The following is a 231,411-nucleotide window of genomic DNA, read 5'->3' as shown; positions in this document are numbered from 1 at the left end:
TGTGAAGAGCTGGCAGTCCAGCAACCCTTGGTGCCTTGCTCTTTTGATTTGGCATGTCTGTTCTTGCTAGTCGTACCTTGAGCCTACTTTCTGCTGTTCCTGCTCGCTCTGCTCACCCACCGCTTCAGGATCTTTCATCTGTCTTCTCATATGCCTTTTGCAGAGGGGCTTTAACTCAACACAGCAAAACAATTCAGACTTCAATCTTGCGCCACACCAGTCTGCCTGAACTGGAGCCATTTTTTGAAGAAGTCAGTGTCCTGAGCCTGGTGAAAAATCACCAGTTACCTTTTCAAGGTTTGGCTTCAGTCAATTGAGACACAAGCTCTTAGCTGTTCTGCTGAGCCCTTTGGCCCCCCCGGACCCAAGGCCCTCTCTTCTACAAACAAAGGTTCACTGCTGCTATGACAAAGGAGAGTGCTTCCAAACCCAGTTCACGCTTTCTAATGGGTCAACACAACAAGCTAATCAGAGGAAAAAAAACCCAAAACAAAAGGAAAAACAACTTGCAGCAAGTGTTTTGCCCTAAATGTGAATATAAGGACAAGCTACAGAAGCCACTGCTAGCCTGAAATCAGTGCAAAACTTGCAGTAATTTATGTTACTTACTCCAGGAGTAGAAATCCATTCTTTCTCACCAGTATGTTTTGAAATAACTGTAATTCAGCAGCCACAGACAAATTAGTAAGGGAGGTGTTCTACGCCCCATTTGTGACTTAGCCCTGTCCATAGCTTCTCTGGATGGAAGGTTTCTAAATCTGCAGTAGGTAAGCAAGGCAAATTTGGGAACTCCTGTCCTACTTTTTTCTCTGGTATAGTCAAAGAACGTAATACATGGATGTTTGTGAATCCAGACACCAGAACCTGCTCAGCTGCCACACACATCAGCTGCAGAGGTCAGCAAGCTCTCTAGCCTGAAGCAACCGAAGAATCACCTCACAGAAAACTTGAAGGAGTCCACTTCACTCTGACTTTGCCTCCTGTCTCCAGCTGTCAATGCTGCTTCAGATGTTGCATACCTTTAAAGGCAGATCATGCATTTTTCATTGTAAATCCAGCTCAGACTGAAGTCTGTTATGAGCTGGATTCCTTTTTCCTTACGAGTAGTCAGAAAAGTGAGTAAAACTCAGTTTTGCATGATTAAAAAAAAAATTGTGTTTGTTCTCTTTAGTCTGCTTTTGTCTAGAAAAGTTGTCCTGTGTCCTTACAAAACCCTTGCTTTTTATTTGTATATTCGCAAATATTCTCTCTCTGCAGCACTAAGATTTGAGATGTGGCTCGATACAACCACGTGTAATTACTGCTGGAATGGTACTAGCTTGATTTATTTTTATTTTTTTCCTTCTTCTAAAATCTCAGTAGGAATTGCTACATCACGGTTTTCATCAGCAAAACGCTTGCACTACTACCGCTCCCCTTCTGCTGGTCTGCCACCACGCGGCAGTGCTGCAAAGCAGACATGGACAGCCAGGAAGAAATTCCAGTCAGTCTCAGGTTTACAGAAAACATTGCAGAAAACCTTCCTCCTCTCCTGAACTAAAGATTTAAGAAAGCTGACTCGAGATACTCTGACCCAGGTCCTGTGCTTAGTTACTAAAACAAAATATGCCTGAAAGGCCAAAAAAAGAAAGAGGCCTATGCAATCAAAAATGAACCTCAGTAAAGAGCATGAGCTACTCTAAGAAAAACGCATAAACAGTGCTTACCCTTTTGTTCTGAGCTTTTCTCTGTGTCACAGGGTGATGGTTTTAGAAACTAAGTATTTAACATACTTAGGTTCTCATACTTTGTAAAAGTAGTTTGGAGACATTTGTGCTGGCATGGTTTTATCTTTGTATTTTTACTTTGTATTTCCTTCTTTTATGGCAAATAAAGGACCTTTGAATTTAAAAAGTAAAACCCGTCTTGTCGTGCTGGGGTAATGTGTTTCTTCATCTCCAGCTGCTGTCCCAAAATTGCTGCCGCTGCTCAGCTCACACCACCCAGTTACCTGTCAGCAAGCCTGCCAAAGCCAAAATTCCAGGCTTTCTTCTCAAAAATACTGGGGCAAACAAGCAATCTGACCACTTACCTTCCTCACATCTTCATCCTCAACACAGAGTGCTATCCCTGTGCTGACTTACGAAAATGCCAAGCTCCCTCATTTCAACCTGTCCTGAAAAAAAAGGCATCTCCTGGATCTTCTGCAAGGGGAATGGAAAAAAAAAAAATTAATGCCTTTTCTAATTTAATTACATGCAAATGCTCAAGCAGAATCACTGTATTATTGTATTACTTCACCTGCGAGACTGATGGGTCGGCATTCCCCTGCATGCCTAAACCTGTGTATAGCACAGTCAGTTTTTGGTGGAGACCTCTGGGTTTCTTTAAAATACTAGAGACATGTCAATTAAATAGTTAAGACCAGACAAAGACGATGTGCTTGTGATGTTGTCAGTACTGCTTTAAATAGCATTGTGTACCTTTCAGAGTGGATTTCATCAGCTGTGCCACATACCTGGAATGATTCTAACAGACAAAGCTGCTCTTTTGTATCATTTCACTTCTTGGAAAGTTAATTAACAATCAAAAGGGTTTTTTTGTAAATATAACTTGTATAAAAATTAAACACATAAAATGTCTGGGGTGTGTGCAGAACCTGTATTGCATACGGTAAAAGACATTTTTATTCTGGATCACACCAGAATCTTTGCACGATTCATGTGCTGCAGCTGTATAATATTTTTTGTGAAAGTCTGTCAGAGTTTCATTGAACAGGCAGCTCCTTGCTGCACCAGCAGTACCCGCCTTGGAAAGCGGGCTTTTCAGGTTTGATTTCAGACTGCTGCTGCATTGTAACTCTGCAGGCTTTTTTCTGACAATACATGTCATGGTCCTTGCAGGGCAGCAGCCTCCAAGATGTAATGATGACACAAACAGAAGCAGCTGCCTCCTGGGTTTGTGATGTTTTAAGGCTCGAGTGCCCCTACAAGAACACCTGCAGGGAGTTTGACAGAAGCAGAAGAGTCTGTTGTGACCCTGTTGCTGGCAGGCACTGTACCGCAGCGCTGGACAAGCCCAAGAGCCAGAGCACCACCTGCACAAGTGAACTGCTAGAGGAGCAGTGACCAAGTGTTCGTTTCCAGTTTTGTTTCCCTGTCCCTCCTCCCTCCAGGATTTAATCCCAACCAGTGATTTCACGGATATAGGATTTGTGGAAGGACCTTTTCCACTCAAAATGGAAGTTTAGACATCTTCTCTTTCTTGAAAGAGCATCTTCCACATGTTCAGATCTAGATGGTCAAAAGCACTAGGCTAATTTTGTACCACTACATGTGATCATAAGTCCACCCCTTCCACATGGAGCTCTTTTTTCCATCTTTGCAACACGTTTTCAGAGAGGAGGACTCCCACAGGAAAACATTTGGTGAACTGCTGCTTTTTCTTTCTGATGCAGCTCTAAAAACCACAGGATTTTAATAAGGCTTGGGAGTTAATCGTCTTCAAGAGGCCTGGGAAGAAAGCTGAAATGTCACGCACTCCTATATGAAAAGAAATCCCCAAGCAGCTTCCCCTACACTAACGCTGAGAACAGCCCAAATCCATAGCACCGCAGGAGGGAGGCCTGGTCCCAGCAGCCAGGGCAGTCCCGCCCAGGCTGAGCTGGAACTAAAATGATCCTTGTGACGGCGGTGGGTCAGCGGTTCCCCAGTGCTTCCCCGCGCACAGCCAGCAGGGAGCAAAGCCTTGCCGTGGGCTGCACTGGACTGGGTTTTCCCTCAACTCTGACCACAGCCAGCGCTGGAAGGCCCCAGGACAGTACACTGCTTGTATTGCTATCAAATGGAAACTAACACTTCTCAAACTAGAACCACTGCAATTATTTTCAGCAACATTACAATCCTTTCCATCGCTCAGCTCATTCAAGAACAACTAGCCAGGAGGTTAAGGAAATCAAACCAATCCAACCCTAATTTAAGCAATTACAGAATTAGTCATCAACGGACTAAGTAGTATTTAGACAGTAAGTTCAACATATGCCACACTGATGCCCTTAGCAGTTGCAAAATAGAATTAGAAAACTAACATTTATTAAATCAATTTGAATTTTAATACACATTTCAAGAACGTGGCAGCATAAAAGGAAATGTTTTTAGAAACAACCTGAATCTACCATTTGCAATTTTACATGAATAATCAGGGCTCTCCTGTCAGCGGTTCCAACACACACTTGACCTAAATTCTCCAACTTTTGGTACCATCTTTAATGCAGCAGTGAGATAGCAAAGATTCCAAGTACTCCCACATTTCTGGAGCAAAGGTACTATGTATTTAATTTAATGAAAGTCCTAATAAATGTACCATCAACAATCTCAGCAAAACTTAACAGCTCTGCAAAAGCATTCAGAAACAACCCATGCTGTAAAGTTTACTCCCCTTAAATCAGACTGGTTTGGCTACTTCTCTTACACGCAGTGGACTAATAAACAGATTTACATTAGTAGGTCACGACCAAACCACCAAATTAGAAAATGGTAGGATCCTTTTGGGTCAACACAAAAATCACATACAAGTTTAACTAAATACATTTTAATAGGACATCGTTAAATCTCATGAGGGCTAAAAAACACAGATCTTAGGTACTTGGGTTGGCAAATAAAGACAAGAATACTAAGAAGCATTTTCCACCATTTACTCATTATCAAAAATATTTTTCAACTCTTCTTGCAAAACAAAAACAAAAAGTACAGACTGGACACATACATCACATTTTTCTTCCTATGGCTTTAACCCCCCACCCTACCCACCCCACAAAAAAGACGGGGGGAGAAACAAACCAAAACCAACAAAAAGATCTGACCACATTCACAGAAAATGACACCATGGTACACTACAAAACAAAAGGAGGTGTCATTTGTGTCCAAAGGTTTTTGCTTATTTCTTAGGTGAGGAACCATCATTGTACATGCTTTGTGCCAAATCAAAATACACCCGACATTAGGTCAGAAAGCGCTGCAGGGTTCACTGGGTGAATAAAAGGAAAGATGGAAGCAGTAAAGTAACTCAAAAAATTCACATACTATTTAACATGCTGTTGAAACAGGAACTGCCTGTTAATGAGAAGGTAATGGTGTGTGTTCTAGTCAGCCCATGTTTAATTTGTGCTCTATCATTCAAGGAGGAGAAATGGCTGCTTTCATAAAGCAGCCTAAGGCTGCCAGTGAAGCCCTAAATGCAAGACTAAATTCTTCCACTTGTACTCTTAATTTAGGGATTACACCGAAATAAACCATTTTTGCATAAAGCTGAATTCCTACAAAGGCGCTTGCATTTCAACACTTTCTGAGCTAAGCTCTTGGACAACTTTGTGTTGTTTTTCCATTTTGGGGCCTTTCAGCCCAGGTTGAAAGCACTGACCTTTGAAAGCTACTTTCAACAGATTAGCAAAAACCAAGATAGATTCTGGGTGGAGCGAGTTATATAGCTTATTCTAACAAACACTGAAATATTTGACCTTAGATAGCAAGAGATCCTCGGCCCCAGCTGAAAGATGCCTGTCAGTGAAGAACTATCCTCAAGGGGATGGGTCCCAGGTCTACTGTGCTACAAACTGAATCAAACACACACACACCCCCCCCCAGCGGTGATAACTGCTGCAGAAGTCTCTCTGTATCCCAGGCACCGATCGGCTGTGGTGGGGCAGGGGTGGGGGGGAAATCAGCCAAGGAGTATCTCTAACCCACAAACTCCCTCTCTTTTTCTAGAAGCAACAGCAGTAAAATCAGCAGAAACTCAAAAAAAAAAAAAAAGGGGGGGGGGGGGGGGGGATGGGGAGGAAGGAGAGAATGGTGCTAATAACAGTTGAGCCTTCTTCGTGTACAAGTAATTTTCTCCCCCCAGCCAAAATAGTCAGTAACGCGTCAAACAGACAGAGTTGGCACAGGGGGCAAAACAGATCAGGAGCAGGACCTGCGCAACTGTCAAGAAACAACATTGTGCGGTTTTTTTTATTTAACAGGGACAGTGTATCCCAGGGTCAGCAACCAACTGATCTTCCTGACCCTTGTCTGGAGACTGAGCTGCTTTTTGGCCTGTTAGCTTTCTCAACACATTCACTCATCTTTTTTTAAACTGTTCCATACAGCAGATAGCCAATTCTCATGGTCAGACATTATCTACCCTTTTCAGACTGTATTCTCCAGCTCAACACTGCATCTCCTGCAGGAATATTATGTTATTTTCTAGTATTGGTGACTGTAACCAATTGATAACTACTTTTCTACACCATAAACTAGCACAGTTTAGATGGACGAACTAGATACCATGTTTCTACGTTTAAGCAGAAGCTTTGACTGAGCACAAAGCATGACCAAGTACAATGAGGTTAATGTATTCCTTGCCAAAGATCTTGTGATAAAATCATTTACATCAGCAATTGATCTCAAACTATGAGGTGCTGTAAGAACTAAAAACAGTTTTAGGGTAACTCCTCCATCATCTGCAACTATTTCCCAGACACTAATACACATAACATAGCAATGAAAAACACTTGATACAAGTGATCTAAACGCAGGAGCTCCAGCAAGTTAAACAGAACCATAGCTGCCTTAAAACTGTAGCAGTTCCCCTCCTGAAGGCAGGGAAAAGAAAGAAAGATTCAACAGTCGTATCTCATGTCTATAGCTTCATCCAAACTCTTATCATCGTGTGTACTGGCAGCTAAAAACGTAGTTACTGGTGACCCTGTCACATTGATTACACTGGTGCTTGTGCTGGCATTGCGCACCGCAATGCTTGTCACATTAATGCCCAAAGTAAGCCTAGTCTGCTCCAAGGCCTTTTCTGGCACTGCAAATGCCTCCAGCTTCTTCTCTCCGTTAGCCATGTATGAGTTTTGGCAGCCACGGCATATGCAGTCAAGGCAGGCTTTGCGGTTAGAATAGCAAGGGCAGCGTTGGCCACGGCATGTAAGAACACTTGGATTTTGGGTGGCACGACCACATTTACACCCTTTCTTTTCTTGTGGCTTTTTATACACAGTTTTTGTTGGGCTTCCCGGCATAATGTTACTGCTAGGAACTTTCTCCTTTGCTTTGTCTTTTGTTTTCAGCACCCCTGGTTTGGCTTTTGGATGAGATTTCTTAGGGGCATGTTCTAAATTCTTTTTCATGCTTTTGTTAGACAGGAGCACAGTTTTACTTATTTTGGGAGTAGTGCCTCCATTAGGTACGGTTGCAATGGGCTGCAAAGACATTTTATTTTCCTGTTTCACTGTTACAGGAGCTGATGCTCCCAATGTTGGGCCACAGATGATGCTGGAAATGGGTAGAGGTTGAACCTTTTCACTGTCGCTTTCCGATCGAGATCGCTTTCTGTTTAACTTAACTACCTTAGGTGTCGCCGCTGTACAGGAGATGCCGTGAGGAGAAGCATCTGTGGACATGAAAATGTTATGGCTAAGAGGTGGGGGAGAAAGCTGCAGGAAAGGGCCGTTAGTCATGTTTGCTTCCAAGCCAGGCTGCAAATTAGAATCACAGACTTCAGTATTTGAAACGGTCTCTAAGCTCCGGAGAACCTCCTCAACGCTAAGGAGAAGTGAGCCACCTGGCTTTATGTCTTCACTGAAGCTGCAGATGTCAATGCCTGTCGTACACAAGTCACCAGTAGAAACTGTATCACACACAGGCTGCAGGCTGCTAGAGAGATCTTCAGTTTTTATATATTCTCCAGTACTGCAGACATCAATTGTGTTCGCATGTTCAGGAGAAGGAATATTCACTCCGAGTTTATCTACCGAAAGCCCATTACAATTGGGCAACCCGTTGATAACAGAACCTCTGATATCAATGTTGTGTGTGCTTTCAGGTATTGATGTAAAACTAGCTGGAGGATCTGTTGCGAGTTCTGAGGTTGAAGGTACTGGGGAATGTGTCAGACACAAAGCCAAGGCTGTATCGGAAGGTTTTTCGGTCTCTTCATGGAGTGGTGATCCATCTTTGAGCAATGCCAAAAGATCTGCAGAGCAATCAACTGCTTGGATAATATCTCGTGCCAGCGGAGTTTGCGTTATGTATTCACACAGTTTCTTATAGCAGTTCACCAAGATGCTTAACTGCTTATTCTCCTCAAACTGTTCATAGTCCTTGCACCAGCTACATGACGGTTTCATCATCATCTTCTTGCCTTTACAAGTTTTGCAGACATAATGCTGACATGTGGAGTTGGTAGGAGCAATAGGGTCTTGTAGCAAATTTCCTATGGAAAAAGGAAAGAGAAAGATTACAATGGACTCAAGGCAGGTTTCCAGGGTAGTATGGGATGAATTTTTTGTGCTATCAAAAAAATTGCCTGAAAAAGTTCAGTAAGTCACAAGAAAATGTAGCAACTAAACAACAGCCTGTAAAAGCTTTCACAGCTGCCATGTCTCGTTTAAAAGAACAACAACCACCACCCAAGAAGAAAACCATCACACCAGAATTTGTTGTGCTGCTGCAGCCTTTAGAAACACCCTCAACCAAAACACTACTGATCCCCTTGTCCCCTCCTGCAGTTTCTTCCATTGAAACTTACAAAACCCACAAGATTTCTATGAATTTTCCACAAGTGCAACAACAAACTCCCATGAAGAGCTACTGCAGAGATTTTCATGAAATCAGTGAAAACAAATGGCAGTGGAACAGAGGAGAAACTCTAAAAGGAATATAAAAATGATCAAACACCAACTCCAAAGGAAAGAAGATCCAGCGGACTTTGTGTTACTTTTCATTTACCTGGGGCTAAAAATAGAGCCTAGCTTTGTGACAGCCAATGCCATGAATAAAGCACAAAGTTTTTAAACTTTGCAAGAAACAAAACCCGTTAAATGGATCCCATGAATTCTTATAAACACTTAATAAAACACCTAGTAATATATTTGAATAAAAATGTAATAATAAAACCAACCCTATATTGCTCTCTAATAGATTACTCTTGTGCCAAACCCGAAGGTGCAACAAGGCGACTATTAAGATATCCCAGGGAGCGGTGGCTCCTGGCTTTCCAACTCACAGACAGGCGAAATAATACTTCAAGTAGTGGTACTGTCACAGCCATGAGGCTTAAATACTTTAAAGTGTCAGCAACAGCTCACATCCTGGGCAGGAGTGAAGTAGTCAGAAGAAAGGATTTTCTCTGAAATCTTATTGTTAGGAATAAAAAACTAATAAAAATCAGTTGCTAAAGGAATCCACACACCTGACAGCACAGCAAGTTTCAGACACCCAGTACTGACAATCTGGAAGGTTACACCTCCAGATCTCTTAAACTGTAAAAACCTGGAAGAATGTTTTAGTTTTTACTTGAGAACAAGCCAAAAACACACATATGGATAAAATATGAAAGAACAGAGGTAACTAAAATTCTGCATAGAAACAATCCCAGTAGTAACTAGATGCAGAAAAGGATACTATTGCTTTGCTATTTCTAGCCAGCTCTAGGCCAGAAAGATACTCTAGCACCTAAATTACATTTCAGAGAATCTACAGTCATCTACAGGAACAGGTTCCCCTTCCCTCCTAAGCAGATTTTCAGCTCTGATCAGGCCTTTCTCCCCATAAGGAGCCTTTGTTGGATGAGTTACAACCAGCAGTGAATTCTCACCCAGATTTTCCAAAGTGAAAACATATTGTTGTGAACAAATGAATAAAATAAAAGGATTTGGGAGGAGAAAGCAAAGTGCATGTATTAAAACAGACTGAGATAAAAAAAAAAAAAAATCATATCAAATACAAAGATACTTTCTCTCATCACTCTCCAAGGAAATTGTAATCACACAGACCTGCCGTAACAGATTCTCATGATAGCAGTTTGAAGGGATGTAATTAACGACCTAGTCAAGCGGACTGAGTTATCAGCTGAGGACTAAAACCCACCCTTTCTACCTTGTATTACTGTAGCCAGGAATACAAGCCCTCAGGTAGAAGCAGAGGACATACTACGCTAACCCTGGGCTGCAGCAGCACTTTAAGTACGATACTTGCCCCTCAATCCACACCTTTTGTTGAAATGTTCCCTCCCACTCTCTAACCTGACCCTCCGTACTTTTCCCTATTCAAACCACTTCTGAAAATTCAACGTTTTGTGTGTGTTTAAATAGGAAATCTGCATCAGCACAGTATTTCTGCCACACTAATTCCATGAGCGAGCACACTATCCCCTTTTCCCTTTGAAACCTGAATTCCCTGACACCGCTTTGGGAAAGTGCTGCTCCAGCCCTCCACCTGAACTGTCTTTCAGTCTAAGTGGCTTGATGTAAACTGGTTTTTGAGCAACTAACAACAAGAGCGAGTGCCAAAGTCATCATTACATAGTATTTTTTTAATAAATTGGTAGAAAATATAATTGTTTAGAAAGTTGGCAGGTGGCATACATCTACACAACATCAAATAATGAGAACTGTCGCTACAGCGTGACTGGAACGTGGCAGTGAGGAAACACACAGTATTGAACACAGCTAATTGAAGCGATGCAGGAATGGGAAAAGCTGTAGAACAGAGAAAGGTTCAAAGCACAATTACAGCAATACTTGACAGGAAATGCACTTCACAACCAAAGAGCAGGTATTTATCTTTTCTTCGCTGATCTAATGAGGAATAGCTGACGGAAGCTGACTCCACAAGTCCCCACTGTGAGAACACAACAGCAAAACACTCTTCAAGTTAAGCGGTGAAGATTTAAAGCCAACAGAAGGAACGTGAACCTGCAGTAGAATTCTTTTTTTTAAAGTTCCCTTTAAATGACACTATATAACAGCAATGCAGGCAGAAATGTCTGTCATAGTCCTAAGACTGGATTTGATTTTGTGAGAAGAGCCCCTAACTCCCATGGGGAAAAACAAAAACAAGCTTTAAATCACATCGGCTAGCCTCACAAGTCGTGTCCTTAAGAATGAAGAGTTCCCAAACAATTGTCCGTCCCTTCTGGATCTTGAGTCTTTCCGACAGGGCAGGCAGAAAGCCATGCTGGGCGCCGGGACCAAGGCAGGGGGCAAACACACCTAACGCTTGTTCATTTAATGCTTTGAGACTTCAGAAGCCATTGTAAAATGACGTGCATCCACAGCGCCTCCAGGACCAAAAGCCCACCAGCATTAACACCCAATGAAACAAAGCAGTTGGGTGTGCTCCTTGGTCCATCTTTAGCCTCTTTTTGCTACTTATGGTGATTGAGTTATGATGATCCATGCTTTACAGACTATGAAGCACTAAAATACTTCAGAGATGGAACCAAATAAACAATATACCAATTTAACTTTTAATTAGATTTAAAAAAAAAAAAAAAAAAAGTCATCACCAACTGTGCATTTTATTTCTCCCAAAATAAATTTCGCTGAAACTGTTAAATGAGTATGAATGCTAAAAGAAGACACTGAAAAAATTTAAATTTCCAGAAGCTTTGAGGAAAAAAACAGACAGACAGACAAGACAAAACACTTTACATGCTCCCACTGAAGGAAAGAACAGAGCAAGTTCTACTCTCAGTAAATGCCAGGCAGGAGAGACATTAGGAATGCCTGAGCTGTAGGAATATTTTCAGTTTGAGCTCATATCTCATTGAATATTCACTCTTCAGTCAAAGTTTCTCTCCCGTATGGATTCTGTGGCACGTATCACTCTTCAGCTTTAGTATCATTAAGCTAAAAACAAGAGTAAACCATGAGATGCAAATTCACAGAAAATTAAGTTTCATTACTTTTAATACTCAGGGAATGGTATTAAGTCGGCAACACTGTCCCAGAAAAACAACACCTGAGCTGCTACCCAGAATCTGGAGGTACTAAGCTCTGGAACATTCCAAACTGCTGGATTGTACAGCCTCCCAAGGCATAACAATCATTTGATGCTGCAAATTACTAGATCCTCCCAGGGGAAGATTATGAACACCACAAAAATAAAGCCAGGAAGGATTCCAAGATGTTACCTAGCCCATCCTCAGACTCCTAAGAATAACCATATCAAGTTAGACCAAAGATCCATCTAGCCCAGTCGGCCATCTCACTAGTGGCCAAAGACAGATGCTTACAGCATAAAGCAAGAACAAGGCAAGTAAACTCTTAGTGCTTGCCCAGCTTTTAACCATTAGCTGAGATACTTCTCATGGGAGATGGTGTTTCCATGTACTCAATAACCCTCAGATTCTCTCCTAAGGCTTGCCTCATCTCCTCTTCAACTATTTCAAATGTAATCAGTCAGAACAGGCTTTGACAAGAAGTTCCCTGGTCAGCTATCCATTGTGCTGAGAATGACCTTTGTGTTTTGAACGTGACTGACTAGTTTCACTTGACAATCTCTGGTTCTTGTGTTGGATGGGGCAACAGTCAGTCCCTACCCTCTCCTCCATACCACTCATGGTTTTATAGACATCTACCATGTAACCCTACAAGTTGTCTCTTTTCCAGACTGTACAGAAGTTCTTCCTTACATTGGATCACCCTTTCCCTAACTCTTCCACAGTTCTATTTTGAGACAGGGGGACCACAACTGCAACGACACAAGATACGGGTGAACCACAGCTTTATACAGTGCCACAATAAAGTTACCCACCTTACTCTCTGTGCCGGTCCTGATTTTTGCTTTGCTTTTTGACTGATACTCAGTACCAAGCTGATATTCCCATGGAGTTTTCTATTGCAAGCCCAAGATCTCCCTTTTGGCTGATGGCCATCAGTGCTACCCCTTTCTATAACTTTACAAATTTATATAGATCTGCAAGATATAAAAATGGTGGGCTCTGAAAAGTTAGTATTTTTTCCATGTTTATCATTTAATATTTATCTAAGTTAAATTTAATTTGTCTTTTTATTGCACATTCATCCACATAAGAACCTTCCAGGATTACTCAATGCAGGCCCTCACTGTTACTACCCTAAATAGCTTGGTATTACTAAACTTTGCCTCATCTTTTCCCACCCTCTTTTCAAAGGGGTGTATTAATACACCAAAAGCAAAATCACATTCCTACAAAGCCTCCAGTAAGAGGCATTCCCTAAACAACATCAGTTCTTAACTATGCTACTTTCAGAAAGGTTTACTAAACATCTACATTACTATGAGCACTTACAATTAATAAGCAGCATATACATAGGAAATACTTTTAATATATTATTTACTAAATATCACAGCTGTCCTGGAAAGGCTGCAACCAGGAGGGAGGTCATTTAAACCACAAGGAATACTTCCTATTGTGTTCCTTAATGAGCATTACTTCACAGCTGCAGGAAGGGGGGAAGCATCTGCAAATTGTATCTCAAGAGACCGAAGGAAGGAGAAGAACTGGGAATCAAAGCAATTGTTAGGTGTACATATCCAGCAAACACACTCCAAATGGATGAAATTCACTGAGAAGACAGGCTTGAATTGGAACAGGTCACCTCCTTCCATTCTCATCCATCCTCAGCAAAGGCAGAAATATAATGCCGTAGGAAAGGGGCTAAACACAAGTACCTAATTTAGTGCCCTTGGAAAAGCCTACTGAAACATAATATATTGTCTTTTTTAACCACTCAAAGTCTTAAGAATGATGTAACTATTAAATCTTAATTTGATGAAGTAAACTAGAAAAAATTATTATGTCAAATTTTGTTACAAGTAGAAATAAATATATCACTGGGGTTAACATTTGTCTGCCAAAATAGTCTTTAGTCCTCAGTTGCATTTGTATCACCAGAAATCGCCCTCATTTTATAATGCACAGCAAGTGGAGAGCTCAACAGCCCAGCCCTCTACTCCTTTCACTCCCTGCCTGACTGACACAGCCTATCTGCTCCACAATGACAGAGGAGGACTGGCGTCCTCCAAGAAGGGGAGAACCCAGTAAAAATCAAAGTGAGAAGGAAGCTCACCTGCACCAGTTAACCTCTAACCATCAAACATTACGACCATGATTTCAAACTGAGATTACAAAAAGCTTCAGTGAACTTTGGATTAGTCAGATAGAAAATCTACAGCACTCTGAGTCTAGCAAGTTTTAAAAAACAGGCAGCGATAATCAAGCGCACATATACTTCTGCGTGACACTTAAAATTAATATATGGCAAGCACCTCAAATACTAACCAGAAGCTAGAGATGTAACAGTTGGACTGCTACACTTCCAGCATTTTCATTTCTGGTTTAAACATGATCTGATTGTTTCTACTAAAATAATTAGCAACAGGCAAGCTCTAACAAATTGCTACATTCAAGCTTCAGTTAACCACCTCCTGAAGGATGGGAGCTAGTTCTCACCACTGGCAATACCACTTGATAGGTTTTTTGAAGTTCAGCTATCCACCGACCTGCAGCTCAAGCACTTTGGCTGAGGCAGCCTCTGAAAGGAAAAGGCTGCTCCCCCCACCACCTTCCCTGCACTCCTCCCTTCTTCAACCCCACGCAGCATCTCTTCATTTAAGAGCTTATCAGCTAGATCCAGCTGAAGAATAAGTAGCTCAATGAGGTTTCAAAGCAAAACATGCAGAAGAAAAATACGATCGTAAAAGCAGTAGCATTTTCAGAGTTTGGTAAGAAAAACGAAAAGCACTATTTGCAAAACTATTTGACCATAAACAGGCAGGCATATGATAAAATAGTGAAAAGCTCTGTTAACGATCTGCAGGGAAAAAACACCCAAGTGTGTAAGATCTGTTTCGTATGTGTGAAAGGTCTCGATAATTACTAGAAAAGAAGATAACTAAATACACTCAAACCCAGCGAAACTTCAAGAGAGCCTAGTGCAAGGGACAACTGCTGACGACAAGACAACAGTGAAAGGTCTCCTTTCTTGGGTCTCAAGCCCTAACATAAACCCCTCCCAAACCATACACGCAAGATAGTGGGCCTGAACCATGGTCTGGCGGATCTGTTTCACAAATACGGCACTGAAGCCAAGAGGCAGATTCACCAGACAGAGGTTTGCTCTACCCCTGCCCTGACAAACTGTCCCAGTTAGAAAAATGTTTGGCAGCTTTCCTCATCATACAGAAACCTACAACATCACCTGGCAGAGGTGCCATCCATCACCCAGGTGTCCTACACCCACTTTCCAGCATTCAGGAAACAAATCAGCACTTGTAGCAACCACGCGGATGCAAGACACATTTGCAGTATTTCCAGCACAAAACTTTGAACCTACATCTACAAGACTTAGATTGTCAGTTAAGAGGCGCTCACAATGACTACATTAGAAATATTATCCATTAACACTGTTTGTGAGGCAAGGTTTTGTAGACAGAAATAGTCTTACTCAGCCAAGAACTACAAATAGAAAAAAAAATTGCCCAAGACTTTCAGCACACAGCCCTTTTCCCGATTCGAAACAGGAAGAGTCTACCTGTGAACTAAATGTCAGTATTTCTTCCTGAAAATACCACCTTGTCCTTACATAACCACAACTACAACAACAGTGCCACCAGAATTTGTCTAAAGACATTCACAAGCATTGACAGATTCCCCATCAGGGGAAATGGAAACATGGGGAGGGGGACACGGACGGACATACGGACGACAAAAAGGCATAAACAAACAAACAAACAAAACCAACCAACCAACCAAATCGCAACCTACTTAAAAATTTTATCAGAGAAAACATTTTGCTGCTGCTGAGCATCCTGCATCAACAAACAACTATGAAAAATTAGCTACAGAAATTATTACCCTCAAATACGGACGGTCATGACTAAAGATTTAATCACTCTGTAACTCTTTGGAAAAATAAAAACTGCACTATTTTTGTTTGAACACCATGAGAACCCAAATCAACCGTAAGAATATAATTAGACTGTTTTTTCTGTATATTTTGAGAAATACAGTCAACTTCTTTACCTAAAGTTCAAGGAAAAACCCACAGAAATATGACAACAAATTGCATTTTAACTGCAGAAGGGACTGCTTTGTTCTCTGACACACCACCCCCAGCCCCCGCATAATAAACAACAGAACCTATTTTACCAAGTCCTATGTCAAAGTTATATTTCTGTTTGAAAGTCTTTGTGTTTACAAAATCACTGACTGGAAAAATTCTAAATGTGTTTTTAACAAACTAGGTGGCAAGGCTCAAACTTTGTAATGAAGAGGCTTTAAAGACAGATAAATTCATCTTTTCCACCATCCAATGTAAAATTTTCATGTAATTATGTTTTCCAAAAGTCAAAGTTGTTGTATTTTAAGAGGCTGGAAATGGCAAAGTTAACATTTCTCCTATGGGTATAAAATTAATTTAACATGTTTCTATGCAGCATAAACACTTGTAAGAGCTAAAACTTTGAAAGTTGTAGATCAAGTTGATCACAGTCTCTAAGCAAACAAAAAAAGTAATGAAAACTGTTTTTTCCCACCAAACAAAAGTGCTCACACCATCAACATTAACTGCGCAATCTTAAAGTGCACTATGCTCTTCAAGGCCCCTGGAGAAGGAGCAAGTCCTGTGCTTTGACTGCAGGGCTCAGGAGCCAGAGAATAACAAATGACATCACTGAAGGACTTCAAAATTAATTCCTCCATAAGAGCAGGGAAATCTTTACTATCTGGAAAGCACAGAGCTTAAGAAAGGATGCGCTGTGCATTATGTCTCAAGTCATATACTAGAGGCAAAGAATCTTTTCTGGCCCCACACAGAATTCCAACATAATATTCAGCAACTGCTTACTCCGTATTTAGTCAACCTATTCTGTAAATCATAACATAGTAAGAAAACAAAACCAAAGAAATCTGTGTTTGAACGCACTATGTCCATAGACCCGGACAACTAAGTTGTCCCAATAAAGATGCCTCTTGGCAACACATTAACTTTTCTTCAAACACTCTGAAATGCAATCAGTTTAATCAATATCCTCAGGCAACCATCAAAGCCTGTCCATCAACTCCCATCGCCTCAATGAGACACACTCTCATCCCAAATCACATCAGAAGACAATATTGCAACCTTCACTTTGCAACCTTCTTTTGAAGCCCGCTATCAGCCAGCTGTTATGGTGGAAACCAGAGTTACTTCTCTTACTACTCCTCAATTTTGTTCTAAGATAGAGGAGTATTTTTAGTTTAGAAACCCATTTAAATTCAACTGGTGGAACTTTAGGTTATCAAAGCGTAGTCAGTGCAATGCAGACTACCTTGAAAAAGCAGTTCTCCCAGGAGCTGCACACAGGATTTAAAAACAGGAAAGGGAAACGGTGAATTTAAGTAAGAAGATTTTAAGAAAAAGAGAAATCATCCAACATGTTCTTGGCTAAAAACTGGTGTACTCAGAGATGTGCGTGTGGACACGTTCTAGATAACTGCTCCCATTGGTTAACTCCAAAATAAGAAGAAAAATAGTACCTGCAGCAGAAGGTATTTAATAGGTACTTGGTCCCATAGTCCATGTTCCCCAATGGTTGTTTCAGAGATCCTGGTTATTTTGTACACTCTTCAGAAATTCAGAAGTATTTTGGCAACCATTTGTGTATTTTTTAAGGGGAAAATAACATACTTCTAAAAATTACCAATATGTGAAAAAGAAGGAAAGAAAATGTCAATGAAAAAATACCTTAAAAAGAGGCACCAATCCAGATTTTTCAAACATAAAAGGCAACTCTGATCTGGCAGCATTGATCAGGAATCAGCCTTCATTCTCCTTAATCCAGGCAGAACGGACAAGGAACAAGAGTTGTAGACTAAACTTTTCCACCACAAAACTTAAATATATTTTCTCACCAAAAAATTCTGATAGCCAGGCTTAACTCACTTAGCCATGGCTCACATCCCACACAGAAAATCCAGTATCATGCATATAATTAAGTTTTATTAGTAGTGGGAATTTGTTTCTTCTGCCTTCTTCCATCTCTGTGACTGGAAATCGAATTTTCTAGAAAGCTGCCATCTATTTACGTGTCTTCTCTGAAGGACATCACATAGCTGCTGCATGCCTCAGACTGTCTCAATACCATCACCGAAAAAAAGACTGCTTACTCTAGAGGCACCATTCACTTGCATTCCACTTGCTTCTGGTGCTTCTTCCCTCAGGGACTTGTAGAAATTTTCACGTGAAGGTTAAACAAAACCATACAGGTCTAATTCATAATTTCCCAATGACAAAGTATAGCCTGAAGTAATGTGCTCCACTTGGGATCCACAACGACCCCACCAAGAGCTACAGCCAAGGGGTCCCATGGAGGTCACACTATGAGCTAGCACAAGGGGGAAGCAGTCAGAACTGCAGAAGCAATGGAGAATTAGCTCAGGGAGGGCAAGGAAGAAGAGGAGGCACCTTCACAGATCCAACAACATGGACAAGATGGCACAAAGATGGAAAATTTTAGGCAACTCAATAGACCACCACCTATGAAGAAATCTCAACCCTAGCTAGCAGAATGGGTTCCCCAAGACAACTTAGAACAGGGAGGCTAATACTTTCACTCAAGAGCAGGACAGAAATATAACATCCCTACACTAATCTTTATACAGGAAAACAAGAAGTCAACAATTTTTATTTTTTTGGTAATCCATGCCATTCCCCATGCTTGGGAGATGCTTCCACAGTGCTGCTTTACCCTTTGGCCTTCAGCCCTCTACCTAAAATTACCAAGAGCTATCTCAAAGCACTTGATGGGAGCTGTACGAGGTACCAGTCAGTACTGTCATGTTGTTCCTTTGTTCCTTTCCACCCCTTAATCTCCCTTGAGCCACATGTTGTCTCACAACCCTTTACTTAGATTACAGGATGTTTAAGGCAAGAACTATATTCTTATCCTGTATTTCCACAGCACAAGCTACAGCTAGGTTCCTGTCCAAACGTAAAGCATTGTCCTAAAGCCACACAACCTTCCAAACACTTTCACATTCTGAATCGGCAATTCCAATCTTTCACACGCCTTTTAAATACCTTTCTGAGGTTCCAGGACAAAGTTTTCCATCGATAAAAAGCTAAACTAATGTGACTGGCAATCTACCTCTTACAAGCGTTTTAACTGAATTTCAAAAAAAACTGTTAATGCTGAAAAGCCAACTGAACATTTGAATGACCTGCAGTAACCCACATGGTGTTTAAAACAGAGAAAGGCATTTTTGAGAAGATTTTTGTCCCAACAGGCAGTACTTTTAAAACATAGAAGTTTGTTGCATGAATTCTACTAAACTATTTTTAAATTAGATGTGGTATTAACATGCAATTTAAAAATAATCACTTTAGTCCAGAGACTGAAATTCAGATTTCACATCCTCAAAACACGTAAGGCACACACCTTCTGTCTCATGCACGCTGGGGGTAGTTATTTTTAACTTTTAAAAGCTCTAGGAAATACCGTCTCATACATCCCTGTAAAAGGATGATGCATTACCTACAACACCATCTAGGAAACTATCAGATGATCACGCTTAAATCCTAGAAACAGACACCGCCGTACCATCAACATAAGTTAACCCTTATAACCCACTAGGTATGACAGAGACCTCAAATCCACACAGAACAAATTTAGTTGACTTACAATGGCATACGGTACTTACATTATGGCTTTCTACTGATGGAACTTCATGTGTGCCAATTTAAATCTAAAATCAGAGCTTTAATTAGAATTTCATAATTATGTGGGTCCAAAACTTCTGTCACGCCTGCTATGTGAGCTGGTTTAAAAGACTATCAGATTAAAAGAAAATGAGTTGGCTTACGTCTAGTGCATTGAGAAAACAGTGAAAGCACAACAATGTCAGTTGATTCGTATAGCTGTCACTAATTTCTTCTAAAAGCAATTCTCTAAAAGGGACAATCTTGACTGCGGAATTAATACCTGCAGCGTAACAAAGCATTACAGAATGCATTCAGAGAAATTAAATACTGAGTAAAGGCTGATGACATGAGGAGCAATAATTTGGGGAGTAATTTCCCAAGGGAAGACCCAGAAGTCCAACACTTGAGACTTTAAGCAAGTGTAGAGGGTTTATGCGTTACAGATAATTCACGGGGCATTTCTCCAACAAACCAGGAACTTTAAACTTTTACAGTCAAGACCATATCCTACCAAGACCTGTGCAAGAAAGGCACCAGACACTCAAAGTTCCACGTACATGAACCCATACCCAGATATTTGGAGCTCATCATCTAAACAGAAAAATAGGGTAGAAAAAAGTGAGCATGTGAAAAGCTTTTCAATATTTAAAAAAAACCCACACCGTAAAGTTTTGGGTGGTCATAGCACTCTTGTGATCATGATACCTCACAAAGTAATCTTTACTTCTGTACTTAAACCCTACCTTTTAAAACACTAAAGTTAAGAAGGTTTTGACAGTTGCATAGGCTTTAAACGACCTTAAATATCCAGAAGGTATAACAGCTCTTAGCACTAACGTGTACAGGAGAAAAAAGTATTTTCAAAATATCACAGCAAGGTCAGAGGGCCAAAGCAAGGAAGTGACACCAACATTCACCCGTGCCAGAAGGGGAAGAAAAGGGACACAAAAAGCAACCAAGAAGATCGATTTGCCTTTATCAGTCTGAGAAGATCTATACTGCTGGTCCACATTAGAGTGTATGGTATTGTACCGGGCAGGACCACTCTCCCATGACTAACTGCCTGCAGGTTCAAGAAAGATGCTTTACCACATCTGCAGGACAGAAACTGTATTTTACTGTATGGCTTCACAAAGAACCTGGTATTTACTGAGGCCTCTATATGCGACCATGCCACAAACAGAAGCCCAAGGCACAGAGAGATAATACTGGGAATCACTCGTAGACAAAATATTTGAAACAAACAGCAGCTACAGTTATCTGAAAGCTAGCCACAGTGGAAAAATATAGAAGCCAAAGCAATAACCTTAAAATTCAAATAAAATAAGGAATGAAGAGAGAAAGTGGAACCATCAAGAAGTAGTCTGTAAGGAGGAATACCCATGGAGGCACAAGTCAACAGAAGAAAACAAACTACAAAGCATTGTTTCCTCTACCAAACTGAGAGTGACCAAAAAGCCCAGCAAGAAAAGCTGAAGAGGGGGAAAACAGCTCAGGAATTTGGGCAGGGACAAATTAAAGATAGACAATTTCAATAGCGCAGAGTGTAAAAATAAGGTTGCAGAAGGCCAAGAAGGGAAGAAGTCAAGGCAAGAACAAAGAACACATTTCAGAAGACCAATCTTAAAGCGGAAAGGCCAGACAGCACAGTAGTTAGAAACACATAGTCCCCATGTAAATATCTTATTAAAATATTAGAAAAATATTTTTAGGCACAAGCAGTCTGGTGATCGACGAAAAGCAGGAAGGATTTATGGGAAAAAAGCAGTTAGGGATTGGATTTAACGGGACCTAAGGTAACAAGCAAGAGATAAAGAGCAGAGTTGCATCAATATTGACGTGAGGGTTACGTGAGAAAAAAAAAAAATTAGACAAATTATTTCAGGAAATGACGACGCAACGAACCTGGGAACAGGCTCCCTCTTTCCCAGTACATACAGATCTCTATTTTCTAAGACTTTAAGTGGGAGGAGCCAATAGCTACAGGACAGGAGGCATCCAACACTAGTTTAGCAGCCTCAACAGCTGAAATCCTGATCCTGTAAATAAATACAATATTTAACTTTATAAACCCCAGTAATTCAATTAAATCTTAGTGTGACCACACACATTTAGCTTTACCAAAGCTAAACACATGCAAACACAGCAGACATAAGTCCACTCTGTTAGGAAAATACAAACACACGCAGGGCCAAGACTTAAAACTACTAGAGGGAAAAAAGGAGAATTAATAACATGAATCAGCTGAGAGAGACGTCTAACAGTCCAGACTCCCTCTCCCAACACTGACCAAGGCTTCGAAGGAAAGTTCAAGAAAAGCTGACAGCTTATTCCAGTGCTTCCTACTAGGAATGGACACGTGCCCCCACTTCATAAACACAATTTTTTTCCCAACGGTGCCCAGGCTGTAAGAGTGAAATTCCGGCCCTGCCTTTGCCCACAAAATGCAGAATGCTCTTTTCTGGGGGCAGGGAGCAGGGAAATCCTAGCAGACTTTTATCCTATTTGCTTTTTATGGTAATTACTGTTATAGGACAATTATCTGCTATGCACAAAAAAAAAAATCCAGACATTGTTTCTGGTGCTTAAAATTCCTGGCTTTCAATCTGAATTACTTTTTTGTTCTTTACATTTCAAGGGGAGGGGGAGGGGGGAGTAAAAAGTTCTTATTGCCGTGCCTCTGTATATTGTTTGGAGTATCTTTTACCACACTTTCTCTTAGTCATCACATTTTTAAAGCCATTAACTCCACTATACCAGGATATTCCAATAACCACTAACAAGTACCATACCCTTTACGAAATAAAAGTGACCATAACAAAGTCTTGCATTTTGGATAAAAAGACGCTCTTTCAACAAAACCAAGACATTATTTTCTTTGCAGCTTGCCAGGCTGTTGAAAACGCAGACCCCTAACACGCCCCCCTACCTTCTAGACCAACACTGCCTGCAGTCTTCCCCCCGCTTCGGGCTGTTTTCTGCAGGGCGGGTCTAAGCCGAAGACTATTTTCACTCTACCTTTCCCGACTTGCAAAACCACCCCGCGCCCCCCCGCCGCCCCCCGCGGGGGAAGCGCGGCCCGCCCACGTGGGCTCCACCGCCCGCCCCCCCGGCGGCGGGAGGCTCCGCGGGAGCGGGGGCTCCGGCTGCGAAAAGTTTCCCGGGGCGCCTCCCGTGCGTGAGCCCGGCTCTCCGGGCGGGCAGAGCCCTGCCGCGGCGTCTCCTCCGACGGCTGTGCCGGGGCGAGGCCGAAGCGCCGGGGCAGCGCCGAGGCCGGGGCTCCGCGGGCAGCGCGGCCCAGGGCCGCCCCGCAGCGCCGTGCGGGGAGCCCGGGGGGGAGGCTCATTGTACAGGGAACAAAAGAAAGATCCTCACCGCAAACGCAGCAGGAGAGGGACTGCCTGAAGTAGGGCAGGAGCTTGTTAATCTCTGTAAAGGACTGGGGATCCCCAGGGTCGTAGTTGAGCACCAGCCGGCTCGCTGAAACGTAGAGAGCAGTGGCATTCACCGGGTTCATCGCAGCCGCTCGCACGCCGCCGGCTCCGGGGTGAGAAGAAAGCGCGGCGCCGAGTCCGTGCCGGCCGAGGGGGCAGGTGGCCCCGGGGCGGGGGCAGGCCGGGTGTCACCTTGGTCCGGGGCCACCTGGAGCCGCGCGGCGGCGGCAGCGCGGAGGCCGCGGCGGCCCGGCGGCCCTGTCAGAGGGGCCGCGCTGGCTCCTCCTCCGCCTCCAGCGGGGCCTCGCTCCCGAGCAGCGGCCTCGGCCCGCCCGCAGCCACACAGCGCAGGGAGGCGGCGGCACTACTCCAAGCTGCGGGCCATGCCGGGCCGCCCTCCCCCGGGCCCTGCTCCTCTCCGAGCGGACGCTTCCTCGGCCGCTGCGGGCCGCGCCTCAGCGGCGGCCCGGCATGGCGGCGGCCGCAGGGAGAAACCGCGAAGCCAGCTCAGGGCGGCGGCGGGCCGGGCCGCGCTGCCCGATCCGGCGGCGGGGGAGGGAGGCGGATGCACCTGGGCCTCAGCGCGGCCGCATCACCGCGGCGCCGCCGCCGCGGCCTCCTCCGCGGGGCCGGTGGCTCCTGGCTGCGCGGCCGCGGGGCGGGCGCCGCTCGCGGGGCAGGATCCGCCGCCCGATTCGCGCCGCAATGTCAGTAGCAACCGTTAGATCCAACCGTCACTGCGGAGCCATCGCCACTGCCGTCTAGCGCCCGGCACTGCGCATGCGCGGCCGGGCCGCTTCCCTCCCCGCAGCGGGGGCCTATCCCGCGGCGGAGGGGAGTGCAGCGCCCTCTAGCGGGGGCCGGGGCGCGCCGCCCCGGGAGCGAGGCTGCCCTGCCGCCCTCCGCCTGGGCGCGGCGCCGGCCTGAGGGAGGACGAGGGCGCGCGCCGCGGCGGACGCCTCAGTGGTGGCCGCCGCTACGGTCGCCTCGCCTCAGCGCAGCCGCCACGCCGGCAGCGCCGCTCCCGCTCCGCGGAGGGCGGGCTACCGCCGCCGCTCCCTCGCTAGGCGGGCGGGGCCGGCTGCCCCGTGCCTGGGGCGTTTAGGCTTTCCCCTCGCTTGGGGTCTGCACTTTGACGGGCAGCCGTGCTTCTTGGAGCGGCCGGTCACGTGAGGACGCTGCTTCGCGCTCCTGTCATGGCGAGCGCCGCGACTCCCCTCTCAGGCTGAGGAATCGGACCCCGCCTCTGCCTGAAGCCCTCCTTGGAACCTGCAGCCAGGCCTGGCAAGTACTTCAGGCTTGAGACTCCGCGGCACCAGCTGGCCTCCTTCCGGAGTGGGGCAAGTCCAGCGTGCCTGCCTTCAAAGTGGGAGAGCTGCAGGGCCTGCGAGGGTCTTCGAAGATCTGGCACGGGAGCTGCAGAGCAGACCCTTTTCAGATGCGGTTTGAGTGCCCCAGTGGATGCCACCAGCTACCCATGCACGGCTGCGTGGATGGAAGTTTGTCAGAAGCGTTCTTGCTGCCCATCCACAGCAGTCTGGAGACTCCCAACATGTAACACAGCAGTGGGTCTGTGGATCCGCTTGGGCTTGGGGCAGGTATGACCAAGACATGGGCACCAGAGGAATTTTTTATCTTTGCCAGGTTTTAAGATCACTTGGGACATATGGAGGGAACTTTTGATATTTCCCCTGTAAGCACTACCGAGGCTGTTCTGCACACTTCCAGATCCTGTGTCGCAGCACTGCCAGTGCTATCAGGGCAGCCCTCTGCCTGCTTCTCTGTTTGGCCTTTTGGGGAACTGTTTGGTAGAATCTATCCTTTTTCCCACTTGCCCCTCTCTGCGTTCACCTAGAGTTGGCCATGTTAAAGTAATGAAGGAGTTCCACCTGTATCTTCTGTTCCTTGTTCTCTTCCTGAATCCCCCCAGCTTTCCAGCCCAACTCAAAATGAGCGTGCATACAAAATACAGGAATTTGGGTCTTAACTCCAACCACACGTTTAGCACTCCTGGTCCTCACCAAGCTGTGCAGCTTGTTCCCCACCTGAAACTGTTTTCACACACCCCACATACAGCCCCCATGTGCCGACTCGGTGCATCTCCCACATTAACGTGCATACCTACAACACCCCCACCTCCCCTTTGACCTCCCAGCAAACACTCAATATGCCAACTCTGGACCATAACTCCTCACCACATGTTCAATCCCTAACCTGACTTCATTTCATGGCAAGCATCTTCATTCTCACTCCCAGCCTATATGTATATTGCCTGTAAAATGCCCAATTCCTTCTTCAGCTTACTGCCAGAAACACCTTATGTGCTGAACCAAGTCAACAAACTGAAATAAAACATTCAGGCAATTTCCTACCGAGTACACGTTCTCATATACACCTCCCTGTATCACATCCTCTGCCAGACTCCAAACACAGCGTCCTGAACGCTCTCAGCTCAACCCCTCCCTACTGCATCTCACACTGCTCTGGCTGTTATGCAAGGAAGTTAAATTTGACACCCAACATCCAAAAAGTTTTACCAGTCTCGTCTAATTTCTGAGATACACTCCTTTGGGGTATGGTACCTGAGCTGGATTCAGCAGTTGCCATCACTAGTGTTCCAGGACCAGACCTCAGTATCCCCATCCACAGCATTAACCTGCGCTGTTCTTACATTCCCTGATAGTGCTAAATAAGTAGGTTTAGATTCCATCTAAGAACAGCTGCAATCCTAGCACACCAGATACTATAAATTCTGTAGAACTGCAAGTAAATCTTACTCTTGAAAATTGTGGTAATAATTGAATAATCAAATATGAAATTGCAACAGTAGCAAGACTGACTAGGTCATACCCTTTTGACCAGAGGAAGCCCATAGTGGGTTTTTTTCCACTATTGCTGGCTGATCTGCTGAATTTGACTTTTCTTCTAGTCAGACCCTTTGAGCTGAGGGTCCACATTTCTCATAGAGCAGCCCAAGAAGCAGATGCAACTTTTCCTACATCTGTTGATTGTTTCTTCTAATCTGTCAGCATCACTGCTCTGGACAATGAGTTCTGCTATCCAAACAGATTGGGGGGTTAGGTCCTCAGCTGTTTGTAATCACTAGGACAAATAAAATGGTAAGACTAAATGTTAGGGTCTTGAGTGCACCGATAGACTGTGCAACCTCTTCTTCCTCCCCACCCCCCTGGCCAGGGCTTTGGCCGCCTGCCTGTGTGTCAGGCTAGTTCCGATGTGATGCAGCTGTGTGACCTTGGATCAGGCTCCTGAGAAATAGACAAGCTGTGAAAAGTTTCATCTGGGTCCTCTCTGCTTTGCTGTAGGAGCTGTCTTTAAGAAGGAGACCTTGCCCTTTCCTGAACTATACTGTGTCTGGCCTGCTAACTCTCTGCTTTGACCTTGGACCTGCCTTGTTGCTGTGGACATCCAGCAATCGCTGGGCTCAGCCTTGTTAGTGCTGCTGGACCTACTTTGCTCTTCTTGTTCAGGTACTGTGGGACTGTGTTTCTTGTCAGTGATAATAATGCCCCTGCCTGCCTTGCTGTCACCTTCCTGGCTCACCCTTGTCTCTGCAGTAGCTGCTTTTGCTGCTCCCTGATACAAAAAGCCTTGTGGCACGAATATTCTTGCTGCCCATCTACCCCTCCAGCTAGTGGTATGTGCTTAATACTGAACAAGCCCTGAAACACTCAATAAACTATTTCATGTGCCAGTGGATGTAACCTTCAGTAGCCATGTGCAATTCCTCTCACGTGACCAACTGCTGCGGTTTTATTTCTACTTCCACACCATGTCTTTCCCCTCCCTGAATCCGTCTGCATTGTGAGACCATTTTAAGAGACCTGTGTAGGAAGCAAAGAATCTGCTTCAAATTGGTGAAGAACAGCTAGTATTATCAGAGATCTAGAAGGGTGTGGGGAGAGCACAAAAGAGGACAGATGGGATGTTTATTTTGAAAACTTAATGCAAATAGTACCTAAAAAAAAAAAAAAAAGGGGGGGGGAAGTTTTTTATGTGTTTTCCTTATGCCTGAAAATCAGTTCAACACTTTAAACCTGGTGCTGTTTCAACATACCAAATTCCTTGGTGTTGGAAGGCAAACAAGTTCCTTCTCTTCACTCTGGAGGTTACAGACTACTCATAAGTTAACTCTGCAATCACAGACCTATTCCTGCCCTTCAGTAGAGTTGTCTGTCTTACTGACTGACCCGCAGATGATTGTGGTCATGGATCAATTCAGTCACTTACAGCCTGAGCTTACGTGCTTATCTTTTGATTTATGTCTCTCTATCTTTTCAGTGGAAAATGACTCTGAATAAGGGCAGAATAGGGATGCTATTTCACTTCCCAGTTCCTATCAACTTTCTGCCCATAGCTGCATTTGGGAAGAATTTAGATTAGGTTAGAATACAGCCTATGAACTCTGCCAAACACAGACATCTACACAAATACCCTAAGTCCCTGGGTGATAGTTTTAAGTTTTTGATTCTTTACTACAGCACTTGAACAGAATAATCATTTAGATCTCAATGGATGGTTCTTTGTAAGTGTATTATGTAGCACATGAGGTGATGAAGGTGCTCCCTGGGTCAAGAAATCCTTCTGTTGTGGAAGTGGTGCATCCTAAAGTGTGTAATTCTTACAGTGCTGTGTCTTTAAGGGAAAGTTATCAGCCGAGGGGAAAAAAAAAAAAACGATCACCACATGCACTGCCTCTGAAAGCTTGGACATGAAGAAACGGGTGTTATTTTGTTATGGGCTTGCTTTGGGTTTTTTCCTCAGACAAACAGAAGACAAGTGGCAATGGCAAATTTGCTTCTCATTGCTTGCTTGTTTGGCTTGACCTGTGTTTCCTTCTGTGTCATGTTTTGCATGTCCTGAAAAGAGGCAGGATAAGGCTGGAGAGATTGTAATAGTTCTAACATAGTTGGAGATGCTTGTGTTTTCTGGGCTGATTTGTTAACGAATTGACAAAACAAACCAAACACTAGTAAATATGAAATCACAGTAACTACAGAAGAAGGGAACAACAAACATCCCCACAGCTTCTAAGAAAGATAAAAGCTGAATTTTGCCAGAAAGCAATCAGAAGGAACTAAAGATCGTTAGCAGTACTCTGCAAAACCTGTGGGCTCTTTTGGTAAGTGATCATGGCTACCTGCTCACTCTTGTCACCATCCCAGTGAGACACAGCTGCGGACCTCTCCTGCAATACAAGCCCCCTCATTTAGCTTGTCCCTGCCTTTTTTAATTCTCCCTGCATTTTGTCTCACAGGATTGTCCTTTTAGGTTTGTAACCCCACAAATGTCCAAGACGGGTCCAAACATGACATGGCTTCAGAATCTTGATCAAACAGCACACTGGCACCCCCCAGTCCATTGGTTTTGCCTCATTTTATATTAATGAATGAACTGTAGACTTTTCCAATGTAACAGTTTTTTCCCCTCTGTGTTCAGAAGTATTCTTGTATGTTATTCCAGAGTGGCCATGCTTTCTAAAAGACATTCCAGTTGCTTACTAATCTCATATCAGGATCTCTCTCTGAGAATTGTTATCTTAGTAGCTGCGATGGTCCTTTCATTCAAGTACGCATTCACGTATGAAGATGCCAATTCCTGCTTTTTCATTTGGGTCCGTTTTTGCAAGTACCTTTTTTGGGGGGGGAGAAAGGCATCAACATTATCAAGTCTGAGACCTGGAGTAGTGCCATACAATTTGTATCTTTACTGGTGCAGAGGGATTCCCTGTTCTAAGCCAGAGAGTTTCTTACACTGTTGCTGAACATCGAAACACACAATGCCGTACAAACAGTTTTTTAACAATGCTTGTTAGGTCTGCCAGTTCTTTGCAACTGTGTGGGGGTCTTTTTAGTTGGTTGGTTGTTTTGGTTTGCGTTGTTGGTGTTAGGTTTTGGTTTTTTTTTCAACTCTCTGCTCTTTTTCAGAAACACTGTCTTGGTTTGAAAGACAGGTGTCTGCTGAGGAAGGCAGGAGCCTCCCTTGAAATGGAAAATGCAACCCCCTTCCCTCCAAATTATTATAATTTTGAAATTAATGGGCCTTCAGGCAAAGATATGGGGAATAGGAATAACAGTTCTTTACATATACACACACACATATATATATATATATAAAAACACAAGGCAGAAAAAAAAACCCACTGGTTTACACTGACAGAGTCAGAAATACAACCTGACACCCTGTTAGGGTGGCAGTAGCAGTCTGATAAGATGGTGGCTGCAGTCCTCCTGAAGTGATGGATGTAGTTCTGATGAAGCAGAGATCTTGTAAAAGGGTCTGGTCTTCCTCCGAAGGTCCAGTGGTAGGTAGGTAGCTCTTGTCCTCTGGAACTCCAGTGGGGGGAAAAAGCTCCTCTGGGAATCCAGTGGAAGAAGGCTGCTAGGGTGTTCAAGATCTCAGTTTTTATTTAGCATGGACTGCTTGGCTCCTTCCCCCTGGGTGGAGCATCTCACAATGGGATGGTGAGTCATGAGGCAATTCCTTGATGGGCCATTAACAGGGGGTAGCCCAGGAGCAAGTTATCTATGGGTCAGTTGATAAGGCATTGTTGTGCCCATTAACAGAAGATAGTCCAGAGGGGGGAGGCAGGGAGCACCGCCCCACCTGGTCTCCACAGCTCCTGAAGATGGTAATAGAATACTTTTTGGGCACATCTTACACTGTAACCTAGGACATAATCCACCCCTTATTCTATTACCATCTACACCATACCCAACTCAACGCCCCCTTACAGATACATATATACACAATGAAACCTTACACACAGTTCTCACTTAAAATTAGGTCTCCTTGTGGTACACAACGCGTTTCCCCATTTTTCTGCATTACCCACCAAATGTAACCAGGTCCTTGAGCAAAAACAACCCCACGGAGGTGTGTGCCTTTGCCTGACGTGGGATTAATCCAAACAGTCTTTCCTAACATACCTTTCATGTGTACCACAGGGACGTTATCTCCGTCCACTGTGTGCAAAGGTCCAGACTGGGTGGGACCAGCTTGATTGATGGACCCTCGGGTATTGACCATCCAGGTGGCCTTTGCTAAGTTCAGTTCCCAATTTTTGAAAGTCCCTCCTCCAAGTGCTTTTAGGGTCATCTTAAGTAGTCTGTTGCACCATTCAGCTTTCCCGGTGGCTGGTGCATTATAAGGGATATGATATATCCGTTCGATTCCATGTTCTCTGGCCCAAGTGCTTATGAGGCTGTTCTTGAAATGTGTCCCGTTGTCTGACTCTCTCAGGGGTGCCATGTCTCCAAAGAACTTGCTTTTCCAGGCCCAAGATGGTGTTCCAGGCAGCAGCATGAGGTACAGGGTAGGTCTCCAGCCATCCAGTGGTTGCTTCCACCATGGTCAGCACACAGTAAGGTAGCGCTTGCCTTGGCAGGTTTGGGGAAGAGTGATGTAGTCAATTTGCCAGGCTTCCCCATACCTGTACTTTGACCATTGTCCACCATACCACAGAGGCTTCACCCGCTTGGCCTGCTTGATCGCAGCGCAGGTCTCGCAGTCATGGATAACCTGGGAAATACTGTTCATGGTTAGATCCACCCCTCGGTCCCGTGCCCATTTATAAGTGGCCTCTCTGCCTTGATGGCCTGAGGCATTATGGGCCCCTCGAGCTAAGAACAACTCTCCTTTATGTTGCCAATCCAAGTCTATCTGGGACACCTCTATTTTCGCAGCCTGATCTACCTGTTCATTGTTACAATGTTCTTCATTAGCCCGACTCCTGAAGACATGAGCATCTACATGACGGACCCTCACAGGTAGCTTCTTTACCCAAGTGGCAATATCTTTCCACTCATCAGCAGCCCAGATTGGTTTTCCCCTACGCTGCCAGTTGGCCTTTTTCCACCTTTCCAGCCAGCCCCACAGAGCATTGGCTACCACCCACGAATCAGTATAAAGGTAGAGCTTTGGCCACTTCTTTCTTTCAGCAATGTCCAGGGCCAGTTGAACGACTTTGAGTTCAGCAAGTTGACTTGATCCACCTTCTCCTTCAGTAGCTTGTGCGACCTGTCGTGTGGGGCTCCATACGGCTGCTTTCCACTTCCGGTTCATCCCTACGATGCGACAGGAACCATCAGTGAAAAGAGCATATCATGTTTCCTCTGCTGGTAGTTGGTTGTACGGTGGAGCTTCTTCAGCCCGTGTCACTTGTTCCTGCTCCTCTTCGTCAGTGAGGCCAAAGTCTTCACCTTCTGGCCAGTTCGTAATTATCTCCAAAATCCCAGGGCGATTTGGGTTTCCAATACGGGCGCGCTGTGTGATGAGGGCAATCCATTTGCTCCATATGGCGTCGGTGGCGTGGTGGGTAGAGGGAACCTTTCCTTTAAACATCCACTCCAGCACTAGTAGTCGGGGTGCCAGAAGGAGTTGTGCTTCGGTGCCAATCACTTCCGAGGCAGCTTGGACTCCTTCATAGGCTGCTAGGATTTCCTTCTCTGTGGGAGTGTAGTTGGCCTCAGAGCCTCTATAACTTCAACTCCAGAATCCCAGTGGTCGGCCGTGAGTCTCCCCAGGCACCTTCTGCCAAAGGCTCCAGGACAAACCATTGTTCCCGGCTGCAGAGTAGAGCACATTCCTCACCTCTGGTCCCGTCCTGACTGGGCCAAGGGCTAGCGCGTGAGTGATCTCCTGCTTGATTTGGGCAAAGGCTTGTTGCTGTTCAGGGCCCCAGTGGAAATCGTTCTTCTTGCGGGTAACCAGGTACAGAGGGCTCACAATCTGGCTGTACTCAAGAATGTGCATTCTCCAAAAACCTATGGCGCCTAGGAAAGCCTGTGTTTCCTTCTTGCTGGTTGGTGGAGACATCACGATGATCTTATTGATGACCTCGGTGGGGATCTGACACCGTCCATCTTGCCACTTTACCCCCAGGAACTGGATCTCTCGGGCAGGTCCCTTGACTTTGCTCTTCTTGATGGCAAAACCAGCTTCCAGGAGAATCTGGATGATCTTCTCTCCTTTCCCAAATACTTCCATTGCTGTGTTCCCCCACACAATGATGTCATCGATGTACTGCAGATGTTCCGGAGGTTCACCCTTTTCCAGTGCAGCCTGGATCAGTCCATGGCAGATGGTGGGACTGTGCTTCCACCCCTGGGGCAGTCGGTTCCAGGTGTACTGTATAACCCTCCAGGTGAAGGCAAACTGAGGCCTGGATTCTGCTGCCAGAGGAATGGAGAAAAAAAGCATTGGCAATGTCAATAGTGGCATACCACTTTGCTGCCTTGGGCTCCAGCTCATACTGGAGTTCTAGCATGTCTGGCACGGCAGCGCTGTCCTAGGTTACAGTGTAAAATGTGCCAAAAGAGGAAAAAAAAAAAAGTATTCTATTACCATCTTCAGGAGCTGTTGAGACCAGGTGGGGCGGTGCTCCCTGCCTCCCCCCTCTGGACTATCTTCTGTTAATGGGCACAACAATGCCTTATCAACTGACCCATAGATAACTCGCTCCTGGGCTATCTGCTGTTAATGGCCCAGCAAGGAACTGCCTCATGACTCACCATCCCATTGTGAGATGCTCCACCCAGGGGGAAGGAGCCAAGCAGTCCATGCCAAATAAAGACTGAGATCTTGAACACCCTAGCAGCCTTCTTCCACTGGATTCCCAGAGGAGTTTTCCCCCCCACTGGAGTTCCAGAGGACAAGAGCTACCCACCTACCACTGGACCTTCGGAGGAAGACCAGACCCTTTTACAAGATCACTGCTTCAACAGAACTACATCCATCGCTTCAGGAGGACTGCAGCCACCATCTTATCGGACTGCTACTGCCACCCTAACAGGGTGGCAGGTTGTATTTCTGACTCTGTCAGTGTAAACCAGTGGGTCGTTTTTTTTTTCCCCTGCCTTGTGTTATATATATATATATATATATATATATGTGTGTGTATATGTAAAGAACTGTTATTCCTATTCCCCATATCTTTGCCTGAAGGCCCATTAATTTCAAAATTATAATAATTTGGAGGGAAGGGGGTTGCATTTTCCATTTCAAGGGAGGCTCCTGCCTTCCTCAGCAGACACCTGTCTTTCAAACCAAGACAAGCGCTCAACAGTGGAGTCACTTCATTCAAGCCACAATAGTCCACAGTCAATTTCCATTCTCTGTCAGACTTGTGCACAGGCCAAATGGGGCTGTTCAAGGGTGAGTGGGTCTTGCTGACCACCCTTTGACTCTCCAGCTCGCGGATCATCTTGTGGATGGGGATCACAGCCTCTTGATTCATCCGATACTGCCGGCGGTGCACTGTTGAGGTGGCAATTGGCACTTGTTGCTCTACCACCTTCAGGAGTCCTACTGCAGATGGGTTTTCTGATAGTCCAGGGAAGGTGTTCAATTGCCTAATGCCCTCTGCCTCCACAGCAGCTATCCCAAATGCCCACCTGAGACCTTTTGGGTCCTTGTAATAGCCATTCCGGAGGACGTGTATGCCCAGAATACACGGGGCCTCTGGGCCAGTCACAATCGGATGTTTCTGCCACTCCTTCCCAGTAAGGCTCACCTCGGCTTCCAACAGAGTCAATTGCTGCGATCCCCCCATTACCCCAGCAATGGAAACAGGTTCTGCCCCCACATGTCCCGATGGCATTAGGGTACACTGCGCACTAGTATCAACTAACGCTTTGTATTTTTGTGGCTCTGATGTGCCAGGCCATCGGATCCACACCGTCCAAAATATCCGGTTTTCCCGTGCCTCTCCCTGGCTAGAGGCAGGGCCCCTCTAGCACTGGTTATCATTTCCTTCCTGGACATACATACTAGAAGTTCCTTCAAGGGGATCTGTCGGATCATCCTCCCTTCTGTAATATCTGGCAGCTTGGTCCTGGGAGGTTGAGGCTACCTTCACTTTAGTGTTACTCCCCTGGTTAGTGTTTCCCTCCTTGAGTTGACGCACCCGTGCTGCCAGGACAGAAGTGGGGTTCCCATCCCACCTTCTCATGTCTTCCCCATGGTCGCGCAGAAAGTACCATCGCTCAGCTCGTGGGGTGTACCCTCTCCCTCTAGCTGGGGGATGTTGGGCTCTGACTTTGGGGCCTATGACTTGATCTGGTGCCAAATGGGAACTGCTCCTCCTCACCTCCTCCATTATTTCCCTCATCTCCTCTTGTAGGCCCTTAATCACAGCAGAGACAGCCTGCATTGGGCCATTGATCATGCTTTCAAAATTTCTAAGCTTGTTGGTGACAGAACCCACTGTCTCTCGGTCATTATCAGCATTAATCATTGTAATGAAGGTGGTGTATTGAGATGGCCCTAGAGCTGCCAGATTGCACAACATCTGCCCTGTGCACCTGACTTTGTCAGGGTCATTACCATGCTGTCCATCCCTCCCAAAGAGCACCTCTAATACTGCCACTTCTCTCAGCTGTTGGATCCCTTCCTCAAGGGTCTTCCAGCACATTCTGTGGTGGTGCTCCTGCATTCTATCTGTGGACAAACCTCTCTCTCACACTCATTAAAAACCGCTCCCAGAGGGAAAGGGTCCCTGGCTCCCTTACAAATACCTGATTGACACCTGAGTCCTGAGTCAAGGGTCCCAAATTCCTTGCCTCACTGCCATCCAGTTGCACACCTGTACCCATAAGGTCCCAGACCTGAAGTAACCAGGTTGTAGAAGCCTCACGCCCTCGCCGTACGATGTCTTTGTGCAGATTACGGAGACTGTCGTACGTCAGGGACTCTGTGATTATCTCAACCACTGGCTCACCTGCAGGTTGTGAGGGCCCTCCTTTCTTATCTGGGTGCTCTGATTTCATCTTAGACTTCCTCATTTCCACAGGGGCGACTGCTGCTGGCTGTGACTGCCCTTGCGGTTCAGCTGGAACCTGGACAGTTGTAACGTCTGTGGGTTCTACTGCTGCACCATTAGACTCTCCCTCTTCGAGGCAGGAGGAGGGTTTCCCAGCAGCTGAGAAAATGCACTCCTTCAGCATCTGGCCCATCTCACTTATCTCCTTCACCCAATCCGGGTGGTTCATTTCTGATGTGAGCTGTGAGGCAGGGTCAGGTTCTGGAGCAGCATTCCTAGTCAGGGTGGTTATCCAAGTCAATCTCTCCTTATCTCTGAATACTGAATAAAATAGGACTATCAGCAACACCAGCCACCGTATGATATCATTAGCATTTAGGGAAGATTTGAATCCTTTGAAAACTGGTGCAGTAGACCCAAAGAGCTGGGTTAAGGGTTAGGAGAAAGTTTCTCCCAGTGTCATTTCCTCACAGTAGGTACCATTATTAAAGTAATCCCAAAAACATACAGTTAGTGTGTGATAGCTCTGAATCCATGTGCCTGCCTTCCAGAGGAAGTTAATAAGCCATGAATTCCTCACCTTATTAATCCATAAAACAAACTGGATAATAGTCACAGTAACCTTAGTTATAGGACCCATGTTTAGATAAGGGCCTGCAAATGGGAGAAATATAGCCACGACCACATGCCACACGAACCAGGATAAGCTAGCCCACATGATGCCACCTAACGAGGAATCTATATTCAACGCACAAGAACTGGTATTCCTTTTTCTCTCGATGCCCTTGAGCCCCACGTTGGGCGCCAAAATCTGTCTTGATTTGAAAGACAGGTGTCTGCTGAGGAAGGCAGGAGCCTCCCTTGAAATGGAAAATGCAACCCCCTTCCCTCCAAATTATTATAGTTTTGAAATTAAGGGGCCTTCAGGCAGAGATACGGGGAATAGGAATAACAGTTCTTTACTTATATATATATAAATAAAAATAACACAAGGCAGAAAAAATACCCCCACTGGTTTACACTGACAGTCAGAAATACAACCTGACACCCCGTTAGGGTGGCAGTAGCAGTCCGATAAGATGGTGGCTGCAGTCCTCCTGAAGTGATGGATGTAGTTCTGTTGAAACAGCGATCTTGTAAAAGGGTCTGGTCTTCCTCCGAAGGTCCAGTGGTAGGTAGGTAGCTCTTGTCCTCTGGAACTCCAGTGGGGGGAAAAAGCTCCTCTGGGAATCCAGTGGAAGAAGGCTGCTAGGGTGTTCAAGATCTCAGTTTTTATTTAGCATGGACTGCTTGGCTCCTTCCCCCTGGGTGGAGCATCTCACAATGGGATGGTGAGTCATGAGGCAGTTCCTTGATGGGCCATTAACAGGAGATAGTCCAGGAGCCAGTTATCTATGGGTCAGGCAATAAGGCATTGTTGTGCCCATCAACAGAAGGTAGTCCAGAGGGAGGGGGCAGGGAGCACCGCCCCACCTGGTCTCCACAGCTCCTGAAGATGGTAATAGAATATTTTTTGGGCACATTTTACACTGTAACCTAGGACAAACACCCAGCAAATAAACAAGAATCTATTTCTGGTTTTGGATTCGCAAGAACTTAAGAATAAAATTGTTGGGGAATAATCAAAGTCCCTGGGATCTCAGTACAAAAACCACCCACTAAGTCACTATTGTGATGGGTTTTCTTATTGTTCTCTACAAGCCCATCACCCACAATTCACTTACTCCATTTGGGTGATATGTTTAAAGGGAACTTTCACAGGCTGAATCTGTAGGCCATGTTCCCGAGCAATTATTATTCATCACAGCTTTATCCTTTAGTTCTCCCAGCACCTCAACAATTTGAGACAGGCTAGTGGGTGTAGCTGCAACAGCTTTTCTATAGCTGTGCAAGCATGCCTAGCCTAATAATTGTTCTGTTTGAATCAGCATCAAGTCATGCATTTTGCATATCATATTAGATATCTGGTAATAAGGTTCCTCCTGTTGTTACTAAATTGCGTAGGTATAAGCAGAAGTCATAGGGTACCTCTTTGCAACTCTTAAGTTCTGTCAGATGAGATCAATTCCTCCTTTTTTCTAGAACTGGACCTGAGAGCTTTTACCAGATGCTAGACGTGTTCTATGTTGATCTACTTCATATTTACAAAAGTACCCTTTTCAGTTATGGTTAAGTTGTAGTAGTATTTACCTGAACTGTGTAAGTAGACTGTATTTTGTGGCTATTGTAAAACATCTGTTTACCTTGCCTTTCAGAAGTGCCACAAAACAGATTCCCAACAGGCATACTAGAAGCAGGAGGGTATTGATAGAACTGACAGCAGTCCATCTCCTCACTGAAGCTGCTTCTTTTTTTCTTGTGTTGCCAAACAAAGAAATTAAAGTTCTTTCAGGCCTTTTTTTTTTCCTCCTCCCTGGATATAGTACTGTAAATCCAAAATCAACTGTTGCTTGTTTAGGCTGGGGGGTCTTGTTCTTTTCTGTGCATGCTGGGAAAAGTCTCAGGCACTCCATCAATTCAGATGAAGTATGGCTTTACTCCTGTTCTTGCTCTTACATGCGCTAGCCAGCTCAGGATGATGACTCTTTCCAAATCGCATAGCTCAAAATTAATTTGGACAGCTTATTAGATTGTAATGGTTTGGGGGTGCTGGTGGTGATGTGTGAGCAAATTCTGCATTTCCACAGGAGCTGGCCCTTGAATTTTGCTTCCAGGAGCATTGTGCCCTTCCTCTTTGGTCACCTTCCCAACTGCCCACTGAGCTGTGAGGTTGAGAAGTACTACAGAAGCTCATGCAGGGAGTCCCTCTTTCAAGAAATAGATTTGTTTTAGCTTGATGGTTTGTTTTATTATCATTTAAGCAGGGATATTCTGACCTGTCTCCTTTGGGTCTTAGTTGTAACTGGGATAGAAATACTACGGGAAAACACTGGCCTGCCTTTTTTCCTTGACCACCTCGTTCCGCATCCAAGCAAGTAAGTGTTACTGTGACTTCCCAAAGGTGACTTCTTAGATCCATACGTCCTCTGTGCAGATTTTCTTCGACCGAAGCATTTCCGGCGTTCTGTAATGAAAAATATTCTGCCCAATGACAGACAGATTGTTAATCCCCTTGCTGCTTTTTCTTATTTTGAAGCTGGAAGAGTACAACTGCCTTTTTCAATAGAGATGTTGTAGTTACTCCCCAGACAAACACTTTTATCTTCACTCAGAGGTCTTATGACAGGCTTTTTTGAGAAACCACTACAGACTGATTATTTCATTGTATCAGACAAAGAATATAAAGTTCTATTTTTTCTTTCTTTTTTTAAACAACATAATACCAGTATTTGATAGCTGATTAAAATACGTAATTCAGATAATATCTTACAGAGACAATCTTGTGTTGCCCAGCATGTCTGACATGATCACAGCAGTCACTTCTGACTTTAGCATCTATGTATCCAGTTTTGGCTTTGTATCTTGTCTGAGGTCTGCTTATTTTTGTGAGTCCCCCGCTCATCTCTGATATGAGCTGTGAGTCAGTTCAGCACCTGGGCTTACAGGAGGGCAGGATTTTTGTCAGAACAGGACTCTCACTTCAGTTCAGTTTGGAACAGCACAAAGCAAGTAGAGTTGATGTGGGATTAGCACTAAATATTCAAGCTGATTGTGAGCCAAACTACTAATGTAGAAATACTGGTTCAGCTCTGCACATATTCCAGTTTAATTTGGGTTTAGTGAAAATGCTACTGTACATACTTTTCTGGGAACAAGGATCTACTTCTTATACACCTGAGTTACCCCTCTGACATAACAAATCAACCAACATTGATGACCTTGGGCTGTTTCTTATAGGAATACAAATTGATGATGGAACTGGGTTTCACTGACTACTTCTGTTTACCAAAAATGTACACAAATTACTGTTCAGCTGAACATGGAAAAATCAAATAGCAGCAGACTGTTTTCTCATGGTTTAAAGTCCTCTTGTAACTGTATTTGGCCCCAAAACATTTTCTCCTCTTTTATTGAATTGCATTATAGGGGCTTCCTGAGAAACTGCCTGGAGAATTTTTGTTTTCTGTTGCATCTGAAACAATCTCTAACTTGACAATTCTGACAATATAGGACTGTAAGAATGACTGTGTCAGAACTAAGTCCAGTATCCTGCTTCCAAAAGCAGGTGATGACAAATATGTAGGGAACACTAATAATATTGTCAGCATAAAGTGTTATTTTCCTAACATGATCTCCCAGCTTCCAAACACCTGGAACCAGCTTGCAGAGAACCTCCAAAGACAGCAGCTACGCCTTTGCATTTTATAGTCTTAGAGTTCTCCTCCATCGATTTGTCTAGGTGCTTTCCAAACCCTTTTGGTACACAGGGTACCTGCGATAAGTAGTTCCTTAGTTCGGCTGTGTGCTATGGAGAAGTACTTCTTTGTTTGGAACACATCACCCATCTGCCTGTTCCAGCTGAAGCCTGTAATGTTTGTGTTGGAGTAGCTGGTGAACGATCAATCCCTAGCCACCCCTTTCATGCCACTCCTGATTTTGCAGGTGTCCATCTTTCTACCTCAGCTGTCCCTTTTCCAGGCTAAGGACTAGTCATTCGCTGCTTTTTTATAGAAGTCACTTCATATGCTCAATTAGCTCTGGGGTGTGTGTGTACACATAAGAATATATAAAATCATGTATGTGTATCTCGTTTTCAAGAGGGGGGAACAAAGTGTGATGAAAGACCAGGAGACCAGAGCTGCACACAGTATTAGAGATGCAGATTTACCGCAGAGGTATTCCGTGGCATAATGTGTTCTCTGTTTTATTCTCTTTTGTAATAATTATTAATACTTGGTTTGCTTTTTGACTGCTGTTGAAAATTGAGCTGATGTTTTTGTAGAGTTATTAAGAACTTGTTCTTTTTGTCAACAGGCAGTTCAAGGGTCCAACATGTATGTATTCTCAGGACTGGTTTTCCCCAGTGCACCACTTGACATTTACTTGAATTGCATCTCTACCTGAGCTCTGTGAGGTCCTTTGGTGATTCTTCAGTCAAGCATTGTAACTGTTGTTAAGCAAATCACTTGGTCTTGCAGGAAATTACACCTTACTAAGTTCCTTTTCCAGGTCTTTCACAGTTGTGATGAACAGAATATGTCCCAGCTCAAGAGTCCTGTGGGACTTGCTGGTACAATTGTTTCACTGTGAAAATTTACTTTTCACTCTTTATTTCCTGAACAACTGTTCATTCATGACAGGACTTTTTAATCTAATGACAACTTAGTTTCAAGAGCTTCTAAAAAGGGACATTCTCAGAGGCCTCTGGAAATCCTAGTAATTATATGAACTGAATCTCCCTTGTGTATGTTTGACTTGATTAAATAAAGCCACTAGATCTGCATGGCATGAATTTCTGTGTAAAACCTGCACCAACTCCTCCCCAGTACGTCCTCTTTATTTACGTGCTCGCTAATACTGGTTTTTGGTTGGGTGTGGGTTTTATGGGTTGGGTTTTTTCCATTTTGCTTCATAATTCATATTGGATTTACAGGTTTATAGTTTTCTTAAACCCCTTAATGCCTGCCTTAAAAATTTGCATTGCAATAGCCACCTGCCATGTGATTTTTTTCAGCAAGTGACTTGATGTTTAAGCTAGTTCATTCTTGAATTATAATACTAAGGTGAAAACAGTTTTGTCCTGAAGCCTTGTTAGTATTAGTGTTAATGATTTGTTCTATAACTTAATCTGCTCTTCAAGGTGAAACAGAACCTCCAATGTATTCCTTCATCAAATAAAAAGCAGGGTTTTTTTGCGCAGAAATCTTCTCAAGTTCCTTTGTACTAGGAAAGAAAATGTAAAGCAAAACAATAATATTTTTCTGCAATGGTTGTATAGCCTCTGAGTAATCCCTTTAATCTTGATTTGTCTCACTGCCAGATTCTCTGGCATGCTTCCCTTTCCTCATGTATTTGAAATACAATTTACTAGTTTTCATGCTTCTAGCAAGTTGTTCCTAGAAGTGTTTTTCATCCACTTCACCCTGTGTTTTACATGTAACCTGCAACAGTTTACAATTCTGTTTTCCCCTATACACCTCTGCTGGGCAGAACTACAACTATCTGGAGAATGCCTTTTGCTTCTCGTAACTCCCATTGCCATGCTGTCAAGGCATGCCAGCTTTCTCTTCCAGGACAGGGTCTTTTTGAAACCTCTCTGTTACCAGAATTCAGGTTTCTAACCTTTTTTTTGCACAGGACCCATGTTCTGAATAGCAGTAACTTTAATTTCTAAAGTTGCAGAATTGCTCTTCATATTTATTTTTAATGAAGGAGCTATCCTAGCCAGCCTGAATGATACTTAACCAACCTGCAGCATACAAGTATTTCCACCTGAGGGACAGTGGAGGCTTTTGCTTCAAACATCTCCTGTTGTCTGTTTCCTGCTCGGGCTATTTTGTGATTAGGGAGAACCTATGCTGGTTTTTAACTGAGCCTGACTGGGGAGTGTCAAGTGCCTGTTCAGCTGCTGCAGAGGAGCAGCTGTCTCACAGATAGGCAGGAATGCAGCTCTAATCTTGCAGTTACTCTGGCTGGGGGCTGAAACAGTCTTATGCTAGATAGGATGTGGGCTGATGTACTCTGTGCCTTCCTTGTCTCAATCTTCACTGACAAGGTCTCCCTAGGCCTTTGTGCCTACAGGCAGGGTTCAAGGAGAGGGGCCACCAGTGGTGGAGGCTGATGGAGTCAGCAGTTACTGAGAGTGTTTGACACACACTATCTGGGGGACCAGGCAGGGTGACCCAAGTGTGCTGTGAGTGCTGGCAGGTAACACAGTGAGTCTACTATCATCTTTGAAAGGTCATGGAGATCAGGGGAGATCCCTGATGACTGGGGGAAGGCTGGAGTTACACCCATCTGCAAAAAGAGTGGGGAGGATGACCTGGGGACTGTAAGGCAGTCAACCTCAATTTGGTCTCTGAGGAAAACTGTGGAGCAAGTCTTGGGTGCCTTTTTTGGGCACATGAAGGAGAAGGTGATTTGGAACACCAGTGTAGATTAACCGAGGGTAAATCATGTGTGACCAACCTCTACCTTCCAGTGATGAGACAACTAGTTCTGTGGATGAGGGAAGAGCCAGGGATGTCACCTACCTTGACTTGGGCAAGGTTTTTGACAGGATCTCTTACCGTACAGTTGTATCCAGGTTGGGACATCATGGTGAGGAGGGATAGCATGATGGTGAGTGGTTGGAGCACTTGCCCCAAGGGGAGAGGCCGAGGGACTGGCCTTTATCTTTGTTAGCCTGGAGAAGCGCAGACTTTGGGGACACACCTAATAGCTGCTTTCTGGTACTGAAGAGCCTGTCTGTCACCTCACTAACCTCTCCTTATTGAAGTGTATAGTCTGAGGACAAGAGGCAGTTGTCCTAAACTGAAATAGGGCAGACTGCTACTTAATAGAAGGGGTGGGAGGGGAATTAGTTTCCCCATGATGCCAGTCAAGCACTGAAACAGGGACTGGGAAAGGTGTGCCAGTGTCTGTCCCTGCAGGCTTTTAAGATCCAACTGACAAAGCCCTGAGAAAACTGGTATGAATTCAGTGTTGACTCTATTCTGGGTGGGAGGTTGGACTGCAGCCTGAGAGCCCTTCCAAAATGAATTATTATACGACAGCTTGTATATGCTATGTAATCCAAGAATTTCCATTCTTGGATATTCTACCCCTGTGATATCTACAGGGCCATGCTTGTGTCCTCCTTTGTGCTTAGCATATGGACACGTACGACAACATTCACTTATTGCTATTTCAGCTCTTTTCAACTGACTGGTTATTTCCTGGTGGTCAGCCTCTGAGGTGGGCTACAGGGGTAACAATTAAATTATCTGGTGTACACATGGCTGTATTTACAAACCAGAGAACTGCAAGGGAACTGGTGACATCAGACCTCTGGATTGCAGATACACTGCAGCTAGGTCACTTGGTCTGTGCAACGTGTATTCCCCAAACACTCTAATCTGCTCCCTTTTCATGGGGTCTGTGTTTTCTTCATCCTTATGAAAGCGTGCTGAGACAAGAGCTAGACTGCTTGTTAACACGGGGCGGCAGAGAATCGGTGCATGTATGTCACAAGGAGCGTTTTCATAACACTTCCTAGCACTCAGAAGAAAGAGAGGGCAGCTAATCTTGAGAGTTAAACGCTTTTGCTCGAGTCTCTGCTTCCGAAACGCAGGTTTTCCGAGGTCCCCGTAGCTTTTCCAAAGCCAAAACAGTATCTCCAGGAAATGGAGACGGGGAAGAGCCGATGCATTTTCCCGCTGGTCTGTCAGAGAGCTCCCTGAGCGCAGATAAAAGCGATTAACGGTGCGGCCGAGGAAATCCCCGGCTACCTGGCCGGCAGCTGCCCGTCCGTGCGCAGGGCTCGAGAGCGGCGGCGCCCAGCCAGCCGCTCCCGCTTCTTGGGCCCCCCGGCCCGGAAGGCAGCGTCTTTACAGGGGCCCCGAGCCCGCGGGGTGGCTGGGCCGCCCCCGAGGCCCGCCACCCGTGCGAGCCCGGCGGCAGCGGGCCCGGGACTCAGCGCCGCCTCGCTCCGGGACCGGGGCCACGGCCGCGCGCAGGCGCCGCCGCTGTCGACTGGCTCCCGACTAGCTGCCGACATGGCGGCGCTGCGCGTGCTGCGGCGGGCGGCGGGGGCGCCGCTGTCGCTGGGCCGGGCCGCCTCGGGGCGCCGCCCGTCCTCCGTGCCCGAGCGCATCGAGGAGAAGCGCCGCGCTGCCCTGCTCGGCGGCGGCCAGGCCCGCATCGACGCTCAGCACAAGCGGGTGAGCCGCGGGCGGCGGGAAAAAGAGCCCATTCCCCGCTGCCCTCACGGCGGGGAGGGCACCGGCCCGGCCGGCTCGCCGCCGCAGGGCTCCGTAACGGGACGCTTCCGCTTGGCGACAGGCAGGGCCGGGAGGGGAGGGGTAGCCACGGCGGCCCCCAGGCTGCGGCCCGGTCCCCGCCGTCCCGGGGTAGGGCGTGAGCGGTGCTGCACCGCAGGCGGTGCTGTGACGGCCTCCCGCGGTCAGAGGGGGAAATGGCGGGAGCGCTGCCTGTGATTGCAGAGGCCCTTGGTGGGGAGCTGTGCTGAAGCGGCTTTAAAGGCTGCGTTACTTGCTAGTGCAGGCAGGAGAAAGAATAGTTCATACACCTCAGCTTTGTGATCAAGGCTGGCTGTAACGCCGGTGTATGAGGGGTAACACGGACAAGAGTTGCAACTGCTGCCTGTCGTGTGACGGTAAGTTCTAGGTGCCTTAATGCTTTTTTGGGCTTGAAGGTGTACCATCATCTTTTACAGCACTGTTGCAAATCTAAGCTGATCTTCTGAGAGGTGAGAGCAAAGAGCTAGAAGAGTGGAAATACGGCAGAGGAAAAGACAGATGGGAAGGATGGCAACAGCTGGATTTTTAGTATCTTGCCTCTATTGTTCAGAACTTAGGTAGTGCTGAGAGGGGTGGCAACATAGTTTTCCAGTTTCTTTTTTATTGTTTCTTGCTGGGATGTCTTTTCTGTTTAGAGCAAGGAACTAGTGGTACCACAGTGGCTTGTAGGCATTGAGGAGATAGTAATAGCCATCCGTGTGAAGACTACATGAATGATCAATTTGTCCATCAGCAGTTTCCCTCCTGCAATCACACAACATCTAAAAAGAGTTGCAGGCTCACTAGGTTGCATTTAGGACATTGACACACCAATAGGCAAGCATTTCTGCATGTCTAGGGGCCTCAACCATATCATGGTTTATATAAATTAAATCTGTGGCTGACATTAGTGTTTCCTGCATTTGTTGATCTTCATGAACATTTTGACTGGAAATTTTGTAGAGAAGCCGAGCTGTGTTTCAATGTCATGTTGAGGTAGGGTGACACCATCCCCTAAAGAAGACAACCCAGATGCCCTGACCTTTGTAGACAGATGCTTACCTGGGTTAGGAATAACAAATTTGTTTGGAAAGTTAAGATAAAAAGAACTTTGCAGTCCTTTATTACTGCATGGCATCATTAGTGCTAAGCAAGGGATACGCATATCTGGTCAATTAATTCTGGTTTTAGCCCTTACTCTGCTTTTGCCTATGCCAGTGTCCAACAGAAAAAAGAATATAAAAGGGGTTTGTCAGAAAATCTCTGCAGGCTGTTGTATTTCCTTTTTCCTCTTGTTTGCTGCAGTCAGATATCAAGCGTGGTGAATTGAGCCTTGAACTGTTGGTAAGGACTGGTTTAGCTGTGGAAGGCTTCCATGTTTAAGAATAGAACAAAGGCCTTAATAGTGGAATTTAAATGTGTTGGCAAAAATAGCTGTGATGCTGCTGTATCTTGTCGAAAAGACTCTGAGATCATTTCCTTTATCTTGTGGTAGTGCTGCTCCAATAGTCAGCCTTCTTCTCAAAGTCTGGTTTGCATTAGCTTTGGTTTTAAGTAGGATAATCAGTATATAGGCCGTTTCCAGCTTTGGGGGCATACCATTGCTTAATGGGCCAAAGGTAGCCGATCACGTGAGGATGTCTTTGATTAAACTCCATCCGCTGGTGGTCAGTAACCACAGCCAGACCCACCTGATGGCTGTATTGATTTATTAATTGTTGCTTGCTCCATTTCAGGGAAAGCTGACAGCAAGGGAACGAATTCTTCTGCTGTTGGACCCTGACAGTTTTGATGAATATGACATGTTTGTGGAACACAGATGTTCTGACTTTGGGATGGACTCTAGTAAGAATAAGGTAGTTTTATTTTATATAACTCTTGTTTCTTTGTCCTCTGCTGTTTAGCCAGCCAGCTGGTTGAAAATAGGCTCTTCTCTTCACATGTACTTTGTTTTGTTTTGCAAATTTCCTTTTATTACGCTCGGTTTCCATTTAACAGCTTATATGGTTTAGTTTTCCATTGTCTAAACTCGATACCTTTTTTTTACAAGGTCACCTGTTTGGTTCAAATACGTCCCTGGATAGTCTCTTAGATTTGTATTTTAAAAAACAGAGGAGACTGCAGAGCTTTGTAGTTGCAACTTTGTCAATAAAGTCAATATTGAAGAACAAATATTGATGGATACTTCTGCCATCCTGTGGGTACCATTATAGTTATAGGATGAATAATCCTATAACTCAGATCCATATTTATTCCTGCCAAGCTATAGAGTCATAAAATCCTTGAGGGCCTTGAAATCTGATATGTTGGGAAATTCAAGCATTTGTACTGGTTAGCAAGTTGCAATCTGCTTGCTTAGGCGGTTTTTGGATGTACGGCTGTGTATCCTAAACCAGCATGGAACAGAAGGTTCATCACATACAGGGAAAATCTATGGCTCCCCAGAGTCTCTCACCGTAACATTGATGCCTGATAATTTACTACACGGGAAGAGTGTTTTGTTGTAATTTAGTGCAGAAAGAACAAACAAACACGCTGGGATGTGTAGGTGGCCAGTGCAGATGTGCCTGTTTGGTGTGAATCTTCTGTAGCAAGAGGCCCTGTTAGCTGTGGAGTATTCTGCTTTGTGTGAGAAGCTGCTCTGTACCTGCCACTGCTCTGTGCTGCATACAATGACTGCAGCTGCCGTTTATGCGGTTATTAAACCAGTTCATCAGTTTTCAGTCCTTCAAGTTGCGGGGCTGCATCCTATGGATGAGGGAGATCAGCAGGCTTCCACCATGAGCAGCCCGGGGCATTGGGAACCGGCAAAAGGCAAGGATTTGTTCTCATTGTAGTAGCCAGGGAACTGGTGGGACTTGGTGCTGGGAAGGATGTCCTGCTAGACTTTCTCCCCTCTCAGTGAGTGTGAGAGCCAACATCTTTTCTTTAAGTAACTTTTTATTCTGTTCCCTAGCAAACTGAAATAACTGCTGTGTTGTCTCTCATCCTACTTCTTGATGCTGCATCCCACAGTGTTGATAACAAATTGCTGTTTCTGAAGACAGGGGGAGCAGCAAAGTCCTAAGAGTGACTAGAGGATTAACTTTTTTCCTTGTCCTTCAGAATTCACCTTTCCGTGAGCTGCAGATTCTGTTTACAGAGCACCGTTTTGCAACAGATGACCTGACTGTGGCCAGTGAGCTGGGATATTAGTTTAGCATGAATTTCTCAGAGTTCCTGGAATTTTCGGAACGTAGGGTAAGGCTTGTACTCATAGTCAGGCCATCCTGACTTGGTTGCTTGGGCTTTTAGGAGTCATCTGCATGAGACAGTGGCTGGAACGGCAGGTGTGGTTCCTGCTATTCCGTGTGCCAAGAACCATGAGTTGGTAGCAGTGCTGTTTGTGCAGCCTGAAAAGAGTCCCCAGACCAGTATGACCTTACTGAGAACGTATCACCTTGAGCGTAAATGGCCTTTAGAGTGGGCCCTGCATGATACACTTTTTTTTTTTTTTTTCCTTCTCATAATACCAGTCAGCAAAAAGCATTTAAATGCCTGGAATTCCTTTATGACAGCCCAGTAAAGTTCCTTTTCTACTGTTGCCTTGAAAGACTTCTGTATATTAACTTTACTAAAAGGTGAGACAGCATAGATAAGCAGATTTTAAGATTCACAGACTCCATTTCCTCTTCCAGTTCTTTCTTCTTCCCTTATTTACAGGGTGAAAAATGAGACAGGTCAAGTTGAAGTATTTGAGGTGACTGTAATTATATTTTTTTGACCTTTCTAGGGTTGTTTTTTTTCTCTGTTATCAACACCTCAGGAAAGGTTGTGTGCTATGTCCATTCTTTCAAAACCATCAGGTGGTCCTAATAAAAGTTATGTCCTGTCTGTAAGGACATGATTTGCCTTAACTCCAGATATGCTGAAATTTGAAGGGAAACTGCAAAATTCATGAATCTTTACACTAATATACAACTAATATATGATATTCCCTCTAGTTTTCTTTTCCAGGGCTGGGGGAAACCCCCTCTGCAAACGTGGAAGACCAGTCCTCTCGGAGAATCAGTCTTTGCTTTAACTTAGTACTCAGTATAAGTTTGTGGGTTTTTTAGTGGGCATCATTGCAGCTTTGATTTTTTTCAATTATTTTTCTTAAATAATTTATTTGTTTTTTTAATGCAGTATCCTGGAGACAGTGTGGTGACTGGCCGTGGACGGATTAATGGGAGGCTGGCTTATGTTTTCAGTCAGGTATGGTTTTGCTTGTTTTTTAAATGGCATGAACTTATCCTTTGAAATAAACTCACAATAGCTCAGTGTGACCATGAGGTAACGTACCTGTTTACCTTCTACCAATAAGCATGAGATAGGCATAACATCCTGTGGGAGGAGGCAAGGCACCTTCAGACAAGAAGCAAAAAATGATTTGTGCAAACTTTGTTGGGTGATGGATGCAGTTGTTGCAAGGGTGAGATGAAAGGAATGAAGAATGTGGAGCCAGTGGAAATGTTTTGAAAAAACAAACTTGTTACTTCCGTGTAGTATCATTGGATATTGATATGCTGAGAGACTGGAGGAGTCCCCCCCGAACACGTTTTTGATAACCAAGAAGCGAATTAATGGAGAAGTCAGAGAGCACTATGTGCTTAAAGCAATTGCAAGCCTTGACTCTGTCCCTGCGGTTGGATGTGTGCAGATGAACTCCTGCAGGCATGTGGAGACCCACACGTGTCCATGGAGGGCTTTGCAAATTCTGGAAACCATCTTCGGGGTTTCAGGCTGCAGAGTGGGGCTGTTGGCTGGAGATGTCAGCTGGAATTGCAGTGAGTGGAACTCATGACAGAGGGCACTTGAGCCAGCCTGGAATTGTTTCTTGTGTTCAAACTCTCTGATTAGTTGAAGGGATTGTAATAGATAGCATATAAATAGATAGATAAAATACACTTTTTATGTTAAAATACTCTTTTTATATCAAAATAGAAATACTCTAAAGGAAACACCGTAGGTAGAGACTTATCTTGAGTCTTAACACTGTGAAAGTATCATATCATTCGTAACTGCTTCTCTGTTTTGGGGCACAACAGAGCTTTTGTTCGATTTGCTGTCATGGCCAAAATGATTGTTGCTGTGTGACCTTGGAGCAAGTCATACACCCTGCCTTTTGACTGGGATATGTAGTTCTTCTTATGTGGGCAGGAATGTAAGATAGGAGCCGAACACAGACCTTAATTTTAGAAGAACACAAGTAGAGGGCAATTTTTTATATTAAAAGAATTTAAATGTGCCACTTCATGATACACTTCTCTCATTTATTTATTTATTTATTTATTTATGTTAAAAAACCTTTTCCCCCTCCAAATCGAGCTGCTACCTGAGATGTGTCCTCCTTTTTGGTTCAACTGCTAGTCATAGTCCTGCTGTTTTCTGTCTGTGCCATTGTTAGGGCTTCTTTGAGAGTAAGACTCGGTGCGAATGCATCAGAGAAACTCACCAGAAGTTGGCTCTGCGTTGACTCTGTTGGTGCCTGTACGTGGTCAATATTCCCTTTTTCTTCTGGATCAGTCCCAGGGCCTTGTGTTGCTTGTTAAAGTTCTAACTGCTCAGGCCTGGGGGTAGCACCAATAGTATATTTTGGCTGACACCTGTAAAAGAATAATCAACTCTTGGAGCATAACTCAGGAATATAGAACGATGGCATATTTTCAGGTTTTTATTTCAGCCCGTTTGCAGGCATGTCTGGCTGCTGCCCCTTGCAGTGGGATCTTCTTCATAGGTGAAATTTCTCCGGACCACTGCAGTATCGATGATGTCGATGAAAGAGGAACACACATTTGTAGAAAGGGCGAATGTTTCTGTGAAGGAAAAAAAAAAAAAAGGCAAATGTAGTAAGTTTGTGATTTTAACATGGAATCCACTGGCAAATGCGCATAAAAGATCTCTTCCCCTTGTAAAGGAGGCTTGGATTGAACGGGGTTGATCTGCAGGCTGCACTGAGGGAGTCAGGCTGTTTTGGAACAGCATACCAAACGCAGAGCATCATAGGATTATACTGTTTACTTGCAACATTTTACAACATGTTACTAAAATGATTCTTTCCCTAATCTGAAGATTTGTTTTCCCTCCAGGATTTTACTGTATTTGGAGGTAGCTTATCTGGAGCTCATGCCCAGAAGATCTGCAAGGTAATATTTTACAGAAGAAAATAAACCCCCAAAATTGCCAGCACCCTTTTTTCAATCTGTTATGTTGATGACTTTGGAGAAAATGATTTGTGGCTGACTTTAGTGGACTCTGGTGTATGTCATGGCAACCTGAAAATGCCTGCCTCCTCATATCAGTTATGATGTGAAAGCACAGGTGAGCAGAGACTTAAGCTTTGGAAACTTTTCAAGTATAAGAGAGCTTTTCCAAGTAATACACACTTTGTTTAAATTAAGTTGCCTTTGTACTGTTCTGTAAAAGACAAGAGAGACTTAAAAAGTACAAGTATAAATTAACTAGCCGTTCTCTGCTGGAGAAACACGAAATGACTCGGGAGAAACTTTTTCCTATAAACAGTGCTATGTGGAAGTGTGTAATATTTATAAAAAGCAAATGTAGCAAGTAAAGAATCTCAGGATAAACAGTTTTACAATTTGGAGGTCACCTTGATACTCAAGAGCTTCTGTTATCAGGCACTTCTGGCTGTTTATTCTCATTTGTCTGCTTGTCTGGCTGGAAAGCTGGTGTTTGAATCTCGGGGGTGGGGAGGAGAAGAACTTTTTCATGTGTGAGTGTTCAGTGGTGTGGGCTGGTGAAAACTTCCTGAATTTTCTTGGAATCAGAAACAAGGTTTTTGGTGTGGAAGGCCTTTTCTCCTGATGGAAATAACTACTTTTTGGTATATGCTCCTCAGCAGTGAGGAGGTATAAAACTAGAAAACGCAAAGACTTTGGGCTGGATAATAACTACTTGGCTGTATCAAGTCTCGATATTGGGAAAGACTTGATATTATCCTTTCACATTGGAGCTTTGCAGTGTCTCTTTGTGTTGGTGAGGGATGTAGTGGTGCTGGAATATTGGGATGCTTTCTACTGGGTTTTTTTTTTTTGATCTCTTATTTCTAAAGAACCAGGAAGAGTGCTGGTAGCAGAACTAGAAAAAAAACGTGAGTCCTTCCTAGTTGGTACTGTTCTTAGGTGGATCGGTGTCAGTGGTAGGCTCCAAAGTTTGAAGGCTCTGGATGTATCAATTGCTTTGGGGCTTGGAGTCTTTGAGGCTGCAGCCTGGGCAGTGGAAAGCCCAGACTGGCTGGGTAGTCTGGTATCTGTCTTGCTTCTCTTAGTTCTTGGGCTGAATTCTGGGAAGCAGAAATCTGTTCTGAGAGAGACAGTCTTGGTTCCTGCAAACCTTATCAGTGGCTTAAGGGGTGCCAAGTGTTATGGAACATGGAAGTGAAGTTGCTCTGTCTTAGCTGGACTTCCTGGAGATCTGCCCCTTTGGTGGTAATCGTTTGCCATTTGGGATTTTTTCCTGGAGTTACAGGCAGCAATATTGGGCGTCTTGCAGCAAAGCTCCGAGCTGGGTAGGCCTGGGCTACGGATTGCCTCTTACTTTTATACTTTTGCAGAAGAGCCTTGTGGTCTTTCAGACGACATTAAATGTCTGTAATGCTTTCCCTGAAGCAGCAGAGATTCAGCGTGGCTCTCTTGAGAATAATACATGCCCAGTTGTGGTGGGGAACACTTCAAAGCCTATGTGTGCATCTTTGATGCCAAGTTTCAAGACAATTGTTAAGTCCAGGAGATGAAGAAAAGTGTTTTTGAGAATGAATCCTGCAGTGTTACCTACAATTACTGGTATGGCAAAAGAATGTCTGTTCTCAATTATGCGAACACATTTTCAGTAAACTGAATATGCATATCGGTGTGTGTTTTAGGAAGAACTTTAATGTCTGGAAAAGCCTTGAAACAAATACTTATTCCATCTGTAAGGCCCTGGAAAATAGCAACATGTGTCGGTGAAATCGTTTCAATAACCTGTCCTGATAGGATGACAGGCTTTCTAGGAGGAAGCAGTAAATGTCAACTCATTTTTGATAAGGCATTTGGTGTAATGCCTTGTGCAGCAGTCATGTAAGCAAACGAGACCACTCGTGGCTCACAGAGCTGCTGTTTGCAGTCCACACAGATGCTTTTTAAATGTGGGATTGTATTTAAATTATAAAGTCGTTCTGTGCGTCTGCCATGGCCATAGTTTAACTTCCAAATGGACGTCCAGGCACAAGGCGTGAAGAACCCCTGTTTCACACTGAATGACTGCAAGTAGGAACAAAGCCACTTCAGAGCTCTACAGAGCGAGTTATTGCTGATTTGTATTCAGGCTGGCATTTTGGTACTGCTGGGATACTGTTGATTTGAGTGGCACTGAGTATGCTTACTGTGTTTCTAGGCAATGTGAAATTCATGGTTGATGCTGCAAGCACTCTGAAAGACAGGACTGCAGTTCTGAAAATCTTAATAAGTTACAGATTGTTTGAAATAAGATTTAATTCTCTAACAATGACTGAAAAGGCTAAGAGCAGGCAGGGAGAAGTAACTTTGAAATTCAAAATAGGGATTGACTGACAATGTGTAGTTTTACAGAAGATTATTTAGGAGCTAAAGCAGATCTTAATGTAATATGCCAGTGCTGTAGTGTTATGAAAATGGCAAATATTTTACTGGGATCTATTAAGTAGGAATATTTTATGTAAGGAATCTTAAGGAATTCAGTCCTCCCACTTAAGCCTCTGCTTGTTGTGTATGATCTTGAGGCAAGTAACCAAAATGATCAGAGGGCTAGAAAATAGGGTGTAGAAAGACTGAATTCATGGTGCTTGGTCTAGAAATGTGAAGGGAAATACAAAGACTGAAGGGAGATTTGAGGTACTTGAATGTTTATGAAGGCAGAGGCAAAGAAATAGTTAATTGCTCTCCCTGTCTACTGTATATCAAGAAAGAAGTAACGTTTTTAAATTTCCAGGGGAAAGATTTAGTTTAGGCTTCTCAAAGAACTTCTAAGAAGGATAATCAAGCATTAGAATATACTGCTTAGGAAGATTACACAGTCGCCACCGCAATAAACTTTTAAGATCAGATTAGACATACGTGAGGGAGTGTTTAAGGTGCAATGGAGACCTCTTACGAACAGAGAGATTGGACCTCTCTGGTCCAAACTCCTGTGGTTGTGTCACTTAGTGCAGGGTTTGGATAATGCAGTGTGATTACAGAGATGCATGGCAAGTAAGGCAGATAAAGGTCGTTAGAAGGATTAAATGTGTGTCTTTTAGCCTCCAGTCTAAATGAGTCAAAACATGACACCCCAGTAACCAGTTAGTGACTGTAATAGTTCATACAAATAAAGGAGAAGCTGACCAGTGTGTGGGCAGTTCAAATTCTGGCACGTGTGGATTTTTTTCATCAGGGTTTGTGCCTTTTGGGGTTGGTTGCTGTGGGGTTTTAGATAAGCTAGCTCAATAATGAGGAGTTTGTGTTCATCACCAGGTCATGGATCAAGCTGCCATGGTTGGAGCACCTGTGATTGGGCTGAATGACTCTGGAGGAGCCCGTATCCAGGAGGGGGTGGAGTCCTTGGCGGGCTATGCAGATATATTTTTGGTAAGTAGGCTGCTGGATGATGAGGAAGCTTGGCATCCACAGAGCTGGAGAGAGTCTTCCTTTACTTAAGTCAGTTTTTGTAAGTAAACTTCTAGGTTATCATCATCCTATTTCAGCCAGTGTTACCTGGTGGATAAAGCAGCATATATGAGGGCTTGTGAGACCTGGACTGTTGTCTTTGTTCTCTTCTTGGCTTTGGGCAAATTACTGAACTGCTTGGTTCCATTTGCTCATGTGTTAAACAAGGGTAATGCTGCGCTCTCTGAAACACTGTGAACCAATGAAAAGCTTCACTGTATAGTGGGCTTTGTCCTGAGAAGGAAAGAATAGGCAATTTGTTCAATTGGAAGAAAACACCAAACAACTAACTAACTTTCTGGTTTACACTAAAGTGAAGATTGCCTGTGTTGGGATGTAATTTCTCTCGAGTGTGTTATCCGTTTGAGACAGGTGGGCATGCTGTAGTTCAGAGAGTGTTTTGTTAGGTGCCTGGTGGTTGTGATCCACCACCAGCTGTCCCCATGTCTCCTCTGAAATACATGTTAAGAAGTTTCACACAGCAGATTTGTTTTCAATAGGGCTGATAAAAGGTGAAAGATTTCTACTGCGGAAAGAGAGCCTTAAAGTAAATCAAACATTAGGCACTTGAGGAAGACTTCAGAAACTTGGATCAGAAGCACCAAGTGTCTGTTGTGTCAAGATGGTAGGTCAGTGGCGGGGGGAAAGCAAGTCAGAGGTTTCTGTTCAAAGAGCAGCATGCAGTACTGCGTTAACTTACCACTTGGGGATGTCCAGTACGGATTGGACTGGTGAAAGTTTTATGTTTCTACAGTGGTTATTTGTGGCTAATGCAAAAATTTTTCTTCTAGACACACTACTGATTGTTTTTTCACTGAAATGACATTATTTTGTATGCCTACCAAACCACATTGCTTTAAAGTAAGTGCCCAGAACGTGAACATGATTGTGCTTTCAGCAGGAGTGCGAGCAGGTGGGGTGACAAATTAGTCAGATGCTGACAGTCTTTTGGATTAGCACAGGCTGGGATGATGCAGTTGAACAGTTACAGGAGTCAGTTGTAATCCAGTTGAGCAATGAGCAATGTCAACATTTTTTGGAGAACATGCCATCCGTGTTGGTGGACAGCAGTGGTCCACCGTTGTGTAAAACTTAGGAGTCTGATTTTAACAGAATCTCTGCCACGGTTATTAAATCTTACTTCTACCTCGGAGCAATAGCGTACCTATCTGCTCAAATTTCAGGTACGTACACTTCTCCCCACTACAGGCTCCATGAAGTTTTTGCCCCTGCAGCATCTGAAGTCATATTTTCCATCTTCCTTTGCAGTCATGGTGTGGTAATGAAACCAAATGTGTGGCAACAGAGAGAAGCAAAACAGAAGCAACAAAATTATATTGGTTCTATTTGCACCAAGACATTCTCTCCAGATACTTGTCTCCCAGTAAATAAAGCAAGCTGTCCTTTCCTGGTTGTGATTGTGAATTCTTTCAGAATCAGTGCACAGACCTAAAGGTGCACTTTTTTGGGTAAAACTAGATGTCGTTTTTTGTTTTTTGTTTTTTGTTTTTTTTCCCCTTTTTCTGTTGCAGAGAAATGTCCTGTGTTCTGGCATAGTTCCACAGATCTCCCTCATTATGGGTCCTTGTGCTGGTGGGGCTGTGTATTCGCCTGCTTTGACTGATTTCACATTTATGGTGAAGGTAAGGGTGGAGCATGCTGACCTGACCTACTGCTGCTAACGTTGGTCAGACACAACTGACCCCACAGGAAGGATTTTTTTGAGATGGTCTCCTGCTTTTGGATTAAGTGTATTTTTTCATGAGAAGACAAGAAAAACTTTCCCGGGTAACTTGTGGATAGTTGCATTTCCTGTGGATTTTTAATATAATGCATTAAGGATTTTTAAGAAATCTGTCCCTATGTTCTACTATTTTCTTACCTTGGGGAAAGTCTCTGGAGACTGTGGCTTTCCCTTGGGTGCTTTTGCAGCTTGGGTCTAGCATTTACTGTGTGGTTTTGCTTTTTTCCCTCCCCCAGGATACATCCTACCTATTCATCACTGGTCCAGATGTAGTTAAGTCTGTCACCAATGAAGATGTCACCCAAGAGCAGCTTGGGGGTGCGAAGACACACACTGCTGTATCCGGTGAGAGCTGGGTCGTTTACTTAATGAACTAATCATTCTTCAGAGTAAATGATACAGTTGTTGTGGCTAAATAGCTGATTGTCTAATGCAGGTTTTCGTACTTGTGGGTGTCTCTTGAGTCTAAGTGATAAAACTCTACTTAAGCATAGTATCTTTCTCTGTATAGGGCTCTCTTGCCAGTCCCATTTAGTAATGGAAAACAAAAAAGGAGAAGTAGGAGTGTGGGAGAGTCCTGGGATTTGGAAGAGGAAGTGGCAAATCCACAAAAGATTCTAGAAGGGGGAAGGTTGTTGGAGGGCAGGGCTTAGCAAGGCAGGCTTGGGGTCGTGTGGGTTTCTCTGTTTGTTGTCTGGAAATTTGCATGGGTTGATTCTTGACAATCCCTTATTTGCTTACTAACACAATTGGTTGAACTTCTTGACTACAAACCAGGGGGCAATGTGAGATGGCTCATGAATCTTCTTGAGGCTCAAAGTGATGTGGGATCTCAAATTCTATGTGAACCGAACTGATGATGAACCAAAACCATGCACACAGACACTGCTCAGATCCAGCCTTTATAAAAGAACTTGTAGTCCAAAGCTCGAGTGCAGCACAGTAACCTGGATTGCATTGCAGAAGGCCGTGATACAGCTAGGTTTGTGGCAGCTGATAAACCAGTTTACATTATTTTAGATGAGAGATCAACAATCCAGACCTATTAAGGAGGAAGTCTGATACAGCCACGTATTTTCTGGATATTTTTAAGCTGGTCAGATCTGGTGGCTTGAAACTCTTGATTGTTAATAGCTCAGGTTTAAAAATTCTTGCTCTTACTTCTTTGTACCTTTATTGGTAAATACTTGAAAATGAAACCTTGCAAAATAATTTTGGTAAGTGCTTAACTGTTTCTTTCCAGGAGTCGCGCACAGAGCCTTTGAGAACGATATAGACGCTTTACTTAATCTCCGAGAGTTCTTTAATTATTTACCTCTTAGCAACCGTGATCCTGCACCAGTCTGTGAATGTCATGATCCCAGGTAAGAGGAGACTGGCTGAGATCTGGGGTCTCTGACCACCAAATTTCGTGGCTTCTCTGGCTCAAGGAGTGTAGGGAGATGAGTGCTTTGTGCCTGGGATCTTGGCTGATGATTCTGCATTGTGGTGTGAGAATGTATACATGCATGTTGAAACACATGCTTACTGCTAGGTTTAATTTTTTTATTTTCTGAAAGCAATGTTATGCGGGCTGTGTACTGAGGATGGGGTAAAGTAGTCTCTGTACAGGCAGGCTGTCACAGTCCCTCAAAACAAGCAAGCGAGGCAGAAGATAGCGCAGCGAACAGAAGTGGGGAGAACTTGCTCTGCTTTGTTGGCTACATGTGTGTTGGGTAAGTGCTGGTCATTTAGGTTAGAGGTGGGGAAGCAACAAGGAGGCAAAGGAGGCAGAAGATTTTATGTACTAGGTACTTCTGTCAGGGTCCTTGTGTGGTTGGCAACATAACAAAGGAATGACTTCAGTCATTTCAAGAGAGGAAAAACAGCTACCGTCTGGACTTTTACCAGAGAGTATTTCCAAGAGCCAGGGACTGCCTGGGTAGACAGCCTTGCTAGTGGTGTTAAAGACAGAGAACGTCCATGGAGTACGCATTTTGACCTGAGATCTGGTTGCACCCCCAGTCCAGCCCTTTCTGGAGTTAACCCATAGAGGTTGTCACCCTCTCCTGCATGGGAGCTGTGCCTCAATTTGTTCTTTTCAGTTCTACAGACGTGTGTGATCTATGTCTTGTTCTTTCACGCATGAAGATTTTTAACGTGCAAGTTGGAAGGTTGTCTTCTCTTCGTGACTCGCGGTTCTTTATCATGTCTTTGAAGCAGTTTGGTTGGGGAGTTTTCTCTCACTGCTCTGGATCCTGAAATACATTGTTCACTGTTAGAGAATTAACTTTGCCCATTGCTTTCAGAGAACGGCCAGACAAGTCAATTAGTTACTGGTCCCAAACTTTTTCTAAGATGTTGATCTTTAGGAGTTAATGGGACTGGAAGACTGTTTTGGTTTGATAGTGACAAACCAAAGCAAATCTATTATTTGGTAAATTTGGGGGATTATCTCTGAGGTTACCATGTTCTTGCTAAGCATTCCACAAATTGTACTGGGATTATTACCCTCTGTAGACTTGAATGTGGTATTTTAATTTCATTATAGGACCAACAGCCCATGTTTTTAATCAATGTATCTTAGAAGAAGCAGTTTATTTTCTTGTGAGAAGCTGTCAGTTACATTGCAGCTACTAATGTATTATGAGAGAATAACTTTATTTTCTTAGGGAGACAATCTTTTATGTGGCACCAGATACATTACTAGGGGGTCACAGAATCATAAATGCCATTTGTACTAAGAACTTCAATTTAGTGGCCTTTGCACGTGTGAAGCCAGATCTGTTTGTTAAATTTGCCTGTTGTTATAGCAGCGTCTCCATTTGTGGTCTTAATGCTTACATTGGTAATGCTTCATCTGGCCATGCTGACATCTTAATAGACTCCTTTTGCTTTGAATTGATGTGTTCGACCCTTACAGGTGCTCCAATCAAAGGCCTTTCCTCTTATCTTATTGCATCATTTTCACACTGCAGAAAATTGTCACAAATAATGCAAATTAAATGTAACATACTTTTGTCTTCATTAAGTCCAGAAGCTGGTGGGTTTTTCTGTTGGTTTGGGTTTTTTTGGGTTGGTTGGTTTGTTTGTTTTTCTCTAAGTGGGTAGGTTCTTTGTGGTGTTGAAAAATGTCATTCTTGGTTGCTAAAACTTGTGTGCGTTGGAGCTTTTGATGTCCATGGCTTGGGTTCTAAGGCGTTAGAAGGTTCCTTATAGTACCGAGTTGACTAACGGTGAATACGTCCCCTACCTTTGAAGGGTGTCTAGTTCGTTGCATTTGTTATATTGTGTGATGGGATTTTTTTTTTTTTACCTTCCTGTGTCTCTGACTATAAACAAGTTTTGTTTCCTCTAAAGCCTGAAGTATGCATGCAGATTTCTGGAGGAGATTATTATCAATTCTTGGTAACAGAGTACAGTTTCACTCTTGTATTGAATGAAAACCAGTATTGATGTGGGTGACAGTATCTGAAGCTGTTGCAGGCTTCAGGTGGCCGCTTAGATGACGAGCAGTGGTTCCTTCTTGCTGAGTGGGGTCTGCAGGAAACACAGTTCCCAGCCTCTTAAGTCCAGTGACTCTACTCGCGAGCTCCAGATGTCCTTTACCTCTGGTGATTTAGTGGTGGGCTCGGCAGTGCTGGGGTAACGGTTGGACTTGATGATCTTAAAGGTCTTTTCCAGCCTAAATGATTCTGTGATTCTGTGATTTGAGGGAGATTTTGAAACTTGTGGTACGTCTTCATTTTGATGGCAGTTATTCATTCTAATGTCATTATAACTTCCCTCAGTACTCTACAGCGCTGTGAATTTATCAGAGCAATAATTGCGCTTTTCCACTTTCCTTTTCCTTTGGGGTATCACAGGTAATGGACAAACTTAGAGCACGTTCATACCCACTTTATGGGCAAGAAAGCGTTTTAGAGTCTCTTGTATTTTGGGGTTTATGTTAAAATTGATTGCTTTCATCAGATTAAGGTTTTATTGTATCATTTTATGGAAGGATTTGATTGCAGTACTCTTAATCATGTGGAAAACATACTTGAAGCCTTGCTGTCAGTTTTATTCTATGAATAGATGTATCTCTTACCCTCTCAGCAAGGAGTTGTGCCTCTCTAGTCCTGTGTCTGTGAGGGAGCACAGAGACAGCCCTGGGGCCTGCATTATTAGTCTCTGCCTGATTTTGACAAACTGCAGATCACTTTGGTTCTGAATGGGGTGTCTAGAGCCTTGTGTTAAATACACTAAATCACGGCATTGTTAAAATGGTAATTCAATAAGAACTCCACAGAAGCACCATTTACAACAAATACAGACCAGTATTTTTATGGAATAGCACAAATGAAATACTCCCTAAAGCCTTCTCGGTGGCAACTCATAAAAATTGACACCCCACCATTGGGACTGGGAATGACCCCAAAGACCCAGTGAACACTAACACTTTGCAGGCCCTCAGTGAAGGCTGTGTGATCAAAGATGGAGGTTACTGACATGTCAGCTGCCAGCAGGGAGGCAGTGTTTCTGTTAAATGTAAAGCTGCACATGAAGCGCATCCCCGTTAAGAGAGTTACAGTGAGGATTGTTCAAGCACAGCCATTAAGCTGAAGAAGCTGAGAGCAGGCGTTTTCCCTGCCCATGAACCTCCGCTTGTTTGGTGACATGGGAAGTAAGGACAGAAAGGTTTGCTGTGTTCAACATGAACGAGTTGTGTTCAAAATGATGAGCGCAAAGCGTGGGCAGGGAAAGGATCAGCTTGTAAATGTGCTATAGATTGTGAGAGGGTAGGATGTGAGAGGAAACCTCACTCTGTCATTGGAGAAGCTGTTTTGCCTGTCCAGCGGTAAGGTCTGGAGCTGCTGGCTAAGCAGGCTCTTTGCTCCTGCCCCTTCTGCCCCTTGACACTCGTTCTACCAAATCTTCTCCCCGCCGCCGAATTGTGCCCCTGCGCAGTGCCCCGCATGCCTCCAGTGCCCCTGCAGGCTGCCGTTTGCAGCGGGTGCCTGCCTCTCCAGCTCCCTGCTGATATTTGAGTTTGATGGCAGGTGCCTCTAGTTGAAGAGGAGAAGGAGTATTTCCAGGAGATGGTTTCATGACCAGAGGTGCCTGTAGAAGAGATGTCTCTTTCGGGAAGAGATTGGTCAGGCTTTTGTCCTCCTGGTGCATGAGGGCTGTGGCCTGAGGTGCGACTGGCTGAGATGAAGAGACCTGTTCCTTTTCCCTGTATTTGAGGAGCAGTTTCCATGAAGTCTCTGAGAGCTGGAATTGTTTGCCTGAGTATTTGGTCTTGGTGTTCTTCTGATCTGTAAATACTGTTGCTCACATTTCTTTTCTGCAGTGACCGCTTGGTTCCTGAGCTGGACACAGTTGTCCCAGTTGAATCTACTAAAGCCTACGATATGCTGGACATCATACGCTCCGTAAGTCTGCTAGTGTGAGCATTGTTGAGATTAGTCGTGATATATTATATTCTGTGGGTAAATAACTGAAAGAAACCAAGAGAATGGTGCTGAAGATACTTTTTTTTAAAATTTTTTTTTTTTAGTTGTCACAAGTTACTATTTTTACCTGTGTAGTAGCCATGAAAGAAGGGACAACAAAAACGGCAGAAAAAAAGATTTTAGCAGATGAAAGGAATCGTAAGATTTGTTTTCAGGATGCATCTTATTACGCTGCATGCTAACTGTACGGATGAAAGCTGCTGTAATTCCTTTTTCTCTCAGGGGTCAAAATCCCCTCCCCCCCTTGTCTTGAGTTCTCTCACTTGCCCCCCTCCCTGCACCTTGTTATTGCTGTCCTGAGTTCTGTCACCCTTCTATACAAGGTAATAAACTACATAGAGTGCATTTAAAGATTAACCCTTCACTGTTTAGGCTAAGAGACAGTTATGTACATGGACAGCACAAGAATTTGTTTTTCTAATTACAAGTCAAGCACTCAGAAGCTTGCAAACTCCAGTGTTAAAGTCTCATTAAGTGAGGCAGATCTCCTGGGAGGGTGGCAGGGAAGAAAACATATTTTTTAAAAAAACTGGAAGCCAGCATTGCTGTATGTAAATCATGGAGGTGTTATTAAAGCAGCACAGGCAATGCTGGTAATTCCCTTGCCTAACTTTGAGGACTTCACTTTTCCAGTTTTAACAACTTAATACATTATAAATGCCTGGGCAGAGAACATGGTTGTAAAAGAATTTTTATCACATGGAACGTGTTACAGCCCCCTGTAGAGCGCCCCGAGAGTCTGACTTTTGAATATGAAAATTTCCAGCTGCTGCTTCTACCAGTGGTGGTGAATGGCAGCTGGCCCAGGGTTCTGAGATGGGTGATGGAACTCAGAGAAACTCTGTTTCACAGGCAGCACATGCAGGTGGGGAGAGGGAGCTCAGCTGCGTTTTGCGACCTTTCCATATGTCTCCCTTTTGCTATTCTATTTGACTGCCCCTCCCCAGACGCTCATTGAGCCAACATTTTTCAGTTTGCAGCTGGCTGCGTTTAGACTCATTTTAGTGGAGAAAGCAAGCTCCAGAGGATTTTAATCTCTGGATTCTTCCATGTTGAATTTCAGTACTACCTGTTCCAAGTTTAATGGTGGCATTTAAAAAAAAATTCTGAAGTGAATTAGGAAAAATCCCCAAACCCTCCCATAGACTGAGAAGTATCAAGGAAAGAAATAAAACTACTTTAACAATACTTATATTTTTCATTTGCCTCAGTCTCAGAAATGATTGGCAATCTGTATTGGCAAAGCAGTTGTGAACAGTTGAAAACAAGGAATCCTAGTGGAAAACACCAGGCAGCCATGTATAGGTGTCGCTATAGCTCCATGTATAATTATGATCTCCTTTGAATACGTAATTTGGATACTGCTGTATACACCAGCGGATATCACTTTGCAGAGCACACACTGGCTCTTCAGCCCCAGAGACGGGCAGCTGCCAAGACTTCTGGTAAACCATGTGTGATACAGTGCGTGCATTCCTCTCCTGCAGAGAATAGTGTTCCTCGGTGCTCTGCGACGTGTGCTGCCAGGGCCTTCGGGGAGACAGACGCAGCAGAGTGCGCTGGGTTGGCCTCTTCAGAAAGTGCTCTGAACTTGCAAAGAAATAGTGTGTGTTGAGTGTGCCATGGAGAGTTGCTGAGCTCCACAAAGTACTATTTGCTTTTTATCCGTGGAAATCGTTCTTTAAAAGTGTAGTTGGCCAATAACAAAGTTGCAACAAAGAAGTTCCTAACACCTAGATTTGAAGCTTTAATTTGTTTTAAGCTAAGAAACGAGGGTCACTGCAGAGAAGTGTCATAAAGGTGTTCTCTGATGGCTTGCCTATGTGGCAGTTTTGATAAGTGCAGCACTAGTCACTTCCTGGGATGAAGGCTGCAAAGAATGAAAGGTTTCTTTCATCTCCTTTTTTTTTTTTTTTTTTTTTTTTTAAATTCTGCAAATTCTGAGATGTTTTGAAAGTTCCCATACTAACATGACTGATGTTGTGTTTGCCTGTGTGTGTAAATACATGTACGTGTGTCTGTCCTCATGAGGTCTCTGCCTCTTGCCCTTGCAGATTGCTGATGAAAGGGAATTCTTCGAGATCATGCCTTCCTATGCCAGAAATATTGTTGTTGGCTTTGCCAGGATGAACGGACGAACTGTTGGGATAGTGGGCAACCAGCCCAAAGTTGCCTCAGGTTAGAGTTGGCCATACGAATCCAGTGCAAAACATTTTCAGTGTTTGTGCCTCCTCCCCGTTTTGTCCTTTTTGCATGCTTTGCCAGGCTGCCAGGCTGGGATGAACTGGTCACGGTTTGTGTGGCCCTCCACTCATCCTCACTGTGTTTTTCTACTACTTTCTTTGTCTTGAGGCTCATTGCAGTGCAGCTGTGACACTGTAAAACTAACTGAAAACCAGTTAATTTCTTTAGTGGATCAACAAGGTGATGTCACTCCCAGGTAATTGAGGAGCACAGCAGCAGGGCAGGTAGAAGACCACCCCCCACTGCTTGCTTGGCAGCAGTCTGCCATTAACTAGATTAAGCATAATACAGGAACCACGTTTTCACTCCCACAGCACTACGGTGCCTAAAACTCTTCCGGAGGGTGAGGGAACATTTTCTTTTAGTCAGCTTGCTATAGCGAGACCAATGCAAAGTACCAGTGTGGGACTCTTGATCTCAAATAATTTTGATAGGGAGGTACAATGTGTAGCTGTAGCAAAGGTCACCCTTTTCAGCTGTTGAGGGATTTCGCTTTCCTTACCTATGTAAGTTCTGTCAGCAGTCAGAGCTGTCATTTTTGTTCCTTGTTTGTAATTTGTGTACCTTTTTGCTTGGGAAAATCAGATGACCCAGTATGATGTTTTATTCTTTTGTAATCTTTACAAGGTATGACTATCAAAACACTAGAGAGCCAGATGGTGGTTTTAATATTACTTCAGTCTTCATTTGATATTCTCAGTTTTAACAAAGATTTTTAATGTTTCACATAGATGCTTTTATACAAAATGTGTTTTGGTTTAATACAACAGCACATATCATTCTAAATGGCACTGAAACACAACAGAAATACTTTGCAGCATGTTTACCAAAAATGCTAATGTTTCTCAAAAGCGGGCCATTTAATGTGTTTGGTTTGGTTTGCTTTTTAATGGAGACACCTGTAGCCTTTCAATATGACTGATCTGAAAAATGTCAATAAAGAGAAAAGTATAGAAAAATATTTTACATTACAAAAATAGAATTAATTTGAACTGCTGCTTTTGGGGATGGAAAATCTCTATGTCCAGTGGTCAGAAAAATGAAATGCGTGCCTGCTGAATGTAGCTTGTACTCTAATCTTAGTCCTAATCCAGCAAAACTTCATGGCAGATGATCTCCGCGTTATCTGCAGCTAAGCTGTTCTGTTTTGTTTCCAGAAGACAATACAGCTAAAACAGGGTGTGATTTTGACTTTGCCTTGAATTGCTGCCATTGGTCACTGGAGTTGTGAACACCTTACTCTGTTTTCTGAACTTCAGGGTGCTTAGACATAAACTCTTCTGTGAAAGGAGCCCGCTTTGTGCGTTTCTGCGATGCTTTCAACATACCACTGATTACCTTTGTGGATGTTCCCGGATTTTTGCCAGGTATGCCTTGCCATTCTAGTTCGGCTTCTTGTGGGGTGGCATTGGTGTTAAAACTCCATTTCGCAAACTCTGTGAGAAGACCTTTACTGTAGTAGCCTTAAATAAGTCAGGTTTTACAATCCTCTATTGTGGGACAGAACTCTGTATTCTAAGTACAGTAATCATCACAAAAGGCTATTGAAATATGCAAGAAATTGCAGGAAGATGGAAGTGCATGCCTAACTGTGCCTCTAATACTGCTGTCGGTGTGTGCTGAGAGCCCAAAGCCTTGCTGGACTGCCCTGAGGGCGGGGGCCTGTTTACACAGTAAGGTGACGCTGACATGTTGAGCAGTCTGACAGACATGGGGATGAGCACTTTGCCAGGGCTGAGCGTGGGTACGTTGTGGTCTGGAAAGCTACTTCCAACTGGCTGGAACCCCAGCACCATTGCAAAGCTGTGACTGGGGCCTGTCCAAGGCAAAAACCCGCATTCCCTGGAGATGTTGCCCTTGTCACAAATGGTACGGACTTTATGCTGTTTCTTTGTGTCATAATGAGGCTCCACATCCTTTGAGTGCTCAGCTGTTCTACTTCTGTGCCTGTATGCTGGATAGTGTGGTACCAGGCAGCCTCACACAGCCTGTGACTTCCTGAGGGGCAGCAGGAGGCAGTCCCCCACGCTGTCCATGAGCCCTCCGGACAGGACGGCAGTGCTGCACTGCTGGTTCTGCTGTGGGCAGGGAGGCCGCTGGTCAAAGCAGTGCTAGGAGGGGTGGTGGAGGGCACTGGGGAGATGCGTTCCAACCAAATCTGCTCAGCGCTGGAGCTATTGAACTAACGTTGAAGCCCATGTTGCTATCCAGGCTTTGCTGCAGCAGAGAAACTGCCTCATCTGCCAGCTTCCTCTGCTGTACTTAATGCTCAAATGTGTAAAAGGATGAAGCTGTAGGGGGGGAAAAGTATGTCCTTGGTTGCCATTGTTCAGTTACACACAGCCCCCTACCTGTATCTTCAAAAGCCTAAGTTCTCCGTGCTCCATGGCATTTTTCCAGGTAAAAATGCCCATGATTTAGGAGCTTTGGGTAGAACATTAAGGAGAGGTCTGAGATTGGACAGAGGAGGCTGTATGAGCAGTTAATGTTAAAATGACCTATTACAAAACCGGTTGTGAGAGGAATATAAATGTTACAACCACGCTAAGTCTGTCATACAATTGAATATAAGGTTAAAGCTGTTGTATAAACCAAGGCTTACCTCAGGGTCCCTACAGCTACAAAGCATCCAACGCCACTAGTCAACATCTTGTTCTTATTTTAATACAACGTATTTGGTGTGTTTTAACAATGAGGCAATACAGAAGGAGTTATCAGACCCTTCCTCTTCCCTTGTGCCCTCTCCTGCTGCAGACATGCCCTCCTCATCTGAGGAGGGCCAGGCAGCAGCTTAGTTCACTTCTGGGGACACTGCAGGAATCTAGATTTGGACAGTTGCTCAGAATCCAAGAACACTACTACTTCATATATCTATTTAAAATAGTAGTTTAATATCACATAATAGAATGTTGGTTTGAAAGCAGATACATGGAAGATAAGCAGAAGTAGATAAAGAGAGGCAATCTGAAGCTTGATAGTGATCCTAAACTGTTGTAATTTAAGCAGTCTGGCAAGATTAGTGCACTAGCATTAGAAATTTCAGGTTAAGTAATGAATTCTGAGGGGGGCAGTCACCTCATTTCCCTGTTCAGTACAGAAGAAAAAAGCATGGGTTGCACAGGCTCACAGAGGTGTACAAAGCATCTCGCAGGGTTAGCAACCCAAGCTAGTTGTTATAGTTTAATAGTCCCCACTGGAACAGGTGTGCACAGAATGAGGTTTAAGGCATTCATAACCTGTAGCTGGATAAAACTACGTATTTAGAACCAGTTTGGGACTGGTTCTATGGCCAGAAAAAGAGTTCCTGTTAATTGGCTGTGGATGATGGTGCAAATAGTTCAGATAACAAAGGAATGAGCTTACACTTGGAGCATTTGAAGTAACTGGCCACTCTGTTCCAAGTGCAAGTTAGAAGCTAAGGCTGTGACCAGACTGCAGGGTCTGTGAGTGCTCCCCAGGCTTCTGGGCCTGGGGTGAGCATCCCAGCTGTGCTCAGACTGCTTCTTGGGCTGTGTAATTGTGGTGAAGGGCCAAGGGGTGGATTGTGTGTGAATTGCCCACCTTTGTTTGGTGATGTGATGAAGTTAATTTAATTTTGGTGTGGGGGATTTTTTCTTGTGTTGATGTTGAGTGAAGTTTGTAGATTTTAATGGTAATTCTTGAATACGTGATTCACAGAGGCAAGGGGTGGAATGTAATGGGTCTGCCTGGCAAGGTTTTGGTAGCGGGGGGGGCGGTTACAGGGGTGGTTTCTGTATGAAGTTGCTAGAAGTTTCCCCTATGTCAGATGCAGCCAATGCCAGCCGGCTTTAAGACGGACCCGCCGCTGGCCAAGGCCGAGCCAATCAGCGACAGCGTTTTTCGCCTCTGTGATAACGTATTTAAGACAGTGAAAAAGTTGTTGCGCAGCAGTAATTGCTGCGAGTGAGAGGAGTGAGAATATGTGAGAGAAACATCCTGCAGACACCAAGGTCAGCGCAGAAGGAGGGGGAGGAGATGCTCCAGGCGCCGGAGCAGCAATTCCCCTGCGGCCTGTGGTGAAGCCCATGGTGAGGCAGGCTGTCCCCCTGCAGCCCATGGGCGGTGGAGCAGATGACTGCCTACACCCCGTGGAGGGCCCCCACGCCGGAGTAGGTGGATACCTGAAGGAAGCTGTGATCCCGTGGGAAGCCTGCACCGGAGCAGGCTCCTGGCAGGACCTGTGGCCCGTGGAGAGAGAGAAGCCCACGCTGGAGCAGGTTTGCTGCCAGAGACCCCATGAGGGGGGCTCACGCTGGAGCAGTCGGTTCCTGAAGGACTGCACACCATGGAGGAGACCCACGCTGGAGCAGTTCATGAACGACTGAACCCGTGGGAAGACTCACGCTGGAGAAGTCATGGAGGACTTTCTCCCATGAGGGGGACCCCACATTGGAGCAGGGGAAACTCTGTGAGGAATCCTCCCCCTGAGGAGGAAGAAGCAGCAGAAAACAACAGTGTGATGAACTGACCCCAACCCCCATTCCCTGTTTTCCCTCCTGTGCTGCTGGGGGGGAGGAGGGAGGAAAATCAGGACCAAAGTTACGCCCGGGAAAGGAGGGAGGGGTGGGGGGGAAGGTGTTTTAAGATTTGGGTTTGTTTCTCATTACTCCTCTCTCAGTTAATTGGTAATAAATTACATTTCCCTTCAGTTGAGTCTGTTTTGCCCATGACGGTAAATGCTGAGTGATCTCCCTGTCCTTATCTCAACCCCACAAGCCTGTTGTTATTTTTTTTTTTTCCTCTCCTGTCCAGTTAAGGAGGGGGAGTGATAGAGTGGCTTTGGTGGGCACCTGGCATTTTGGCCAGGGTCAACCCACCACAGGCTGAGACGATGTGGCTGCTCTGAACCTGCTGCTGCTGCAAAGGTGCTGCAGGCTTGACAAGTCCTGCTGGCTGGAGGGGAATACAAGTACCAAAAGTGAAACTGCAGTTGAGAAACAGTCATTTGTAAGTGTAGGCATAAATTACTAGAGATTCAGATTACACTTGAGAGGAAGCATTAAAGCCAAGCCACCAACCAGACTACCAAATTATTTAAAAAACCCCCAAAAAACCTCACAAAAGAATTTTTACTTAAAATCTTACTTTAAAAAAAAAAATCCATTAAAAAGATCACAAACTACTCTAAGAGGTTATCTCAGGTGCTGAAACCAAAAGCCAGTAGGTGGATAAACTGCTAGAAGGTAATTGTAGCGTTGTATCCAATGGTCTGAAATGCAGAAATTCTAGAAATACAGCATGTGGGACTGCTGTTTCCAAGTCAGGGCAGCTAGGCTGTGTTTGGGGCAGAACTGTGCGGAACATCCTGGAACATGGAAGACACATGTTTCTGTCTGCTTTGTATGACCATGCACCGGAAGCACCTGCTGTGAGAATCCTTACAAAGGAATTCAGGCTCTGTTTTTTAAGGTCCCTCATCTTGGGCTTGCTTGAAGGAAGACTAGGATAGGTCTTTGGTACAGCAGCCAAGCTGCCTTTCAGTATGATCTAGAAAAAAGGGGGTTTGGAAGAGTGGGTGCCTGGGGAAGTGAATCCAGGTTGTGTTTTTCACTGCTAGTCACATTTGGAGTCTTGAAAATGATGTAACTGTTTTGTTCCTAGGAAGATACCATCTGGTGAGTGTTCTGGTTCTGTAACCTTAGATACAAATATATGTTGAATATACGTTGCTTTTTGGTGAGAGATTTTTTTTTTTTGTAAAATTGCTCAGCAGCTTATGGAGAACATTGCCTGGATTACAGAATCAGGGGTTGGAAAGGACCTCTGGAGTCCAACCCCCCTGCTAAAGCAGGTTCACCTACAGCAGGTTACGCAGGACTGCATCTGGGTGGGTTTTGAATATCTCCAGAGTAGGAGACTCCACAACCTCCCTGGGCAGCCTGTTCCAGTGCTCTGTCACCCTTAATGTAAAGAAGCTTTTCCTCATGTTCAGGCAGAACTTCCTGTGCTCCGGTTTGTGCCCGTTGCCCCTTGTCCTGTTGCTGGTCACCACTGAGAAGAGCCTGGCCCCATCCTCTTGACACCCACCCTTTAGATATTTATAAGCATTGATAAGGACCCCTCTCAGTCTTCTCTTCTCCAGGCTAAAGAGCCCCAGGTCTCTCAGCCTTTCCTCATAGGAGAGATGCTCCAGTCCCCTCATCATCTTCATAGCCCTCCACTGGTCTCTCTCCAGTAATTCCTTGTCTCTCTTGAACTGGGGGGCCCAGAACTGGACACAGCACTCCAGATGCAGCCTCACCAGGGCAGAGTAGAGGGGAAGGAGAACCCCCCTCGACCTGCTGGCCACACTCTTCTTCATGCACCCCAGGATGCCATTGGCCGCCTTGGCCACGAGGGCACATGGCTGGCTCATGGTTAACTTGCTGTCCACCAGGACTCCCAGGTCCTTCTCCACAGAGCTGCTCTCCAGCAGGTCGACCCCCAGGATCTGCTGGTGCATGGGGTTATTCCTCCCCAAGTGCAGGACCCTACACTTGCCCTTATTGAACCTCATCAGGTTCCTTTCTGCCCAGCTCTCCAGCCTGTCCAGGTCTTGCTGAATGGCAGCACAGCCCTCTGGTGTGTCAGCGACTCCTCCCTTCATCATTATCTATTCTCCTGTGTATTAACGTGGCTCTTGTTTTTAGGTTTGCTGCTGGCAGTGGATGATGACGGGTCCCATATTGGGTTTTTGTTAACTCCCTGGAGAGAGAAAATCTTGTTTGTCATTTGTAGGTACGGCTCAGGAGTATGGTGGAATCATACGTCATGGTGCAAAACTACTGTTTGCCTTTGCAGAAGCAACTGTGCCTAAAATTACTGTCATCACCAGAAAGGTAAGCTGGCACAATTCCATGGTGTTCTTTTAGAGTTCCTGTTTTCACTGGTAGCGATTTTAGTTAGGCGAAGCTTCGTCCATCTGTCCCACTTGTGCTTTCTGTTGTCACATCTCTGTCCCATCTGGTAACACCTCTTTATGTCAGGTTACAAGAGGCCCTTTCTTCTATTCTCAGACCATTACCTCTGTTCCTTTTGTCACCGCATCCCTCTGAAATGGCATGTTTCTGCTCTTGGCTTTCTCCCTGGACTGCCTTCAGTTGAGTATTTGTCCTCTGTCACACAGTGTGTCTCACTGGGGACGTGCCACCTGTTTGCACACAGCAAATCCTTGCCATCTTCCCTCTCTGTTCTCCTTTTCCAAAACCAGTGGTGATTGTACCTTTCTTTTGCTGTGTCTGCAGACTTAAAGCCCGCATGGTCTCTCTTCTTCCATATACTTTTGCTATAGTTTACTTCATTTTATTTTTCTCTCCCTTTCCATAAGGTACCTGACACCATGCTGCTGTAAGCTCCAGGGACCTTCTGCGTCCTAAAAGGCTTTAGCTTTTTCCTTGCTGCTCTGCCCCCCCCCCGCTTGTTTTTCTGATAGGCTCAAAACATTTCACAGCATAAAGAAAAAAGAACTTTGCCTCTTTCTGTCTCTTTGCCTTCTCCGATTCTTCTGTTACTATCCTTCCCTTCCTGAACTTGCAGCCTTGCTGTAGCCTCGACATGGGCTGTACTGCAGTGTGCTCTGTGGTTCTGCAGTATCTGTGGTTCGCCACTGCTGTCTGGACCACTTCCAGTGCCAGAGTAGAGCATGGCAGGCTGCGAGTGCTGCATTCCCTGGTCAGGAGATTCTGGGAGCATGGGCAGAGTGTGGGTTTGAGGGCTGGTGTTCCAGGTATGGGCCGAGCCCTCTCTGCCTGCCATCAGGAACGGTCTTAGATACCAGCAGCCCCCTTCCTTGTTCTTGTGTGGGTCTAGCTGAAGAGATGTCTAGTCCTAGGAGATTGTTGTAGCAAAACGGAAACGCTCATGCTCTCTTCAGGTAAAATTTAGCCCCACTTGTCTTTGGAATAGTAACAGCCGCAAGAGGAACGTAGGCTATTGTGCTGCAATGTCACTCCACCCTAATTAATCCCTTGGGTTTTGTTCCAGGCATACGGGGGTGCCTATGACGTGATGAGCTCCAAGCATTTAAGAGGAGATGCAAATTATGCCTGGCCTACTGCAGAGGTGGCAGTGATGGGTGCAAAGGTAAATCCAGGCTGACTCCTGCACTGGTGTGTGGCAGCTGTTGGTGCCTTTGCAGCAGCACAGAGGTGACCTAGCAAGATGGAGACAGTGGTCTTTCTCCGAAGCAGCTCACCTGGATGCACAGCTGCGGGCTGTGGTGGGGGAGGGCCTGTAAAGCAGCCAGCCTTTCTCTGTGGGGGCTGGGTTACTGTCACTGACCTGCAGGCTTTACCTTTCTAGGGTGCTGTCCAGATCATTTTCAGAGGAAAGGAGGCAGATGCAGAGGCAGAATACATCAATAAGTTTGCAAACCCCTTTCCTGCAGCCATGAGAGGTACGGTTATCTCACGCGTGTCCCGTTTGTGTTTGCCACTGCACATACGTAAATTTGTAGCTATTAATCTCTTTGCTAAGGCATGAGTTATTTAGGCAAGACATTTGTATTGAGTCAGAGAGGTGATGCTTAACCAGAGCTTGTGCACGTTAAGGACACAGCTACACACCAAACACTTCCTCAGATGGAAAGGGACGGGTGAGGTGTGGGGACTGCACTGACAAGTGTATTTTCAGCTTCGTAGATACCAGAAAACATATCAAAACTCAGACTTCTCCTTAGAAGTACAGGTGCTTTGACAATCTGTTTGACAGTCCGAGATGCAGAACAGTGGCCTTAGGAAAGGGTCAGACTCTAGTTCCATTCAGTAATGTTCCCCAGGACTCTCTCGAGTAAATTTTTCTACTGTTTTTACTTCTGAATTTTACTTCTAGCTTTGAAGCATTGACTGTGCTCTAGAAGGCAGCTCTGTAGACCCTGGGGTCAGCTCCCTCTATTTGCTGTTATGCCGACTTACTCTGATCGGTTTTGTACCTCATTTGAACCCCATTAATAGTGCCACAGAGCCGGGAAGCCTTAGCCAAGCTGCTTTCCACCACAACCAGTACATTCAGTATTGTTCCCTCTGGTTTTGCAGTAGACATTCTGTTACTGCTTTTTGAGCCAGGAAAAACTAGACTCCTGCACATACCAAGTCAAGGGATGTCTCTTCTAAGCCACGCTTCTGAACCTTTAAATCAGACTAATGGTAGTAGGTGGAAGGAGATGGTGTGTCTGAAACTTTGCAGTAACTGGTGCAGTATTCCATGAGTAAAGTCCCCTCCTTCACAGTTTCTGCCTTGCTAACTTTTGCAAAATCTAACAAAGTCAGTGTTTCTAATTTAAAAACTCTTGACACAGGAATATGTCCTGTTCAGGCTATTTTAAATGACTTTCTTAAGTTAATTTGTAACTTGTGAACTGTGTATTCCAAATATTCTTTTGATTTTGCTAATTTGCATGACAATCTAGATACAGAAGGCTGAGGCAAACACTTCATGATTGGTCAGGGTTGGTGTGGGGTTTTTTGTGTGTTGTTTGTTTTTTATTTTTTTTTTTTTACAGGGTTTGTTGATGATATCATCCAACCTTCAATGACCCGCATGCGCATCTGCCATGACCTAGATGCGCTGGCTAGTAAAACACAGTCCACTCCCTGGAAGAAACATGCTAATATCCCACTGTGAGTGTGTGGAGGGGCTTGGCCATGCTGGAAGACGTGGCAGTATTCCGAACACAAATACTCTCTGTTTAAGTGAAGGCCTACTTTGCAATGAAAATACTTTTCATTTTGATTTTGCTAACAACCATCAATAAATCATAGTACATGTCTCATTTAATTTGGGAGTCTTACCAGTTCATCTGTATAAACCCTTTTTGGTGGGTTAATAATCCACACAACCTGCAATGCTTGCTGCAGGTGAGCTGTTCCTGATGGCTCATGGTCAAATGCTCCCTTGGCTGCTTCAGTCTGTAGGCCCTGGAGGTGGCTCAGACAGGCAGAGCTGCAGTGACCTCTCACTGCTGAGAAGTCAGACCCCTCTGGAGTTTCAGGTCTAGCCCTGCATGTGCCTTTGGACTCTGACTCTGCTTCCTGCACCACCAACCTGCAGAGAGAAAAATCCTGAGCTTGGCTTCCAGTGCACTGGAATCCAGTCTTTGCTGATCTCAGACTAACCTGCTGTGTTCCTGTGCTAGACTGTCCCAAGTTGCAGCTTTTACATGCTGGCTGCAGCAACGCTAGGTCTCAGGTTGGTACCAGTGGCCTCCAGGCTGTGGGTACAGGTGGGACAGAAAAGATGGAGCCACTTCCTCAAGATGGACAAGTGCCCAAATTGGAAAAAGGGCAATTCTGGTGGGACATATTCTTCTCCCTGAGTGGGGGGGGCTTTTCTCCCTCAGCAGAGGATTGAAATAGAGGCCCCTTCCAGCCTAATATTTTCTATGATTATTTGCCAGACTTGCAAGGAACTGCTGCAGTAGATGTTTTACTGCTCAGCCCTGGGCCTTACGCTCACTCTGCTCATTAGAAGCTGCATTTTAACTGCAGCCCCAGAAGGCAGTGAGGAACAGCTGCTGTTGTGCTTAGCACTACTGCAAACAGCTGCCAGGCGTGCAAAGTCCTGTACTGACTGGGCTGTTGTAACCTCTGTAATGCACGGCCCTGTATTACAAGGCAGAACTACCCTACCTGCACGCTGCAGCTGCTCCTGTTCGCTCCCCGAGCACATGCCTGGAGTGGAGGAAAGGCAAGATGGCAACTTTCCAGGTAGCATCTCTTCCCAGGTAGGTGCAGCTGGTGCCCTAGTGAGCACAGCCTGGGGCACTGGGGCCTGTATGCGGGGGGGGGGGGGGGGGGGGGAAGGCAATAACAAAAAATTGTCTGAAAACAGAGTGCGAAAGGAGCATTTTGAGTCCCAGCTCCACAGGTTTTGTAACAGCTAGAGGCAAGGCGTTCGGGTTACTCTGGCTGCAAACGCACTTAAGCTAGTTGCGGGAACGTGCCGTGCTGGAGCTCGGCAGCAAGAGCAGGTGCCAGTACTGCCCTGGGGAAGAGCTGGCTGCAACAACAAGGGCCAGTAAACTGAAATGTTACTATGCTGGGGGTGTTGCCATGAAGTGAGTTAATGTGAGAAAAGGTGTAGTCAAGAGTTTGTAAGGATCAAGAGGACTCTTCAAGGTCATTAGTAGCTGACAGGGTGGCCGGTGGCTGTCCCAGCTTTAGAGGGAAAAGTTGGGTTACGTGAAGCAAGGTGCACGAGTTTCTTCAGCCTGCCCAGGGCCAGGAGAAGACACTAAATGAGAAACCAAATCACCACTGTCACAAAGAAGAGAGTACAACCTTTCTTAATTGTTTCCTAACCTCAGTAGTTCTGCAGACTTCATCCTCTCTTCTGTCCCTTGTCAGCATGAGAACGTGGCTTCTATCCTCTTCACTTCCAAGTAGTCAGCTGCTGAACCAGCACAGCACTTTGGAAACACACTGGAATGTTGCTCTGGCCCCACTAGTCAAGATTCTCTTGAATTCCAATCACCTGCAGAAACAACAGATGATAGAAAATAAAATCCTTTCAGCAGAGAGCAGCCTTTGAACTTAGAAGCGTGACAAGTTACTTACTGTGTTCCACAGTGCATCAGGAGTTGAGCATAACTTAAAAGCAGTTGGAGATGTGGTATTCGGTCTGTGTCTCAGAGTAGTCTCAGAGTGCAGTTCAGAACTTGTATCCTAGCCCTGTTCCTCACCTGCTGCATCTTGTTACTTTTTCTGGCTCAGATGTTTTTTTCCTTAGGAAGTGGGCCAGATGATAAATAAGTCAGTTGTTTTCTTTAATGCCACAGAGATGCAATCATTTGTGGGTTGGACAGAAATAGCACCTTTCTGAGACGTGGGAATAACAAGAAGACATTTTGTTTCAGTAACTGGTAGAGCCTCATTTAGCCCAGCTTGTTGGTCAGACCTTCCAAGCCTTCACCACTTCCATTTCTTCCCCTGTGGTCTGGTTCACTTCAGACGTACAGGGCAGGAGAGTGATGTTTTTCTCAAAATTTGTGACAGTTCAAACAATTACAAGTTTTAACAATGCAAGTCTCCCAACTTGTGTAATGACTTACCAGACTTACAGCAACCTCACAATAAAACCCCCCGGATCAACCAAAACCACACCACAATGGAGGGGAGAGGGGAAAAAAAGCGCCTAGACAGGGTTTTCCTTTGCTGTGGGGCTGAAGGGGCAGGGCAGCTGTATGGAACCTGGTTGTGAAGCCTGGACTTGAGCGTTTCCTTTGGCTACTAATAAATGGGATGACAAGATGTAATGGTCCAAACAAGCATTTAAAAGAAAGTTATAGCGAAGAGGGTGCTCATCATACTCATGATTTTGAATAGTTTATTAAATGAAAGGTGAAGCATCAGTTTTAAATTGTACAAAAGGAAAAAAAAAACCTCATATTGTAAATGTACAATTTACAGAATTACTAGCAAAACCAATCAAGGAGACACTCATAATACAAAAACCTATTGACTGCAAACTGAACTGGAAACCCATTGCAGGTACCGTGATAATAAGTGTTTGTTATACAGTATTCTACAATGTTAAATTAGGAATCAGTTTTCCACACAGAGGACTGAGAAGCACAAGGTTCATCTGAGACTATGAGTCAAACCAGGCAGCATTTATCAATGCTACTATGCTCACAGAATTACTGTGATGACAATTTAATGCAGCCATTCCTGCCCACCCCTACAGACGAGCAAGGGAGGTAACGTTACTTTACAAAGGTCCAGCTACTTCTCAGCTTTTATACATTACCCAACCGACATCTAAGGAATGGCTGCATTACCTTGTCATACATTTTTGGCAACTGTGTCTGAGAACTGCACGTGTTCTAAGAAACAAACCTCAGCTGAGTGAAATGCTGGTTTGCTTTTAAAATTAGATTCTTTTCCCTCCCAGCAACTAAGCACTGGGCATTAATGTTGTGTTGGTTTTCAATATGCTTGTAACAGAAAAAAGCTCCATAATTATTTTGCAGTTGCTAAAAAAAGCACCTCTAAAACTGCTGTGCTCCAAGTGGGTCAGTCTGCTTTGTATCTTGGATGCTAACAGTAGAATGCAGAAAGGAAGATTAACATTTTGGGGCTGATTCATAGAGATCCTAGAGTCAGTGCAAGTTGTGGATGGCCAGCACCTCTGATGCCAGGCCAGTTAACTTAAGTAGCAGCTACTAAGCAGAGTCATAAAATTGAAGCATAATGAAATTCCAGATTATTGAAGACATTGAAAAATCTCTTATTACAATGAATTAGCTGAGAATGTTTTGGTTTTTTGGTTGATTTTTTTTGATGTTTTAAACTTTTTTGAAAAATCATATTTTTTTCCCAAAGAATTACTCTTAATATGCACAGTTAACACTGAAAATGTAGCTGTATTCCATTGTAAGCTTAAGAACTTCACCATCTAAGCACAAATTTCTATGCAGCACATACAGTACTTCTAACTGGCAAAATTAATTTACAAAAATAGCGCAAAAGGGTATTTACGGCATGGAAAGTAGACTTTTTTTTTATGGTACAGTTAAAATTGCTTTTAGTATGCTAAAGTGATTCCTTTCCCCCACCCTTGAATTTTTTTTTTTTTAAATAGGAAAGTTGCTGTTTATGTACCTTGGGCTGGCAGGGCTTGAAGTAGGTAGTAAAAACAGCAAAGTGATTACTTGAGAACCGTTTGTGTGTTTTACTGAGAATACTTTATTTGCTGGTATAAGTTGCTAAAAATGCACAGAGCAAGTACCAATAGAAAATTTACTGTTTTTTGTGTCCCCATGTGCTATATAAAATGAATGTTACACAGCATCTGTTGGAAAAGTGGCTTCATGGACATCTCTTACTTTATGTCCCATTATAAATAAAAATAAATCTTCTCAAGAGTATAAAATCTGGGTTTATCATATCAGAATCTGAAATTTTTTGGCAGAGATGCACATCATTAGAATTCTAACCTCTTCTATCAGAGTGTTCTTCTCAATGCCTAGAGAGGATATAAGCGTACCATAATGTTAATCAAATCCAGTGTGTTCAAAAACACTTTTCTGTAGCCAGAACGACCTGCTTATAGCATCATTGCTAGTCAATGGCTGATAGGCATAGGTTTAATAAAAATGGCTAGCTTTTAAAACATAAAAAGGCAAATGTTAAAACTGTTTTAAATTGTACAGCAGAAAAATAAAGTTAAAAAGTTCTGTTTTCAATCAATGTTGTTTTCAGAAAACATATGTAGAACAGTGTTTATTTCGACAGCTGTCTCAACAATTTAAAACTTCCTCCTCATCCAGAAAAAAAAACACAACTGTATTAGGACAGTCAAGAACAGGGATACAAATGATTTTTTAGGTCAGCCCTTCTGCGGTGACTGGATTGGCCAACATTCCTTTGTGTCATTAAGAAGTTCCTCTTCTTTCTGTCACTACAAAAAGGCATTGACCTCAATCATTTGGTTAAAAATCAAACCGTATCACATCAAAAATGTGGTTTTCATACAAGCTATCACAGTATATAGGCCTCTAGCTCTAAACAATAGAGTTCCAAATTTGTAAAATGTCTTCACCAGACTTCAGAACATAGGCATTCCAAATCCCTAGAAAAATGATTTAGAAGACAATGATTAATTAAGTGTAATGATAATCAAAATAACCTCACACAAACAGCACACAGGACTAGGAAAGCCTTACTGAATCATCCTCGATGATAGCTGCAGAGTCAAAGAAGTCTGGCCTCAGTTCAGCCCGTTCTCGACGGTTTCTTGATGGTGGCTAAAAAGAGGAGTCAGCCATTTTAGAACTTCACATCTGTTACCCGGGTGCAAAGGATTCATGTGGCTCCACAGCCAAGGGGGACTGATGGGGTTACCAGCTCCTTCAGAGAGCAGCTTTGCATGGATTTCCACAGAAGCTCCGATACAAATGTAGGCCCTGACTAGGAGAGCATTTCTTTGGACTGAGGTAAAAGCTGATGGATTCTAAAGTCATTTTAAGTCTGTGCTTATGGCTAAGGACTTGCTTAAGACTCTTGCTGGCTGAATGATGTTCTTGCATTAGGACTGCAGGCCGGACTGCATAAAAACTGTCTTTATGCTTTTAACTTTATGGTGAAACTTCAGCTCTGATATGGTCAAAAAATGGACTTAGGAAAAAAAGGTACTTAAGATTTCATAATATTTCTGAGGAAAACCCCTTTATGTTGTCCTGCCCTAGGAACAGAAGAGGAAATGTGACCCTCACTGGCTTGACCAATTACTTCATTTCCTTGCCTTGGATTACCAGTAAAGATTTTACTTGATATAATCATTTGACTGCATTCAGCAGCAGCAACTGAGTTACTGCCTAAATTTTCTTTCCAAGACATTATAGCCCAGTCCTAAAGTAACCTACACCTTATTGTTTGGATAGGAAGGGAGAAACAGGAAAGCATTAAGATGGTGAAGTGTGTAATGCAAACTGATCCTTCTTCCCATTTTACAAGGGAAGTATTTGTTCCGAACAGAGAGGCTAGTGAGGTTACAACCTCTGCAAAGGAAATCCTGCCTGTAGTCAGAGCATTACTGTGACAGGACCCGAGGCTGCCATCTGATGACAGGACATGTTTGGGAGCAATTCCAGTGTAAGGTATTGCTCACTGCAGCCTGCTCTCCCTTCTGCTGTGCCAGCACAATGCTGTATGGCTGTAAACTAAGCAGGCGCTGATGAAGGATCCCCTAGCCACCCCCCTCCCGGGAGGCAAACCAACCAGGAAATGGCAAAAGAGAAACGACTCGGCTGTGTCAGTTTGACCACAGTGTGGCTGCGTGAAGAGCTGTGTCAGCACATGAGTTAGCGGTGGCTGTGACAATGGCACAGGGAAGGCAACACCACCTACAACACCTTTAGATGATGCTGTTGCCAAACTCTTCATAATGTCAACTGACAACCAGAACCAAACATTGTACTCCACGAGGCTGAGCAGGCAGCTTTGTGATACTCGGTCAGATGGGGTGAGCTGGTGTCACCTCTGTCCCCCACCTGCCCTCAGCTGACAGTGTGGCAAGTCAGGTCAGCCCATTCTCAGGCGCTCACTAAGAGGCTGCACTGATACACTACAAATCATAACCTGATTCCCACAGGTTGACAAGTCCTGGGCACGTGCTGGCGCATCAGACACTTGCTACTGCCCAAGTCCAGAGCATTAGAGAGGAAGAGTGCTAAGCAATCTCCTTGTGTTTCTGTGGAAAAAAAAAATCAACTCGGCTCAAATCTGCAGCTGCAGGTACTAGGGAGTATTCAGATAATTTCTGCTCTTTAATGTTCATACAACAGGAACTCGGGCTCAAAATTTTGGAAATTTTTGTTTGTGCTTCTAAAATTCCTTTTAAATTATTTTTCATCCATTTTAAACTTGCTATCAATAACATTTACTGACCAGATCAATGACCATTGTGTCCTCAAATTCTTCATTCATATCCTCTAGCTGACCTCTTGAGGACATCATTACATCTTCAAAGATGGGCTCAGCATCATCTTCCATTAGACCTCGTCTGATTAAATAAAGAGAAAGAAAATGAAAAAGTCATTTCCAGGCATTTAAACTTCCCATCCATGATCTTTGTAATTAAAAAGAATGCACGAATCCTATCCCTTAATGCCTTCATATAAAACCTTATGCTGACAATATAGCCAGCATGCTTTCTGTAACATTAATTGGAAGAACATCTTACGTAAAAACAAACCTAGCACTTGCAGAGGCTAAAGCAGGAAGTCCTGTGTAGTATCATTATAAAGAGCAGCTAAATTTGTCCCTAACAAGAAAAGGGCAATAACCTCAGTCTGTTTGCTTGCCCTTTTCGAAAAAGGAGTTACACTGTTTGTCAGGATCCCTGGTAAATCCCTGGGAATCCAGCAGTGAATCCAAGGCCAGATTCTTAACAGCAAGGACTTGATCTCGCTGGAGACTGGCCCCCATCCTGAAAGACATGCTGGAAGGCTTGGCTGGATCGGCACCAGAGCATGTAGCACCTCGCACAACAGAACGCTTCAGCGTTCACCCACGTGTGTTCCTTCAATTAGTTGCCCAGTGGGACACCTTGGCAAAAGATCACGTGGATGAAAGAAGCGTAAACAAGTTCACGGGAAGACAACAACTTGGGAGAGTTCATGGGGAATTAGTTAGCAGACAAATCACGGAGCCCCCCTGAAATGGAAATGGCTGATGGCTGAGAAAGAATAACGGGGACTTGTGCCATATCTGTCTGCCCTGTTCACTGGCACTTGCTTATGGCCATGGCTAGGAGCAGAACGCTGGGCTAGAGGGCTGCACAGCCCGGTGTCCACTTCGACATCACAAGGCTGTAGCTCTGCCTCCATTAACAGGAGTTAAAATGTCACAGAGATTGCTGGCAACAACCCAGAAATGGTAACATAAAATGCGACATTGTCATCTAAAATGGTTCTGATCTGGAGATGAGGATGCTCTGAACACTTACACTGCATGCCTTACACCAGTTCTCCCTTTCATGTAGTTCATTCCTGTCCTGTCCTTTCGATTTAAATCTTCTAGCTTCTGTTGGCCCAACCAAGATATCTGCATCTGGGGACTAACAAACATAAAGCAGCATTATGACTGAGAACACTAACAGTTTTGAGTTGGCTATTTTTAGACAACATCTATCTCTTCAGGTTTTGTGTCTGGCCATGCTTCAGATTAAGATATTTAAATCACATCCATCATTGCCCACGTCTTCTGGACTCCCTTCCACAACTTGTCTCCTCTCACTGTATGTGCACAAAAAAAAAATCCGTTAATTACTGTAATAAAAGCAACTACAGAAAATGCTAACATTACCCACTCATTACTGTGACATGCACCTGAAGTGGGAGCCCTTCAAAACTTCATTTTATTAAATCCTGCTTCACTGTCTCAGATCAGGCAAAATACAAGCAAGAATAGATCCACATTAATAACTGACACACATTTTTAAACAAAACATGAAAAACTAATTGCTTTTAAATATATACCCTGATCAACTCAGCAGTAACTTATCCACACGTACTTAAAGGCTGTACTTTTCATACCACCTCAATCCAGTAGTAGACACAATGCATTTGATATGATTTGTGTATTGCAGCACAAGGAAATAGCAGTAAACTCCGTGCAGCTCCAGAGCAACACCTGTTTTTATTTTATTATGCAGTCTTGTACCCTAACAAGACTGACATCATGAACCGGGAAAAGCCATGTGAAAACAACCTAGAACAAAATACTCTCCTGACGTGATTAACCCCGTTAGTTTGGCGACTGTCTGCTCTGTATTTATTTCACGTTTTAGCTCTCCTAAGCTGACCTGTATGATGTGTGTGGCAGCTGACGCCAGGCTGAAAAAAGGATTCTCCACTGCCAGTTCACACTGTGAACTTCTGTGTGGAATCCAAGTGAGAGAGGGGAGAGCGATGCTGTCTGCCTCTGCCCAACAGTTCTCTGCTCACAGCATTCATCGAAACAAGGGTTCAAGCCCAGGATGAAGAGCCTGGTTCAACTTCCCCCTCCCCCTGAAAAGGGGCAGGTTCTCCCACAGCTTTAGGCAGCGCCTCCTCACCAGGCTCAGGAGTAAGACACAGTGACTGGAAGCTGTCCCACTTCCATAACTAATTAAATGTTCACAGAGAGAGATTTAGCTTAGTGATAGGTGAGATCAGAAAGGGCCAGAAAGAAAGTTCTGCTTCAGCAATTTTCTTTGTTTTTACTGCAGAGCAGAAAAATTTGAAGGACAGATCGAGATCTACAACATCTTCCTTACAATCTGGAAGTTGTGGCAACACCTGGGGAGGCAGGGGATTGGGAGGCAAATCCTTGACTGCAGAAAGGCAAGTCAGAGACATGAACCAGAGCTCACGTGCCGTGGGATTCCCATGAAGAGATGCTCTGGGACTGACGGGCACCGGGGCTCCTCCTTGGCTGCGCTTTCTTTGTGGCCAGCTGGGACTACCTGCCTGAACCGCCTAGGCCTGCCTTGCACCCACACGCCAGCCCTCCTTCCTTCCAGCCAGCACCACTGGGAACTCCCGAGCCCAGGACCACACGCAGCCCTGCCCTGGCCAGCCTAGCTCGTGCCGTCTGATGGCGATGTTACGTGGTTAAGGCGAGGAAGGACAGTTGGCTCAACTCGTTTATGTACACGCCAAATATTGTGTGCTCCAAAAATTAACAGGTACTTGTAGCCAGCTGAGCTGCAAGTATCTCCTGCGGTGGGCAAACATTAATAGCCTGTATGGTGGCATGCATACACCCTTGTCATTTGAGACTGGAGAAGGTTTTACCTTCTCAGGCAAAATGACCATTATTAAAATTATTTCTATTTAGAAAATACTATGATTAAAGAATGAAGGATGAAGCAGTAAAGTTTAGGATCGAGCAGGGTGAGCTCATGTTTAGGAAGAACTGGGAAGCTGGGGAATGTGTATCAAGAAAAAAACCCAATGGACAAAAGCTGGAGGAAAACCAAGAGGATAATCTGCGTATTTTACACTATACTACATTGGTAGAAGCCTGATTCATCTGGCCAGCATACTACAGCTTTTTTTATACAGATGAATCAGATCAGCACATTTTGCTATAAAAGTTACAAAAATAGTCTCCAAAACAGATACTGTTATTCTGGATCTTCATATCAATAGAAACAGCACATAATAGCATTCTCTGAAGACTTCTCCATTCTTAAATAAACTACGGACAGATAGTAACCAACAATTTTTTTTTTTCCCTCTAAATGGAGGAGATACAAAGGAGTTGAGTGATAAAAAGTGTATATAATTTAGGGCAAAATAAAATTGCCTGCAGGCAATTGCCCCAGAAACAGGAATCGCTAGCTCAGCAGCTAGAATTGGATTGAAGGGTTAATTTACAGGAAATCAGTTAGGATGTCTGGAGAACCTGAACTGTACGATGACACAGGGCAGAGGGAAAGAAAAGAGAACATCTAACAGGTCTTTTAGCGAAATGGTTCAATTCAACCTGGGGCATAAACACTAGGGAGATCTAACCATAATCGCATAGTTATACTATGAGATAATTTTAAACATAAGGAACTTCTGCCATGATTTCATCACAACGTATTTTTCCTGGGAACTGAAAGTAATCAAAGTATTGCTGAGCTATAGCCAAGACATTTCCAGTTGTTTTTGCAAATAAACACTGCAGATATGGAGCCACAGACTAAGACTGTCTGCATAAACAACAGCCAACTCCCTTCCCTGGCTCACTGTATTTGATACTGGAATTCCAACACTTACTTGTGTAAAAAATCTTGTTCAGATCCCTGCTCCGACTCGTGCTCCTGGATCTGCTCTCCCATTTGTCTAGTGTTCTCTCTCAAGACAGTTGAGGTGAGCTGTGGTGCTTGCAGTGTCCCTGGGGTATGTATGTTTTCATTCCTGTTCAGCCATGAGCCTTCTAGACTCTCATCTAGAAAAAGAACATTTAAAATTAACGGCACAGTTCTGACAATCACAGTGCAGTGGGACTGCCTTCAGGATTCCTTCAGCCAACACACTGACCGAGCACCCCACATTAGCAATGGAAGCCTTCCATCTGCTGACTCACTTCCATATAGTTGCAGCACCTTCTCCAAATTTGATTTTCAACAGTTTAGTGTCTTTTAAAACAACTGTGCCTTTAAGAGATCAACTGGATAAATAACACCATTTTCAGCCTGATTGTATTTTGTGTTCTTTTAAGGAAGGATTACTGCCAGCTATTCCCAGCAGTAACAAGAATTTAAAGTAAAAATATTTAACAGACAAACAAAAAACCCCGACATTGCAAACAAATACTGTATTGCAGCAGCGTCTACATTGTCGTGCATCTGGCACAGACATAACAAAGATAATCCCGATTACCCAGTTTACAACCTAAATATAAAACTGTTAATCTCAAATGCATACAGCAAACAAGGTACAGGTAAACACTAAGATGAGGGTGGAGGATAAAACACCAAATCTGGTCAGCACAGACCTTCAGAAACTTCAGGAAGAACCGTTTCAGTGGAGCAGAGAGGGGGCATTTTAAATAAGAGGAGTGGTCTGGCTCATGTGAGCTTTCAGTCGTGCTTCTGGACAGCACGTTTAGAGGGGAAGAGGTCCTCGGCTGGGCGGACTGGAGATGGGAAGGTGAGGGACGGTCTAGGTGGGATGCTCTGCTCCTGTGGCGAAGGGAGCAAAGCAGAGAGGAAGGAAGAGGGGGGGCTTGAGGAGAATGGGATAGAGCAGACAACTGCGTAGGCAAGAGGCACGCAGAAAAAAAACGTAAATTGCTGGAGTGAGTGAAACACAGGGGAGATGACGAGAGAGGAGAAGACCAGATCACAGATTTACTAACAGGAAGAAATGTGTGATGAGAAAGCAGATGGGCATTTCAACTTTTTTTTTTTTTCATTTTTCCTATGCCTTTTACTATCCTTTAGGCATAAATGCTGTTTAAAAAGTTGCCTATTTATCCTTGAATTTACCTTTCAACCTTTTTTATGTTAGGAATTTTTTTTTTTTAAATCCTATTTATGTTTGATTTCCTTAAGGCATGGTGAAGAAATGTCACAGAGCAGAATTACTTTCAGTAGCAACATGGAATGTTCTCCAAAACAGTCTGCTAAACCCAATATATGCTGGATTTAGGTGAGAAAGGAACCACAGGGGACTAGGTATGGTTCTTTGATGCTAGGATGGTTTCTGCAGCAATCTTGCCCTTGTTTTAGTTCCTTTAGAGTGGAAATTAAAGAAAACATCTTAGCAGTATTTAAAGGGAAGTCCAAATTTGTAATTGTACTGCCAGATTAAGATTAAAGCTAGGACTTTTGGAAGAGTTAAAAAAGTATGTAAAGATAAAAACCCAACAAAGATGTGTGTACATACTATGTATAGACCATGAATTAATTTGTTCATAAGACTGGTTCTTCATAACTCAAGTTACACAGATGAGTGAACAATAAGTACTTATTTCTGAGGATCAAATCTCTGATTATTTCATGAGCTCATCATTGGTATATACAAAATAAGACCTTGCTTGTGCAGAAATCTGTGTCTTCCTGTGAAAAATACAGCCAACCTGGCCCCACTTTTCTTGGCTTTCCTTTCACCAGGATTCAAAAGGAAGTGTACTTCAGGCACAACACATGCAGTAATGCGTACTGCACATCAAGAAGCATCCAAAAATGGAGCACGTGGTGTCCTTTGAACTGCTTATATTACTGTAAGGGTTTTTTTGACATACGGTATCAAATGTGGTTTATTGGTATGTATCTAAACCGAGACTTTCGGTGCTTGCATTGCAGATCCTTCGAGGTAAGAAAAGGCCACAGAGCCCGTGTTCCTGCTGTCATTAGAGAGCACTTGCTGGTAACTTTCCAGCTCTATCATCTACCTGGCTGTAAAACTCTACAATGGAGACCTCTATCAAGGAAAAGACCATTACGCTGTTAGAGGCTAAACTACCCTTCCTGGACCTATATACTGCAGCTGTACAGCAAGGCTCTCATGAGTAATGAAGGTCTGCATAGTGACCTAGGAATTTAAGGAAGAAAGGAGAAGGGAATCACTTCCTAAATGGTGTTCTTCAAAACATCCTTGAATGTTTACTGTGACCCAGAGCTGTGTTTGTAGCACTCAAAGGACACGCCCATACCCCGCCCAGCAGAGCACCTGTGAGAGGCAGCGTTCCCCAGCCTTTTTCTGGCCACAGATTACTAACGGGACAATTTGGGGTTACAGCAGTGAACAGTGACATTAGACCACTCTGCCTACAGTAAGACAAATCCTGGGTGTCTTCTGATGTTGGTGGAACATAAACAGACCCTCGTACCCTCTGCAGATGTCAGAATCCTGTCAGACCCACAGTGGGCCTTGGCACAGTCTTTATTGCAGCTAGATGATCTCCTGGTGGAAACTGCTGCACAGTCAGAGCTTTCAGGAACTGAACAACCATGGATTTGGCCTCTATCATTTTAAGTGAGTTACGTTTGTGGAAAATTCAGGACCACAGCTGTTGCAGAGAAAGGGGATATGCAAATTGAAAGTGTTGCAAATCAATTCTCCCTTCTATTGATCACTGGAAGAGGAGGACACAAAAGAGCGTGAGGCAAACCATGCCTAAAAACCACGTCTAAGACTTGCCTTACAGGGAAGCAAAGACGTTACTACACTTCCCAGGTGAAAAAAAAGGATATTGGTAGAATACAAATAGGATGAAAATATTTACAAGAGAAATAGTAACAAGAGGAAAGAAGAAAACCCCTCAGCAGTTGAATTCTGTGAAAATCATGGCATCCTGAAGGAAGCAAAACAGCATCTGAAGAAAGGAAGCAGTATTTTATCTGCCTAAGCTCTAGGCTGGCTGTAAGAAACTGAAGGACGGTGCATGCACTGCTCAACATAAGCTGTAGTGGAGAATGGGTCTGACTGTAGAAGGACATATGGACAAACTGCTGAAGAGTATTTTGGGAAATTGCTGTATATTCAGGCAAACTGGCATTAAGTTCTTCATTGAGGAGTTACTGCCGTAGATACTGACCTTGGAAAAATCCCTGAAGCTTAAAGATCCCACTTACACCTACTCAGTAATGAAACAGTAAATTTATATTCACAGAAGTACACACTACATCATACAGATTAACTAGGAACAGATGCAATCTTGTAAGAAATTTGCTATCATAGCCAAATTCCTCATAAACGTGCCTGTAGTCATAGGAAGAGTAAATACAGACACTGGATATCAATACCATTTTAAACAAAAAAAAGGTGTCATTTTAGTGTTCTCCAGTGGTCCTGCAAAAATACAGACCTGTATCAGAATTTCTGCCCTGGGTTTGCTCTAACATCGTTAATGAACAGACTGAAGTCATGCTCCAGACTGAAGCACAGGCAGAAAACCAGAAGTCCACCACTGAGAAAGATGTAGAGCAGCTAACTCCACAAAAACCTCCTGTTTCCAACTTCAATAACAGCTTTTAATAGTTCTGAATGTGCAAATCTCAGTGAAGGCAAACAAGAACAGGGACTCATGAGGGTATTTCTCACAAACACATGTTCAAGGTTGACATGAATTTGCAGAACAGATGTCTTGGTTTTACTACATCATATATTTCAGCATTAATTGATAAAACATAAGGGCTCCTAAGAAGGAAAGCTGTAATATATGTACAAAATGAGAAATACCTCCACCAATCTAAAACCATACAAACCTTCAACTCTCTTTTTGTGCAGTGGTGGTCGTCCTTTCTTATTCCTCACTGAAGAGGCTTTGCTGCTGCTGCTTCCACTGTTAACGGACATTCTGTCGTCTTCGCCCCCCGTAACTAGTGAGTTTCTATAGGAAATGAGTGGAAGCCATACATCTTCTCTTCTTTCCATCATCTGTTCTGTCAGAAACTTCTCTAAGTAGGAGTGACTGAAAAGACAAGACAGTGAGTAGAGGCGCAACACATTGTTTCCTCTAATTAACCTGCAATTCCTCTTCCTATTGTTGAGAGCTTAACACAAATCCCACATGGTGTTCCCTTGTTTCAATTGAGTAATGTCTGCTGATAGGGCATCATGTCTCTGTCTGAGTAAGAATACATGTCATTCCCTCAAAACAAAGTAACATGGTTAATCATACACAGGTTACTCACAGATAAGCAGTACAAAACGTTCTCTCCCCAGCATCTTCCCCCCACATCTGTCTGTGGTCATTCACAGCACACTCTCCTTGAACTCCTCGTCTATGTTGCATAGCGAGGAAGCTCCCTCTACACACTGCTACTGTCAACAGACAGACTGAATTAGAACCACTGTTGTGAGGATGTAGGATATCCTTTTGGATCCTGGAACAAGAAAAATGGTTCCTTCCAATGCAAGCAGTTATTTTTCAATAAAAAATCCAAAGATCTGTTCCACTGCCATGAAGAAGTCCAATGCACACTTGTCAACTTCAGGGAGGAACCAACCTCCTGTACATCGTCTGGACGGCATTTGAGAGGTTTTCTTTTTCCATTGATTATTTAATGATGGTATTAGAAGTAGTCCTTAAAATGACTATGCGAATCCACACAAAAGTGATTCTAATGAGTTTCAGGCTGCAGAACCCAGCATTCAGAAGTCAAGTAAGAGAACTCATGACACTTCAGCATTACTTCCTGCCCCCTTTGATCATGATTTCCTTTAGTACCATATTGCCAGGTTGTCATCACTGGCAGTCAAACCCACGGATTCTGCATGGAAATGCAGAATTTTCTTGTCAGCTCATGGCACGCTCAAACTTGTACACAGTCCAGCTTTCAGAACAGGCCAAGGAGCCACACTGTATATGCTTGGGCAGCAATCATACCCAGTTTTTAATGGGATTTTTGTTTTGATTCAGTGAATGGGATGACTTTGCTCCAGAAACATCAGGTTTATTGTTTTATTGAACATTGTGAATGCTTCTTCCTTCCCTTTTCATGTGTATACCGAGCGAGCAACACCAAACCTTGCACTGAATGAGAAATTCTTGGTTTCTTCTCTCTCTCTTTTACAGTACCACTGTAAAGCACTTGAGTGCTTCATGGCTTTAGAGAATATATCTGCAGAACAGTCTTGGAAAGTAAGAAGTTTTCCTGCATCCAGTTTATATTTACGGAACAGGAGTGCACAGGTGATGCCCAAACTGTGAAGAACGAAAAATGACATCACCTGGGGGTTCTTTACTGATGAGATGCCAAACTTGAGACAACTTTTGCTGAGCATTTTTGAGAGATTCAACAAGGATGGAAACTTGGAATTTCTAGAGGTAAGAACACCATGCTTAGGCTCCGCCTCATCTGACTTCAGACACCCAACAGTCAGTTGTCTAGTCTAAGCTAACAGTCTCTATCTGAGAGAAATAAATGGAAATAAATGCCTCCACAGGGCAATTCACCTCTATATGGTCTTAGATTAATTCCTTGGGATTTCCCTGCCTGCATCTGCCTTGTGTGTTTGTAATTGCATTAGTATAAATCTTTTTTTGCTAAGTGCAAGAGCCTGGCACCTTAAATATACAGTTTTATATTAAATCCACAGATTTGAATATATCCATAAATGGCTATCACTAATTCTGGAGGTTACTCATAAAACAAGAAGACGAATAAATAAATAGAATAGGAAAACTAAATTCAACCAATGTTGCTGTTCCATTCCCAAACTGGAAACATCTCCCTTTTTTCTCCCAGATAAAAAAGCCAGCAGTAAATCACAAAGGAAGCAGGAGCCCTGCAAAAGAGCAGTGTTTGCTCAACTGTGACGGGAGTGGTACTTTGTACCAAGGGCAGATGGCCTATGTAGACATACTGGGTAGAAAATTCATTTTTTTGAGGTAGGAAAGCCAAGCTGGAGGACTTCAGGAAGACAGGCATCTCTATGCTCATGAGACCTTCCGGGTTATTCTAGAGCACTTTTGCCTCCAGACTAACAGCCCATTACTGAGTTTAGGAACAGCCACTTGGGCAGGAGGAGATCAAGCCAGAGAGGAAGGGAAATGATCCTGTACACAGGAGCTCTCCACCAGATGGTGGTCACGTACCTTCCTGTTCATCGGCAGCCCCTTTGGAGGGAGGGGGAGAGGTCCCTGTGGATTGGAGGAGCCATGCTACAGAGAAGGGCAAATCAACTCTCCAGAGCACAGCAGAGCAGAGTATGTAATGTCAGTGAAGCAATATGGGCAATGCAGCCACTGCCTGATGGGTGCAAACACCACAGATCTCCCAAGGGAAGGAATGCAGGTATCTCCAACAGAAATCTTCACATAGAAGCAAGTTATCTTGACTTTTTAGTCACCACAGCCAATGGAATCTAGGGCACGTCTGAACTCATCTTAAAGCAGTAATTTAGCACAGATCAGATAAATCATGCCCTATAGAACCTATTTCTTTTCGCTGATCTTCAAATCCAGCTCAAGCAAATAGCTCAAATACAGATGACTACAACAAAGACAGGTAAGATCAGGAGAAATGGATTCCACCACAGCAATCTTTACAGTCCTGCGAAAGAAGCCAGCGGTTGTGTGGCACCAATGAGTGGGAGAACCCATTTAAAAAAATTTTAAATGGCAACATAGAAGGCAAAGGAACAAGATCTCCTGAAGTACTGAATTTCATGCAAAGGATCAGGTCAAATTAAGCTGTCATGTAAACTGTAGAGAATGATGTAACTTTAAATTTTAGACCCTGGAGAAACTTGTGGAAGGGATGATGACTGTACAGGAAGGATAAGCTTCATTAAATTCAACAGAGGAATCAGGCTAACAGCACTTAAAACTAGCAGATGCAGGAGAATCTACAGTTCAGCCAGGAAGATAGTAATAAAATCCTATTATCCTTAGTCCTATCCTAAAGAATAGGACAGAGGTTGACAAGATTCAAGGATTTAACAATGAAGAGCTGTTTAAAAAATGGAGTGCCAAGCTAGCCCAACAGGATCATCCAGTTCTCAAGCTCCGTTAACTATTTCTTCTACTGTGTTTGCCGAATTGACAAATCATATATACAATAAAAAAAAATTAAATTTGTTCAAGCATGTATACGTTAAAAATTATACGAAGTTAACCAAGATGCATTTCTTGTAACACAGATAAAGCTAAAATAGTCACAATCGTTAACCCTAATAAAAAAGTCCTTTAAAACAAATGTCTCCACAGAAAAACTACAGAAAAGTCTGACAGGAAGTGTCAGTTGAGGTAGTTACAGTATATATATATGACTTACACTCACTGTGGTCAGAAAATTGACTGGAAAGATATCTATAACCATAAACCAGAAGATCTGGCAACTGCATTTTTTTAAATGGTCATAAAGTTAGTCAGGTAACTCAGTTCCACACTGGGCACGTTAGTGTTTGGCTGTTTTTTGACTGGAGTCCTCTTCCTTTCTCCCTTACTACTTCTGCGCTGTGGCCAAATCCTGGGTATTTGCCACACAACGTATCAGAAATGTAGAGCGTTATCTCCGCGGTGACACTGACAACATGTCTTTACTATGGACTGGCCCTTAATAAAGCGGTTTTCTCTTTGTCAGTGCTGTTGATATCTGCAGCCCCTCTTCACAGTCTCTTCCAGTGTTGCTCATAAAACAGTGGTTTTTGTTCTTTATTCCGATCTTATCAATAACACCTCTGATTTATCTCATTTCCAGTATTTCATGCACAGTAATTACACACCACAACAAATCCAGGCTGCTTGTTTTAGCCTGCCAGGTCTCTACCACCCTGCTCTGTCCTAACTGACAACAGCATCCTCTCTCAGCCTCTATCTTATTGTGACAGTAACAGAAGCCTTGACAAACCTTTATTTCCCAGTTTAACTCAATATATTAAAATAAACAACAAATATATGTTTACATTTTATGATGTTACTGCAGTGTTTACAGGCCTGTAAGTTTCCTGCACTGCTTTTTTTCTTTTCAGTGCCCCACAATAAATTTTAAGGAATGTTGGTTTTGTGAGGTCTCAAACTCACCTCATCAGTGAATCTGATTCTCCTTTTCTCATTTATTTTTATTACTTTAAAATATAAAACAATGGATAACTATGTATGTGAAATTCACTGTCTCACTGGGACTTCCTATAGCCCCTGTTATTGTGAAAACCTCAAAGCAGAGCGCCTAAACACACACACACTACAGTGATGAACAGAGCCCAGCAAAACCTCCAGAAGAAAACGGAGCATTACTTACACAGTCTTTTTATCCTGTCGCAAGAGTTTAGAAGAAAATTCACTAAGCACTTCAAGGAAAGCAAGGTTAGGAGGTGGATAGTCTTGTCCTTTTTGATTTTGATATTTGAAGGCGAACTCTATGCCATCTCTACAGTAAAGAAATATTAAAATTTTAAGACATTTGTAACAAAATTAAAATAAAAGTTGCCTAAAATCTGAACTGTGATGAAATTATTTATATCCTTATAACCCATCATAACTCTTTTTTTCATTACTAGCAAACAGCTGCTTTTGGACAAAGAGGAATCAAATGTTCACTCTCGATTTGGGAGGATTCAGTCTCAAAGACAACATATTGCCAGTGACGAAGGAACTTACCACAATCTAAGACACTTGGCAGGTGCTGAAAGCCATTGCCTTAGCAGGAAGAGCCAAATGGCTCTTTCTTGTTTCTGCATGAAGCAGAACCTTGCAATGAGTAATATGTAAGATATAACAAGACGTAACTGCATCAGGAGTCAGAGAAGAGACTTTACTTACCAGAATATTGAAACATGCATCTCTGCCTTATCTTTGCTTTATCATTTGAGACTAAAGAAAACAATTTACTTTCACGTTATCCAGTAAGGGCGCATGCATGTAGGCATTTTGATCATGCTTTGCTAATCTTAGTCTTAATGAGTGAAACAGCAAACTTTAATATTTTAACCTTTTTATGGCATGAGAAAGAATAATTTCAATTTAGTGGCACCTTTCTACACTTCCCTATGCAGCAGTTACATAAAAAGCTTCAATCCACTTTATTAAAAAAAAAAAAAAAATTTCCAAAATATTTTTGGAATATCTTGTTATAAAAGCTCTTGGTGCCTACAGAATCCACAGTGGTGTGGCACAAAGAACTATCTACAGTTGTTAGACACAATCCATACAAATATGTACAATACCAGTGGCTTTACCCGAGACAGATAAACATGGCCACTCCAATAAACTCCAACAAACTAGGTAGCAGCTAGTTTTAATTCCTTTCTTACAAACATACATGTACACCTCCCAACTGTTTTTCTGCATGATCTAGAAAAAAATGTATCATTATTCCAGGACCTGTAAAGACTATGTACCTTTAGAAAAGGTATGCTGAGCAAAAGTTTTAACCCAAAGTAATATAAAAATCTAGTTTATTTACCACCACTCACTTGTGTAGTGTGGCCACAGCCTCTCTTGTCTTGATCTGATCCAAGCCAAAAGTGAGGGCAAATCGACGGGCCAGTTCCTTGATTCCACTAACATGGGCAGATGTCCTGTCCAAATTGGGACCTTGCTCCTGAACAAGCTCATTAAACAGCTAGAGAAAGAATTCAGTTGTTAAAATCCATCAGCTAGAAAACATTTTTCTTGAGAAAGGCTTTGGTCTTTACCTGTTACAGCTAAGAGTGGACATTACAATGACTTTTTTCACAGAGATGTAACAGAGTTCTCTTATATTCAGTGTCTAATCCACTTCAGTTCCCAGACTTTATTCTGTGTAACTGCTGTTTGCCAATTGTCTCCCATCTTGTACTTTTGCAGATGATAACTCTTTAAACAGAATTTTCCATGTACCTTCACTGAATTGCATCTATTATTCTCCCAACTCATCAAGATGGTTCTGCATTCTTATGCAGCTTTCTAATATTCCTACATCAACCATCAGATCAGAACATTCTTTGAATTTAGGAAGCAAAATTGCTGTTCCATCATTCAAGACTTAATGACTCTCCGAACAGCATTACTGACTGGGTAAATGCCTTCAAAGCTTGCTCGATAATGCCCTTTCAGTACAATAACGAACTACTCGGTAGTCTTCCAGTCAGTTCTGCGTCTTGGTCTGGTATTGCCATTTAGACCACATTTTCTAACTTGCTAACAGGAATATCAAGGGAGGCTGTGTCAGTAACAATATTAAATGAAGTTGCATTAAATCTACTGTTTCTCCGATATCCGCAAGTTCTGTTACCATATAATTACTGAAAGCAGCTTAATTTGACATTATTTCTCCTTGACAATTTCATACTGGCTGTTACCTATCACTTAGGCACTTGCAAATAGTTTGTCTAAACGTTTTTTTTTCATGAAATGATACTAGGCTGACTGATCTATGGCACCTGGCTCCTCCTTCCTCTCTTGGACTTTTAAAGACAGGAACTACTTTGACACTCGCTGATTCTTCTGGAAGTACATCTGTTTTTCTCAAGTCTTCACAGATATCTCTCAGCTTCCAAATTCCTACAGGAAATCCCTTAGTACTCTAGAATGAATTTTGGGACACCCAGCTGATTTGAAAATATCTAATTTATAGAAGCAATTTCTCTATGTAATGGATATAGCTGGTACTTCAAGGGCCTAAATGGTATTTAGTGAAGAACACACTTCGTGCTGTTGGCAGAACAAGGATGGATTTCATCATCAAGCCAATAATTTATGGTTGATGCCAAGCAAATTTTTCAGGAAAAAACCCCATGTTTAACAATATTGGAAGACTTAAACTAATTAGCTTTAAGTCTGAAAAATCAATCAGTATTGGGACAAAATGTAAAGATGATGCATTACTTCCAGCTAATTATACAAAGAAAAAGTCAATTCTTCTTGTCCAGTAGGTACCAGTAAACAACTGCTATGAATCAGCTTGGTCCAAATTGCCTTCAAGGCTCTTCTCTCCCTTTCTTCCATTTTAATCTGACCAAAACTTTGCCAGTGTGGGCTTAAGGAGACAAGAGATTACTGAGACAAATGAACAGTGACAGCCTGAAATAAGGAGCAGATAATCTCTTAACAGAAGCATAGTATTTTTGCTTCATTGTAAAGGGCACTAGAGAAAATTCTGTCCAGTATTTTTTGTAGTGAGGCATTTCTAACAAAAATCAATATTCTTACCTGTTGCAAACTGAGAATCAGTGTCTTTGCACACTGGATTTTATCAATTTGCCTTGTTTTGCTCAGGGTTTCCTTAATGATATCTCCATAGTCATTGTAGTACTAGGAAAAAACATGGAAAAAACCCTCTTAAAATCTTTAAATGGAACCTCTTATACAATTTCTTACCGTCTTCCTGATAGAAAGATTGCTTGTAATTCTTGTTTTGAAAAGGCAGCAGTTGCCAAAAAACCTAGTCTTGAATCCAGATTTTTTGTGTGAGCGGGAGGCAATGTTCCAGTATCAAAACTTAAACTGATTAGTAGCCTGCACCCAGGGATGAGGTAAGGAACTTCTGTATTTGTTACTACCTTTTGTAACAAATACATTGAAAAATAAACTAAAGAGCATTTCCTACCCCAAACTAAATGTTTGATGAAAGTGACCCATGGCTGCAAATTCTAAGAAACAACATTACATTGAACCTGCAACAAGTAGGTGTGAACAGACACTAAGCACACAGGTGTGAAGCTCCGTGTACAATGCAAGGTGAGTTAGATGGCCAAGAAAGGAATTCACTGCAGCCAGAAAGCTGAGTAAGGAATTAGTCAGCATGAAGTGCTGATGTTCTTTATGTTAGAAGAATGGATGCTGAAAACCACAGCCTATGGTACTGACCATTTGGGCAGAGAAGCCTATATAATCATTAAAACTTCCAGGCTGAGAATATAAAATTTTTTTCCAAACAGTATTCTTTCAGCCTCATTAATATTTCTGCATTTGCAACCATTTAGTTTAATTTCCCCTAAAATATTGCTCCTGCCTTCTTTGGTACAGAGATCCTTCTAGTTTGCATTCTAACTTAAATTCAATTTCTCTCACTCTATCCCAGTTTCGGAGGAGTGGCATAGGGAGAGGAGAAGATCAGCGTAGAGCAGCAGATAGGAAACTAACTTGGACTGTGACAGCTTCAGTTTGAAACTCCTGCTCTGGAAAAAAATCCCTAAGCAAGAGTAAGCCTGAGCAGTGACCTGGCTGATGGCTAGAGCGTGCACCAGTGATTTCATTGCACTGCGTGCTCCCAATAAACAGGAGAAGGAGGATTTAAAGTTAAATCCTTTATATTTCACATCAAGATCTTAAACGCTGTCTAGGGTAAAGGACCTGGTCCGCACTCTATATTCCAGTTTTTCCTCCTTGATTGTCATCTTTGTGATGACTAATCCCTCACAGAGACAGCTGAGTTCTACCCAGCAATTTGCTACCACCTGAGGGGGCTCTGTGTTGCTCGGCAGTGTCAGGATTGCTAATATGCCTGCTTTCTGGCAGGTAAACTCACAAGTACGGGTGCAGTGGTAGCTGAGCCGCAAGTCTTTCTGAATTTCACTGGGCCTAAATACTGTACAGAAGCAGCATAAGTTGGTGAGACATTCAGTTAATGCATATCCACTTATAGCAGTACTATATAGAGCTTTTTTTCTACTGCTATCCTGTTTAAAACAATCTTTTCTCACAAAAAAACCTGCTTCCTTATAGCAAGCGCCAAGACTGGGAGACTCCCAGTGAAATATGACATTGATCAGATGACTGTTATTGTGGATTCTAGGAATGAATTTGAGGAGCAGGATAAGAAATTCTCTGCAGAGAGGAGCCTCTCTGGAAATACTCGGCACCTTGCAGGACCAACTTTTGGTGCTGCCTTTAATAAGGCACTCCGGTACACAGGACAGGAAGTTCAAAGCTTACTGCTTCTCCGTGGGAGGTGTAATTTAGAAAGTAAAAACTATGACAAAAAGATCAAATAAGGCTGCAAAAGCTTTCAAAAGTGCTCAACTTTTAGCTACTGCATTGGAACAGAGAGAAAGAGGGGCCCTGACACTACAGTCCGTGTTTGGTTAGGAAGAGGAGAATACAGAGAGCTGTACCTTCATATAGTGTTTGAAGATATCTGCTGCTGCATGCATGTCCACAATGTCATAAATTATCAGCTTGCTAAAGGCAGCCAAAAGGTTTCTTCTCTTATGTAAAGCTTCTATTTTGTTAGCTTCATCTTCTTCATCTCCCTCTGAAAGCATCAACAATAAAATGTTTGTAACGGCTATGTTCTAAAGCAACATTATTGAAGAGTAGCTTTTCGAAAAAACCCCAATTCTTTAAAAGGAAGCAAGGTTTGTTGCAGGAGAAGCTGAAATGAAAGGTGGCAATTCTTGGGTCCTGCCTATGGTAGGACTTTCTGGAAAGTTCAGGAACATGACACACCATTGATCATGGATGCTACATAGTATAGCCCTGAGTAGGTACTGAACATAACCCACACAGAACTGAATCGCTTATTTTCTTTACCCTCTTAAAGACCACAATGAAGACTTGTGGAATGCTTTCTGCTTAACTTCTGAAGCACAAGACATTAGGAGATGCTTCATCAACATGACTAAGCTATAAATATTTCACATAAGGAAAATCAGAAGCAGCACTACTTCGACTGCATGCCTTGGGTTTTCAGATACGAAATCAATGGCTCTAAAGCATCAATAACAACAGGAAGTAAAATTCAGTTGTAAGAAACATTAACACTGAATGGCAATGTCATAATTATTAAGTACCCACGTAAGACCCCACTCTGTGAATGGAAATGAAACTATATACATAAAAATGTTAAATAGGTTATCATATAATAAAAGTATCTTCTACAATTTATATAAGAAAATGAAATATGTGAAATATTTTTATGTGATAAAAGCAAATATTCAGTGGTATTTAGAAGAACTTATTCTTGGAGGGAATCTTCCAACCAGCGTACAAAGCTGTGGCGGGGGGGAGAAGGAACATAGTGTCACTAAGACTCTCTTGCTGCACTCTTACTAGAGTCTCCAAGAGCCACAGTACTTCAGTCATATATTTGATCACAGCAAATCTCTTACCAGCAGTGCAGTTGGCTGTGAATATGCATGCACGTTTTAATCCTGAGATGCTTTAACCCACAGAATTGAAGCCATTAGCACACTCCCCTCTCCCCACCCCTTAATTTCTTTTTATCATCACTGATGTGTTCTGAATACCAGAAGTTATAAATGGTAAGACTGACTTCACAGACTCAGATTAGCGTTAGGGAATGGAGATTATATACAAAGATTTTCATCCATCTTTTGGCTGTCTTCCCAGTCCAACCACGGCACGTTGAAGAACAGCAATTTTGCTAAAGAGCAAAAAAATATTAGACACTCTCCTCCTAAAATCTATCCTTGATGTATTATTCTGAACTTTGAACTTGCAGAGCACGATTAACTACACACAGACTTCTGGTAAAGGGTGTGTTTTAAAATGTATTCTTCCCTGGAATCCTTAAAGAGATGCTCAATGAAGACGTCAGCTACTGAGGAGCTAGAAAACTGAAAGCCTCTTTAGAGCAAGAACACATCCTCCGAGACCTTAGTTCTATATATTGCTGTCTTAAAAGATCTAAAATAGCACCTATGTGTCATGCTAACACACAAGAAACTAAGTGTAGCAGAAATTCAGAACATGTGCCCAAAAGAGCACTGCAGTATGCACTCGGCAGTTCTTTCACATAGTTTGACTATCTGGGAACACATCTCTTGTCCAAAACTATTTAGGATTCGGAAACTGGATACCTCTGTACTTGCATTTAAACATTTATAACAGTACCAAGTTATTTAAAACCAGACCTAAACGACAAATCTGCCTCTCCCCAGCTGAAAGCCAAAAATCTCAAGTTATACTTGTGAGGCAGTAGAGACGGGGTCACCTCCAACTCCAGCCTCTCAAAGCATGGCCATGCACAGATGCCTCGGAGAGAGCAAGGAAACAAGCAAGCATACACGATACTTTCCCAAGCACTTTCCTAGTTTTCCACCAAATCCACGATGTCCTGAGCTTGATTTGATTATTTTGGGGGAGGAGTAGAAGGGGTATTTGGTAACATCAGAGTTTCTTAAGGCCTTCCTTGCCTAGAGCTTTGCTGATAAGGTTTGCCTTCAGGATCCTGCAACTCTATTTAGTAACTATAAAGGATTTCTCTTCTACATACTGTTCCATTGTACTTCTTCCCCTGAAGCCACAAGAAATGAAGTCTGCTACTGAACTAAGACTGTACTGTTTTGGAAATAAATATTGGGAAAAATATAGATCAGTAAAGGAAGAATGATTTTGTCCAGATTTATAGCAAGTAGTTAGAGGCCACTGCCATATCTTCTGAAAACATCTTTTTTTAATGAAGTGAACTATACAAGTACTTATTCTTCTTTAACACAAGTAGTACTGAATATTGAATATTTCATATTCACACCCCCCAAAAATAAGGGAGGAATAATTCTGAAAACATTTGAGCAAACTGATCTGAAAATTCTATTTTCTTCTTTATTCTGTGTCTGTTATGAAAAAAAAAAAAGCTAAGTAGATAACATGAAAGCTAAACATACCCACGCTCTGGTTTTCATCATCTTGGTCAATAAAGACGTGGTCCATCACAAAACTGAGAAGTTCTGACTGAAGGCCTGAATCTGGATTAAACACCAAAGGCTGAAGACCTTCTCGACCTCCAGTCATCAGCTGATGACTAAAAATCATCAAGAGATCACAGAGCAGCATGAAAGCCTGAAAGGCAAAAGAGAATGAATGAGGCAAAAGAGAATGAATACAGCAAGATGCATAGGTCAAGTAAGTAAAAAATAAAACACCATTTACTGATTTCCAGATACCCCCTGCTATTATTAAATGTCCTTTAACTGTACTCAGTTGTAGTTGTTTGTGTGCTGTGAAAAGTGTTCATAAGGGTTTCCCCTAACTTTAAAATGTTATGCCTTTGATTCCTATGTAAGGAGCTGTGTTTACTACCTCTTCTGTGTCAGGATGATCCATATTAAACTTCGATTTCTTCTCTATGAAAAGAACTCTAAATCTACATCTGATGCAAGGACTGTAGCCAAATTTGTAGTAAAGAAAAAACCCACTTCTTTTGATAAACAGTTATAAAAGTTAAAGCAGCAAAAAATGAACGAGTATTATGAGGGAAAATCTAAGCTGAGCCACTGCCAGATCTGGAAAATACAGAGAAGCAGCTGTAAGCAAATAAATTCTTGCAGAATTTCATCAACAGTTCTCGGCAAAAAGAATCAAGAAACTCCACACATCTTTCAAGTCTAGATAAAAGTCAACCAGGGCAGAATCATTTATGCTTGTTACTATTATACCTTCGTTACCCGAGAATAGAGAAAGGTGGCAGCTATTACTGACTTCATTTCTTTCAAGGGCTTATCTGTATATTCTCATGCATGAGAACAACCATTCTCTTTGTGAATGCTGCACGTCGTAACAGCTCACTCACTCTACCTACTTGGAGTAGGTTATAAAATCTGAATGAGCTATACTCAGGCAAGATTGTAAACTATGTTCTAGACACTGGGAACAGATGCTACTGTTTGGGATTTTTCTCCACTGGATCCAAAAAGTTGTGATTCATTTCAGCAATGATCTCACCTGCTCTAAACTCTGTTGATACTCAATAGAATTTAAGCTCATCGTACAGCAGACCTCTAAAAAAGAGTGTATGAATAATCCATTGAAAGTGCTTATTTCTGTCCAATATAAAGACAGCAGTGGAGGCAGATACAGATGTCCATATATTGTAGATATATCTAGTCACAGGAGATTTATTTCACTCAAATAGTCTAGGAAAATTTGAAATGTTTGAGTCCTGTTTCTATAAATACTTACTAAGTTTTTCCTTCCTTTGATATGTACATCGATCTTGTCTGGAAAGAACATATACATTAAGAACCAAATATGTTAGGGAGACGAGAATTTACACAGAGTTCTCAAAAAATCCAGTAAAACAAAAGGATTAAGAAGCAGGCCTGCACTCGCAGAAATACACTCTTTAAGGAAGAAAATGAAAAAGATCATAGAAGCGTTAGTCGGAAGGGACCTCTGGAGCCTCTAGGCCCAACCTACTCTGACTGGGACACTTGCTGTCTCTAGGTCTGGTTGGTTGTGCTTTGTCTAGCTGAGGCTTGAAAGCTTCCACAGAATTGAGAACTGCAAAGGAGCTTCCAAGAAATGTTTAAATTACCAATGGAAAAAAAATTGTGGCCGCTATTAATAAGAGAATAAACACATGTTAATATATATCAAGGACAAAACCACTGCAGCAATGGGAAGGATCATTTACCATTTGTTGATGCAGAAAAAACATTTCTGCTAGGTTAAGCTAGAATGGTTGGTATTTTCACAAAGCTAGATGGTATTTTCACATTATATAACAGTAATAAAATACACCACGAATAACTACCCAGAATATTGAGAAACAATTACTAAAGTTACATCTGCTGGAAGATAATGCAATGTCAGGGTCTTTTAAAAATACCAAAACTAGCAGCATCTCCGAGTCTCTAATATTTATATTTATCAACTTGCAGAACATAGCATAAATGCCAAGCAGAGCTATCTTACAAATGAAACTGTCTTTTAAGAAGTATTATCTTTTTTTTAAAAAATGGGCAAAACCCACAGGCCAGTTAGTTACAGTCTTGGCAAAATCCTGGAAGGTCTGCTAGGAATGCATTTTGTAGACAACTAAAAGATGTCAACAGACTTGATATAAATTAGCACATATTCATTAAAACTCAGCTAACAAACCAGCTATTGTTTTTTCAGAGACTGAGCATTATCTCAACAAGCCCTTCAATTTAATTTCTTTTATTTGAATTTCTAAATACACATAGCAGAAGCTTCCCACTCCATGTATGCGTGGTTTTCCAAAAATCTAAACCACAGAATTGGATAACCACACTGAACTGTAAAAAACCCTGATACTTTATTATGCAATCATATATCACACATATACTTTTGGCATATGTGCGCACACACATAAACATGCAGAGAGATGCTGCACTTCAGTCTTCAGTCAGCCTACCGAACAGGGAAGCACGGCTACCTAAGCTACAAGGGTTATATTGATGAGAATCTAAAACACCCTCCAGATCTTTACACTTCTGTAATGAAGACACTGTTTAAATAGGGGACGTAACTATTTGTGAAGTGATGACTTCTGCATAGTGTGAGAGGACACTACATTCTTAGTGTTATTCAGAGTATTTTTGTAACATGAATTAACCTTTTTTATCTGCTAGAAAATATGCAGTAGTATGACCTGTACTGCTAGAAGCCTCAATTTTCTCCCATTAGCCACAATGGGAAAGAGATATAATAATTAGTATTCACCACTACATTTAACTGAATTATTAGGATAATAACGAAATATCATCATGACTTCAGGCATTTGCCTTTGGCAGGAAAAGCAGTCACTCTGGGCTCCCTGTTAGTCAATGACAGGGGGGAAAAAATCCAGAGATACACAGTTTCAGAAAGATTCAGCCCATCTGAGGTCTCAATCACCCTCTAAAAGTGCCTATTTCCAGCTATTAATACAGCAAGTGTCTAAAGGAACAGGCTTTTATCGTAGGCGATTGAGTTAGATGCCTGAAGTTATGACAGCTGAATATAAGCCTAAGCATCCAGGTAATCCTTATTCTTATCTCAAAAATGAATTTGACATTAGCTGTGCTTCGAAGGTATGTTTAATACAGCTCTTCTTATGGAGTGTTTATGCAGTTTTATTTAGACAGAAGGCACAGACGATTTTACTTTGAGCTTGACATGGTGTTGTTTTGAGTTTTACTACAGTTTAACATTCACACTTTTCTAAAAGCATGTGACAAACATTTCCATTACCTGTTCTTTGACTGGAGTGTTTACATTTGATAGACACTGCTGGCAGACAGCCAGAAAGGATTTCACAGTTTTCCTCAATACCAACAAGTCCTCCTAGAATAAACATTAAAAAGGCATAATATAGAAATATTAATAAAAGTTTGCTAGGAAAAAGCAAAATAAAAAGATGGTGATAATCTCATACATTCAATCCTATAAACTAGTCAAACAAAAAAGGCTGGAAAAAATATGCTATTCATAGAGCACAGAGTAAAACAAGTCATTAATTTTCAGAGGAATGACCCAAAGTTTCCCTGTGATAAACAGTAATAATAAAACAATACAATCCTGAGTTAAATTGTCTATATTTTTATATTGAATGTAAATTTTAAATGTTTCAGAACAAAAAGTATAATACATTGAGGTCAGCCTACCTGCTGGTTTATAAAGAATTCTGTACTCAGATAAATCAACATCAATCAAAAAAGTACAATACCAATGAATGTCTCAAGTTCAACAAATCCATGATCCTAACTGCCTGCAGACATGGGAAATGAGAAGGGTGGAAAAGATAACTGAATGAGTGTTCTGGATCACCTTGCTCTAGAGACAGCTGATGTGTATTTCAAACATGGATACCAGAAGTGGCAGGCTCAAGAGGAAAGCTGTGTACTTCGACCTGGCGGAATTAATTCTATACCCTGATGAATACTTATTTTTTACGGATAACAAAATAAACTAGTGAAAACAAATCAAAACAAAACATAAGATATTGGAGCATAATCATAAAAATACAGCATGGGAACAGCAAATCAAGTACAGAAGAAAAAGACCCCTCCTATGTGAAAAGCCAGGACTGCCTCTGTTGTCACCCAGGAACATACTGAAAATGTACACTGCTTCTTGGCACATACTTAAAGAGTTACACTGTTTCACAGTAAGGATAAACAAAGCACCAAGAAGAAAACAAGAACCAAAAATCACCAGGACTGTGTGTAAGCTTCAAGTTTCGTGAAAAGGACTAGCTTTGTCAGCATTGATCCACAGATTCTGCTACTCTGCATTGCTCAGGTGACACAAATGCACGCATCCTGTACTACGCCGTACCACAGATCTCCCAGAACTCGGATCTCCTCTGTGCCACTAGCAGTTCTGCCAGGACCCCACGGACAACACCAGGCACCTGGGACCATTGCTTGAAAGACTTTTCTTTTCCCAGTTTTCACCATCACTGGTTTCATGTAAAGAAGAGATCATGACAGCCGTTAATTCACACCGAGACGCTGGCCTACCACTCCTGCAGACGCTCCCCCATAACACCTCTAGCAGCATTCAGATTGAAGACAGTGTACCCTACAGAGCAGAGCCAACCTAAATCTGAAGAATCTACACAGTGTAATTGCAACACTTGCCTTGCTAAAAACTCCAATTTGTAATTACGCTGGCTGTTCAGTCCATGTGTCTCATTTTCTAGTTTTAGCTTGTCTTATTGCTTCCTATCGTAACATCTTGTTATTCTTTGTTTACTGAAAAGCCTTTTTGTGGTCCATATGTTCTTCCTGTGCTGGTTCACAACAGAAGGCAGGTCTGCCACGCAAACCCATTACATATGGACACTGAAGGTCTACGAGTTACCTCACCCTCCTATTCCTAATATTTTTTTTCCTCTGATAATATAGCCAAAGATCCCTTGTGCCAGTGCATTACCCTGGTGTTACATGATCTGTAGGACAACTCTGCTCTAAGTCACAACTTTCCACTGATCAGCCTTGTTGTTTCCAGATATAAGCCTTCCATTTGGCAGCATTAAAATGCCTCTTTGTTTTTTGAATTGTATTTGTTTACCAATTGATCTATATCATCCACATTTTAAATGCCTTCAGTTTACCCTCCATGATGATTGGCAGTTTTTAGCAGAGAATGGATCCCTCCTGGAATGCATCAGAAGCTATCCCATTGTGTGATGATTTCCCAGTTACAACTGTTTTCTAATATATTCATCAGCTTTGAGCTACTGAATATGAATTACATTAAATTAACACATTCACCCAAAATGCAACGGGGTACTAATGTCTTACAGAAACTGGTATGTCACCTGGTTTCCTTATCAGTCAAAACTCCAATCTTCTCAAGAACAGATTTATTTGTTCCTTCGGTCCTATCTCTTGGCCATGTTTATTCTGCCCTTCAGCCTCGTACTGACTTTGTCTTCTATCAGCCAGTCCAAGATTTTACCTAGGACTGATGCCAGGCTTATCAATTCACTGTTACGCAATCATCTGATTTACACCTTTAAACACTGGGATTACAATCACTTTAGTAACTTCCTACTTCCCATCCATTTAGATGTTAATGAACTCAACAGAGAAATGAAAACCTACGAAAAATCCTATATAAAGGTGAAAAAGTGAATGAGTATGTCTCCCATTTTTCTTTCTGTCAAAGAATGAGTGACATGTAGGTTCACATTATTTATTATCCTCTCTCTTGATAGAATGACAAAGATTCATTTTGAAAAGTTACAGACAGCAAAAGGAAGCCCAACTGAACAGTGCAACAGAGCCATCTGGAACTCTTCTAAATTTGGAGAAATCCCCAGTCTACTATAGAGTGGCAATTTTTTTTAAAAGACAGAATGGGAAGAAAAAAATGAATTAGCTTGTCAAGTATTCTACCATTCTTAGGTACAGAGCCAAGGTTCTTGAGGTGTGATTACCTGATACGCTGGTTTCAGCAGAAAAACTGGTATGAAAAATTTTACTGTCCTCTTACTTGCTTGGGTAAAACCATGGTGTCACACTGTGAACTGGAACATTAAAGTGACCCAGGATAAAAATAACCCTTTCTTGAACTGTACAGCGTATTATCTTCTAATTTAACTAGTCTACGGCAGCAACAAGAATGAGCCACTAACAGCAAGGACTTGTGTTGGCTTTGCCACCACCTGTAGCTGAATGACCCTGTTTACAAGACAGCTATCTAATATTCTTCAGTTATTTTCTAGCTTTAACCTGAAGCTTGTTTTTTTCCACTGAATTCATTTAGAAATGCTGTAGTTTTGCTAGGTAGATCTACCAAACCCAATGCTTTTCTTTCTATTTGCCCACTGCCTTTCCTCTACGCTACTTACTTGCACTATTACCTTCCTTCTCCATGCAACTCCAACTGTTCGATAAACTTTACAATGTTCAAGAGCCATTAGCTTTCAACTTGACTGAGGAACATGATCCAACCTTTTGCACCTTGGGACTCGTTCCTCCCTTCAGCATTTTGTGCCTTCTTTCATTGTGCCCATATAAATATGAAAAGTCACCAAGTCATTATGCTGTTCTTTAAATCCCCTCTACTAATTCCTCTGCCTACTAACAACTTTGTAATAGCTATGCATGTGGCTAGTCTGGCTGTGGCTCATTAAGAACTGTTTTGCCTTTGTCTCGCCTCTGAATGTTTGCTCTATTCAGGCTTTTTTTTTTAATTGTTCTAAGATTTTGGACTCTCTTCTTCTGCAAGTATTTCCTTTTCATTACATACACAGTACACAGTACAATGGTCCCAGGCACCTTGTTTATTGAATACATGAAGAAACCTAGATGGAAGCAACAACAGTATAATCTAATCCCCAAATCTCCTACCTCAAGACTGTACTTGCTCCCCCAAGATCTACAGACAAGAGAACTCTTGCTGAGAAATTACCAGCTTCCTTTGAAACCATCCTCAAACCCCTTTTCACATGAAGAACAGTTTTTCTCCAGGCTACAACAGACTGCTCCACAAACAATCCTGTATAAAGCACTTCCCCCCAGTACTGTGCTGTTTACCTCAAAGAGCACCAGGCTGCTTACAGCCCACACAGCGATGGCCCCACCTCCTCTGAACATGTACAAGAGGAAGACCAAAGATTAAAGCATTAGACTATGGATATTTCAAGGCTTACACATTTCATTCTTACCTGCTGCAACCTTCCTTTTAGTAATCAATTTTTCCTTTCAGATTTTAGACACCAAGATGACTCTGCAGTATGCCCTTTTTTCACAGGCTACCCTGAAAGAGTTTTAAAATAACTCTGCCCCCACCCTATGCCGTATTTAAGTTAACTGGCAGAATCTTTGTCATTGGGCAGAGAACTGGGACTTTCTTACTAATTCAAACAATCAGTAATTATCACTGTTTGAAGTTAAAATGTCTTCGAAATATTTTTATGCTGATATCACTTCCTTAAGCTCTATGATCAAAACTGTAACTTACGAACGGTATTACACAGTGTGGGGGAATCTGCAAAGCACCCTCTGTCTAACAGCCTGGATAAACAGCAGCTGGTACAATGAGAACATGAGTGCAACAATGTGAACAGAACACCCAAAACTACCTGTTCTGGGGTAATGAGAGGAAAGTTAACAATGAATTTGCTTAAAATGATCAGATTAAACAGTATCCAGGAGATTACCAAGAAACTTTTGAGAAAATGAGTCACCACTTTGAAAAGAAGTATAAAGGCAGCATGAAAAGCCGTGATCACAGAGGAACCCTGGAGTGGAACAGAGCAGCAGCCAAACCAAGTCAGACACTCCAGCACTGCAACCACTGCCTAGGCTTGGTGGCACATCCTCCCTGCTGGAATCCCTACAGAGCCTGCATCTGCCGGCAGGACTGTTGGTCTGGGGTGCAACACGCAGGAATCCACATGTCAGGCACCTGTACATGACAGCAGAGTGCTTTGCAGGTGTGGGTACACGTGAAGCTGGAGCACCTGCATGTCCAACAGCAGCCACATATAAGCAAGGGGATCTCATGCTCCCCAAAGACGGGCAATAGGCTTGTACCTTACCTTTTCTGTGAGGGTGGGGGTGTGCACGTGCAACTCCAAATTGCACGTGTGTCTTGGGGAGGGGATTAGAGTAACCTGTGAACAGCTACAGATCAGTAGTTCAAAATTTGTAGGGGTTCATTACCACTATAAAAGTGTCTAGTATTTTGATTTACCTGCTGTATAGCTGATACTTATTCTGGAGATGCGTTGCACTGACTGCAGGTTAATTATGTGTTGTTAATAAATCAATGAGCTGACTTGATCCTGATTTGATTTAAACCACAAGAGTCAAACAGTTTTTCCCTGCCACATATACAAAGCCTATAGACCAACACACCTAGCCTCATGTAGTCAGTCATATGTAATAGCAGTCATATAAAATATCTCTCAGAAAGCAATAAATGTGCCCTGGGCTTCGGCATAATGCCCAGGACAATTTCCAAATAAGGGCAATCCTCTTAGGAGAGAGGCTGTATTTTTATAAGAGCCATCTGAACACCAGATAAAGACTAACTTCATTCCAAAAAGATTCTGTTCCCAGTTGTATACACCTGGCTGTCATGTATGACTCTACCCTAGAACCAATGCCCAAAACTATTAAGCAATTTTGAGGTCTACTCAAAGAACTCCTACCAGAACCAACCATCCCTCCTACAATAAAATGCACACCTAATGGATACAGAGCATGCCTGATTAAGAAATGTAAAACTTGCCAATATACGCCCACTACTACCAAACCAAATACTTCCTCCCACAGAAGCATTAACACCTTTGAATCCTGTACTTACAATTCCAAAATGTTAATAACCTTCATCCTGTGCATTGAATGCCTACACGGTAACTAACTACATGAAACAGAGCAGCTACTACTTGCCAGCATGAACTCACACAAATGACCCAGCTGGCAGCAGACAAACACTTCTTGCAAATCAATCCCTCCATCTCTGATCTCTCAGCTTGTATGCTCAAGGGAAATCTAAAAAATCATCTTCTAAACACAAGCCTGGGAATGAAAATTCATAAATCTAAGGGATACAGAAAAGCAAGGACTCAAGATTAGTTTTATGACATATTATAAATTTCCTTCTCCCCATTAGCCTTTTAATCTTTCATCTCTTTTCTCTTCCCCACTATCCAGCTCCTACTTTCCTCTTAGTAACTGTCTAACCACCTTGCCTTCCCCTGCTCCCACCCCCCCCATAGGTACCAATGACCTTTTCTTTTTCTTTCAGAGACAGTTTACCTGACCTGTATCTAAATAGAAACCAAGCAATTGTTCTCAGCTTCTATTTTGCTTTGTAATCTTCTGCTTTTATTTCAAGCCTTGAAAGGCTTGTGTGTCCAGAAGCCTCTAATTTTTACAGCTATATCCATTGGTCTACTAAAGATACCACTTCAGCCTACAAACCATCACCTCTTTGTGTCCTTAGGTCATTACAGCTACAGCAAATAACACTAGAAAGACCTGTATATTAAAATACTGTGAGAAATGTTCCTGTAAAAGCCTGAATACTTAAGAAAATGCTCATGAAATACACTATTTTTCATTTTGAGATGCTCATGTTAATCCCTGTGTCTTCCCATATGTCATACTTTAGAAGCGATTCCCTTTAATGTCTGCTAATTTATAAGCCTAAATCATGGCTTATAAAACAACCATGGGCAAAATGATCTCCTAATGGATTAAATGACAGATATGGTGCAGATCAGATTTTCACAGTGAATAAACTACAGTGGAAAGTTTGATAGAAAAAAACCACCCAGAACCAAATGCTGCAATCACATTAAGTTTGTGGATTTCTTGATCCCATTTCTGTTGTGAGCATAGCTGAGGTTGCTGTCCAGGTATGAAGAGCTGAAGGGCATTAATGCAGTGCTCCTCTTGAATTAAGCATGCATAACACTCATTATTTTTAGGGGGGGTGTGTGTGAAACCCCAAACAATAAATTAATAACAGCTGTCTATGTTACAGTAATTATGATTTTCATTGGGGATTCCAGAAGGAGAATTGACTTGTACTTGGAATGGTCATTCTCAGTGGAGCTTTTACAGTTCTTTCCATTCCTATGAACTACCTTATGACTAATATGAATCAGAAATTAGAAATACCTGAAAGATCAAGGCTATTCTGCACTCATCTCATAAAATAATGTCTTGTACAAATGTATCCTATTTTGAAAAAGTAGGCAAAGCACTAAGCTTACCTACAAGAAAAACGCAGTCACTGAAATAAATAAAAGTCTTTTTCAGTTTAACCTCAGCACCATGATAATATTGCAAACAACAGTCCACATTAATATTCTGACACCAAAATGCAAAGCTTCTGACCAAGTGCTATGCAGACAGATGCTGTAGATGTCAGTGACTAGCTGTAGTTTATGGTAAGTATGCTTCCTTTGCTATAATTTAGACACAAGGAAACATGAAACTTTTTTCCAGCAATGCTGACAGCTATCACTCTGCACCATCTATGATATGCAGCGAATGTACTGGCTTTAGTTTAAAAAATTGGAGAGAAGCAGTGAAGGCAGAGGAGAGTCTTACCAAACTCTCTGTCTCAGCAATTGCACCCAGAGGAAGGCAAGGCTGGGCATTGCTGCTCAGGGGGCCCAGCAAGTAGGAGGACAAAGATTTTTGGGCATCTTCAGGAGTGGGTAAGACACCTAGCAGGACCCAATAGTGAAGAGCACATTGGGAAAAACTTAATAAAGGTGTTGAAGACAGTGGCCAGGCTTGGACAGTTGCCCAGGTGCTCTAAGTGCTTGGTTCCTCATACGCACGTCACTCACGACACAGGTAACAAGCAGCCCACTTCTCCTTACCAGGGAAGCATTAGAATGAGATTTGGTGTGTCGGTTTTATGGACTTAAGGGCTGAAGCAATGTTATGGCCTCCTGGATTTACTTTTAGTTACTTAGCTGCTTCTGTCACAGTGAAATGTCTCCCTAAGGATAACAATGCTGCTAGCTGAGAGGTCTTCAGATGCTTTGTTGCGATGAGATTCTGAGTTCATTTAAAACAAATGGCATGTATTCAGTTTTCCCAGTTATGAGGAGTCACGATGCAATATTACCTACTACCAGCATGCTAAAGACAAAGAAGCTGAGAGGGGAAAATGGGAACAACAGCCAGAGGAAAGCATATCAGGTATTATTATTTTTCTAGTAGCTATTTTTAAATGCCAATATATGTCAGTATTCAAAATAACTCAAAGAATTTACAATGTATTTTTACATGCATAAAATGCTCACTTTATCATTACTTTAGTATAGCATCTTTTTCTTTTGATGCTGATGGGGAAGTACACCTACTACTTCAGTTTTCATACCATTTTAATTTGATGTATTACTTTTGAAAAAGCCCTAAAAAGACAGGATGTTGGCCTCTGATTGATAAAAGAGCTAAGGGAAGGTCCTGGAAAAGCTAAGTGTAACAAACAAGTTACATGTAACGCTGTCCTTACACTTAGATGCACTTACTTTTTATTAACATTTTTATTAGTAATCATCACTGCTAGTAACCTTACACTTATATTCAGCAATATGAAAGATGTAAGTAAAAGGTAAAAAGGTAACCAAGGTAAGTACACATCAATGTTAAGCTATCGGTGGTGTACAGGTCAACAGTATTGCTTACAACTATTAGCTAAGCATTGTCAACATTACATACACATTCATGCAAACTGCTGTACTCAATAAACTGCATTAAGTATCTTCAGCAATAAAAATATAAAAATCAGCTAGTATAAAATCCTGATAAAGACCAGCTTCCGCTGTTTGCATAGCTGATTTAGACATATGCATGATGCTAAACAGATCCTGAAATACTAAATAAATCAACACACCAACATTTTATATCTGTTTCAGAACAACATAAAATGACGTACAGTGGGTGGAGTTACAGAGAATCAGGTCTAATGCCTTTTTAGGCAAGCTGTGTTTCTTCAGTAAAATCTATATGATCAAACGCCTACTTACTTTGGAAGGGGAGCCTTCAGTGATTTTCACCAGCTGCCAGAGAATAGAGTAATGTGAACACTGCAGTGCCTGAACAACTATCTGTAACAGAAGGAACACAAAGAATCCCAGCACACTGGAAATGCCAAGTATATCAGTAAAGTCCACGTAAAATTTATAATGCATTTTGGGGAGAAAAAATAGGAGCAGCTCTTAGGTAGTACTTTTTGCTTTCAAGGATATGATGTTTTTCCTTAGTCGCTTTGGTAAAACAAAAAACCTCAGCCTACTACAGGTGAAAAAAATACTGTGTAAATGCTGTGAAACAGAACACCCAACTGTGCATATCTCAGTTCAAAAGCATTTGCTTAAATACCTCTAAATATGACTTCATGAGTAAAACAGTCTGGAAATTTGTTCTGTTGTCAAATGAACATGTAGCCCAATTTCTAAAAAAAGGGAGTAAACCAATTAGGAGGAAACAAAGTCCAAGATGTGTTCTCTGAAAGAACTCCACTGGAAAGGCTGGCCAGCATCCCTGCTAAATGTTCTTCTTGTCTCCTGGTTTTCATAAGCTTCTGTCTTATCTTCAATGCACAATAATAATTTGTGATAATTCTGATTGCAGCCAAGGTTTACAAATGTTGAGTTTCAGTGTAAACATGATTATGCATTGCTTGTCACGGCCAGCAACATTAGTTATTCCTTACTTTCTGAGTAAGGTGAGGCAAGTAGCTCAAAATCACAGAATCCAAGATTTTCACCTCCTGAACAGTGCCTCACCATGATATAAAAAAACCTCCATGTTTATCCTAAATAACTGAAGTCTAGCGCATTAATCTTTTGAATTTCTCTACAACTAGACTCTTTAAAATTTTGAATCCCCAAAGGATGCAGTGTGGGTGTTGCTAACTGTACCTGTTCTGGCATAGCTCCATGTTCAATTCCAGTTCTTAGTAATCTGTAGCAGTTACTGAATAGATCCCATTTTGTGAGATCATGCGCACTAGAACGAGAGGTAATAAAGAGAGATTAGCCATGTTCCTCAAAACTCCACATCACAGCGAGAATATAGTCTGACCTGGCAGCTCAGCGAGTGCTGGTATTTTTGCAAAGCTGAGACAATATAGTCTGCTGACACAGCAGCTGCACAATTAGTTCACACCAGCCTAAAGGCAGAAGTTAGGCTTTCTGATAATTGAGGAAAAATGCTTTACTACATGGGATTTTTGTAGGGAGGAGATAAACTCTCTGCACATCATACATCTTTAAAGACTACTTAAGTGTAGCTACAAGCTCCTTCTCAGTGTTGCCTCTAAATCATCTCCCTCTTTGGTTCTAACCATCAACAGAACTCCAGAAGGCACTTCCCTGGTACTGCAGCACAAACTATGGCCACACTCTAGCAATGTAAATGGAACGAAAAATGGCTTTAAGCAAAATAAAGTTACATAACTTTATGCTGTTTATTTTGGAGAAAAATAATATACATTATCACTAGATACTAAATATCCTAAAATATCTAAAGTAAGACAGCATGATACACATGTACATGAGAGAAAGTTGGTGGTTGCCACCCCCCATTGTTTTGCATTTCAGTTGTACCAACCTCATTCGTCAGCAAGAGGAACACAAATGAGATTATCTCATATATCTAACATATTCTACAGCCTTACAGACCTCAACAGCTTATGATACAGCTTTTTATTACAGAACTGAGAAATACAGAAGAAATTACACATCAGGTTGCATGAAAGCAAGAATTCTCTCTCACAAAAAAAATTAACATTTAACACATTTTTCTGCAGTGGAATTAAACTGAGACAATTTTAAACAGCTTATGTTTATAGAAAAGCAAGCCACCTCAGAATAATCAGAGATTTGGTGATTAAAATAGTCACCTGGAAGAAAAGATACTCAGACTGAATTAGCAAGTCAAAATTAGATAGGGCAGTCTCTTGCACCTGGCTGCCTTTCATCCCAACACCTTGATCACCAAGATATGTGCACTTTTCCCACTCCTTTGTGTCTGCCCTGATCTGGAGCTGCCTGACTTTGTTTAAATAATTAACTACCCTGCTCAGACAGAAAGGGTAATTCTCTAGTTCCAAAATGGACAGAGGTAGAACTCAAGACTAGGAATGCTTTCCAGTCTGGAGCATGTTAGCCCTAGAAAACCTCACTGATAAAACGTTTCACAGAAAACATAACAAACAATGCCCTTATGCCGAGAGCAACTGTGTCATTAAGCCAAGGTGCATCTTGGCTTCCAATTCAAATCCATGAATAGACAATAGGAAAACTTAAAAAAAAAAGGATACAAAAAAAGTAAAAATACTCCCCCCGCCTTAGATTCTGGATAGTCTTTGAAGTATGAAAATAAAATGTTTCATAGATAAATTATAGGCTGTCGGAGAACTGCCTCTGACTAGTGATATTAAGCACATAGATGCTGCTTCAGCAAATCACAGGGTTGCTAGCAAGGCAGAGTTGTACCTCCTTAATTAAAGCTGTAAAAATCTCCTCGCTGTGCAGAGGCAGATATCAGCATAGATTATCCTACAGAGAACATGAAAGGAAAAACTGTCTCATTTCTGCTTTTTCATTTTAAGAGCCCTCCGTGTCAGGCAGCCATCACAGGGGGCATGCCCCATTGCCCAGACAGCTGGGGGCACCTTAGCTCTTTGTTCTAAGCCTGGCCTATAGTCTCAGGAAGAGCTTTTCAGCTTCCAAAGCTGAGAAATTTGAATGAAACACAAGTTGCATAGGGCTTTTCAATATAAACTTCCTTAAAGAAGAGCCTCCACATTAAATTCATGCATATTCTGGTACACGTTTGTGTCTTTTGAGCTACTCAGCAATCAAAATTATAGTTATAAAGGTATACTTTGGACACAATACAATTCTCCATAGAGGTTCAGACTGATATAGAGGCTCCCAGAATGAAAATTCTCACAACACAGAATTTTCCCTTAGTCCCTTCCATGTCAGAGAGTCTTCATGGATTACAGAAAACAAGGCACAACATTTCATCAAAGATTTGTTTTTGTCTCTGTAAACAGCACTGTCTGCTGGGGCATGTTTCTGCCAGAAAGCAGTCAGATGAAGCAAAGGTACCAGTTCCACAGTGTTTCTGAAAGCAGGGCAAGAAGCAGCTCAGAAAGCTTCTTTTTGAAGAGGTGATCTCTCCACCCACAAAACTGCTTCTCTTTTTAAAGCAGCACAAAGTGAGAGAAGCTGAACCTCGGGCTTTGAACAACGATGCTAGATACAGACTAACTTCTCTACTGAGGTTTCATTTATCATCATTTCTACTTCTGGACATAACAAATTTCTGAGTAACTGAGTCTGAAGGATGTACTGGTTGACTATTGGAAAAAAGATTAAGCAAAGGGTTTCTGTAACAGCAGGAAAAGATCTGCTGGACTGACCATGAATTTACCTACCTGGGAAGTGTCCTGACCGATCATGCTTATACTGATCAAAACATCACATGTATCTGGAGAGCTACTATAGCCACTGCAGGCTTAGGAAGTCAGTGTGGAGGCAGAGGCAGGAAGGAATCAAATTCTGTATATTTGAGGACTACTGGACAGTGATAGCAACAATGTTGATTTTTAAATGTGAAACAATGTTCTATATACAAGACAGCATCAAAGGGCACCAGCATCCAGAGTAATGGAAGTGATGCCTGAGATTCATGTGTCTTGCACTGAATTAACTGAAGGAATTAAATAAGAAATGCTGATACTTTGCAGCACACAAACTGCCACAGCATTGATGTGTTATGTGTGAAAGCTCAGTTGAATTGGGCTGAGGTCAGTACAGAAAAATTGTCTCCATGTACTTAAGGACAGGGAAAAAAGGCTATAAATATAGGAGAGAAAAAAAAAAAGAAGCCCATGTATATACTCCAGGTGTTCTATTCAGAAGACCTCAAGAAAATTTATTATTATATTCTGAAAACTTGGAAGGAAACATTGTAATGATGAATTTAATCTGCACTGGAATAGTGATATCCTTGTTTGATGAAAAGACACGAATTAAAAAAATGTGCTGTGAGCCCTTTGTTGCCATGACCCTCTCAGAAAGAGGATTAGCTCAGGCTTGGAAAATCTCAGTATAAAACCTTTTTGGTCTGGAAGGCTTTTCTGATAATCCTCCACCATGTTTTCTCCCACCTTGCTGGGCTTCTTTTTCCTAAAATATGAAGGACCATCAACTGCCAAGGAAACACAAGCTCAGAAAAGGAGCTTCTCGCACTGGAAGAGAGGGACTTATTTCTTTTCGAAGCGTCAGCAACTACTTTCTCAGCGCACTTTTAGAAGATCTGAAAGGCATCAGTTGTTAGTCTGCAGCTTCAGCTTCTTCCATTGATGAATGCCTTTTGGCTCCCAGTTGAAGGCAGACAATGACAGTATCAGACAACAGCCACTGTTCACTGTTCTTTGAGATGAGAGTGTTCAATTCAAGTTTTGAACTGAAGATCTTAATATCATAGCTAAAGGTTTGGCAAAAATTCTGTCTCGAATGGTTTGACTGTTTCCTTTCACAAAGAAATCACATCAGATGTAACATTCAGCAGAGTAATAAAAAGATTTCATTACTTCTTTATATGCAAGCAGATATTAATTAGAAATTCCCATTGAATTATAATCTTAAATAACAAATCAGCTGAGAAATGATACGCAGCTGCTCTTCAGCTCTTCAGCTTCAGTTCTTTTCTTTTTCCTATTTTTTGAAGGTGAAGGTAGATGTCCTCAACCTCAATTTGTGTGTTATTCTACAAAGCCTTCTTTATAGTCTGAATTAACTCTCTAGAGATTTGGAACCCTAAAGGAAAAAATATATATGGTAGACTCTCAGAAAAGCTGTTAAGATTTGTGCTTCTTTATTGGGTGTGAACTATAGCTTTCACCAGTCCTCTCAGGAAAGGCAGAACTGGCTCCATTGTGTTACCAAGGAGACTGCAAACTTAATTTGCACATGTGTCAGCCTACTGCACTACGGAAATTAGTAATGATTTAATGATCTCTGTGGGACTCTTGTTGAATGACAACAAAGAGTAGATATTTCAGAACCATTTCCTACAATGATCCAATGCAAAATTCGGGGTAAGTGAAGACTAAGCACAGGAAGAAAAGAGAAATGAAATCACTAAAACAAATTTGTATGAAAGAGGTGGCAGAAGCAAGGTCCTCTCAGATCTCATGATAAGGAAGAAATGATTTGTGGCTCTCAGCATCTGTATCTCTTTCTTACGTGCTGACCAGGAGAAATCACTTCCTATAGCTGACAGGAGGGGAAAATTAGGTCTTTGTGCTATGCTCCAAAATTCACAGTTCAAGTGAATTTTCCAGGTTGCTCTACAAGTTACGAGAGTGCCCACAGGTCTAATTGAGAGCAGCAGGACCCTGAAAAGATGCTGCCTGGTTCCACTGAGCTGGTTCATGCTTAGTGAAGGAGTTTCTGTGCAATCCACACAATTAGATTTTGACAACAATTTGACTAGAAACTATTCCTGGCACTTCTGCAGGGAGAGAATGCATCTTCCAGACTCTCACCACAAACTATTAATTATTAATTATTATAGTAATTAATTATTACATATATTATTAATTATGAGTACTACTTATTTCTTTAATTTTGAGGAGAGACACCTCAAAGGCTTTGAGAAACTGAGAGAAACAACACCCTCCAGGGCTTTCTTAAGCTTAAGATTTGGCCTGCATCCACTGGTGTCAGAGATAAGTGTCCCTTGTGCACTGACTATCATGCAGGAGTGCGGGAGCTGCGTGAGGACACTGACACGATCAATGTGATCTAACAAGTGAACCTTTATTTCCGTGTTTCCAGTGCAATTTATAACCCTCGATCACACCCAATAAATACTGATTGGTTTCATCGCAAATAACAGCCCATAGTCCAACCCGACTGGCCACATTGCGAGTCATGTTCAAGTCACGTTCACAGATGTTCACACCCATCTTCTTCAAGAATTAAAACTGCGTCATTAATGGCGGCTGTCTCTTCTCCTGCACCTGTAAGGTGTTCATGCCCCCTGCACCGGAAGTTGTTTATGCTTTCAGCAGTTCCGGTACGTCCCAGCTCAGATTCTCTGGAAAGGCTGGATTGTTCACATGTCCCTTATTTCATAAATGTCCTCCCACACAGGGGACTGTGACTTTTAGTAAGACACTCATAGGTGTAAAAGCATTTAGTGCAAGGGATAGTATGCACCTTGCAAATCAAATCTGTAAAAGTAATGGCATTAACTAAGCAAGGACCCAGATTAATCTGAGCAGTTATACTGACAAATACCACTAATCATTCATTAATCTCTAGTTCTTATTTCAGGCCATACATGTTCTCATTTCTTAACACTAGACATCAACCGATACTTGCTGAAATGATAAAATTAAAATTAGTAAATGTCTGAGGGGGGAAAAAATCACCTACTTGTGAAAAGAGGTTAACCTCTTTAATGTGGAGAGCACATTGTATATGTCGTCATCATCAGCTTCTTCTCCCTGAAAATGAAAGGAAATCCATCAAGAGAGTTCAGCAATCCAGCAGAGTACATTACTGCACAGGGAGAAGCAAATTTCTCTGAGGGTTTACGTTGACACCAAAACTGACTCCAAATTTTCCAGTGACTTTTATCTAGATTCTATAATAATAATATGTAAATAACCACTGCATAGCAGTAGGAAATAAGCAAGATCATCTGACAATATTCAGCAGTATCACTGTGTTAATACTCAAACCAGTATCCTCTAGCAGTAGAAATCATTCCCAGGAATAAAATCTGAGTTCTACCTTATTTTACAAAAAGGACTGAACCATCAGCTTTAACTGTCAGCTGATGAACGTGCTACAAGAGTAAAGCCACATGCTTGCCTTGCTCAACACCAGAAACCTGCAGATGTCAACAGCAAGGTTTTTAAAATGATCAGTAGGAAAATTTCTTTCTTTTCAAATTCTTCACTTGCTGTTCACTGTGCTACACACTGTATTGCATGACAATCACATTGTGTGCACAGCCTGACATGCACTCAGAACTGGATGGAAGGTTTGGGATTTTTTATTTAGATTTTACAAATCTGGGGAAACAACAGTCCAAGAATAAATATTGCACAATTAAATCAAAAACTTTAATTTAAATTTAATTTTTCCATTTTGGCATTTTAAAATATCATTATGCTAATATTTTATGCAAACTGAACGGCAAATTCTCTTAGTGAAACAACTGGAAAGAAGGTATTTCCAAAACTTAATTTTTCCAGCAGCTTTCTGAAACACAAAACCCACCTACAACAATTCTTCTTCATTTCATTTTGATATTTTTTTTTCCATCTAAAAGCCTAACAATTAAGATATTTTCCTGCTTTCAGGTGCAATTATCAATCAATGTTTCTCTCATTATCAATCTAGCCATAAAGCAGTGGGATATTTGCTTGTGTACAAGTATGCATATTTCTAAATTTAAAATATCTTTAAAATGATGAAATAGACTTACTATAATTAATTATTCAACCGAGCATCACCCAGCAAAGACTATCACAAAGGCCAAAATTTTAAATCCTTGCTACCGCTGTTCTCTTTCTTGCTTTCTCCTACTTTCATCTTCGTTTTGCCTTCCCATCTTTCTCTATGTCACATGTCTGACCTCTGCACTCCCTTTTCCTTAGGGATCTGGAACTCTTAATTGTTCATTTCTCATATGACTTTCAGCCACAGCTTTTCTCTGAAATCCTCAGTCCTGATCCCTTGTTCATGCAAGAGAATACACACAAAGATCATAAGCTCTTGCTTGTGTTTCTCTACTCTGTCCCAAGCTTGGTGAAGGAAGGGCATACATCAGAAGCATTTTGGTATCACTGGCCCAAGTTCCTTCATGAGGAAGGAACCTTCCTTTGTTCTCTGCCCAGAAGTCTCAGTGCATCCTCCAGGGCTTTTCACAGTACTGCATAAAGAGAAGCTGACTGCGAAGAGAAGTGAAGGGAAATGGAGTGAGAATAAGCAGTTACTGGCTTCCTGATTCAACAGCAGTTAGTAACAAAGGAAAATTGCAGGAAAACATGTTTTCTCCTGAGAAAACTGGCGGGAAGTCGTTTATGAATCTCAGCATCTCATTGCTGTCACCTGATTCCCCTTGGCCAAAAGGTCAGGCCAGAGGGACCGTTCAAGTAGTGTTAGGGAGAGGATCGGACTGCAGACCTGTACAGTGTACATAAAATACGGAGTGTGTTTTCTGAACTCTCTCAACACTGTGCAACCCTAGTCTAAAACAGTTGGACCTAAATGCTTTGCTGGCATAACTGACCTGAAATGTGGGCTGGGGGTGGAAGAAAGGTAGATTACCTATCTCCTTTCATCTTTACTGCTTGCAGTGTTGGAATGTGGTTCTTTGAGTCCTGGAGACCACACTGCCTGTGGAAGAGGCCTCCCTAAGAAGGGCTTCTGAAAATATACAGCTAGGGACTGCAAGGTAGCAAAAAGAAGGACAGCACTGGATCTCCTCAGATCACTGGCTGTTACATCATTGTCTTCAGAGAGAACAAACATGGCATTCCAAGATAAAACTATGAGAAAAAGGTGAAAGGAGGCATTTTCATAATGTCTTACGACAAGACAGTATAACAGAAATGGCAAGTCAGTGTCAAAGAACTAGGATTTCACTTGCTTCTTGGTCTGATTCTTGAAAAAATCCATATGCATTTTATTCCATCTCAAGGCAAGACAGTGTGAATGAGATGCCTTTTGCTGATCTGAGCTTTGCTGTGGAGACAAGAGCTGAAGGTTCTCCAAGAGCCAGGTTTGGAAAAACAACATAGTAGATTTGTCCCTGCACACAGAACCAGACTGAACCTTGATGTTGGATGTGTGGATAGTGAAACATGTGAGGACCTCACCAGAGTTCCTAAACCTCCAATCAATGGGTCCCAACGGAAAGAGCAAAGGCCACTATTTAGGGTGATTAGCTGCTGGGCATCTGGTGTGGAGAACTTCGCTGGTTCTGAAGGTGGATCCTTGTACTGGCAGTCCAACTTTAGCCCTTTTTGCTACCTAAGTCTGCAACAGATTCACCAGGCTTTTTGTCTCAGAGTTTTTGGTCCTGTTGGCCAGAAGCGAGGAACTTCAAAAATCCATGGCTATTGAAAGAGACAGCTAAGACATGTAATGTGGCATTAGCTGAAAGGATTCCCTTGCCACATACATATGGGCAGAGATGTAGCACAAATTCTGGAATGTCTTTTCAGGTTCTGCTCGGAAGTTTCTGAGAAAGTACACATAAGATGGCAGACAGGTAGACAGCAAAGTAAATGTATTCTACTAAAGAAGGTACAGTGGCGCACTAACTCCTCTGGGCTGTGGAGTGCCTGCTTCCTGCATGCACTGCCTTTTTTACTCAGGTACATTCCTACAGCAACAGAAAAATTTTTATTTACTCTGCAACATGATAAGTCATATATACAGTATGTCTGTATAGGGCATATTACTTAAAGATAGAACAAAGTTTATTTTCTTTAATATGCAATTCTAAAGTAGAGACTGTAGCTTAACTTTTCTATAAACGTACATCAAAAATTAAATGTATATGCCACAGTGCAGTGCATGACTATAAGAGTGAAGAAAAAGATCTATGTAGCCCCTAAGTTATGTTTAAAAAGCACGAGAATTACAACAAATTAAGTAGTGCTACACGAAGTTAAATTGATGTAAAGCACGAAAAAACGAGTAAGGTTTCTATTCTTATTTAATGTATTCTGTCTTATGCATTTTGAAGGATAAATTCTTACAAGTAAATCCCAGGTACCTCTGGGCTTCAGACCTGTATCTTTATTTCATTCTTTCCAGAGCTCTTTCAATATGCCATTATAAATATTTTACGAAATCCTCTCTTCCATTCAAGACATAATCCAATCTTGATTCTGCTGCCTGAATATCCATTTGGGACTACTGGAATCATCACAAGCATTAATGTAAATGCACCTTTCTCTGCATTTTTCATCAGCTTTCACCCATTAACCCATTTCGTTTCTTATGTGGACTGTTTAAATACCAGACTAAATTTTCAGAAGAAGGATTGTCCCGTGGTCTTTGTTTTACAGCATCAATGCTTTGCAGGCTTCATGGCTAGTCCAAGGGATTTTCTACATGGAGAAATAGCTCCAAATAATTAGGAAATAGTTGATGCTCCACTATGTCTTCAGATGGATAATTTCATGACTCAGTAAGACAACTTTTTCTGCAGTTTATCATAGCGTATTTTAGGTACTCTGATTAAATTCAGTTTAAGAAAACAAACCTCCTGCAGCAGATCCTCTACAGAATGGTTGAATCGATCCACAAATTCATCAATAAGTTGGCTGTGGGCTATGTCAACTCTGTTCTGGATTGTATACTCTTCACTACAGAGTATGCTATAGGTTTTGCTGCAGGCTTCGAGAACATCTGATTCCACATGCTTTTCCACAACAAACTTAATCTGTTTCAGTAAGGCATCCAGATGCTGTAAATCAGAAAAAAAGTTCAGCTTTCACCTCACCTGAACAACAAAACTCAAAGAAAGTCATTCAAAGATGACACCAAATCAAGGTTAGATTGCTAATATGCCGAATGAAGGCACAGTCCTGTGTGACTAGAAAAGTAATCAGACACTTGAAAGCAACCTGACTTCTTGCCCAATGTACTACACCTTTTCCATCCTGCCCGTGCTGTAGATTTCCAGATCAAAATACTGAGGGATTTGCAGGAGATTCGCAACCTTCTCAGCATCAGCAGAATACTAGAACATAATTGAAACAAAACAAAAAAATAGTGAAGTAAAAATAAACACCTACACTACAGAATTAAAAAGTTTAAAGACAGTTGCAAATACCAGTGCGAGATTTATTTTGTTGAAAAAAGTACCTTTGATAGCAACATAGGAAGTGCAATAATGAAATGCTCAGTCAATTTATTTCTGTCATCTATCTGAGTTTTCCTTTCTTTTGCTGTCAAGACCTGCGAATGATTAAAAATAACTAAAGTAAATACACTTTCTGCGTATAGCATTCACTAATTTTTCTGACAAAAATCCATGCAAGTCTATTTTTAATAAATCAAAAGAGGAGGGAACAAAAAGCTCAAACACATCTTGACTGAAGAGTGATTAAATGGAAGGACTGTGTGTCCTAAGAAGCCGTGATTGAAAAGGAAAACATCATATCATCCAGCGTGATGTTGTCTTGACACACCAACGTTTTTTTAGGATTGAAATTCAAATATAACCCAAGTCAGTGGAATTTTTGCTATTGCTTCCAAGCAAATTGAGCTTTGGCTTTCACACATTAAACAAAGTGTTAACGGAAGACCTCAGGGCAGACTGAAGTATAATTATAAGAAAACCAAAACCAAACCACACTAGAACAGCAATTTTCATTAGCAGATTCATGGCCTCATGTCTAAACTGGAATGTAATTCTCAGTGAGAACATACATCCAAGTTCACAGAACTCATTTACAAATTTCAGTCGCAGATACACTGAAGCTACGAATGCTGTCATAGCAAAACCACCTTGAAACAGTGAATAGAGAGACAATAATCAAAACAGCATGCTTCATAAAAGCTTAGATCTTGCTTCTTGGCTTCAGAAAAGGAGAGAATACTTTTGAAAACAAATGATGATAATCAAATACTCAAGTTAGCTAATGATTTATGTATAGCAAAGCTGCCAGACTGCACAATAAGGGTTACAAGCTGAAGTCAGAGAAGAAACTGTTTCACAAGAAGGTGAGTGCATAATTAGAAATCTGCTCCCATTTCAACTCAGAGAACTGCTAGTGAGATCATGAGAACATGACAAACCTCCACTGACAAGTCAGAGATCCCTGCAGTTACCATCCCACAACTCATGATCTAACTGAAAAGAAGCAAAAGCTAAGTGTCATACCTACATCCCTCGTTAAGTGAGGAGGAATGGCTGGAAACAAAACATGTGCTTGGATGACAGGTAGCCTGTTGTGTCAGCAGGAATCCAAAACAACCATGGAAGTGAAGGGGAACAGATTTGTAACCCAGCTAAGAAACCACTTCCATAGTGCGTGGCAGACAGCCAGATACATACAGAAGCAACTGCAATTCCTGTACCAACTCGCAGCACAGCACCACTTGTTGCAGCAAAAGCTGCTAAGCTCATCGGAAGGCCACACAAATGCAGCTAGCAAGTCAGGGTCCCACCCCCTAACAACCCAGTCATATTCTGGTGATCAAATATTGCTGTGCGGCGGTGCTATGCATTAATCTGGGTCCCTAGGATGACCTCGAGGCTCTTTTGATCATCCTTCAGAAGGAGAAATTTATTTTACTGAAGTGTTTTCTTTACCTTTATAAAACTACAGATGTTGAAAATCTAAGACTAAGCAATTTGCTGAACTTAAGTGAACTGAACTGTAGATCTCCTGAGATAGAAAAAATACCCAGAAAGCTAATAGTAACATTATTTGGGGTTCCAAATAGAAAATAAAACCATGACATTTTTGTTAAATTTAAAGGTTGCTTTGTCTGCTAGAATGGCTTGCAGCTTACAATAGAGTTGTGGTAACACAGGATAATACATGCTTGTGTACATTCGAGTAAGTGCTTTCACAGATTCCCCCCTCAGCCCTGAAATGTTCTCATAAATTAGGAATTTCTTAGAATATGCTTTATAAAACCTGTTTAAATTGATGGTTTCTTGGAGCTTTTCCTGGGACGCTGTTTCTGGACATGAGGCTAATCTGCTTTTGGCACATAAAAGTTAAGAAGCTAAGTATCTGCATTTAGTTTAGCTATAAAGAAGGCTAAGTCTATCTCCAGATTTCACCTTCATTAAGTCTGTGGCTTTCTTTAATAAACTAGTTATGATTATTCAGAACAGAACCTAACAAAGTACCAAATGTTCACACAGCTTTCTTTCATTTTAGTCTAACCTAAATGAGAGGGGAACTACCAAAAATCAGGGAAATATATCTGGGAAGCTGAGACTCTTTTGGAATGTGGATGCTGTATTTATGGAGAATAGAGTTGAAAGCCTATTGATCACCCTGACCTTGTGACTTACACGGAAATGCTTAAAAGTGCATGCCCAGCCTTAGGAATGGAATTCCACTGATCCCCAAACAGTCACTATAAAATAAATTCAAGAGGCAGCTAGATTGCAATACGGCCAGAATGTCAAATTCTTAAATATTTAGGGCACTCAATGGAAGAGGCCAAAGAGGATGGACACATAAAACCACAGACGCATTCAGGCTGGTCCCAGTCCCAAGCCTCCTGCTCAAAGCAGAGCCAGCTCAGGGGTCAGATCAGGGTGCTCAGGGCTTTGTCCAGTCGCATCTTGAAAACTGCCAAGGATGGAAACTGCACAAACTCTCAGCTTCTGTTCCCGTGCTTAACTACTCTCATGATGAAGATACTGTTGCCTTTTTTTTTCCAAATTTTACCTCCAAATTAGCAGCACATCCCTTTTTATGGAAGACAGTCAGAGGTAATCTGGTTCTATTCCCAACCTCTACACTTTCAATTCTAATCTAGATTTACCATTAAGGGCTGTAGAGTGGGTACATTACAAGTCTAAGCCAGGGATATAAAAAGAACATCTGAAAAAAATATTTTCATGCTGTAAATCTCTATTACTTAACTTGGCAATGCAAAACCCAAAATCAAATAAACAAACAAAAGCCAAAACATGTCCAGAAATAGAATTTCTATTATTTTTCTTCAAAAATGTTTACATGAAACAGGAAATATCAATTATAAAAATCTAATTTAAAAGTGTCAAAATGTGGCACTGTAGACAAATATTTTATGCCACTATAGTAACATATACAGGTCTGAGCTACCTACTGCATTATCACTTACTCTCTTGCCAGTGCCTCTGCCTACTGGAGGATGTGCTTCAGCAGCCTGTCTGATTGTACACACCATCAATTCAATAAGTGCACTCTCCTGCCGGTCAGACATTGCTATGGAGGAAAGAACAAGTACCATCAGTTCTGATGTGTGTGCAAGACATCTTAAAGAAGACAAATCTGTGAATGCAGCTGCGAAACACATGGAATACAGAACAACAGAGACCACGTCATTTTGTCCCATTTATAAAAGGCTTTATCTTGCTCTTTGAATTACCATTCACATTATCTCAATGGCAGATCTGAAAGAAGTCCACAGAAACGTAGTCTGGAAAAAGGATGCATTAAGGGGAATGCAATGAAGATCTACAAAATAAGGAGCACCATGGAGGACAAAGAGCAACTGACTGTTCACCGTCACGTCCTTATAAAATATTCTAACCATCATTAAGTATTATTACTGTTCTTTGGGAAATGCTTCTGGTCACATCTAGAGAATCAAACCCTACTAGGCTATGCAGAAATAGAACCAAAGTGCCTAACTTCCTAAGGAAATTACCATATCAATACCACAATTGTAGCAGATGGATATCAAAAGGTCAGATTTCAAAACACTCAGATGATGAGCACATCATGCTAGGAAGCAGTAAGAGTACATTGGGTTTTCCTCCACCTAACCCCTGAGAAGGTCCCTGAAACAGGAGAATCCTAAAGGATTATAAAGGATCTTGAATGACACTTGTCACCGTTAGGGACTCTCTGCCACCAACCTCCATGGCTACCTTGTGCACACAGATCTATTATTAGCAAAAGGAGACTTGAAACTAATGCCAAAGAATCCCCTTATTTTTTTTTCCTCTTGTGAATTCATTAGGTTTTATCATTGTCTGGAAAAGCCCTGTATTTAATTAACATCACCTGAATTGCTTGTTTATTCAAAATTGTATTAGCTTTTTAATTTATTGAAATGTTCATGCATACGCTAGTTATTTGAACATTTGGACAAGAAGTCCTAGCCTTTAATATTAGGGAACCCCAGTACAGCAGACTTCACAAGATGAAAAACAAGAGTACAAAAATGCTGCTTTTGAAGCAAAGTGCATTTAAAAAGGATTAAACTAAAATCTTCTTCAAATATGCTTTCTAAACAAACTACGATATAAATACTTCTATCACCCACAGTGAAACATCTTTTTGAGGAACAATTAACAATAAAGTGCAATATCAAGAAAGTATAGAGGTTAAACAAATACCTTCCTCTCCTTGGACTGGTTCCTCCAAGAGCAGTTCTGTCATACATTCCCAGTCTTTCAACAGTTCTTGAGAGCTCTCCCACAAACTGTCCACCAAATATGCTGCATGTTCATGCAACTAGAAAATCCAAAGCAACCATCAGTACAGCGTTCTGGTACAAGCTGCAGTTCTTCAACTTTCACAATCATTTGGCCACGGAGAGTGTCCTGGGCATGTACTCTTATGTTAGTTGGAAAGAAAAATCAGTTTGAAACTAATTCTGGAAGGTGGTCTTCCAACCGAATGATATAACTGCACAACAATGGAGCTAAGTTTTAACAGAAAATGGAATAAACCCATATTTTCCGTAAAGCCGCTTGTTTGTGACAAATCTTTCTCAGAGTTTTGAACTAGAAGCTGTAAACTTACTTTTCCTCACTTTCTTACTGCATTATAAAAAGGAGAGACATTAGTATGTCTACCATAAAACTTCCCATATATGCTGACTCCATAGACATAAACTATGAACATCCGGAGCGTGTTCATCAAACACTTAATATCATCATGTCTCCGCTTGCAGCCTCCATCCTTCGATGTTTTCAAGATGCAACTGCACGAAGCCCTGAACAACCTCATCTAATCTTACAGATGACTCTTTTAGCTGATGACCCTCAGGTCCTTTCCACTCTGAATTATTCTATGATTCTAATCATAACTTGAGATGATACGGAATTTTTGTTCCTTTCTGGTTCAAGTTATTCTATTCCATAAACAGTATGGTTTACGCCTTACATGGTTATCTTAAAAAAAGAACCAGTTACATTTCTAAGTAGCAATGAATCCTGGTAGCCACCATACTACCAGCAACGCAGTACTGAGTACAGTGGGGACATGCAAGAGCAAAACAACCCATGAAGAAGATTTTGAGTTGAATCTTGATGGACAAGGAAATGGGGGGCAGGGTAAAGGGCATACAGTAGTTCTGAAATTATGAAAAAAATTAAAAGAAAGACAACTTGTTACTGTATGTTGATAAATAACTATTTAAATCCCAGGTTTTATTAAACATTTAAAGGTTAAAAATTAATTTTTTACCTCACTTTCAAGAAAGAAAAGAACCAACATTCTAATAAGGTTTCCATTTGGACTATTTCGCCCCCTCCTCTTTGCCAGAGCTTCCTCAGCTTGGGGATCATGTCTGCTGAACAGTCTAAAAATAAGCAAAAGGAGCTATCATGTTTATCAAAACAAATCTCATGTCTTAAATAATATGATGAGCATTCATTCTTGACATAGTAGATTTGTTCATAACACACACTGAAAGTATCTCAAGTTATTTCTTTCAAGGGGCAGAAGGCACAACCTCTGCCTGTCTGAAGAGATGAATTTATCTTCAGTCTTCAAGTTCATAGGGCTGGAAGAATTTCACAAAGGAAAAAGCTCTCCAAAACATTTATATTGGAGGATTTTGCAGTTTTATATATTTGTGTAATTTGTACAGTTTTGCATTTTTAACTTACCAAGTTTTACAATGGTGGTACCGCTTATTCCAGTAGAGCCTTAAGAACTAAGGTTGTATGTTCAATGTGGTCACTGACTAGGATATGGTATAAACAAACTTGACATCCCATTAAACCTCCAGCCTCAGGTAACAGCAGCAGCTTAACAGATACAGCAAGCTACCAGTCAATTATCTGGGGTGTTTTTCAGGTAAATTACACATTCTGCATTGAGTTCCCTGATGCATGGCTAATTCCAAACTACTCAACGTTCAACTCTGCTAGCTTAAAGAGCTCTCAGATGTGCCTACATTACAGTTACAGCAATGATTGGTTTACTTTGATAAGTTTGAAAACTGTTCCTTGCTTTTACAGTCAAACCTCAGTCAGAAGGCAAATCAGAAACGCGAAACACCGTATTCTGATTTCACTGCTGTAATTCATTGAAAAGATGATGAGTTACACACAAATGTATTTCAGTTAAAAGACATCACCTCTTGTCTCCTGCTTATCTTAGTAGATAAGAAACAAGCACTTCTGCAGGTGCTGAAATACCTCAAAACATGCACCTCAGGGCCAAGTCAGTGATCCTTTGTACTATTTGCTCTCCTTTGCTAACTACAAAGAGAAAGTCTAATGAGTAGCTTACACATAGAAAGTGATATTTAAATGTATAAAATTAGGTGAGATAAATCCCACGTCTAATGCCTCAGGCAGATTCTAACTTATTTAAATGGAGCACCAGCTCTTATATGTTAGCAGAAACCAAGAGAAAACGAGTGTTAGGAACAGGACAATCTTCTTTCAATGCTGTCTACTTTGAGAGACATTTATAGAACACAGCATAGTATCATGTTGTGAAGAAAAGTCAGGATAAAGTTTTGACTTTACGCTAAGTGCACTAAGGTGCAGATATGTCTTCATTTACCTTTGAGGCATTTTTCAAAATTATTTTGTCACATGTTGATTAACAAAGGAATTTCAGTATATATTTTTTTAAAGAACATAACTCTTTCCTGTAACTTCTAAAATGTCATGTAGGAAACTAAATGTAGCTGAATTTTGAAATTAATTCTTTTCAAGATCATGCCTGGTCATGAAGATGGAATTTCAGAAATCTACAAATGACAGTTTACAATTACAATGTGGACTTCTAACTCAGTAATAAAACCCCAGAAAATCAGGACACTGGTAAAGGAAAACTGATGTTTTTATGTAATTTTTTTCTACTGTGTACCTTGGCTTGAAAAATTAGACAACCTGGATTCTGATATAAATAGCCTATAAATACATTAAAGAACTCTAACGTCACAGCCCATGAGGGGAAAGAAGAGAATTACTGCTAAAGACTTTTAACTCCAAACACTAAAATTAAAAGGTGAACTCCTTCGATGTGGCAATGTCCTGGTCATAGTTACTGATGCAGTATGATTCACCTCCATGGAAAAGCTAGCCCATTTCTTTTGGCACAGTGGGTACATGAAATACATAACCACAGTGTAATGCAATTTTAAGGTAAGCTAGTGAGTCTAGAAACACATTTCTTAATTATTACTACATAAAAACCTCTCAAGTTCACAATTTTGAAACAAACTGGTTTAAGACTTTGTAAAAATGATGACCACCAGGGATGTATAGGCCCTGTACATATTATATCAACAGTAATTCAACAAGAGCTGCAGAATTTAAACCAACTTTAGAGGTTTATGCAGACTTCGTACACTTAGCCCTTGAGAACTTAAGAAAAGTTATCTGAATTCTAGAGCAAGAATGTAAATTCAGTTTCTTCAAGTCTTTAGGTCTTGAATTTAAACAAGAGAACAAGTCTCTGGTTTAAATTAAATATCTGATTTGCTGAAATGAGGTGTTTCACTCTATTGCTTCTTTGCCTTTTGATTGTACCCCTACTAGAAAGCATTCACAAATCTGGTCTTGTTCCAGGGCAACAGGTAACTTACTTTTTGTGAAGGAATTCTCCAGCTGCTACTGCAACAGGACGGTGTGCTGAATACACCAAGTGATAAACATTCTCACAGTCTTCATTCGACAGAGCTTCTTCGCTTCCACTGAAAGAGTCAGAAAGTAACACCTGAACTAAAACAAAAGTTGGATTTCAATCCCCTCACCTCCCATAACTTACTTGTGACAGCTACAAGATTGATTTCCTTCATGCAAAATCATACATGGTTGAACACTGACTGCAAGGACCTTTGACCTATTTAAAGGGCCTGTAGCACTGCAAGTCTGCCCAATTTCCTTCTCCCAGTTGTATCAAAAAAAATATATAAAATAATATTATGAAAAAAGTCACCCCTGCTTACTTACTTAGACCATCACGCTAACTTAAGTGCACGTATTGCAAGATGCCAAACACTCATTAGCAAACATTATTAAACTGAAAACCTAGAATGTTACATGAAGAAAATGTAATTGCTTGCTTAAACTTTATTTACTTTTACAGCAATGTCTGTTTGCCTTCAAAGCTTTTAATTTTTAAACTATCTAAATCTGGGACTGGGAAAACCTCCTTCAGCCTCCTGGCCTACTCCATCCTGAGGAGTTAAGTCTTTTCACCTGACAGTCCACATGCTCTTGTGCGCTGTGAGGCAGGACGCACCCCTCTGTTGGCCTGGTAAGTGGGAGGGAAAATTCACAATTCCGGCTGCTGAAAGAGCCAGACCAGGGTGATAAAACTGCCTCAGCAATGGGAGAAGGCACAGAAATAGTCTGGATATGGGCAGTAGAAAACTAAACCAGATTTCACCGCAAAGCAGGGACACAGAACTAGGACTGTGCACCCACCAATCTAATCAACACATAATCATTTTGGGATTGAATCATGGTGTGCAAATAGAATTAGAATAATGCTGATAAAATAAATTGTCTATCACTTTTACAGTAGCTATTGTGCTGACAGATACAGGCTTTATTTTCAACATCAAGGAACTGAATCTGATCATACCCTGCTGTGCTGGATGAAAGATGATGAAAAGTTTATTTTCTATAATTATTTATTGACAAGAACGAGCCACCATTTACGCTTGTCTTGGGTAAACAACATAGTTGGGTCTTTTGGAGTTTCTGAGCTCAAGGTAGATTTTGTGTGTGTGTTTTCTGAAACTCAGAAAAACTTTCATTTTTCAGCAGAATTCTTGAAAAATGTTATGAGCCATGGAACAATCACATTCCATCAATGATATAAAAATATCACCACTGTTGCATACAAGAATATTACTTCCCTTCTTGTTTAGTCAGCATTCATCAGAAACATTTATGTATCAGGACTCTATACATCCTCATCCATTGGCTTCATACTACAAATAATTTTTAATTGGGCATTGCCCACCATGAGTGTTCATGACATTTTTTTGGACTTCCTACCTGCCTGGACATTGCCCTGTGCTGTTCAACGTGATCCATATTCTTCTGGTGCTAAACACATTTAGCTATGTTTTCATCATGGAACCAAAGAGGAAACAGGACAGGAAAAACAAAGGTGCACTGGATAATCTTGGACCTAAAATCTTACTGCATTCCCAAACATTGCTAATAATTGCTAATATTGTAAAGAACAGGGAATTTCATTTGTGATGATATTTGTTATATTTGCTTTAAAAATGTAACAGTATGAGATTTTCTTTCTTCCTAATATTACAAGACTAGTATTTGTAAAGCAGAGTGACTCATAAATAAAATAATGAAGTCCAGACTTCTTTACTCTAACTTTTCAACCAAATTCTGCATGTCCAAAAACGTTCTTCAAAGTGGAGCCGCTGTGTGTAAAGTATGATGCAGGAGTTCTATGCAACTGTTTGTAAAACAGATTTTCTTTAACATGTCTTTTAATGAATGTTTTATAAAAGCCTAGCAGTGCTCCTTCTCCAACAGCACACTCATGAGGCTGCTGTGGACAGGACAGTTCAAAGAGTCAGCACACGGGATGATCTTTGACTGGATCTGTGCCCCAGGGAAGCCACTGCATTGCTGTAAGAAAAAGTTGGGGGCCTGGAAGCATGTCTCCTCCCACATGGCCAAGTGTTTTAAAATTGCAAGCTACCACTGCCACCTCCACAGAACCCAGACAAAGGTGCTGAAGCTAACATCTTTTCCCTGTCAGCTTATTTACCAGGTGACTCTCTTTTCAGCTGTGTCAGGTAATCCAGTCTCCTAACACTGGATCTTGGTTACTGCTAGAATTATTTTAGCAAATGTAACCCAAAGATACTTGTCTTGAGAAGGACAATCATTTTGCCCTTGGCAAAAGGTATAAATGCCCTCTGGCTTTCTTCTACAACAATGGATGCACTAATAGTCTCAATACATCAACACATTTTTATACTTTGTCTATTATATTTCCATGAGATGGAATATCTCATTTTAGCTTCATGACCATATTATTACATATTCAGTTCAACTTCATACCAAGTGTAAAGTAACAGATTCACTTCACTACACAAGCAAAGAAATCAAGTCAAATATTACTTTCAATCGTAATTTTCAAAGGGAATATATTGGTTTTGAAAAATACTCACTGAAGTATTAGTGTGACTAATCGAATGGCTTCCACAGCGACATCATATTCCTTATCAAGTGTCATTGATACAATGCGATCCTGAAAAGGAATTTTATTACAGTAACAAAACAGAAACACACAAACAGCTATCAGACGAAGAATTTTATAGAATACAAAAGAAATACTATTGAGGAGAAACATCTTTCAACTAGACACATGAAACCACTTTAGTATTACTCGAGCATTTAACACACATCTCAGGAAGCTGTGTGCTATATACACAAAGGAACAACAGGCAAGTACACAGGAACGAGAACTAGCGCTTAACAAACAGTCCTTATCCTTCTGTGTTTTCCTGGGAACAAGCAAGCAGACCTTGGAGTTGAAGCACTGGTCTGGACTGGTTTTAAGACAGCAGAAAAAAATGCCCCGCTTCATCCCCCTGAAAACAAATAATCATAGAGCAATGAATGCTGCATATATGCATTTTTGGAAATACTGTGAAGAAAATCACATCTGCATACTGCCTATGAAGTTGTGGCCTTTACACCTGGATACATCTTAATGTTTGAAGTTGATCTCAAGAACTACAGTACAGACCTTCCCCAGGAAAGTGGGAAACTGTAGTTTGGCTTTGTATTTTTCTATACTCTTTCTAGTGGAGACAAGCACACCACTTCCCAATCTAATGATTTTGTAACTTCTAAGGACCTTTATGAGAAGTCTCCTAAGGGTTTGTTTCTCTTTAGTCTCAGTTTGCTTACTGGCAACCCAAAATAGATGTGATTAGTGTATGTTGTCCTCCCTGTCTGGGGAGAATTTCTATCCATCCATAAAAATGCAGTATGTCTTGATGTTCTTTGCTTGACCGATCAAGTTAACGGAAAGAAATTGGGCCATCTGAAAATAAAACTTGACTTCTCTGACTTGACCTGCTTCAGGAAGGACTAGGTACTGTATGACACTTTGGGATGTGAAAAAATAGAAGTCACTGGAAAAGGAACAAGGGAAGCATTAGGAAACAATAGTGAAAGTCACCAAGAACACATCAGGACAAAATAAAGGTGTCACCTCTTTCCTCTATTATTCCAGGCATTTAAAGGCTGAAGGTGAATATCAAGCACCTGATGCTTATGTCAACATTGAAATTTAGGAATAGTGCGTAAAGAATTCATTGTGGGTGTCTCAAGTGTTACTGCTCAACAAAACCAGGTCTGTAGAGATACCTTCTGTCACTATGACTGAATGTGCCTCTATCAATCACCATTAAGTTCCTGGGACATTCGTAGCATTTAACAGTGGTATCTAGACAGTTCTAGAGACTGTGAGGCACCCATGAAGAGACTTTCACAGTGAAATAACTTTCCAACCAGGAAATTCTGTGCATGGACAAGACAAAAAAGTTGCTGACAATTTTTTAGGGAACTAACAGCACATGAAGGAGTAAGCACACAGGTATAAAACTCTTTCTGTATCTCTGAAAAAAGCCAGAAGGGTCTTGCTGTCCTGCCTACAGAGTGAGAGGTACTCTCCGAATTTAGAGTCCTTTTGAACTTTGAAACTGACTGATGCGAAAATTTTTTCTTATCCAAAAAGACTGTTCTCTCCTCTTTTTCCTAGAAACATCAAGCTTAAAATAAACAGTGTGGATGTGTCATTTCATATTTTCGGCCTTGGTGGCAGCATCTCTGCGTGACGACAGCTGCCAGCCAGGCACCAAGATCTTTGAAAATGAGACCTGAACACCCAGTGCCTCTGGCAGGTGTAACTTCTGTAGTTTAGTAAGTTACAAACGCCAGCTGCTCAGTCTGCTTTGACAGAAACTTCCTGTACCACTGCACAGCAGTGGAATAGGACACAGGCTGTACTTAAAAGTTGAAATATTAATTTCCACTCTCTATGAAGATCAGTTTGCAATTATGTATTAGGCTGTGAACAAGGCTGGATGAAGGGCAAATCTGTCTCCTTTTGCCTCTCAGGCCGTGGAGACAGCACTCCAGCAAAGGGTCAGGAATTCAATGGCTGCACCTAAATCTGCTGGTATCTTGGCTTTGGCACTGACTGCCAAAGACCTAATTCACATCTTTTTCATAGGGCTTCAGTTAGCGTTTGTATCAGACAGGACTTCTTGATGGAAAACAAAAGTTCCCTCTTTGATGGACAAAATTTTTTTGATGGACAAAGCTTATTTTCTAGCTTACTACCTACAGCTAGAAACACAAACAAATGCTGGAAAGAACACACATCTTTCCTTCGGAGAAGTGACATTATCAGATCCTTGCCACAGCTATCTGGAAGGTGGTGAAATATTAACACCCCGGTACAAGTAATTCTGGATCAAATTTATACTTTAAACGGCTAGAAGATCTCTAGAGAGATTTCTCTTGACAGTTTGAATGGATTGAGCTGAATACCAGCTGAACTGTGCAGCTCGATTAAAGTCTGATGAGGAAATATAAAAGACATTTAAGTAATATATTGCAGATTCAAAAAGCATTAATTTGAAACTCTGCTCCATCCTGGTGCCAAAGGCCGTGTCCCTGTCAGCACAGCTGTAAATCCAAGTGCAGGCATTTGGGCAACGGCAGCTTTTTGTTCTCTTGATGTGGCTGGAAACTGAAACTGAGGCTTTGAACTCCTTGTTTCTAATTTATGTCATAACGATACAGATTTCTGTAGTAAAAACATTTTAATGGAACAGAAGAAAAACGAGGATTCTTAACAGGGTTCCCTCTTGTCTGAATCTTTTTGACAGAAACGAAAATTCCTTGTGCCATTCTAAACCAAGAAGCAATGCACAGGCTAGCCTAACTTCACTTCTTCTAACTAAGAAAACTGTCTATACTGCAAAAAAGCCAGGAGGAAGCCTTTAGAGGTTTCATGTTCCTGTAGTTTTTCTGAAGTACATCACTGAGTAACTATTTCTCAAACTGCCTCCATTCATCTTGAAAAGTTTTGCTGGTGGATGGGATAGGTTCAGACTCAAAGCAGCATCTTCTCATACAAATTATATGAGGCTAAGAAAGAAGCATCCAGCACTTTTTCCAGTAGAGAGAAGCAGATATAGAGATCATGAGAGTTTTACTGCCCTAGTTCAAAATAAATGAAATTACAGAAGGAGCAGATATAAACAAATCTGTAAGTGTGCACAGATGGAACAAGAAAAGCAGCAGAGTTGGAGGGTTCTTTTTTCTGGAGAGTTAATTGGTATTTCTGGTTGTCCTGAGATGATAAGCAAACCAGATTTATGGAGGCATTACAGAAGTAGCCTGAGGTCTGAACCTGTTTGCCAGGTACTCTTCTATGGGATGAAACTTTGTCTTTACTGCAATAGCCCCAGAAACAGATTGTATAAAATTAGAATACAGGCCCTCAAGTGATGATATAAAATGATCTAGTTTCATCTCCTGCTTTAAAGTCAACCACACCTACTTTGTTCCTGACAGATATTTATTTAATCTGCCCTTAAAAATCTCAAATGAAGGAGATTATTAATAAAGTGTCTGTTCTATTATATAACTATCATTTTGGACAAAAAGCCTTCCTTAATATCTAGACTTTACTGTTGTTTAAGCGTCTTTTTTCTCCATCTCAGGTGAATGTGGTAAAAGGCTGATTAACATTATGTTTTTATAAATCGTTTCCATACAGGGAACATACGGTAAGTTTTCTGTATTTTGTGCTTTCCTAGATCAAACTGGAGGAGTTAATTGTAACTGCAATGACAGACAAAACCAGTGAAGCAGTATAAAATCTACAGTGAGAAGCTTTTAAGTCTCATGCACAGTAGTAATTTCTGAGTATTTAAATGTCCACTTCTTTTCTAACCAGAATTTTTCATCAGCATTATAATAAAGATTTAAATGAAAATAAATTGGTCACCTCCACTTCTTTTCTAAACAGAATTTTGCTTCAGCATTCTAATCATGATTTAAACGAAAATAAAGTAAATTAGTCTTTCCTTGGGGGGCGGCCTTTACCACAGTTCTCTGTTCTCCAGACCACAAAAGTGACGGTAAAAGGTGCCAACTGACGTGGTGACAGTGCTTGAAAGTTTTCCTTGCAAAGCATCCAAACAGAAGCAGTGACACTATTACCACACTCATCTCTCCAGATAATTCACTTGTGAAATACAGCAATCATGCCACAAAGTGAATTAACAGCCATGTTCTCATCAAAATATTAAGCAAGAAGTCTGTGAGTTTGTGCTAGTAAAAAAACCCCACAAAATATTCCTCCAGTACTTATCTCCTAAAGAGAATAATCAGACTCAGGGGTTTGTCTAAAATCACAATGTAAACTCCTGTTCTGCAGCTAGGTATTTCACTGTGTAGAATATTGTGATGCAGATCAAAGTATCTCTTCCTCCAAACACAAGCTAAAAACCTGTCTTACAAGCAATCTTTTGTTAAAGGCTGTTACTTTCAGATGTATTTTAGATTGCATGAAACACCCAGTACACATCCTTAAAATTCAATAAATCTAAAATTAAGTAAGTACAAGCAGATTGAATAATGACAATATATAAACTATCAATAATACAAACATAAATAATCATCCTGGCCAAGCCTGACAAATCTTACAAGACAAGCACTGTAAAATGAATTTGGCTTAATCTCAGCACTCAGTAATACAGTTTTACTACTGCAGTTACAAGCCTTGTCACAAACAAATGAATTTATTTTTGCATTTAATATACATGACTCAAAGACCGCAACAGGATGACATAGATGACACCTTTATTTTCTGTACTCTTTCCAAAAATTGTATTTCCTCTTACCTTGAATCTATTAGTGAACAGCTCCAGTTTTGGAAATAACTCTCTGTTGGTATACAGACTCTGAAGAGCTTTCAAACACTTCAACCTCACTTCACCTTGCTAAATAAAACACACTAAGATTAGCTGATAGAATACCCTAATCAAATGCATATGAATATTAAATAATATCATATTGTAGTTTGTTTAATGTACATTTAAAATTTATGCAAATGAGTTACCAAAGCCAATTTGCAATTCAGCTAAAAACCAGAAACCACATGCAGCTGCCTACAAACAATGTTAAATTTTCTTCCTATTTGCATATATAAAGAATTTAATGTGCCATCACTTAAATGTCTGTTATGGTTTCCCTTTCAAATAACTCCAAAAAAAGACAGAAAATATAGCAAGTAAATACAAACTAAAGACATACGATCTCAAGGCGGTTGGTGAAGCTAGTGTGGCGCTTTTATCTTTAGGAAAGAGACTGCAGTGACTTCTGCCTGATAGCTGGTGGTTACAATCAATGCACAACTGTTCACAATGACTGAGCATGAGCCACGTGTAGCCCACTCAAGCAACTCAGCCATCTTCAAGCATTGTCCTTCCCTTTCCCAGGGACAGCAGGAATACACACTGGATTTATTACTCTGAAGTTTTCTACATCCTGTCTCTCAGCACAGGACAGGCACAGGCTGAAGGATGCTAAAGGTCCTGAGAGGCCCTCCAGTGAGGAGGGTGCTACAAGAATAATGCCTCTAAGCTGCAGCCCTAGAAGCCCTTGGGAAGAAGTGCAGCTTGTGTCCGTCTGAGTTATTCTGGCAGCAGCAGCTCATTCCTGGCTGCTCTTTAGATGGGGATTGCTTTGATCTGATGGGCTGTAGGCAGGAAACGTGGACATCACAAGACAGTGCCTATGAATCAAGGTTTGTCACCTACAGGAACGTCGATGATGAAGAGAAGGGCTGGATCCCCTGTGCACACACACATCATCTAGCTGGCTGTAGATGTACAGCTCAGCTCAACCGCACAGACTTGGCAAACTGTGGATTCTTGTTGAAAAATATTTGTAGATAGCAAAAAGGTTATAAATACAAATCTGCTCAAATATAATCTGTAGAGTTCACTGCAGTGTGAACTTACTTTTATGAAAGTGAGTATACTACTGAGTTTAAAGGCCTTAAGCGGCTCAAGAACGAATACAAATTATTGAACTTTTATTTATAAAACTCCATACCCTGAGGGCTTCATTTCTGAGCCTGTCTATTTTACAATCAAGTCTGTACTTTAAAAAAACTGCTCAAGCTAAAAACTGAAAGAACATTCAGAGACAGACATAAAAACAGAAGCTAAAATCTCTTATTTTTAAGTTTCTTTCCTCCTTCCCACCCATTTAAAAAACTGAAATAGAAGATAAAAGAAGGACAGAAGTTGAAAGGAGGATTTTCAGAATAACTTTTCCTTGAAGAACTATTGTTCCTGAGAAATCACCCCTTTACATCTGTGAGGAGTCTCTGAGCACTCGTGCTCTCTTCTAGGCATCTTTTTGACTACCATTGCAGAGAAAGTCAATGAGATGAAAGTTATGTTTAAAGGATCTATCGTTAGATCTTTCAAGGTAGAGAAAACAACTTTCTTCAAGAAAAAATTTTATATGGGTGGGATCAACTGCTAAAAAAACCACAGAAAAATGCTGCTTGTTGTTCTGCTTCTAATGGTACCTGTGTTGCAGTACCAGAAATGGTGCTTCCTCTGCTGTGTGGCATTGAGAAAGGCCAGGATCTCTGGAGTCATCACTAACGATTCGCAGAAGATGCAAGCCTCTTAGGGCCTTAGCTTATTTAGCCACAGAGGATCAGTAACAGTTTTGGCATGTGATGAATGTTATTGAGCACCAGTGAGGTAGTTACAACTCCCCTGAAGACTGTCCCACTGGTGAGCAGATGGCCTGTTATTCAGCCAGTGCTGTAGTCCCAAAATGCAAAACTCTAAATTGGTTAGGTACAGAAAAAAAATCAGTGCCAACAGCAACGAGACTTGGGACCTGTGCAGGTAAGGTCTGGACTCCCTGTGGATTCCAAAGCCCTTGTGGACTTCACCAAACACCATGGATCAATGGTCCCAGAGTTAAGTTCAGGCCTGACACTGAGGGTCTCTGCAAGTCTTAGGTGAGCAAATCAAGCAAGGTAGATATGAAGCGCACCTGTGAGCATTTGGTACTTGCATGGCCTGCCAGAAAACTGAAGCCAGATGCTAACAAAATAGTACTGAATCAGGCTGCTATCCTCCTGCCACGCACCAGATCCGAGGCAGAAGACAAGTGACTGCAGGAGCAGGTGAGGAAGAGAGAAAGGTTGTGTTATACCTGGTCCCTATAGCTGAGGGCAAAGGCCCAGGAGACAGAGGCAATCCCTGGAAATGACTGCCTTTCTTGGCAGACAAATGATAGGAGGAGGACTTTCTCTGATAGCAAAAAGGTCTGTTCTTCAAACTGTTGGTCAAGGATGGAATTAATCTCTTTGGAGAGGGAAGAGCCCCTGCATGTCATCTTGCTAATCCTGTTAAGGTTTTAAAATAGGGTCAGCGGAGATTAGTGACAGGAACCCACAGGGAAGCATAAACAGCAATGACCTGGACAAGAACCTAAGAAAGGCAGAAGTGAAGGTGTAGGTGGATACACTGCACTGAAGCCCAGAACAGAGGAGTAGCAATGTGCCACAGACCACCAACATGCCAGACATGAGATGTTTCTTCAGTAACTATGAGAATCATCCAAGTAACATGAGCTTTTAACACCCCAAAGTCTTTTTGGGGAAAGAAACAGCAGAAATTTCCTATCTAGCAAAGTAGTAAGTGGGTGGGAATGCTCAAGTTAGGGTAATTCCTAAGAAATTTATGCCAGGGTAAGAGCTGCAAAGAGGGATGCAGAGCAAGGACAGGAAGAGACTCACTAAACTAAGAGATTAACCTACATAATTAATGAATTAATTAGGAGGTCAAGAATAACAGGAATACAAAAGCCAGATAAAATACAAAAGGCCTGGGCACAGTATGGAAGGGACACGAGAGGTAATGAAGAAAACTTTCTGTAAATATCTTTGTAGCACAACAAAGAAAAGCTAGTTTGCTTTGAAGGAAGAGGAAAAATGTAATTGTCCCTTCAGATGTGAACAGTGGGTAGGAAAAGAAATAATAAAATTACAACACATTATTTAGCTTATGTGAGGAAGAACATCTTAGTGGCAAACATAGTTAAGCACTCAAACTGCTATGGAAAATTGTGAAATAACCAACACTAGGAGTTTTTTAGAAGCTATGACTGACTGTGAGAACTACTGCGCATATTTCAGTGAACTCTACCTTAAGAAGGAAAAGAATAAGCAAAAATATTTCCCAGACTAGATTTTAGTCAGATTTTCTGGAATTCTGAGCTGAAGTTCATAGTGAGTATGAGTCAACCTAAGACAGCAAATATTTGAGATCACACAATACCTTTAATTCTGTTAAAGAGAATGAGCATCGCTTTTCAGCTGTTTTGGTGTAGTCACATCTATGCTTTACAGACAGAAAGAACATATCTGAAGGGAATGCCTTGCCATTTTCTAAGTAAATAACAGACAAAGTATTTGCATTATCAGCACTCTAAAACTAAGATCTTCCATTCTCCCGAGTATCAACTTTCAGAAAAATAAACTTACTTGAGGTTTTTCCAATTTATAATTGTGACACTTGATTATTGCAGAATCCTGAATTCATCCACAGTCATTGGTTCTATGCACACCTCTTTCTCCAGTCTAATTATTCCTATAATTCTCCTTCTCAAGGCATTTTCAGATAATTATGTATATTTTAATATTATTTTTGTTATATAAAATTCTTTTTCATGAATATGAGCAATGCTTCACTCTAATACTTAATTGCTAATGCTTTATTTTATTTAGTATTTGGAATTAGAACAGAAAACAAACACATCAAATGTTTATCAACACTGTTTAATGACAAACAGTTCTCATTTTCCCTATTTTTGTTGAGATAATCCTCCAGATACTTCTTAGTTTTGAGCACAAAATTGCTACTGCTACTAATGAAGCAAAAAGCAACACAGACACCTTTCCTGCCAGCACTGTGGGGTAGTCTACATTTGTCTATGAGAGTCATGCTCTACTCAAAATTTTCTTTAATATGGCAGAGCTGTGAAAAAGAATCCATCCTGATAAAGCATGTATTTGCATATTTTTTACATGCTAATCACAGGACTCGAACCAACAATCCGTAACTTTTGTGTAAACCTCACAGTGATCTATAGCCTGGCCTCAAGCCACCTTAGATTTTTATTAACGTTCCACAGAGTTGACACTTTTGAGTATTAGTTTGCCATCTCCCAATGTGAACCAGACTTCTCTTAACATTCAGGGATACCACAGCTGCAGAAATGGTAATTAAAGGTGCGTTGCTATGTGTCAGCTCCCACGCCAGACGAAGGCTTAGATCACACAGAGATTATGACTTTTTGAGCCCCTAGAAACACAGTTTCAAGTACATTTTGAATAGGTGGGTGTTCAACAGAGCCAGCAAAGTCATTCCTCTCTTTTCACACCTCATGGTGCTAAGGGTATTCCGTTTTTTAAAAAAATTTCTCAGGTTTTAATAATAAATAACTCATTTGCTGAGCTCTTTGCCCTACCATATTTCTGCAGATTGCACTGTTCGGGTTTCTTTTTCTCTTGTGTAGAAAAATGACGTAAATTACTGGGAAACTTCACCCACAGTTTATGGGATGATGACAGGTTTCATTTTGATGCTCTAGGGTGGTGTATTTTGACGTAATCTGCTGCCTAACGACAGAAATAGTTACACTGCTGGAGAGAAACAGATGAAATGTCCTGCAGCACATTAGAACCTGTGGCAGGAGTATTCCTGGCAGGAGCAAGCAGTGGTGCTCTGTCTGCATATGTCCACTAGCTACCATTTATGAAGATACTGTGTGTCGTCTGATGCATTTTTTTTATTTTCTCAAGCTTCCCCAAACCCACGAAATCAGGTACTGAAGAGACTATATAAACATTCAGAATTTTGGAAAAACTACAATTTCAGTTTCTACATAATCTTAATAAAAACAAGTTCTGGTTTTTCATCCTTTTAAGTTACAATGCCATCACAATGAAATATTTGAACACCATCTGTTCCAGAGGACCCTGGGTTCATTCCTTTCACAGAAACAGACAGTAAGTAAAGTAGAGGCATGCAAAGAAGGAAAAGGCATTTTCTTATGCATTAGACACTGGTTTAAGAACCGTGACTGTCTAGGTATCTAGCTGAAGCAGGTGAAAATTAAAGACTGGACAGTCTGATTTAATGACTTCTTTTTTTTTTTTTTTAAAGAGGTTTTTAAATGCAATTATACTATAGTTTTCTATCTTTTTAATTTATGCTGCCAGATCCACAGGGAAAAAAGAAACTTAAAAGGAGAGAAAGGCAAAACTAGAAACCCATAGTCAAATGAGAACATAATCTATAAAAACCAAAAAGCCCTATATACATTAACCTGAAATGGATCCCAGAGACAGGATTAACATACAAAATATACAGATTTCCCAAATTAGAGAACTAAACTTCTGTATCCTACCTCTGAGAGACTACACTCAAGCTACTACAAAGAACTGTAAGAACTAGGTCTTCCCTGGGGTTTAATTTGTATGTCTTCTGAATGAGAATATGAAACTGCTCATGGACCTCTTGCACTGCTGCCTCCTCTGTTTTTTGTAGTAGCAAGCTTCCAGAGAAGTTAACCATTTTGGGGTACCTTCTGTTCATATGAAACAGAAATACCTTATGACTATTGCCTCAGCCTTCATTTTTTTCAATATTTTAAGTACTGATCATAGCAAAAGTTATCAAAATTATCAAAGTAAAGTAAAATCAAGAAACTTGGGTACCAGCTGGCAAGTTTCACAAAGTAGTGATAATGAAATCCACGCTGTTAAGGGACCTTGTACTTTTGGAGGGCTTGCATTTGTAATTGGTTTTTAGTCCACCTTTTAAAAACGTATTCTTCCCATTGCGCTTCCTTCCTCCTTTCTGTGCCTCCCCAAATGTCTCTTTCTCTCCATTCTCTCCCTTTCACCCTTTGACCCATGGCTCACCTGCCTCTGACTCTTCCCCTATTCTACTTACAATCCGTCTCGCTCTATACATTAAACATACACTACATCAATAAAAAAATATCACATAGCATGTATGCCATGGTATTAAACAGATTAGCTAGTGATTTAAAGACTCAGAACCCCAATGTACTTCTGAGGCCTGCAACAAAAAATGTTACAAAGCAAGCAGAGGCAGGAGAGTAGCCTGATAGAATTCTTCTGTCTGGTCCAGATGCAAAAACATTTTTTTAACCATTACACTGTAATTTTAAATTTGTCTGGTATGAAAGAACATATTAATTTTTAAAAAGCTGATATATATATATATATGTTAAGGCTGCAGGCAGACGACTTGACCCTGGCCTGAGGTTAAGCTAACTGAAGAGGATGTGAGAAACTATTGGACATGACATGAGAAATTGGTGGATGTGACAGATAAGAGTGTGAGAAGCTGACACCAGCCACAAACACTGCCGCGAGAAACGGCTGGATTTCACAGATGGTTAAAGGGAGTTATATGAGAAACGGCTGGAATTCACAGACACTAGAAGGTGACTGACAGCAGCAAAGTGCAACACTACTGGATTCTGCTCTCACACTGGAAGTGCTACTTTGTGGAAATTTTCTGCAAGGATTAGAACGACACCAAAAAATCCACTGCAATTATTCAAGAGATAATTTATTTTTAATTAAAAGCTCTAGTAAAATAAAGCCTTCCACCACAACTAAAATTCTAATCCTCCAACCTGAGTTGACCTCCCCACTGATCTGATAACCTGAAGCAATGATCTCCACCTCCTGAAGCACGGTGTGCCTACTAGTGAGGCACACCAATGTTCAAAACAAGGCACACAGATGGAGCAGCAGCTCTACCTCCCAAAGCACTGTGATGGCCATGTTTCCATGTCTAAGCTTTAACGATAACAAGTGTAGTGTTGCTGTAGTAAACAGTGGACATGGCTGACCACAGCAGTAAGCAGTATCTTCCTCCTAATCAAGTTTGGTAAATAATGAGATGTAATGTAAAAGTCTGGGGAAAGTTTATGAAGTAAAAGTTTGAGAACAACAAGTTTAGAGAGGAAAGACATCACATATCTAATCTCTAAAGTGTAAAGAATACTCTTAACAAGTAAGTCGTTGGTCCAAATCAAGGTTAAGACACAGATCACTGTCAACTATAGTAAAGCAAAAGAACCAGCATCAGCTAACTTCTTTCATCAGTGAAAGCTAACATCGTTCCAACTGATCTTGTTCAGACTTCAGCAAGAGAATGACCGAGTTATATCCTCAGTGTTAGTATGTTGTCCGAAATTATTGAAGAAATCACGTTTTTAAAGAAGCAGCTGTTAACTACCAGTTATGCAAGTTATCAGAATGAACTTGCAAACTTTTAATATTTTCCAGCAGCACTCCTAGAACAAAGAATAGTCTCAATCAGGATGCTGGAATTTAATGAGCATTTCAACCACACAGGTAGGTCTCATCTGTTTTCCTTGGATAATGTTAGCAAAAGTGTTCAGAGTAAAATGTTTATCTAGTTGTGAGAGTGAGAGAACAGCTAGTCGCAGTTGCTGCCCAGTGTACAAAAACTCCACATAGTCAGAAGCACAAAGTCCCGTCCTATGAGTGCTAGGAATGGGCTACTCTTGCTGCAGGAACTGAGTGGTACTTAGGCCTGCTGCCACCCAGCAGAGGCTTGTTGTAGATACCATCAGCACTAAGAACAGTTCTGAGATAGGAAAGAACCTCTGCATATAAATCTTTCTGCTTCCACCTGGTGTTTCAACAATTTTTTTGAAGAAAAAGCTGAAGAGAACCTTGAAGAGATTCTTCAAGGGAAAATGAATTGATGACAACTCTACTGGTTGTGGAGCCAGTGATGGCTGTTGGGGACCCAGAGATGTTCTCTTTCCTCTAATTATTGGGCAATGTAAATGGAAGACACTTCTGGACATCTCTTTTCCATTCTGCTTCAGACACAAAGGTTCTCAAGGGTGATCCAAGGAGACTTCTCTTTCTCTTGTAATCAGAAGAAAAGCACCATGGAAACATTTCTGTTAAGATATTCTAACGGAGACTGAAAACAGGAAAAGCACATGAGCCAAGCATGCAGTTTGGGAGTACTGTATCCTAATTTAAGTGAGTACCTTGAAATAAGCCGGTTGAAAGACAAATAATAGGTAAGAAAAAAGAACAATCTCTTTATAAATCAAAGACGACACACTAAACATGTCTCAGGTAGTAAAACACCAGCTACCTACAGTACACTGCTATGTACAGTAATACACAATACTTACCCTGTCATGTAGTGTCCAACCAACATATTTTAAATAACTATCATTCAGGAAGGCGTCGCTGTACATTTTCATCCAGACACCAATTTCTTCAATACAGACAGCTCTGATCTCAGCAATAGCATCACTAATAAGGAAAAAAGAAATATTAACCAGATTACAGACACATACCATTTACTTCTCATTCCCACCGCTCTAGCTATAATATTCTGCTTTTACTTTTGATCAACTTCACTATGTAGGGCCTGTCACTCTTCTCACTGCCATCTCAGATTTTCTGTTCCTCTATGTCCTTGAACTCACTGATCTATCTATTAATGTCAGTATTTCTACATTCAGATATGATATTTCCATTATCTCAAAAAATTCTCATCCTAGTTTCCTTCTTAGTCTATTACTCCATCTTTTACCCCTCTCTTTTCAAACAGAATTATGAATCCAAGCTACAAACCTCCTGTAGACAATCAGTTCTGAAACATCATCACTGACATTTACTTAGCAGGCTTGACTCTCTCCAGGTAGAGGTGTAGAACAATTGCAAGGTGGAAAAAGTTACTTGGTTTAACCAAAGGAGCCTGACTGCCAGAGGGGCAGAATGGAAATTGGTACATAAAGAAATCTTGTTTCATGCCGCGCATGAAAACCCTCTGCAACAAAACCCAGGAGAATGTTTACATTTCAACATTGGTTTCTTCCAGTTTTCTTGCTTTTTTCTACATTCTGACTGTGGCAAGTGCTGGAAGAGGCAAAGACATATCTCAGGCAGACTTATCAGGTGCTTATTGAGGAGGGGCAGCGAGAAACTGGAGAGATCACCTAAAGAGATCAGGGATGGAAATTATTTCAATCTGATTGGCACTTTCCTGCCTGACTGACATAGAGCATGGCATATTTACTAATAATGAACGACAGCTAAACAACAGGAAAAGGGATTGGGGCCATCTGGCCCTTTAGTAATTTCATCTCCGAGACATCTGTTACTATGAGAAATCACTTGTGCCACTCCAGCTGGCACTGCTTCACAGTTCAAAATTTCAGCTGTAATAAAAGAGGAACACAAAGAGCCACTGTACATAAGAAGGGAATGTCTGGTGCTTTGCAAACACTGGCCTTGCTTATAATTGAGACTCTTGTTCTGTATTTTTACAAAAATATCTTTTTGGAAAAGCAGTAAACATCAATGTAATTCTGTAACAGCACCAACAGAGCCCAAAAAGGAAATCTAATTTATGGAAAAAAAAAATTTAAAATTCCAAGCTTCAAGTAAGAGAACTGCAAAATAAGAGAATCTGTATTTTTCCTGAAGTCTTCAATTTTACCGAACGTAAATAAAATGCACTTACGTTCAAGATACTTACTGTGTAAGTTCATACACACAAAATAGTATAACAAACCCACAATTACTCCATACTGCAACTGCCTATGTACTTCCAACCTTCAGGCTGGTCCACCTCACTAGGTGCCATTTCACCGTATGTGATCTTCCAGGTACCAAGGTGAAAACCACAGCTCCTACATGAGCATGGCAACCAATCGCAGTATCACACACGACTAGATGTCAAGTCAAGTCTCTGTTTTTCTCATTCAATTCCAAGTTATAGGGAGGAAACTGTACTGATGTAACAGCACAAAACAGTCATTTAAAGCTAATGTGAGGGAGGAATTTTTAGGAATGCCACCAAAACATTATCATTGTCTCTGCCTACGTGAAACGCGCTCATTCTATCAATCATTAAAACTGGTCTATCAAACTCCCTGAAGACCCTACAACCTCAAAGCCAAGATAACTGTCAATCCCCAATGCAGACAAGCCACATGACAAGCGGTGTAGGGCATTAAATAAGCTGTTCCTACAGGTGAATTCTCAAACAGGTTTTAGATACTGTAAGGATGAATGTGCTAAAAATCACACTCAAGGGTTTGCTCTATAAAAACTGTCACAATGAAGACAAGTTTTAATTAAAACGATGAAATATATTTATATACATGTCTAATTGTATATTACTTCACACTGAACTAGATTAGCAATTTTCTTATATGGAATTATTTCTAAACTTATTTTTAAAACAAAATATAGGTTGAAGGAATCAGAATGCAAGACTTAAAGAAACACCAGTAAGTATGAATGAAGAAAAAAAAAAAGGGGAGCCACATATGCAGCTAAACAAAGTAGCATGAAGACATTTCCACTAGGAGATGGCAGCCTGAGTCCTCCCATCCAAGTAGGTTATGTCACCACCTTATAAATTTACTAACTGTGAAGTATTTTCGAAGGATTTAATGGCAACCCCCAAAAGAACCCAAGTGTCAACAGCTATTTAATCATGCAGCACAGCCACCCAAAAATCAGGAAAACTTATCTTTTCTGTAAGAACACATTAAAGCTTCCCTAGGCAGACAGTGAAAAACTGATTCTTTATTCAAAAGGTTCTCAGGGATCCCTAGGCACTATGAACAAACACTCACACCAACCTGCTATCTATAATTTTAAAAAAAAAAAAAAAGAATAAAGCCATTCAAGTATGAAAGAATCATGCAAAAGGCATGTGAGACAAGCAAATAGACTCAAGTTGCTGGAGAATTTGCGAGACAACAATTTCCCACTCCATCACCATCTTCCAGGTCTTACGAGTAAGAATCATTCGTCTTCTTGCAGGAATCACTAACACAGATTCCACGCCTGCACGATGCTGTATCAAATGTGATACAGCCAGAAAGCCGTTATACCTTTGCTATGCATGTGACCAATTGATTCTTATCAAACTGCAATTATTTTCTTATAATTTTTACACACATAAATGTATTTTAGCTTCTTGCCGTAGTTACTATGAATTGTTTAGTTTCTTGAAAATATACAGTATTTGTGGATGACACAAGAACAAATAAATGCTAATCATACCACCATTGGAAGTACTTTTGGAGTAATTAATGCCTTATCAATTATCAGAATTATAAATTAGTGACATAAGTTTGTATTATTTGCCAAATGCTCCTAGAAAGAAACAGAATCTAGTCCAGCACAGAAACCTAAACGAATGCTGGATCTACAAACATTAGACATAAAATATATTTAACCTTCTTTCCAGCACAAACTGCAAAGAAACGTCTGTGCAGTGAACTGGAAACACTCAGCAAACTATTTGCAGCAAAATTCACAACCTACATCCCTACTCTTAGTAAAGAGGCCCCCCATGATGCAACTTCATAGAGAGATCTGACAAAAGGGGCTCAGGTAAGAAATTCACTGGTTCCTTTTAAATTTTGGGTTCACAAGGCAGGCCCATAAGACTTAGGACAAACCATAGCAAAGTGTCAGGAAATAGGTTTTACTAGTTGATCCTTTCAGAGAAACAATCATCAAAAGTGCCACTTCAACACATATTTCATGCTGAATTACACTCAAGTATTTTGATTAAGGCCAAAAATATTTAGGACTCCGAAACATAGAGTCCATAAGGGATAATTTGGATATGTCAGGCAGAGATGGGTGTGCTCCTCAGGGTCTTGCTGTAGTGGTTGTCAGATGCAACTCCTGGGTTCTCTCAGTCTGTTTGATTACAAACTCATTTAGGCTAATCAAGACCAAAACTGAAAGCTATTTAAGCTAACTTGGCTGATCTGCATTGAGATGGATGCTTAAATCCCTAAAGCATTACCATTGAGGAAAAACACCCAAGGCAAGAGATGGAGACGACTAGCACAGCAGTAACCACTTCAAGACTTCTTGGAAGCTCCTAAAGGATGCCTGACTACACTCTTACTGCTTGCCTAATATAACCACTGGAGTTCTTGCTTCTCACCCTGCAATAGAGGAGGCACAATAGGCAGCCTGCAAGCCATTTTCGGCTTGTTTAACTTCAGACAAAAAAAAAAAAGGTTACTTTTAACATCCCTGACCTACCAGTATATAGTATCTCATTACTACATACCAAAGGTATTAATCCCACAGACACAAACCTGGTTATTTTGAGATTAGGATCTCTGAACATCACAATATCCAAGCCCCTACACATGCCTTGTACAATTTTTGAGTATTTCCAGGGACTGATATTTTACAGCCTTTCTGGATTACCTGTTCCATAACCTGTTCAGGACCCTGCAGTCCTATTTACCACAGTCACCATCTCTGCTGGTTTCATACTTACCAACCTGAGCTCAGCAACCTGACTCTAACTGAATTTATTCTTACGTCTCCCCTTTGATGGTAAGTTTCACTTTTAGAGAGGATAAAAAAATAATCAATGGACAACCAAATACGTAATAGAGTAACAGAAAAATAGTCAGAAAAAGTGATTCAGGAAAGAGATAAGGAAATACGCTATGGGGTAGGTACATCTCCTGCATGTTTATTAAGAGTGTCTCAATTTTTGACCAAATCTGCTGTTAAAACTAGATTAATATTACACCTAGAAAACTATTTAGCTATTAATGCAATTATTTTTTTCCCGCCAATGTGAGAAGTGAGCAATGAAATCTTCCAGTACATTGGAAGCAAATCTACAGAAAGAAGAGGTAACCTCACTGCAACACTAGCTTACTACTAGGAAGACAGCTCCATTCTGCATGACAGAGTTTTGGGGGGGCTTTTTGTTTAGATCAAGGACTTGCTATCTAAGTTACAAAGGTCACTAAGCATGAATCACTCTAACAGTCTAAATCATATTATGGAAAGGGATTTATTCTCTGGGAATAATTAAAATAACGTTCTTTTGAAATTATTTACCACTTGTGCATGGTCTAAGGACTGTAAAATGTCGTCAAGTTTATAAATCATTTGAACTATTTGAGAGAAGGAATGCTTAAGAAACATGGAAGCAGACAATAGTCTGAAATCCTTCCTTTTTTTCTCCCCACCCAGCCCTGTTTTTTTCTTCAATGAGCTGTTTTAATACATGTATTTTCTCCCCTATATGTTCTCACACAGCTATGAGTGCAGAAATTTGAATCTGTGTTCTGTTGTCTAAAGATTACTCATATTTGAGTATATGTTATAACAGACTCTCTTAGGAGCTTCACAAAGTTAAGGAAGCTGGAGAGATGATGAGTCCTCACCAAAGTAGCTCTTGGGAGCAGTCTTGGAAGCAGCTACTTCTTCTGACCCTCTCTAAACACTGGCAGAAGTGATGCCACCCCACTGCTCAGAGCACACTAGTACTTGACTGATTTCTAAGTGTCAGCCTGGGCATCTTTTTTCAGGGCACAGATAAGCAGAATTTATTTATTCGGCCTCTTCTTTGTTACAGCAGTATCAGCAAAATCAGGCCTTTACTAATGGCAGGAGGTGTGAAAAGAAATCTTGGTTACAAAAGGAGGATTTAAAAAGAAAGAAAAAAAAAGAAACAGCATGCAGGTAATCAAAAGGTAGAGTCTTTTTCCAGCCCCACAGAAAAACAAGAGCTACTAGGAAAATATTTTAAAGTGACCTCTTGTATGATACAATACATTAAATTCCGAAGGGAAAAAAACAAACACTCTTTGCATTTAATTTCTTCAATTTTATTACCTACATGCCATAAAAGCTGCTTTCATAACAAAATAGTGTGAGTGCTATACTGAGCTAATATCCCAATTTACCTGTTGACTCTGTATACCCATCCTTCTGCTGCCGAGTAGCTCAAGGCTTATTGGCCCTACACTATCAACTTTCTCTCAGGTATCAGGCTTGGTTACTGAAGATACATGCTCCAACTCCACTGCGTTGTGCGCACTCACATATTTCTTAGCACGAGCCCCTTCCAGGTATCCCGCACGCTTTTCTCCATATTTACAATAAACCCTCTGCCTAACCGAATGATGGATTCCTCTTCACCTTCTAACCCTCTTCTCATACACCTTTTCTTGTTTTCTGCCATTTGTCTAAAAGATTCATAAAGGATAAAGTTTTAAACCAGAATTTAAATCTGAAAGGTTAACATAAAGGCTTTTGATTGCCTTTATGTAATTTAAGGAGAAAAAAACCTAAAGTTGTAGCTGTGATTAAAGCATATAGAGTGGAAACATCAGAAATTTGCTGTTTACACCCAAGACATACAAAAAGAAATGCAGAGTAGAGGTACTCAGCAACGAAAACCACCCTCTTAAGACATGTCTCCTTTGTGCTCACACCTTAGATGACTTTTCTTTTCAAAACACAAAGATTCAAATTCCATGTCTCCCACAACTCTTTAAAGCTGTTTTACTGAATTAAAATACAGTTGTTTGGATGGCTCTACCGTGTAAGGAATAGGGGGTATACTTATATTTTCTTCCATTATGTCAGTGTTTTTGATACTGCTTTTGTAGCATCTAGACTACTACATCAGAAGAAAAATCAACACAGAAACTGCCCTTGACGTTATTTATGATTGTACTTCGTTAGTAGAGTCTACTGTAGCATGCATTCTCTTACCGGTATCTATGAACAAATATACCCTTAAAAATAGAGTTCATCATATTTTCGATTTCATCTTGGTTTTCTTGTAGCTGCAAAAAACAAAACAAAAATAAATAAAAGTTCACTGCTTATTATAATTTGATATTCTACAATTCCTTATTGTGCAACATTAGAAGACCAAGGAAGAGCACTTAATTAAATGTATTAGTAGATTAACCATTGTCTACTTTTCCAGCACATGCCTATAATACGTGTGCATACGCACATATATATACCATGCCTTAATGGAAGAAAGTTAGCGTTCTCTACAAACATCAACTAGTTTAGTTTCAAATTAGTCCTCTGAAGTGGTCATCACCATTTCTTTGCTACAGAAATTTAGACAAGTAGAGACTATGTGTTCAGTAAGGTCAGCCGTCCTGCATTCATCCTTCAACAGACAGAACTGTGAGTGAACAACGGCAGCAGAAATGAAGCTGGTTGCAGATCAGGAATCCCCTCTGAAAAATCCAACATCCTATTTCAGGGAAGTACTTAAAGATGTTCTCAATCTTAAGTATGAATGTCAGTTGCTTTAACTTCAGCGCCCATGATAACTGAGTTTCTGAACCAGGAAGGTTGCCAGAATCAGAGTATGGGTGCTTGGCATTGAGGCACATGTGACATCCAGGCGTTAAGACTGCAGAAAACCCAAACCAAACCCAAATAAAAAACAAATGCAAATGAAAAAGGTATTATGAGTGTGTTTTCATAAATAACTGTGGAGTTTTTAAAAAAACCCTTAGTATTTCCTGTGTAATATGAGCATATTTTCTATGGAAAGCTTACTTTGTGTCAATGAATATGTTAATACATCCTAAAGGAATATCTTGGAATCAATTACAGTATTCTCATACTGTCAGCTTTTTTACTAAATTAAATAAGTATGACTTAATTACACCAAAATGCAGCTTTGTTAAATAAGATGATGCTGATCTTATACAATCAGCTTTTGGAGCAGGACTGCTACAACACTCAAAGCCGTCATTCTTCCATCAAGGTGTTAATGTCTAAGCAGAATACAACATGTGGGAATGTAAATTTTTCCACATTTTCAGTACGAAAACCACAACAGAGCCTTGCTAGTACAGAGTGCATATATGCATAAAATAATAAAACCTATATAATTATGGACATACATATTTAACAGATAAAACATCTTAAAGCCAGAGGCAGAATTATGATCAGCTGTTTTGTCTTCCTACATAGCATGACCTCCTAAACACTTTCACCTAGGGGTTTATAAATATTTCTACAGTATCTTCCAGATAAGATCTAAACTAGCTTGCAAAACTCAGTAAACAAATTCTACCAGTTTCCTAAAATTTATGGAGGTGCTGTCTCCATTTTGCATATGGGGAAACCAAGGCACCGAGGGTTCTTGACTAAATTGTCAAACACGTGCCAAAGAAATAAATTTCATAGTAAAAGGGTTTATATACAAACAGAGAAGTTGGGTGCACACCAGCTCTGTGTATACCAAAGGGCTGGTACACAAACCAACCACATTTAGACATGGCTTCTGGAAGAAACACTATTTTCAGCATCAGCTCAACCCAAATATGCACAGACAAAATGCTTGCTCAAGAATATGTAACCCAAAAGGGAGCATGTGTTTCTAATCACTCCTTAGCTAGTTGGCTTCACAGGCTACAGGCAGGCCAACATCCACAGAAACATGGGGCTAGAGACAACCTGGCACAGAGTGTGGAGTAAAATGAGGATGGGAATGAACCAAGAAGCCTCAGGAGACCCTGAAAGGGGAAGCTCACAAGACAATTTTGAGCATGAATCATTAATATAAAAGCACACCACAGTAGAAAGGTAGGAGAGTCTGAACTTTGAGCCATGAAAAGGTTGAGATATTGAAGAAAAGCATACTTGGACATTTCTTTGAACGAAAAGTTGAGCAGCACCATAGAAGACTTAAGTGGCATAAGTGAGGGGACAGTACAGGATGGCTTCCTCCCTCTTTTTCTGCAGGGAATTTACAGCTGGCTATTAACACGGTAAGTTATCAGCTATATAACTGATACAGGGAACCAGGTGCTGGGGCATAGCTGGTGTAGAAGGAGAATCAGAGATTCAGTAGGTCCATGTGAGATCGCTTTTACTTCTGTGTGCTAACATTTAAAATTCTCAAATGTCTCTTAATTTCAGTAATGAACTAACAACTCCTTGAAAAACATCAATTTTCTCCAAAACTTTAATTGCTTTTTATACTTTCAGCTTTTCTAGATCATGTACTTGAATTTGAGTGCTTAACTTCAGGCATCTTGACAGCGCATTTATGTCTAGGGATTCCTGCTCCTACCATGCAAAAGTGATTTAACTTCACCCCCTTAAACCTAAGTAAATGTAAGGGAACCATTCTCCTCTTGACTCCGCAAGCATTCTGAGAAGCTCAAAAAGACATGTACGACAAACATAAAATGTGAATTACTACTGGCAGCAGCTAAAACACAACTTCCTTTATTTAGTGGCAGGTTGTTACATAAATTATGTAGTTTAGTTTAAAATCTCACGGACAAGAACAGACCTTCACACACTGCTCTCATATCAGGTATGTAGAAGATGACATGTGAATGAAACACTTCAGAGCAAGTGCTCCACCTCTTCTACTTGAGATTAATTTGCCACACTTAACTTGCAAATTGTCCCTATGTAACTTCATGAAGACAAACCCATGCCCGTGTATGTGCCTAAGAGGGTTTATTATGCTGGCACTACATCAAAAGAATCAACTAAGAAAGTACCAGCACAGAACACTATTCTAAATTCAACATATTTAAACACAGGAAATATACAGCATTGTGTTAGGAATTCTTACACAAAGCCCTTATGCCATCTAAACCTAATAAATCTCTTTATACAGGGCCCTCTACTATGCTTAACACCATGTACCTGAGGACAAAATCATCACCGCTCCTCTCTGGCTTACTCCTATGCAATATTTTGATCAGTTTTAGTGAGTAGTGATATGAGAGAGACGGAACATACGCATCAAAAGTTAAGATTTGCCAAACGCTCATTCTTTCAGAGTTTCACAGCGCCATGCTAGCCTGGGTATCATGGCTTCAAAGTCTCCCACTTATGCACTGCATCTCCAAAAGATATTGGAAAGAACAGCTGAAGGAATGAGTATAGAGGACATCTGCAGACAGAGAGATACTAAACCAAGTAAGTGTAATTAGAGATTAGATGAAGCTTTGTCCTTCTCTGTAAATTCAAAGCAACAATGAACAAATCTGGAATAGAAACTGTGCTCCAGCTATTTTGACAAAGCAATTTTGCTTTTTAAAATGCTTTAAGGCTGACATTGAATTTAATGTTTAATTTAAAATGTTTCCCTTCCAGTTTGGGCAGGAGAGATTGTTCTTGCTTTGTACCTTAACGCATGATTTTTAAGAATTATGAAAGCCAAATAAAATTGTGTTACGGATCATAGGGGTAAAATAAAAAATGAAAATACATAATTGTAATTATCCCCAGACAAAGACTATAAAGTCAAGCAATTTGGAGTTAAAGTTATACCTAAAAGAATCCAAGGTGCATACAGCTACAGCACCCAGACATCCTTTATTTGCCATGGAATAAAACAGTGGTGGAGGAAATATATTCAAAACTAATAATTTAAAAATAATAATTTTAAATCTAAGTCATATATGCTTCATATTTTCAATCAATCTTGTGAGTTTTACATGGCATCCTTACAGATTATGGCTGTTTGGATGTATGTGTATTCATTTTCTACTTGTCATCTTTAAATTTCTTTTAAGTACAACTCTTAAAACTAAATTTCCTGGGATATAATACTTTATTTAGGGATGATTACAGCAACCTTCTAATGATTTTGCTCACCTACTGCCAGTCTGGTACTTACTAAAAGCGACTTTAATGTCTCCCTAGCTTCTTCTCCCTGAGACCAGGTGCTATAGCCCCCACTCCAGTGTTTCTTGAAAGTAGCTACAAAAAGAAGTACTAATGAGACACTGTGTAATAATTGCAGTGACCAAAGGGAGAAATGGACAGTGCAGTGGGGGACTACATGTGATCCTCTTTTCAAAATCTTTTTGCATAACCAAATCAGTTACTACTTACAACTTGAGACTAATTTTCTTCCTGCCTGGTCAAAGACACAAGCCTGAGAACAGAAATTATCCTGTGCATGCAGAACAGCATGCAAACTCAACTGAGTGTGTTAATACAAGATTCAAAAATGTAGTCCAAGTATATGCTTGAGATGACACAAACATGACTGCAGAACTAATCTCTTGTTTCTCACTATGGTACTCAAGTCACAAAACACCCTAGACTTTCTGTTGGAGGGAATGCACACGAACCAGGAAAAACAATTCATCTTTTCACTTGCCTCTTTTCTTTTCTGAAGCAGCAGCTCCAATCTTTCATTAGCTCTTTTGCCAATCATTTTGTTTCTCTCAGCTTCGTACTGCCTCTGTGTATTATCCTGATGAATGCTCAGGTTTAAGGCAACATTCACAAGAGCAGTCATAAGCTTCATAGCTGCAAAGGCAGAAGACAGAATATGACTCTTTACCCACAGTCAGTGTTAAAAGATACTGCCTCAGCAGATCCATACTCATAGAAAATAACCAACTCAACCCTGACACAAAGCCATCTGGAAAGGCACTTCCCACCCAAGCAATACTCAGATCACTTGGCTGATCTAAATCAGAGAGTATATATACCAGTATATCGATATATATATATCGAGCTCCAGGCAATGTTGTTTGCCATCTTCTCCAGAAAATTATGCAAGTTCTGAGTGCATAAGGTCAGTGAGCAAAAGGTCAGTGAGCAAGAAGGTGAATCTGCAGGATCAGTGTACACCACGAAGCCAGTTACTGTGGAGTTACATACGTTTCTCTACTAAGAACCATTAGGTATCATTATAGATGCCTCCACCCTACGGGTAATGCTTAACCAACAGCTATTGAGGATCACTCAGTTTACAAAGGACCATAGCACTGTTTTTCTGAAAGCAAGTCTGACAGTGCTCTAAAGTCAAGTGTACAGCTGTATAAAAATATGATTAGAACTTTATGTACTCCTTCATATGCATTTTCACTCATGCTGGATATAATATTTTTCATGTATATTTTTCTGACTTAATTTATGTTTACAAAAACATTAACAAAGGTCTTTCCCATCTTCTGTGTGGTCACATGGCATATCACATTTTACAATACTGAAAAAACAGCAAAATTATTTAACGAACTATCACATCCTCTCTGGCTAAATATGCAGCATTGCTATCAAGGTAGAACACCAACTATACAAATGGAGAAGTGAAGCTACTCGTATGGTAAATCTGTCTTATCTTGCTGTTGCTAAAAGCTGGGTAACTCTAGAAGCACCCACATGTACTTCTTGCCTTAAGTTTCTTGCTATTTCTCAAACTGGCCAGCACAGAGGAAAACTGAAAACAAAGACCTCAAAAACACAGCTTCAAGAATAAATGAAATGCTAAAAGTAGATTTTCATAAACTTTATCAAGACTGAGCTCCACGGCATCATGCTGATCTCTGCTCTGCAGGATAGCAACATAATTAAATGTGCAAAAACTATCTTGAAGAAAATTTGCAGAATCAAAACAAAGCTCTCAAGCTTGTTAAAACAAACAAAGAAAGAAAGAAATGGCATGCATTATCACTGGAAAATGCTGGAGATCTTTGGCAACTCCTATTCCTGATGTAAGCACTAGACACATGTGTACCTAATGCAAGAAGCCAGCAGTGGTTTACATAACTGAAGCTAGTTGTGATGAACCTTGGCTTTAGCATTTGCTTATCCTCACTTGAAGCTTCTAGGTACATAGCCCATTCCAAATGATGGCAACTATTTCTGCCACATAGCACAGGTCTTGTGTAACATCTCTAACGTATGATGCTGTTTCCTGCCTTTTCAAACAAGTCTCTCATACTTCCAAACATCCATCCCACACAGGGATGAACCAATCAATGAGACCAGAGTGCATACCTCACTCCATAATCTCTCCTATGAAACAATCAACCCCAATCTAAGCAACGAGCAAACCCAAATCACCTGTCATTGAACACAGCATCAGCTGGAAAGAAATACAGTTTCCATGTCAGTTTAAATAACAGTCACAGATTTCCAGCAGGTTATCTTCAGGTGTTCACATTTGAATATTCAATATGTAGAGGCAAACTCTAAACCTGGAAACTTACACCTTCAAAATTAATGTTTTTGCCATCCTGTTACGGAGAAAGGTAAAGAATGCAAGGGGACAGGCTTCCCAAAGAGTTCAGTCACTGAGTTGAAGGTTTTGGTTTTCAACTTTAAAACCGAACTCCAATCAAATCTGGAGCTGGTTTTTCAGTATCATTGGAAATCTGCCTCTTACTGAGATTCATAACAAGAGATGAAATTTTAAACAAATTCTGACTGAATTTGTTGGACACTGGGTATTACACTTGGAAACATGAACAAAATTGTAAGATCCTGATTGTGGAAAGACCAACTAAATCAGTAACAAATATTGACAGCAGAAATATTCCAATTACAACAAATATCTCCTTGATATCCTTCAAATACTTGGCATGGTCTATGAACAGTCTAAGGAGAAGAATCTTCCTGTGAGATGTATTTCAGCACATGAGATGAGCAGAAAAATTATTACCTGACATAATCACCTTTAGAAACCTACATCCAAGCTAGCCACCCTAGCATCGCTTTGTAAGTGGAGAAAAACTGCTTCTAGAAAGCAATTCATCCATCTTACGGGAGACAGCTCATACAGGTCTGATGAAAGACACCCTAGAAAAGCCTATTTCCATCTGATGATATACCCAGTGCTTTCTTTAGATGTAGTATGTATGTTGAAAGGTGCAGTGTAGCTGGAGGCAGAAGACAGTGAGACATACAACTACGGCCCAGTGCTCCCAAACTTAACGCTTCTCAAGATTGAAGGCACAGATGTTTTTATGCAGCAGACTGAAATTCTTTGATAATACGACTTTCTTTACACTTATTTCGAATAAATCTGTACTCTAAAATATCATATTATGAAGACATTCTAGACAACAAATGAACAACTAGTAACAAATAAGCATGACACTTTTGATCCACAGGATCCACTGGAGGCCCCTGGGTATGACAAGAATCAAGACTAAATGCCTCAGCATACTCCTTTCCAAACAAAAAAGTGTATTTTAAGTACAGGTGTACCATATATGGTACTTGGATTTGATCAAGCTTTCCAGAATTCTCAGCACTGGTCAAATTCCATCTCAATCAAAATTAGGAGTAATTCTCAAAGTGGCTAAAATAGCAGCAACTCCTTTGAAAAAACTCTTCTCTGCACTAGCTTACTTACCAGCTAATGTACTGGTGTGCCTGAAAGCCCGGACCTGGGAATCTGACAAACCAGTCAGAAGAGAGATCACTGTGTCCATCATGTATTCATCATAAATTATGCTATACTGACACTGTCGAATGAGCACTCCAATGAACTCGCAGAAGTTGGATCGAAACTTCTTCCACTGTGGCCCAGGCATGGTAAGTGGATAATCACCACTGTCCTGAAGAACAAGAAAACGAAAATGTTAAGTATTAAAAGTCTCCCCATTTTATTTATTTTGATGTTGTAGTCATCATGGTCTAAGTTTTTAAGCTAAACACTAACTTTTTCCTTCAAGCCAACAGAGAATAACAAATAAAACCAACACATTATTCTTCAATAAACAAAGAAGCCTGTTGGCATGAAAACACTTTTTCAAAGACTTTGTTAGAACTGTTCTAGACTTGCAATATTAGGCCTGTATAGTCCAAAATATGCATCAAGAATCAATTTGCTTCCTTGTGTCCGGGGTTAGGAAGTCAGGAGAAAGGACGAGAAAAGAGTATTCCAAAGAATTTAAGGTCAAAACGTAAAGAAAGGCTTGTGTGATTGAAGGTTTATAACATTCTCCATCGCCACTTCAATGCCATGTTAATATTCTAATCAACTGAATGCCCTTACCCACAAATTTTGCTTTACTCAAGCTTAGTTGAGAACTTCTCAGAGGGTCAATACTGCCCTTTTTTAAATCCTATAAACTTACCCTTTTTCTAGTTGTAAAACTTGTCTTCTGACAGAAGGAATGGAGATTTCGCTACAGATTCATATACCCCATACAGTTGCATATGCCACATCTTCCAAAGGTTACTGCAGGATTGGAGTAGGCATGTGAACACTCAGTTCATTTAACTCCTCTCCAAGTCTGCTTTTACTATTCTCATTTCAAGCAATATTGCATTTCAGTGAGATTGGCCACGCCCGTAATTAGAAAACGCTTTTTTCCCCTTCAGTGAAAAAGATTATACTTAATCTCCCTGGTCACTTGATTTGTAAACCAATTCCAGATTATGCAAAATAACAAGGCAATAATGCTCCATCCTTTATCTCTCCCCCAAGATAAGAAGTCAGTAGTATCAAAGTTAAATCCATTTGTACACATTTATTCTGTGTTTTTGTGAAGAGCAAGCACTTCTGTTCTCTCAGGACTTGTCTTATCACCCAGATTGAACCATGTTAAAGCCAGCCACATAAGGGTAGAGGAGCTGTAATCAAATAACCTTTTACCTAAACTTCATAATCGATATTCCCCTGCAGCAAAATCCCCCGTCTATCCAATCTAACCAAATCACACACATTTCAGTCATATTAAAGTTACACTTAAAATTCCAAAGACAAGTGCTCAAATGTTAGAAAAAGACAAAATTATAAGGCATACTTAATAATCTTATTATCTCATTCATTACAATGCTGAATGACACGATCTTAACGAGCAATATTTTTACTTCTGTCTTTGAATGCCCAATCTGAGAGAAATAGAAGCTTTGGTTTAAAAAAAAAAAACAAAACAGTTTAGAGGGTTGTAAAGCTCCTGACAAAGACATCTCCTGGTATGCTCAACTGTAGCTGTGAGTCCTCAGAATTTCTGGGAATTAGATCAAAGCATTTGGTAGTAGAAACCCAGATAAACATAGTCTAAAATATGTAGCAGCAGCATTAGCCGTGCCACATAGTTCGAGGCGTCCTTTGCCTGTTTATGCCTAATGCTCTTGTTAGTGAATTTCAGCAAGGTACACTGTCTTGCTGTGTAAATACGAGCCCTGCATTAGTCTCATATTTATTTAAATTTAGGACTGAAATTAAAATACTGAAGTCTTATCGCCAAGGTTTTCCTGACAGTAACCTCATATGAACACCTCAGACTCCTTTTCTCCTCCCTGCTTATACCTTGTTTTCACAAATAACCTCCAGACTAAGTCCCTGCCTGCACAGTACCTATGGGAACTCTGCATGTGAACTTAGGTAAATAATATATGCTTTCTTGAGGTATGTATATATAGCTTTTGGAACAGACCCTCACAATCTCTAGTACTGTGTGTAACTACTCACACTGATGTATATTTAACCTAGAAATACATGTCAGACAGTGCTTTCAAAAAGCATGTGAAGACTGCACTGAGAACGTCTCATCTGGCTGAACTGGGAAGAATAAATTTCCAACAAAGCCCTTTATTGGATCTTTTATTCTTGAATACCAATAAAAACGTGATACATTGATGACATGTGATACTTGATGGTCCAATGCTTAGAAAACTCAAACCAACACAAGTTTTTGTTCACCTGTTCACTCTAGCACAAGAATTATGAGTGAATTCATCTACAAAATGCCTGTACTCATAAGCCAAGCACCCAAATAGTGCAGCAGATGGATGTCCATGCAGTTCTCTGTTTTAAAGTGAATCTGTGGCAGCAATGAACAGTTATTTAAGTCCTGCACAAGTGTTTCTCCACTCAAGATCAGAAAAATCAATGCTTCAATCCCTGCCATAAATGCAGAAATTAGGGCCAGCAGCCAGCTGATTGCTGCAGCACTGACAGAACAATGCAAAGATCTTAAAAAAGTAAAGTAAGCAGCAAATCTTCAATGGAGATTAGGATATTTTCTGGGCTGTATACTTTGCTAATGAATAGATAATCCAAGATTTATTCTAGTTATTACTACACTTGTACTTTTATTTCCCTATTCACTCCAGGCTTGTAGAAATGAAAATGGCCAGTCTAAAGATGACAAAGAATGTAGGTTGGGCTGGTAGACTGGCCTAATTATTTTGACAAGAACATCACTAACTCTCCTTCTCCGTCACTCCCGCACAGTCAGGCCATTACCTTCTCATGGACTGACATTGGATTTAGATGCATGAGAGGACAGCAGGGCAATACTTTCTTCTGTCAAGGGTGGGACAATCCTTCTTTGCGCAAAATTAATGTTCTTTGGCTTTTGGACAGTGCCTTGGCCATTCTGTTTAGTACAATGGCGCTAGACTAAAGACAATACCCAATTCCTTTTTCAAATTACACTAGTAGAAATTCACTGTGTTTTATTAACTTTGGTTGGATTATCTTTTAAAAAGCAAAACTATTTCAGCAGAAAGTAGCATGAATTGATACAAACCTTTTATTCGCCACTGTACACCTAAATTTTATTCACTGTCCCCTATCCCACCTGTCACAAAGGCCCTTGAACACCCAAGGACAGCAAAAGGAGCATCCACATGGCCAACAGTTAAGTACACAAACATTTTGTTGTTCAAGGCCATCAACAAAACGGAAATCCTGCAGAACAAAATCCTGAAAAAGAGCACTGATCACATTTATAGTTTTCCTGCTCAATTTTTTGAATCACAGCCTTGGCATTCCATTTAGAATTGGTCAGAAAAAGACACCGCTGTCCTACAGAAAATTCATGTTTCAGCATTTGTTTTCCTCACTATACAAAATGAACACTCAGAATATTTAAGTTTTTTATGCATGAAGAATCAAAGAAATTACAGTTTGAAAAATCTCAAAAGCTAAAAAGCATTCACCGTTAGGACATTTTTATTTTGACAGAAGATACCCAGTCTGAATTGTAATACACTTGTTTCAAACAAAATGCTTACATCTTTTCAAAGAACATTTCTTTCTATAACACTGTTCCAAAATGGTAAATTTCAGATCAAGTTACTACGTAGTTTAAATTGCCACTTCAAATGAACGAAACAGCAATTTGCATGCATAAAACAGCACAGAATGCTGCAAAAGCCAAGCCTGCAGTCCTGTCTCCGGAATCTAGAGTTTTTTGTTATATGATGGCAGTTTCAAGAGGTGAATTTCAGAATGCAGAATACCACCACCAATTTCAGTGGGATGAGAAAACTTTTCTACAGTTCCTCTCACAGCCTCCTCTTATTAACCTCTGCAATACCCAGGACACGGACAGAAAGGATATCCCTAAAGCCATACAAAGATATATGAGGGTCTACAGAGATCCAGTCCAGGGCTAACACAGACCCAAGCTTGTTCTTGCAGAGTCAGACCTGGCTAGGCTCCCTTACGCCACTGGATGGGTTGTGCTCCATGCCTTCCTGTGACAGCACACCTATGCCCTTAAACTGACTAATTCACAGATTTTTCAGTACCAGTATTTCAGCATCCAGGGCCTACTCAACCCACAATACTGACTTTTCAAGACGAGCAACTACAACCACCTTTTCAAATTATTTTATTATTTTTTTGTTTTCCATTATTATTCTTTTCTAAAGCTCATGCTGGCTTGTTATTCCTCATCCAAAAGTTTAAATCGCTGCTTTGCTTGTCATACTGAGACACTGGTTATCCATTCGTTTCTTCCCCATTGCCTTTTTATTTTAAAACAAAAGTATACTGTAATATATTTCATAAAGTTTAAAGACCTATTTGTATACTATACCTCATCAAATTCTTCTGTCATTTTCCTTATGATTTCTGCATTTTGCATATTCCTGAACATTTCAATTCTTACAGTACCTGTAATGTAATGGAGGAACAAAAGAAATTAACACAACCCATTTTTTGTTATGTCAAAATATCGATGTTTTTCTGCCGCTAAACTTACAGTTCAATAATATGTAAGAAAGAGTGCATAAATAATACATATGAAAGAGTATATAACGCAGTAATAACAACAATGCATTGAACAAGACTGCCTATTGAAGAAGCGAGTAAAAAAAAAAATCCTCTGTCCTCTAAAGTGCTATCAGACTGGGAGTTAGTAAAATTTTCCATCTTTTCACTTGATAGCCATGTAGGACTCATGCCATGTCGGCAGTTCCCAAGCATTTTTAATTTTGGATGCAAAATAAAATAATGATGATCTCTTAGTTCTGCGGCCACTACTGGTAGTACTCCACTTTTATGTTGGGTCACCCGGATTACAGATATACCATCATGTCATGCAGAGACACAGCAATGGTTTTCAAACCGCTTAGCTCAGGGCCAGCACGGCTTATTGACATCGGCACAGCACCGTGTGAATGGAGCTACACCACCTGCAGACCAGAGCTAGCACAAATACATCACATGGTGCTACTGTCAGCAAGTCCTTCCAAAACCAAAGGCTTCAAAGGGCTCAGTCGAGACGTGAGCCAGCTAAGGACCAAAAGCAGCAATTGCCTCTATGTCATTCCTTCATTTGGATTACGCCATCCCCCCCCGTTACCTGACCGGCAGAGTTGATAGGATTAACTTTTCACTGTAAACTGAACAAAGCTACCAAAATTGAAAATATAACAACACAACAGCAATAAATGAAAATTCTTGTGACTCAATCCTAAAACCAGTCAGTATAAATGAATATTTTTACACATTATTGCCTTTGCAACTAGACATTGTCTAAACATCCAACCATATAACACAAATCAACATAGAGAACTTTTCTTTTTGCTAACGCACGATCTTCTTTTTGCCACTTCACAATCTTCTTTTGTTAACGGAGGAAATGCAGAAAAATTAAGCAAACTGCAGAGCTACAAAATCCATCCCAACGTCATTAACATTACAAAGAGTAAGTCTCCCTGCTTTTGCAAAATGTTCAATTGGATTAATGATTCACTGCATGGCTCCAAAAATTCAAATCGTGACAGAAGCTTAACAGCTAATAGTATTAGGCCCTATGCAAAGGATAAATAAAGATAATCTAAGTGCAGTAAATATTATGAGAAAGTTTTAATTCCGATATATTATTCCTTGAAAATCAAGTGTAAGAAACATACGCATTTCAAAACATGCAAGCACAGTTACCGCACGCCAGTCCTCTCTATCTTAGTAGGGGTACTGTTTTACAATGTATCTTAAATATTGAGTTCTTGAATTGGTTTTGCTTCTTCATGAATAATATATATTTGCTATCTATTTCATGCTGGGTAACACTGTGAACCTCAGTTCTAACAACGGCAATTTACATTTGTGCATGCTAATGTCCATATTAATAAACAACTAGTAATGCAATATATTAATATAAAACAAGAAACCCAAGAGAATACTATCACATGACAGTTGAAGACCTGCTTTATCAGCTTTGAAATAATCTGTTAATGCAGCTGTATTTTAATGTTTTCCCGATATTGGAAGTTTTGTTTTGAATAAGTGAAATAGTTTCGCAGTATGTCTCAGGGTACTGAACAGCAGACAGCTATTCTTAGAAATCCATCTCAACGGCATTAATACCTCTCTCTCTTACTGCATGCTGTCATCCATTGCTCTTCTCATTGGTAATATATCCCTCATTGAAAAAGTAACCTATTGACCTTTGTTATTTTTTATAGACTTGATTCTAATTTCATTCTTATCCACTTATGACTTCTGTTAATAACATTAAATAGGTTCCCTGTAATATATAACCATGTTACTTTGTCAGAAAAAGTAAAAATACCATAACTAAAATTCCTTGTTAATGCACTTCACTCAATTCAAATCCTCCTTCAACTTTGTATAATTCTGTTGTGGTTCTCTGTAACTTTTCTCCCTGAGGATACAGAATGCAATTATATCGTGGTCACTATTACTTAGTGACTCAGATATTTCTACTTCTTAAGTGACCTCCTGCATGCCACTTCACAGTCAAGTTAAGTGTAATTTTTCCTTGAACAATTTCTCTCAAGGAATCTGTTTCAGGAGGTGATTGAATTAAAGCAGCAGTGCTTTAATCAACAACTTTGCCGATGCAGTAACAGCACTCAGAGAAAGCTGACAGCTCATACTGGGTGCACACCCCCTCCATGTTACTATCAGACAACAGATGGTACATGCTGTGCCACAGACACGTGGAACCTACCCACTAAATTGGCCAAGGGGAGAGGTTGCAAACCAGGACTATAAACCACAGGTGGCTTCCCTTGAGACATGGTGTAACGGGTCTGCGTGGCAAGGTTTTGGTAGCGGGGGGGGTTACAGGGGTGGCTTCTGTGAGAAGCTGCTAGAAGTTTCCCCTATGTCAGATATAGCCAATGCCAGCCGGCTTTAAGACGGACCCGCCGCTGGCCAAGGCCGAGCCAATCAGCGACAGCGTTTTTCGCCTCTGTGATAACGTATTTAAGACAGTGAAAAAGTTGTTGCGCAGCAGTAATTGCTGCGAGTGAGAGGAGTGAGAATATGTGAGAGAAACATCCTGCAGACACCAAGGTCAGCGCAGAACGAGGGGGAGGAGATGCTCCAGGCGCCGGAGCAGCAATTCTCCTGCAGCCTGTGGTGAAGATCACGGTGAGGCAGGTTGTCCCCCTGCAGCCCATGAGCGGTGGAGCAGATGACTGCCTACACCCCGTGGAGGGCCCCCACGCCGGAGTAGGTGGATACCTGAAGGAAGCTGTGACCCCGTGGAAAGCCTGCACCGGAGCAGGCTCCTGGCAGGACCTGTGGCCCGTGGAGAGAGAGAACCCCACGCTGGAGCAGGTTTGCTGCCAGAGACCCCATGAGGGGGGCTCACGCTGGAGCAGTCGGTTCCTGAAGGACTGCACACCATGGAGGAGACCCACGCTGGAGCAGTTCATGAAGGACTGAACTCATGAGAAGACTCACGCTGGAGAAGTCATGGAGGACTTTCTCCCATGAGGGGGACCCCACATTGGAGCAGGGGAAATGTTTCAGGAATCCTCCCCCTGAGGAGGAAGAAGCGGCAGAAAACAACAGTGTGATGAACTGACCCCAACCCCCATTCCCTGTTTTCCCCCTGTGCGGAGGAGGGTGGAAAATCGGGATCAAAGTTATGCCCGGGAAAGGAGGGAGGGGTGGGAGGAAGGTGTTTTAAGATTTGGGTTTATTTCTCATTACTCCTCTCTGAGTTAATTGGTAATAAATTACATTTCCCTTCAGTTGAGTCTGTTTTGCCCGTGACAGTAAATGCCGAGTGATCTCCCTGTCCTTATCTCAACCCCCACAAGCCTGTTGTTATTTTTTTCTCTCCTCTCTCCTGTCCAGTTAAGGAGGGGGAGTGATAGAGCGGCTTTGGTGGGCATCTGGCATTTTGGCTATGGTCAACCCACCACACATGGAAAGGCTTTTTCCCTTTCCATGGCTAGAACTGAGACAGCATCATCTATCTCCTGGGCACTTTAGGATTTTTACTGATCACTGTGCAGAGGTATTACAGATAAGGCTGCTGTAGATTCTACATACATCCTCCAAACAAGCAATGGTTCAGTACTTCAGGAGCACCAGGCAGGGGTGTGAATCGGATGAAACAAACTCTGGACATCCCCTAGGGATGCCAGGGTGGACAAGAGTTCAACACTGCCAAGGAAGTGTCAGCAAGCATTAAGAAGAGTGAAGATGAACAGCACTTATCAACTCACTGTCACATCTCATCCTTTCCTCCACTTTTTATGACAAAGTTTACTGGAAGTCATGTGAAGCAAAATGAGAGTTTCTGCTTCTCTGGCAGTAGACAACAGCTTTGGCTTGACTGATTTTCCTACCACCTTTCCCCCACCTGACCAAAACACAATCCTGTCTGTTCTTCTACAAAACTGACTTCAAACTCTGTAAATATGCTATGAAGACTCTGCTCACAACACATTTCATGGCATCGTCACATTTCAACACTGTTCGAACTCATAGTTTTTATGATTAGTGAAAAAGTTAAACTTTCCCATTTTAAAGTGAATCCTTATAACAGATTTTCTGTAAAATACAGTTGGAGGTGTGGAATGCATTCCTACAGTCTCTGCCTTACTCATGCTGCTACTAGTCTTTTATCCTTTTCTAGTGAATTTTACCTCTATCATGAAGCTCTTACTCTGTATTTAATTGTCTTAGTCCATTAACAAACTGAGAAGTCTATTCTACCTCAGTACTAAATTCTTGGTTCAAACTTACCCACACACATTATGTTTTAAAAAGTCTTCTTGCTGACATGTAGGTATATTTTCTTAAAGACAAAATTCCAGCTTAACTTTTAGCTAAGACAGATATCAATTTAACTTGTCAGTAATTAATCACGTCATCCAACTTGGCTTTTAAAAGTGAAAATAAAATCCCACACAGAGGACACAACATTATTCCAACTAGAGAAGAGAAAGACTAAGAGGGCCTATACAAAACTGGACTAATACACTTTAAAAAACAACAAAAAATTGTGTACAAAACAAGATATAACATTTCCAGTAGCTATAACATATGACAGACTCAGCGGCTTCAAAACACATATTTATAGTAAGAAGACCAACCAGTTGTAACAGTAAGCCCTGCAGAAGAAAAGTAACAACAAAAATCTCCAAGAGCTTTGTAAGATGCATAAGCTCTCAAGTTTGAGCAACAACTAACCTCTAATACTGGGAGTTCAAGAGGGTGCTCTTTGGATGTAGGTTGTGCCACGACTACCTTTCCTCCTCTGAAACCGAAAGTACTAACTACTGCTGGAAATCAGGGAACACGGTCATACCAAACACTACACTCCAATGGCCTCCTGCATATGGCAATTTTGATATTTCTATAGGAAAGGGAAGCTTAAATGACAGAATCAAGCCACTGTGCAAGTGGTACTCCAGCTATAACAGCCCACAGTCATTTAAACGCTACTAATGAAGACAAATTACTCACTAGTAAATGGACTCTTGAAATCTAAACTACTGACAGTTGGTAATAAAGTATATACTATGTAGTATACTAAGACTATATATAAAGCCAGTTTTAGTCGCTGGTACCTTTATTCACAGAAGCTACACAGCCAATTTTATTCCTTCTCTTTTGGACCACCTGTCCAAACAGAGTAAGCTGCAAGAAAAGCAGTGGGGAAATTGCAGCTCAAGACTGAAGTCAATAAATATAAAGTAAGCCCACAGTCTCCTGCCAAAGAAGGATTAACCATGAGACCTTAAATTCATGGTGACTGATTATAATCTCTCAACCACACAAATTGGAAATACAGTAACCAGAGGAAAGATTTATAAAGGCATCAGGATGAAGACACTAGAAGAATTGCACTGTACAGTATATGTAAAAGGCAGCGTGCTCTTTTACATTAGCTGAAAGTCAACAGTTGGGATCCGAGCCCTGGGAAACAATCCTGACTGCTGAAATTGTCAAGAGAGGGCAAGTTTAACAAAGATCCTGCAAGGATGGATGATGATTACAGAATTGCTGGATGGGCAATATTTCTTTCCCTTGATATCATTTAATGTGCAATTCCCATACTTTTCTCCCCACTTATCATTTAGATCATAAGACGTAATCCACTTATACAATGTCTGTAAGTGCAGTTTTTAATTGTCTCAGAAGTGTTAGTGACAAATCTCCATATGAAAGATGATAAACAAAGACTGCAGTCAAACCATAAAGAGCACATTATTTCTCACTGTTCAACTTGGGTCATGATACGCTTCTGTAACACTTCATTTACTGTTCCCAGAAGAGAGCTGCCTGAAACTAACCAGAAATTACTCACACCAGCAAAAAGGATTATTTTCTGTGGCTTGCTCATGATCACATAAGAACACTGAAGTAGATCTTACCTCACTGGAATCAATAGGCATTAATCATTAATCTAAATGGAAGCAGTATTGGGACAGCTGAAGCTCATCCAAATAGATGCTGAGCCTCCTAAATCCCATCAGGGCTCCTAACTTTCTATTGATTTCTGTGCTTGAAAACTGAAACACTTTACTGAAACCAGAAGTCAGGATTCTACAAAGAAGTTAGCCTAACTTAGTTGAATTTCAGCTTTCACGGCACAGGCAGGAATAGAAAATGCTTTTACTGATTTATTCCCCAGTTCTTCGTGTTGCATGGACTCTACATTGCCCATATTCTATTGCCCATGAAGCGGTATTCAAAAGCCAGCATCTTCCTGAAAGACACAGACCTAATCCATCCTTACAACAGCTTCAGATGGCAAACTCTTACTGAATGAATCACCAAGAATCCCAGTGGAAACAAAAAAGGTACAGCCTCATGCAGTTAAAACCTTATCAAACAGAAAATCACAGGCAACTGTTAAAAAGAATTCTGATGGCTCATCTAAGTCTACCCTCCTACAACAAAACTAAAAATCTGTCAGTACCCCAAAATATGTTTGAATATGTTCTCTGAAATCTCCCTGCAATGTTAACTCCTTACCATTCACCTGACACACAGGACAAGCGTATTCTCTTGCTGCAGTCCAATTCTTTAGTTGACCTTCTGCTTATTAATTTACATACCAGAATATAATTGTTACCCTTAATTTTGTTACACGTATTTTATGCATGGCTCTTATTTTGTCCAACGTGATCCTGCAATTGTTGAGTATTTACCTTTAATTCTTTGACTTTTCACATTCTATTTTGATTTTCAGACCACTGCATAGCACATGATTCAAACAAGTTGTTCTCTTGCTATAATTCCTATTCCTATTTGACTTCAGGTCATTTTGCACTTGATTCTTGAATGTAATTTTTTGGAACAGGAAACTCCTCATTTTTTTTCCTTGGTTGTGTTTCCCATGCAGACTTGTAATCTATATTTTCAGTATAGTCTCCTGCTCTTTGGAAGACCATTATCATTGTTTTGCCTTTCACTTTGCTCTCATAAAACTAGGAATATTATTATTATAATGATTGAGCTCATTTAAGTTGCCATCCCAATAATGAGAATTATCTCTAGAGGAGAGTGTTTTCCATTTGTGTTCTCCACCTTCTGTACCAAAAAACTGTCATCACCACACAATAAGAATTCACTGGACAATCCTTAACTTGCTATATTCTGCTCCTTCATGACATCTTACTAGTTTAAGACCTTTCATCTCACAACCTACTGTACATTATACAACCCTATATACTAATTAAAAAAACAACAATGAAGCTTTTTTATTTGGCCACCTTGTTTTGATGGCTCATAGCAGACACCTACAGCAGAAACTCCTGGCTTCCCTCCCCTTCTACCACTGCTTAGATATTTTCTAGAAAGCTATTCTAGGTTTCAGAACAAATGTAAATGTTACATAGAACAAGGATTTAGTGGCAAGTTCCTTTTCCTGAATTTTGCTAACAATCCTTACAAGCCATTTTTTGGGAATTAGACAAAGGCCCGAAAAGCCATTAGAGAACTGCGTTAACCCCACTGTGAGTCTTAAGTTGTATGAACAGAACAGACTTCCAACAGATAGCAGAGAAAACGACAAATAAAGTAATTTGTTACTGGTCACCGTGAACAGATCCTTGAGGGTAGACACGTTTCTCTATTGCAATGTGACGTTAAATCTGACAAAATCTGCAACAAAATCTAGGTTCTGGAATGGAGGAAATGTTGGTCATTACTGCCCTTTCATCCTTCTTATGGCCCTTTTGTGTTCTCTCCTCCCAATGCCTGACTACTACCTACAGTTCCTATTCTGTGCTCATTACATGTCCAAGGATGGCATGTGTGTATAACATACACAGTCAGTAACTGAGACAGAAAGAGGCACATTCAAAGGGACCATTACTAAAGCATTTTGAATTTTACCTCCTCTGTAACAAAAGGCCCAGAAATCTGTTACTGTTCTGGTTTACCTAACAAACATAAACAAGAAAACACTTTTTCTTATTGTCATTCAAAAAATTAGCTGAACTATTTCTTCTGGCCTTTCACAACCAAATTCAGCCTAAAGGAAGATGTCTTGCCCAGTACAGAAATCTCAACATAAAATCTTGAAGTTCAGTAAAATGGAAATGGACTTAAAACAATCAGTAACATTAATAGGGCTGATAGCTATAAGGAGTATCAACAAAGGCTGTCAAAAACATCTATAAAGCTGGGAGGACTTATTAATTTTTTTGACTATCACAGGACTCACTGCATGAAACCTTGCTATTTCTGATACCCAAATCCAAGGATAATTGTTTTATTTTTAGAGTGAGCAATTCCGTATTACACTTAGAAGTTCAAAGTTCTGAATGAGATTAAGAAGTTCATAACTCTATGTATATAACTAGTGTTTCACATGATTTGAACTGTTCCTCTGTCTTAAAAACTAAAATGTTACTTGATCCAGAAAGAAACAGTGGTTTCAGAAGGTAACAATTCCTTCATCACAGGTATGGGAAGGGATACATTGAAGACAGAAATTTTTACAGAGAGGACAATGATTTGTGCCATTGACAATCCAGTTATTTCCCCTTGCTGGAAAAAAAAAAAAAAAAAAAAAAAAAGGTACACATTCCTACAGAAAAAAGTGATAGAAACTTAAGGTCTACTGTGAAGAAATCAAATCCTATGAAATTCCTAAACTCCAACTATGTGGGAGAATTTGCTACTTGCTTAAACTATCCTGAGTGTCACAAGAATATAAGTGGAAAAACAAAGAATCCAGGAGCGACCCAAAGAACTACATAACATTAAATCTGATTGCTGTGACAGACTGGAAGGTGATGTACCTCAGAACGCGTGGGCCTATCCAAGGGTTGATGCCATTTTTGTGAAGTAATGCTTCACAAACCCCTTAGAGCTCCACATGGCATCAATAAGCTGCTAAAAGTCAAACGTTTATGCAACACATACATTTTCAGAATCCTATAATGATCTCCCTCATCTTAGTTTTAAAGACGTTGATATGCAATAATAAAGGAAGTTTTTAGATGAAAAGCTAGGAAAGCAAAAATAGCAAAAGTGGTCAGTTTTCAGAATGGAATGAATGTATCAATAGATCTTTCTAAGCATCAGTGTTGATAGAAATATGCTAAATAAATAAATTCTTTGATAGAAAGGGTAATAATGGAGCAGATAATGTTTCCTGGTTACAGACTTATTTAGAACAGCTAGAATTAAAGCTGACAGCCAACACTGCAAAAAGATTTCATATTAATGAAACCCATAAAATGGTAAACAATGCTCATCAGGAGAAAAGCATGCCAATTCCACAAACTACTAGTAGAAAAAGAAGTAGGCCTACTAATTCAGTGCATCAAAAAATACCTTATGTGTCCAAGTCTTAAAATTTTGATAAAGGAAACTTCCTTACTCTGAGTTTGAGGCAGCTAACAGCGTTTTGATATGGCCCTACAGTACTTGCATTTGGAAACTGTAAGCTGCTTTTCATCTCGATGATAATGCCACTGACTAACAGAAGCCAAATAATTAATAACCAAAGCCACTAAACTTGCAATCTAGTATTTGTACTGAATGACTTCACAAAACAGATCTTTTAATGCTTTGATGGCTTGAAGCAGTAATTCTCACAAGACACCCACCTTTTTGTCCAATAACTTCAGACCTGAACAACAGTAAATGACATGAACGTGAGTAAAGAGCTTGGGAGCCTTTGCTACCCCTAAGGCAGCACTCTGTTCCTGGTAATGTCTCAATGCTTTTGCACTTGGAAGCATTCACAACTGCACTTACCCAGCAGCTGTGTCCTGCCATTGCCTCAGTTCACTCTGGCTGAATGAGGAGCCTGTGAGCAAGGAGCAGATGTACGCTTGAGGAGAGAGGGAAGGCACCCAACATAATCTTGGGTTTATGCTCCTCTGAAACTTTCCGCCTGTTTAGGTATACTGGTTCCAAGACCCATTTCTGTGAGCACTACTCATTGCCGAAGCTTCCTGCACATGTGCAGTAAGGGAATGTTTGTTAACAAAACCATTCCTCATAGATCTGATGAAACAAAAACTAACACATGGATTTCTATACTCAGTAACCAGCACCAGGTCTTAGGAAGAGTGCAAGTACAAGTCACCATTAGATGCATCTTGCATTTGGCAGTACTTTAGGGTCTACCTGAACTGCAGGTTGTTAAGCCACCCTATGACTACTGAATTGAATAACTGCTAGTGGATCTATCATCTCTTAATTCATTTGGACTTTTCATCTCCACAGAACATCAATGGAACCTACAGTTTAGCTCTATATTCCTTAAGAAAGTATCTCTATTTTTAAAGCTGCTGCCTGATCATTTATTTGGTAAGCCTGGGACCTTTTTTTGCAAAGAGTGAATAAATGTTCCTCTAGTTGCCATTCTTTCCCCACTGCTTGGGTTTTTCTCTCTAATTTTGTATATCCTTTTGGAAGTGGGACGGTCAGAACTACATTCAATGCTCAAGATGCATGTGCAATCTAAGTTTGAGACAGATTTTTTTCTTTGTTTCTAAAATACGTACACATAAATTTGTCCTTTCTTTCTAATTCTTAACTTCACCTCTCAGAGCACTGCTTAGCAAAGAGATTATTGTTTCAAATTATTCACAACGACAGCAGGATCCAGGAGCAAAACGTTAGTAACTACAGCTATCACTGCAGAAGTGGAACCAGTTTGGCTGCATGCTGTCAGAAGTTACTCAAATCCAGCAATAAACATAAGTAATTTGGAGGTAGAGCTGAAAGTTAAGTGTAAGATACAACAATGTAAATATTTGAAATAGGTCCATTTAGGTATATCTACTCTTTCAGAGTGCTTTTATCAAAGACTGTTTTCACATGCAGACTCACCCATCACCTGTGCTGTTAACATGCAACGATCTAAGCTTCCCTTGATAAGGAGCCAGGGTGGGCCTAAGCTCTTCCCGCAGATGTGATCTTATACCTGACAGGAGGGTGCAAAGGCAACAGAGCCAGATGCTTCTCAGTGGTGCCCAGTGACAGAAGAAGAGCCAGACAATCCAAACATGAGGACACTAATAATACAGCATAACTGTGTAAGCATTTTTGTGGCCAAGAGTGGAATAAAAATATCATTGCCACTGCTAACAACAGGCCATAGGCATCCTAAGGGTGCCTCTGCTCCCTGGGCACAACTCTGCTCTCGGGCTACTTATCAGTGTTTTTTACGAGTACCTGCTGTGTGAACTGAAGCTTGGTACCAGGTGTTTCTTGTCATAATGCACAGTTCAAGTGTGCAATAATATAATAGCAAAGGCCTTGAAAATATGCAATCTGATAAACTGATTTCAGCTAAGATCAATTGCTTTGTACCATTACTTTGTACTTATAATGTACCAATATACTGTCTTTGTACTTCCTACAATATTTCACAGCAATTACAATAAAACCCAGACCAGTTTTAAAAATGCCAAGTAGTCCCTGAAGGAAAAGTAATGTGTCTCTGGTTCCACCATACTGGAAGAGGCTTCATATACTACAAACTCTTTATCATGCATTCTTCTGGACAGCTATATTCTAAACTAATAAACAGATTATTATTATTTTAAAACAGATTACTTATTCCTGTTGTTTCCTATGATTTTTACCAAATGTTTGTCCACACGAGGACAAACTCACAGCTACTTATTTTCCTTCGAAGTCTAGAATTGCAGAATAATTTCAGTTGGCAGGATTCCTGACTATCAGCTAGTCCAAACCCTTCCCAAAAGAGGGCCAACTAGATCAGGCTGCCCAGGTGAGTTTTGAGTATGTCCCAGGATAGCGATCCCATAGCCTCCCTGAGCCCTTATGCCTCCAGCACTTAACTACCTCGTGGCAAAAATGTTTTCCCTTATGCTGAACTGGAATTTCCCATGTTTCAACTTGTATCTGTTAACTGTCATCCTACTACTATGAAAATACATGAAGAGCCTGGCTTCACCTTCTCTCTAGTCTCTCATTACTTGAAGAAGGCAGTAATATCTCCCTTTGGCCTTCTCTTTTTGAGATTGAGCAACTCTGTTCTCTCAGCCTCTCCTCACTCAGGAGAACAAGGACTCCGCTGAAGGCCTTCTGGAAACCCAGGCAAACTCTTTTAACCACATCACACTTATCTACATGTCCTGCTTCAATGAACTTCAAGCTCTCTTTCATAGAAACCATCCACCAAAGACATTCACTTCAGAAGTCCATCCTTGCTTCCACTTTCTATGAATGTGCTTGTCCCACCTACAGGTTCACACTGACAAGACAGCTCAGCAGTGACCCACAGACATACCATCAAACTTCAACGCCCCTTCATACATGTTTTTGCCAAAGGATACTTTCTTTATCAATGAGACAAATTTCTCATTAGTCAATGTCTATGTTTCTTCCAATACATAAAACAAACTCCATAAAACACGGTACCTCCACTTACCAGGAAGTTAGGAGGCAAAATACAATCACAGGAGGATTATATAGCCAGGGTCCACCCTCTTTCCCTCAGTCTTTTTGCTTCCCCTGATGAAGTATTGATCCTTTCCTCAGTCCTCTGTTACTCTTATTTCTAGCCCTATTTCTCAGTGTTTCTCGGAAGTAGTAAAGAAGGGAAGAGGAAAGAGAAATCCTAAAAAAAAATTACAAAAAGAGAATTATCTACAGATCTTCAACTGATGTGACAGGCTCTAGACTCCACAAAAAAATAGTATCTCACAAGAAAGAAAACAAAGCAACAAAAAGAAAAAAAAAAGAGATAATCAGAATCTTTTACAGCCACCTTCTTCCTGCAATTGGCCAGGCCTTTCTGTGGGCTGTGCCACACCTGGGTGTTGCCAAAGATCTGACAGAACTCAGCAGGCCAAAAAAGCAAGTCCCTTGCAGCTGCTAGACGACCACCATACTCTGCTTCTCATTCACCCACCTCTTGTCCCTGGAGACAACTAATCTCACTTTATTTATTACAAGGAAGCTACTGTTAACTGCACGAAATCTTTTGAAACACGGCCCTGAAGAAATACACTTGGTACAGGTCCTCTACAATTTTAATTAAACTGTGCTGCTCCAATATGTGGAAGGAAAGGATAAGGCATAAAAGGAGTGTCCGCATCTGCAGCATCTATGCAGTGCCAAATCTTATTAGCAATGGCACCACCAAACAGAGCAAAACAGCTGCAGGTTTCCCAAAGAGGATCCTTATTTTTCAGAATTCCCCAGTCACCACTCTGAGAGCCACCAGGCAAACACCGGTGGTATCTTTCATTTGATGGGAAAAAAAAAAAAAAAATCAGACAAGTTAAACAACAACAGTAAAACAGACACTTCGTATGTCCTGCAAACAGAGCTGCAGCAGAAAGCTGAAGAACTTTTAACAGCCGATTTGACAAAAGCTGGTGTGCTTCAGGAGACATAGAAATGTCTTTGAAACAACTCATATTTAAAACAACTGATTTCCCTCACTAAATGAAAGCCACCATCTACCTGAAAAGTTTCTAGGCTTTTTAAATTAATCTTAAAGAAGGAATAGAGACTTGTGTGAATTTTCCGTCTGTAAGTATGCTGCTTAATAAATTCTGAACTATTTGTTTAAACCAAATCTGACTGATCTTGGATATAAAATGTCCCAATAAATTTTACAAAAGCAGGTAGTTGAATAGAAGCCAGAGAGGTCATTCAGGCAGAGTATAAGCCATCACCTCCATCTCTATTAATCTCTCTCAGCTTCTGACTGAGGCTGGAGAAAGACAGGGACACTCACATTGTGAAAGCTGCTGTTTCTTCAAGAAAAGATTAAACTGCAACACACCAACCTGTTCCCCAGCAGTGTTTGTCTACGCAGCTTATTTAGCTTCCAAAAAGTTACAAGCTTCTTCCAAATCTCTTTTAGAGTTACATGGCATTCAGAACATTGTCTCTCATAAAAAGTATATGACACTTCATGAATACATTCAACAGCTTCTGTACAATTCAGTAAATTTGATGAACACAGACACACTAGAAATCACTCTTCATTAGTTCTGCTTCTCATGAAATCACATTTAGTCTTATTAAAGACTAAACCATATACTGACCATGATCCATTAAAAGACAATGCAAAAATCAGCTGAGCTGGCTCAAAGCAACGCCCTTATCTTTCTCCCTCCTCATTTAAAAGTATGCAAGATGAGAGAAGTTCTCCTTTTTCACATCATTATTTTTCCTGCTTTGCTAGGACGAAAAAAATCTGTTTTATCTCTTAGCTCACTCCAATATCCCTTTTTACTTTTTGACTATCTGAACACACGTATGGAGGTTTTTCTTTGTCTAAGAGCATAAAAAGAATTTGAGAAAACACATGCAAAACCACACATAATCTTTGTGCTTAGAAACTAAAGCAGAAATTAAGAATTGCCAAACTTAAGATGCTCTGTGCAACCTTGATTTAGTCTCTCTGTGTCAGCTTTGACAAGTCACCAGCTTATATTGTTGTCTACTATTCCGTCTAGCTTCATTAGCCACAGAAAATAGAATATTACTGTATCTCCGATGTGTGCAGCTCTTGCTACAGCCAATGAACTCGGTAAGGAAGTGCAGGAAAAAAGAGGGTGGTCTTACAGGGGGAATTGATTAGGATGCTGCAGACTGCTATTTTCTTTTACTTCTGAGTTACTGTAACAGTCTGGATAATTTAAACTATTTCAAAGATGGTCCATAATGGTACATTCTCCATTTTCCAGGCATCTAACTTGCAGCCTCATAGATGAATTTACAAAAGTGCAGCACACAAACAATTGTAACTGCATGTCCGCTGACTGTAACACCATCCTTGGGTATGTAAAAAGCTCTAAACTTAAGAAGAAGTGGGAAAGCTTGAATTAGCCTTTCCTCACCGGAGAGGGTAACGAAGAGGGCAAGGAAGAGGGCTTAGGCTAGAGTCCTGCTTTTTCCTTACTGCAAATGTGTATCTACTATACAAAATTAAGAACTTCAAGTTTCCATTCCATGAACTTCAAGAAACCTTCTAGGTACCCCGAGCCTAGTCATTAAGCAATTTGAAGAGAAGGAGCAGGAAATCAATAACAGCTATGGTTTAAACATATAATACGTTATCTGGAAAAAACTCCCCACAGGGAATGGCACAGATCTGCTGTCGTAAAAGCTTTTCACATCAATGACTCTGTGCCTGGATTAGCCATTTATAGAGCAGAGACAGGATCTTTATTTGCAAGGGATTTACAAAGAAAAACTAGATGAAACCCTACAGAAAAAAGCCCTTGAGGAAACCTTTTTTTTTTTTTAATTGGAACATGCAGCTACTATGGAAGAATAAGAGGAAGCATCATATTAAAAGTGAAGTTAAAACAACACAATGAATTGTTGCTCAGCATATTTTGGCATGGGTAAGAGAACAACAGAGCACATACTACAGCCAAAATCAGTAAAAGTCTGGATACGCTTGTAAAAAATGTAATGCAAGAGGGAACTGTCACCTCAGAACTGAGAAAAGAAACTGCTGGAACACACAGAGATCACAACCAGTGTTGACAAGACCAATTTAAGTGGCAATGTCGAAAAAGGAGCAGAAAACCGAGAAAGCTCAACATATAACTTGTTTCTCAACAGTGGATGTCTAGGATTCACTACAGAGTATTTGAGAGCAAAATGTAAAAAAGATACACCTATGTAAACTTACTAATACTAGAAAAACAAAACTTTACATAAGTGATAAAGCAGTAAGTACTAAAAAGAGTGCTGAAAGACAAATTGTAATAAATAGCTGATGAAATATAACAGGGAATGAAGAGTTTGAGTACATTAATTAAAACAAAGATAGTGGACTCAAGGGGAAAAATTAATCAAGCACCACTAAGGAAAAAGGAAAGAAGAAAAACACAGAGGAACATTGCGAGTAATGTAGGTTTAATCTGGAAAATGGCTTGAACCCTTATTTACAATCTCCTCTCAGATTGTTTTGGATCCTCTACCTTAGAAATTTTAATAGTAGAATTAGTTGAAATGCTGTGTTTTGCTCAAATTAAAAATGGCCCTGTAAATATATCAAGTATTATCACGTCACTAATACTATCCTTTGTAGATAGCCAAAATGCAAAACACCACTTATGAAGCCACAGAATAAAGCAGACACCTTAGTCCTCTGGTTGTGTCCTACCAACTTGGTGGAAAAAATCTTTAAAGTGGGAAAATACAAAGCAGTACTTCAGTAAAATAAAATATTTTAACATCACCTACAGCTAATGTTTTATTTTCTAAAGAGCATTTAATGTTTTCAATATTTTGCAACAAACTGCTCAGATTTTTTTTTCTTCCCCTCCCCCAGCTTTCAGCACTTTAGGCAATTTTGCCTTTTAAGTTTTCTCAGTGCTCCCTCTCCCCCACTATCAGTTTAAGTTGTTTGGAAGTATTAATATCAGGATGTCTTTATTAGAATATGCTCACATTTTAAAGTTTAACCATAATGCTTAACCTTCTGTTCAGTACCCATTTTTTTTTTTTTGGCATAACTACATCCTCAGCTGTAACTTCATGTCAACATAGACTCTGTCTAGTAATTGCTTTGTTGTCCTTCCCACATGAAATTTTCCTTGAAGTCCACAATAAAAACACCAAAGGGTGTGGTATTATGGATCAACTGTTTGACGAGAATATTAAAAAACTTAGTTACATTTTTAATTTATGTCCCTGTTCAGCAGTATATTCTGGCTCTATCAATTTGCAGCAGCTTAAAGCAGCCCCACAACATACACAGATGAAGTGAGTATCCTGCTATTTTGGCTGTTGAAGCAAAGCTAAACCACTGGGACGTACATCTGTCTCTCTCTTCTCCTGCTTCCTAAGCTCATGTGCGTAGCTGTGCCCTCACAGAACACATTTCTTTCTTGTTTGGAATCTATAATTTCCTCCTTCTGCCTTATACTTTCCTGCATTTAAAGGCACAAGTTTACCTCTTCATCCTTCTCTTCCACTGTTACATGTTTCAGTTTCCCCTTCTCCTTGAATTTTCCCTATTAATGAGATCTCACGCATGTAATTAATTTTTTTCTAGGATATTTAGTACTTCTTTTTCTGTTACTACAGGCTGGTAAGAACTAAAAAAGAGATGCATAGAGGATTGCCTATCTTCAAAATGTCCACCACCTTACACTGTTTCCACGAGATCAAAATCTCAAAATACCCAACCGTTACATGCATTTTTCAAAATGGTGCAATGTCTCTCACTGTTTCTAATGAGAATGAACTGCAAGCTTTGCTCAGCACAGGCAGGCACAGAGGAACCCTACCATGGGGTGTGAGTGCAGATGCTCACCCTTCCCAAGAGCAGCCTGCTGCCTAGTCTTCCTTCAGAGCACTAAGAAACGTTAGCCACTTAGTAAGATCAATTATGTGTGTATTTCCCTGAAAGCAAGCTAGGGGATATCCATCTGTGACTTTATCTGTGCATGTTAAATCTAAATCTAAGTCCTGCAGTTTATCCCTAACTTGTCTCACATCCTCACAGCTCAGTATTAAAGCTGGTCCATAGTATTGCACAGTATTATAACCTACCATCATCAGAGCAAAGCCAATGCAAGTAAGCTCAACTATTAATACTGTATGCTACAATAAATACACTTTACAATCTAAACAGTGTACTGTACTAATACGCATTCATTATACTGTACTATACTAATATTGCTCTAGTCCATAGTTGAGACCAATTAATTTACTCACTTTGAACATGTTAGAATTCTTCCTTCCTTCCCCAACCTCTGATTATTTTCTCCCTAAAATGCATTAAACACCTCTGTAATCAGAGTTAAGTTTACTAAGCTTCCATTCATGCACAAAAACACTGTCAAAACAAAATTCAACTTTAATTTTAGATCCCAATTAAGGGAGTAAAAGAAATAATTATGGCATTATATACATACTGTGCAAAGTAGTACTACAAAATAATCACTGGCCAAAGTATCGGTCAAGCAGAGCAATAAAGTAATATACCAAGTTAAACTGACAACTGTTATAGGCCACCCTGTCTCTTTTCAAGGCCAGCTTCCACCCAACAGTTATGACTCTAGTCTGATTAACACCTTGTGAACTGCTGAACCCAGCCACTGCCCCTTATCAGCAAACTGCCTACATCAAGGCCTCATTTGAATGCAGCTACCTGAGAAACTTAGCATAGAAGTCGGCTGTCACAGTGCAGTTAGCAGGAAAGAACCACGGGACCTAAGATTAGGTCATAAATATCATATGAATGTAGTTTCATTCTGATCTTAATTGATGCACTTTTAATACAAAGAAACTACTGGAATGAAGTCAAAGAGTGGTGAAAAGAGGGTTATAAGAAGTCTCTACAAAATTCCATGGGACAGAGAAGATGTATATGGAACAACTTGTTATGTCTCAAAAAACATTCCAAGGAAGTAGCCAGTGAACTCTGAGAGAGTAAAATAAAGTGATTTTTCCAGACAGTACATAACTGAAGTATAAGCCTACTGTTACAGGCTACCATGGAAACTAGGAAAAAAAAAGGGTTGAAAATTAGATAACACACAAATTTGAGAGTGAGAACATCCTTCATTGCTATTAGACAAAATTATTTGCAAGTGCTTATAATGGGCCTGGGCTGGTATCTTTCCCCTTTGCAACACTCTTCTATAAGCAGCTACTTGAACTCAATCTTCTCATAATTCAGAACAAAAAGCATCTTGTCACTGGTCACTTACTCGACTCGCCAAATAATAAAGTAAGATATGAAAACAAACTTAGACCTTCCCTCTGAACCTGTAAAGAATGTGGTTTGCTGATATTCTACCAATGGTGCCATATCAGGGTGAATTATGATTTCTAGCCAGGCATAATAGTTGAATTAATTTTCTTATCTCTTTAAAAGCACATATGTTAGTGTATGTGATTCTCTACTTTGAACTGCAAAACTGTTTTTTGTTTTGTAGGGCATAGTTTTAGAATAAGCACCTCACCGCAGATCCGAAGTAACTTGCCTTCAAAGGCTCTAAAGAAAGAATTTTAACAATTTCCACTGTACTCCCCACTGATGTTTGCTTCACAAGAACTGAGAATCTTCAGTGGGCTCTAAGCTGTGAGTAAAACCTTAAGAGAGGAAATTCTTGTTACAAGACTCAGAGTTAAGAGTAGAAAGGTCACTTAGCAACTTGACTGGCCCAGCAACTGCTGTCATTTCCATTCAGCTACCATTTCAGTATGCAAAACTGACACAGGGCACAAGATGAGGCTGATCTACAGTTGCAGTTAGGATGGCATGGGATTCAAGGCCTTTTTTGGTTATCAAAAAAGTCTGAAGGGAATACTTTGAGGACTCTGAGCTCACTTCAAATAAAGGTCATGTGAGCAACATCCTTGAAACCAAAAGAGCTCCCTATAAACACACTGTCGTACACACAGCCACTTTGTATGCTACGAATCAATGGGAAACACGTATGCTGTAGCTGTCAAGATTCCCTATTTCTTTTGGTTTATAACTTTGGAAAGAAAAAGGGGACTCTTGACAAATCCAGCTCTAATGGGAAAAGATTACTCATGTTGTTACGGGGATCCGTAGAAACATACCTGACCTCACCTGGTGTGCTACATTTTGTACTTTTTAGTCTTCTCCATCATAAGGAAAAAATCAGCTGTGTAAAAGGCAGCCTGTGACCACACAGGAGTAACAGCAATCTTTTGTTAGCCTCAAAAGATGCTCTTTTCTTGAAATGCATCTGCCTCCTCTTCATCAGTGGAGAAAAAAAAAAAAAAAGGCACTTTGAATGGCTAATTAATTAAACTGACTTGAAGAACGCAAGATAAAAATCAAAACAGGGGGCAAAAATGGCTCAAATCAACAAAGCAGAAAATTGCCGTGTATTTATGTCACCACAAACTGAAAATCCACTACAACAACCTAATCCACAAAACTATTCTCTGCTAAACTATTTGGCAAAAAGGAATTTATTTCAATCAAATATATGCAGAATCTCCTGTTATAGTTCTCAATTTAATAAATACAATGCTACTTAGCAGCACTGCTGGGTCCCTCTGAAATGTCCTTATTATACAATCACATAATTAAAGTCACTTGTGTGATATTCCATTTCCCTATATAAACCATGTAATGTACTTATTAATCAGCTTTGGTCTCCCAAAATGAAAATTTAGTCCCTTCTTTTAATAGTTGGCCGTATAACAATTTTCTCAATGGCTTCTGTGCAGAACTGCTTTACCACATCACTTTGTTCTCATGTTTAAGAGATGCCAGTACACTGCAACAATGTGGCCTTCTTTTAGAGAGAATGTAGTATCTGTAGTTTTCTTCTGGATATTGTATTTAATTCATTAATTTTATTGTTATCCACCCTCCTGCACTCTAAAGTATTACTCTCACGTCTGCCCCTAGAGGCAAATTAAACCTCTGTAAAACTCCAGTCTGTCCTCTCTTCAGAAGAAAAACTGTCTTTAATGAAGGTTACATACTTTTGCTGGTAGTTCAATTATTTTATTCCTAAATTGTTTCTAAGTCTAGGAGTGTGACTGATCAGGTTTTGATTCTCACTTCATTAGCCAATTCCAATATCTCCTTTTTGGAGATTTGTAATAGAACACAGGTAGATAAGGGCTTTTTGTTGTCTGGGAGGAGGCCTGGCGGATAGAGGGGCTGGTTCTGTATCTGAGTCTACAGCCGGATGACAGAGAAACTTCTGGTAAGAGAGTCTCTGTAGCTACCTCATTTACAGCCCTGCATAGCTGTGTAAACAGAAGCTCAATTCAATCTCTAAAATAAAACTGTAATTTCATTGAGCTGCAGCCAGTAAATCAGAAAAATATTCACAACTTCCCTCAAAAACGCTTGACAGAGAATTTGCTGCATTTCAAATAAAACTGTGCAAAATCTTAACAGCCCTCTGTTCAAATATATACTTCCATTTCTCATACACCACATCTCCCGTCATCACTTATTTATTTAATATCTTTTTGCTTGAGATACCTATCCAGCATTACCTGTGGTAAGAAATGATAGAAAATAAATCATTTAGTCTTTCTGAAACTTCCAGTATTCATTAACTGCTCTTTCTACACATTGATAATCCAAGCAGATTATTGATTTTTAGGCAGGCATCTTATTTCCAACAGTTTTAAAGAACTTCTTGCTATTCGGTTTTACTAAATTTCAAGAACAATCGCTTCATCATGTCAACAGTTCTTTTTAACCCACCACCATTTTCTGTTACATCTTAAGAAGTTTATCACCAATACCTCTTATCATGGAGCGACCTGCATTACTTCCTGGCTCAATCCATATAGTTGGCTAAATAATCTTGATCCAGGAGTCTGCTGGGAATAAACATGCTCAATAGGAAATGTATTCCTGTCATACCAAATTTGATCTGAAGTAAAACTTGTTTTAGTGGTTTAATCCTTGAGAATTTTGGGATCTGATAATTTCTAGAGTCTAAATAAAAAGGTAATTTCAAATAACATTATTGGCTATATCTATGTAGTTAAATATATCTACAATAAGTTTTCATTCCCAAAGGTTGCTAAAAGTATTTCCAGGCCCTTTTCCCATTTTTCCCTTTTCCCAGTTTCCTAAGTCACAACAACTTACAATTTATCCAGAATGCTTATTTCAAAAATTATAAACAAAATAAATAGCAGAGATTGTGGTAAATCTGACAAACTACATTACAGGTAGTTCAAAAAATGATGTTATGACTTTGTAGAAGCTTCCTTCCACGACAGCCGGTGCCTATTAACAAAGGAATTTTAACCTCCTGACTCCTGAGTTCATCACTGTATCAAATCAGGAAGTTTCAAACTGAAATACCCAGGACCGAATGCTACAGGTGGAGAGTACAAATACCAGTTGTTGTCAGCTGAAATTTAAGCTAACTGGTGTTAACTGAAAGAACTGTGAATCTCTCTAGTACTCACTTCTCAGCTGATGACAGTTATCCAAGAACTGGGTTCAGCTTTGCTAGGGGTTATCAGTTACTTATTTAAACAAAGGTACAGAGACTGTTGGCAGGGGAGCTCCTCACTGTTCCTGAAGGATCTGCTAATAGTTTTGTACAACTCCCTTCTCCACCCTTCCAGGTACCCAAAATCATTCCTCCATCCTTCTTGCACAATGCAAGTAAGAAAAAGATGCCGACAAGGAGGTAAAGGCCATTTACACCATTCTTCCCTGTGATGGGCTTGACCCTACCAGTGCCAGAAAATGCCACAACTCCCCATTAAAAGGAGGTGAAAAATTGTAAGGCTCAGCTGGTCATGGTTCAGGTTGAAGATGACTGAGGCAGTATGGTCAGATGGATATAAATAGGGAATGAAGGAGGTGGCAGTGGACTGTGAGCAGGATTATATCTGCTTAAGAGCCCACTTTTTCCAAATTTAGATGTATCTTTTTGAAACGCAAGCTGCAGTTTTTCTTCTATATCCAGCTGCTATTGAATGCTTCCAGATTAAGAGAAAGTTTGATTTGTTTTAACCACTTTCTTTGTGACAGAGATTAAGGCTTTTTCATTAGGATGTAGACCTTTTAAATCATCCCTGTCTTCTTCTCTTCAAAAGTAATTACTGAAGTGTGTACTAGCATTGCACTTCATAAAACAAATCTATGGCTTCCTCAAGACAAAAGAGAGAGGATTGTAACTACAGTGTTTGCTGAGAGAAATGTCATTTTTGGAATTTAATTCCTACCCTTGGTCTGGAAAAAGTCTGACTCAACCTTCAGCAGAATTTGCATCTTTGGAAAGACTAGAGATGTATGGACCCTTCTCATTCGTAATCCAGTAAGAAAGTGCTAAGATCTAGTGGCATTTGATTGCTTCCCATAATTAGTTCCCGTCTTCACAGAAAGTACCATCTATGTCATTAAAAAAAATCCAGCAATGCATCTAATGCATAGGTAGACACAAACTCACAGAGGCATAATTTGCTTACAAGTCAATAGAACAATACTGTCAAAAAAAAAAAAAACCTAACTAATGTGTTTTCTTATCTGCTTAAAACAGAGGGTCCCTCCAGTAACACATTTGTATTATAAAGAAAACAAACTAAGCATAAATAAAGAGGAAATGACACAGACCTGGCTAGTAAGACAGCAACTATTCTGAATCATCAACACCAAGAGGTATTTATTGCTCTTCTCTTAAAGCATTATTGATCTGAGAGAGACTTCTCAAACAGTAACTTTGTAGTCACATGAGTAGTACCATCTTCCAGATCGATATGCATTTCATTAAACGAATGCAGTGGAAAACAAGTAGTAGTACTTGAAAGACTTACACAATTTATCTCCAGTGATAAACATAATTTTACAAGCTGTGAGCTTACAACATAGTACACAGGAGTAGCATGTAGAGTGTTCCACGCTTACAAGAAGCACTTTCACTTTCAGCAGAGATTTGAACATATTATACAGACCTGGCAGTGTAGAACTTGCTCTTTGACTATCATTTCAAAGGTAATTTGTTTTTCTTTACATTATACATTTGCTGTAAAATATTCTAACATTGCAAGTTCTGTCAATTAATTCAGTAAATTTGTTTTAAATTATTTGAAAGTTTATATTAATACATATTAATAAATTAGTTAATAGCTGGTTTTAAGCCAGCTTATTTTTGGCCTGCTGTCTTGAAACATGAATAGTTCCATACATTCAGGTAGCAATAAAGAAAAATATGTTTGTTTAAATTACTGTCGCTTCTGTTACAAATTCACAGGATGAAACCTCAGACTGAAGTCAGACCTCATCACAGCAGGTATTTCATTCAGATTTTGAAACCACAGACCAGGATGCCCTTCATTCCTGTCTCCTGTACTGAAAGATCAGCAAATTCCTGCCATTTTTTCCCCACTAGTTTCTGAAAGCAGCAGGATGCACCTTGTGGGAAAAAGATGCCATTAGTTCACAAGTGGCTATACAATGTGATGTACTACTGCAAATCTTTTTTACACATTCAGACCTGATTTTTTTTAATTTTTCAAGGCTCCTCATCCCCAGAAGAGTTAGAGAGATGCAAAGCTTAAACGAATCAAAAAAAAAAAAAAAGATTTTGTAGCTACTTTTCCCATAGCTGAACAAACACTGAAGAGCTGAACAGGAAAAAAAGGAAGAAAGAGTACAGGAGATGAAAATACAGATACCATTCAGCAGCAAACTGAAGAAATATTGAAAAACTTTCTGGTTTAAAAAAAGCAGACAATGAAACTAAAGCTTTAGTTTTGAGAATGTCAACAAGTATCAACCATTTCTACTTCACAAAAAATTTATTTTGATGTAACCATATTAATTGTCATGTGTTTCACATGGACTTTTTAACTTTACCTATCTTCATTTAAAGAACTGAACTGATGAAACATTTAATGCATGTCTGGTAATCTGATTTATCTTCCACCCAAGCCAGTTAACAATTTGCATCTTATTTTCAGTTTGAATTTTATAAGCTTTTGCTTCAAGATAAACATACTGTAAAAATGACCTCAAGGCTCAGAAATAAGAAGCACAAAGTTCAGATCTGGTTTATCTACACCATGCCTGAAATTAAAACTAAAATTGAGTCATTTCCATTTTTCAGTCTTGCCTTCCCATTTCTGATTGTGGTTAACAGCATGTTTTTAACTGCATCATATAGTTACTGGGGGTGTATTTATTTCTGTGTACTATGCATACAAAAAATATTTTACAAATCCTTGACATTACTATGACTTAAATAATGTGTAAGTATCGATTTTTTTTTAATGTGTATTAGCCCTTTACTTGGCAACTTCTCCCCTATACTCACATACCGAAGAGGGATTTTGTGAAAGAATCTGTGAGAAAATATACTTTATACCCTTAATGAAAATACAGGCTTCAATGTAATGAATACTAGTATTTTGTAATTTGTTCAAAATACTAAATGTTTATGGTATCAACTTCTTAAGAATAAATTAACAGTTGAAGAGATAAAGTTTTTTAACACATGCCGAAGTCAGCAACATTTCTCACTAACACACTGCAGTTCCTTATGAAAGGTCCATTTGCAGGAAATTTATTTATCAAGCAGTCTTCTTTCCATGCTCAAGAACATCTATCTGTATTGAGCGACATTATTTCATCAATCACAAAACAAAACCGTATACAAATAAATGACAAAAGACTAATTTTTTTAAAACCATTACTCTACTTACAATGTTGTTTCCCGTATCAAAACATTATTAATCAGAGTAAATCACACGATTTCCTGGCTAATTTGCTTTCTGAAATCCTGTCCAACAGCAAAGCAAGCAGCTGCTTGTTCATTTGTTTTGCCAGAGCACACAACGGCCACTTTAGAGTGCTTTTTCCTGGTTTTAGCCTTCAATTTCCTTTTGCAAAGCAGAAATATATTAGCTTGCCCTTAATTAAGAGCACAGAACACTAATAAAAATCAAACTGAGCATGCATTCTGCATTTCAAGCAAGTTAACTTAAAACTCCTGCACTTGTTGACTCAGTTTGCACTATTCAGTCACAGGACTTTTCAGAGGATCCTACTAGAATAGGTGAGGAACAACTAGAGATTTAAGGCTCAAGCTGTAAGAGAGTGTGGATCCCCAAGTGTCTGATTCACCAGGAAAAATTCCGTAAAGATGTCCTGCTTTAATCACTGGGCAAAAAGTATCATACACAGATTCCTGCTTACTCACAACTGAAAAACCCCCAACCCTAAACAACCCCAGCAATCAAGGTTGACAGCTGGCAGTTTGAACACTCGTTCATTAACATTTGATTCCACACATGAACCTAAAGAGAAGATTTTGAGGGGGAAAATAAGATATGAGAAACATCATAAAATGGAAACTCACCTGTTTCCTTCAACAACTACTCCTAAAAAACACTTCAGTGTGCCAAGTCACAAAACTACTTAGATGGAGAGCCCCTTACAATCCAGAGAAGGCTACAACACAGCCAAGAATTTAACAGTAAGGGAGTTTCATCCATTTTGTTCCAACAGTAACTGAGAGTGTCTCAGAGCTGTCCAAGAGAGGTAAGGCCAGCAGCAAAAGTACTGCTCAAACCACTTCTGAGTATCTGCTTAGGAATTTACAGCTTTCTGGCTTACCTAACAGAAAATAAATGAGAGGGAAGGAGAGGGATGGTGGAGAAAGAATGGGAATAATTTCACTATATACTTGAAAGCAGTCAAGTACTTCTGCTCTTCAACTATGTGAGAGACCTTTTTCCCCTGCAAAGGAAAGCTTTTCTTACATGGACTCGATGGGTTGGTTTGTCCTTCACAGCTTAAGAGGCTGTTTCAATCAGTAATTGCTTCTGGTTAGGAAAAAAAAAAAAATTTATTCCACACGCATGGCTCTCTGCCTCTAAAATGCAGAAAGGTCAGAGTGCTTGTGGGATTTCGTGTTTGTTTTATATCAACAACAGAAGGCAAAAGCAGACAGCAATGTAGACACCCAAGTCAGCTCTAAATCCATGGAGCTCCAGAAATGGAAACAGCCTGGTTGTCATAGCAGCGGAGCACGATACCTGAGCTAATTACTCAGTCTGAGAGGCAGAGCTAATTAGCCCAGATGCAGCACCACACCGACACAGTTATAATCCTTCTGGGACCTGGGCATGCATATTGCTGATTACACATTTCAGCTGGCCTGCAACTAGCTCAGAATCTCACCATACTATGCTGTGTTTTACCTAAGTGTTCAAAAAACAGAGAAGGAAAGGAGAAAGCAAGAATATGTTCCTACAAAAAAGGTGGCAATGGAAAAGAGCTCTCACAAAACCCCAGGAAACTCTGAACACTGATCTGCAACTCTTCTGCAAGGGAGGAGGATATCTGTATCCACAGTGCAACAGACCAAACTACAACATCTGAAATGGAAATCTCAGTAGCATGGACACACTTCCACCCCCAGCCGAGTGAAAACTTATTTGAAAAATCAGTTTATCATTACGACAACCAGAAAGTTCCCTGTTATCTAAAAATACAAACCTCTAAATTAAGTTCCTGGCAGAGAAACAAGAAGGTGAATACACTACCTGCTTTACAGATTGCAAATACTGTGGAAAATAAATACCTACTACCAACAAACCAACCTGTTTTCTTCAAGGACTGGAAACAGCATTTATTTGCTGTTTTTCCAAGAAGAAAAAATATTTTAAAACTAACTTTTTCATCTTTCTAAGGTATTATCTGATACAAAATCCTCCCTCTAGAAGAAGCAATGCATTAGGAAAAACAAAGTGAATAGGTGAACTTATCAGTCCTTGTTAACCATTTTTCTGCCACAGAAATACAATGTAACATCATGGAGAGGACTACACAGACAGACTGTGAAAAGCAGGGATTTCTGTTGGTATTCTTAAAGAAAAAAAACCAGCAAGATAAAGGAAAAATTCTTTAAGAAACTATTTTTGCTTTGTAATCAAAATCAGCAAAGGCAACAACTGTACAGATTGAGTAGGCAAACTAGTTGGAAGGTGGCATGAAAAGTGATTTTAACTCCTGTACAAACCTAATTATTGAATTGAGAAGCTTTTGGTAGTTCAATAGGACAAAATTCTAATTTATACCAAATGATCCTTTAAAAACCCAGAAAGATGACCGAAGTCATGCTAAATCCAAATCTCTCATGATTTAATGGGCATTACTGTATGAACCAGAACACATTATAGAGAAAGAAACTGATTAAATAGATATTCAGGAGAGTTGACAAAGGACAGATGTGCTTGAAAATTTGGGTTATATTTATTCAATTTTAAGTTGCACAGATCTTTTGACTTTGCCTGCAAAATTCATTGATTTTACAATTTTGTAGTATTCGTAATTTACATAACATGCCTGCTTATTTATATTTACAAGAGATCACTTCTCATTTCCGGAACATCTCTAAGCAAAGCTGAGGGATGACAAGAGGTTCATTCAAGCGTATGCGCTGCCCAGGACAATGGGAGAAATACATAAAAATCAATGTTTCTCTAAACAGAAAGAGGTTTTTGTCACGGTCAAGACTGTGGCTAAATAAAACAGTTTGGTGCCTAAATGATTTCTAATTGAAGTCAGGTAATAGGCACATACTCTTCACCTGCTTAAAACTTTTGAAAGAAATGTCAAGCTAAGTGTATTTTAGATACATTTAAATATCAAATAATTCTAAGCACTGTTAAAATGGTAGATTTATCAACCTAGCATCACTTTCAAATTCCTGAGTAACCTCCTCTCGAGCTAGTTGTCCTCTGCCCTTCAAGTTAACGGTTACAAAGTTAGGTATATTATCAGTAAACATTTAGATCCAACACTGGGAAAGAAGGCTGGAGAACCCCAGACAATGTTAGTGGAGCAAACTGAAAAGAAGAAAATTAAGGAATATTAAGGAAGATAAAGCAGCCATTGATGTTCATGAGGAGCTGTTATTTATCAGAAATAGAAACAAGTAAGATTGTCAACAAAAACTTTAAAGGGAAAAAAAAATGGCATAATAGAGCATATAAACTTTCCAAAAAAAGAAACGTGGTCTTCCTCACGAAATAAAAAACATCCCCAGATTTCCATACCTCACTTCCATTAAGGGCAGCTTAATATGCATTTTACCCTAAGTGGACCATCAATAAAATCCACTCTTCTGATAGAGTTTTTACTTCTTCTAGAAAACGGTCATGTTACTGGAAATTGGAAAGACCAGAACTGTTTGCCAGGATCTTAACCCTGTTTTACAGCTGTTACTGTACCCAGTGCAAAAATTCCAACACAAAAATAAATCCCCCAAACACACTATAAACTCAGGGGATAAGTCATTTTTGCTTCCTTTCTCCTATCATTGCTGTTCAGGACCAGAAGGCCACGAAAGCAAGCTCAGCAGACATACCAGTACAAAGCAGAGTACTGAAAATGCACAGAGTCACCATTTAAAAAAAAAAAAAAAATTAGTAGTAAATTACATCGGCCACTTGAAGCGCTGCTGCTTCGCAGCCAATAACGGAAAGCTTTTCTGGGAAGCAATTGATTCAGCAGCATATGGGTGACAGTGGGCATTCAGCCTGCATCAGTCAGTAATAAGAGGTTTAAAAAATATGAATCTTCTGAGATCATAAGAGTGCTGCTTTCTCTAACAAGGAGAAAGAAAGGAAGTAGAAATTAGAGAGCAGCAGGGGAATGAAGATATTTATGACAGGCCTCCACCAAAAGCTTGCATCAACAAGAATAAAAACATACGGCCAAGGATCCCTTTGGCTTAATGCTGCCCAAATTCTTAGAAGGAAGCTCATGGTTGGGTTTTTTTATATACACCTTTATGAGAGTGTTAAAAAAAAGCTAATAGAATATAACTATTTCCACATAAGCTGCCAAACAAGTCTAAAAAATATTTTAGGGAATCTGTGTGAAGAGTACAGACATTGACACAGCCTGGTAATCTAAACGCTAAGCTTTAGCTCCTTCACAGAATGCTTCCAGAGCCCCAGTCTTTCCTATGATCCACAAAATAAGTTAATTCACTTAAGCTATGAAAAAGGGTTGCTGAAGCTGCTGATTGCTCATATTTCTTTTCTCTGATGTTTTTAACTGTACTTGGGACTCCACCTTATATGTAAGAAGGAAGAGAGGGGAATTCTACCCAGATCATTTGATGTCTAAAGGTATATTCCCGTATCAGTTACAAAATGAAGACAAAGAAATTCTGCACGGTGGGTTATTTTCAATTCTACTCAAAGCAAATTACAGGAAGCTTCAGGAAACAGTAAATAGCTTGGTTCTGGGCACTACAGAGAGAGTAGAGCTCTGTCTTTCTCTCTTCAAGGCTGAGTTAACTGAAAAAAGACTACACATAAAAAATTCATTAGAATGTACAGTGTGTCAATAAAATGGCTAGAATGACTGACTGCCGCATGCCTGGTAATGGAGACTGCTATAACAGGGTACAAAAGGCAGGCCACTCGCTGCTGACTTGATAAAGTATTACAAAGGAAGAAGACTGATGCTTCATCCAGAAGACACCTTTCTTGCTAACTGAAGTGAACTGAAGCCTGACTCTTTCCTCTTCAGTTTAAAAAACCCATCATTTTCCTAGAAAGAAAGAAAAAATAGCAAAGTTAAGGTATAGCTACACCTACTAATTCTTGTAATAAAAATAAACAGGGAAGAATCAGAAAGGGGAAATAGATACGCCTACCTTGATTAACAGATCTTTTGTCTCCTTTTGCTGATGAGTAGAGTGTCTCTGAGGATTTGTACACTTTAGGATGACGACAGGGAAGTGAGAAGAAGAAAGGGTAGGCCCTTGACAAACAAGCTTTAAATAAAATTATTCTTGAATGCAGACAATATTTCTATATAAATCATGCACACGAGGAGTACCAATCCGTGTCTCCCACATCTTTACCAGCATTTGCACTAATACACGTTTGTATGACTGTCAGATTTATTCTATACAACTTGTTTCCAACGTTCTGTACCTCGACATCCTGAACACTGGATAAAGAAGTTGATTAAATCCAGAAGTGCTATGTCCCTGTCTTGTTTATATGATTCAATCCAGTCGTCCACCACAGACTGTCAAGAAAAAAAGGAATACTTATCAGAGACTCTTGAAAAGTGTTTTATTAAAGGCAAATGACTTATTCTTTTCAGAATATAATTTTATAACTGAGCATTTATTTTGCATAATTATACATGTGTACAAATTCAGAAATCTATACACCTTCTCTCAGGGTGGAGACAGAACAAATATTGTTAGGGAACAGAACTATATGCATAATTTTCTGGTATTATAATTGTATAACCACAAGTTCAAACTGAAATTACTGTAACTCCTCAAAACTCTACTTACAGTATTGATCCAGTTGAAAAAAAACAAGCACTGTGATTCTGTTCAGAATGATCGACATATATCCCCAGAAAACTGATGAGTAGAAAAACTGGGATGAAAACTAAATTTATACTGATCAGTGAACATCTCAATATTTAAAAAGGCCGAAGTAGTGTATCAGTCACTCAGAAACACTGCACATAATTTGGGAAGACAGAATGCAATGAGGAATACTTGGTAAAGAGAAACAATACACAGAAGTTGGTCTTACAGTGTCTGGGAGTCAATTAGCCACCTGAACCACACTACATGAAGCTAAGTCACAGTTTCAAACTGCACTCACAACTGTAAGTAGCCAGGAAATATTTTTATTATCACTGATAGGCAGGCGTAGCATGCAATCATTATGAATAATAGCAGGCAGGAGGAAGAAAGGATACATGTATCAAAGACATTTGTAATTTGCCATATATTAAACTCTGGGGACAGAAAATGTGGTTCAGTAGCTTGACGAGAAAGGGCACTAAATGAATTTTGCCAGTGAACGTAAAAGTGCAATCACAGCATCAGAAAGAGTTAATGGCTGATATACACCAGCTGAAAGGAACGTGGCAAAGCCTATAGCTGCTTCCCAGACAGGTACTTTTACCCTATAGTTCTGACTACAGAATCCTATCAGAGCTGCACAGATCTACGATTTTTAAAACTCCAGATGCATGTAAAACGAAGCAATGAGGACAAAGCAAACAAAATTACTATGAAAATGCTTAAAAACTGTTCTAGAAAAGCAAGAGAGTTGTGTGAGGTCCTTCTTCAGCCTTTTTCATGCTTAAGGAAGACAAGTATGGCTTCTTTCATGTCACCAAAATACAGTATTCTAAGTTCCTCAGCTACATAAACACTAAAGGTAAGGAATTGTATATATTTAATGTAATCAAATACTACGTTTTACTTATGTTATGAGAAAAAAAAAATTCTTCACTGTTCCATACACGTGGCAGCATTCATTACTAAAATCTTGATCATGCTATCAGAGCGCATCTTGCAAACGGATTATTTTGAAATTTCTATGAAATTAATTTTAAAAATTCTAAACACACACACCCACCACCATCCCCACACAACCAGCTTCCAACTGTGCTGAAAGAGAACAAATAGGAAAGACAAAATCCAAACAATTCAACCTCTTAGTAAAATTTGGCCTCTTTCTAAACTAGCAGATATAAGGATAGGACCTTGAAAAATCCCTCTGCAGTTTCTAACTTATCCAAGTGCAAATTCCCCTCATCGCCAGTGGGACCTTAGCAAGTGGATGAGAAAAGGGAAGCAGCCAAGAGACATACACAACTGTCAACTGAGCCAAAACACTCCATGTTAAACACAGATCACTATATTCCTTCTTAACCCAAGACAGGATAAGACTATCAGTATTATCATGCTATTTAACAACCAGCATGAATCTCTAAACATTTAATTTGTCAGGAAACTAAGTTTTTACAGGTTTTGTCTACTAACAGACAAACAAATGCATGCCGAGTAGAAGAAGCAATCTTACGAAGAGGTCCATCTGCTACTTAGAAGAAATTAAAAAGGAAGTCTTGGCCTCTAATTAATCTTCACACAAGTTGAGGAAACATGAAGTAGCAGCACAAAACCAGTTATCTAGAATGCTTCACTGTTATTTCATCAATTAGACCTGTTCCTATAAATATCATTTCCATCAACCAGCACAATTCTCCAGGGCACATAAAACTAAATGTAGCCAAATGTAAAAATTATTTACTAAATCAAATATTGACAAAGCTTAATGACCAGTCTGCTAGTGTACTACCAACTTAAAGATTTGTTTGAACAACTATATTACCATAGATATCAGAACAACACGCAACTGCCAGCAGCTATTTTTTTCACTGAAGAGCAGCTGTGCTGGGGCAGACCACAGGTTCACCTGCCCCACAGGGCTTATACATAGGGAAAACCAGAAGAACAGGGCAAAAATACATGATACTTCTGAGTTACTCTCCCAGACCCTTAAGACCCCAGCATATTTCTTCTCTCATGACTCTGTCTAAACCAGAAAGTTTTACACCTATATCATCTCACAGCAACGTGTCTCAAGGGTTAATTATTCACTGCAAAAAAGAATAATTGTTTTGCTTTAAATCTGCCAGTTGCTAGATCTATTTGATGTGCCCTAACTCTTATGGGAGAAAACAAACCTCAAGCCCCTATTTGTATTTTCTATGCTTCCATCTGGTCATCTCTTTTCAGGCAGAATAATCCTACCCTGTGCTGTGTGCCTTGCACACAAATACTTCCATATTTTTATCTTCGCCCACTCCTGTCACACACCTCTCAACCATTTCTGAAGTCTACGATATTCTTCTTTGAGCCTGGGAAATCTCAGATGCTTTTCCTGAGTGTTATTAACTAGTTCGCCAGCATCTGTGCACTGTCCACAGCCTAGTTCCATGTAAAACATTCCCTGTAGAACAAGGCTGGCCAGAAAAATTCCTTTCCACTCTCAGTCCTACTCCTGTTTATTGCTACAACATACTGTCCCTTCAACTATAGCACTGCAACTGTTTCTGGACTGTGCTATAAACATCTCCAGTGAACACATCTGGGCTAAAAAAAAAACGGGGAGTGGGAGGGAGAGACCTAGAGGAGTATCTTTCAATTTTGTTCCTGCTTCTTTTAAACCGTTATTTAATTGATTTTTGCAGCACTACCTCAAAACCACAGCATCAGTGCAGCTCATCTCCCTTCTGATATTTTTTGTCCCTTCATACAAAAAGAATTGCAAGGGACTTGTTATGTCCTCGAGCACTATGGGCCCACTCTGTCCTATCTACTACAGCATTTGTATTTTCAACCCAGAACAATAACGCAGTTCACAGAAAAATAAAGACAAGCAGCTGATCTCAAGATTCAAGGACTAGATTTAAGGCCTTGCAGAGTCTTCAGTGGCAGCAGTAGATAAAGAAGCCAGCAAAATCAGAGTGAAGGTTTTGAGCAGGGATAGCAGGCAAAGACTGCCTCCTGTGTTGTTTGGACCTAGCAGAGTATTGACGGAGCTTTAACTAAAATTCTCGATGTTTGGGTATGATTCGTTTTACCTAACTTTACATGCACAGCCCTCATAGCCACTCCCTTTATACTCAACATAGTGTGTATGTGTGCGCACACATGCATACACATATAGTCAATACTCAGTGGAGCAGTCAGCTTAATTCAACTGTCTAGAGCAGGTATGCACAGTGAGACGAGATGGCTGCTGCTTAAAAATGCTTGTGATTACACTAAGTAGATCTCCACTGACTGACTGAGGAGCTTAGCGTGACAAGTCACGTACAGGCACCCAACCTGTCGGCATCAGTACAGAGTCGCACAGGCTGTGTTCACTAATCCCTAAAAATAAGAGGGGTATTTTCAGTGTCTCAAAATCAAAATAACACCCACAGATCCACATCATTCAACCCCTAATGCACATTTGGTATGCTCGTTGGTAAATTTTTTTAGAGATTATAGTTTAAGGCAACAGGAGATAATGAAGCCAGACTACATATGCTACAACAGTTGGAACTGAAAACTGTTGACTTTTGATGTAACAGAAAAGAGCTATAAAAAATGAAAACACTAGGATGAAAAAATAAAAATTATACACATCAGACCTAAAATAGAGACAAATATCAACTGAACCAAGTAAAAACAGCAGTAATCCAAATACCAGGAAAAAGGTCAAACACAAGTGAAAAAGAAATCCAACAACAGGCAATAGTGTAGAAAATGGTACAACAAGCAATCATTACAGAAAAATAATTATTTTGCATAAACATGCATAGAGAGAAAGACTCGTATTAAGGACAATGATTTCTAAGAGACAGCCCACAGGTTACAGCAAACCCTCCAGGATGATTTTATCTTGTTAGCAGCCTCCATCCAGTCACCCTGTTTTCAACAGCTTCTCAGACATAAGCACAGAGCAAACTCATGGGAAAAAATCCACATTTGGTCTCCATCTTGCCCAGAGATGCCCTGCCCGGGCCAACTCCTTGCCATCTGTCTCAAACACAGATCTGATATTGCAGTGAGGGCACATGCAGTGACAGCAGGAGGGAAGGACCACTCAGCTCTCTGCAAAGAAGGTAGCTACAAGCAGGCTCCACCCACTAGCAAAACTCATCCCCACAAGAGTTGCTGCCTACTTCTGCAAAACACTTCTGAACGATGGTAGGAATAGATTGCATGAGTTGTTCTGGTGACACCTGTCTGCTTCCAGATGTTTTTTACCTCAAATGCAGTAGAGAGCACAGATTCACCATATGGAAATGTGCACTTGCATGCTGTGCATGAAATACATGATAAATACATGATAAATTCCTGGGAAGCACGAGATCTACAGCACATGTGCTGCAGCGCTCTGCCCAGGTGCCGGAAATCCACACTTTTGGGATTCACCAAATTCAGTGCACGTGCACAAGGAAAAAGCTCCCTTGACAACAAGGTTATTAAACACAATAAATGAGAAATTGCACAAAAAACTCTTTAGCTTCTCATCTTCATGACCAGGGAGTGAGGCAAGGAGTACTGGAAGTAAATTTTAAGCAAAGTAAAAGACTATCTATCTCAGTTACATAGATAAAACCTCAAGATTACCTCAGTGATAGCCACATGACCCCCTTTCACTTCCTGCTGTCAGAGAACATCTATACATATACATACACATACACATATATATGTATAGAGATAACTATACACATAGATGCACCACATCTCTGGGTTAGTTGGTGTAACATGATCATACAAGTATGTGTTACAAAAATGAGATTCTTAAGCATACTCTTTTTTTAATCTGAAAATGCTTTATTCTTATGAGAAGTGAGTGAAAAATCAAGGTCTTCTGCAAATGGCAGATGATGTATAGTACAAATACATAGTCAGTACAGAGATTTTCAAAACCCTGTACCAGCTTTCAAGAGAATCTCACAGAAATTAAACTCTCCAGTGAATCTGTTTTAAGAACTACCATGCAGCATAATTTGAAGAATATGCCAAACAGGCAAGCCTAAAGAAATAAGAAGCTTAAAGAAAGTAGCAGATAGATCCATAGTCTGAGCAAACAACGTAAAATCAATCATGGAGACTTGCAGATATATTGACCTTCACATCTCAAAGTCTGATAAAAGATAAATAGAACATTTTATAGTATTGAAGAGAAGCAGCAGCTCGGGCTGCCAGTAAAAGCAAAAGTCTGATGCAATGAATGAAATAACGAAGCTAGTTATCATATTACCTCCTGAAGGCTTTACAGCTATGAATCCATTTCACATTCCTTCAGCGCAAGAACATTTCTACATTTAGGAGCATTAAGTGCTGGATGAACCAGAGGGACTAACTGCAGATGACATCTTGCCAGCTCATGTAAATTAGTACTGTCCCACTAAATATTAAATGAAAGTTGATTTCCAAAAAAGCTACTTCACAATTTAAATTAAGTAACAATCTGGCAACAGTGCTACTAACATGAAGTGAAAACAAATGACATTAAATACTAAGTGCATGTTCAAGTGTAAGATCTGAGTCAACTTTAAACCAAGGCAACTCAAGTACAAAGAATATTTAAACAATTTGCCATTTCATACAACTGATTGTGGACATGCTTCATCTACAGTGAATATGCCAGAACAAAAAAAGAAACTAGAATGGGTGCACAGCGTGTTTACATTAAAGGTAGGGAAAAAAAAAACAAATCAAAGCTTATACTAACATCTTGTGCCAAAAAAACAAAGCTACTCAAATGAAATTCAAACTTATTAAAACAAAAAAGGAATGCACAGTGAAATTAAAGATTTCAATTATCTATATAAAGTACAGCCCAAAGAGAAGAGAAAAGCTAGAAACCAGGCTTTAACAGACAGTGAGAAGAACTTAAGAGTACACTGAAAATAAGAACGCAGGGAAAGGCAGGCAAGTAGTGAAAGACTTAAAATGCTCTGCATAAAAGTTCTTTTTAAGTGAATCTGTGCAGATTTTTTAAAAAAGAATAAAAGTATATTAAGGCTAAATTTTATGAAGACTGAAGTAATTACACAGTTACTGGGGAGGAGGTAGTTCCTAACATGTGAAAGTATGTGCAATTTAAGGTTGGGCACTAGACTTCAAGATGACTATTGCAGTCAGTAAGTCTAATATACAGCCACTGAAAAACCTAATATAAGGTTAATAAAAAAGATCAGTAGATTGAGAACCTGCAATTTAGTCTTTTTCCTCTAAAGATGAACATTTTAAATTATGAAAGACTTCACACACTATTAACACCTATCAAGCACTTTCTGAAAAGCCGAAACGATTCTTTTAAAAAAGTCTTCAGTGTAACAGTACCTGTTTCTTGTTTGTCATCATAAGCAAAGATGGGAAAATCTGCTTTATGCAGCATCTACCTATGTAACTTTTTTTTTCCTGAAGCACAGAGAGGGATGAAGGGAACGGAACACAATGGAATACAGGGAAGGAATACATCCTAGAAATATTTATTACCAATAAAACTAAGGGATTCATACTCTGCATACAAAGATATCTGTGTTTGGCATTTCACATACATACATGTTTCCATGCAGTAGAATGGGCATTAAATATCATTATGTGGGGAAATCAGTGTAACACATTATATGGAACCATTTGGGAGAAAAAAACACTACTGAAAGACAAAAATACTTAGCTCTCAAGAGAGTATTAGAACAGCACAATTTAACTGTCATTAAACTCATGTGCATAAAAGGTACTGGAAAAATTCTTCTTTCAAATGGATTAAAATCACAGGAACTACCGAGGACAAGCACTCTTGCCACCGCTCAGAGCTGTATTTCCTCACCTGAGCCCTCAGAAATATCAGGTGGACCATGCAACGGCCTCAGAGCAAGCAGATTTTCTACTATGGTACAGAATTTTTGTAGGTGTTAATCTCTCACAAATGACATACTACACAATTTCCAAGGGGCTCTGTCTAAGCTAAGCCAATCATGGGCATGAGTGGTTTCTGAGATGCTACAGAGCATCAAAACTACTCATATACATGGAACGAGAGAGTAAAAAAAAAAAAAAAATCCTTAGAGGAGTGTGGAAACAAACTCAGTTATTCCAATTGGAGAGACCCATCAATTTATTAAAAAACACTATTCAAGTTCTTTTGCTAGCACAATTTGTAAAGGGTTCACAGATCACCCCAGACACTTAAAAAAAGATCAGACTCTGGAGAGCAAAAGAATTCTCTGGCTTTAAATATAATGGGTATTTTCAGGTAAAAATGTTTTCACACACTGTACTACCTGCCCATTAACAGCAAAATCATCCTACATCTTACTACATCACAAGGGGAAAGGACTCGTGTGATGGCTGCAGAAAAATTAATTTGGTATTAAGGGATCCCATTCTAATGCTTCATCTGGTGCTTAAATGTTCCTCATATAACAAGCATGAAAACATGTACCTAGTTTTAATTTTGTTTTTCTTTTAATTCAGTAGCATACAAACAAAAGCAAAGCAAGATTAGGCTGCAGAAGAAATCCATCTAGCAATATGAAAATGAAATACTAGCTTAAATGTCAATAATAGTTGCAGTTATTTTACCCTGTAAACTTTAGCAAACGCATACTTAAACTCCTAAGCAGTTTCTGAGACATTTTGGGGAAAAACTAAAGTTATTACCCGTCCTTCAAGTCAGAGAATATATCATTGTTAAAATACAATAACAAATAATTAAACGAAAACATGCCTTTAACAAGAAAACCATGGATAATTCTTAATATCGTATGTCTGTATATTTCTTCAAAGACCTTCACTCCCAGAAATAGCTGAGACAGATGCAGAGACATCATCCAGTGAAGAGGCCTCCTAGCAGAGAGAAGACGATGACTCATGGAAGAGAAAGCCATTAATGCTACGGAGAACAGAGACACCACATTCACCCTGAGCCGCAAACAGTTAGAGGCAGGGAGAATTCTCAAAATACATTTCTGCCTTCTTACTCTCTTTCTTAACTGTCATTATCAAAGACAGGATATTGGACTTTTGGTACAATCCAGTCACAGCTGCCCTGATGTTTTTAAGCTCAAGTATATACATATAAAAACATGTATGTAATTCCTCCTAAATAAGGTAGATATGGTGATGTTTATACAGTCATTCTTATCAATAATACATCTGAGCTGCTGCCAGAGATGAGCTGAATCAGGGAGTTGATCCAGCTGAAAAAAATCCACCAAAGTGTCAGGTTCTAATTAAATCTTTTTCTTGCTGTGACTACAAAACACACAAGAAAGGTGTAAAAACCACTAGCTGTAGCTGTGGGAGAAGGTGGGACCAATCTGTTCGACAGCAGCCTCAGTTTATGCAAGATTAAAGCAGACATATAACAATTCATTCTAACCAAAATCACTGGAAGGACTAAGGGACATTGGGATTATCTATATTGCATAACGATTATGTGATTAAAATGACTGAGATAAAATTCTGGGGAGTTGAGAGAAGTAAGCAAAGCAAAGCTTAATCCACACAGAATGCGTTAGGAACCAGGTGATAAAGCTGAGCAGTCATTGAGGCTTGCTCTTCTATCAACTTCCCTCCCTGGGAGAAGCCAGCCCCAGGGGCAGCCTCACTCTCTCCAGATACCTTCTTCACGGCCAGTGCCATCTCCTGCTCCACACGCAACAGTCCAACTCCCCGCTGCAATGGCCAAGGTACCTGTGACCACCAGGATAGGGGAGAAGCTACTGCAGCAAGACCTGAGGGAGATGATGATGTTCAAAACTTTGACTCTGCCTCTACAGTCGCTAAAGTTGGCCCCTCCTAACTTCTAATTAACCAAAACTAATACTACTATTACTATAGAAAAATGAGGGGTGTAAAAGTAGCTGTTGGCTTAATACAGGAATGGGTGTAATTCCATGGTCTCAGCTATGCAGGTAGGCAATATATAGACCTTAATGGTCTATTTCTGCCCTAAATGCTATGAAAATACAAAAATTACCATAATTTTATCGGATATGCCATATCAACAAGATGCACAAAGACACATATCAGCTCTTTGGAAGAACTTACTACCTTGCATTTCTTGTACAGATCATCAAATCTCACAGTGATAGAAAAAGATACTGGAGGTACCAGGAATTTCAATCAGAAAATAATTTCAGATACAGATGTTGATGACTAAACATCATCCAAATCTGACATGTTATGATTAAAGGAACTGCCAACCATGTCAGTAAGATGCTGGTGCATAAAGAACAAAAAAAGAACACTGCTGGAAGTGGTGTTGCCTTTACCTCTTTCATATTATTTCCAACAGATCAAATGTGCAGTTACAAGGATGCATAACCTTTATTTTTGTATGTATAATTTTGAACCTCAGTTGGCAAGATAGGTAGATTAACGCTGAAAATCAGCATAATATTGAAAATAATATTGAAAATACTGTTAACATTTCAGAAATATTTCAAATGAGTAACAATGAAAGATTTTTAATCCTTTCAAATCTGCAACTGAAGGGAAACAAAAGTGTCTTATGATGTTCCTGCTCTGATACTCAAACTTTCTAGCAAGTGTAGTACTGCGAACAGAAGTCACAGATTGCCAACATGAGCCCAGCAGCACAAAGATGACAGAAACCTGAGGAAATTAAATATAAGAAACAAATAAAGCTTCTTCTCATGACAGTGTAAGCACTGCTACAAATACAGCTCTACTCAATCAGGGATGGAACCTCAAAGGACTCAAATCCACACGTGCCAAGGCGTGCAGACATGAACAGCGAGGAACCACACACATTCCTGATTTCTGGAGAGACAAAGAAGAATTTGCAACACAATGAAAAATCCCATTTCAACATACTAGAAAGCTCTTTGGATACATATCCTAAAGAGCTTGTTGGCATACAATGGAGCCATACTTTGAACCATGTCTAACCAACACCAAGATTACTTTTATCAGCTGAGCATAAGCAGAGGGATCAAATATATTTTCAAAATCAGCATCTAATCTGTAGTGAACTGCTAAAATCAATTAAGGGTAACTGGGAATGCATGTAATATTACAGAGTAATCGAGGCATAGATCTGTTCATGTTTTGGTACCGAACACCTCTTACGATTGCTGATGATCCTCTCTGATGTTCTGGGGGAGGCACAAATCCCCTTTGCACACAAGAAAGCAGAACACTTCTATGGTTGGTTTGACCAACACAGAAGTACAAACTTCATTACAGCTAACTGGTCATGATTTACTTAAAATTTACTTAAAAAGAGAAATTTGCAGACTGAGGTCTAAACAAAATTTGAGATCATCACACGCTATTTCATTGCCAGCTTAATGCCAGGGTCAGAGATGAATGCAGAAATGCCCATGAAGATTTAAGCTGCAAGTCAGCCTCTGTACTGGGAGCTCAGCTGGAGAAGAGGAGGTTCACCCACACCCTTTGTTCCCATCAGCATAAACTCAGGCAGTTTAGCACATGAGAAATGGTGATAGAGTCCGTTCTGCCTACGGAGGTTTAGAGTGGGGAAATACAGTGAATACAGCTGTCTCCATAAAATCATCCAAGAGAAGAAAAAAAAAAAAAGAAGAGACAAATGACAGAAAGCAGAAGAGTATCATGTTTGCTTAAGAAAAAAAAAAAAAACAACATAGAGCCTAAAAAAAGTTCTATGAACAGTCTTAACGGACTAACAAAATGTACTCGCAGAAAACAGCAACAGCAGGTTATATCGTACTTCATACACAGAGAGTTGCCGGCAGAAAAACTTCTGAAGCAACTAACTGCACAAAAGGTTACAGAGCACATTCCAAATCAGTGACAACAGATACCAACTTAATGTGGGTATCAAAGTGATTAATGGAGTTCAAATGAGACTTAACACCAACACAACTAGCACTTCATAACAGAGACAAAGATTTATACGCAAAGAGAAGCTCTGAAGTTATGTATACTTGAAATACAAAATATAAACCTGTTTCCCTGAAAGAACCAAACAGCAATAAGCCTGAAGAGAAGTAGTAAATAAATCCTGCTATGAGAACCAAAACAGGACAAACGTAAAAGAAGTGAGAACTTAATTCAGTTACAGACTTCCATGAGTTGGCAACACAAAGACAGAAAAATCTAACAACTTAAACTCTGAGAGCAAACAGCAGGAGCAGACAGATCAGAAGCAAAAGCACCTGATTCCCATGTAATTTCAGAACATATTAATTGAGGTTTTTCTGAGTTTTCATCGCTAGAAGTAAACTTAGGAATGCTATAGAAATGTAGGTTCATAGTACAGGGAAAGAACTAAATATCGAGAAATAAAAGGTTCTGACAAATACAAAAATATGGCACTTGTCTGAAAATTGGTCTGACAAAATCGCTAAAATTGGCCACAACAAACCTGCATCAAAACTTTGAAAATCAAATATGCCAGGCATTCATTTTACATCAAAATCCCTAAGTTATTAAGGAAAAAGAATAGTATAAAGAGGCTAATAAGTTTGGTTTATAGAACTCTGGTTTCACATGAGGTTATTGTCCAGAAGTGCAAATTAAAAAATATTAAATCACATTTTAATTGCATCCTGTTTCCCACTACAGGGTTTCTTTCTATCTTTCTTTTTTAATATTTTTACCAATAGTAAAATTTTCAAAGGTGCACAAGTGACACATACTCTTGAAATTATGGCTCAAGTCATTTATGTCTGTTTGCATCCCAGGCTTTCAAATAAACTTGCCTATTTCTTTATTCTTTGCTTATCATTTCTCCACTGCTTAAAATGTGCTGTCTACTTTGTTCACGTGTATGTAGGCTGGGCACATTCTAAGCACGTGTGTACACATGTATATATGCACATGTAAAGAGACACAACCATACAGACACACCCCCATCCATATATGCATATAACTAATAATTTCTCAAAACAATTCCCTGGTATTTGAATTTCAAAGGTTTCTTAATACAAACATGGAGACAATTTATTTTTAGAATTTCATCTGCAGAAGACTTCTGATGACTTCTTTTGAAATACATAAAATGTATCAAAAGTCAATTCCACACACAGAGACAATATCAAAGCAATCACCCATTCCTTTTCCTTTTACTCCTGCAAATATCAGTAACTCTAAGACAAATACACTACATAAAGCATATTGTATGTTCTGTACCACAGTAAAACCAGAAAATAGACTCCAGATGTTTCCTCAAATCCTGCCAAAACCTAAATTTGAAAAAGTGTTGAAAACCAAGCAAAGTTGGAAGCCCTGACTTAAAACATGCAGAAAGAAGAGGCACAAGGAATCTGTAACTTTGTTAAGAGTAAATTTGTTCTGTCTTCACCTACTAAATAAGAAAGGTCAATCCTGAGTAACTGTAAATACAGCAACTATGAAGAACACAAATTCTCATTTTCTTCCTGTTTATTACTTTTTTAAAATTACATCTCAGACCTTCCACAGATTTGAGATAGAGAAAATTTTCAACAGATTTCACTCACTTGGAAGACTAAATTCCTTTGGGAGTTAATTAGACTTAGTTTTTAGCTACACTAAAAGTAATATTGAAAATGGGACCTGGCCCCTAATTTTCCTCATTTGTAATTTTCTCATGTTAGCACCACAAAGTCAAAACAAACTAACTGATATTGCATGAGTCCTGTTTTGTTAAAATGAGAAGTAAAGGAGGTTTGCTTAAACAATCCTTCAGTAGGAACAAGTGTTGGCTTTACACCGGATCGGATGAACAGTGTTTTGGGCCCACTGTTTCTCCTTTGAATGCCAATAACAACAGCTGAAGCACAATCGCACACGAAAAGCACACAAGTACTGTCAAAACCAATTGTCTATAGAGGTTCTTGAGGTGGGACTCATTGGCCTAACAGATCCTGTAAGACTTCTGAAATTGATCACAACATAAAGAAGTAAGACACTCTTCCAGAGGCAATTCACTACAACTATCTTAGATATTTATTTTATAAGGAAAAATTCGCCTTCAGGATGTCTCCATCTTTGTCCCTCAGACAGAGGAAGTCTAGACAGCTAGTTTAGCCTTCATCTGCTGCTCTAGTGGGGACCGCAAGAAGAATGCAAGCTGCAATGCAAAGTACTCAAAACTGCTTGTATCAGCAGCTATTTTTGAAAGAACAAGCAAACGAAACCCCTTGGATCCATCACTAATATCATATACTTTTTCCTCATATAAAACTTATTACAGGGTATTCTTTAATGGACTGCTTACTACCAACATGCATTTTAAATTTGGAAGTAACAAACAAAATAATGCAGAATTTGAAATACATGACTTTCTGATCTGTCTCTTGTCTTTCAGAAGTATATATGACAGTCCTCCACTCAATCAAAGCACTTTCTGCCCTTCATCATACACACACAGCCTAATGGACCAATATAGGTCATGAAAAAACACCACTGTTTACAAAAGTGTAGCTTAGACTGAACTCCTACAGTAAGGACACACTGGACTGTGAAGGAGTAACACAATTAGTTATTTTACCTGCATAGCGCTCTTTCCCAGCTTAACCACCTCAAACAAAGTGACAGGGTCGCCTTCTCCATTCTGCTGAGGGTGGCCATTAGCTCTTCCACGACTTGCTCCTCTAGCTCCAGATTCAGAACGACCCTTGTCTGCTGGAGACTTCCGAGGTTTCTTAGTGGCAGACTGGGCAAAGAAAACCAGCAGAATGAAAATTTATTATAGCTACACCTGAAACATCTCAATGTAAATGTTACACATGCATTTATACACTGACATGCATATATACAGAAAATTATCACAGAACAAGCCAGGCTGGAAGGGATCTCGGGAGGTCTTCAGCCTGACCTCCTGCTCAAAGCAGGGTCAGCTATGAAATTCAACCAGGTTGCTTAGGGCTTTCTCCAGTGGGGTACATATATTTATCAGCAGATGTTGAGGAACAACTTAAAAGCCTTGTCATGTCAAGGTAAGTAGAGGTGAATTTCCAACACTGGAGCACCAGTTCACATCAATACCTATCTTAGTCTTGTCCAACACAGAGAGTCAACAACATGACTAAAACTAGATAAATGGTAGCAAATTACAGAAAGGACAGCAAAAGTGTTTTATGTTGGCACACAAAATTTTAGAATAACTGATGATCTTTGGAAGTCAATGAGTTACTAAAAATACGCTGGTCATATTAACATTCATTTTCTGTATTTTCGTTTTTATCGACTTTTGTAAGAAACTATACATGAAGAGTCAGCTCTTCAACTCAACTCAAATCACTGAATTCATACAGCCAGATTTAGCAGATCATCATAATAGCCCCTTGCTTCAAAATTCTATGAGTTAAAACATTTTGCCTGTGAATCTAAATTATTTAATGTAATTTTTCTCTAGATTCTTCAAGCTTATAATGAGCTTGTATAGGTCCCACTTGTAAGAAGTCACCTAGCGAAAAGTTTGCTCTGAATTTAAGTCACCTTAGGCAAAGAAAAAAAAAAAAGGTTCTGGGGAAAATAACATAAGATTCCTGCTATGATCTTACTTCCATATTCTATTCTTTCTCCCCACTGTGAGGCAGACAAAAGCAAAAGCTGCCATTTTCCACAGAACAATGAAGCTATTTTGAGGAATTATGTTAAAGAAAACAACAAGCAAGCAACCTGAAGATTACATTTAGGACAGTAACCTCATGGTACCATTTACTTGATTATACTGTCAGCCAATTTCTCTTAAAGCTTTTAGCAAAGAACATAAAGTCAACATTTTTGGTTGCATCTGCCAATTGCAGACAGATTAAGAATTTTCCTGCAGAGAAAAGGGATCTGATTTCTGGAAGAAAGATGGTAGAAGACAGACCTGCAGTCTAGCTTTCCCCCTACTTTAAAAGGGATCACTGCTGGTGGGGCCAGAGAGCTAAAGAAAAGGGAACAGTAGAGCACAACTGCCACTGCCTCTTGCAAATATTCAATTAAGGAATAGCATACAAATGCAAGATGGATAGCTTAAAATAATGCTACAATCTCTATGAAAAGTTTTTTGGATAACATCTACATTATGATCAAAAGAATATGCGTTCTCCCTCAATGAACTGTTAAACATGTGCAAAGTTGCCTTTATCAGCAAAAAAGCTATCAGTACACTAAATGTTTGAGCTCTACCGAGCTCCAAAGAGACATACAATCACTATTCAATAAAATGGCAAAGAATTAGAAGTAAATTGACTCTTTTGAGATATATAATCCAGGTGCATATTCAATCTGGGTGACAGAAAGCCATAAGCACTTCAACTAGCTGCAAGTACTGGTAATGAAAGCAGGAACGCAAGTTGATGCCCTCCACGGAACCTAATGCAAGCCCCCTCTATACTCTGTTTTTCTCAACATGTAATTCAAAGGGAGACATTAAACACCGCAAGGATGAAGGGAAAGCAAGTAGGAGATGGACCTGAAATCCACACATCCAAAGATACTTTGTTACTGGAAAGCAGTGGGAAAAGCCATCTACACTGCCATGAGTACCATGGACCAGCGTGCATATGCTTGAAATGAGTAATCACAAGACACATAAATGCTCTGTTTAAACTCCACTTTTGCCAGGCATCCTGGGGAAAGGGGGATGCTTTGACCAAGACTCATAGTTTGAATGAGAAGGGTGAGAACAGCAGTGAGCTCTCAGAAGAGGTACAGAAATAACCAACAGATGTACTTTTGACGGAATTACTGGACAAAGCCAGATTCTTCAAGCCCAAGTAAATACCTCAGTATCCCAGACCTGAATTAACACCAGATACAGTACTGAGTCTAAGTGAATAAAGTTTTCCTCTGGTATAGAATTTCTTTTGACAATGAGAACATCTCCCACAGCAGAAAACCCAAGTCTTTCATTTAATAAAAGCCATTCTGCATCCAACTAGGGTAGCTAAATCCAGATGCAGGATCTGTATTGAATCCTGCCTCAGGAGACAAAACAAGCAGACAAACGATTCTCCACTGAGAAACTGAAGAAAATACAAAACTAGAACTGTCTGAGTTAGGCAGGGATTAACATTATCTTCAGGTGCACAGGCACTAGAGGAAGGGTATCCACCAGACTTTCACTCCAGAGCACTTCCACCCAGTAGGCACCTGACAGTAAGCTCAAACTCAGTCCCACTCCAGAATGCAAATATGAAAAGCAAGTTGTACACAGGTCCTCCAGCCTCCAGAAACGGCCTGGTACTCCAATTACAAAGTTTTGCAAGCACGAGGCACAGAAGTGAGGAACTGGCACTATCGTATTTGTTAATGTATAACGATATTGTCAGACATGACTTGCATGTAGCATCCTTGAATTCACAGCAAGAAACTGTGCAGGTCATCTTGACAGATCTGAGCTTCATACAGGTTCCTATCTCTGTGTATGAACTTGAATACGTAACCCTATTTCAAGAGGAAAATTTTTCACAATGAGAACAATCAGCTGTTGGAATAATCTCCCCAGGGAAGTGGTGGATTCTCCAACATTGGACACTCTGGGATACAGTGCTGGGCCATCTTGTCTAGACTATGCTTTTGCCAAGAAAGGCTGGACCGGACCAGATGATCCCTGAGGTCCCTTCCAACCTGGTGTTCTACGATTCTATCTCAGGATGAAGACATCCAACACCAATGAAGCAAGCAAAGGAAAAGCATGGACTCGTACATCCATGTCCTGGGTTTGACTAAGATAGGGTTAATTTTCACAAGAAGCTGGGAGGGGGCACAACCAGGACAGCTGACTCTAACTAGCTGAGGGGACATTCAATACCATACGAGGTCATGCTCAGTATATAACTGGGGAAGCTGGCCAGGGGGAGGAGAGATGGGCTGAGCATCAGGTTCCTGGTGGTGAGCAACTGCATTGCGCATCACTCGCTTTACACATTCTATTAGTTTTATCGTTATTATTACTTCTTCTCTCCCTGTGTTGTCCTACTAAACGGTTCTTATCTCAGCCCACGAGGTTTTACCTTTTTCCTCCAATTCTCTTCCCCATGCCACAGTTGTAGGACGAAGTGAGCGAGCAGCCACATGGTGCTTAGCTGCCAGCTGGGCTTAAACCACAACAGTCCACAGAATTGCAAAGAGGACTCCTTCATGATACAGACTATCTGTGGAATATCTGCAGAGGCAGGGTGCTCGTAGAAGTGGAGCTGCAAAGTCAAGCTAAAATCTAAAAACTATGTTTGGTGTGGAGAATGCCAAACAGAGGTGGCCCTGCATCCCAAAAGAGAGAAACCCACATTCACGGGAAATGGTGGTCCTTCAGCCTAACACAAAAAACCAGTCCTCTAATGCCATAAAGAGCTTCCATATAGAAACAGCCCTGCCCAAGGATGAATGTGGCTTCAGTAAACCTGTCAGACCACCACTGACAGGTGTAAAATGTGATGCTTCATAAGATCAGACTGAATTTGTAGCAAGTCTGTTCTTGTGAGGTTCCACCAAATGGTCATCAAGATACAGGAAAAGCAGAACCTCTGCTTCCTGACAGGAACAACATTGTTGCTATTGCTTGCCCCTTTACACCCTTTCAGCCAGAAATTTCCTTCCTCTACCCAAAGCCCCCTTAAATTGACGGCCATGCATGAGGTTTTTTTCCTTTTTAAGTGTCAGTCAGAATCCTGAGGTGGGCAAGAACTGATCATTTTCCAGACTGAAAACTGACTTTTCTCCTGTTTATGAGAGGGATCTCTGAAAAGCCATGGAAAAGGCAACCTGGTTAGCAATACTGTATGTAAATGTATTCATAAATCCTTCTAACTATTTCCATAATCCAGGCACCTGCTGCAATAGCTGAGGCGACACTGAGGTGAACTGGGACTACCAGAGGGAGGGATAAAGAAGCATGGCAAGGTAAGACAGCCTGAGGATTTTAATCACGCACCAAGAAAGGTGCTGCTTGGAGCGGTGAGCCTGTAGCAGGTAAATCTGTGCTTTCCCTCTGACACCCAGGACAGACAGGCAGACTGGTGGTGGTGTCAAAATGGACTCTGTCGCCAAATGGAAACAGAAGCTGCTAATGATTTTTCAGAACTGTGTAGCAGATTCAACTGACAACAACTAAAGCTGAGGATTTATACACACCAGCATTAGGCAATCCACAAGTCCCAGAACATGCCACAGAAGCAACTCTAAAACGGCCATATTGATGACCACACAGTTCACCTGTTGCTTTAAGGCTTAAACTAAGGCAAACATGAAACAAAACAGTAACCTTGACTGTAATTAAACTAAAATTATGACAATTCATAATTTTGTAAAAAATTAAACTAGGTAATACTTTTCCTTTCATGTCTTTAAAATGATTGTGAAGAAAAAAAGTGACCCGCATTTGTAAAATCAAGTAATACAGTGAAAGTTAATTCACACACTACCAAAAAAAGTGAAGTAGCTTGATATTATCCATTAACATTCCCCAAGTTGATCTGATGCACTCCACAAAGAAATAAAGATAGTAGTAGTAGAAGTGTTACAGATCAGTAACTCTACCTAACCCATCACCTTAAAGGATGGCCTTCATGTGCATTCATACAGTAAGTAATTTAAAGCAGTACCCCATATCTCAAGATAGCTGGAAGAAGCTTTTTAACCTTCCACTTGAGTAAGACTGAAGAACTTGCCTCTCAAAGGCATCATCCTCTTGAGAGGCCTCTGCATTATAACCTTGTGTTAAGCAGAAGAGTGGCAGTATCTGAGCTCTTTCTGAATTAATCCTGATTCAAAAAAAGGTGGCTACCACACACTTCATCATGGTTATCTAGGGAGAAGTTATTGGATTCAAACGGTCAGCCCTTTGGACTTTGTTCGTCACAGAAACAAACAAAGTGCTCCCTGTGAAAAGCCTCATCCTGAAAATAAAGACAGATGCAGGTCCCCTAACATCCAGCAGGTCCCCTAACATCCAGCGCATACACAGCTGCTTCAGCTGTAGCACATGCAGTTTAGAACAAAAAAAAAAGCAGAGGCAGTGTGGGGAGGTGGTGGTGTTGCTTTTTTCACCCTTATTTAAAATCTAGCAAGAGTTCTAAATGTCATGTTAAAGAATTAAACGTCTGCTATAAATGCTTGAATCACTTCAATTCTTCTAGCCAAGGCGATCGCTACCAAAAAAAGAGACTATTTTCGCAGAAAAATTCAGAATAGATTGCCAAAAATACAAGGACCATCCCATCAAAAGCTTAAAAGGAAAACTTCTAATGCCATTAGGATTTCTCCACCAGGAAGCTCCAAGTGGCGGGATACAAGTGTCTTCACATACTGGCTGTATGTGCACTGTGTTTCCACAAAACTACAGACTTATTCACTTCAATTTTAAGGGACAGACCTAAAATATCAGACAAGAAAGCTGAAACAGGACACTGACATAAGTCACACCAAACCACAAACCTCGACTACTATGAAAAGAAATTCTTCCAAAAGGATTGCTTCCTACTATTAATCAGGACGTGTATGATTTGGAACTAGAAGGAAAACTCAGTCCCCTACAGTATCTAACATCCGTGCTACAAGACTGAATAAGGCTAAGAGTCTGCTGCAAAGTTAAAATCCCACATACGAATGCAAAGATAAGGTATTGTGGTCTGTCTCCTCCATACCAAAAAATTCAAAAGGACCTGAAAGCAAAACTGTACAGTCTACACTGGAGACAGAAGGATCAGAAGTACCTTGTTCCATCTTGCCTTAGTAGAAGAATCTGAGGAGAGGAGCTGGAGAATGGCATGCTGTGGCCCTGAGTATGGGATGAGAGAGACACAAGCAGAGATCTCAGAATTGCCACCTCTGGAACAGAAAAACTGATGTTTCTTCTCGTCCCCTGAGTCAGAGGCTAATCTGTCCACTCCTACTTCAAAGCTGAAATACAGCCAGGGATCTCCCTTACTCCCTCAAGCTCTAACAGCTGAGGCTTAAGCCAAGCTATTCTGAGCTCCTGAGAAGGTAAGGCCAGGTAGGTTAAAACAAACCACGCCAACAACATTGAACAGACAGCGTTGATCCAAGAGAGGAGACAAAAATGATCGATAAATAACTGATCTGAGCCCAAGCTCACTAATGTGAAAGCTGCACTGCATCATAAGCCCTTAGGCTTTCAAATCCCCTACCCATGTATTTCAATAATGTAGCAGACAGAAAAGGCATTTTTGGCCAATGTTAGCAACTTCAGCCAGAGGTTGCTCCTTAAATAACCCCCACACAATTCACTAAATGTATATCCAGATGGTATGCTCACTTACAGTATCGCACAAATACATGCATCAAAATATCCCACTGACTGGACAGATTCACTTCTTGGCCACTCATTCCACAGGCATCCGGCCTAGAAGACTCAGTATTTAGAAGCAGACATGGGCAAGACATCAGTCCCAGCCATTGGTTATGCTAGACCAGGACATGGTGCAACTCTTGCTAAATTCACTGCAAGGACTGGTGAATTCAGGACAATCAGGTTAGATTCTGTATGTTATTCTGAAGGACTGATGCAGTTATTCTCCTTGCAAGTTAACTGTCAAGTCTACTCAGCCAAGTACTCATTAGAGTTAAGTACTAATTAATTACTAGTATTAGTCTCTTATAGAAGTGGAAGAGCAACTTGGAGAGCAGCGTTTTCAGAAAGGGAAGGTTCCCCAAAATATTAAGGTTCTCTACGAACTGAAGAGGTATTTGCTACAAATGGCTAATTGTCAAATAAGGACTGTCACTCTACAAAAGTCTCAAATCTGCAAAGAGGAACGTCTTTGGAAAAAAGTCTGGAAAATCCTCTAGTAGCACTCTATCTTTCTGATAAAAGGTCAAGTCCATTCTGTAACACCACAACAGAAACCTATGTAAAATAAATACATACATACATTCGATGGAGTACACTGTGTGCAGCTCTGTGATAGAACCATGCAGCTAGACAAAACAGCACAGAAGAGTAACTCTCTTTCCAAAAGAGGTCAATATGTCTATGGCAGATGTGTCACTGTAGCTGTGATGGCCTAAGGATATAAGCAATCAGCATTTGCAGGGAGAGATCAGATCTTATTAGACCATAATGGTTTAGTTAGGAAAAAAAACAAACCACAACACAAAAACCAGAAGAGCCTTTGGGTAGAAAAGCCTTTCTTTAGGTCTATAACAGAAATGAAAAACAAAGCTAAGTATCAGTCGAGAGATAGCTCTGAATTTAACTAAATATTTTAATCTGTTTCACATCTGAGAGTAAAGGTAGGTGGTACCTGTGGAGGAAATTAAAATCACATTAGCAGAGGGAAGAGTGGGAGAAAAATGTCAGAGCTGCACCTTCTGTAAGAAACAGATAATTCACTGAGGAAAGTGAATGGGTTAGCAACACGGAGAGGTGAGCAGTGTAGACGAGGAGAGAAAGTGAAATATAATGTTTGCAAAACCAATACCTCAATTACTAAGTCCATGACTTTTAACATCAAGTAATGTTATAAATGTAATTGCCTAGACTTTCCAAGATGTTTTTATTTCTCCTCAAGGATATTAGACATTGAGCAGCTTTTTCCTTTTTGGTCTTTTTTTTTTTTTTTGTAGAAGAACCTTATTTATTCCCTTCTGTTGCTGTACTATCAATTATGAAGGCAGGATTTGATTGTGTATCCAAACATATACATTTTGTGAAGTCACCCAAAAAACTGTAGCAAAATTACTGACTGTGTGGGTGAGGGGAGAGCAATACATGCCATTCATCTTGACTTCAGCAAGGTTTTCAACAGTCTCCCACAATATTCTTGTATCCAAGTTGGGAAGATGTGATCTGGATGGGTAGACAACTAGATGGGTGGACAAGCGGTTGAACTGTTGGGCTCACAGCGTTAATGAATCACCCTCCACCTGGAGGCTGGCAATGAAGGAGTAGAACAGAAGTCTACCTGGAACATGTCTCATTTCCCATCTTTATCAGACAGCCAGATGGGTGAGAGAGTGTGCTCCTGTCAAGCAGGCAGATGACACCAAACTGGCAGGGAGACTGCTCAATGACATCAAGGGCAAGACTGCCACTGACAGTCTGGAGGACTGGGATAACAGGAAACTCAAAATCCAATATGGACAAATGCAAAGACCTACCCCTGACAGAGGAATAAATTCCTGCACCAACACAGCCTGGAGACCAGCTAGTCAGGGAACAGCTCTGTGGAAAAGGGCCTCAGGGTCTTGGCAGACAGAAAACTCGACATGAGGCAGCTGCGTGCCTGACCTGAAAAGGCCATCAGCACCCTGGGCTATACAAACAGGAATACAGCAGTATACCAGGGAAAGTGCTTATACTCTTTTACCCCACATTTCTTAGCCTGTATCTGGAATACCGTGCCCAGTTTCGGTCCTCTCAATACCAGACAGGTATTTATAAACTCAAACAAGTTCAGCAGAGGGCTACCAGCATAGTTGAGGGGCTAGAAACACTTCACCTGTAAGGCTCTTTGCAGCGACATACAGTGGAATGACAACTGACGGTCCTGAACTGAAGCAAGAGAAGTTCTGATTGCCAGTAAGGGAGAAATTTTTCATGAAATAAAATGAAACAGGCTGCTGAGGGAGGCTATGCAGTCTCCAGCCTTGGTGGTTTTCAACACCAGACTGGAAAAGCCCTGACCAATGTGGTCTGATCCCAAAGCAGGAGGTTGCAATGAGACCTCCTGAGGTCCCTTCGAGCCTGATTCCATGACTGACCATCATTGCTTCTCTTCTCTGAACTTCTTCCTAATATACCCTTCTTGAGATTGAGGTGGTGGTCAGGCGAGAGGGGAAGAGAAACTACAATCGGGCAAAGCATTCCAGATTTTGGCAAAACAGTTTTATAAAGGACATGGTATTTGTTTCATCCTCTATTCTCTTCCGTAGAATTTTCAGACTGGATTTGGGTTTTTTGACCCCTACTGAACATTAAGATGATGTTTTCATGGAATTATCTCTGATAACCCTAAGGTCTTGCTCCTTAGCAGCAACGGTCAGCTCACAGCCCACCATTTTATGCATGAAGGAACGGCTGCTTCCCCTGTATGTTCATCACTTTACAATCATGTACACTTAACGACTCTGGAGTTATTCTATGCACAATGAGCAATTGGCTCCTGTAGAAACTAGACAGCAGGACCAGCAGAGTGCTTCAGCAAATATTCCCACAGGAGCTACTAATAACCTCAAACAGAGGGATGAGAAACACCTTTTGTAACATTCAGCTTTCCCTTCCCGTGAATGTGTGTTGGGTACAAAATACCACTAGTGTTGCTTTAACTTAAATTCCTAGACTTCTTGGGTTAGCCATGCACCATCCTCTCTTTTATTAGATCTGAAAAATCTCAGATTTACTAAGGAGACATCCTTAAGATAATTTCTGATGCTGCCCTTTGTTTACAAGTTATACAAACAGATGACCTGTTCTCTTTACATGCTTCTTTAAAGCTTCCCCTAAAGAGGCTTCATGTTTGTGAGCAAATCCATCCATTTGATGAATATATGCCATCATAGGAAACACCATTCAAAAGCTTTCAAAAAGGAAGATGACGTGCCCAGAAGAGCCCAGGATTGAAAATGCTGGCTCACAAGGTAAATCCAGAGACTGTGATGAAAAACAACACTACGGAGGAGTTTGTTCCAGCTTGGCCAGCATGCTTGAAAGGAATATGTGGTTCTGTCCATTCTTACAGATTCACTAGCCCATGCTTAAGGAAGTAAGACTTAGGGTGGAAAGTCTTAGGGTAAAAAAAATAAATCTCTATCTACTAGTGGTATATATATAGCATTCTTATGAGGGGTGTACTTGTACACAAACACTAAGAAGAGAATCAAAATCAATAATAACAAACACACAGAAGTTCCCAACAAAAATCTTATTCCACAGCATGTATTTCAAGTGATATAATCAAGAGAACAGCATATGATGATCGCAAAAAACTAAAATGAAGGACAACATGACACAAAGAACTTTTTCTGTATTTTCCAATAAAGTGGCTATTTTATAAAATAAATTAAAATAAAAGAGAAATCCTCCTTAAATACTACGTGTATTAGAGAATTGTTTCTGTGTGTTCCCATTCATGGGCCAGCAACGGGCAAAGACAACTGAAGAACAGCAAACCTTATACAGCAGACAGCAGTATTGACTGCTGCACTAGGCTAGATAGCAGGCTGAAGCTCCCAATCTATACAGAAGACACAGTGTTTGTCAATTTGTCAAATTTTTAAGATGTGTTAATAATTCTTCCGGGGCATTTAGTTAATACTATGCTGCAACTCTTCCATTCACATTAAGAGATTATCAGTTACTAAAAGGATGGCTCAAATGTCATTTGTCACTTAAAATCCATTACAACTTTCAAAACAAAGAGGTCATGCTTACTAAGTTTATTCTCATGTTTGGAAGAATGTTGTGATATGACAATAACAAAAAAATTGTAGTGTTCCTCTAAGCAATTAGCAAAAGAAAAAATAGTAGCTATTATGAGCTCATTTTTATGTCCCTTCTTAAACACTCCAACCATTGTTTTTATATCAGTCTGATAAAAATTTCATACTACAAGTCTTCATAAACTTTGACGTAGGGCTCATTAATAGCCTACTTATGTGACCACAGGATGATTAGATGAAAAACAGTTTGCAGTCAATTTTAAATAGATGTGTAACAAAACAAAACTAAATTACACATACTGGAGGCCTGCCAGGACGGCCCCTTTTTCTTTTTCCTTTGACTTCTGTGTCTTCAAGCTCACTGCCAGCATCTGAATGTGCAGTAGTTTCATTTGTAGAATCCCTAGGGGGGGAAAAAACACTAGATAAATTAAAATTATTTGAAATCAACAAGTATTCTATAACTGACCTATTAAATATTTACTCCTAAGCCAGAGGGGAAAAAAAAAAAGTCAGCATTAAAAGCCTTGCCACATTTACTGTGCAAACTAAGGAACTACGCATTCTTAGCCCTGGCAAAACGCCTTACCTTTTCCTGGGCTGGAATGGCATTTTATAGACTGGAAGTTATTTATATTAGCAGCTTCTTTAGAAATCATGTTACACTTCAAAAACTGGCTCTATTAAACAGCACATTCTCAACATACCCTTCCCACAGTGTATTCACCAATACCAACTTCCTTTTACTCTCAGTAACGACTTCCAAGCTGCTTTCAAGGCCCTGAGAGTGCAAACTGGAGCCCAATCCAGCTACCACATCATTGGAACAATTACCCAAGTTCCCACCCATCACAGTTTTAGTCACACTCTATGACAATGGTACTGTGCAGCTGTTGATACAGAGAGGATTAACACTGACCATGAAGCACAAACCAGGAAACTCACTTTGACCTGAAGACATTTATCATTCTTGCAGTTAGAAAAACATTTTCACATGTGCAATGGAAAAACCTTGACATTGCTCAACAACTATTAGCAGAGAAGTGCACAGCATTCCTTTTCAATCATTCCTTCTTTACACTTCAGACCATACTAAGTATGGAAAAACATTGCCCCAATTTCCACCCCGCCATCTCCCACATCCCAGTGCACAGGTAACTTCTCTGCCTTCAAAACAGACCTGGCAGCTTGAAGAAACTCAGCTTGTAATTGATCTTCTGAGGCATTACATTTTGCCCAAGAAGAGCCTACAAGCAAAACCATACCTGTTACTGATGTTTTATTCTTAATTTGCAAGACCACCAGTGCATGAGATCTCTGTAAATGAAAGAGGAACTCTAATAATGTCCTAGATTACTCAAAGCTCTAATCAGATATTCCGTTAAATCCAGCATCATTTCCTTGTATTGAAAGGAGTTAAACTGCTGTAAAACTTGTGCAAGGGGAGGGTGAAAATCAGCCCTATTCCATTATTTATACAGCCTCAAACATAAAAGGTGGCATCAGTCATCTGCTTTATAGAAACAAAGAAGCTTCAGCAAGTCAAGACCTATGCACATCTTCCACATTGTCTGGGGTTTTATTTTTCTATTTTGTGTTATAAATCAGGAACAGTTCACAAATGTGCTGTGTCACCAAGAAAGATATTTTGTAATGCAGGAAGATACAAACAGCAATGTATCAAAATCAAGACTGTTGATACTTCCCTTCACCAAAACTACTGTATTGTTCTAGGTCTGCTCTAACCCAAATAATTCTGCAGAACTATGATTAATTTATAATATTAAGACAGTATTTTCCAACCTTTTACTATTTGCAAGCACAAAACCACCAAGGGGTCAACAGAATCCTTTAAAACAGCTAGAATGCAGTAGAACATAGACGAATCTCCTCTTCTGAAAGTAACTTCAATTTATCTCTGAATACTCCACACACCCCAGAAAACCAGGCATGCTAGATTAAAAAACAATATTCAAGTACATTTGAGTTCCCAAATCATATGCTTGTAAAACAGTATCTCTAGAAAATACTGAAATGCAGCTTTCTTGTGATAAAATTAAAGAGGAGTAGCTTTTCTGCTTCATAAAATATGAAATTTGAAAAACTCAATATTGAGCTACGAATTTGGGGAAAAAAAAATTGTGGATCTAAAACCCAATAAAAGATATACCCCCCCCAGATCAAAATTATTTGGTACCATAGGGCCACACTTGTGAAGAGCAGTGCAGTGAATACAGATGAAAACAAATGTCTATGCAGATGGAAGTACCCAGCCTTTACTCAAAGACCAGCCATCACACTGCAGCTGAATTTGACAAAAATGCGTACTGCCTCACAATGACAATTTTTTTTTAAATAACTTCTGAGTACAGAAGTGAGGAACCCCATAAAAATATCTGCTGTTTTCTATTGCTGTAGAGAAATTAAAGCCATTCCCTCTTGCTCACTGTAGAAAAAATAAGCTTCTCTCTGGTCTATACAGATCCTTACTGAAAAAATTTTAGGCCTAAGCAATACCCCCAATTCCTGGGGAAACACTGTAGCTTTGCTTGCTTACAAAACCACATTCCTAATATCATCAGGATAAAGATTTTTCTCTATTAAAACCAGATTCAGCAGGGCTCCTAGGCAAATGGCTCAAACACTTCCCTTGAAACACCACAGCTATATAAATAAATTAAATTGTATTACTGTTTTGCATGCATCTAGTCCACAAAGAACTTGACTTTGCAACAGCCTCTGTTCTGGAAATTTCAATTGCTTTGGAACACTGCATATGGAAGGAACAGTTTAATTATTAACCACCTTCTATTCTTTGTCTTAAACAGACTGTTGTCTTAAGCCTGATAAGCACGCTTCTCTAATATTTGTCTGGTAAAACTTCTCCAGTTTGCTGGAAGCCTTTGCAGAAAGGCTCAACAAATCAGTAGTAAGGGTGAGATTCACCGAATCTAAATTTGAGACCTATACAATGCAGAACACAGAAAAATCTTGAGGTGCAACATACCTCACGCTGAGGTCAGTGTCAAAAATTGGTCAGTTTATGTTTTATAAATTTTCTTTTCTCTCCACTGATGGTTAAGGTGATCTAGACAAGCTGCTCAAACATAAATGTTTAAAATTACGAAGATAAATCTCACCCTAACAATATGTGAGGCAGAAAAGAGATTTCTTTCTGGCAAAGAATATATGTAAGGAGTAAGGGGGAAACATCAGAAAGTTCCCTTGAATCCTCACATTATTTGCAGTAGGGAGACAGGATCAAGGACAACCTACAGTCCTTGGCTGATTTAACATTAAAATAAACATCATTTCAAGCAGCAGGGAATTCTGTCTGCACCATGCAACATGCACAAAAAGGCCCTTCTACCGCAGCCTTCAGTCCCTTCAGTCTGGGAGGTAGTGCTTCTGTCAGAGCCTTACAGCTGCTCTGGGCATACACACACACATATGCCCCTTTTCTTCTTATTTCTGAACTCCGAGGAGGAGGAGTAAAGAATCTCTTAACCACCCGCAGTTCTGTCAGGTTTTTAACACTCATTGAGAAAAGCATCTGGCCAGCATCCATCTCCCTCATTCCCTAAACATCTTGCAGAACTGCTAGGAAGTTATTTATCCGGTGGCAGTCATCCACATCTTAACAGACAAGCATTATCCCATCTCTATTTTACATGTGTGTGACTAGTCACCTGAGGGGAAAACATAGGCTTAGTCACAATTTACCTTCCCTGAAGCTGTTGGGAGGGAAAATAATCTGGGCCTAAGGAGACCTGCCTCATCTAAAAAGAGGAGAAGTGGTGGTGCCTAAGGCTAAACCTTTCCTCTCTAAGGCACCTCTGACATGACAGAGACATAAGAGAATTCGGCAGTGTGGGAGACCTACAAGACTGGGGTGGGCAGAGTAAAGCAGACAAGCGATAACCCCTTTTAGGAGATCAAATTTACCCTGCCTTTCCTTCTGGTTTCTGTGGTGGCTAAAGCATCCTAGAAAACCAGCAGTAACTCCAGGATCCCTAGTCCTAAACCTCAGGATATTATTCCGAAGTTATAATAACTAGCCATTGAAACTAACCGTGCGGCAATGAAGAAGTAACAGATTACTGGGCAGCCCTTTAGCTTCTGAACAATGTATTTCCACAGACACAGTAAATTTCACATCTCTGCAAAATAAATCAAAACAAATTTACCTTCCTTCTATTATTATATAAAGCCCTAGGTACAGAGCCTATACCAACCCCCCTTAAAAACACACCACACCAAAAACCTATATTCATGTATCAGGTTTTGTAAATAAAAACACTTCTATAAGCTTTTGTCAGTGTTGCTGAGGTGGCTTAAGGTTCTGGCAGAGATAAATTCAGTAATTGCTACCACCAGACTCAGCCTTATGAAAAAAAGCATTCATGAAGAAAAATGGCTAAATGCACATGCTCATGAATCATGGATTAATCAGCTCTCATGGTTGATCTTCAAAATCTGAAGAGGAACATGTCTCACAGCAAATATGAGTCATCCCATTGAGAGAAGACTCGTAACAGTCACCCATGTCAAATACACCAGAGGTTTTTCCCTACATCTGAAACACCAATACGTGAATTCTGAAGCCACTTCTATGAATCTAGAAAGATTAAAGATTTATCCTGTCATGTTCACTCAACAGAAAAGAATTTGGGAGGGAACATTTGCTATCGTCATAAGCCAAGTACCTTAATAGATCAAATGGACTTTGGGACCCTTTGTTTAAAGGTGGTAGCCAAAAAGACTAGACAAGGTTATGAAAAAGCAGAAATAAGGCATAGGAGTGGTAGATTACAATAATCCTTCAAAGCTGCTTATTTAAGAGCTAGAAAGAAAACCTTGGCTTTCTCTGCATGGAATTGGATTGTGGCTTCCCAAACCTGAATATGTAAAGCTAATATCCCTAAACCAAAGATCGCTTCAGGTTTTCTCACCCTTAGCCAAACTCCTCCCTGATGGAAGTCTGGTTGGGACCCACTGAATTAGCAGTTATCACTTTCTTTGACATCTCATAGATACTAGACTCAGGAGAGTCTCAAAACCTTTATATGCAAATCCTGATAATTTTTTTACAAAAAAGAAAGATCTCACCTTGTTTACAAGCAACCAAAACTATACATATTACTGATGATGACATCTCATCAACACTTCGCACAGCAGCATTAAATGATTTCCAACTCTACCTGCATAGACAACATACACATTTTCTTTCACTTTTTAGTGCTGCGTGGTATTGGTGGCTCACAACCATCTTTTCATTAAAGAATATGCCGATATCTTTAATGTCCCTCAGGTTTTTCAGCTGGTGTACAGTTACCAAATACATCAATATGCACTTTTTAACCTTGAACTCAATGATATTTCATTCACTTCTTAAGGCCATCTAGCTCTTGAGCTGGGAACAGGAATACCCCTTTCCTACCATTGCCATGACAGCATCTCTCAGCTTTTGGTCTTCGGCACATTTCACAAGCACATTCTCACTTCATGAATGTGGCACATCCAGGAAAATATGAACTGACAAAATTTTTTTCCACAACTACCCTCAAAGCTGGTCAGAACCCCTTCAGGTCTGACGCTCCCCCTCAGTGCTACCCATCAAGGTCATCACTGTCTTTAGCCATGTGCTGACTCAAGGCAGAAATATTTTTTTCTGAAAGACATTTTTAAAAATACAAGAAAAAATTGCAGTGCAGAGCATATTAAGGTCAGACAAATCACTTCATAATTATCCAAGCAATCAGTTTCTTAAATAAAGGCACATGAAATCTTAGTTTTGAAACACCACTGTCCTGGTCTGAGCTAAAACAGAACTAGTTCTGTTCAGTGATTCTACTTTTTAGCTAAGTCTCTTCTAAGTAACTGCACTTTCTGAAATCAACAGCTTATTTTTCCAGAGAATGACTGCTTCTAGACATTAATAGTTGATACCAAGGAATGCTATGCAGAAAGGCTCTTAAGGCTCTTGCTTATACTTGCTCCTAGAGCAACCAAGGTCACTGCTGAATCCTGTACCCCATGTTGGGATGCTGATAGTCAAAGGGTCATAACAAAGTAAAAGGTCACACCTGCAGGACACCAGACAGGTGACCCAAAACTGGACAACTAAGTATTCCATCTCATACAGGTCCTATTCAGTAAAAAGCTGAGGGATCATAAGGGTTAAGCTCTCTTTTTCAATGGCCAACAATGAGGAGGACTGTGTCATCAGTTCTTCTGTCTTCCAACACCGATCCGTGCGTTCCCAAACCCCATTCCCGAACCTAGCCCCTGTATGTGGTTCCCGCCTGCTGCCAGCCCTGCAGCCCAACCATCATCAGGGGACTGGGCTCCGTATTGGCTTCATGTGTATTTGTATGTATTTTATCATTTTCTTATCAGTATTATCTTTTCTTTTTATTGCTATTATTTCATTAAAGCTGCTTTAGTGTCCTTTGCCAACCTGTAAGTATCTCTCCCTTCTCTCTCTGGAGGGGAAGAAGGACTAATGGCGAGGGCTTGGCATTCCTTAGTAGCCCAACCCTACCTAAACCATGCCAACCGCTCCACCTCAACAAACTGAGGCTCTTTCACACCCCATGTTAGCTCCTATTTTCCTACATTCATTTCAAGCAAAAAACTTCAGATGAGATAATCACTGAACGTACTCAGCCTACATGCCCAGGTGCCGGCAGCGGGGCCCCAGAGTGGGCTCCGTGAGGGGCAGCAGGGGGGCTGCCCCGCCGGACAGCAACGGCTCTGGCAGCCCCAGGGCAGGGCAGGGCCAGGCCGGACCAGGCAGAGGAGCCGGCTGGCCCCGGTGAGATCTCCTGTTGAAAGGGCCGAAGGCCATAAGGGACACAGGACCTGTCCTGCGGCAGCGGGAGTAGAAGGTGATGCGGGCCTCTGGGCACCGACCCCCGCCCCGGGGCAGGACCCCACTCTGGGGTGTGAGCACAGGAGTTGGAATGAAGGGGTGAAGTTGATCCAGGGAAAAGGACAGGGGGCAGAGATGACACGTTTTAGCTTCTGTCTTTGTTCCTCACCATCATCCAAATCTTTTTTAATGGGCAATAAATTAATTTTCCCCAAGTCGAGTCTGTTTTGCCCATGAGGGCAATTGATCAGCGATTTCTCTGGTTTTGTCTCACCCCACGAGCTTTTCCATCTTGTCTTCTTCCCCTGCCCTGTCGAGGAGGGGTGACAGAGCAGCTGGGGGGGTGCCTTGCAGCTGGCCAACATCAACCCACCACATCAAACACAGCTCCATTTTGCTCCTGTTTCCAAAATTCCACTCTTAACTCTACTTGATTTATTCTCCGGCTCCACTCATTATGGACTGCCACTCTGTTCTTTCCAGTAGTTCACTTTATCCAGGCACAGTGATGTTCCCCCATTTGTATAAGCCACTCCTGTTTTCCAGCAAGATCAGAACATGCTAATGCCACTTGCTGTCTTCAATTGCAGAAGCCAAAGGCTTTTTGCACAATAAATACAGCTCATTGTAAGAAAAAGTACACAGCTGGAATATATAAATATGGTCGATTATGGCTAAAACCCATACACATTTCTGTGAAATCTCACAACATTCAGAAGTATGAAAGTAGCAAAGATCTTGTTCTACTTTTTACAGCAAAGTTAAATCTCCATCCATATAAAGAATTATCTTTTAGATTAGGTGTTTTATTTTTCTACACAGTTTTTCAGCATACGACAACACAGAGAGCCTGGAACAGTTACACTAATCTGTACTTCATCCTCATGATCATCCCTGTTTACTTCAAGACCTTTTTAAAACTGAAGATTTCAAATATATAGAGAAATGTATACTCACTGCAGTACTGGCAAATCTGAAGTAATCATTTTTGCAGCACTCTTGAAAGTAAGAGCTACATAGAACTTCTCAAAGTTTTATAAGACAACTACTTGGAAAACTCTTTCATGAAAAGAATGTCAAAGTCCAATCTGTAAAAGAGAGAAAAAATGTTAGATGTGATTCCAAAATAGTCGTACATTGAATAAAAAGCACTGTAAACAAAAATAGTCAATTTTGAAGTAGCACCACTGTTAAACCACATAAAATTTAGACTGGATGTCCCCAGGACAGCTTAATCATATTCTCGCATTCAGCTTTTACAGTTCTGTTTAGGCAACTTTACTTTTTTTTTTTTTTTTTAAATTGCACAAAGTATTTTGCATTACCTCTCATATTTGTTCACAGTAACTTGCATGTAAAAACACAATCAGAATTCTGAAAAAATTTAAATAAAGAAGATAAATATGTAAGTCTAAGCAATCCCGAGAATGTGATGATCTAGATTTAAGTAATTTATTTTCTAGTCACACAGTAGACTAAAATTGCAAGACAAAAGTTTGGTTTCATGAGAAGCAGTCTTTTCTAGTTTTGAATCAAGACAAAAGATCTGCACCTAAAATCATACAGGTTTTGATAAAACAGGTAGAAGATAATATTCCTGATAATGTTTCCCTTTAATGGAACTACACCTATGCAGACTCACTGGCTCATGGTTTTATGTGACTGAATTTCACAGATTAGTCAGAGGCTGTGCAGATCTGTAACTGCAACAGAAAGTATTTTAACCTGATTAAACCAAACTCGTAAGTTTAAACAATAAACTAGACCGCATCTGCAGTACCACTACACCCACTAGTAACATCTCTCTACCCAAAAGACTAACCAAGGAGTTGACTAATGACAGCAGACATCACTTTACCATGAAATAACAGCACAATGTGACAGATGCAATAACCTTTGACATAATATAATGGATAAATGCCATCCCATTCTTCCAGAAAATGCAAGTTCTGAAGAAACTAAAATGATTTGTTTCCTTCTCCCCTTTTACAGACCCTGGGGTACTGATAAAGAGCTGCCCGGAGGACTGCAGCTGAGCAAGAGCAATGAATACAAAGGACCTAACTGCATGTTTTTAAAACACAGGATCTTTTAAAGCTCTTTTATTTAAATATTTAATTTCTTCTCAATGGGCAGGTTTTTTTCTGTGCTTTAATACCTTTACACAAGACAGGAGGAAAATCAAGGCAGGAAGAAGTAATGTGACCTGCACCAAACACAGTACCTAAATAAAACCACACCAGTCTAAGCAAAACAGCAGAACATGTAAAGCAGTATTTTCCATCCTCCTATGTGCACATCGGTATCTATTTACCAAAACCATCACTATACAGCACAAACAGACTTTTTTGCCTCTGGTTATTACAGTTCCAATTAGACTCACAGATGCATGCAACTAGTTCTTCCAGTACTTACTGCTCTGTGCTACCGATAGTTTTACTTGCAGTGTCTCATCAACCAATGTAAATTTTTCAATATACACTATCATCTCACTGGCCGTTTTTTCTACAGTATCATTAGCAAGCCACTCTGTTGCAAAACAAATGTTAATGAAAGAGGAGTTTGTTTGGAAATAAAGGTACCACTCTAGCATTAATGGTTTAAAGGGGGTCATTTTCCACAGCCAATACACACCAGGTTGGTGTAAAAGCTCTCCAACTTCACTATAAAACATGTTACTCTGAGCACTTCATAAACAAAAATGTTACAGGATATACTCTCTGTGCTATTTCTGTAACCTGTTTCCACAACAGTGTTTCTTCATTAGAGTCACAGGTCATTACTGTGTTTTGAAGGATGCAATTACTCTTGACAGGGGAATGACATGCCCATTCAACAACGTAATACAACCGCTTCAGATACTTATACTACTATAAAACAAACATAGCATCAGACTGAATCAAGTTTTGAGTTGATTTCCTATATGAAGAAAAAGATGGAATGTTCAGATCTCTGAAATGGAGAGGTTCACTACAATCGGAACAACGCACACTCCGGTGGTCACAAAATACTAGTATTTAGGCTTTGGCAGGGGAGCTGGATCAGATGATGTCCCGAGGTCCCTTCCAACTCCTATCATTCTGTGATTCTGCGAAGAGTATCTAATGAATTCCTGAAATAGAAGGAAACTTTTGACTAAGCTTCTGCAAATATTTTGTCCTGCCATGACAATTAGATGTACACATTGTTGTAATACCTTCCCTTTGTTTAAAACAGAAGAAAAAAGTGTATTTTTTTGTAGACACACAAGCACTCGCACACAGACACACACTTGCGTATGCTAACTACACCTCAAAGGAAACCTAGCCATCCTGGATCTTCAGATTATCTAATTCTAGCAGGAAACTAGGCATCAAACTTGCTTTTCAGAAAAGCTTTCAAAAGAAGTTCAAGGAAATTTTTGTGCATTTCATGTGAGATATCTTCCACAGATGAAGGCATCCTGCACAACTGTTACGGGGAATTTCTTTTTTCTAATTTTCTTTTTTAACCTAGTTATCACTCTTCACAAGTGTCATACTGTGCATGCACGTAGAGCAACCAGCAACATACGGCTGTTCTAGGGAAGTGCTTTCACACACAAGGAAAAGTATACTTGCTTAGAGATAACTTAGTGGAAAAGCACAGTCTTAGCCTAGAAGGAAGTATGGAGTGAAGGGGACAAAGAGCCAGAAGAAGAGAGGAGCTGTTTCATTCAGAAGCGACTGAAGAACCAAGGAAGCTGGACCCACAGCCTTGACACGGTGTTAACGGCAGACAACTTGACACAGGAAACTACAAAGTCCTGCAATATTTTGTCCCAGTCCCTATGCTAAACAGGAAACTGCAAAACAGTGCTGGAAAAGAACATCTGTATGTGGTTAGGTCCAGACTGGACCATCGAGAAGACAACAAAGCTGCCCTTCTACCGTCTTGTGTCAATAAAGGCACTTAACAAGGGTTAAGCCAAAGAGTGCTAAAATATTAAGAACTGTCAATGCTGATGAGCCAGAAAATGAACAGCTCAGAGCCAGAAGCCCAAAAAGAAAAGGCATGATCCTGCATATTTTGTGGTACTGACCAGAACTGGAGTTTTACATTGCATGGAGTAACACCTCCTTGTTGTACAATCCAAGACAGCTGTATTTCTCACACATATCCAATACAGTCCTGCTGGCTGTTACATGCTGGATGCTAACTCTTTCTTCCTCAACCCAGACACTCAGCTGAAGTTAGGAAAAACTTAACAGTCTTGGGATTACTGCCTTGCAGCTTCCCCTCAATGGTAGCATTCCTCTGCACTCATAGAAACACCACCACTTGCTTCCAAAAAGTCTTAAAATTATCACCCATGTTGCTTAGGTTTGCTTTGGAAATAAAATAAGGCACTATAGCGACTAATGAAAAGCTGCCTGTGCTTGGAACAATGTTCTCAATTTAGTTGTGCAATTAAATTAAATTTGACAACAATGGAAAAATCACTGATCCTTACAGACTGCACAAATGTGAACCTTCGTGTTTTTTCTCATTTTAATAAAAGAAATACCTGTTTCTTAAAGATGATGTTCTTATAAACAAGAAAAATCAAACTCTCCCCCTTTCTGTCTCATTCAACCTGAGAATAAAGCCATTGATAAAAAAATCCTGAAAATTTGAGACAGATTCCCATTTTTGTCACCTTTATCCTGGGGAAGAGAAAAGCAGGGGGAGGAACACTTCAAACTTCTGCATCTTGAGTTATTTAAACTATAATAAACACAGTACAGCTGAACAAGTCCTTCAACTTGCAGTCAACTGCTGCTATTTTAGGAGTTTAAGAAAAAAAAACCTGATGTTTTCATTCAATCCCAATTCTAATGACTTTAGCATGTTTGCATCTTTTTAAACCTACACGTCTATATTTTAAGATGAGACAAATTTATGATGGCATAGTTAAAAATGACCTGTAGAAGAATATAAAGCAGGCAGTAGAAGACACCATTCAGTTGAAGTGTACAATGGGAAAACAAGTAAATGTTTCTCTTCTGCTTCTGTTTTTTAACCATGCACAATAACCAGGGCAGACATAATGACCATTATATAACTGCTTCTTTTTTAAAAAACAAGAAAGCTTTTTCTAGTAAGTTGTCAGTTTTATGATAGTTTGTTTTCAATAAGTATCTCCTAATGAGCTTAACTTTAAGAAAGTCTCTACAATTTTACAACAATGAATTAGATACATGCATTCCATCAATATCTTCTGTAATTTCTACTAACATGAAAAGCTACCTATACTTTTTTGCAGTCTTTAGCTTGTTTATTTGCCTCTCTGGTGCTGAAGTAATCTACCCATTTTAGCCAACAACAAACAAACGGAAAGATTGACACAAACCCTGAAACCTGACAGAGTTGTTCCAGGCAACTATCTGGCAGCAACAACAAAATCAAGCTCAACTCATTTTATTATAAACTAGGTACCTATACCTTATAAAGCTGAAATCAAAACTTAAAACAAAAAACAACAAACAAGCCCCCCGCAACTACTAAATTTAGCAGTAAGAGTTGCATCATTATTAATTCCATTGCCTAGAAGATATCCAAAGTAAAAGATAAGTGGTATTTGACTCCCATTCAAAACCTTTTCCTTGTCAACCAAGTGACCGTGTCCCACTTGAGTGCAAAATACATTCAAACACTGGCTCACACTCACCAAGCAGTATCTTCTGCTACTTAATTGGCAACGCCTGTACACAGTAACTTTTAAATTGACTTTGCTTTCTTCCTCCGTGCTCTCTGCTACATCTCCTCTTGTAAGTTGAAAAATGATAAAGCAGTACATGTCTCCATCCCATTAAGGCCCAGAGGACATTTGAGAACTCCAAAGGCACTGCTTGTATTGATGGGAAGCTAGAATGCATGATGGTGTGCCATGCCATTACATAGTACCATAAAACAAGATGTGTAAAACTCAAGTTTTTCATATCCAGCTTAGAGACAAGATTTGTCCCCTCAGTATTGTTAACGAACAGCTTTTGGCAGC

General features: G+C 40.7%; 3 protein-coding genes across 4 annotated transcripts; 1 reads left to right on the top strand and 2 right to left on the bottom strand.

Moving 5' to 3' along the window:
* Positions 1–5,814: 5,814 nt before the first annotated feature.
* MSL2 (MSL complex subunit 2) lies at positions 5,815–23,004 on the bottom strand. The gene is made up of 2 exons (XM_086467743.1): positions 22,847–23,004; positions 5,815–8,235 (listed from the first exon to the last, which is right to left on the bottom strand). The coding sequence occupies exons 1-2, from the start codon at positions 22,986–22,988 to the stop codon at positions 6,638–6,640; spliced, it is 1,740 nt and encodes a 579-aa protein (XP_086323869.1). The 5' UTR covers positions 22,989–23,004; the 3' UTR covers positions 5,815–6,637.
* A 20,316-nt stretch (positions 23,005–43,320) lies between these two features.
* On the top strand, positions 43,321–72,413 carry PCCB (propionyl-CoA carboxylase subunit beta). The gene is made up of 15 exons (XM_086467858.1): positions 43,321–43,485; positions 45,300–45,419; positions 47,731–47,799; positions 49,674–49,730; positions 53,073–53,186; positions 54,797–54,907; positions 55,245–55,353; positions 56,252–56,372; positions 60,323–60,404; positions 62,540–62,663; positions 63,989–64,096; positions 69,468–69,568; positions 70,713–70,811; positions 71,031–71,124; positions 72,229–72,413. Exons 1-15 carry the CDS (start codon positions 43,321–43,323, stop codon positions 72,348–72,350), a joined length of 1,596 nt encoding a protein of 531 aa, XP_086323984.1. The 3' UTR covers positions 72,351–72,413.
* Positions 72,414–77,267: 4,854 nt separating this feature from the next.
* On the bottom strand, positions 77,268–226,399 carry STAG1 (STAG1 cohesin complex component). Of its 2 annotated transcripts, XM_086468408.1 has the most exons (33): positions 226,371–226,399; positions 218,840–218,942; positions 207,696–207,860; positions 193,812–193,908; positions 163,279–163,355; positions 158,850–159,054; positions 155,862–156,013; positions 151,466–151,539; positions 145,081–145,204; positions 136,662–136,760; positions 131,901–131,980; positions 129,327–129,434; positions 126,965–127,079; positions 125,890–126,007; positions 124,647–124,750; positions 121,677–121,769; positions 121,462–121,551; positions 121,072–121,275; positions 117,219–117,289; positions 111,678–111,765; positions 110,781–110,861; positions 102,017–102,109; positions 98,707–98,881; positions 96,193–96,332; positions 94,289–94,390; positions 92,572–92,720; positions 91,398–91,526; positions 86,916–87,121; positions 82,978–83,149; positions 80,175–80,285; positions 79,115–79,229; positions 77,392–77,472; positions 77,268–77,297 (listed from the first exon to the last, which is right to left on the bottom strand). In XM_086468408.1, exons 1-33 carry the CDS (start codon positions 226,397–226,399, stop codon positions 77,274–77,276), a joined length of 3,774 nt encoding a protein of 1,257 aa, XP_086324534.1. In that variant the 3' UTR covers positions 77,268–77,273. The 2 variants fall into 2 exon arrangements, with proteins under 2 accessions (XP_086324534.1, XP_086324535.1); XM_086468409.1 differs by lacking the exon at positions 80,175–80,285.
* Positions 226,400–231,411: the final 5,012 nt, after the last annotated feature.

This window comes from Leptosomus discolor, chromosome 7 (genome assembly GCF_034619465.1).
Source record: "Leptosomus discolor isolate bLepDis1 chromosome 7, bLepDis1.hap2, whole genome shotgun sequence".
Classification (NCBI taxonomy): domain Eukaryota; kingdom Metazoa; phylum Chordata; class Aves; order Leptosomiformes; family Leptosomidae; genus Leptosomus; species Leptosomus discolor.
This window is presented reverse-complemented; position numbering and strand designations above follow the sequence as displayed.

What these genes read in the sequence shown, in the direction of transcription:
- PCCB (XM_086467858.1), top strand. Translation starts at nt 43,321, where the DNA reads ATGGCGGCGCTGCGCGTGCTGCGGCGGGCGGCGGGGGCGCCGCTGTCG. An exon ending in GCTATGCAGATATATTTTTG is followed by an intron (nt 53,187 to 54,796) that starts GTAAGTAGGCTG and finishes TTTCTGTTGCAG; the next exon opens with AGAAATGTCCTGTGTTCTGG. An exon ending in TGCTGGACATCATACGCTCC is followed by an intron (nt 60,405 to 62,539) that starts GTAAGTCTGCTA and finishes TTGCCCTTGCAG; the next exon opens with ATTGCTGATGAAAGGGAATT.
- MSL2 (XM_086467743.1), bottom strand. Translation starts at nt 22,988, where the DNA reads ATGAACCCGGTGAATGCCACTGCTCTCTACGTTTCAGCGAGCCGGCTG. An exon ending in CCTCTCCTGCTGCGTTTGCG is followed by an intron (nt 8,236 to 22,846) that starts GTGAGGATCTTT and finishes CTTTTTCCATAG; the next exon opens with GAAATTTGCTACAAGACCCT.
- STAG1 (XM_086468408.1), bottom strand. Translation starts at nt 226,399, where the DNA reads ATGATTACTTCAGATTTGCCAGTACTGCA. An exon ending in TCAGATTTGCCAGTACTGCA is followed by an intron (nt 218,943 to 226,370) that starts GTGAGTATACAT and finishes TTCCCCCCCTAG; the next exon opens with GGATTCTACAAATGAAACTA. An exon ending in GCACACCAGTACATTAGCTG is followed by an intron (nt 156,014 to 158,849) that starts GTAAGTAAGCTA and finishes CTGCCTTTGCAG; the next exon opens with CTATGAAGCTTATGACTGCT.